The sequence below is a fragment of the Pecten maximus genome, chromosome 5, assembly GCF_902652985.1.
Source record: "Pecten maximus chromosome 5, xPecMax1.1, whole genome shotgun sequence".
In the NCBI taxonomy this organism is placed as follows: domain Eukaryota; kingdom Metazoa; phylum Mollusca; class Bivalvia; order Pectinida; family Pectinidae; genus Pecten; species Pecten maximus.
The window spans coordinates 39,439,872-39,728,229 of record NC_047019.1 but is presented as its reverse complement, the minus strand read 5'-3'; the positions used below and the strand labels follow the sequence as shown (position 1 = coordinate 39,728,229).

Below are 288,358 nucleotides of genomic sequence, written 5' to 3'. Positions count from 1 at the left end.
AGATAGCCTTTCACTGGTAATAATAGATACAGGAGACAGAGATAGCCTTTCACTGGTGATAATAGATACAGGAGACAGAGATAGCCTTTCACTGGTGATAATAGATACAGGAGACAGGGATAGCCTTTCACTGGTGATAATAGATACAGGAGACAGAGATAGCCTTTCACTGGTGATAATAGATACAGGAGATAGAGATAACCTTTCACTGGTGATAATAGATACAGGAGACAGAGATAGCCTTTCACTGGTGATAATAGATACAGGAGACAGGGATAGCCTTTCACTGGTGATAATAGATACAGGAGACAGAGATAGCCTTTCACTGGTGATAATAGATACAGGAGACAGGGATAGCCTTTCACTGGTGATAATAGATACAGGAGACAGGGATAACATTTCACTGGTGATAATAGATACAGGAGACAGGGATAGCCTTTCACTGGTGATAATAGATACAGGAGACAGGGATAGCCTTTCACTGGTGATAATAGATACAGAAGACAGAGATAGCCTTTCACTTGTGATAATAGATACAGAATATAGGGATAGCCTTTCACTGGTGATAATAGATACAGGAGACAGGGATAGCCTTTCACTGGTGATAATAGATACAGGAGACAGGGATAACATTTCACTGGTGATAATAGATACAGGAGATAGAGATAACCTTTCACTGGTGATAATAGATACAGGAGACAGAGATAGCCTTTCACTGGTGATAATAGATACAGGAGACAGGGATAGCCTTTCACTGGTGATAATAGATACAGGAGACAGGGATAACATTTCACTGGTGATAATAGATACAGGAGACAGAGATAGCCTTTCACTGGTGATAATAGATACAGGAGACAGGGATAGCCTTTCACTGGTGATAATAGATACAGGAGACAGGGATAACATTTCACTGGTGATAATAGATACAGGAGACAGGGATAGCCTTTCACTGGTGATAATTGATACGGAATATAAGGATAGACCTCACAGGCAATGAATGGACAAATCAATTTGGAGTTTGGGTTCTCCCATGGTAAACCTATTGATTCTACAGTTAGAAATCAGTAGATTTAGAACCTCAACCAGCCATATATCCTTTGCTGAACCAGACTTCCTATACCCTGTGTGGTTCAGCAAATCCAACTTTGCTGACACAAAGCTATGAATGGTCAATGGATGTAGGTTAAGAAGGCTACCACTTTCTTTATTCAATAAAGATATCTTAAATTGACACTTTTACAGTAACTAAACAGAAATAAGATTAGTGTTCCCTTGGTGACCTCCTGTCCTTCTTTATATGTTTATCATGGAAAACATCCCTTGTTATATCTTGAGTTCATGCCTGCATTTTCTGTGTAAGTTATGGTAATTACCCTTCCAAGTTCTCAAGGTCATATGAACAGTTGGTATGTAACTTGTCCCTGGAATATCTCAAGATAATTTTTACAGTTTGGTGTGTATAAGCTGTCTCTGCGATATCTCAAGGTCATTCTTACAGTTTTGTGTGTATACACTTTCCCTGGAATATCTCAAGGTCATTCTTACAGTTTTGCGTGTATATATACTCTACCTGGAATATCTCAAGGTCATTGTTAAAGTTTGTGTGTATGTTGTCCTTGGAATATCTCAAGGTCATTCTTACAGTTTTGTGCCTATAACACTGTCCTTCCATTATCTCAAGGTCATGGCCCATTCTTACAGTTTTGTGAGTAAGCTGTCCCTCCAATATAACAATCCATACTAACAGTTACATATAAGGTGTTTCTGTTAGCAACTTAGCCATACATTCTGTTTCCAGCAGAGTGTTACAATCAGATTCCCTTAGTCCCCTTACTTCCGTGACCCTGTAATGTTGTCCTTTGTTTGTATGACCTTGGACTGATTACTTTACCCCAACATATCACTGACACCATCTGGTGATTGTCATCTCCATCAAAACAATATCAACTGTTATCTGGTGACACAATAATCATTTGTAGTTGGTGACTTGGTAATCTATTTCATTGTGACAATAGTGTCACCATTGTGTCCATATTAAGCATACACTTGGATATAGAGAACTGTTTTGTAATCTGGGATAATGCACATTGTGTGAGAAAGTCTTTCAGGTTGCGAGTTAACTAAATAAATGTATAATTTAGTTGGTATATTCACCAAGGACAATTAAATATATTGAAATTTGTTTTACAAACTAATAAACCTCAAGAAAATGGGTCATGCAATTATAGTGTGTGGCCTTGAAAAGCCTTAATGACCCTCAAGGCTGATGTCTGGTGTTGAGAAGTCCATGAATATGACATAAGTTTCACATATCTATGTAATTACTTACATAGCCATAGGGAAGTGTTAACTCCTAACTGGGAGAGCTACTTTGTTTAAATCTTCACAAAGGTGAATTCCAAATTTTGAGTTGTAGACATTGAGAAAATGGTGTATTTGTGCTGAAATCACACAGGACAAGTATAAAGTGACTGGTGCAGTAAATAATTTAAAATGCCTTTATTCTGTATGAAAAGTTCAATATTTTCTGGAAAATTCTACATCCTATTGTCTATTATGGAGAATTCTGTAAAGCATTACAGATGATCATCACCAGTTATTGATAGGAGCTGAGGTAAATGTTATAGAATGCTGGTAGATAAAGAGAACAGAGCTTCATGAGACTTTGTACTGGTGTATCTGTGTATGGTCTGTGCTGTGTCAATGGTAAAGTGACTGTTACTGACTCAAGCCCAGTGTCTCATTAGCCTATTGTCTCCCATAGAATGGACTTTATGCATTTTCAATAGGAAAATTTATCTTTCAATACCTGGTTTTAACACAATTGTGGACACCATGGCTACCATACTTTTGTGGCTTAAACTCCATTGGTCAGCAAGACTAAATGGTTGAAAAGCACCACTAATTCTCTATAGTATCCGTGACTGAGGATAGAGGATCATTTGACCAGATGAACATAGCTTTTCTAGATTCATTATCAGTGAGAGTCACACGGCTTCTCATTACTGATATTTTGTGTCTTAATAGCATTTCAGTATCATCATCTGTGGGAATAAATTATAGTCAGACTCTTAATGTACGTGTATATCTTGTAATGTTAAAAATTCCTCACCAAAGTCAGCATTGCAGTTCATGTGGTTTCCTGTGTAGCATATTTTGAAACACAATAACTGAAAAAGTGTTTTAATTTAATGGCATTTAAATATGTTAAAATCAATCTTCAACATTTTGGAAAATAGATATCAATTTTATGCTTTAGAGATACCTGATTGTTGTTAATTATTGTCCCACTGATATTGCCTTTTGATATAATTTTTTCTTTCATCTATTATTGTCAGTAATGGATATTGCTATTTTTGAGTTGTGTGCATCCAGCAGATAGACAGGGGCTTAGTTAGTCCCGGAGGACCATGGATGACAGACAGAGGCTGGTCTGGGACCGTAGATGACAGACAGAGGCTAGTCTTGTACGATAGATGACAGACAGAGGCTGGTCCTGGACCATAGATGACAGACAGAGGCTAGTCCGGGACCATAGATGACAGACAGAGGCTAGTCCGGGACCATAGATGACAGACAGAGGCTAGTCGGGTCCGTAGATGACAGACAGAGGCTAGTCGGGTCTGTAGATGACAGACAGAGGCTGGTCCGGGACCAGATGACAGACAGAGGCTGGTCTGGGACCATAGATGACAGACAGAGGCTAGTCCGGGACCGTGGATGACAGACAGAGGCTGGTCTTGGACCATAGATGACAGACAGAGGCTAGTCTGGGACCATAGATGACAGACAGAGGCTGGTCCGGGACCAGATGACAGACAGAGGCTGGTCTGGGACCATAGATAACAGACAGAAGCTGGTCCGGGACCAGATGACAGACAGAGGCTGGTCCTGGACCGTAGATGACAGACAGAGGCTAGTCTGGGACCATAGATGACAGACAGAGGCTAGTCTGGGACCATAGATGACAGACAGAGGCTAGTCTGGGACCATAGATGACAGACAGAGGCTAGTCTTGGACCATAGATGACAGACAGAGGCTAGTCTGGGACCATAGATGACAGACAGAGGCTAGTCCGGGACTGTAGATGACAGACAGAGGCTAATCTGGGACCGTAGATGACAGACAGAGGCTAGTCCGGGACTGTAGATGACAGACAGAGGCTAGTCGGGACTGTCTATGACAGACAGAGGCTAGTTGGGATGGTAAATGACAGACAGAGGCTGGTCCGGGACCATAGATGACAGACAAGGCTGGTCCGGTACTGTAGATGACAGACAGAGGCTAGTCGGGTCCATAGATGACAGGCAGATGCTGGTCCGGGACCATGGATGACAGACAGAGGCTGGTCTGGGACCGTAGATGACAGACAGAGGGTAGTCTTGGACCATAGATGACAGACAGAGGCTAGTCTTGGACCATAGATGACAGACAGAGGCTGGTCTGGGACCATAGATGACAGACAGAGGCTAGTCTGGGACCATAGATGACAGACAGAGGCTTATCTGGGACCGTAGATGACAGACAGAGGCTAGTCCGGGACCGTAGATGACAGACAGAGGCTAGTCCGGGACCATAGATGACAGACAGAGGCTGGTCTGGAACCATAGATGACAGACCGAGGCTGGTCCGGGACCAGATGACAGACAGAGGCTGGTCCTGGACCGTAGATGACAGACAGAGGCTAGTCTGGGACCGTAGATGACAGACAGAGGCTAGTCTGGGACCGTAGATGACAGACAGAGGCTGGTCCGGGACTGTAGATGACAGACAGAGGCTAGTCTGGGACCGTAGATGACAGACAGAGGCTAGTCCGGGACTGTAGATGACAGACAGAGGCTAGTCGGGACTGTCTATGACAGACAGAGGCTAGTTGGGATGGTAAATGACAGACAGAGGCTGGTCCGGGACCATAGATGACAGACAAGGCTGGTCTGGTACTGTAGATGACAGACAGAGGCTAGTCGGCTCCGAGATGATAGACAGGCAAGTCGGGTCCGTAGATGACAGACAGAGGCTGGTCCGGGACCGTAGATGACAGACAGAGGCTAGTCGGGTCCATAGATGACAGGCAGATGCTGGTCCGGGACCATGGATGACAGACAGAGGCTGGTCTGGGACCGTAGATGACAGACAGAGGCTAGTCTTGGACCATAGATGACAGACAGAGGCTAGTCTTGGACCATAGATGACAGACAGAGGCTGGTCTGGGACCATAGATGACAGACAGAGGCTAGTCTGGGACCATAGATGACAGACAGTGGCTAGTCTGGGACCGTAGATGACAGACAGAGGCTAGTCCGGGACCGTAGATGACAGACAGAGGCTAGTCCGGGACCATATATGACAGACAGAGGCTGGTCTGGGACCGTAGATGACAGACATTACACATGTTTTGTGTACTTTGTCGGTCCAGCAGACAGACAGAGGCTAGTACGTGACCGTAGATGGCAGACATAACACGCATTCCTCTGTGTATTTTGTCTGTAACCTGCCATTGGGGTGATATAAGGCTGATTGTCCCCTAAAGATTCTACCTCAGATCATATTGCAGCAAAGATTACGATATAAATGGGTAGTTTGTCTACAAGGATCATGAGGAGTCTGTCCCCAGAATATCAGTAATGATGTAATGATGGGCTTGTCTGGGGCAGCCATTAGCTGTGGACCTATAGGCACAGAGTCATGGCTTCATGATTGTTTCATTGTGATCTTAAGTCAAAATTATCTCGCTGTCACATTAAAGACTTCCTCATTAAATAATGTTTCTTTTTTTTCTTGATTGTTTGTGTAACCTTTCCTGTAGAACAATTAAGAAAGGAAATTTATATTTTAAAATCACTATAAGATGGCTGGCTTATTTTACTTCTGAGTGTGTTGCAACAAATTTGGGATGAAGAGAATTATTGAATACCAGGTTTGTTTGTCTGTCGGGTTAATGTCCACATCATTGCTGACATATAAAGTTGATATGGTCCTTGATTTGGTTCTGCCATGAATCATATTACAATTAATAGAATTGTGAAAAAAACACCAGTTTACCAAAGAAGAGAGGTCCCTTTGACCGTATATAATCAACACATGTGGTACAGAGGTCCCTTTGACTGTATATATATAACCATCACATGTGGTATAGAGGTCCCTTTGACTGTATATATATAACCATCACATGTGGTATAGAGGTCCCTGTGACTGTATAACCACCACATGTGGTATAGAGGTCCCTGTGACTGTATAACCATCACATGTGGTATAGAGGTCCCTGTGACTGTATATAACCACCACATGTGGTAAAGATGTCCCTTTGAGTGTATATAACCACCACATATGGTATAGAGGTTCCTGTGACTGTATATATAACCACCACATGTGGTACAGAGGTCCCTGTGACTGTATATATAACCACCACATGTGGTATAGAGGTCCCTGTGACTGTATATAACCATCACATGTGGTATAGAGGTCATCGTGACTGTATATAACCACCACATGTGGTATAGAGGTTCCTGTGACTGTATATAACCACCACATGTGGTATAGAGGTTCCTGTGACTGTATATAACCATCACATGTGGTATAGAGGTTCCTGTGACTGTATATAACCACCACATGTGGTATAGAGGTTCCTGTGACTGTACATAACCACCACATGTGGTATAGAGGTTCCTGTGACTGTACATAACCACCACATGTGGTATAGAGGTTCCTGTGACTGTATATAACCACCACATGTGGTATAGAGGTTCCTGTGACTGTATATAACCACCACATGTGGTATAGAGGTTCCTGTGACTGTATATAACCATCACATGTGGTATAGAGGTTCCTGTGACTGTATATATAACCACCACATGTGGTATAGAGGTCCCTGTGATTGTATATAACCACCACATGTGGTATAGAGGTTCCTGTGACTGTATATAACCACCACATGTGGTATAGAGGTTCCTGTGACTGTATATATAACCACCACATGTGGTACAGAGGTCCCTTTCACTGTATATAACCACCACATGTGGTACAGAGGTCCCTTTGAGTGTATATAACCACCACATGTGGTACAGACATTCCTGTGACGGTGTATAACCACCACATGTGGTATAGAGGTCCCTGTGACTGTATATATAACCACCACATGTGGTATAGAGGTTCCTGTGACTGTATATAACCATCACATGTGGTATAGAGGTTCCTGTGACTGTATATATAACCACCACATGTGGTATAGAGGTTCCTGTGACTGTATATAACCACCACATGTGGTATAGATGTACCTGTGACTGTATATAACCACCACATGTGGTATAGAGGTTCCTGTGACTGTATATAACCACCACATGTGGTATAGATGTCCCTGTGACTGTATAACCACCACATGTGGTATAGAGGTTCCTGTGACCGTATATATAACCACCACATGTGGTATAGAGGTTCCTGTGACTGTATATAACCATCACATGTGGTATAGAGGTTCCTGTGACCGTATATATAACCACCACATGTGGTATAGAGGTTCCTGTGACTGTATATAACCACCACATGTGGTATAGATGTCCCTGTGACTGTATAACCACCACATGTGGTATAGAGGTTCCTGTGACCGTATATATAACCACCACATGTGGTATAGAGGTTCCTGTGACTGTATATAACCACCACATGTGGTATAGAGGTTCCTGTGACTGTATATAACCATCACATGTGGTATAGAGGTTCCTGTGACTGTATAGCCACCACATGTGGTATAGAGGTTCCTGTGACTGTATATAACCACCACATGTGGTATAGAGGTTCCTGTGACTGTATATATAACCACCACATGTGGTACAGAGGTCCCTGTGACTGTATATATAACCACCACATGTGGTATAGAGGTCATCGTGACTTTATATAACCACCACATGTGGTAAAGACATTCCTGTGACCGTGTATAACCACCACATGTGGTATAGAGGTCCCTGTGACTGTATATATAACCACCACATGTGGTACAGAGGTCCCTGTGACTGTATATATAACCACCACATGTGTTATAGAGGTCCCTGTGACTGTATATAACCACCACATGTGGTACAGAGGTCCCTTTGACTATATATAACCACCACATGTGGTATAGAGGTCCCTGTGACTGTATATAACCACCACATGTGGTATAGAGGTTCCTGTGACTGTATATAACCACCACATGTGGTATAGAGGTCCCTGTGACTGTATATATAACCACCACATGTGGTATAGAGGTTCCTGTGACTGTATATATAACCACCACATGTGGTACAGAGGTCCCTTTGACTGTATATAACCACCACATGTGGTACAGAGGTCCCTTTGAGTGTATATAACCACCACATGTGGTATAGAGGTCATCGTGACTGTATATAACCACCACATGTGGTATAGAGGTTCCTGTGACTGTATATAACCACCACATGTGGTATAGAGGTCCCTGTGACTGTATATATAACCACCACATGTGGTATAGAGGTTCCTGTGACTGTATATAACCACCACATGTGGTATAGAGGTTCCTGTGACTGTATATAACCACCACATGTGGTATAGAGGTCCCTGTGACTGTATATATAACCACCACATGTGGTATAGAGGTTCCTGTGACTGTATATATAACCACCACATGTGGTACAGAGGTCCCTTTGACTGTATATAACCACCACATGTGGTACAGAGGTCCCTTTGAGTGTATATAACCACCACATGTGGTATAGAGGTCCCTTTGAGTGTATATAACCACCACATGTGGTATAGAGGTCATCGTGACTGTATATAACCACCACATGTGGTATAGAGGTTCCTGTGACTGTATATATAACCACCACATGTGGTACAGAGGTCCCTTTGACTGTATATAACCACCACATGTGGTACAGAGGTCCCTTTGAGTGTATATAACCACCACATGTGGTACAGAGGTCCCTTTGAGTGTATATAACCACCACATGTGGTATAGAGGTCATCGTGACTGTATATAACCACCACATGTGGTATAGAGGTTCCTGTGACTGTATATATAACCACCACATGTGGTACAGAGGTCCCTTTGACTGTATATAACCACCACATGTGGTACAGAGGTCCCTTTGAGTGTATATAACCACCACATGTGGTATAGAGGTCCCTGTGACTGTATATATAACCACCACATGTGGTATAGAGGTTCCTGTGACTGTATATAACCACCACATGTGGTATAGAGGTTCCTGTGACCGTATATATAACCACCACATATGGTATAGAGGTTCCTGTGACTGTATATAACCATCACATGTGGTATAGAGGTTCCTGTGACTGTATATAACCACCACATGTGGTATAGAGGTCCCTGTGACTGTACATAACCACCACATGTGGTATAGAGGTTCCTGTGACTGTATATAACCACCACATGTGGTATAGAGGTTCCTGTGACTGTATATATAACCACCACATGTGGTATAGAGGTCCCTGTGACTGTATATAACCACCACATGTGGTATAGAGGTTCCTGTGACTGTATATATAACCACCACATGTGGTATAGAGGTTCCTGTGACGGTATATAACCACCACATGTGGTATAGAGGTCCCTTTGACTGTATATATAACCATCACATGTGGTACAGAGGTCCCTGTGACTGTATATAACCATCACATGTGGTATACAGGTCCCTTTGAGTGTATATAACCACCACATGTTGTAAAGATGTCCCTTTGAGTGTATATAACCATCACATGTGGTACAGAGGTTCTTTGAGTGTATATATAACCACCACATGTGGTATAGAGGTCCCTGTGACTGTATATAACCACCACATGTGGTATAGAGGTCCCTGTGACTGTATATAACCACCACATGTGTTATAGAGGTTCCTGTGACTGTATATAACCACCACATGTGGTATAGAGGTCCCTTTGACTGTATATAACCACCACATGTGGTACAGACATTCCTGTGACTGTATATAACCAGCACATGTGGTAAAGAGGTTCCTGTGACTGTATATACCACCACATGTGGTATAGAGGTCCCTGTGACTGTATAGCCACCACATGTGGTATAGAGGTTCCTGTGACTGTATATATAACCACCACATATGGTATAGAGGTCCCTGTGACTGTATATAACCACCACATGTGGTATAGAGGTCCCTGTGACTGTATAGCCATCACATGTGTTTGTTTTGCTCATTATGGTTTGAGCTTTAATTCTGGTTAAACGCACTGAACAGCATTGGGATACAAATGAATGCAATTCTAACACTGAGGTGTGATTAAAACAAGATTATTCAATAGGGTGATAGGACTTTAAAGTTGTTGTCAGCTGTGCAGGATGCAAGTTGAAATTGTTCAAAACACAAGTAATCAATTTTAGCCAATCAGAACACAGACAGAATGCATGCTGTGTCAAATCCATAAGTGTCAGTTTGGACTTGGATGAATTTCTGGTAAAAAGTTCAGAGGTCATTGACAAACTAAAACTACCTTCTGTAATCAATATCTTACTAAAGTCATTAGGAACATTGGCTAGTTATGCAGACTCTGTTTACGCCCAGAGCAAAGTTCAATCAGCTTTAAATAAAATTTCAACAAAGAACTTAAGTGTGGGTAGTATGTTACTTTGGATATCAATTGAAATAAAAAAAGAACCAAAGTGGAGTTAGAAATAATTTTATTTGGGCAGAAGTGAGACAACATGGTGTGATGCATGTATTTTTCATTTATTTCAGGAAGGATGTGCGTTGATTCTCTGCAGGAACTATGTGACTTGTCAATACCCCATATGAGCACTCAACCACTGATGGGAAGATATTCAGTCTAATTGATCGGCAACTCAATGGGTAGGTGTTGAAATTAGGATATTTATCACGAATCTAATATCCCTTGTTAGGCTTTCTGCTGAGAACAACACCCAGGATGGCAGTCAAAGTAGCAGCAATGTAATACAATCTTAAAATTTACAATTCAGCATATTTAGTTTGTTCTAAATATATATATGTATGGGCGTTGATGACATCATACGTTGCACCCTCAATGGTGTGATGAGCGTTAGTCTATGACAATCAAATATTGACTGCAGCCTCAGACATGGAACCTGGTAAAGTGTAGATCTGCAGGGTGTTATAAAATGGAGTAAACTTACCTTGTAAAGGAAAATGTCTGCAATCATTGACAAGCCAAGAAAACGGATATACAGAATTGCATTTTCATCCATTGAAAATAGGAATATGAGAATGGCTTTTTGTGGAAACTGACCTGAATGTTGTGTAATAATACTGATAGACAAAGACACTGGTGTAGATACATTATATATATATATAGACACAGACACTGGTGTAGATACATTATAGACACAGACACTGGTGTAGATACATTATAGACACTGGTGTAGATACATTATAGACACTGGTGTAGATACATTATAGACACAGACACTGGTGTAGATACATTATAGACACAGACACTGGTGTAGATACATTATAGACACTGGTGTAGATACATTATAGACACAGACACTGGTGTAGATACATTATAGACACAGACACTAGCTGGTGTAGATACATTATAGACACAGACTCTGGTGTAGATACATTATAGACACAGACACTGGTGTAGATACATTATAGACACTGGTGTAGATACATTATAGACACAGACACTGGTGTAGATACATTATAGACACAGACTCTGGTGTAGATACATTATAGACACTGGTGTAGATACATTATAGACACAGACACTGGTGTAGATACATTATAGACACTGGTGTAGATACATTATAGACACAGACACTGGTGTAGATACATTATAGACACTGGTGTAGATACATTATAGACACAGACACTGGTGTAGATACATTATAGACACAGACACTAGCTGGTGTAGATACATTATAGACACAGACTCTGGTGTAGATACATTATAGACACAGACACTGGTGTAGATACATTATAGACACAGACACTAGCTGGTGTAGATACATTATAGACACAGACACTGGTGTAGATACATTATAGACACAGACACTGGTGTAGATACATTATAGACACTGGTGTAGATACATTATAGACACAGACACTGGTGTAGATACATTATAGACACAGACACTAGCTGGTGTAGATACATTATAGACACAGACACTAGCTGGTGTAGATACATTATAGACACAGACTCTGGTGTAGATACATTATAGATACAGACACTGGTGTAGATACATTATAGACACAGTCACTGGTGTAGATACATTATAGACACAGACACTGGTGTAGATACATTATAGATACTGGTGTAGATACATTATAGACACAGTCACTGGTGTAGATACATTATAGACACAGACACTGGTGTAGATACATTATAGACACAGACACTGGTGTAGATACATTATAGACACTGGTGTAGATACATTATAGACACAGACACTGGTGTAGATACATTATAGACACAGACACTGGTGTAGATACATTATAGACACAGACACTGGTGTAGATACATTATAGACACAGACACTGGTGTAGATACATTATAGACACAGACACTGGTGTAGATACATTATAGACACAGACACTGGTGTAGATACATTATAGACACAGACACTGGTGTAGATACATTATAGACACAGACACTGGTGTAGATACATTATAGACACAGACACTGGTGTAGATACATTATAGACACAGACACTGGTGTAGATACATTATAGACACAGACACTGGTGTAGATACATTATAGACACAGACACTGGTGTAGATACATTATAGACACAGTCACTGGTGTAGATACATTATAGACACAGACACTGGTGTAGATACATTATAGACACAGACACTGGTGTAGATACATTATAGACACTGGTGTAGATACATTATAGACACAGACACTGGTGTAGATACATTATAGACACAGACACTGGTGTAGATACATTATAGACACTGGTGTAGATACATTATAGACACAGACACTGGTGTAGATACATTATAGACACTGGTGTAGATACATTATAGACACAGACACTGGTGTAGATACATTATAGACACTGGTGTAGATACATTATAGACACAGACACTGGTGTAGATACATTATAGACACTGGTGTAGATACATTATAGACACAGACACTGGTGTAGATACATTATAGACACAGACACTGGTGTAGATACATTATAGACACAGACACTGGTGTAGATACATTATAGACACAGACACTGGTGTAGATACATTATAGACACAGACACTGGTGTACCCTTATGAATTTGCAGCATGATCACAGCATAGATGCAGTATGAATGCAGCATGGAATTGCAGCATGAATGAAGCATGACTGCAGCATGGTGCCTAATTTACCTCACTATATATTCTTACTAGTTAAAGCATGATTGCAGCATGTTTCAATTATGCAAATTATGCTGGGATCATGCTGCATTTATGCTTTAAGGAAGCATGGCCGCAGCATGATCCCAGCATGGTCTGTGAAGCATGATCCCAGCATGGTCTGCAGCATGATGCCAGCATGGTTTGCAGCATGATGCCAGCATGGTCTGCAGCATGATGCCAGCATGGTTTGCAGCATGATCCAAGCATGGTCTGCAGCATGATCCCAGCATGTTTCAATTATGCAAATTATGCTGGGATCATGCTTCAATCATGCTTCATGGCAGCATGGTTTACAAAATCAATGAAAATCATGCAATAAAAACTTGAAGAATACTTTTGTATTACATTTTATTTGGTAATTAACATGGTATAAAACTTTTCATACAGGCTGTTTTTTCTAGTTCAAACATTTAAAACTTATCAATGAAATGAGAATGTGACAAAACAAATTTTAATTCTAATTTACCCATGGTACTTATTTCATTTGCCTCTTATATTCTTTTTCTCAAAACTTCCATCACATACACAACACAGCTATCTTTTTCTAGTACAATTTTCAAATACAACTAATATCAATTCATCCTAGCTAGAAGTGGTTTGTTTCAACAAAAATAGTCAACAAGATATACAAGTTCAATGTCAGTACATAATACAGTATGTATTTATAATTCTGTTTTTTTTCTCTAAAATAGTAGGAAAATAGTACAAAATAATATTTTCCAGCAGAGTTATAGTAGGATATGTACACATTTTGTCACCGACGCACAAGACTGATTTCAGACAGTATACGTAGTTTCCTCGAAGTAGCCCAGATGTACTGGAAACTGTTTTCATGTGTGTCCGTGAACTTAAAATAAACAAAAACGAGCAACAGTCGAAGACTTCTATCGAATTTAACATTATTTCTAATAAACTGTGAAAAGATTATCATAATTTTGGAATCAATTCTAAATACTGACTAAATGAAATGTTGATTGACAATTGAACAATGGTGTGTTGTTTGATGTAGCACGTACTGTAGTGATATATCTCTGTCCCCGGGGATTTCAATACAACCAAGCTTGAGACGACTATATTATATTTTTTGCTAGTACAACAAATAACTAACAAGGATTTTTAGATTATATACATGATTTTTTTTTGTATATATATTAATGTTTACACTTTTATTATGAAAGGAAATGTTGTATACCTCGACAGATAACATATCTCGAATAATCTTAATTAATGTGAAACATAAACTTCTTAATTTCTCTTCATTCCTTTCTGCTTTGTGTTAAGTCAATGCCATCAATTTGGACCACAATGCATGCGGTGTTCCTCATTCCAGAATGTACTGCATGAAGACTCAGTCTAGATCTCTGTTGGAAGAAAGAAAGACTTTTAGAATATTCTTTTATTTCAAAATTAGAATAATTGTCAAGTTTTTGAAGATAATGTATGTATTTAACTTATGTACTTTTCATGATCACTTTGCTATCATTTTCATTATGTTTGCTTTGGAAGCCTTTTTATCAAGAAAATTTAAGCCAGCCACACAAAGCTACAAAATAAAACTTGCCAGGATGACTTAATTATTAATTAAATCAAGCTACTCCCGAATTCTCCATCAGTTCATATCAATGTGAAACTGCAATATACTATACATAAAACAACGTTACTTACTTATAATTCATCTTAATTCACCTATTTCATTTAATCGTTTCAATTTGATGCAATAATCTGCAAACATCGATCCTCAAAAGAATGTGGAGGTAAAGATCTTTCACGAAAGGTTTCATTATCCAAAACACAAATTTTCCTCACCATTGTTTGTGAATACGTATGTACGTCATAATCATAACAAGGGTTGTGTGAGTGGGGAAAAAATGCAATTTAAGTCGGGCCGAAGATCGTTAATAATAAATAAATAAAATTGAAAACTTACGATTGTAACACATGGATCGGTACTGCGTTTCCTTCGGCCGTGTAATCTGTGATAAATTAGTCATCAAAACCCTGAAAAATAAATAATTAGGTATTATTGATATGAATAGATCTATATCAAATTCATCGTCGTATAATGTGAAACGATGTCAGAACGTGAAGAAGATTATATAATTAAAACTTACCCTGTCTCGTAACGATGTTTGTCCGTAAAAAATATGCATCGGTCGTCAAAAACAACGAGAAAGCTGATATTCATTCGTCGGTAACTTGAAGTAAGTCGATCTTCTTCAGTAAGACGGGAAACAAAATTCGTTTTTAGGCTATCGTCGTGTTTGTTTATACTTTTCTTCTGGAAATAAACATCCGGTGAATTCAAACATGGCTATCAGACTTCCCGCTAAACTCGTGTGTGTTGCATCATGGGATAAATATTTTACTGCCAGAGATTAACACGATTCATTTTTACTTGTGCGGTTTTTTTTATTCTAAATCATAAACTTCTATTGTGTCATACTTTTAAGATAAATATTACAGTATTTAATACTTGCATCGTGCACATTTAGATCGCACGAGCTCGAGGAGAACTCTCGTCACATCTCGGGAGCAAGGTAAACAAACGAGGTCATAGGTGAACCGAACGATAAACATGTAATCTGACCAGAGATTTTGGCCTCGTCTGTTATACGCCTATTGTTTAATATGGATGTATTTTCAGACGAGGAACCGACCAATGCACGTTTTCTTTTTATGTTCACGATTTCAAATAATTCAGATTAAAGTACGGGAATATCGTCTGTTGTTAGTAAACTCATGTCGAGGTCGAGATCATCACAGCGCTTAACTTCAATATACGTTTTACAAGGAAGCGTCCGAGTGACAACATAAGTTCGACACATGTTTATTGGAGTTTATAGCGATGAATGTTCTGTCAAACACGACGTGATTTCGTATGCTATTATCAGATGTAATCTTAACACCGCATATATCCAGAAAGTATGCGATACAAAGACAAAGAGCAGGTGATTTTAATCTTATTTGATTGAATTAAAAGCGATATTCCAAGCACATGTGTAACTGTTGGTGAGTGACCACGATTTTGTTTTGGCGAACATGTTACATGTATGGCTACCTGGTAGTAAGCTGGTGCATGGTAAATGGCAACGTCTTGGTTTATGTCAGTGTTTGGATAAAGTGACTGATTCTATCTCCGATAAAAAGTGTATAATCGAAGCAAAAGTCAATATACTGGTTTTTCAAAAAACGATCTAAACTCTGAAAATTTGAATGAAATTTTTATAGGGATGAGTTTTAAGTCGTCACACGAATGTTAATTCCTTCTGAGATAGAACTACAAGTGAAAGCTGACAAAATATCACATTTAAAAGCTGTGAACCGTTATACTAACAAAGAACATACTTATAAAGGAAATACTTAATTAAAATAATTGTTATTGAATTTTAAATAAATATGTGTGGTACTGATCAAGTATAAAAAGGAAATTCTGCAACACAAACATGTTTTTAAAAATTATTTTGTTATCACCATTGATACCTGGAAATTTTCTATATTTTATTTAAAATTAAAAAAAAAAGATACTAAAATATCTAATACCAACTTTTGTTAATTTTCTGTATCTTATTTTATTAATTAATAATTGTTTAGGTTAATCTTGGTACCTGGGAAATTTGGTCCTAGATTTTGGATCCTCGCTTGGACCTACATTTCACCCACAGAAATTTTGTGATGTCCGAACAAAGGAATGCCCTTTTAAGCTAATACAGAATGGCCAAGCATATACACATTTCAACTTAAACAATTCATGTTAATACATGAAAGAATGGTGCAGTTCATTAAATTAACTAAGTTAATACAGCATAATTGCAGCATGGTACAGTTTGTATCTAAAATGGCAAAGTTAATACAGCATGGTTGCAGCATGGTACAGATCCTATCTAAAATGCCAAAGTTATTGCAGCATGGTTGCAGCATGATGCATTTCATATGATAAATTTACTAAGTCCACACAGCATGATTGCAGCATGATATAATTCGATATCCAAACTGGCAAAGTTATTGCAGCATGGTTGCAGCATGGTACATATCCTGTCTAAAATGACAAAGTTATTGCAGCATGGTTGCAGCATGATATGATTTGATATCCAAACTGGCAAAGTTATTGCAGCATGGTTGCAGCATGATACAGTGCATATGATAAATTAACTAAGTCGACAAAGCATGATTGCAGCATGTTAGAGTTCAGATATTCAATTACCTCAATTTTTAAAGCATGGTTGCAGTACATGCTGTACAGAAGCATGGTACCATGCTGCTATGCAGCACATGCTGCAATCATGCTGTGAAACTAGCAGCATGATGCCAGCATAAAAGCAGCATGATTGCAGCATATGCTGCATTGCAGTCCATGCTGCAAATTGATAAGGGTAGATACATTATAGACTCTGGTGGTGTAGAATGACTTGTAGGTATATATAACTTACAAAGTTGACTGTTCACCTTGTCACATGTGACTGACTTGTAGGTATATATATAACTTACAAAGTAGACTTTTCACCTTGTCACATGTGACCGACTTGTATCTACATTTGCCTTGTCATGTGTGACTGACCTATGTAGATATTAACTCACAAAGTAGACTGTCCACCCTGTCACATATGACCGACTTGTATCTACATTTGCCTTGTCATGTGTGACTGACCTATGTAGATTTATAAACTCATGAAGTGGACTGGCGATTCTGTCACATGTGATGGACTACCAGGCTGGAATAACAGTTGATAGGAGGGAATTTCCCTAGGCAGATAGTCACAGTGTGTCTGTATACACTGTATATATAAGGCTTGGATTCTATTGTGTTTCAAGTGAAATTGAGTAACAAATATTGATTGTGGTGCAACGGATCTTGGACAGAAGAATATTGAGGAATAAACTTTGCCATTACCTAAAGTGAGGAAATTTGTTATCTTATGGCAGGACCAATTTATTTTCATCATCATAAACAAATTATTGGTTTTTCAAAGAAACTGTTATGTCAAGTTGTCAAAGGCTATTTCAGTTAATATTGGTAATAATAATGATCACACAACATAATATTCTTGTTCCCTCATAAGCCTCATGAAAAATAAATCTAATTGAAACAAGATTTGATATTGGACCATTTTAACTCAAGGATTAATATATACAAAGCTGTGTGTAAAATGATTCAGTGACAATCAACAAATTTATCAAATTGATTGATGTAAGTTCATGTTTTAAAATTGAATTTTCTATATACCTGTCTGCTGGTATTATTGAATTTAAAATGAGTCCTCATATTACACATGAACTGGTGACACACATCAGTTACTCGACAAGAGGCTTTTATACACTTAACATCCTTAGAAATCTCATAATGTACTGTTTCTCAAGTCAGAGATAAATATGGAGCCAGCATTTGCTTGTATATATTTAGAAACTTAAAGTTTGTGAGTTAAAATCTATTGAATAGTTGCACCCTCTAACTGAATTAAAAACAAATCAATATTCAAATCCACCAATGAATGAAAGTGAAAATTCAAAATAAGCAAAAAAATTCTCATTACCCCTAGCTAAATAACTGAGGGCCGCTGCATGTGTTAGCGTTTATATAGTACTAGTAATCAATACTCGACAGCAAACTGGTCTGTGTAGACTCGCTACTGAGGCTGTGTTTAACCAAAATGACATAAAACCAAGTACACACCATGTAGTTTTTTTTCAGCTGGTTGGTTTAGTGGAATTTTTACCTTCAGATCAGCTACTTTTGCTATGAGATGCTGGAATTGGTCTATAACTGGTTAATATCAAGTCAAAGAAACACCTCTAGAAACATCACTGGTCTCTAACATTAGACAAACTCAGACAAACGTAGTGGCGCTGATCTGTATGATCAAGCCATTCTCTTTTATAGACTCAGCATATTACCACTCTGATGGAGAGATTCTGTGGAAGTCAACATGAAGATGTGATTTGTTGTGTGTGGCAGTGTTTATGAAGTAGTTATAACTGTGATCACCAGTCATTACAGTTTTGTGGACCCCATTACATGTGTTACGGCAGCGAGCTGCTCTCCAATAGCTAGCAGATCTTCACAGGTAAGCCTTCACTACTGTCATTACTGACACTCGGCATTCTCACACATTTTACAGCTATCAATATTGGCATTATCACATAATGTTGGTATTTTACGACATAATCAGGTATTTTCAGTGTTTTACTCCAACTTCTGTTGATTGGTTGATCTTCCACAGGTGTGTTGAGGTTGTCACTGTCAGGTATCTGGTTGATCTTCCACAGGTGTATTGAAGTTGTCACTGTCAGGTATCTGGTTGATCTTCCACAGGTGTGTTGAAGTTGTCACTGTCAGGTATCTGGTTGATCTTCCACAGGTGTGTTGAAGTTGTCACTGTCAGGTATCTGGTTGATCTTCCACAGGTGTGTTGAAGTTGTCACTGTCAGGTATCTGGTTGATCTTCCACAGGTGTGTTGAAGTTGTCACTGTCAGGTATCTTCTAGAATTTTGTTGTTATTTTTATCTTTTAATTTATTCTGCAATATTTTGAAGTGTATTGAACTAATGGTTGTTTTTTTCTATATTTTCGCAACATACTTTAATGGAATGAATGTTTTGTCATCTAATCTAGTCAGGTCACATGTGTAGTTTGGGTAAAACCTCAACCATCCCTCATACAATGCACTGATAAGGTACTGGCACATCATTGTAACATTTACAAAACACAGCAATCAGCTAGGGCACCTAAAAAGCAACCTTGGGTATAACCTGTTTGTCATATTGGTCAATGCAAATAATATTATGTATAGCAATGATATTGCAAGTGTTAATCTTGATTAAGGAAGGATGATTGTATGTGTGACCTTAATAGTTAAAAGTTCATTGTTGTTTGTGTGACCTTGGAAGGTAGATGTTCATTTTGTGTGTGACCTTGAGAGCTAAAGGTTCATTGTTGTTTATATGACCTTTAGAGTTAAAAAGTTCATTGTTGTCTTAGTGACCTTGACAGATTACATTTAATTGCTGCCTGGTTTACCTTGATGAATAAAGGTTTATACTGTTGTGTGGGCAAATCTGAGATAAAGAAAAGGTCATTGTGTCCTTGGGATCTTACTGGATAAGGACTATTGTCATCTGTATGACATTGACAGACACATGATTAAGATTGTTAAGTGACTTTAAGAGACAATCGTATTTTATTGTTACCTAGCTGGCTGACCTTGAGAAAAGATTGCTACTTGTTGCACTTGCTAATATTGGTATTGTAGTTAATAAGGGATGGGCACTTGTTACTATGTGAATCACACATGTTGCTATGGAGTTCACACTTGTAACTATATATATATATATATGTGTGAATCAAACATGTTAATTGCTATGGAGTTCACACTTGTTACTATATGAATCACGCATGTTGCTATGGAGTTCACACTTGTTACTATGTGAATCACACATGTTGCTATGGAGTTCACACTTGTTACTATGTGAATCACACATGTTGCTATGGAGTTCACACTTGTTACTATGTGAATCACATATGTTGCTATGGAGTTCACACTTGTAACTATATATACATATATATATGTGAATCAAACACACATGTTGCTATGGAGTTCACACTTGTTACTCTGGACTGTTAGAGCTATATACTTTATATGTGACAGTAGACTGTAAAACTACACACTTTATATGTTACAGTCGACTGTTAGAACTACACACTTTATATGTGACAGTAGACTGTTAGAACTACACACTTTATATGTTACAGTAGACTGTAAAACTACACACTTTATATGTTACAGTCGACTGTTAGAACTACACACTTTATATGTGACAGTAGACTGTTAGAACTACACACTTTATATGTTACAGTAGACTGTTAGAACTACACACTTTATATGTTACAGTCGACTGTTAGAACTACACACTTTATATGTTACAGTAGACTGTTAGAACTACACACTTTATATGTTACAGTAGACTGTTAGAACTACACACTTTATATGTTACAGTAGACTGTAAAACTATACACACTTATATGTTAAATTTTTGTTTATTGACTAAACTTGAGTTTTAACTGGATACATATGTCTGCTTCTGTGTATTTAATCCTGAAATAAGAGATGTAGAGAAGGGAGATTGATAATATCAGTCTAGATTTATTTTGGAATCCTGGTCAGTAAGGATCAGTTCAAGGTCAATCTTTATGATTCAGGATAGGAGGATCAGTATCCAATTGAGATATTGTACTTCTGTTGACCTTGGAGAGAAATGTGATCATTCTCCTGATAAAACAAGCCTGTTTATTTGAGATGGTGATCTACTCCACTTGAGGTTTATACATATCATATTTATCTGCATGTGTCTGCTGTGTCAATCATGCATGTAGTATCACTTTCATTGTAAACATCACTTATTATTGAATAACATTTTGATTAACTTTCATAAACCTCCAAAACCAAAAACTGAAGATCTGTATTATTGGTTTTCCAATATATAAGGAGCTGGCTTGTCAAATTTAATCTATATACTGTGCTAACATCGCTGTTTTACTGGGGCCCCGTCTATCATCCTAACTTTATTCACCAAGCTTCTGTAGATTTACTATAGGCCAAACATAAACCAATGTAATGTGTAGGACCAAATGTGAGGTATTGTATTTGCATACTTAATATATGGTAATTATTACTGAAATGAAATATGATGGCTTGCTGAAATGTAGACAAATGTAAGCCATACATGGACACATCAAGTTCATACTATATTACATCCTAGAATGCTTGGTGTTGGTTCTGACCTCAATCCCACAGCGATATAAGGATATTACGTTCTGGTACATGTGGTCAGTAATAAAACTAAGTATTGCCTTTATTGAATTTCAATATTAGTGGTCATTACTGGCTAATCTCCTAAACATATCATATTAAACCAGCCATTTACATTCATGTGTTGCTACAGCTAGTGATCGTGAATATATAACATTTTTGAAAATTATGAAAGAAAGAAAAAAAAAATATCAGGCATTAAAATCAGTAAAGATCCTATCTATTGTATCGCCTTTTGTCTGTGGTCCGTCCGTCCGTTAACAGTTCTTGTTACCGCTATTTCTGAGAAAGTACTGAAGGGATCTTTCTCAAATTTCATATGTAGGTTTCTCTTTTTACCTAGTTATGCATATTGCATTTTGGGACAGATCAGAAAACAACATGGCCGACAGGCAGCCATCTTGGATTTTGACAATTGAAGTTTGTTAATGCTATTTCTGAGAAAGTACTAAAGGGATCTTTCTCAAATTTCATATGTAGGTTTCTCTTTTTACCTAGTTATGCATATTGCATTTTGGGACCGATCAGATAAAAACATGGCCGACAGGCAGCCATCTTGGATTTTGACAATTGAAGTTTGTTATCGCTATTTCTGAGAAAGTACTGAAGGGATCTTTCTCAAATTTCATATGTAGGTTCCCCTTGGTCCCTTGTTATGCATATTCCATTTTGGGACGGATCGGTTAACAACATGGCCGACAGGCAGCCATCTTGGATTTTGACAATTGAAGTTTGTTATCGCTATTTCTGAGAAAGTACTGAAGGGATCTTTCTAAAATTTCATATGTAGGTTCCCCATGGTCCCTTTTTATGTATATTGCATTTTGGGACCAATCGGATAACAACATGGCCGACAGGCAGCCATCTTAGATTTTGACAATTGAAGTTTGTTATCGATATTTCTCAGAAAGAACTGAAGGGATCTTTCTGAAATTTGATATATAGGTTGCCCTTGGTCCCTACTTGTGCATTTCTTATTTTGGGACCAGTCGGATAACAGCATGGCCGACAGGCAGCCATCTTGGATTTTGACAATTGAATTTTGTTATCGCTATTTCTAAGAAAGAACCGAAGGGATCTTTCTCAAATTTGATAAATGTGTTGCCCTTGGTCCCTAGTTGTGCATATTTCATTTTGGAATAGTCGGATAACAACATGGCCAACAGACAGTCATCTTGGATTTTGACAACTGAAGTTTGTTATTGCTATTTACAGAAGGTACTGAAGGGATCTTTCTCAATTTTCATATGTAGGTTCCCCTTGGTCCGTTGTGATGCATTTTTGGACCAATCTGAAAACATTGTCGACAGACAGCCATTATCACTAAATCTCAAATTTCATATATAAGTTTCCCTTGTTTAAAAAGCACTGGATGGATGTTTCTCAATTTACACAGATTAGTAAGAGGAAGGGTAAAAAAAGAGAAAAGATCAATCTGACATGGAACCTATAAAGATCATTCAATGGTGGGCGCCAAGATCCCTCTGGGATCTCTTGTTAAAATAAATCATATCAATTCTGTTACAATACCATAAAAACACACTTACTCTTGATAGGACTAACTCTGTAAACATTAAGGCTATACATTTAACCCCTCAGAAATTGAACTGTGCCGTGGTCAGTGATTGAAACATTTTAGAGTTTAAAGTGGTAATGTAAAACATTTCTTTTTTAATATCTGCCTTCACTTCCTTTCAACAAATCATTAAATTGGCTATCAGTGGAAATATTCATTGCCATTTTAAGCTGGTGCAGAAATCTAATAATGTTTAATGGATAGTCCTCTGAATATTGACTGCATCATGAAGTAATCTGTCATGTCAGTAGGACAGCTGAAAAAGTTCCTTGAATGTTGACTGATTACATGTATATCATTGTATTTTATTGGTTTGACCTTCTGTACTCGCTGCAGGAATTGAAAAAGACAAATTAAACAAAATCCTTGAAATATTGACAGTATATATAACATGAACCATTCCATTTTAGAGGCTTGGACTTCTGTACTATAGTGACAGTGACAAAGTCCCCAAATCTTGTCAGTTTCGTGAAACATTCTATTATTGGCTTGGCCTTCTCTCTCTGTGACAGAGACACCAGTTAGTCTATAAACAACAATGACCCTCGAGTATCGACAGACCTTCAGAAACTTTGTCCAAAAATGGGAGCCGATAGTTTTTCAATTAACTGTTTCATCATGCCGACTGTTCCTGTTACAATAGGTCTGGTAGTCAGTGAACAACTCATTTACCACAAATGATAGACTTCTATCTATAGCCTCTGCCCCACACACTTTCTAATATTGAGATAGTCTTTCCTTTGATTTGGCTCGTTCTATTAGGAAGATATGAGGTTGGCAGGATTGATGCCGGACACTGTCATGGCCTCTGAGACAAGACACTATCGACAAGTCTGTTAGATGTGCTGTAGATATTGAATTATTTCCATGACTTTAAATACATCTAAAACGCTGAACGCAAGGGAGGATAGAAAAAAAGAGCAAACTTTTCATCTTGAAATGTCACCTAACGTTATTCACTTGAAATAGCTTGTCAATATGTATCAATCCATGATATGTTCACTTCTTCTCTGCTGTCATCCCCATCTTGCTGATAGCAAAGGTATAAAAGGGGAATTAGTCGGTTTACTTTACTGACAAAGGTATAAAAGGAGTGGTCTGTTGGTGGGTATACTTTACTGACAAAGGTATAAAAGGAGTGGTCTGTTGGTGGGTATACTTTACTGACAAAGGTATAAAAGGAGTGGTCTGTTGGTGGGTATATTTTAACTGACAAAGGTATAAAAGAGGTTCTGTTGGTGGTATCTACTGCAAGTATAAAGGATGGTCTGTTGGTGGGTATACTCTACTGTCAAAGGTAATAAAAGGAATGGTCTGTTGGTGGGTATACTTAACTGACAAAGGTTAAAAGGAGTGGTCTGTTGGTGGGTATCTTACTGACAAGGTAAAAAGGAGTGGTCTGTTGGTGGGTATACTTACTGTCCAAAGGTATAAAAGGAGTGGTCTGTTGGTGGGTATACTTTACTGTCAAAGGTATAAAAGGAGTGGTCTGTTGGTAGGTATACTTTACGACAAAGGTATAAAAGGAGTCTGGTTGGGGTAACTGTACTGACAAAGGTATAAAGGAGTGGTCTGTTGGTGGGTATACTCTACTGACAAAGGTATAAAAAGGATGGTCTGTTGGGGGGTATACTTTACTGATAAAGGTATAAAAGGAGTGGTCTGTTGGTGGGTCTACTTACTGACAAAGGTATAAAAGGAGTGGTCTGTTGGTGGTGTATACTTAACTGACAAAGGTATATAAAAGGAAGTGGTCTGTTGGTGGGTATACTTAACTGACAAAGGTTATAAAGGTAAGGAGTGAGTGTCTGTTGGTGGGTTATACTTTACTGTCAAAAGTATAAAGGAGTGGTCTGTTGGTAGGTATACTCTCCTGTCAAAGGTATACAAGGAGTGGTCTGTTGGTGGGTATACTTTACTGACAAAGGTATAAAAGGAGTGGTCTGTTGGTGGGTATACTCTACTGACAAAGGTATAAAAGAAGTGGTCTGTTGGTGGGTATACTTAACTGACAAAGGTATAAAAGGAGTGGTCTGTTGGTGGGTATACTCTACTGACAAAGGTATAAAAGAAGTGGTCTGTTGGTGGGTATACTTTACTGACAAAGGTATAAAAGGAGTGGCTGTTGGTGGGTATACTTTACTGACAAAGGTATAAAAGGAATGGTCTGTTGGTGGTTATACTTAACTGACAAAGGTATAAAAGGAGTGGTCTGTTGGTGGGTATACTCTACTGACAAAGGTATAAAAGGAGTGGTCTGTTGGTGGGTATACTTTACTGACAAAGGTATAAAAGGAATGGTCTGTTGGTGGGTATACTTTACTGACAAAGGTATAAAAGGAATGGTCTGTTGGTGGGTATACTTAACTGACAAAGGTATAAAGGGAGTGGTCTGTTGGTGGGTATACTTTACTGTCAAAAGTATAAAAGGAGTGGTCTGTTGGTGGGTATACTTTACTGACAAAGGTATAAAAGGAATGGTCTGTTGGTGGGTATACTTAACTGACAAAGGTATAAAGGGAGTGGTCTGTTGGTGGGTATACTTTACTGTCAAAAGTATAAAAGGAGTGGTCTGTTGGTAGGTATACTCTACTGTCAAAGGTATAAAAGGAGTGGTCTGTTGGTGGGTATACTTTACTGACAAAGGTATAAAAGGAGTGGTCTGTTGGTGGGTATACTCTACTAACAAAGGTATAAAAGAAGTGGTCTGTTGGTGGGTATACTTAACTGACAAAGGTATAAAAGGAGTGGTCTGTTGGTGGGTATACTCTACTGACAAAGGTATAAAAGAAGTGGTCTGTTGGTGGGTATACTCTACTGACAAAGGTATAAAAGAAGTGGTCTGTTGGTGGGTATACTTTACTGACAAAGGTATAAAAGGAGTGGTCTGTTGGTGGGTATACTTTACTGACAAAGGTTACAGGAGTGGTCTGTTGGTGGGTATACTCTACTGACAAAGGTATAAAAGGAGTGGTCTGTTGGTGGGTATACTTTACTGACAAAGGTATAAAAGGAGTGGTCTGTTGGTGGGTATACTTTACTGACAAAGGTATAAAAGGAGTGGTCTGTTGGTGGGTATACTTTACTGACAAAGGTTACAGGAGTGGTCTGTTGGTGGGTATACTTAACTGACAAAGGTATAAAAGGAGTGGTCTGTTGGTGGGTATACTCTACTGACAAAGGTATAAAAGAAGTGGTCTGTTGGTGGGTATACTCTACTGACCAAGGTATATAAAAGGAGTGGTCTGTTGGTGGGTATACTTTACTGACAAAGGTATAAAAGGAGTGGTCTGTTGGTGGGTATACTTTACTGACAAAGGTATAAAAGGAGTGGTCTGTTGGTGGGTATACTTTACTGACAAAGGTATAAAAGGAATGGTCTGTTGGTGGGTATACTTTACTGACAAAGGTATAAAAGGAATGGTCTGTTGGTGGTTATACTTAACTGACAAAGGTATAAAAGGAGTGGTCTGTTGGTGGGTATACTTTCTGACAAAGGTATAAAAGGAGTGGTCTGTTGGTGGGTATACTTAACTGACAAAGGTATAAAAGGAATGGTCTGTTGGTGGGTATACTTTACTGACAAAGGTATAAAAGGAGTGGTCTGTTGGTGGGTATACTTAACTGACAAAGGTAAAAAGGAGTGGTCTGTTGGTGGGTATACTTAACTGACAAAGGTAAAAAGGAGTGGTCTGTTGGTGGGTATACTTTACTGTCAAAGGTATAAAAGGAGTGGTCTGTTGGTAGGTATACTGTACTGACAAAGGTATAAAAGGAGTGGCTGTTGGTGGGTATACTGTACTGACAAAGGTATAAAAGGAATGGTCTGTTGGTGGGTATACTCTACTGTCAAAGGTATAAAAGGAGTGGTCTGTTGGTGGGTATACTGTACTGACAAAGGTATAAAAGGAGTGGTCTGTTGGTGGGTATACTCTACTGACAAAGGTATAAAAGGAATGGTCTGTTGGTGGGTATACTTTACTGATAAAGGTATAAAAGGAGTGGTCTGTTGGTGGGTATACTTTACTGACAAAGGTATAAAAGGAGTGGTCTGTTGGTGGGTATACTTAACTGACAAAGGTATAAAGGGAGTGGTCTGTTGGTGGGTATACTTTACTGTCAAAAGTATAAAAGGAGTGGTCTGTTGGTAGGTATACTCTACTGTCAAAGGTATAAAAGGAGTGGTCTGTTGGTGGGTATACTTTACTGACAAAGGTATAAAAGGAGGGGTCTGTTGGTGGGTATACTCTACTAACAAAGGTATAAAAGAAGTGGTCTGTTGGTGGGTATACTCTACTGTCAAAGGTATAAAGGTAGTGGTCTGTTGGTGGGTATACTTAACTGACAAAGGTATAAAAGGAGTGGTCTGTTGGTGGGTATACTTAACTGACAAAGGTATAAAGGGAGTGGTCTGTTGGTGGGTATACTTTACTGTCAAAAGGTATAAAAGGAGTGGTCTGTTGGTAGGTATACTCTACTGTCAAAGGTATAAAAGGAGTGGTCTGTTGGTGGGTATACTTTACTGACAAAGGTATAAAAGGAGTGGTCTGTTGGTAGGTATACTTTACTGACAAAGGTATAAAAGGAGTGGTCTGTTGGTGGGTATACTTAACTGACAAAGGTATAAAATGGAAGTGGTCTGTTGGTGGGTATACTTTACTGACAAAGGTATAAAAGGAAGTGGTCTGTTGGTAGGTATACTTTACTGTCAAAGATATAAAATGAAGTGGTCTGTTGGTGGGTATACTCTACTGACAAAGGTATAAAGGTAGTGGTCTGTTGGTGTGTTAGGCTATAAGTCCTTGTTACTATGAAGATCCCCTATCAGTCCTTGTTACTATGAAGATCCCCTATCAGTCCTTAGACCTAAGACCCCCTATCAGTCCTTAGACCTAAGACCCCCTATCAGTCCTTAGACCTAAGACCCTCTATCAGTCCTTAGACCTAAGACCCCCTATCAGTCCTTAGACCTAAGACCCCCTATCAGTCCTTAGACCTAAGACCCCCTATCAGTCCTTAGACCTAAGACCCCCTATCAGTCCTTAGACCTAAGACCCCCTATCAGTCCTTAGACCTAAGACCCCCTATCAGTCCTTAGACCTAAGACCCCCTATCAGTCCTTAGACCTAAGACCCCCTATCAGTCCTGAGACCTAAGACCCTCTATCAGTCCTTAGACCTAAGACCCTCTATCAGTCCTTAGACCTAAGACCCTCTATCAGTCCTTAGACCTAAGACCCCCTATCAGTCCTGAGACCTAAGACCCCATATATAAATGACTCCAGTAGTGGCACTTAAAAATTCCAGCTGGCCATGAAAGTTGCACACTGCAGACCTTCAGTCATCTCAAATCTTCCCACTTTTGTTTATTGCCAGCAATAAAATGGCTATTAACTGATATTGTCTAGTCTAAATCTGAATTTGAATAATTTCAGAACTTTTTCAAATTTCCTTTTCTTACCTTGCTAAAAGTTTTATGTATTCCTTTCAAGTCAAATTCTTCAATACAAAATTCTGGATTTGGTACAGAGTGGGCACAGGAACATTGGACTGTAATGGACCTGAGGTGTGTGGCTCTATATCTATAGACTGGGCCTGGAATGGCTTTTGTTTCATTTTAAGCTGATATACCAAATTATCCAGGCCTGTCCTGTTGGTGTTCTTGGGCAAATTTCTTAACCTTGATTGCATTTGGTGGGTCTCATTTAAGTTTCTTCTTCTATGAAGTGTTCACCAGCTACTATGAAGAGACCTACTGCCTCAAATGACCCTTGCTGTTGACAGGGCAATATATCCAGCAACCTGAGTTCATAAGAAATTTACTTGACTATGCATTATTAAAGAGACAGTCTGTACAGGAAGTGCAGACATTGTACAAACATGTATTATGGGATAGTTGGTTACCATAGTCACCAGACATGGAGAGCAGGATTACAATGAATAAAGACAGTATAACACAGGATAATGTGTGTCTGGGAGTTTTAGTGTTTATTGAGTTTTGAATGTTGGAGAGGAGTTGTCTGGAATCTTAAGCTGTTGTTTTTGTATGTTGGAGAGTGACTGACTTGTCAGGAATCTTGGCAGTTGTAAACGCAGCACAACATTTGGTGTGGCGTTTAAACTTTCCCTTTATGTATGGTCTATTGTCAAGTCTTTTGTTCTGGATGTTTCTAACTAAATTACATACATTGTTTTCCTATTGTCCCTTGTTACACATGCATATACTACATCCTACAATGAATTTTAAAGTTAGGTGGAGTTATGCTGGAATCATCCATTTGTCTTCTAACTCTCAACTAATGATATATTGTTGATGAAGCTCCATATATATATGTATACACGTTATCAGTACCTAAAATCAGTTTTGCTTTTGTTACATTGAATTTTTTTTTCTCACTTTCTGCAGGTTAATCCCTTTCCTGTACGTGTTCTGTACACAAATTTTCATGTGCAGGCAGCGGTATTAATCGTCTGCCAGGAAATGTTTAACCTCACAGTGATATACAAGGCTTTATTATTGTACAATGTTCTTTAAGTGACAATAATTATCTGAAATACTTTTGTAAATTCCACAACAGAGCAACTTTTGAAATTGCAAACACAATTTATTGTCAAAACTTCTCCAACTACAACTTAACATATAAACAGTTTAAACTATTGCAATGCTAAGTCTTAAATAACCCTCATAGATTTCTCTTGGTGTAACAATATCTAAGATAAGAGGTGACTTATGATGTGTGCATCCCATTACTTTAAATGTTGGTTTTATAGAAGATGTTTATTGAGATGCTAGGATAAAGAGAAAATTTGCCCTCATCACCCAAACTGCCACTAGTAGCCAGCAACACAGTTGTGTGTGGCTGATTCTCGGATCTTACTTGAAAGTTAAGGTTACAAACTGCTTATTGTAACTGACATCATTACATATGTCCCCCCAACCACCCCTGCAGTCAAAGTTGATCTATAGTAACAGTGATTGTATTGTCACACTACACCTATATACAAAATTTCATCAAAATCTGACAAAATCTCAAAGACCAATTAGAGGCTAGACCAACCTGGATCTAATTGGTCGAAATCAAGATGACCAATTGAAGAACAAAAATACTCTTGTGCACTGCCGGTGGTACAAGGAGATTTCCATTGAGAAGCATGACAGAAACCTCTTAAGAGGAAGAAAGTAGAAGAAATAATAATGATAATAATAATATAAAACAGAACAAAACAATATGTCCACAAACTCTGTTTATAAGGACATGCCAATGTGGCATTGATATGTGTGCTTCATATTCTGTAGCTATCTTAACTATAGAACTGGCCATTATCTGAAGTTGTATCAGTGACCGAAGGGAACATAATTTATCATCTTATAATTCTACATGCAGCATACAGCACAGTATACATGTAGTGAGTGTAGTCCGGTAAACAAATGTCTCCACTGTTAGGGTGAGCAGGACATTAACTGAAGTTTTGAAAACAGCTATGACATATTAACTACATATTTGGGAATTAAAGTATTTACTAAATGGATTTTGCCATGTGAGCAGATTTTTTGTTTGAGAAAGCCAATATTAATGCTAATGTTGTTGCCTGTACCATACAGTGGATGATCCATGGCTAATTGTCTTGTGGAATAACATGAAATGGTTATTGTATGAATATTTTAATGGGAGCAGAGACTTCAATATTTTCTTTCTGGAATTCTAATCATGAAAGTAGGACTTTTTCCAAATACAAAGGTCTTCAACCTTGATTAAGTTAGGAGTAAGTTTTATTTTCATTTGTTTTAACTCCTTGTTGTTTGTGGTGTCACAGATTAATTTTGGTTCTCCAGATGATATATAGGAGCAAAATTACAAAAAAAAAATTTTCCGCTTAAGTCGTCAATTCTATACAATATATATGTAATGTAACTATATATAATAATTAAGTCTCCACTTTTAATAAAGGATGACATTGTATTAGTAGTGGTTCTTCTTGACTGGTTCTTCTTGACTGGTTCTTCTTGACTGGTTCTTCTGGTTCTTCTTGACTGGTTCTTCTGCTTCTTCTTGATTAGTTCTTCTTGACTAGTTCTTCTTCTGCTTCTTCTGATAAGTTATTGTCTGGGCCATAACTTCCAATAACTTCTGAACATACTTGCAGTATACTTGCATCACCTAAAGCCAATATGCAGAGCACTGCCATTAGAGATCACTGACCTTGACCTCATGGTAAGAGGTCAAATAAGTGTAAATTTTCCCAGTGATTTTTTGTCCAGGTGATAACTATTAAAGATATTGTTATGAAAGCTGCTGTATACATTTATCACACACAGATGAAGGCAGTGCTGTGTCATTGGGTCATTGCGACCATTGATGTAGAATGAGGGGAGACCCATTGTATAAGTACTAGTTGTGTGGTTGATGTTGTTCTAATACAATCTTATCTTGGGCATAATGGTTGAATAGTTAAAGATATCTGAATGGAACTTCAAACAAATATGCATCACCCTGGGACAATGCACAGTATGTGTTCTTTAATCGGGTCATCAAAACCTTCATTTTCAGGTCAAAGGTCAATTGAGTGGAAAATATTCATGGCCTAAGGGAGAAGGATTGACATATGTTTTTGTTCACAAAAACTAATCTCAAGTTGAAAATGGTATGGGAAACTTTATTCAGTAATGTTTAGGTGAGTATATAGGAATTATAGTGGGTATAGGTCCAGGGGATTGTAGAATCTTACATGGGAGATTGTGGACAGGGATATCACAACCAGAGTGAGGAGTTTGCATTGGCTGTTTCGGCAAGGCTTTACAGAGGGATATGCCAATCTCTTAAGATTGAGATATATTTCCCTGTCCATGAAACAGACCATGATGTTGATTCCCAATTCACAACAATTCTATGATGGCACAGAAACAATACAATTATATCATGTCCACAATTCATTATTATGACATTATAGCATGTGTCAGTTATAATACAATTATGTCATGTCCACAATTCATTATTATGACATTATAGCATGTGTCAGTTATAATACAATTATGTCATGACCACAATTCGTTATTATGACATTATAGCATGTGTCAGTTATAATACAATTATGTCATGTCCACAATTCATTATTATGACATTATAGCATGCGTCAGCTGCCTTTACCTACCCTGGTAAAGTAAGAGATAGGAGAATAACCCCTTCCTATACCAATAAAGGTCTGTTCTCACTTGCACTAAGTGATCAGATATATAATGTAACTGTAAACTGTATAGCCTGTGACCTCCCCTTGAGTGCAATGTATTTGTATACAGTGATGTAATGCTGTGAAACAGACGCCTCGAACTGTTGGAGTTGTTCTTGCACGAGATGCCACTGTTATCCTTGAACTGGGTGGGAAATGTGTGTTAACCTTCAATTGATCTGGCACACAGGGCTGGCTAGACAATGTCCAGTCCTCAGAGTTTGGGTGTGTGCTTGGCTCACATTGCACCAAAGGAAATTCATTTTATTGTCTGGGAGTCAATCTATATGGTACAGTTAAACATAAAGGAACTACGCATACCTAAACTAGGTCAAACATGAAGGGTCTAAGTATACCTAAATTGGGTCAAACATGTAGGAACTAAGCATACCTAAACTGGGTCAAACATGTAGGAACTAAGCATACCTAAACTGGGTCAAACATGAAGATGAACTTGGTCATTCACAAAAACCTAGGACATTTGAAGTACAAAGTAGGTCAGTTATGAAGGAACCATATATCGCACAGCTGTACTGGGTCAAACTTGAAGGAACAATAGCACAGCTGTACTGGGTCAAATATGAAAGAACCATAGCACAGCTGTACTGGGTCAAATATGAAAGAACCATAGCACAGCTGTACTGGGTCAAACTTGAAGGAACAATAGCACAGCTGTACTGGGTCAAATATGAAAGAACCATAGCACAGCTGTACTGGGTCAAGCATGAAGGAACCATAGCACAGCTGTACTGGGTCAAGCATGAAGGAACCATAGCACAGCTGTACTGGGTCAAACTTGAAGGAACCATAGCACAGCTGTACTGGGTCAAGCATGAAGGAACCATAGCACAGCTGTACTGGGTCAAACTTGAGGGAACCATATCACAGCTGTACTGGGTCAAACTTGAAGGAACCATAGCACAGCTGTACTGGGTCAAATATGAAAGAACCATAGCACAGCTGTACTGGGTCAAACTTGAAAGAACCATATAGCACAGCTGTACTGGGTCAAATATGAAAGAACCATAGCACAGCTGTACTGGGTCAAACTTGAAGGAACCATATAGCACAGCTGTACTGGGTCAAATATGAAAGAACCATAGCACAGCTGTACTAGGTCAAACTTGAAGGAACCATATAGCACAGCTGTACTGGGTCAAATATGAAAGAAACATAGCACAGCTGTACTGGGTCAAACTTGAAGGAACCATATAGCACAGCTGTACTGGGTCAAGCATGAAGGAACCACAGCACAGCTGTACTGGGTCAAACTTGAAGGAACCATAGCACAGCTGTACTGGGTCAAGCTTGAAGGAACCATAGCACAGCTGTACTGGGTCAAACTTGAAGGAATCATATCACAGCTGTACTGGATCAAACTTGAAGGAACCATATCACAGCTGTACTGGGTCAAGCAGGAAAGAACCGTAGCCCAACTGTTCTGGGTCAAAATTGAACATACTTTAGCACACCTGAACTGAGACCAAGAAAATCAGGACATTTGAATTGAGACAAACACTGTAAAGGTTACCTTGACAGATGTCAGTAGAATTTTGTTAAACACATGTGTCTAACGAGTCAGGATATTTGACAGGTATCCTAGACAGGTGCCTTCAAGAGAAGTACACTTGGGACAAGGTATGTTAAACAGCTGTACCTTGGTACTTGTGTTGGCGAGACTTGTGAATTACAGTGGCAGGTAACAATTAAAGAACATCACATTCAAGCAACATGTGGTCTTACAATGATAAGTGGCCTCATCTGTTTACTAAATTGTTTCAGGATGTTTTTACCAAGATATTCCTGAAATACTTGCCATCTGTAAATTATTTGGTGTGAAAGATGAAAGGAACGCATCATTATACAGTCCAGGAATTTATAGTAATTGTTTAAGTGTTTGTTTGTCTAAGAAACAAGGTCAATTTGTGAGAGAAACTTAGTTAAAATGTGTGTTCATCTCAACCTAGGTCAATTTGTGTTCATTTAAGTCTGGGAAAACAAGGCCAGTTTGTGTTCATCTCAACCTAGGAAAAACAAGGTCAATTTGTGTTCATCTCAGTTTGGGGAAAACAAGGTCAATTTGTGTTCATCTTAACCTAGGAAAAACAAGGTCAATTTGTGTTCATGTTAACCTCGGAAAAACAAGGTTTTTCAATTTAGTTTCATTTCAGACTTGGAATACTAAGGTCAATATGTGTTCATTTTAGCCTAGAGAAACAACTGTCCATTTGTGTTCATCTCAACTAGGGGGAAACCATTTTAACTTGTGTGTATGTCACACTATGTTGAGGCTATAATGGAAAGTTGTAAGTTGAGGCTATCATGACAAATTATTTGTTGCCTTCAACATATTCCATGCTGTTGGTGTCTCAAGAAAGCCAATGGCTGAGTGTCACTTTTCTATAAGCTTCCTGGTCCTATTGATGGATGAATGGGATTTTTACTATAGTATGTGCTGTGTGTTGATAAGGAGCCACAGCCAGGCAGATGTCTTCAGGCTTATAAAGGATGAGACATGGTAATACCATATAGAGGGAGATTTGGTGATAAGTTGGCTTCAGCCAAGGTTATTTACAGAATGTCAAGGTCAACTCCACATGGTACTCAGCCAAGTGGATATTAATTTATTCCATTTATATTTTGTAGAGTATAAATCAATGACATAGCATCTTTTGACAGAGCCTTAATTCCTGAAATTAAAGAAAAAAATGCAAGAAATTATTTTGGCATTTTGAAACAACATGGATTAATACATATGTCAGATTGAATGTTGAGTGTAGAATTGATCTGACAGTATGAACAATCAAAATGTGTCTGATCTCTAGGGGGATATTCTGACTTGGAAACTTTGACAGTATTTGCCTTACAGAAGCATTGATTTAACCTTTATTTACATATCCACATGTGGAAAGAAAAGTTGAATTTGAATTCCAAATGATTTGATTAGTGTGGTAGGATGGAGTTTGCAGGAATAGGGATTGATTTCTAGGATTATAGTGCTGTGATTCCTTACTCCAGGGATTCAATAGTTGTCGGAGAAAACCCTAATGGAGCTTATTGATTTTTTATTTCCATGACAACTCAGTTTTAGTTTGACAGATTTTTGTATATTTTCAAAGCAACATTATCGTAAATTTGGAAACCCAGTATCCGCAGATACATTACAATTTCAGGAGGGAATACGTAGAATAGATACAAACAATAGAAAGGACTTTAAGACATGAACTATGTTCTCTCAGAGGGAATATTTGTATTTTAAAATCAATAGCTTAAGTCCTGGTGGGAGATGAGCCAGATTGAATTTGTGAGGTTAAATTGGTGAGGCTGAATTGGTGAGGATGAATTGGTGAGGTTAAATTGGTGAGGTTAAATTTGTGAGGTTAAATTGGTGAGGTTAAATTGGTGAGGCTGAATAAATAATGGCGAGGTTAAATTTGTGAGGTTAAATTTGTGAGGTTAAATTGGTGAGGCTGAATTGGTGAGGATGAATTGATGAGGTTAAATTTGTGAGGTTAAATTTGTGAGAGATACAGACTGCATGTGTACCAACTTGTGATATACAAATTCTCAAGTGTACAGTACAACACGGTGGTGAGTACTGTAGTACAACACAGTGGTGAGTACTGTAGTACAACACACAGTAGTGAGTACTGTAGTACAACACACAGTAGTGAGTACTGTAGTATAACACACAGTAGTGAGTACTGTAATACAACACACAGTGGTGAGTACTGTAATACAACACACAGTAGTGAGTACTGCAATACAACACACAGTAGTGAGTACTGTAGTACAACACACAGTAGTGAGTACTGTAATACAACACACAGTAGTGAGTACTGTAGTACAACACACAGTAGTGAGTACTGTAATACAACACACAGTAGTGAGTACTGTAATACAACACACAGTAGTGAGTACTGTAGTACAACACACAGTAGTGGGTACTGTAGTACAACACACAGTAGTGAGTACTGTAGTACAACACACAGTGGTGAGTACTGTAATACAACACACAGTAGTGAGTACTGTAGTACAACACACAGTAGTGAGTACTGTAATACAACACACTGTAGTGAGTACTGTAATACAACACTCAGTAGTGAGTACTGTAATACAACACACAGTAGTGAGTACTGTAATACAACACACAGTAGTGAGTACTGTAATACAACACACAGTAGTGAGTACTGTAATACAACACACAGTAGTGAGTACTGTAGTACAACATACAGTAGTGATTACTGTAGTACAACACACAGTAGTGAGTACTGTAATACAACACACTGTAGTGAGTACTGTAATACAACACACAGTAGTGAGTACTGTAGTACAACACACAGTAGTGAGTACTGTAGTACAACACACAGTAGTGAGTACTGTAATACAACACACAGTAGTGAGTACTGTAATACAAAACACAGTAGTGAGTACTGTAATACAACATACATTAGTGAGCACTGTAATACAACACACAGTAGTGAGTACTGTAGTACAACACACAGTAGTGAGTACTGTAATACAACACACAGTAGTGAGTACTGTAATACAACACACTGTAGTGAGTACTGTAATACAACACTCAGTAGTGAGTACTGTAATACAACACACAGTAGTGAGTACTGTAATACAACACACAGTAGTGAGTACTGTAATACAACACACAGTAGTGAGTACTGTAATACAACACACAGTAGTGAGTACTGTAGTACAACATACAGTAGTGAGTACTGTAGTACAACACACAGTAGTGAGTACTGTAATACAACACACTGTAGTGAGTACTGTAATACAACACACAGTAGTGAGTACTGTAGTACAACACACAGTAGTGAGTACTGTAGTACAACACACAGTAGTGAGTACTGTAATACAACACACAGTAGTGAGTACTGTAATACAAAACACAGTAGTGAGTACTGTAATACAACATACATTAGTGAGTACTGTAATACAACACACAGTAGTGAGTACTGTAGTACAACACACAGTAGTGAGTACTGTAATACAACACACAGTAGTGAGTACTGTTATACAACACACAGTAGTGAGTACTGTAGTACAACACACAGTAGTGAGTAATATAGTACAACACACAGTAGTGAGTATTGTAGTACAACACACAGTAGTGAGTACTGTAGTACAACACACAGTAGTGAGTACTGTAATACAACACACAGTAGTGAGTACTGTAGTACAACACACAGTTGTGAGTACTGTAATACAACACACAGTAGTCAGTACTGTAGTACAACACACAGTAGTGAGTACTGTAGTACAACACACAGTAGTGAGTACTGTAATACAACACACAGTAGTGAGTACTGTAATACAACATACAGTAGTGAGTACTGTAATACAACACACAGTAGTGAGTACTGTAGTACAACACACAGTAGTGAGTACTGTAGTACAACACACAGTAGTGAGTACTGTAGTACAACACACAGTAGTGAGTACTGTAGTACAACACACAGTAGTGAGTAGTACAACACACAGTAGTGAGTACTGTAGTACAACACACAGTAGTGAGTACTGTGATACAACACACAGTAGTGAGTACTGTAGTACAACATACAGTAGTGAGTACTGTGATACAACACACAGTAGTGAGTACTGTAATACAACACACAGTAGTGAGTACTGTAGTACAACACACAGTAGTGAGTACTGTAGTACAACACACAGTAGTGAGTATTGTAGTACAACATACAGTAGTGAGTACTGTAGTACAACATACAGTAGTGAGTACTGTAATACAACATACAGTAGTGAGTACTGTGATACAACACACAGTAGTGAGTACTGTAATACAACACACAGTAGTGAGTACTGTGATACAACACACAGTAGTGAGTACTGTGATACAACACACAGTAGTGAGTACTGTAGTACAACACACAGTAGTAAGTATTGTAATACAACACACAGTAGTGAGTACTGTAGTACAACATACAGTAGTGAGTACTGTAATACAACACACAGTAGTGAGTACTGTAATACAACACACAGTAGTGAGTACTGTGATACAACACACAGTAGTGAGTACTGTGATACAACACACAGTAGTGAGTAATGTAGTACAACACAGAGTAGTGAGTACTGTGATACAACACACAGTAGTGAGTACTGTAGTACAACATACAGTAGTGAGTACTGTAATACAACACACAGTAGTGAGTACTGTAATACAACACACAGTAGTGAGTACTGTGATACAACACACAGTAGTGAGTACTGTGATACAACACACAGTAGTGAGTAATGTAGTACAATACACAGTAGTGAGTACTGTGATACAACACAGTAGTGAGTACTGTAGTACAACATACAGTAGTGAGTACTGTAATACAACACACAGTAGTGAGTACTGTAATACAACACACAGTAGTGAGTACTGTGATACAACACACAGTAGTGAGTACTGTGATACAACACACAGTAGTGAGTACTGTAGTACAACACACAGTAGTAAGTACTGTAATACAACACACAGTAGTGAGTAATGTAGTACAACACACAGTAGTGAGTACTGTAATACAACACACAGTAGCGAGTACTGTAATACAACACACAGTAGTGAGTACTGTAGTACAACACACAGTAGTGAGTACTGTAGTACAACACACAGTAGTGAGTACTGTAGTACAACACACAGTAGTAAGTACTGTAATACAACACACAGTAGTGAGTAGTGTAATACAACACACAGTAGCGAGTACTGTAATACAACACACAGTAGTGAGTACTGTAGTACAACACACAGTAGTGAGTACTGTAGTACAACACACAGTAGTAAGTACTGTAATACAACACACAGTAGTGAGTAATGTAGTACAACACAGTAGTGAGTACTGTAATACAACACACAGTAGTGAGTACTGTAGTACAACACACAGTAGTGAGTACTGTAGTATAACACACAGTAGTGAGTACTGTAATACAACACACAGTGGTGAGTACTGTAATACAACACACAGTAGTGAGTACTGTAGTACAACACACAGTAGTCAGTACTGTAGTACAACACACAGTAGTGAGTACTGTAGTACAACACACAGTAGTGAGTACTGTAATACAACACACAGTAGTGAGTACTGTAATACAACACACTGTAGTGAGTACTGTAGTACAACACACAGTAGTGAGTACTGTAATACAACACACAGTAGTGAGTACTGTAGTACAACACACAGTAGTGAGTACTGTAATACAACAAACAGCGGTGAGTACTGTAGTACAACACACAGTAGTGAGTACTGTAATACAACACACAGTAGTGAGTACTGTAGTACAACACACAGTGGTGAGTACTGTAGTACAACACACAGTAGTAAGTACTGTAATACAACACACAGTGGTGAGTACTGTAGTACAACACACAGTAGTGAGTACTGTAGTATAACACACAGTAGTGAGTACTGTAATACAACACACAGTAGTGAGTACTGTAGTATAACACACAGTAGTGAGTACTGTAATACAACACACAGTAGTGAGTACTGTAATACAACACACAGTAGTGAGTACTGTAGTACAACACACAGTAGTGAGTACTGTAATACAACACACAGTAGTGAGTACTGTAATACAACACACAGTAGTCAGTACTGTAGTACAACACACAGTAGTGAGTACTGTAGTACAACACACAGTAGTGAGTACTGTAGTACAACACACAGTAGTGAATACTGTAGTACAACACACAGTAGTGAGTACTGTAGTACAACACACAGTAGTGAGTACTGTAATACAACACACAGTAGTGAGTACTGTAATACAACACACAGTAGTGAGTACTGTAGTACAACACACAGTAGTGAGTAGTACAACACACAGTAGTGAGTACTGTAGAACAACACACAGTAGTGAGTAATATAGTACAACACACAGTAGTGAGTACTGTAGTACAACACACAGTAGTGAGTACTGTAGTACAACACACAGTAGTGAGTACTGTAGTACAACAAACAGTAGTGAGTACTGTAGTACAACACACAGTAGTGAGTACTGTAGTGCAACACACAGTAGTGAGTACTGTAGTACAACACACAGTAGTGAGTACTGTAATACAACACACAGTAGTGAGTACTGTAGTACAACACACAGCAGTGAGTACTGTAATACAACACACAGTAGTGAGTACTGTAGTACAACACACAGTAGTGAATACTGTAGTACAACACACAGTAGTGAGTACTGTAGTACAACACACAGAAGTGAGTACTGTAATACAACATACAGTAGTGAGTACTGTAATACAACACACAATAGTGAGTACTGTGATACAACACACAGTAGTGAGTACTGTGATACAACACACAGTAGTGAGTACTGTAGTACAACACACAGTAGTGAGTACTGTAATATAACACACAGTAGTGAGTACTGTAATACAACACACAGTAGCGAGTACTGTAATACAACACACAGTGAGTACTGTAATACAACACACAGTAGTGAGTACTGTAGTACAACACACAGTAGTGAGTACTGTGATACAACACACAGTAGTGAGTACTGTAATACAACACACAGTAGTGAGTACTGTAGTACAACACACAGTAGTGAGTACACTGCAGAAAGTAGATATACTGTATGTCAATGCTTCTACAGTCAGTGCAAAATATGAAAGGGACATTTTTGTGTATGTGGAATGAAGTCGGCTAGCTTCTATATCAATATTCATCAGACAGATGATCAATGCCCTTGTGCGTTATATTTTTTAATTTTGCTGTTTGTTGACAAGAAACATGGCAGAAAAAATTGGATTTCATGTTGCCCAAATGGCCATGCATTTCTAGGGATATGAACTTGTGATTAATTTCTGAGTTTTTCTGCACTTTAACCAAATGTTACAGCAGAAAGACCAAGGGACTAAAACCTGACAAATTGTTTCACTGTGTTGTTACTTTTTATCTGTCACCATGTCAACTGATCCTGTTCAATGTCATGTTGGACGCTTGAACCCTAAGAAGATTAAAAAAAAGTCATTCATTTCTCACTTCATTGCTCAAAACAAACTAACTGGTTACTCAAGATAACGCTATAACTCATTAATTCAACACAATCTCTATTACTCATTCACAGCATGGGTTAACTATGAATTAGGTATTTGACAATTCATGCTGCACTGTCAACCCAGAATGTAGAAAGGGCAATAACTCTCCCTTGTATGTATAAACAGTCATTACCTTGTAAGCCCTGTCAGAATTTGTAGAATACTAGATTATTTGATTATTTGCAAGTATCATCTTTCAGCCAACAGGCGGGCAATTCAAATCATCTTTTGCTCATGGTCCATCTGTACTCTGCCTGTCATCTGTCATCTGTCCATAAACAATCCTTGTTATCCCTATTTCTTGAGAATTATTTTCAGAACTGGAAGGATATTTCTGAAACATGATATGTAGATTCGCTTTCATGGTCTCTAGCTCTATTGTATTCATTCAATTTTGAATCTGATTTAGAAAACAAAATGGCCAACAGGATTATAACTTTGAAGATGTTATCACTATTTCTCAGAAAGTTCTTTTTAAATATTTCTTAGATTTCATATGAAGGTTATTCTAGTTATCAAATAGTTTAGAGAAAAGAAGCGAAAAGCAGAGAAAAGATTGGTCTTACAAAGAACCAATTAAGATCAGTCTTACATAGAACCAATAAACATCAGTCTTACATAAAACCAATAAAGATCAGTCTTACATAGAACCAATAAAGATCAGGTCTTACATAGAACCAATAAAGATCAGTCTTACATAGAACCAATAAAGATCGGTCTTACATAGAACCAATACAGATCTGTCCTACATAGAACCAATTAAGATCAGTCTTACATAGAACCAATAAAGATCAGTCTGACATAGAACCAATAAAGATCAGTCTGACATAGAACCAATAAAGATCTGTCTGGCATAGAACCAGTAAAGATCAATCTGACATAGAACCAATAAAGATCGGTCTTACATAGAACCAATAAAGATCAGTCTTACATAGAACCAATAAAGATCAATCTGACATAGAACTAATAAAGATCAATCTGACATAGAACTAATAAAGACCAGTCTGATATAGAACCAATAAAGATCAGTCTTACATAGAACTAATAAAGATCAGTCTTATATTACATGGAACCAATAAAGATCAGTCTTACATAGAACTAATAAAGATCAGTCTGACATAGAACTAATAAAGATCGGTCTGACATAGAACCAATAAAGATCAGTCTTACACAGAACCAATAAAGATCAGTCTTACATAGAACCAATAAAGATCAGTCTGACATAGAACCAATAAAGACCAGTCTGACATAGAACCAATAAAGATCAGTCTGACAAAGAACCAATAAAGATCAGTCTTACATAGAACCAATAAAGATCAGTCTGACATAGAACCAATAAAGATCAGTCTGACATAGACCCAATAAAGAACAGTTTTACATAGAACCAATAAAGAACAGTTTTACATAGAACCAATAAAGATTGGTCTGACATAGAACCAATAAAGATCAGTCTTATATAGAAGCATGAAGACCATCATTCAATGGTGGGTACGTACCAAGATATCCCTCTGGGATCTTTTGTTAGAAGATGTTTTTTTTATCAATGACAAATTACAAACATGCAGTAGAACCAATTATACAGTGAATTTCTGTGTATGCTTGCTTGTTTTGCGTCTGTGCATCTGTCCGTCTGTCTTTGCTAATTATGGTGTGTATATAGTTAATAATCACCATAACATCATACCATCAAGGTCTATATATTAGATTAGACTTTGGTGGTTATTGGTCAAGGTCAAAGGTCAAAGGTTGGACATTGACCATTTCAAAGTAAAAAGCTTAAGTGTGTACACAATATCTCATGAACCCCCGAACAGATTTTTTTTTATTGATGAGAATGTGGGTGTTTATTTATGGGAGCCCTGTTCACTTTTAATTTGCTTTTATTAGTGTGAAAATCTAAGATTAGAAATGTTTACGTATGCATCGATTTATGCCCACCTCCCCTACTGCCATTTATAGGGGGCAAATATTGTTATCCATCTCCATTGTCCATCTGTCCCATTCTGTCCCCATTCCATCCCTGCCCTATCCCGTCCCCTTTCTGTCCCCATTTCGTCCTCATTCCGTCTCCTTTTTTCCCCGTTCTGTCCCGTTCCATCCCTGTTTAGTCCCTGTTCCATCCCCGTTCCATTCCCGTTAAGTTCCCGTTACGTCCCCGTTCCATACCCATTCCATCCCTGTTCCGTCCCCGTTCCGTCCCCGTTCCGTCCCCGTTCCGTCCCCGTTCCGTCCCCGTTCTGTCCCTGCATGTTCCTTCCCCATTCAATCCTTATTCCGTCCCCGTTCCGTACGACTCCCCGTTCAATCCCTATTCCATCCCATCCTGATCTGAATCAACAATGACATATCTTTAGGAACTCTTGAACAGATTTGGTTTATTATTTACACCATAGTATCATAACATCAAGTTCTACATCTGATTACATTCTGGTGACCGTTGGTCAAGCTTAAATGATCAAAGTTGTTTGACCGGCCCAACCACATGTTGGTACATTTTTCCAAATAAATGTCCTTTCTTAAGAACCCCTTAACATTTGTATATATTTTCACCACAGCATCATAAAATATCTCATTCTACACCTGATTACAGTATGTGGGTCATTGGTCAATTGCAAGGTTATTTATCAAGGGTCAAGGTTAACTTTTTACCTCTTCTGCTTAGAAATCATTTTTCCGAATCAGTATGTTACATTGAGAACCCCTCAACAGGTTTGGTTGGCAGGAACATTTACGTCTTGTCGATAGTTTCTAGTTGTGCACATAAGGTAACTGATATCTAATAATTATCTGGTGAGACAAGTAAAGATTTACTATTGTAGGACTGTCGCCATTGTCGATATAAAGGTATTTCCTGTACTCACTGATTCAGCCCTGTGATTTATAGTAGCTCAGTAATTAAACAGTCATGTACACCACAGTATTTAACTGCCATTTTATTTCAATGGAGTTCCATTCTCTTTTGTCGGCCAGGACCAAGGAACCTTTATCATGTTCAGTAGGAAAATCCCTATAGATCCCTGGCAGTATAAACAGTACTGCATCCTGTTACTATGGATATATGGTTACTATGGAGACAAGTCTCTGTCTGCTCTGACCTTTCATGTCACTGCCAAGCTTGTTTATCTTCACCCCTCACTTCCTGTATCACAAAAACAAACTAGTATCTAAAGGTCTGGCTCTCCTCAGTTTGTTACTCCTCTGACATCACAAAGTGAATGTTAGTCCAGATTGTAAGACATCATTATAGACAACCCATAACCCATTCATGTCAAACATCTCTACAATGTATGTAAAATTAGGTCCACTGTACTAATTACCCTTGCTATATATATATACTGGTACAGACTTCAGTCTTTCTGGATGTTATGTAGATCCTGAAGACCTAGTGCAGGGTGATCCGATCACAACCTGACACCATCAAAGTTTGATGTAATCATTCTCTCCTCTTCCACCTGATCTTTATCACTGTTGTAGATAATTATACCACTGGACTAAAAACAATCTTTTTTCTAAAGTTATCATTTGAAATCAGAAAACTTATTTTTAGAAATACAACAAGAAGTAAATTTAGAGTATACACCTGAGTTAGTGTATCAGACCAAACTCAGAGCAGCAGCAGCATATATCATAAACAGTCACGTTTTACCCGGAACAGTCCTGGAAACTAGGAAAACTTCTTTAAAATCAAATTATAAGGGCATTTGTTTGCTAATGCCATTTTACTTTTGTGTGACAGATACAAAATTGTATTGCCTAATATAACATCTGTAATTTGTATAATATATAACAAAACATCAATTTCTCCTCAGAACTTGTGAGGTTTCTTATTGAATTGCTAATAAAATTCTAATAAAAGTATCATTTATAAAATAGATGTTAGAAGAATAAAGATTTGATTGACATTGCAAAGAGCAATAAAATAGCATGCAATCTTTTCCTTATAGAATTAATTATATGTACACTGTTATATCACTGAATGTGTTCATTTTCATTTGTAAAAGTTATGGTAAAGCTCTGTAATAACTGGTATAAATTGTCTTGATCTAGGCTGAGACCATACAGGGCTGCATGCTTTATATAATATTACAAGAAAAAATCTATAAAATTTTGGAAGGTTGTGTAGAACCATGCATGCAATAGCACTAATTATGGCAAATATATATATCTATGTAATGTTACAGCTTTAATTGTCTACTCTTTGAATGATATATTTGTAACAGTACAGGCACTAAGCATTTTTTGTCCATGTCTAAACTGTTGAAGATATCTTGACAAAACTTGCGAAATACTTGCAACACCTAAGCTGATGTGCACTGTCGTGAGGACAATTTTAAGGTCAAATAAGTGCAATTTTTCCCAATAATTCCTGTCAGCTATATTGGGTGATACCGTTTTAGGTCACCTGAGAAGATGTCTCAGGTGACCAATTGCAATCACGTTTGTCCATCGTCATGCATCATTTAAAAACACTTAAAACATATATGCATCACCCACAGACAATGTGCAATGTATTATAATCTGGTCATTGCATCCTTTATTAATTTTCTGGTGAAAGGTAAAATGAGTGGCTTAGAAATGGTCAGAAGGCGAGACGTAAAAATTTGTTCTCTCAATCTCTAGTTGTATCTTGATACTAGGTCATTAAGCCATAATTGTATAATTATGATTCTTTGTATTGCAGATATGTGCTCATTAAATTGAGCAGGATAATGCTTTCTAAGTTTTTTGTTGATTAGACTAATGCATTCTCAAGTCCTCTGCTATGTCCATATTTTTATGGAGTGAATTATATTTGACCCTTGTGGGTTGCAGCTTGTGAGGTGTTTGTTTGATAAATGGAATCATTGATTAGAAATCAGCCAAGACAGGACTTGAGATCTCTGGGGATAGATCTGTAAAGTAAGGGTTTCCGATTGTTTTAGTCCTCCAGATGTCCATGTAGACCGGTTATAATAGAGAGTATAGTCATTGGCAGTTGATCATCACTGTAAGGGATTGGTGTCCACTTCATTACCCTGACTATAGAGATTCTATAAGATCTTATTTTGGACAGGAATATAATGCTCAAGCATAGTATGGGGTAACAATCTAAAGTACATCTGACTCTTTATAACAGAAATAAGTTAGAAATGACTGAAATAGCATTCTTAGATGATGTCAATAGGAAATATCTAGGAATTTTTAGTAAATTAAAATTTGTTTAAAACGAATCCCATAGGACCAAGGGAAATACTTTGTTATATCAGAAATTCTTTTTTTTTAAATTAATAATAATACATCGAGCCAAATTCGAGACTGAAATGTTCTTTTTAAGAGGCAGAAATTGCGTCACTGGCCTGGCTCTCTATAGTATTAGACAAACTTCTTTTCCTTGTATATAAATAACACCTGATTAACTTTATACTACTTACAGTTGGGAGCAAACTAAACTTGGTACCAAGTGCACTTCGTAGTGCACACGTAGTGAACAACGTAGTGCACTAGACTAAACATCGTAGTGCACTTGAGTTCACTACGATGTTAACTCCAGTGCACTACAATGTTAACTCCAGTGCACTACAATGTTAACCCAAGTGCACTATGATGTGCACTTCAGTCCTTGGGTAAATGTTGTTATGAGCTATATGATTTGATGTGTTGTATATTATGTGTGCAAGTCAAGTTTTGAAGGTTTAGCTACCCATGTTCGTGTATGTAGCACAATTAAACCTTCTGACTCAGTACTAATTTAGACTTGCTGACAGAGAGATTTCTTATTTAGACTTAAATATAATATATTCTGTCAAAATGTCAGTCTTAACGTATAAAGGCCAGAGGAATTCAATCTATGCCAGATGCAGGAAATGTGTATTTTTAATACTATGCTAAAACAATATGAAATATTTAAGTTCCATCTTCATGACATTCTAGTGGTTTGATTTTATATTTATTTCATGTTTGTAAATGATGTATAAATGAAACCTGACTACAGGTACATTCATCTTGTCAATTATTAACTTACATATTATGAGAGGATACCTATAGTTAGATAAGGTATCGGTATAATGCCTGCTATAAATGGACCCCTTAGAGTTAATTGGGGAAACCGGCCTGATCAGGTGTGACCCACACCACACAGGGTAATTAATATGTAACAGGTATGAATGGCAGTGGTCTAGGGGCCCCAAGGGCACTGGACTGGTATCAGTCTCTTGCAGTTAAGATTTTATTAGGATTTAGTGGCACTGTATACTTCATTGAATGTAAAAGTATGTAGCTTCCCCTCAACTTATGTTAATTATTTGTTTTATATTGAATAAGCAAACAAATTTATATATTTTCCTGAAAGCTCCACATACAATGTTATAATTATAGTTATATTCATGATATATAAATGATTAATTGATTAGGGAGTATACCTATAATTATGTATACATATTAAGTAATCTCCATTGAAAGCCATTAATTACTTGTTTGGTATAAGATAAACGAACAAATTAATTTATTTTCCTGAAACCTTCACATACAATGTTATAATTATAGTTATATTCATGAAATATAAATTATTAATCAATTAAGGAGTACCTAATTAAATATATATAAGTAATCTCCATTGAAAGCCATGTTTGTTATAAAATGAGAAATCATTTTAGATTTCATCCATATACTAATTAGCAATACTGCATTTTGATTGTCATTTAAATAATGAAACTGAAAATTCAGTGAAAACAAAAACAATTTTGTTTACTGCAGATACAAAATATGAAACAATTGACCAAGCACTGTTTACTATTGTATACTGTTCACAGAACTGTATTAAGTTGAGTCGCGTTACATAATTATGAAAACAGTTCAAACTGAGGAACAAGTTAATCTCCCTGTGGCTTCTCGGTTGTACCTTGTTGTGCCCATCTCCCCCACCAAAAAAGAAAGTCAAAGTGAATAATCCAACTTTAAATGTAAGTATTAATAAATTTGCATTCTTATTGATCAATATACGACACCCAGCGTTTATCAGGTAAGACATTCTGAACTACGATACAGGTAAAGTATTTTCTTGGTCAGGTGAGACTACAGGTGTGAGAGTAGAACAATAGGGGATAATTACAGGTAAGGTCTAACCAACAGATCAATTTTCACACCTTGGTCTTGTAATGAATGAGTGTAGGACAAAAGCCCCCCCCCCCCCCCCCCCCCCCCCCCCCCCCCCGGACATTAGCCCCCCCGGACATTAGCCCCTAGGACAAAAGCCCCTCCGGACGAAAGCCCCCCCGGACAGAAGCCCCTTCTTTAGAAATTTAGCTGGTATACTTTATATAAATCTGTAGTTTTGAAAAACAGAAATTATATATATATATATTGTTGTTTTTATCTCTGAAGTTTGGAGAATAATTGTGTGGAAAATGAAGGTTCTTGGTTCAATGTCAGTGCAGCATTATATGTCTGTGGTTAAACATCATAATTTATTTTTTCAAACTTTATATTATTAAGTAAGCTAAAAATTTCAGGAAACTCTCCATGATGAACATATTGTTACTGATTACACATAATTTTTGACTTCCTAATTAATATACTGCAAATATTGATAATCAAAGAAATGCCTACAAAAGCAATAAACATTTGATCCCTATTTGCAGTGTCTCAAATTATAATATAATAAGTACCTAACCAAACATGTTGCTCTGCGTTGTAATAAGAAAAGTTTAATTTTAGGAATGATTAAAATCAAAGAAACAATGAAGCCATTAATGATATATTTCTTTCCAGGAGAACACAACATCAATAAAAACCTACCAAACAACTGTGTAACAGCTTATTATTTATGTAACAGTTCAAATAGTTGTTGTTGGAACCGGTTGTTTACATTGCCGAAGCCACTGATGACATATGTTATGTATATGTAGCAATTAAAAATCATAAAAAAATAAATATCATTTTTTTTATGAAGGGGCTTTTGCCGAAGCCACTGATGACATATGCATATGTAGCAATTAAAAATCATTAAAAAAATAAATATCATTTTTTTTTATGAAGGGGCTTTTGTCCACTTTTTGATTAGTGTGAAGGGGCTTTTGTCCGGAGGGGCTTTTGTCCTAGGGGCTAATGTCCGGGGGGGGGGGGGGGGGGGGGGGGGGGGGGGGCTTTTGTCCGTACCTCACCTGAGTGACCACCAGGTAAATTCCATGTAAAAGTGGTCGGTCAAATGCAACATTTTGTAATCAATCATTTCAGCAAAATAATAATGATAAGTAATTAACCTCCATAGACATTTGAAAAAAATTTCGTTTGTTTATAATCTTATAAATATAATAATGTATTAAGTAATGAAAAAAGTAATCAAATTATAAACATATTTGTTTTACCTATTATTTTTAAGATCTAGTCGATGCAGACATTCGGTCTAGCATGACTGTAACTATAATTTTTGACACTTGGATTTGACCCATACTCTAATACACACAGCTTGGTGACACTTATCAAAACGACAGGTAAACTCAAAAGTTTTTGTTTGGATTTTAAAAACCTTGATAATATTATCTCGAAAGTCTTATTATAAAATTATATAAACTTGCAAACCAGTATTTTTATTTCTCAATAATAATCAATAATTTTAACGGGGAAACTAATTTATACACTTACTAGGTACATACGATAAAAATTAGATTGGGGACTGATTATATATAATTACATGAGTGTTTAGGGGAGGGGTAGCCATGCATGACTAGTACAGTACCTGTACAGGTAAACCCTTAATTAAGCTTAATGCCCTTTGGCCATGCCCAGAACAGCTGGACTCCTTGTGCCAGATTCCTCAGCTGTGTTTTCACACCTTTCAACAAAATAACAGTCATAATCCCATTTTGTGTGATTTACCTGGTCTGGAAAGACTATATACCTGACGGTATACAAACTATAACATTTATGTTGCATGTACAATATATGTTTCAATGAAGGCAGAATCAATATTGCTTGATGTTGATCGATTTAATTTTAATTCCAAAACTGGTATTTTCCATGCTTCCTTAATTATAATTAATCTTAATTTAGTGTAAATGCATGGATGTAATGGGTGGAATTAATGTAATATGATACCTGTATTTTGTCAGTTTTTGTTTATATTCTATTTACCAATACGTGACATGTATTATACTTATATACATGTAATAAACATATATGAAATAAAAGTAAAATGTACACACCATCATGAACACACACAATATATATGGACTAGTCCCTGTATATATATTTTTGAAATTTTGTTTTAATGAAACATTTATATGTTCAAGAGATTATGCATTGTATATCAAATACTTTGTATGTATTTACTCTAGTGCACAACGATGTGAACTCAAGTGCACTACGATGTTCACTCCAGTGCACTACAGTGTTAACTCTAGTGCACTACGATGTTAACTCCAGTGCACTACGATGTGAACTCAAGTGCACTACGATGTTAACTCAGGTGCACTACGATGTTAACTGGAGTTAACTTTTGTAGTGCACTGAAGTGCACTACACTACCAAGTTTAGTTTGCTCCCAACTGTATGTATAGCTCTGGTGGGCCAAAGACCTATGCAAATGTAAATGCTGCATTCACACTGGCCATGAGCAAGTGAATCTGAGAAAAAGTTTGACAGATCTTGATCAGAATCGTGTTGGCTTCATAACAAAATATATCAGGATGTCACAATGTATGAAGAACAAAGGAAAGAATAGAAAAAGGAAATGGCATGTAATAAATCATGGAGCTGACCACGCTGTGTTTGAAAAGTGGACATTGTAGGCATCATGGTCAAGTGAAAACACAGCTATACCATAGTGTACCTAAGCACATGCTGTAGTATAAACTGTTACGTGTCACACAATCTAATTTGTAAAATTATTCTATTGCTCTTCAGTTACATGTTATGATACATATTATATTTAAAGTCTTCCTGGTAGCAGATGGTCAGCTGTATCACAAAGTGGCTGCTACCTTTCTAAACAACTCATGGTTACCATAAGTGAGAGTACAAAATTTGGAACACATAATAACAATGATTCTGTCTTTGAACGCAGCTGTGATCATGATGGCTGATAAAGGGTGACAAATTCCTAAATACTGACCATGATGGCTGATGAAGGGTGACAAGTTCCTAAATACTGATCATTATGGCTGATAAAGGGTGACAAATTCCTAAATACTGACCATGATGGCTGATAAAGGGTGACAAGTTCCTAAATACTGACCATGATGGCTGATAAAGGGTGACAAGTTCCTAAATACTGATCATGATGGCTGATAAAGGGTGACAAATTCCTAAATACTGACCATGATGGCTGATAAAGGTTGACAAGTTCCTAAATACTGATCATGATGGCTGATAAAGGGTGACAAGTTCCTAAATACTGATCATGATGGCTGATACAGTGTGACAAGTTCCTAAATACTGACCATGATGGCTGATAAAGGGTGACAAGTTCCTAAATACTAATCATGATGGCTGATAAAGGGTGATAAGTTCCTAAATACTGACCATGATGGCTGATAAAGGGTGACAAGTTCCTAAATACTGACCATGATGGCTGATAAAGGGTGACAAGTTCCTAAATACTGACCATGATGGCTGATAAAGGGTGACAAGTTCCTAAATACTGACCATGATGGCTGATAAAGGGTGACAAGTTCCTAAATACTGACCATGATGGCTGATAAAGGGTGACAAGTTCCTAAATACTGACCATGATGGCTGATAAAGGGTGACAAGTTCCTAAATACTGACCATGATGGCTGATAAAGGGTGACAAGTTCCTAAATACTGATCATGATGGCTGATAAAGTGTGACAAGTTCCTAAATACTGACCATGATGGCTGATAAAGGGTGACAAGTTCCTAAATACTGATCATGATGGCTGATAAAGTGTGACAAGTTCCTAAATACTGACCATGATGGCTGATAAAGGGTGACAAGTTCCTAAATACTGACCATGATGGCTGATAAAGGGTGACAAGTTCCTAAATACTAATCATGAGGAACTATTCCTTTTAATGCCTTGTGTACATCAAAATCTTAAACTGTGATCTGAATCGCACAGGTGCATTGCCAATAAATAAGGCAGTGGTGTGATGTTCTCCATTTTTGGAGTACACAGGTAACCAGTTGTGCTGCAGTTGTCTCCACTTCTATAGGTGGCTAATTACTGTATCAGATACACCAAAGAACAAATTTAAACATTACTGTTGTCTATAACCAGGAAGTACGTAGCAAGTGAATGTACCAACGTCTTACATGCATCAGTGCTGATGAACTGCCAGGTAAATCCAGTGTTTCTGATTTGGTGATAACAGGAACTTACAATAGAGTTTACCTGTTTCTACATGCTCAGAGTGCTCTAATCAAATGGAACAAAGCTAGGTTTCTTAGCAGCTTGGACTGCCAATAGCATCTGGGTCATAACAAATACTGAAATTACTTGATATTGACCAGTTAATTAGCTATGATTGCAACTACTTTTTGTTCATACAACGCAAATGCTTTGATGAGGATGTAGAACAAATATGACCTTATTTGTCTTTTGTTGTAGTCATTTATTTTCATCATGGCTTCAACCTTAAACCTATTGTTCTAATGGCAAAGGGCTCTGGAACCTTTAATGGCTGATCTGCTTAGAGTTGAGATTGGTCATGGAGAGGGAATATGTAGTCCAGCATGAATGAAATTACTTTTGATCAAATTATTCGTGAAATGAAGCCATCATTGGATGTAGGTTAGGCCAAGTTTAGGTTGTCATGGTAACCATCCATGATAGGTCGCTATCAATCTTGTTGTCATGGTAACTAATTTTGAGGGGTTTTGGCAAATCATAAAACATAATTATATAAGCCATGAAGTGGATGGGTGTTTTCCTCCTAATTCGGTCTATTGGTCCTGATAGTGCTGAATGTGATTGGCTGAGCACTTTGTAAACAGTGGTAATCTAAGTCTAGTCCCTATAGTTACAACAGACCTATATATGTCACTTCTCTAACAATCAATAGGCCACTCGGGGGACATCTCAAAGTCATGCTCTAGGAAAGTTTGGGGTATTTATTGTTGGGAGATGTCCCCAATGATATGATGTCAAAACATTTTAGTGAAGAAATCTCTGATCCACCTCGAGATATGGAATATCACAGGGGACACACATGTCAAAACATTTTAGTGGAGAAATCTCTGATCCACCTCGAGACATGGAATATCACAGGGGACACACATGTCAAAACATTTTTATAGTGGACATATCAAATAAAAACACTATCATTCTAAAAATGACCTGTATCTTGGCTACCAGAAGATGTTCGGGGGAACGTTATAATTGAAGCCAAGTACTGCTCAGTGTATTGAAGTGTCTGATAAATCTATTATAGAATCCTTGAGTGCTGAAATCTGGTTTAGTTCACCTATAAAACAAATACATGTACCTTGAAGTGGATGTGTACAATAAGGAACTAAGATGATCAATGCCTGTGTCATAGTAAGCTATGATGTATGATGCTTACACATGGATTACCCCAGTGTGGAATTATAGCTTAAAATTCTTCTAGAAAACATTGAGCAGGATTTTATCAGACATTCATGTCACAATTTTCATTAATTTCAAAATTCATGAGTTGGCATTAAGATTCAGATATTGGTAGAAATCAATAAATGATGCTATTCTGAGAGATATTAACCGTATTTATGATAGAAACATTTTGTATGACCTTTTCTGTAAAGTACAACTCCTACAGCTTTTGTAGCAATATATAGTAGAAGTTTGCTCATTATTAAGGTTGTATATGGACAACTAAAGAATGGTTGTAGCAAATGGAAAAAAAATTGACTTTGGCCACGATAGATAGAAACTTTCATGGCTACAATAAAACAGAACCTTATGGCTATAAAGTACATGCACATCATTGGATTTACTTGGGATCACTCCCTAAGTCATAAGAATATACCATACTTTATTCATTAACCTTTGCCGTGTAAACAGGATGCTGAATAATAGGTTGGATCTGTTTTACTGCTGCTGTACATTTAGATATATTTCTGGGAAGTTATCCTGGTAAAACTGAATGTTGCTCTGTTTGTTTCTATTGATTTCTGCTGTATCTAATATTACAGGAAGCCAATTGTCTGTGAGGAATAAAGCCTTGGTGTCTGGCTACCTTCTGTACTCTGTCGTACCAGCAAAAATTATATAAAAAAGATCTGTGGAAGAGGAAGAGATGTCAAAATAAAACTCACATATTAATTTATTATGCTGATAATTTTTGGAAATTACCAAATCATCCGTCTCACCTATATATATCTACTGTCACCCATCTGACCAATACACATCTGTCACCCGTCTGACCTATATTCATCTACTGTCACCCGTCCGACCTATATTTATCTACTGTCACCCGTCTGATCTATATTTATCTACTGTCACCCGTCCGACCTATATTCATCTACTGTCACCCGTCCGACCTATATTTATCTACTGTCACCCATCTGACCAACACACATCTATTGTCACCCATCCGACCTATATTTATCTACTGTCACCCGTCCGCCCTATATACATCTACTGTCACCTGTCCGACCTATATACATTTGGTGTCACCCGTCCGCCCTATATACATCTACTGTCACCCATCTGACCTAAATACATCTACTGTCACCTGTCCGACCTATATACATCTGGTGTCTCCAGTCTGACCTATATACATCTACTGTCACCTGTCTGACCTATATACATCTACTGTCACCCGTCTGACCTATATACATCTACTGTCACCTGTCCGACCTATATACATGTGGTGTCACCCATCTGACCTATATATATCTACTTTCACCCGTCCGACCTATATACATCTGGTGTCACCCGTCCAACCTATATTTATCTACTGTCACCCATCCGACCTATATACATCTGGTGTCACCCATCTGACCTATATATATCTACTGTCACCCGTCCGACCTATATACATTTGGTGTCACCCGTCCGACCTATATTTATCTACTGTCACCCATCTGACCTATATATATCTACTGTCACCCGTCTGACCTACAGTAAGCCCTGGATTATACAAACTCCAGGGACCAAGCAAACATTTAGCTCGTCTCTTCAGAAGGATAAGGATACTTATAGAACAATTCTTCAACATTCTTGACTACATGTTTCAGAATCTTTAAGAACTGTTAGGAAAGTTAATTCATGGTAAAGTTTTATTGGTTAGCCAGTACAATTCTAATCTGTTCAGTTCATTCTCTGATCCTTTTAAATACTGGTCTTGGACCATCAGAGCATTTTTCTGTTCTCTTTCCAGTTAATTAGTTCATCTGAGCTGAAAAAAAAAATCAGGGCTTCAGTCGCTCATGACTTCAAAACTAAAAACATCTAGAATCAATCAAGAAAATCTGTTAGTATAGGTTAATTCTTAGAATTGTTCTTGAACCAATCAGGAATTATAATCTGTTAGCTTACTGAGTTCCATAACAGTTCTTCATAGGTTCTTGAAATTGTTCTAGAACAGATGAGGAGCTTGCAGTTCTAGATTTCAACGAAATGGTTCTAGAACTTATCTATAATCATTCTTGATGTTCTAGAACTTGATTTCACAGGGGATAAACCTGCTGTAACTGTATTATATACCTGCATGATGTCCCTTTCCTGACCTATAATACATCACCTGTCAAGTCCTCTGTGACCTTCGTATACAACTATCACCTACCTGTCTATATGTCTATATATATCTGCTGTCTTCACTGTTTAATACTTATACTTGTTCTTCCTTGGTAATTAAAAGAGGAGGGGTGTTAATCAACTTGCCTGGACACATTTACTTCATATTCACACCATAACTTCATTCAATTATCAAAGATCACAATTGACAACCTTTAAAATAAAAAAGCCTCATGATCCCTTGGACAGATGCAGTTCATGTATTCACATCATCACATCACAGCATCAAATTTACACCTGATTAGATTTTTATGGTCACTATAGCCTAGTTTAAGGTCAAAGGTCACACATCACTTTTAAAAGAAAAAGATTGTGCAGAAGATATCTGACAAGATATTTTTTATCAATGAGTGCATTTAGCTATGCATTTACCTTATTTTTCACCTTCATTTGCATTGTTGATTGATGTAAATGTCAGAACAATGTACCTGTACTGTACGTTTAATGTTGACTGATGTAAATGTGAGTATAACAATGTACCTGTACTGTACGTTTGATGTTGACTGATGTAAATGTCATTATAACAATGTACCTGTACTGTACGTTTAATGTTGACTGATGTAAATGTCATTATAACAATGTACCTGTACTGTACGTTTAATGTTGACTGATGTAAATGTCATTATAACAATGTACCTGTATACTGTACGTTTAATGTTGACTGATGTAAATGTCATTATAACAATGTACCTGTACTGTACGTTTAATGTTGACTGATGCAAATGTCATTATAACAATGTACCTGTACTGTGGTACATTTAATGTTGACTGATGTAAATGTCATTATAACAATGTACCTGTACTGTACGTTTAATGTTGACTGATGTAAATGTCATTATAACAATGTACCTGTATACTGTGGTATGTTTAATGTTGACTGATGTAAATGTCATTATAACAATGTACCTGTATACTGTGGTATGTTTAATGTTGACTGATGTAAATGTCATTATAACAATGTACCTGTATACTGTGGTATGTTTAATGAAGGTTTTCTACTTTATTTGTGTGTGACAAAATATCATCACTTTTCGTAAAACTATTTTGGAATCTCTTTTGATTTTTATAGTCAACACTTGTGTTTTTACATCATCTAGTGTTTATGATATCAATTTCTTTGTGTTAAGGTATTTCAGTTAAGAGTTAGTGCCCAGATTGATTGGTTGTCTGCTCTGGCAGTTTTTTCTGCTTTTCTCCTTGATTGCCACTTTATTTCAGAACTTTTGTCTTTGTATGATCTAAAAGGATAATGTGCTTCCTATTGTAGGTTTTGTGTAGTTTTTATGGGGCTTTTGTTAATCTTATAAAACAAATGCCAAGACTTGTTCCTTTGGTGATGTAGAGGTGTAGTGTGGATGGAATATGACCTGAGAGTGGTACAGAACACTAGACAGTCTATCATAGAACTCGGGGGCGGAATTACACACATCACTGCTCATGTAAGATACATTTAGAAACTTGAAGCACAAGTTGGTATAAATCTAAAATAAATATTTTGGATGTTAATTAGAGCCAGGTGTGGATTGTGTATTGAATCATGATTTGTGAAGCTTGAGTAGGCTGTCTGGGTCTGATAGAAGTGTGGGCTAGCTGGCACTGTGTTTGGGTCTGAAGCTTTGTAACAAATGTACTTGTTTATTGTTGCTCCACTCAATATTAAGAGTCTGGTCGTTTTATGGGATCCTTACCACTGAGGAGTGCCAAGACATATTTGATTCTCTGATCAGTTTTTCACAAAACTTCCAACAACAAAATGTATGGTAAGTGAAAAATGAGTGTGTACATGTGTTGAAATAACTTGAGGAATGGTGTTTTTAGGTTCATAAACCTTGCCAAGCGATTCTTTTTACATCCTGCACTCTATGCTTGTGATCATGCTCTGCAGGCCATTTACAAATCATTCCCAGTTTGGATGCTCATTAGAACGTGTAGCATAAGACCTGTGATAAATTAGATTTAAAATTCTTCCTCTGTTATTAAGTGCTTGTAAGCTTACCAAATGCCCATCTGTCCATTTACAAAACTCATACACCTTAGAACTTTGAACCGTAGAATATAGAGAGTCATGATAATTTGTCATATGTGTCCTGTTTAGTTGGAAATCTATAAAATTGACCTTGCAATGTCATAGTTTTAGGAATATTGCGTGGAGTCATTTTGTGAACAGATCCAAATTTTCTATAATATATAGCTAGTATACAGTTCCTAACTTGATGATGTTTGACAATTAGCTTGCTGAGCAATGGATATCACTCATATTTCCATGATAGCATAATTATGGGGATAGTGGGGATAGTATTCAAAATTGTGCAAATGATGGGGACCTAACCCCCCCGGCTGCCAGAGGGGCGGGGCCAAAATGTGTCAATATAACCATACTAATATAAGGGACTTCTTTTCTGAAACCAAGCAATTCATATTGCTCATATTTACCTAGTAACATCACTTTGTTTATTTATACAGATTAAATCAATTTTAGATACTAACTGGGAAGGTGGTTATTATATATATGTAATTCAAAAAAAAGTTTTCAATAACTTGATGAAATATCTAGGTGAAATATCTAGGTGAGCGATTCAGGCCCTTTGGGCCTCTTGTATTTTCATGAAATTTTGTCAAGTTAGTTTTAAAATTGTTGTTACACTGTGATTAGCTTCATCACCTGTTGAACAACTGGGTCCAGGACTTTACTAACTTTACAGAAGTCAAATGTATTGAATCAATTGATATAATTACAACACACCCCCCCCCCCCCCCCCTTTGATTATTTTGTTGAAACCTTCCATACTGATACTCAAAAGTAGAGGCTGCAGTGTATTTCTGGATTTTATTTGTATTAGTTTAATCTTGATATGTTTAAAATAGCCTAAGAATAAACCTGCCCTACAGTGCACAGAGGCCTCAGAATAATTCCGCCCAACAGTGTACAGACCTAAAACTTAGAAATCTTTCTTATTTGTGCATGCATGTACAAGTCAGATGGATATCATCAATTTTTTTTATCATAAATGCTTTTAATTTGTTATATGACTCATTGAATGCTATGGCTTGATGAAAACAACATATTGCAGTTTTACAGAAGGCCCTAGAACTTTCCCCTTGTGTTTGTTTGTACCCGCCTTGGTAGCACACAGTATCATTCTCATGTCTCCCCCTGTAAGACTCCAATCCTGGCAGACCAGATTAATACACATCACTGACAGCTTTATCCAGTGATAAATGTTTGCTGGCATGTTAATTACTTGAAAACCTTCAATTCTGTATCAAACCAATCTTTTTTATCCTAATTATTCTGATGTCATTGCAGCAGGGCTGTTTTCTCTGTAGGACTCTTTGATAAATGTTTGTCACAATCCTTGTTAATTACTTTTTAACATTATATATATGTATTTCTGTTGTTTTATGAAACAACCACCCATTGATGATTAAAACTTCATCTCTGAAACTGTCAAGGACAACACAATGGAAATATTTCCCAATGTATGGGGGAACACACTTGGACTTATTTTCCAAATTATAGGGAAACATGTTTGGACTTATTTTCCAATGTGAAGATCAACTCTTGGACTCATTTCCCAATGTGTGGAGGACAATTTAACTGTTACATATATTTCCAAATGTAGGGGAACACTTTTGGACTTATTTTCTAATGTGGGAGAACACTCTTAGACTTATTTCCCAATGTAGGGGAACACTTTTGGACTTGTTTCCCAATGTGTGGAGGACAACTGTTGCATATATTTCCAAATGTAAGGGAACACTTTTGGACTTATTTCCCAATGTGTGGGAACACTTTTGGACTTATTTTCCACTGTGGGGTAACACTTTTGGACTTGTTTCCCAATGTGGGGGGACTTATATTCCTTAATGTTGATCCTTCTTGGACTGAAATCTGGGTCACTGTAGCTCTTATTTCTGAATGTAGACGACTCTTGGACCTCCTTCTGAATGGTGATAACTATTGATTTATTTCACACTGTGAATCTGTATGACTTACTTATGAATGGTTCTGAATGTAGAACTATTGAACTTATTTCTGAATTTTGATATATTTGACCTCATTTGTGAATGTCGAACTATTTGACCTTGTTTGTGAATGTGGATCTATTTGACCTTATTTCTGAATGTGGATATCTATTTGACCTTATTTCTGAATGTGGATCTATTTGACCTTATTTCTGAATGTGGATCTATGTGGACCTGGACCACTATGGGACTTATTGCCAGATGACTGATTACCAATAAACAGTAAGGTTTTAGAACTTAGATCTTTGTATATGGATATAGGGGTAAAATACATCACATTGTTTTAGGTAACAGTTAATGATAAACTTTACTGCAGATAATAATTAGATTTTAAAACTGAATCAGAACATAAAATAATCTCTCAGGCAGTTTGACTGCAGAGTTTGACAGCCAAAAAATACATGAATGTTTTTTTTCGACAATTAATTGTATGGTTGTTGAAACTACACCTCGATCAGGCAATTATAACTTTACAATAGTAACGATGATGGTGGTGTGTAGGTGTATGGAGCAATCACCGCAACCAAAACCTTTATCCAAACACATACGTCACACAGGTTATATATAGCTGTTATAAAACCAAAAACTCAGATGGCACAAATGATAAAAGCAGCAATTTAACATTTTGTCTCTGTGATAATTTCTATGATTTTCTTTCTTTTTGAGGGTAATGCCAACTCTATCGGCACCCACTGTTGTTGTTTAAACCTCAGAAAATATAAACTCTTTATTGCATATCAAGAATAATTTTGCTGATATTGTTTTGTAGGATAGGTCTGTATGTCTCTAGAGCTGCAGTCTGATGGCCAGGTGTAGAAGGATAATCCATTATCACTGACCAGAGGTTGGAAATACACTACCATCAAGTCAAAAAATACACTATCACAGGGTGGAGAAATACACTACCATCATGTCAAAAAATATACAGGGTGGAGAAATACACTACCATCAAGTCAAAAAATACACAGGGTGGAGAAATACAATACCATCATGTCAAAAAATACACTATCACAGGGTGGAGAAATACACTACCATCATGTCAAAAAATACACTATCACAGGGTGGAGAAATACACTACCATCATGTCAAAAAATACACTATCACAGGGTGGAGAAATACACTACCATCATGTCAAAAAATATACAGGGTGGAGAAATACACTACCATCAAGTCAAAAAATACACAGGGTGGAGAAATATACTACCATCAAGTTTAAAAATACACTATCACAGGGTGGAGAAATACACTACCATCATGTCAAAATACACTATCACAGGGTGGAGAAATACACTACCATCATGTCAAAATACAATATCACAGGGTGGAGAAATACACTACCATCAAGTCAAAATACAATATCACAGGGTGGAGAAATACACTACCATCATGTCAAAAAATACACAGGGTGGAGAAATATACTACCATCAAGTTTAAAAATACACTATCACAGGGTGGAGAAATACACTACCATCAAGTCAAAAAATACACTATCACAGAGTGGAGAAATACAATACCATCATGTCAAAAAATACACTATCACAGGGTGGAGAAATACACTACCATCAAGTCAAAAAATACACTATCACAGAGTGGAGAAATACAGTGCTACATGGTGGGAAAATACACTACTACAGGGTTGAAAAATACACTACTACAGGGTTGATAAATACACTACTACAGAGTTGAAAAATACACTACTACAGGGTTGATAAATACACTACTACAGGGTTGATAAATACACTACTACATGTACAGGGTTGAAAAATACACTACTACAGGGTTGATAAATACACTACTACATGTACAGGGTTGAAAAATACACTACTACAGGGTTGATAAATACACTACTACAGGGTTGATAAATACACTACTACAGAGTTGAAAAATACACTACTACAGGGTTGATAAATACACTACTACAGGGTTGAAAAATACACTACTACAGGGTTGAAAAATACACTACTACAGGGTTGATAAATACACTACTACAGAGTTGAAAAATACACTACATCAGGGCTGAAAAATACACTACTACAGGGTTGATAAATACACTACTACAGGGTTGATAAATACACTACTACAGGGTTGATAAATACACTACTACAGGGCTGATAAATACACTACCACAGGGTTGAAAAATACACTACTACATGGTGGGAAAATACACTACAACATGGCGGGAAAATACATGACAACATGGTGGGTAAATACACTACATCAAGGTTGGAAATTACACTACAACAGGGTTGAAAAATATACTACTATAGGTTTGAAAAATACAATACTACATGGTTGAAAAATACACTACTACAGGGTTGAAAAAATACACTTCTGACAGGTGGAAAAATACACTAACACCTGGTGGAAATATTCACTATCACGTACAGGATGGAGAAATGCACTACAGATATGCAGAAAAATACACTACCACATTGATTAAGGTACATCAGTACATATATACGTGTACATGTAATAGGTTAGGTAAGATGGTATCTGGTACATTAAATGTTTATAAGTTAAAGTTGAAGTGAGTACATTGTACAAGTTAGATCAAACTTCCATATACACAAGCTCTGAGGTTAATTTTCATGTTGAGGAGTTGTAAGTGCATTATATATTGTTCATTGCTTATAGACCTCACAGTTAATGAGTACACCACTTAAACATTTTAACAGGACAGCCGTGCTGAACAGGAGTTACACATCTTTAATGTCCAATGACTATCCAGGATGTCTCCTATTGTTGTCATGGTGATAGTTTTTCCTATAATTCTGGTGCCAATAGTCTGGCTTTAGTTGCAATGTTCAACTCAGAAATCACTGTTTGAATGCTGAGGTGGTGTTACATTGCAGCTTATGTTAGTTATTTGTCCTGGAGTCTCAGATTTCAATAATGCTGAATTAGTTGTCGTGAAACTATCAGTTGCTGTCAAAATTGTGAAACGGTCTGGCCAAAACTTCCGGCATCCTGACACATCGCAGTGATTAGTATCACATCCTGGTAGCAATTGAATTTGAAATTACTTGATACATTGCTGATACCTCTTGGAAAAGCAATCCATTTTTCATGGAGCTTACGTTGTATCAGACATGACAATTAAATCAGGTTTGCATCATGTGCCTTCACACTGTGATTGCTGCTAGCACAATGGAAGTTAAGAAATGTCTCTGATTACCAGTATATGCCATGACTTTTGGGGAATTTTCTCAAAGTAATACCAGTCTTCATCATAATATGTCAAAAATGTTAGGCCTAGCCATAATGTGTCATTACCATTAAGCCTAGCCATGAGGTGTCATTACTATAAGGCCTAGCCATAATGTGTCATTACCATTAAGCCTAGCCATAATGTGTCATTACCATTAAGCCTAGCCATGATGTGTCATTACCATTAGGCCTAGCCATTATGTGTCATTACCATTAGGCCTGGCCATGATGTGTCATTACCATTAGGCCTATAGCCATTATGTGTCAATACCATTAGGCCTGGCCATGATGTATCATTACCATTAGGCCTGGCCATGATGTATCATTACCATTAGGCCTAGCCATGATGTGTCATTACCATTAGGCCTAGCCATTATGTGTCATTACCATTAGGCCTATAGCCATTATGTGTCAATACCATTAGGCCTGGCCATGATGTATCATTACCATTAGGCCTGGCCATGATGTATCATTACCATTAGGCCTGGCCATGATGTATCATTACCATTAGGCCTGGCCATGATGTGTCATTACCATTAGGCCTGGCCATGATGTATCATTACCATTAGGCCTAGCCATGATGTGTCATTACCATTAAGCCTAGCCATGATGTGTCATTACCATTAGGCCTGGCCATAATGTGTCATTACCATTAGGCCTGGCCATAATGTGTCATTACCAGTAAGCCTAGCCATGATGTGTCATTACCATTAGGCCTATAGCCATAATGTGTCATTACCATTAAGCCTAGCCATGATGTGTCATTACCATTAGGCCTAGCCATAATGTGTCATTACCATTAGGCCTAACCATGATGTGTCATTACCATTAGGCCTGGCCATGATGTGTCTTTACCATTAGGCCTAGCCATAATGTGTCATTATCATTAGGCCTAACCATAATGTGTCATTACCATTAGGCCTAGCCATGATATGTCATTACCATTAGGCCTAACCATGATGTGTCAATACCATTAGGCCTGGCCATGATGTATCATTACCATTAGGCCTGGCCATAATGTATCATTACCATTAGGCCTAGCCATGATGTGTCATTACTATAAGGCCTAGCCATGATGTGTCATTACCATTAGGCCTAGCCATGATGTGTCATTACCATTAAGCCTAGCCATGATGTTTCTTTACCATTAGGCCTATAGCCATGATGTGTCTTTACCATTAGGCCTAGCCATTTTGTGTCAATATCATTAGGCCAACAGCCATTATGTGTTAATACCATTTGGCCTACAGCCATGATGTGTCATTACTATTAGGCCTGGCCATAATATGTCTTTACCATTAGGCCTGGCCATGATGTATCATTACCATTAGGCCTAGCCATGATGTGTCATTACTATTAGGCCTGGCCATAATGTGTCATTACCATTAGGCCTAACCATGATGTGCCAGTACCATTAGACCTTACCCTAACCCTAACCCTAACCCAAGACCTAGCCATTATGTGTCAACACTTAGGCCTAGTTATGGTGTATCAATATTATAAGGCCTAGCAATCATGTGTCAACATTTTGAGGCCTAGCCATTATGTGTCAACCGGTAGGCCTATCTGTGATGTGTCAATACCATTGGGCCTTAAATCATAATTTGTTAATACTGTAAGGTCTTACCATCATGTGTATGTACTGTAAGGTCTAACCATCATGTGTCAATACTGTAAGGTGTAACTTTCATGTGTCAATACTGTAAGGTCTAACCATCATGTGTCAATACTGTAAGGTCTAACTATCATGTGTCAATACTGTAAGGTCTAACCATCATGTGTCAATACTGTAAGGTCTAACTATCATGTATCAATACTGTAAGGTCTAACCATCATGTGTCAACACTGTAAGGTCTAACCATCATGTGTCAATACTGTAAGGTCTAACTATCATGTGTCAATACTGTAAGGTCTAACTATCATGTGTCAATACTGTAAGGTCTAAATATCATGTGTCAATACTGTAAAGTCTAAATATCATGTGTCAATACTGTAAGGTCTAACTATCATGTGTCATTACTGTAATGTCTAACTATTAGGTGTCAATACTGTAAGGTCTAACTATCATGTGTCAATACTGTAAGGTCCAACTATTATGTGTCAATACTGTAAGGTCTTACCATCATGTGTCAATACTGTAAGGTCTAACCATCATGTGTCAATACTGTAAGGTCTAACTATCATGTGTCAATACTGTAAGGTCTAAATATCATGTGTCAATACTGTAAAGTCTAAATATCATGTGTCAATACTGTAAGGTCTAACTATCATGTGTCATTACTGTAATGTCTAACTATTAGGTGTCAATACTGTAAGGTCTAACTATCATGTGTCAATACTGTAAGGTCCAACTATTATGTGTCAATACTGTAAGGTCTTACCATCATGTGTCAATACTGTAAGGTCTAACCATCATGTGTCAATACTGTAAGGTCTAACTATCATGTGTCAATACTGTAAGGTCTAACTATTATGTGTCAATACTGTTCTAACTATCATGTGTCAATACTGTAAGGTCTAACCATTATGTGTCAATACTGTAAGGTCTAACCATCATGTGTCAATACTGTTAGGTCTAACTATCATGTGTCAATACTGTAAGGTCTAACTATCATGTGTCAATACTGTAAGGTCTAACCATCATGTGTCAAAACTGTAATGTCTAACTATTATGTGTCAATACTGTAAGGTCTAGCCATCATGTGTCAATACTGTAAGGTCTAACCATCATGTGTCAATACTGTAAGGTCTAACCTTTATGTGTCAATACTGTAAGGTCTAACCATCATGTGTCAATACTGTAATGTCTAACCATCATGTGTCAATACTGTAATGTCTAACTATTATGTATCAATACTGTAAGGTCCAACCATCATGTGTCAATACTGTAAGGTACAACCATCATGTGTCAATACTGTAAGGTACAACCATCATGTGTCAATACTGTAAGGTCTTACCATCATGTGTCAATACTGTAAGGTCTAACCTTTATGTGTCAATACTGTAAGGTCTAACCATCATGTGTCAATACTGTAATGTCTAACCATCATGTGTCAATACTGTAATGTCTAACTATTATGTATCAATACTGTAAGGTCCAACCATCATGTGTCAATACTGTAAGGTACAACCATCATGTGTCAATACTGTAAGGTCTTACCATCATGTGTCAATACTGTAAGGTCTAACTATTATGTGTCAATACTGTAAGATCTAACCATCATGTGTCAATAGTGTAAGGTCTAACCATCATGTGTCAATACTGTAAGGTCTAACCATCATGTGTCAATAGTGTAAGGTCTAACCATCATGTGTCAATACTGTAAGGTCTAATTATTATGTGTCAATACTGTAAGGTCTAACCATCATGTGTCAATACTGTAAGGTCTAACCATCATGTGTCAATACTGTAAGGTCTAGCCATCATGTGTCAATACTGTAAGGTCTAACCATCATGTGTCAATACTGTAAGGTCTAGCCATCATGTGTCAATACTGTAAGGTCTAACCATCATTTGTCAGTACTGTAAGGTCTAACTATTATGTGTCAATACTGTAAGATCTAACCATCATGTGTCAATAGTGTAAGGTCTAACCATCATGTGTCAATACTGTAATGTCTAACTATTATGTGTCAATACTGTAAGGTCTTACCATCATGTGTCAATACTGTAAGGTCTAAATATCATGTGTCAATACTGTAAGGTCTAACCATCATGTGTCAATACTGTAAGGTCTAGCCATCATGTGTCAATACTGTAAGGTCTAAATATCATGTGTCAATACTGTAAGGTCTAACTATCATGTGTCAATACTGTAAGGTCCAACCATCATGTGTCAATACTGTAAGGTCTAACCTTTATGTGTCAATACTGTAAGGTCTAACCATCATGTGTCAATACTGTAAGGTCTAACCATCATGTGTCAATACTGTAAGGTCTAACTATTATGTGTCAATACTGTAAGGTCCAACCATCATGTGTCAATACTGCTAAGCCTAAAGGCCTAACCATGATGTTTTTGGTTAAAACTGTTGAACACTGCCATTGTTAGGTTGTGATTGGGTGTGGCTGAGAGATACAATCCTCTGGCTACCGTCAAAAATTTTATACCAGATGAGATGAATTTTTCATTAATATTACTATTCACATAATTTTTGAAAACATTGACAGCAGAGGTTCAAGAACAAAACTTGTTTTTTTCTGTACATCACCATGAAAACAATAGCACTATACAGCATAAGATCAGCTAATATCAATCAGGAAGGTTCCAGACACAAACTTCGTGTGTACTGGTATTGGCATGTTATGCTTTTGATCTATACAGCCTACAGTAACATGACTGGTTTATCCAAGTACACCCAGATTTATTGAGGAGTGCACTACTGTCCCCAGCCTCTTCCGACTAGATCTTCTCCAGATACAATCTGATTGGCCACTAGACAATCTTCCTAGTGTGGGAATGTATTGGAAGTCGTGAGGGTCTCTTAGAGTCAGTAAGATCTCCTAAATTTAGGTGGTTGGCAGTGATGCCCCAGTACCATCTAGTCTATTGATGGCTTCCCACACAATATGACATAACATGGTTTCCATTGCCAGTGGTACTACTTCCTATTATGTTCAGTTCAATTGGCAATGATGCCCTTTTCATTCTGTTCATTATGATGAAGCTTATTTCATTTGCTGACATTGGCAGTAATGCCTTTTTGTTATGTTTTAGTTTGAAAAAGCTAATCAGTTTGACCATTTCTGTATATTATTAATCACCTTGTTGAAAGAAGCTAGTGACATTGAACTTTGGTGGCTGCAGTTGGACTCTTGGTGTACAAGGTTAATTATCAAATACAGTATCCTTGCTGTTTGTCTAGGTGTGCTTCCTTAGAATAACCAAGAAAGTGAAGGTAAGTACAACCACAAAGACATTTATTTACTGGTTTCAGTATAACTATGACAAACTAAAAGAAAACAAGTTATCTGCCTTGTACTGCTGGTTGATAACAAGTTGTCTGTCCGGTACTGCAGGTTGATAACAAGTTGTCTGTCTGGTACTGCTGGTTGATAACGAGTTGTCTGTCAGGTATTGCTTGTTGATAACAAGTTGTCTGTCCGGTACTGCTGGTTGATAACAAGTTGTCTGTCTGGTACTGTTGGTTGACAACAAGTTGTCTGTCCGGTACTGTTGGTTGACAACAAGTTGTCTGTCTGTTACTGCTGGTTGACAACAAGTTGTCTGTCTGTTACTGCTGGTTGATAACAAGTTATTAGCCTGGTATTGCTTGTTGATAACAAGTTGTCTGTCCGGTACTGCAGGTTGATAACAAGTTGTCTGTCTGGTACTGCTGGTTGATAACGAGTTGTCTGTCAGGTATTGCTTGTTGATAACAAGTTGTCTGTCCGGTACTGCTGGTTGATAACAAGTTGTTTGTCTGGTACCGTTGGTTGACAACAAGTTGTCTGTCTGTTACTGCTGGTTGACAACAAGTTGTCTGTCTGTTACTGCTGGTTGATAACAAGTTGTCTGTCTGGTACTGTTGGTTGATAACAAGTTGTCTGTCTGGTACTCTTGGTTGATAACAAGTTGTCTGTCCGGTACTGTTGGTTGATAACAAGTTGTCTGTCTGGTACTGTTGGTTGACAACAAGTTGTCTGTCCGGTACTGTTGGTTGACAACAAGTTGTCTGTCTGTTACTGCTGGTTGACAACAAGTTGTCTGTCTGTTACTGCTGGTTGATAACAAGTTATTAGCCTGGTATTGCTTGTTGATAACAAGTTGTCTGTCCGGTACTGCAGGTTGATAACAAGTTGTCTGTCTGGTACTGCTGGTTGATAACGAGTTGTCTGTCAGGTATTGCTTGTTGATAACAAGTTGTCTGTCCGGTACTGCTGGTTGATAACAAGTTGTTTGTCTGGTACCGTTGGTTGACAACAAGTTGTCTGTCTGTTACTGCTGGTTGACAACAAGTTGTCTGTCTGTTACTGCTGGTTGATAACAAGTTGTCTGTCTGGTACTGTTGGTTGATAACAAGTTGTCTGTCTGGTACTCTTGGTTGATAACAAGTTGTCTGTCCGGTACTGTTGGTTGATAACAAGTTGTCTGTCTGGTACTGTTGGTTGACAACAAGTTGTCTGTCCGGTACTGTTGGTTGACAACAAGTTGTCTGTCTGGTACTGTTGGTTGATAACAAGTTGTCTGTTTGGTACTGCTGGTTGACAACAAGTTGTCTGTCCAGTACTGCTGGTTGACAACAAGTTGTCTGTCTGTTACTTCTGGTTGACAACAAGTTGTCTGTCTCTTACTGCTGGTTGACAACAAGTTGTCTGTCTGTTACTGCTGGTTGATAACAAGTTGTCTGTCTGGTACTGTTGGTTGATAACAAGTTGTCTGTCTGGTACTCTTGGTTGATAACAAGTTGTCTGTCCGGTACTGTTGGTTGATAACAAGTTGTCTGTCTGGTACTGTTGGTTGACAACAAGTTGTCTGTCCTGTACTGTTGGTTGACAACAAGTTGTCTGTCTGTTACTGCTGGTTGACAACAAGTTGTCTGTTTGGTACTGTTGGTTGACAACATGTTGTCTGTCTGGTACTGTTGGTTGACAACATGTTGTCTGTCTGGTACTGTTGGTTGACAACAAGTTGTCTGTCCGGTACTGCTGGTTGATAACAAGTTGTCTGTCTGGTACTGTTGGTTGACAACAAGTTGCCTGTCCGGTACTGTTGGTTGACAACAAGTTGTCTGTCTGTTACTTCTGGTTGACAACAAGTTGTCTGTCTCTTACTGCTGGTTGACAACAAGTTGTCTGTCTGTTACTGCTGGTTGATAACAAGTTGTCTGTCTGGTACTGTTGGTTGATAACAAGTTGTCTGTCTGGTACTCTTGGTTGATAACAAGTTGTCTGTCCGGTACTGTTGGTTGATAACAAGTTGTCTGTCTGGTACTGTTGGTTGACAACAAGTTGTCTGTCCGGTACTGTTGGTTGACAACAAGTTGTCTGTCTGTTACTGCTGGTTGACAACAAGTTGTCTGTTTGGTACTGTTGGTTGACAACATGTTGTCTGTCTGGTACTGTTGGTTGACAACATGTTGTCTGTCTGGTACTGTTGGTTGACAACAAGTTGTCTGTCCGGTACTGCTGGTTGATAACAAGTTGTCTGTCTGGTACTGTTGGTTGACAACAAGTTGCCTGTCCGGTACTGTTGGTTGACAACAAGTTGTCTGTCTGTTACTGCTGGTTGACAACAAGTTGTCTGTCCGGTACTGCTGGTTGATAACAAGTTTTCTGTCTAGTACTGTTGGTTGATAACAAGTTGTCTGTCTGTTACTGTTGGTTGACAACAAGTTGTCTGTCTGGTACTGTTGGTTGATAACAAGTTGTCTGTTTGGTACTGCTGGTTGACAACAAGTTGTCTGTCCAGTATACTGCTGGTTGAAAACAAGTTGTCTGTCTGTTACTGCTGGTTGACAACAAGTTGTCTGTCTGTTACTGCTGGTTGACAACAAGTTGTCTGTCTGTTACTGCTGGTTGATAACAAGTTGTCTGTCTGGTACTGTTGGTTGACAACAAGTTGTCTGTTTGGTACTGTTGGTTGACAACATGTTGTCTGTCTGGTACTGTTGGTTGACAACATGTTGTCTGTCTGGTACTGCTGGTTGATAACAATTTGTCTCTCTGTTACTGCTGGTTGACAACAAGTTGTCTGTCCGGTACTGCTGGTTGACAACAAGTTGTCTGTCTGGTACTGCTGGTTGATAACAAGTTGTCTGTCCGGTACTGCTGGTTGATAACAAGTTGTCTGTCCGGTACTGCTGGTTGACAACAAGTTGTCTGTCTGGTACCGCTGGTTGACAACAAGTTGTCTGTCTGGTACCGCTGGTTGACAACAAGTTGTCTGTCTGTTACTGCTGGTTGATAACAAGTTGTCTGTCCGGTACTGTTGGTTGATAACAAGTTGTCTGTCCGGTACTACTGGCTGATAAGGAGTTGTCTGTCTGGTACTGTTGGTTGATAACAAGTTGTCTGTCAGGTACTGCTGGTTGATAACAAGCTGTCTGTCTGGTACTCTGGTTGATAACAAGTTGTATGTCTGGTACTTTGGTTGATAACAAGTTGTCTGTCTGGTACTGCTGGTTGATAACAAGCTGTCTGTCTGGTACTCTGGTTGATAACAAGTTGTATGTCTGGTACTTTGGTTGATAACCCTGCCTGATTGTATGTTTTTTGCAGCAGATTATAGGCCTCAATATTTGACAGTTTTATAACAGTGTGTGATCACAACTTAACTGTTTTTTAGACATGTGAGTATGTGTCCCCTGGTTTAGAGAGAGACATGGACGGACCATTCTATATCAATTTTAGTTATCCCTGACTTTTAACATCACAATTTGACAGTGTTTGTCGATGAGTACGGCTTTCTGTCTAAAAAAATTGATATAATTTATCAATTTCGGCCCATCATCAAATAGTCATAGTGTATTTCTTTATGATCCATTGTCCTCCATCCAAAGTTTATGATCCCTTTTCCTCCATTCATGTAAAATTTTTTTTTTTTTTTCTTTTTTTTTTTCTTTTTCAAATAGGCACTGGGTAAATCTTTCTCTAAGTTCAAATTAAGGTTCTGCATGGTCCCTGCTTGTGCATCAATTTTTGAATTGAAATCTGATCAGTAGATCTTCCTGGCAACCCGAGCCTTTTAATGCAGAAAAAAATGACCATGGCTATCTTGAATTTGCATGAATGTTGAAGCATGTTGTCATAGACTTTCTCAGAAAGTAATTAAAAAACAGATGTTTTTCATATTGTTTCAGTACATACATCCTGTTTCTTTAGCGTTGAGCTTCAGCTTATTCAAGCAGAAGTAAATACATCTACCATAAAGTAAATACATCTACCATAAAGTAAATACATCTACCATAATGTATCAAGTACATTTGTATCCCACTGGTTTTATATATCACATAACTATTAAGATATATGATATTGTATACTTTGAAAGGACAAGCAAAGTGATGTGAAGTTTTGGTAAAAAAATAGTGTGGTATTTATGAAGAATGCAACAATATAGCATAGCATTATGAAAAAAATAAATGAACAAAAAGGCTTATACATATAGAGATAATATTCAGTGGTAGCTGGGATATGTTTTTGATATTATTCTCTTATTTATAATAAATGTTAGTTAAGTTTGATTGATGTGGATGTGAAGTTAAAAAGAAACAAAATTAAAATAAAAACAAGACTAAATCATTTTATAGTTGCTTTTGGGAATTTTTTCTTTAAATTCTACTGCATGAATGGAGCTATCCCTGATTCACCTATAGAGTTTTCAAGCTTTCCAGTTGCAGTTTACACATTTTAGTTGATCCAAGTCAAGATACAGTGAGATATTTTTAAGCTCTAAATTTACAATTCAAATCTTGTCCTAGAAGTGATGGTTTAAGCAAGATATGTACATACCAGTTGAATTTTAATTTAAATCTGCATTCCAAAGCTTTAAGTCATTGCATTCTTAGTTATCTGAGCATCTTTTGCTGTTGACCGATACAGGCCCATTGCACCTCAATGTTTTCTGCATTCTTAGGATGGTTCAGTGAACATCCTTTGCAGTTAAGCGATACAGGCCCATTGGGACTCGATCTGTTCTGCATTCTTAGAATAGTTAAGTGAACTTCTTTTGCAGAAACCTCAGTAAGCTAATTAAGTTCTATTGAGTTTTTTTTCAAAAGGAAATTCTACAGATTGCTTATTAGATTTTGGCAAAATGACAGTAATTTTCTCCATCAACATTTAGTACTAGATCCAATATATGTGAAGAATCCTTTCTTCCTTTATTTGAAGGACGCAGAATACTTCTATCTTAGATTAAAAAATGTCAAATTTTGAAAATGCTAATTAAGCTACAAGTTAACAAAACAATAGAGTGTGGTCTGATTAATCCAGTCGTGCAAGTCCTATACTGACCTATAATGTCCTGTACTATCCTATACTGTCCTATACTGTCCTATACTGTCCTATAATGTCCTGTACTGTCCTATACTGTCCTATACTGACTAATAATGTCCTGTACTGTCCTATACTGTCCTATACTGACTAATAATGTCCTGTACTGTCCTATACTGTCCTATACTGACTAATAATGTCCTGTACTATCCTATACTGTCCTCTTATACTGTCCTATACTGTCCTCCTATATACTGTCCTATACTGTCATGTACTGTCCTATACTGTCATATACTGTCATGTACTGTCCTATACTGTCCTATACTGACCTATAATGTCATGTACTGTCCTATACTGTCCTCCTATACTGTCCTCCTATATACTGTCCTATACTGTCATGTTCTGTCCTATACTGTCCTATACTGACCTTAATGTCCTGTACTGTCTTGAACTGTCCTATACTGTCTTATACTGTCCTATACTGTCCTATACTGACTAATAATGTCCTATACTGTCCTATACTGACTAATAATGTCCTGTACTATCCTATACTGTCCTCTTATACTGTCCTATACTGTCCTATATACTGTCCTATACTGTCATGTACTGTCCTATACTGTCATATACTGTCATGTACTGTCCTATACTGTCCTATACTGACCTATAATGTCCTGTACTGTCCTATACTGTCCTCCTATACTGTCCTCCTATATACTGTCATGTACTGTCCTATACTGTCCTATACTGACCTTAATGTCCTGTACTGTCTTGTACTGTCCTATACTGTCTTATACTGTCTTGTACTGTCCTATACTGTCTTATACTGTCCTATACTGTCCTATACTGACTAATAATGTCCAGTACTGTCCTATACTGACTAATAATGTCCTGTACTGTCCTATACTGTCATGTACTGTCCTATACTGTCCTATATACTGTCATGTACTGTCATGTACCATCCTATACTGTCCTGTATTGTCCTATACTGACCTATACTGTCATGTACTGTCCTATACTGTCCTCCTATATTGTCCTATACTGACCTAAACTGTCCTATACTGTCCTGTACTGACCTATACTGTCCTGTACTGTACTGTCCTATACTGTCCTATACTGACCTATAATGTCCTGTACTGTCCTATACTGTCCTATACTGACTAATAATGTCCTGTACTGTCCTATACTGTCCTATACTGACTAATAATGTCCTGTACTGTCCTATACTGTCTAATAATGTCCTGTACTATCCTATACTGTCCTCCTATACTGTCCTATACTGTCCTCCTATATACTGTCCTATACTGTCATATACTGTCCTATACTGTCCTATACTGACCTATAATGTCCTGTACTGTCCTATACTGTCCTCCTATACTGTCCTCCTATATACTGTCCTATACTGTCATGTACTGTCCTATACTGTCCTATACTGACCTATAATGTCCTGTACTGTCCAGTACTGTCCTATACTGTCTTATACTGTCCTATATACTGTCCTATACTGTCATGTACTGTCCTATACTGTCCTATATACTGTCATGTACTGTCCTGTACTGTCCTATACTGTCCTGTATTGTCCTATACTGTCCTATACTGACCTATACTGTCATGTACTGTCCTATACTGTCCTCCTATATTGTCCTATACTGACCTAAACTGTCCTATACTGCCCTGTACTGACCTATACTGTCCTGTACTGTGCTGTCCTATACTGTCCTATACTGTCCTCCTATACTGTCCTATACTGACCTAAACTGTCCTATACTGTCCTGTACTGTCCTATACTGTTCTATACTGACCTAAACTGTCCTATACTGTCATGTACTGTCCTATACTGTCCTGTCCTGTCATGTACTGTCATATACTGTCCTATACTGACCTATACTGTCCTATACTGTCCTATACTGACCTAAGCTGTCCTGTACAGTCCTGTACTGTCCTCCTTTACTGTCCTCCTTTACTGTCCTATACTGTCCTCATATACTGTCCTAAACTGTCCTCCTATAATGTCCTCCTAAACTGTCCTATGCTATCCTCCTGTACTGTCCTATATTGTCCTATATTGTCCTATACTGTCCTATACTGTCCTGTACTGTCCTGTACTGTCCTGTACTGTCCTATACTGTCCTGTACTGTCCTATACTGACCTATACTGTCCTGTACTGTCCTGTACTGTCCTATACTGTCCTATACTGTCCTGTACTGTCCTATACTGTCCTGTACTGTCCTGTACTGTCCTATACTGTCCTACATGTATACAGTGCTATACTGTTCTTTACTGTCCTATACCATAACAGTGCAACCTATGGCTACATTCTGTATCAGTCCTGGAGACAGGCAACAGATAAGTTGGAATAATCAGGTATATTTAGGTCATTGTACCATCATTACGTGTTAAAACATCCCTGACTTTTGGGCTAGTTAAGGCTGTAGTACAAGGTCATTGTACCATTGTTACCTGTTAAAACATCCCTGACTATTGGGCTAGTTAAGGCTGTAGTACACAGGTCATTGTACCATTGTTAGGTGTTAAAACATCCCTGACTATTGGGCTAGTTAAGGCTGTAGTACAAAGGTCATTGTACCATTGTTACCTATTAAAACATCCCTGACTATTGGGCTAGTTAAGGCTGTAGTACACAGGTCATTGTACCATTGTTAGGTGTTAAAACATCCCTGACTATTGGGCTAGTTAAGGCTGTAGTACAAAGGTCATTGTACCATTGTTACCTATTAAAACATCCCTGACTATTGGGCTAGTTAAGGCTGTAGTACAAAGGTCATTGTACCATTGCTACGTGTTAAAACATCCCTGACTTTTGGGCTAGTTTAGGCTGTAGTACAAAGGTCATTGTACCATTGTTACCTGTTAAAACATCCCTGACTTTTGGGCTAGTTTAGGCTGTAGTACAAAGGTCATTGTACCATTGTTACCTATTAAAACATCCCTGACTATTGGGCTAGTTAAGGCTGTAGTACAAAGGTCATTGTACCATTGTTACGTGTTAAAACATCCCTGACTATTGGGCTAGTTAAGGCTGTAGTACAAAGGTCATTGTACCATTGTTACGTGTTAAAACATCCCTGACTATTGGGCTAGTTAAGGCTGTAGTACAAAGGTCATTGTACCATTGTTAGGTGTTAAAACATCCCTGACTATTGGGCTAGTTAAGGCTGTAGTACAAAGGTCATTGTACCATTGTTACCTGTTAAAACATCCCTGACTATTGGGCTAGTTAAGACTGTAGTACAAAGGTCATTGTACCATTGTTACGTGTTAAAACATCCCTGACTATTGGGCTAGTTTAGGCTGTAGTACAAAGGTCATTGTACCATCATTAGGTCATGTTAAAACATCCCGAACTTTTGGGCTAGTTAAGGCTGTAGTACAAAGGTCATTGTACCATTGTTACGTGTTAAAACATCCCAAACTTTTGGGCTAGTTTAGGCTGTAGTACAAAGGTCATTGTACCATTGTTACGTGTTAAAACATCCCTGACTATTGGGCTAGTTAAGGCTGTAGTACAAAGGTCATTGTACCAATGTTAGGTGTTAAAACATCCCTGACTATTGGGCTAGTTAAGGCTGTAGTACAAAGGTCATTGTACCATCATTAGGTCATGTTAAAACATCCCTGAGTTTTGGGCTAGTTTAGGCTGTAGTACAAAGGTCATTGTACCATCATTAGGTCATGTTAAAACATCCCTGACTATTGGGCTAGTTAAGGCTGTAGTACAAAGGTCATTGTACCATTGTTACGTGTTAAAACATCCCTGACTATTGGGCTAGTTAAGGCTGTAGTACAAAGGTCATTGTACCATTGTTAGGTGTTAAAACATCCCTGACTATTGGGCTAGTTAAGGCTGTAGTACTAAGGTCATTGTACCATTGTTACGTGTTAAAACATCCCTGACTATTGGGCTAGTTAAGGCTGTAGTACAAAGGTCATTGTACCATTGTTACCTGTTAAAACATCCCTGACTTTTGGGCTAGTTAAGGCTGTAGTACAAAGGTCATTGTACCATTGTTACCTGTTAAAACATCCCTGACTATTGGGCTAGTTAAGGCTGTAGTACAAAGGTCATTGTACCATTGTTACGTGTTAAAACATCCCTGACTATTGGGCTAGTTTAGGCTGTAGTACAAAGGTCATTGTACCATCATTAGGTCATGTTAAAACATCCCGAACTTTTGGGCTAGTTAAGGCTGTAGTACAAAGGTCATTGTACCATTGTTACGTGTTAAAACATCCCAAACTTTTGGGCTAGTTTAGGCTGTAGTACAAAGGTCATTGTACCATTGTTACGTGTTAAAACATCCCTGACTATTGGGCTAGTTAAGGCTGTAGTACAAAGGTCATCCCTGACTATTGGGCTAGTTAAGGCTGTAGTACAAAGGTCATTGTACCATTGTTACCTGTTAAAACATCCCTGACTATTGGGCTAGTTAAGGCTGTAGTACTAAGGTCATTGTACCATTGTTACCTGTTAAAACATCCCTGACTTTTGGGCTAGTTAAGGCTGTAGTACAAAGGTCATTGTACCATTGTTACGTGTTAAAACATCCCTGACTATTGGGCTAGTTAAGGCTGTAGTACTAAGGTCATTGTACCATTGTTAGGTGTTAAAACATCCCTGACTATTGGGCTAGTTAAGGCTGTAGTACAAAGGTCATTGTACCATTGTTACGTGTTAAAACATCCCTGACTATTGGGCTAGTGTAGGCTGTAGTACAAAGGTCATCCCTGACTATTGGGCTAGTTAAGGCTGTAGTACAAAGGTCATTGTACCATTGTTACCTGTTAAAACATCCCTGACTATTGGGCTAGTTAAGGCTGTAGTACTAAGGTCATTGTACCATTGTTACCTGTTAAAACATCCCTGACTTTTGGGCTAGTTAAGGCTGTAGTACAAAGGTCATTGTACCATTGTTACGTGTTAAAACATCCCTGACTATTGGGCTAGTTAAGGCTGTAGTACTAAGGTCATTGTACCATTGTTACCTGTTAAAACATCCCTGACTATTGGGCTAGTTAAGGCTGTAGTACTAAGGTCATTGTACCATTGTTACCTGTTAAAACATCCCACACTTTTGGGCTAGTTAAGGCTGTAGTACAAAGGTCATTGTACCATTGTTAGGTGTTAAAACATCCCTGACTATTGGGCTAGTTAAGGCTGTAGTACAAAGGTCATTGTACCATTGTTAGGTGTTAAAACATCCCTGACTATTGGGCTAGTTAAGGCTGTAGTACAAAGGTCATTGTACCATTGTTAGGTGTTAAAACATCCCTGACTATTGGGCTAGTTTAGGCTGTAGTACAAAGGTCATTGTACCATCATTAGGTCATGTTAAAACATCCCGAACTTTTGGGCTAGTTAAGGCTGTAGTACAAAGGTCATTGTACCATTGTTACGTGTTAAAACATCCCTGACTATTGGGCTAGTTAAGGCTGTAGTACAAAGGTCATTGTACCATTGTTACGTGTTAAAACATCCCTGACTATTGGGCTAGTTAAGGCTGTAGTACAAAGGTCATTGTACCATTGTTACCTGTTAAAACATCCCTGACTATTGGGCTAGTTAAGGCTGTAGTACAAAGGTCATTGTACCATTGTTACGTGTTAAAACATCCCTGACTATTGGGCTAGTTAAGGCTGTAGTACAAAGGTCATTGTACCATTGTTAGGTGTTAAAACATCCCTGACTATTGGGCTAGTTAAGGCTGTAGTACAAAGGTCATTGTACCATTGTTAGGTGTTAAAACATCCCTGACTATTGGGCTAGTTAAGGCTGTAGTACAAAGGTCATTGTACCATTGTTAGGTGTTAAAACATCCCTGACTATTGGGCTAGTTTAGGCTGTAGTACAAAGGTCATTGTACCATCATTAGGTCATGTTAAAACATCCCGAACTTTTGGGCTAGTTAAGGCTGTAGTACAAAGGTCATTGTACCATTGTTACGTGTTAAAACATCCCTGACTATTGGGCTAGTTAAGGCTGTAGTACAAAGGTCATTGTACCATTGTTACGTGTTAAAACATCCCTGACTATTGGGCTAGTTAAGGCTGTAGTACTAAGGTCATTGTACCATTGTTACCTGTTAAAACATCCCTGACTATTGGGCTAGTTAAGGCTGTAGTACAAAGGTCATTGTACCATTGTTACCTGTTAAAACATCCCTGACTATTGGGCTAGTTAAGGCTGTAGTACAAAGGTCATTGCACCGTCGTTAGGTCGTGTTAAAACATTACATTGTCTAATTTGCAACCTTGATGGCACTCCACCAACACATGATTTTTTAGAACTCATGCAACCTGGGCATTTTTTTTTCCCCAACACCTAGGCACCGGAAAGATGAAAATAGTCTGCCAGAGGATGTTTTTTTAAATGTGTAAAACAGACTTCGAGCATGTTGGGGGTTTATTAAATGTCAAGACAACCAGAACATGATGTAATGGTGGGCCTGTCCTGACTTGGGGAAATGAAGAACACAAATGATATACAAATATAAAAGAAAAATGTGGGTGTTTCCACTTGAGAGAAGGTATGTATGTAATGTTAGGAATTTGTATAGTAGAATAATCAAGTTGACATGATCTATCAGATCTTGAATAACATGGAAAGTTTGGCACTTATATCCTTATAGCATATTAAGATGGGATTTCTCACATGCATTTTGTTGGACAGATGTTTTCTACTGCGGACATGGTGTATCTATCTATTGGCACATGTTGTATACTCATTACAGACATATCTACATGTAATAGAGCGTGGCTGTTTTATCAGTCAGGAACAACCAGCTCATGTCAAACTTAGGAATCCTTCGGCTGGACATGATGTGATTAATATTGTCATTAAGTGACCTCTGATGTACTTTATCAAACTGTGCATTCAAATCTACAACCTGCAATTTGTGTTAAGAGGACTCAATTCCGAGTGAATTAGGGTCTTCCCAAAATAAGATTTGTTTTTCTGCTGTGAAGAAAAATCATTGTGGACTGCATGGTGCTGATTAGAAACTGTTGTTTCCATGGTATAAATAGTATCTCGTTATAACATTATCATTGTGACTGGTGCTGATTGGAAACTGTTCCTTCTGTTGTTTCCATGGTATAAATAGTATCTCGTTATAACATTATCATCGTGACTGGTGCTTATTGGAAACTGTTCCTTCTGTTGTTTCCATAGTATAAATAGTATCTCGTTACTATGATCTTATAATGGGCCTCCTGTCCTGAGAAGGTTTCTAAAATTATATCAATTTGAAATAGATTTAAATGGAGATCACTCTTTCTACAATGCACAGATGGCATGTACCATATATATATATAAGTAATACACTTTAGGATCAAGGGTGAGGTTTCACCAGTACAGGAATTGGTGAGACATTGAGTTATCTAATTTTATCATAGTATAGACTGCGAAGTAGGATCTAGGGTTCCATCATGGTCCTTAATGATCTGTTCTAATACATATGTTGGGATGATGGTCCTAATTATCAGTCCTAATACATATGTTGGGATGATGGTCCTATAATGATCGGTCCCAATAGATATGTTGGTACATTGTAGCTGGGAAACCGTTATTGGTGGTCATAAATGTGTTCAAAACAACAATTAATTTTACAAATATTTTGTAAATTTGATGCTTTAAAAATCATTAACTTTGTGCTTTTTAACTAATCCATAAAAAAAAATTTCATCAAAAAACATGATACATGTATTGTATTGCAACAATTCTATTATTATATGTCCATTACCTACTAAATTACTTAGTGGCAGTGATTCAAACTAAAACTTTGGTGAATCTATATATTACATGCAGTTTGAGAACTGTCAACATTCATCTTCCTTATTGTTTTCAAGCATTGTCATTAGTGAAAAACAAGTCTAAGGAACTAAACTCACATACTTTATATTTGTTGGTTTTATTGGGCTGAACAATTAATGGCTTATATTTTTTTCTTTTAACAAACGTGTATTATACAAATAGTATGATTGATTGCTGGGTCTCATTAATTGCCACTAAATTTCTAATTTTATAATGATTTTTTTTATCTTTACAGTTATCAAATGGTGCTTTAGATGGACTGAAGCTGCAGTGTAAGAAATGTCCAGTTTGGATATATATATATAGGATTCTAAGTACTCAAACAATTTACAATGTTGAGGAGGAGGACAGTTCTACATTTCTGGTGAGTCTGCCATCTTATAAAGATATATACAAAGCTTTAATCTGTAATATATTAATATGCTATGAAACCAACTTTTGATGCTATATTTGGTATCCCCTATTTATCTGGTGATCATCTATGAATTAGGGGCCAAATCACCCATCCATTAGTTGAGAGAATGTATAGAATTTAAAACAAAGGGATTATATAGTGATTAAATAAATTGCACAAGAGCATCTACTATATTATGTTCTTAAGAAAATTGTATGCCTAAATCAACTAAATTCAAACATTTGTATGACCCTGATTGCATTACACCAGGTTTGCCTTTTGTAAGCCTAACAATGTGAAATATTTGTGTACATTTTAAAATTAAAAAGAGATCAGTTTGATGAAGCAATGAACTTGTGATGCCAGTAAATATCAAGTGAACAACCTATACAAACTTGTGCTTTAAAACTTTGTATAAAATCTATGATCATGCTGTACGTAACCCTACAGATCTGATTCCTCATGTTGTACGTAACCCTACAGATATGATTCCTCATGCTGTACGTAACCCTACAGATCTGATTCCTCATGTTGTACGTAACCCTACAGATATGATTCCTCATGCTGTACGTAACCCTACAGATCTGATTCCTCATGCTGTACATAACCCTACAGATCTGATTCCTCATGCTGTACGTAACCCTACAGATCTGATTCCTCATGCTGTACGTAACCCTACAGATCTGATTCCTCAATGCTCTATAGATATTTTGAACTAATTTTAAACTGGCTATATACAGGGGTATTCCTACCAATTTTGCTTGCCAAAACTGACCACAGGAACGATATTTTGATGCTGACAATATATAGACTATAAAAGTCATTAGAAAGAGTAGATACAGAACCACCCTCAAAGTTGATAGGTACCTAATATAAAGGACCTATATATATATACAGTGTTTATATATATATATATAGTGAGACTTTAAAAAATATATGATTCTTAAAAATCTTAATCCAGCATTTGGTATGATTGTGTGTCTGTTATACTGTGGAATAACTGTTACGTATGATGCAGTATATGTGGTAGATGGTAGCTATCTTTAGACATAGTTGCTTCATAATTTTTCTTCAAAGATCAATGACAACAAAATGCGCCTCTTACATGAATGGGTTTTTAGAGAAGCTGGGAGAAAAACTATATACAATAGTTATGCTCTGTGTAATTAAGACAGCGGTAGGGAGTACAGATATACACAGTTATATAACATCTGTTAGGACAGTGGAGTACAGATATACACAGTTATATAACATCTGTTAGGACAGTGGTAGGGAGTACAGATATACACAGTTATATAACATCTGTTAGGACAGTGGAGTACAGATATACACAGTTATATAACATCTGTTAGGACAGTGGAGTACAGATATACACAGTTATATAACATCTGTTAGGACAGTGGTAGGGAGTACAGATATACACAGTTATATAACATCTGTTAGGACAGTGGAATACAGATATACACAGTAATATAACATCTGTTAGGACAGTGGAGTACAGATATACACAGTTATATAACATCTGTTAGGACAGTGGAGTACAGATATACACAGTTATATGACATGTTAGGACAGTGGTAGGGAGTACAGATATACACAGTTATATAACATCTGTTAGGACAGTGGTAGGGAGTACAGATATACACAGTTATATAACATCTGTTAGGACAGTGGTAGGGAGTACAGATATACACAGTTATATAACACCTGTTAGGACAGTGGTAGGGAGTACAGATATACACAGTTATATAACATCTGTTAGGACAGTGGAGTACAGATATACACAGTTATATAACATCTGTTAGGACAGTGGAAGGGAGTACAGATATACACAGTTATATAACATCTGTTAGGACAGTGGAGTACAGATATACACGGTTATATAACATCTGTTAGGACAGTGGTAGGGAGTACAGATATACACAGTTATATAACATCTGTTAGGACAGTGGTAGGGAGTACAGATATACACAGTTATATAACATCTGTTAGGACAGTGGAGTACACATATACAGTTATATAGCATATGTTCATCTTTTTAGTGTGATCAAAGTGTCTCTAAGGACATTCTTGAGGTGTGACTTTACAACAAAACTCAGGCTGATGGGAAGCATTTCACAAACATTTCCAATATGACTTTCAGATTTAAATAAATTGCAATACACACTGTGAAAATAGTTCTATCTGTTCACTAAAAATCAAGTATTGGATTTTTCCCACATGAAAGTTTGTATCTTTTCTGATTGGGTTTGAACTTTGTGATTTCATGACTTGTACAAGAGAGTGGAATAAATGAATAATTAATAATAATCAATTGATAGCGTTTATTTATATTTGTAGATCTTGTTTAAAAATATTAACACTTCACAAGTATCATAGAAAACTTGATTTCTGACTTTATCTATTTGAGAATATGTAATATTTAAGGAAAATCCTTTGGGAACTTAATACATTGTAACAAAAGAAAATAATATTTTATAAAATACTGGCAGATTCACATCTATTTATTGTTTAAAGAATGGAACCAAATCCTGGTGGGATGATCTGGATGGCAATAATTATCAAGTATTGGATTTTTCCCACATGAAAGTTTGTATCTTTTCTGATTGGGTTTGAACTTTGTGATTTCATGACTTGTACAAGAGAGTGGAATAAATGAATAATTAATAATAATCAATTGATAGCGTTTATTTATATTTGTAGATCTTGTTTAAAAATATTAACACTTCACAAGTATCATAGAAAACTTGATTTCTGACTTTATCTATTTGAGAATATGCAGGGATAACTCTGGCTCTTAAAACCTATGGGAGATTTTATGAGATTAGCAAAATCCCTATGAGATTTGTCTGTATAAAGAGGTACAATTTTGAATTTTTAATGAGATTTTTTTGAAAAACATGGGTAAAAATCCCCAAATCTCTGCCCAAAGTGATCCCTGAATATATAATATTTAAGGAAAATCCTTTGGGAACTTAATACATTGTAACAAAAGAAAATAACATTTTATAAAATACTGGCAGATTCACATCTATTTATTGTTTAAAGAATGGAACCAAATCCTGGTGGGATGATCTGGATGGCAATAATTTACAATTGGATGTTGTGATTTTCTCTCCAGGCCTTTCATTGGAGATGTATTGGCTTCTGTCCAGAGGGTATTATACTAAGATTTTGTCACTGTATTCTCAACAATGTGTACTGTTACTGTTCCATGTGTATGCCATATCAGATTGTTGACAGTTTTCCCCTATAAACCACACGGATACCATTGGTGTTCTAGGGTAGGCCATTGTTTTCCTGCCAGCCTCCCTGTACAGTATTAAATTCCATGACTTTACGTTTCACACATCATAGTACCAGCTATCAGGATGTTACAGTCTTTATTGACTAGGAGAGCGTTTTCAATTCCACAAAAAAACAGGAACAAAGCCATTCCCAGCTGAGTTTATGTATAGTTCTTCTTTGAACTACCACAATTTTATAGTAATTGTGGTGTTGAGACCTTCAAATTAATGTAGGATATCTTAAGGGGAGGTAACACAGGCAAGGTGGAAGCGTAACTAATATTACCTTTGAAAATTAGAAGTCCTGGAGTTACCGTGAAATATTCATAAGATGTTCTAATGAGTTCTGGGGTTGATTGCACATGTCAAAACTCAAATTTGCTTTCACAACCTCATGTATTGGCCTGTAATAGTCACCTATCGTCACTCAATGCAAATAAGATGGTTTGTAATGAAAATAAAACCTTTAGCTTTTCTGGCCAAACATATTGTTCTCTTACTGCGTTACCTACCATCACTATCTATTTTATGCCATTATCTCCATGGCACTTTGCAGTCTTGAAGGAAATCAATTAACCCAGAATTTTTTTTAGTTTTTTTTTTCATAGTCTAAATGTCTGAATTGAAGTTGTTGAACATTACAGGTAGGTTAATAAAGGTAAGGACAACTGACTCTCTGACTCTGATTGCATGGGTATGGAGGGAGAACTTAAAAAGTCATTACAGGTAGGTTATTACAGGTAGGGATAATAATCTAAATTGACTAGGAGTGAAGGAGAACTGAAAAAGTCATTACAGGTAGGTTAATACAGGTAGGGATATCTAACATTGACTAGGACTGGAGGGGGGACTGAGAAAGTCATTACAGGTAGGTTAATACAGGTAGGGATATCTAACATTGACTAGGTGTGGAGGGGGGACTGAGAAAGTCATTATAGGTAGGTTAGTATAGGTAGGGATATCTAACATTGACTAGGTGTGGAGGGGGGACTGAGAAAGTCATTACAGGTAGGTTAATACAGGTAGGGATATCTAACATTGACTAGGTGTGGAGGGGGAACTGAGAAAGTCATTACAGGTAGGTTAATACAGGTAGGGATATCTAACATTGACTAGGTGTGGAGGGGGGACTGAGAAAGTCATTACAGGTAGGTTAATACAGGTAGGGATATCTAACATTGACTAGGACTGGAGGGGGGACTGAGAAAGTCATTACAGGTAGGTTAATACAGGTAGGGATATCTAACATTGACTAGGTGTGGAGGGGGAACTGAGAAAGTCATTACAGGTAGGTTAATACAGGTAGGGATATCTAACATTGACTAGGTGTGGAGGGGGAACTGAGAAAGTCATTACAGGTAGGTTAATACAGGTAGGGATATCTAACATTGACTAGGTGTGGAGGGGGAACTGAGAAAGTCATTACAGGTATGTTAGTATAGGTAGGGATATCTAACATTGACTAGGTGTGGATGGGATTTAATGAAATATTATTGAGTAGGAAACACAATTAAAGGATAATTTTTTTTTGAGGGAAAGAAACAGAGGATATCAATGTGAGGGTATTAATGCGAGGGAAGTATATACAATGTACATGAGATATTATCCTAGACCTCTGAATGACAGTCCTGTCCTGTTGGGGAATCCCTCTAGTTTGGTCTCCCTCTGTGCCCCTCCCCCCTGTATGAATCCCCCTTCTGGATGAACGATGTGGGAAGTCTGCCAGCTGTTCATAAACATGGAGAATGTTTTATTTAGTGGAATCTTGGGTGTGACTATATGTTAAAAGAAATAAGGAAGTATGTTAATCCAAAAATAATTAGAGCAAGTTCTGACATAGAAAAGGTGCTGAAATGATTTTATAAAAGGAAGCATGATTCAGCATGGAACATTTCCTATCTCTGGGACAATGGTCCAGTTAAAGGATGGTGGAGACAGATTATAGTTCAAACTCTGACATCTAGACCTCAAAACTTAAAAACAGGGTTTAGATTCCAGGAGTTAATCAAGGGTTCAGATTCCAGGAGGTAATCAAGGGTTCAGATTCCAGGAGGTAATCAAGGGTTCAGATTCCAGGAGGTAATCAAGGGTTCAGATTCCAGGAGGTAATCAAGGGCTCAGATTCCAGTAGGTAATTAAGGGTTCAGATTCCAGGAGGTAATCAAGGGTTCAGATTCCAGGAGCTGGTAATCAAGGGTTCAGATTCCAGGAAGTAATCAAGGGTTCAGATTCCAGGAGCTGGTAATCAAGGGTTCAGATTCCAGGAAGTAATCAAGGGTTCATATTCCAGGAGGTTATCAAGGGTTCAGATTCCATGAGGTAATCAAGGGTTCAGATTCCAGGAGGTTATCAAGGGTTCAGATTCCATGAGGTTATCAAGGGTTCAGATTCCAGGAGGTAATAAAAAAACCAAGGTTCAGGGTTCAGGAGGTAATCAAGGGTTCAGATTCCATGAGGTAATCAAGGGTTCAGATTCCAGGAGGTAATCAAGGGTTCAGATTCCAGGAGGTAATCAAGGGCTCAGATTCCAGTAGGTAATTAAGGGTTCAGATTCCAGGAGGTAATCAAGGGCTCAGATTCCAGTAGGTAATTAAGGGTTCAGATTCCAGGAGGTAATCAAGGGTTCAGATTCCAGGAGCTGGTAATCAAGGGTTCAGATTCCAGGAAGTAATCAAGGGTTCAGATTCCAGGAGCTGGTAATCAAGGGTTCAGATTCCAGGAAGTAATCAAGGGTTCATATTCCAGGAGGTTATCAAGGGTTCAGATTCCATGAGGTAATCAAGGGTTCAGATTCCAGGAGGTTATCAAGGGTTCAGATTCCATGAGGTTATCAAGGGTTCAGATTCCAGGAGGTAATAAAAAAACCAAGGTTCAGGGTTCAGGAGGTAATCAAGGGTTCAGATTCCATGAGGTAATCAAGGGTTCAGATTCCAGGAGGTAATCAAGGGTTCAGATTCCAGGAGGTAATCAAGGGCTCAGATTCCAGTAGGTAATTAAGGGTTCAGATTCCAGGAGGTAATCAAGGGTTCAGATTCCAGGAGCTGGTAATCAAGGGTTCAGATTCCAGGAAGTAATCAAGGGTTCAGATTCCAGGAGCTGGTAATCAAGGGTTCAGATTCCAGGAAGTAATCAAGGGTTCATATTCCAGGAGGTTATCAAGGGTTCAGATTCCATGAGGTAATCAAGGGTTCAGATTCCAGGAGGTTATCAAGGGTTCAGATTCCATGAGGTTATCAAGGGTTCAGATTCCAGGAGGTAATAAAAAAACCAAGGTTCAGGGTTCAGGAGGTAATCAAGGGTTCAGATTCCATGAGGTAATCAAGGGTTCAGATTCCAGGAGGTTGTCAAGGGTTCAGATTCCATGAGGTTATCAATGGTTCAGATTCCAGGAGGTAATCAAGGGTTCAGATTCCAGGAAGTAATCAAGGGTTCAGATTCAAGGAGTTAATCAAGGGTTCAGATTCCAGGAGGTTATCAAGGGTTCAGATTCCAGGAGGTTATCAAGGGTTCAGATTCCAGGAGGTTGTCAAGGGTTCAGATTCCAGGAGGTTATCAAGGGTTCAGATTCCAGGAGGTAATCAAGGGTTCAGGTTCCAGGAGGTAATCAAGGGTTCAGATTCCATGAGGTTATCAAGGGTTCAGATTCCAGGAGGTAATCAAGGGTTCAGATTCCAGGAGGTAATAAAAAACCAGGGTTCAGATTCAAGGAGTTAATCAAATAAAAATAAACAGTTTGTGATTTGTTAGAAAAATCAATGGCTTTGTTTGGCAGTGTAATAAATGTTGCCAGAGATGTGTGGGAGGTTTTAGACAGAATTATATAAGGCATTCTTGACTATTACAGATGTTCTGTAAAACGCTGGAGCACCATAAGTGTATAGAGGGTGATATTAATACCAACATCGATTTTCTTTCCAGAAGAGAAAATTTGATTAAAAGGAACTTTCAGTAACTATCAAAGCACAATTATGTTTCAATTTTGCATACATGAAATAGGATGAAATTAAGTTGTAGAATTGAACTAAAATATATGTTATACAAAAGATAACAGCAAAATGCTATTTGACATTGTGTATGGAATAATGGAACAGTGGCTGGCAGGGGTAATTACAGGATTGTGTTGATGCACAGAGGAATCGCAGGCTTGTAACCTATTGATCTCTGTCTGCATCCTGTAACGATGCTGAACTATAGGATCACTTTATATAGCTCTATTGTACCTGGGATAGTGACAATGCCTCCACTTACCTCACAGCCTTGATAGGATATCATTCACTTCAATCTCATACTTCACTAAGAAATATTTTCCAAATTTATACCAAGCTGTATAATTTCTCTCAGCAATCAACATTAATTTTGGTAATGGAAATCTTGAAAACTGATAAGGTTTGGGAAATAGGAATGTTACCATCAAGAAAGGGACATTCCTATTATTCAGATTACTGTAAATCATTTTTCTTTAGCAGCTACAATTTTTTGCGACATTTACAGTACAAGTTTGCAGAAATAAACTTTCCTGAAACAGACTATTCTTGCACCTTCACTTGACACAAGTTTCATGTATGAACTTACAGGTGAACATTAGGTCTATTTAGGTGTTGATATGTTACCAAACACGACTCAATAAAATTAACAGATAAGTAAATAATAATACTAGACTGTGCGAGGATCGGTATGTGTTTGTAATCATTCTAAGATATACGATTCAGTCCTATACAAATTGGCTTAAGAAAAGCAATCATAGAAACATGATATCATAGAAAACAAAGTTAAGTTTTTTTTAACATTGCTATATGAAATTAAATATAAGGTTGTCATATGTTATACATTGTATATGTACTAGTATATCCAGTATGGTATATACATTGTATAAAGTGAGTCATCCTCGTCTTAATTTGCAGTGACTGACTTTCAAAATTAGTTCTTATCTGAAATTGACAAAAGTCAATCACACACAAAGAAAAGTTGATTTACATTATTAGTAGTAATGCTGTCCCTATGAGACCTGGTAATCTAGCTTCAGGTCCAAGTCACCCTGTGAGACCTGGTAATCTAGCTTCAGGTCCAAGTCACCCTGTGAGACCTGGTAATCTAGCTTCAGGTCCAAGTCACCCTGTCAGACCTGGCGTAACCTAGCTACAGGTCCATGTCACCCTGTCAGACCTGGTAACCTAGCTACAGGTCCAAGTCACCCTGTCAGACCTGGTAACCTAGCTACAGGTCCAAGTCACCCTGTCAGACCTGGTAACCTAGCTACAGGTCCAAGTCACCCTGTCAGACCTGGTAACCTAGCTACAGGTCCAATTCACCCTGTCAGACCTGGTAACCTAGCTACAGGTCCAAGTCATACCCTAATTGTGTTAAATGAGTATAGTTTATGTTAGGTAGATCAATGTTTAGAGAATCTGTGTTTGTATTTATCAGTAGATTACTTTAAAATTGTTATGTTTTTAGCAGTTAGCTGTTAATTATACCTACCCAGCAGTCCTTGTCATCAGACCTTACATGTAGGAAGCATCTGACTGAGGAATCTGACTTGTCAGAGCACCAGTGGTACAGACACTTGGATGTTGTCCAGCTGGAGCTCTTCTGTAGTTGTTGGAGGGTGCTGACCACTCACTGACCAGTTCTATGCCTATCTCACAATTGCTGGTGTTGTCCAGTTTTATTTCTTATAAGTCTAATCATTTGTTTAGGTCTGCATTACACAACACTGGGCTCTCTACTGACTTTAGGGGCTTAGTTATGAGTTTATAGGGGCTCGTACTGAGTTTATAGGGGCTCGGTAATGAGTAAAAAGGGGCTCTGTACTGACTTAAGGGGCTTGGTACTGAGTTTATAGTGGCTTGGTACTGAGTTTAGGGGCATGGTACTGAGTTTATAGGGGCATGGTACTGAGTTTATAGTGGCTTGGTACTGAGTTTAGGGGCTTGGTACTGAGTTTATAGTGGCTTGGTACTGAGTTTAGGGGCATGGTACTGAGTTTAGGGGCTCGTACTGAGTTTATAGGGGCTTGTATTGAGTTTATAGGGGCTTGGTACTTAAAGTTTATAGGGGTTCGACAGTAATAAGTTTATAGGGGCTGGGTACTAAGTTTATAGAGGTTCATATTGAGTTTATAGAGGCTTGTACTGAGTTTATAGGGGCTTGGTACTGAGTTTATAGGGGTTCGACAGTAATAAGTTTATAGGGGCTGGGTACTAAGTTTATAGAGGTTCATATTGAGTTTATATGGGCTCAGTAATGAGTTTATAGGGGCTTGGTACTGAGGGGCTGGATACTAAGTTTATAGAGGCTCGTACTGAGTTTATAGAGGCTTGGTACTTATAAGTTTATAGGGGCTCGACAGTAATGAGCTTATGAGCTGGGGCTCGGTTATGAGTTTATAGGGGCTTGGTAATGAATTAATAGGGGCTTGGTATTAAGTTTATAGAGGCTCATACTGAGTTAATAGGGGCTTGGTACTGAGTTGATAGAGGTTGGTACTGACTTTATAGGGGCATGGTATTGAGTTTATAGAGGCTTGGTACTAAGTTTATAGGGGCTCGACAGTAATGAGCTTATGAACTGGGGCTCGGTTATGAGTTTATAGAGGCTCGTACTGAGTTAATAGGGGCTTTGTTCTAAGTTTTAAGAGGGTGGTACTGAGTTTATAGGGGCTGGCTACTAAGTTTATAGGGGCACGGTACTGTATTTATAGGGGCACGGTACTGTATTTATAGGGGCACGGTACTGAATTTATAGGGGCACAGTACTGTATTTAGTAGAATTTGTGTGTTTGAGTGTAATTTTTGTAGTCAATAATTTTGCCATTAGTGACTAAAGGCTAGGAGCTGATGGTTGGAGAGTGATATAGACCTCACTAGTGTTGTAGCCTGTGTTGTAAACACAAAAATCTGGCGTTATGGTAAGTTGATTGTTGTCTTTAATCTTCATCATGTAATATTGAACCTGAAAAAAAAAGCATTATGTTAGCTAGTTTGAAGTACATTATAATGATGGTATCTGTAAGCAGTCTTGTGATAGTTCCTGGTGTTTTTAGGTATACATGCATTGAAATGATGCTTTTTGTCTATGAAGACTGGTGATGGCTTGTGTCCAGCAGGTTCTCCCAGCTAATATTGACATTCTGTATTTCAGTAGCTAATTTCAGCTTGTCTCCAGTAGCCTCATGGTGCTGTATAAAATTGGTTTCAAAGGTCCTGATCTCTCTCTTCAACAATTTGTCTCATTTGAATTCTAGACAGTTTCCTGACTTCTGAGAAGTACGTTAGAGAATTGATTTGGAGTGATAAACTGTACAGAAGAGGCACTTTTCCATGAATAGAATGGTATTTTAAGTTGGATAAACTGTATACGTTTCATCTGATGTTGGCATTTCTTTAAATAAATTCCTTGTTCAATTGCCAAGATAATTTCAAAACAACATACAAGTGAGTGATATACATTAAAATTGTATGAGTTTGGACTTGAATCTTGTACTGGATCACATTTCCAGAATAATAGATATGGGTTAAACTTTCTGCTTTGAATCAGTACGGCTGGATAACAAATTTGGCTTCTAAGTCGGGAGATCCCATGTCCAGTGTTTTATTCTTTCCTATTAGTGTAAGATTTAATTGTACTCTTGAACCAACAGCCATGTTTACAAAGAATATCATAATGTCATAAAGCATATTGCTGAACAGATGATACAAACTGCCAAAGCAAAGGAGCAGAAGTGTCCATACTGTAGAGGTAAGTACGTACCTAGTAATAACAGAGGGTGTCCATACTGTAGAGGTAAGTACATACCTAGTGATAACAGAGGGTGTCCATACTGTAGAGGTAAGTACATACCTAGTAATAACAGAGTGTCCATACTGTAGAGGTAAGTACATACCTAGTGATAACAGAGGGTGTCCATACTGTAGAGGTAAGTACATACCTAGTAATAACAGAGGGTGTCCATACTGTAGAGGTAAGTACATACCTAGTAATAACAGGGGGTGTCCATACTGTAGAGGTAAGTACATACCTAGTAATAACAGAGGGTGTCCATACTGTAGAGGTAAGTACGTACCTAGTAATAACAGAGGGTGTCCATACTGTAGAGGTAAGTACGTACCTAGTAATAACAGGGGGTGTCCATACTGTAGAGGTAAGTACATACCTAGTATTAACAGGGGGTGTCCATACTGTAGAGGTAAGTACATACCTAGTAATAACAGAGGGTGTCCATACTGTAGAGGTGAGTACATACCTAGTAATAACAGAGGGTGTCCATACTGTAGAGGTTATATAGAGTACAATACAGTACATACCTAGTAATAACAGGGGGTGTCCATACTGTAGAGGTTATATAGAGTACAATACAGTACATACCTAGTAATAACAGAGGGTGTCCATACTGTAGAGGTAAGTACATACCTAGTAATAACAGGGGGTGTCCATACTGTAGAGGTAAGTACATACCTAGTGATAACAGAGGGTGTCCATACTGTAGAGGTAAGTACATACCTAGTAATAACAGAGGGTGTCCATGCTGTAGAGGTAAGTACATACCTAGTAATAACAGAGGGTGTCCATATTGTAGAGGTTATATAGAGTACAATACAGTACATACCTAGTAATAACAGAGGGTGTCCATACTGTAGAGGTTATATAGAGTACAATACAGTACATACCTAGTAATAACACCTTACCCCTCTCCATCCCCATCCCCACCCCTACACCCACCTCATCCTACACCCTCCTACCCACCCCTGTCTATCACCACTCCTACCTCCATACCCTCTTCATCCCTGCTCCCACCTTTAACACTCTCTCTTTTCTTACTTTTAGACATCACTATATGGGGGTTAACCTCAGCACTTGCCAACAAAATGAAAGGAGTTGGGAATTCGGTTTTAATCTGATCCCTGATGGAATGCAGACCTCTGATATAATTAGGATAACCTAAGGCCTTTTGTTTGCCCCAGATAGTCCCAGACTACGGTCTAATGATACATTATTTACAGCAACCGTTATTAACTTCTGATCCATCATTATCAACACTAACGATTATCTCCCTTTGTTCTCTATGACCTAGTGCAAGACAAAAGCTAACAATTATCTTCTTTTAATCTTCATTGACCTGATGGAGAATTAACCAAGGGATGCCATGATCACCAAGATACAACACTGCAGTTTCACTAGACTTCCCTTTGAATGCTGCTACTGTTTATGTAATCATTTACATCAATCAACTTTTCTGGTGAATTAAGATATAGTCATTTGCCACCTTTGACTTGAGCTGAGATAAGGTTGAGTGGGTGATGATACTTGCTTCATCAGACATACACTATGTACAGCACAGCTCTGTTAGACACAGGGAAAAGATCTCTAATGAGAGATTCACACACACCATTGTCTAACAATATTCTGTAATATACGTACACGAGAGATTCCCACACACCATTGTCTAACAATATTCTGTAATATACGTACACGAGAGATTCCCACACACCATTGTCTAACAATGTTCTGTAATATAAGTACACGAGAGATTCCCACACACCATTGTCTAACAATATTCTGTAATATACGTACACGAGAGATTCCCACACACCATTGTCTAACAATATTCTGTAATATACGTACACGAGAGATTCCCACACACCATTGTCTAACAATATTCTGTAATATACGTACACGAGAGATTCCCACACACCATTGTCTAACAATATTCTGTAATATACGTACACGAGAGATTCCCACACACCATTGTCTAACAATGTTCTGTAATATAAGTACACGAGAGATTCCCACACACCATTGTCTAACAATATTCTGTAATATACGTACACGAGAGATTCCCACACACCATTGTCTAACAATATTCTGTAATCCATTGTCTAACAATATTCTGTAATATACGTACACGAGAGATTCCCACACACCATTGTCTAACAATATTCTGTAATATAAGTACACGAGAGATTTCCACACACCATTGTCTAACAATATTCTGTAATATACGTACACGAGAGATTCCCACACACCATTGTCTAACAATATTCTGTAATATACGTACAGTATTGTTTACGTTATAGTGCTGTCGCTGATGGATGCTAAACAAATAAAGATTCATGAAGCAATTTTTTTCATTCATCTCTCAAGATTTATATGCGGCAAGTCCTGTATTGGATAAAATGTCTTCTTGTTTTATCTGTTCGTTTCTCGTCTGGTGTAACTAGATAATTTATATGAGAGTAGAATTTTTTATACCATATTGATCTGAAGAATGTTCCCTCATATACTATATTACTTACCTTTACCTTATAAAGAACAATTAGAAAGTGTATTTATGATTTACATCAAATAGACTAGGGCAGAGGATGCACAAGTATGAAAATCACATCAGACTCCTCAAACAGGGTGACATGTCTGAATGGGATATGTACGTGTGGGATATGTCCGTGTGGGATATGTCTGTGTGGGATATGTCTGTGTGGGATATGTCTGTGCGGGATATGTCTGTGTGGGATAATGTCTGTGTGGGATATGTCCATGTGGGATATGTCTGTGTGGGATATGTCTGTGCGGGATATGTCTGTGTGTCCGTTTGGGATATGTCTGTGTGTCCGTGTGGGATATGTCCGTGGGGTATATGTCTGTGTGGGATATGTCTGTATGGGATATGTCTGTATGGGATATGTCCGTGTGGGATATGTCTGTGTGAGATATGTCTGTGTCCGTGTGGGATATGTCCGTGTGGGATATGTCTGTGTGGGTTATGTCCGTGTGGGTTATGTGCCTGTGGGATATGTCCCTGTGGGATATGTCTGTGTGGGATATGTCTGTGTGGGATATGTCTGTGTGGGATATGTCTGTGTGGGAAATGTCTGTGTAGGTTATGTCCATGTGGGATATGTCTGTGTGGGATATGTCTGTGTGGGATATGTCTGTGGGATAATGTCTGTGTGGGATATGTCTGTGTGGGATATGTCTGTGTGGGATATGTCTGTGTGGGATATGTCTGTGTAGGTTATGTCCATGTGGGATATGTCTGTGGGATAATGTCTGTGTGGGATATGTCTGTGTGGGATATGTCTGTGTGGGATATGTCCGTGTGGGATATGTCTGTGTGCGAAATGTCTGTGTGGGATATGTCCCTGTGGGATATGTCCCTGTGGGATATGTCTGTGTGGGATATGTCTGTGTGTCCGTGTGGGATATGTCTGTGTGGGATATGTCTGTGTGAGATATGTCTGTGTGTCCGTGTGGGAACTGTCTGTGTGGGATATGTCTGTGTGTTATATGTCCCTGTGGGATATGTCTGTGTGGGATATGTCTGTGTGTCCGTGTGGGATATGTCTGTGTGGGATATGTCTGTGTGTCCGTGTAGGATATGTCTGTGTGGGATATGTCTGTATGTCTGTGTGGGATATGTCTGTGTGTCCGTGTGGGATATGTCTGTGTGGGATATGTCTGTGTGGGAAATGTCTGTATGTCTGTGTGGGATATGTCCGTGGGGGATATGTCTGTGTGGGATATGTCTGTGTGTCCGTGTGGGATATGTCCGTGTGTGATATGTCTGTGTGTGATATGTCCGTGTGTGATATGTCCATGTGTGATATGTCTGTGTGGGATATGTCCGTGTGAGATATGTCTGTGTCCGTGTGGGAAATGTCTGTGTGGGATATGTCTGTGTGGGATATGTCTGTATGGGATATGTCTGTGTTGGATATGTCTGTGTGGGATATGTCTGTGTGGGATGTGTCTGTGTGGGATATGTCTGTGTGGGATATGTCTGTGTGGGATATGTCTGTGTGGGATATGTCTGTGTGGGATATGTCCGTGTGGGATATGTCCGTGTGGGATATGTCTGTGTGGGATATGTCTGTGTGGGATATGTCTGTATGTCTGTGTGGGATATGTCTGTGTTGGATATGTCTGTGTGGGATATGTCTGTGTGGGATATGTCTGTGTGGGATATGTCTGTGTGGGATATGTCTGTGTGGGATATGTCCGTGTGGGATATGTCTGTGTGGGATATGTCTGTGTGGGGTATGTCTGTATGTCTGTGTGGGATATGTCTGTATGTCTGTGTGGGATATGTCTGTATGTCTGTGTGGGATATGTCTGTGTGTCCGTGTGGGATATGTCTGTGTGGGATACGTATGTCTGTGTGGGATATGTCTGTGTGGGATATGTCTGTGTGGGATATGTCTGTGTGTCTGTGTGGGATATGTCTGTGTGGGATATGTCTGTGTGGGAAATGTCTGTATGTCTGTGTGGGATATGTCTGTATGTCTGTGTGGGATATGTCTGTGTGTCCGTGTGGGATATGTCTGTGTGGGATATGTCTGTGTGGGATATGTCTGTGTGGGATATGTCTGTGTGTCCGTGTGGGATATGTCTGTGTGGGAAATGTCTGTATGTCTGTGTGGGATATGTCTGTGTGTCCGTGTGGGATATGTCTGTGTGGGAAATGTCTGTATGTCTGTGTGGGATATGTCTGCGTCCATGTGGGATATGTCCCTGTGGGATATGTCTGTGTAGGATATGTCCGTGTTGGATATGTTCGTGTGGGATAATGTCTGTGTGGGATATGTCTGTATGTCCGTGTGGGATATGTCCGTGTGGGATATGTCCATGTGGGATATGTCTGTGTGTCCGTGTGGGATATGTCTGTGTTGGATATGTCTGTGTGGGATATGTCTGTATGGGATATGTCTGTGTGGGATATGTCTGTGTTGGATATGTCTGTGTTGGATATGTCTGTGTGGGATATGTCTGTATGGGATATTTGTCTGTATGGGATATGTCTGTGTGTGATATGTCCTGTATGGGATATGTCTGTGTAGGATATGTCCATTATATGTTCGTGTAGGTTATGTCCTTATGGGATATGTCCATGTGGGATATGTCAGTGTGGGATATGTCCATGTGGGATATGTCTGTGTGGGATATGTCTGTATCTGTGTGGGATATGTCTGTGTGTCTGTGTAGGATATGTCCATTATATGTTCGTGTAGGTTATGTCTGTATGGGATATGTCCGTGTGGGATATGTCAGTGAGGGATATGTCTGTATCTGTGTGGGATATGTCTGTGTGGGATATGTCTGTGTGGGATATGTCTGTATGGGATATGTCTGTGTGGGATATGTCTGTGTGGGATATTTCTGTGTGGGATATGTCTGTGTGGGATATGTCTGTGTGGGATATGTCTGTGTGGGAAATGTCTGTGTGGGATATGTCTGTGTGGGATATGTCTGTGTGGGATATGTCTGTGTGGGATATGTCTGTGTGGTAAATGTCTGTGTGGGATATGTCTGTGTGGGATATGTCTGTGTTGGATATGTCTGTGTGGGATATGTCTGTGTGGGATATGTCTGTATGGGATATGTCCGTATGGTATATGTCTGTGTGGGATATGTCCGTATGGGATATGTCTGTGTGGGATATGTCTGTGTGGGATATGTCCGTGTGGGATATGTCTGTGTTGGATATGTCTGTATGGGATATGTCTGTATGGGATATGTCTGTATGGGATATGTCCGTGTGGGATATGTCTGTGTAGGATATGTCCGTTATATGTTCGCGTAGGATATGTCCTTATGGGATATGTCCCGTATGGGATATGTCCGTGTGGGATATGTCCGTGTGGGATATGTCTGTATGGGATATGTCCGTGTGGGATATGTCTGTGTGGGATATGTCTGTGTGGGATATGTCCGTGTTGGATAAGTCTGTGTGGGATATGTCCATGTGGGATATGTCCATGTGGGATATGTCCCGTGTGGGATATGTCCGTGTGGGATATGTCCTGTGTGGGAACTGTCTGTGTGGGATATGTCCATAGGGGATATGTTTGTATGGGACATCTTTGTGACAAGAAATGGACTAATTAATGAGAAAGACTGTACTGACATTATATTGAGATAGAATAGGAATGACAATTAAAGTAGCTGTCTGTGCACTTGTTCAGGTATTTTGTCAACAAAAGATGAAAGTAACAAAACTTCTGTCAGGTAAATCAGGGGAAACATTGCAGAAATTTTCATGTAGAGAAATTATGGTAGTAACAATGTTCTTGTAGGGAATTTACGGTAAATATATTGTGTTTGTTTATGGATACTATGGTAAATATACTGTGTTCTTTTAGGAAGATTGTGGTAAAACCTGTTCTTGTAGAAATTACAGTAATAACTGTGTTGTTGTAGAGAAATTATGGTAATACTTTGTTGTTGTAGAGAAATTACGGTAATACTTTGTTGTTGTAGAGAAATTATGGTAATACTTTGTTGTTGTAGAGAAATTACGGTAATACTTTGTTGTTGTAGAGAAATTATGGTAATACTTTGTTGTTGTAGAGAAATTATGGTAATACTATGTTGTTGTAGCGAAATTATGGTAATACTTTGTTGTTGTAGAGAAATTACGGTAATAACTGTGTTCTTGTTGACATTTTACATTCCAAACTTATTATTTCTTCTCTCCAAAACCTGATTACATTCTAATTGGTAACACCATATCTCAGCAGTTTTTGGGATGATTTCCTTTAACTTATGGTCCCTCCAGGTATAGTTGTGATTAGTCCTGTCAGTACTATAACCTTGTGTAGTACACGACCTCTGTGGATCAAACATTTGATTGGTCCCAGCATGATACTTCTTCCTTCATTAACCACACCACGTCAAATTAACCCCACATTCAAAGTGAGGCCGTGTGTTGTCATGTCCACCGGGCTCTCAGCCCAGTTTTAATGGGTTGCCATGCATTCTCCTTCTAAACTACTTCTGATCTTAAATCTACAAAACTGTTATGTTTTCTGAGTTGAATGACCTTTTTAAGTATGTTGTAATAGTAGTAACTCCTGCCACCTTCCTGCTCATCCTGAAGGTCGACAACATCATAATATATTCCTTTAAAATCAATTACTGTGGAAAGCTACTTGTACAAGTATGAAACTCTGTTGGCATCTTTTAGAAATTTTCCCCTAAAAACTTGTAGTGGATAAGTTGAATTTACCAACAATTTTGCCGTTTTTGCCGTTTTCATGTATAGTGGTTGAATGTTGGTAGAGACAAACTCGCCCCCCTTTTTTTTATTTTAACCATTTTGAAAATGACATTACTTGCCTTGGCCTGTTATTTCATTACTGCTTCCATAGGTCTGTTACAGGGTAGTTGCCCCAAAACTGTGCCAGTGTAATAATCAGGCCTGCATTATAATGCTTCCTTAGGCACCAAACGAATGTGAATGGCATTTTTGTCCCAGGAGTTGTCAGCATACTGCTGAAGGTGATGATTATGTTGCGTTAGTTTCCTTTTCATTGACTTTCACCAACAAAGAAATGCTGCACTTGTGTTTTATTGCAGTTTTACGCCACCAAACATCCTGGCACATTAGAGTCAGTACCAGTAGTGAAGTACTAGCAGTGTAGTACCTATGAGATCACTTCCTGTTTCCTCACAGTCTGTGAAACTCATTATTGTCAGTTTCTGTCACCATCGACATAAAGATGGCCACAGGTGTATATCTACTACACAAAACAGTGGAGACTGGACAATGACATCACTTCCTGTACAATATTCCCTACACAAGTTGTGTATTGGAACTATCCTATTGGAGACTTGACTATGACATCACTTCCTGTACAATATCTCCTACACAAGTTGTGTATTGGAACTATCTGATCGGAGACTAGACAGTGACATCACTTCCTGTAGAGTATCCTGCACGAGTTGTGAACTATCCGTCAATGACTTAGTGTGGTGCCACCTGTTGAAATGGTTGTCATCCTGATGGATTTGGACCTGATCAGAATCAATGGGGTTACAAGTGTCTGCTGAGGTATGTTCTGTCAGAGTACTAACTACTTTCAAGACTTTCTGAAGGTAACATATACATTTAAGTATACATTTAGTTGTAGATTGTAATACTGAATACAAAATCTGAATTGGTCCTTATACAACTGAAATAGTGAGCATGTTATTTGTCTAGTAATTATAGTCTTGTTAGGTGCCTACAAAACCCTGTGTAAAACAACAGTATGTCTACAAAACCCTGTGTAAAACAACAGTATGTCTACATAATCCTGTGTAAAACAACAGTATGTCTACAAAACCCTGTGTAAAACAACAGTATGTCTACATAATCCTGTGTAAAACAACAGTATGTCTACAAAACCCTGTGTAAAACAACAGTCTGTCTACATAATCCTGTGTAAAACAACAGTATGTCTACAAAACCCCTTGTAAAACAACAGTATGTCTACACAACCCTGTGTAAAACAACAGTATGTCTACATAATCCTGTGTAAAACAACAGTATGTCTACACAACCCTGTGTAAAACAACAGTCTGTCTACATAATCATGTGTAAAACAACAGTATGTCTACAAAACCTCGTGTAAAACAACAGTATGTCTACAAAACCTCGTGTAAAACAACAGTATGTCTACAAAAAAATTGTGTAAAACAAGTCTGACCACAAAAATGTAACCTCTGTAAAACAATAGTCCCAATGTCTACAATATAGCTATTGTGCATATCTACAACAACAATGAGTCTGTAATAACTACCTGTCTACAAAAAAAATCTTAAATTTAACCTGTGTACAACAACTAACCACTGATGATGACAGTCCTTATTGTGACATCACCAGTAAGGACCACTGTTGATGACGGTCCTTTTTGTGACATCACCAGTATAGACCACTGATGATGACAGTCCTTATTGTGACATCACCAGTATGGACCACTGATGATGACAGTCCTTATTGTGACATCACCAGTATAGACCACTGTTGATGACGGTCCTTATTGTGACATCACCAGTATGGACCACTGTTGATGACAGTCCTTATTGTGACATCACCAGTATAGACCAATGTTGATGACGGTCCTTATTGTGACATCACCAGTATGGACCACTGTTGATGACGATCCTTATTGTGACATCACCAGTATGGACCACTGATGATGACGGTCCTTATTGTGACATCACTAGTATGGACCACTGTTGATGACGGTCCTTATTGTGACATCACCAGTATGGACCACTGTTGATGACGGTCCTTATTGTGACATCACCAGTATAGACCAATGTTGATGACGGTCCTTATTGTGACATCACCAGTATGGACCACTGATGATGACGATCCTTATTGTGACATCACCAGTATGTACCACTGTTGATGACGGTCCTTATTGTGACATCACCAGTATGGACCAATGTTGATGACGGTCCTTATTGTGACATCACCAGTATAGACCAATGTTGATGACAGTCCTTATTGTGACATCACCAGTATAGACCAATGTTGATGACAGTCCTTATTGTGACATCACCAGTATGGACCAATGTTGATGACGGTCCTTATTGTGACATCACCAGTATGGACCAATGTTTATGACAGTCCTTATTGTGACATCACCAGTATGGACCACTGTTGATGACAGTCCTTATTGTGACATCACCAGTATGGACCACTGTTGATGACAGTCCTTATTGTGACATCACCAGTATGGACCACTGTTGATGACAGTCCTTTTGTGACATCACGAGTATGGACCAATGTTGATGACGGTCCTTATTGTGACATCACTAGTATGGACCACTGTTGATGACAGTCCTTATTGTGACATCACCAGTATGGACCACTGTTGATGACAGTCCTTTTGTGACATCACGAGTATGGACCAATGTTGATGACGGTCCTTATTGTGACATCACTAGTATGGACCACTGTTGATGACAGTCCTTATTGTGACATCACCAGTATGGACCACTGTTGATGACAGTCCTTTTGTGACATCACGAGTATGGATCAATGTTGATGACGGTCCTTATTGTGACATCACCAGTATGGACCACTGTTGATGACAGTCCTTTTGTGACATCACGAGTATGGACCACTGTTGATGACAGTCCTTATTGTGACATCACCATGCAGTATAGACCACTGTTGATGACAGTCCTTATTGTGACATCACCAGTATGGACCACTGATGATGACGGTCCTTATTGTGACATCACCAGTATGGACCACTGTTGATGACGGTCCTTATTGTGACATCACCAGTATGGACCACTGTTGATGACGGTCCTTATTGTGACATCACCAGTATGGACCACTGATGATGACGGTCCTTACTGTGACATCACCAGTATGGACCACTGATGATGACGGTCCTTATTGTGACATCACTAGTATGGACCACTGTTGATGACGGTCCTTATTGTGACATCACCAGTATGGACCACTGTTGATGACGGTCCTTATTGTGACATCACCAGTATGGACCACTGTTGATGACAGTCCTTATTGTGACATCACCAGTATGGACCACTGTTGATGACAGTCCTTAGTGTGACATCACCAGTATGGAACACTGTTGATGACAGTCCTTATTGTGACATCACTAATATGGACCACTGTTGATGACGGTCCTTATTGTGACATCACCAGTATAGACCACTGTTGATGACGGTCCTTATTGTGACATCACCAGTATGGACCACTGTTGATGACGGTCCTTATTGTGACATCACCAGTATGGACCACTGATGATGACGGTCCTTATTGTGACATCACCAGTATGGACCACTGTTGATGACGGTCCTTATTGTGACATCACCAGTATGGACCACTGTTGATGACAGTCCTTATTGTGACATCACTAGTATGGACCACTGTTGATGACAGTCCTTATTGTGACATCACCAGTATGGAGCACTGTTGATGACGGTCCTTATTGTGACATCACCAGTATGGACCACTGTTGATGACGGTCCTTATTGTGACATCACCAGTATGGACCACTGATGATGACAGTCCTTATTGTGACATCACGAGGATGGACCACTGTTGATGACGGTCCTTATTGTGACATCACCATGCAGTATAGACCAATCTTGATGACAGTCCTTCTTGCTAACATTCTTGGTTAAGCTGTTATAGTTCCCTATGATGTGATGTTTGTGAAGACTTGATATTTTGTAGAATAAAAACAACTTAATAATGAGCCTTCTTGTGGAAGGTAAAATAGATCTATCTTTAACCCAGCTACATGGTGAATTTTAATGTAGAATGTTGAAGAAAATTCTCTGCATGTATGCATGCCTCTTGCTGTCAAGGTCACATATGTCAAAGGTCAAGTGTAATCATTGTTGCATGTTTTCAATACTTTCAAATGATTTCATGTTTGGTTTCTAGCTTTAGTAAATGGATACATTATGGCTAAACAATTTGGTATACCACAGTTTGTCTATAGGTCACAGTCAGGGATCAAAGTCTCCAGTGTTTCCAATGATTGGCTAGGCAATGACTTTTGAATGACTGAATATTTGTTGAGAAGCGTCATAGAAGAATGCCATATGCCCTGACTAGCTAGCTAGACAATGCATTTGTACAGAGGAGTTGTGATGAGATGGCATAGTAGTACAATGTGACAATGTGTGTACACATAAAGTACCTGTTATTGCTGAGAATGCTGATATTGCAGTGTTAACCTCTGATGATACAGCATCCATGGCCAAAGGGTAGTTCCATTTAGGTAAAGTTATGTAAAATATTGCCAAGGAAAAGGTATCCGAGTAGTATTTACAGTCATCAGTAAAATCCTACTGGGATATCTGAGTAATGTCTGCTATTATAACCATATTCATTGATCTCAGATTTTACTATATAAACTGAAAGTCTAAGTTCTAATATGTCATTATCAATGAAAAATTTGAATAGTTTAGAATGATGTACTTATATATAAATTAAATGTCTACCATTTTGAAAATTAGAACCTTATGATGATGGTAAAATACACAGATCAATCACAGACAGATTGACACTGCCATGATCAAATCTCAATTTTTTAAATCAATAAATCATTCTGTGATATATTATTCCATGTAGAAAAATGAGGAAATCATGACTGGTATATGTGACCGTCTGTCTCAGGAGACATCCATTACATCACAACACACATTGATGTCTGCTCGTGTTCTCTTCTGCCCACACCTGACGGCCTCCATTGATTGGTCGACATTGTCACCGATCTTTGGTTGTCATGGTTTTGGCTGTGGCAGTGTCATTACTTTGGCTTTGTTTTAACTGCTGTACAGCTGAAGGTATCAGTGTTGGCACTCCCACATTGAGCAGCTGTAATTGGTTGTAATGAAGCAGTTGGTGAAAATTGTTGTGTGGGCTTATTTGTACAGTTGTTGTAATTTTTTTGTTTTTGAGATATGTCTCTGGTGTCTGTACACTGATATGGAATATATCTCAATATTGTATACCTCTATAAAGTGAATCATTTTGAGATGAATTGTTTGAATATATTTTGTTGATAAGAAAACTATAAAATATCTGTTGGGGATTAAGTGCTTCAACAAGTTATCAAAGCCCGCGAGTCTACATCAGACAAGTTTATATGCATGAGCATCAACACACTTATCGTGACATGACCATTACCATGTCGTTTGCATGACAGTTTTATAAACATTTGTAATTTTGACATTAGATTAAGCTGACATTGGATTAGGCTGAGTTGACTTACATTTGACTTTGGATTAGGTTGAGTTGACTTACTTTGACTTGGGATTAGGTTGAGTTGACTTACTTTGACATTGGATTAGGTTGAGTTGACTTACTTTGACATTGGATTAGGCTGAGTTGACTTACTTTGACTTTGGATTAGGCTGAGTTGACTTACATTGACATTGGATTAGGTTGAGTTGACTTACATTGACATTGGATTAGGTTGAGTTGACTTACATTGACGTTGGATTAGGTTGAGTTGACTTACATTGACGTTGGATTAGGTTGAGTTGACTTACTTGACATTGGATTAGGCTGAGTTGACTTACATTGACGTTGGATTAGGTTGAGTTGACTTACATTGACGTTGGATTAGGCTGAGTTGACTTACATTGACATTGGATTAGGTTGAGTTGACTTACATTGACATTGGATTAGGTTGAGTTGACTTACTTTGACGTTGGATTAGGTTGAGTTGACTTACTTTGACATTGGATTAGGTTGAGTTGACTTACTTTGACATTGGATTAGGCTGAGTTGACTTACTTTAATTGATTAGGCTGAGTTGACTTACTTGACTTTAGATCAGGTTGAGTTGACTTACATTGACTTGGATTAGGTTGAGTTGACTTACTTTGACATTGGATTAGGTTGAGTTGACTTACTTTGACATTGGATTATAGGCTGACATTGGATTAGGTTGAGTTGACTTACTTTGACATTGGATTAGGTTGAGTTGACTTACTTTGACATTGGATTATAGGCTGACATTGGATTAGGTTGAGTTGACTTACTTTGACATTGGATTAGGTTGAGTTGACTTACATTGACATTGGATTAGGTTGAGTTGACTTACATTGACATTAGATTAGGTTGAGTTGACTTACATTGACATTGGATTAGGTTGAGTTGACTTACTTTGACATTGGATTAGGTTGAGTTGACTTACTTTGACTTTAGATTAGGCTGAGTTGACTTACATTGACATTGGATTAGGTTGAGTTGACTTACTTTGACTTTAGATTAGGTTGAGTTGACTTACTTTGACGTTGGATTAGGTTGAGTTGACTTACTTTGACATTGGATTAGGTTGAGTTGACTTACTTTGACATTGGATTAGGTTGAGTTGACTTACTTTGACATTGGATTAGGTTGAGTTGACTTACTTTGACATTGGATTAGGTTGAGTTGACTTACTTTGACATTGGATTAGGTTGAGTTGACTTACTTTGACATTGGATTAGGTTGAGTTGACTTACTTTGACATTGGATTAGGTTGAGTTGACTTACTTTGACATTGGATTAGGTGAATTGGATTAGGTTGAGTTGACTTACTTTGACATTGGATTAGGCTGAGTTGACTTACATTGACATTGGATTAGGTTGAGTTGACTTACTTTGACATTGGATTAGGTTGAGTTGACTTACTTTGACATTGGATTAGGCTGAAATTGGATTAGGCTGAGTTGAACTACTTTGACTTTAGATCAGGCTGAGTTGACTTACATTGACATTGGATTAGGTTGAGTTGACTTACTTTGACATTGGATTAGGCTGACATTGGATTAGGTTGAGTTGACTTACTTTGACTTTAGATTAGGTTGAGTTGACTTACTTTGACTTTAGATTAGGCTGAGTTGACTTACATTGACATTGGATTAGGTTGAGTTGACTTACTTTGACATTGGATTAGGCTGAGTTGACTTACATTGACATTGGATTAGGCTGAGTTGACTTACATTGACATTGGATTAGGTTGAGTTGACTTACATTGACATTGGATTAGGTTGAGTTGACTTACATTGACATTGGATTAGGTTGAGTTGACTTACATTGACATGGGATTAGGCTGAGTTGACTTACTTTGACATTGGATTAGGCTAAGTTGACTTACATTGACATTGGATTAGGCTAAGTTGACTTACATTGACATTGGATTAGGCTAAGTTGACTTACTTTGACGTTGGATTAGATTGAGTTGACTTACATTGACATTGGATTAGGTTGAGTTGACTTACTTTGACATTGGATTAGGTTGAGTTGACTTACTTTGACTTTAGATTAGGCTAAGTTGACTTACTTTGACATTGGATTAGGCTGACATTGGATTAGGTTGAGGTGACTTACTTTGACTTTAGATTAGGTTGAGTTGACTTACTTTGACATTGGATTAGGTTGAGTTGACTTACATTGACATTGGATTAAGGTTGAGTTGACTTACTTTGACATGGGATAAGGTTGAGTTGACTTACATTGACATTGGATTAGGTTGAGTTGACTTACATTGACATTGGATTAGGCTAAGTTGACTTACATTGACATTGGATTAGGTTGAGTTGACTTACATTGACATTGGATTAGGTTGAGTTGACTTACATTGACATTGGATTAGGCTAAGTTGACTTACTTTGATGTTGGATTAGGCTGAGTAATATGTGACATGAAATAATATTGAAGGTTATACATGCAGTACATGAAATAATGTAAAAGTGAGGTTATATACAATATACATGAAATAATGTAAAAGTGAGGTTATACACATAGTACATGAAATAATGTAAAAGTAAGATTATGTGATGTTCTAAAAATTCTTCACACTGATGGTCTCGAAATTTATTAACCTAACTGCCAAGATACACAAACTTGATGGCCTTCGCTTAATTAACACTTTAAATGTTGGTTTAGCCCAAATTTTACTGATAGGTAACACAGCTACCAGGTTTTCCCAATCTACATGAAATGTTTACAGTAAAGTGTACATATCTTGGTGTAAAGAAACACATTCTTATGTAAGGAGGTGGAGATGTTAAGTTTGGAAGTTTCCCAGCTTCTCTTCAGGCATCAAAATCGGCGCTCAATCATTTTACAGAGAGAATGTTTTAATTATAACAGTACAATAAACAATAACATGTATCACCGTACAATACACAATAACAAGTATCACCGTCATTGTTTAGTTGGAGTAGGAGATACTCTGTGTAGCACTACAAACTGGCAACTTATTATGTTTGTTAACAGCTTTGTTGATATTTGATGAAACAATAAAATTTGTATTATTTGATGATAACACCGATTCATTGTTTGTATGCGGGAGACAGATTATCATCATTATTAGAACAATTAAGTATTTTGATTATCGATAACACCTCATCCTACATCTTTTATTGATTTGAGTGTTTTTGAAATGAGACCATCACAGCTAGTAATCGACCATGTTTTCAGTAAATGATGTTGATTGCTATCCCATGCCTGGTAAATGTTCTGCAGCAGTATCAGCCTGGCATCAGTGTAAGAGGTTTGACTCTGACTTATAACAGTGTGGGAAGTCTGCTTCATCCTGGCCATGGAATATAGTGGAGAATCAAGGAATCTAACATAGATTTTGTTTGTAGAATAAGTCAGAAATATCAGTCACACCTTGATTAATCATTAATGGTTTATCATAAGGATCAGTTTTCTCAGGTTGTGAATAAAGCCAGAAGGGTTTTAGCCTTCAGAGTGATGTTGATGGAGTGTACATGTATTGGAGTATCTTTTATCGAAGAATGTGATTAAGGATGTTTATTGGCTTGATATTAGATATGACCTTGGGTTTGACATTATATTTGACCTTGGGTCTGACCTTTTGTGTTACCTTAGTGTTACAAGTTGTATGTGACTTAGTATTTGCCATCTTGGTTTGACATGGAATGATATATTGCTTGATTATCATAACTGCTTTGCCTGTTAAGAAGCAATGTATAAAATGGCTTGAATTGAGACTTGTCCTTCCAGAGTTATGTCCCCTGTAATGGATTCTGATCAATATCACTGATTGTGGAAAACACTTCAGGACCATGTTTCTAAGTGAAAAAAATGACTGCTACTCAAAATAAGAGCTTTAAACAGCCAATATAGATTAGTATGTTATAAGAGAATCAAATTGACTACAAATGAAGCCATCAATTTAGATAAACAGGAGTTATGTTTGAATGCACTCCATACAATGTACCTTTACCTTGGACTGAGAGTCTACCCCAAACCTGCTCCTGTAATACACAAGTCATCTACAATTAGAAAACAAATATTCCCATGTCTGATATTTAACATCTGTTAAGTGATTTGAATTAAGTGAGGTTCTTCTCTGGATTTCAATGTATATATTACTTGAAACTCAGATACATGTAGTTATTGGTTATTAACTAATACAATATGGTACTTTATTATAGTATTGTGTTACTGAATTATAATATCATGTTACTGAATTATAATACTAGTACTAATGTTACTATATTATAATATTATGTCACTGCATGTATTATAATTAAATGTTACTGTATTATAATATTGTGTTACTATAGTATAATATTATTTTACTGTATTATAATTTTATGTTACATATCATAATATAGTGGTACTACAGTAAACTATTATGTTACTGTATATAATTGTAATATTTTGTTACTGTATAATAATATTTTGTCAAGCTGAAGCATCAATAATCAGTAGATCATCAGTATGAATCATAAAATGATATCTCCTGTATAAAAAGCACATCATTCTTTTTAATGCTTATCTTCAGGTTTGTCCTAATATCACAATAAGTTCATCTAAGAATGGATTCCATGAATAGGAGCCTTCTGACACTTTATAGTACAATCACACTGAAATAGCGCACCTAGAAAATATTGATATGTGTCGCTCCACCCAGTCACACAAGAAGAACTAGTCTCTATTGTCAAATTTAGAGCTGAGAGTCAAGTAGAGACAGTGAGGACCAAGCTAATGAAATCTACAACCTTTCTCACAGGGGCTAATGTTTACCTAAGAGAACCTTTCTCCCAGGGGCTAATGTTCAACTAACGGAACCTTTCTCCCAGGGGCTAACGTTCAACTAACAGAACCTTTCTCACAGGGCTAATGTTCAACTAACGGAACCTTTCTCCCAGGGGCTAATGTTCAACTAACTGAACCTTTCTCCCAGGGGCTAATGTTCAACTAACAGAACCTTCCTCACAGGGCTAATGTTCAACTAACGGAACCTTTCTCCCAGGGGCTAATGTTCAACTAACGGAACCTTTCTCCCAGGGGCTTATGTTCAACTAACGGAACCTTTCTCCCAGGGGCTAACGTTCAACTAACGGAACCTTTCTCCCAGGGGCTAACGTTCAACTAACGGAACCTTTCTCCCAGGGGCTTATGTTCAACTAACGGAACCTTTCTCCCAGGTGCTAACATTCAACTAACGGAACCTTTCTCCCAGGGGCTAACGTTCAACTAACGGAACCTTTCTCCCAGGGGCTAATGTTCAACTAACGGAACCTTTCTCCCAGGGGCTTATGTTCAACTAACGGAACCTTTCTCCCAGGGGCTAATATTCAACTAACGGAACCTTTCTCCCAGGGGCTAATGTTCAACTAACGGAACCTTTCTCCCAGGGGCTAATGTTCAACTAACGGAACCTTTCTCCCAGGGGCTAATGTTCAACTAACGGAATCTTTCTCCAGGGGCTAATGTTCAACTAACGGAACCTTTCTCCCAGGGGCTAATGTTCAACTAACGGAACCTTTCTCCCAGGGGCTAATGTTCAACTAACGGAACCTTTCTCCCAGGGGCTAATGTTCAACTAACGGAACCTTTCTCCCAGGGGCTAATGTTCAACTAACGGAACCTTTCTCCCAGGGGCTAATGTTCAACTAACGGAACCTTTCTCCCAGGGGCTAATGTTCAACTAACGGAACCTTTCTCCCAGGGGCTAATGTTCAACTAGCGGAATCTTTCTCCAAGGGCTAATGTTCAACTAACGGAACCTTTCTCCCAGGGGCTAATGTTCAACTAACGGAACCTTTCTCCCAGGGGCTAATGTTCAACTAACGGAACCTTTCTCCCAGGGGCTAATGTTCAACTAACGGAACCTTTCTCCCAGGGGCTAATGTTCAACTAACGGAACCTTTCTCCCAGGGGCTAATGTTCAACTAACGGAACCTTTCTCCCAGGGGCTAATGTTCAACTAACGGAACCTTTCTCCCAGGGGCTTATGTTCAACTAACGGAACCTTTCTCCAGGGGCTAATGTTCAACTAACGGAACCTTTCTCCCAGGGGCTAATGTTCAACTAACAGAACCTTTCTCCCAGGGGCTATAATGTTCAACTAACGGAACCTTTCTCCCAGGGGCTAACGTTCAACTAACGGAACCTTTCTCCCAGGGGCTTATTAATGTTCAAATTAGAGCCATTAGAGAAAAGAGAAAAGGTATTTATATAAAGTGACGTATGTACCCCAAATGTATTTGCCTCTTATGAATTGTGTAATGAGGACAGCAGTAAATTCTTCATGCAGGAAAGAGACAGTTAATGTTTGGAACAAGTAAACCTGGAAACACCCTTCTGACACTGTGACAACATATTTTAAAAGACAATTAAAGTCTTATACAACAGTGAACATTTTTAATATAAAACATAGTTGAGTATACATGTTGACCTGAAGGATGTTCACGGAGAGATGACAGACCTGTTGATAGATACACAGCTGGCTCATCTTTTACTGCTTCTCAATAATCCATAATTCATATTGTATAACATCACACTGCTGATACGGCTGTGTGAACACTTGAAAATCTCTGTTTTATCTGCTGGTTAGATCGGGTAGGATATGGCTACACCACACAAGCTGTTACTATAATGGAGGATCTGACCTTTACACATATAAAAATCATACTTCACGAATGTATGATGACATGTACAGTTTTATTTAAATGATTTTAAAAGTTGTGTATGTTAAGTCTGTCATTTGTCCTTGGTGAGATAGTGGAAGTTCGGAACACATGTCATGTATAAACTTACTCTGACATTGTCTCCCGAAGTAAATGGACGTGTTTTATACCTCAAGGGTAAGTCTGTATACATGTACTAAGTAGATAATAATCTGACATAAAACATCACCTGTAATATGTATCGGTGTAATGGTGATAGCTAACAATTAATGAGTGTAGATTTTTGGTGAGACCTTGTATCAACATATATTTGTATCCGAGGCAGATTCATCTGGATTGTTACAACTCTCCATCTTCTGGGACGTTGTGTCTCCAACCTACTGTATTGAATTAATTAATAATTTAATGTTTACTTATACCAGGGCTACCCTATATAACTGTCACTAAGTCTGTATAGTGAGTACAAGGGCTACCCTATATAACTGTCACTAAGTCTGTATAGTGAGTACCAGGACTACCCTATATAACTGTCACTAAGTCTGTATAGTGAGTACCAGGACTACCCTATATACTGTCACTATGTCTGTATAGTGAGTACCAGGACTACCCTATATACTGTCACTATGTCTGTATAGTGAGTACCAGGGCTACCCTATATAACTGTCACTAAGTCTGTATAGTGAGTACCAGGACTACCCTATATAACTGTCACTAAGTCTGTATAGTGAGTACCAGGGCTACCCTATATAACTGTCACTAAGTCTGTATAGTGAGTACCAGGACTACCCTATATACTGTCACTATGTCTGTATAGTGAGTACCAGGGCTACCCTATATAACTGTCACTAAGTCTGTATAGTGAGTACCAGGGCTACCCTATATAACTGTCACTAAGTCTGTATAGTGAGTACCAGGACTACCCTATATAACTGTCACCTAAGTCTGTATAGTGAGTACCAAGGCTACCTATATAACTGTCACTAAGTCTGTATAGTGAGTACCAGGGCTACCTTATAACTGTCAATAAGTCTGTATAGTGAGTACCAGGACTACCCTATATACTGTCACTATGTCTGTATAGTGAGTACCAGGGCTACCCTATATAACTGTCACTAAGTCTGTATAGTGAGTACCAGGACTACCCTATATACTGTCACTATGTCTGTATAGTGAGTACCAGGGCTACCCTATATAACTGTCACTAAGTCTGTATAGTGAGTACCAGGACTACCCTATATAACTGTCACTAAGTCTGTATAGTGAGTACCAGGGCTACCCTATATAACTGTCACTAAGTCTGTATAGTGAGTACCAGGGCTACCCTATATAACTGTCACTAAGTCTGTATAGTGAGTACCAGGGCTACCCTATATAACTGTCACTAAGTCTGTATAGTGAGTACCAGGACTACCCTATATAACTGTCACTATAAGTCTGTATAGTGAGTACCAAGGCTACCCTATATAACTGTCACTAAGTCTGTATAGTGAGTACCAGGGCTACCCTATATAACTGTCACTAAGTCTGTATAGTGAGTACAAGGGCTACCCTATATAACTGTCACTAAGTCTGTATAGTGAGTACCAGGGCTACCCTATATAACTGTCACTAAGTCTGTATAGTGAGTACCAGGGCTACCCTTTATAACTGTCACTTAGTCTGTATAGTGAGTACCAGGACTACCCTATATAACTGTCACTAAGTCTGTATAGTGAGTACCAAGGCTACCCTATATAACTGTCACTAAGTCTGTATAGTGAGTACCAGGGCTACCCTATATAACTGTCACTAAGTCTGTATAGTGAGTACCAGGGCTACCCTATATAACTGTCACTAAGTCTGTATAGTGAGTACCAGGGCTACCGTATATAACTGTCACTAAGTCTGTATAGTGAGTACCAAGGCTTCCCTATATACTGTCACTAAGTCTGTATAGTGAGTACCAGGGCTACCCTATATAACTGTCACTAAGTCTGTATAGTGAGTACCAGGACTACCCTATATAACTGTCACTAAGTCTGTATAGTGAGTACCAGGGCTACCCTATATAACTGTCACTAAGTCTGTATAGTGAGTACCAGGGCTACCCTATATAACTGTCACTAAGTCTGTATAGTGAGTACCAGGACTACCCTATATAACTGTCACTAAGTCTGTATAGTGAGTACCAGGGCTACCCTATATAACTGTCACTAAGTCTGTATAGTGAGTACCAGGGCTACCCTATATATATAACTGTCACTAAGTCTGTATAGTGAGTACCAGCGCACCCCTATTATTAGTATTGCTGGCAATATCACTTATAATCATATCATATGTCTTCAGTATCATTATGTTTACTTTAATATTTTACTCTCCTCATGCCGATGTCTCTAGGAGCAGTAGTTTATATCTGTAAGTAACATCACAATAGTGTTAACAGGTTAAAATGGTTAATTTTAACTTCACATACTGCATCCTCTGTAGGCCTTACAATGGAAGGATAGAGAACATTTAGTATGTCTGTCTTAGTAGTTTGTACTCTGGCCATGTGACATATTTGTGGTCAACAGTAGTCTGGTACATTTACCACATGGATGTTATTTTTCCATGTCATTTAGTACACCAATGTAGTGTTAATTTTCTGGTGGACTTTCCTCAATATTCTGGTCAGTTGTAAATCAGATCAGTAAGTTATATCTTTTTCTCATTATATAGAGCAGACATAATTATTAATATTTTTCAGATTCTTTTTGGGACATTGAAATTCCTATTCAAAAACCGTGATTTTAATGTGAAATAGATAATGCAAAAATCATATTTTATCTTCACAATGATAGTTCTGTAGTTTTGTCTAATGGATATAGCATTTGTAGTGTTTAACTATTGTATAAAGAAGTCTGCTGGTTGATACTCTATAAAGATAAGTGTAATGTGTAGCTGATGTAGTAACACTGATGGGAGGGTTTTAATGGTATACAGTGGACCCGCGATAATCCGGACGCCGATAGTCCGGAAAACTCACAGTCCGGACGGAAATGCACGGGAACGGATTTCCGTAATGTTATTTGTACTCACCAGTCCGGAAATTCGGATTCCGATTCCGGAAGCCCATTTTGGGAACAGAACATACTTTTCATTAGTAAATTTCCCTCAATAATCCGGACGATTTTTTCACCACGAGGAGAAAAAAATGTCGGGGCAAGTCACCCGTGTCGACAGCTGTACAGACTATCGCTTGACACTGTGCATAGTCATAGCGACCGCTGCAAGGTCATAGCCACGGGTGTTTACCTGTGTTACAATGTGTAGCTTTTGTTTTTATAACGGTACATTGCTGAATTTATGCACAAACATACAGTATGTGATACGATAATTAATCAATCTCAAATACATGTAATAAATTTATGATCGGTAATTAACATCATTAACACCTGTATTGGGTAAACACGGATATCGGCTTTGTAACACCGTTACATGAAACGACGACTCATTGAAAGATGCATGCTATTAATTACATACACATTTACGTATTAAGCAGTGATCAGAAGAACTGGGTTGATTACACACAAATTAGTCAATAGTCGTCCGATACTTTTAAAACTAAGCGTCACATTGTTAAGTGAATACGGCTTGAATAATTATCGGACATCTTGGGTAGTTCTCGCTGGTGTCGCGTACTTTTAAATAGATAGCTTGGGGTTTCTGGTACGTAAAAATCATTAAAAAAAAACATGGACTGACGGTAAGTTGTAAAATCCGGGTATTTTATCTAAGGTATTTAACGTTTGTAATTTCTACTTGTTTGTGAACCTCCGGGACGTGACATATGTGTATTATTTGTAGGTCACATATGCCCGCTATATATAAAACAACTATCACTTTACATGTTCTTTTAAAAACATAGTTTATTTTTTACTTTCTACAAAACAAAACAAAAAGAATCATATCAGAAACATAAGTATATTTATTGTTAAAAAGTCTGACAATTAGACGTGTTTATGAAACGTCCCGGATTGTATATAATCAAGGGAGATAACTCTTACACGACAATTTTTTGACCTGGTACACGAAATTCGGCAGTCCGGAAAACTCGTAATCCGGACAGTTTGGACTGGGAACGAAGGTGTTCGGATTATCGAGGGTCCACTGTATACACGGGAATTATAATGGGAGACAGCTTTTCCCTGTCTCACTGAGTCTCAAATTAGGATTTACTGGACATACAAATTATCTTACTGAAGTTTCTATTGGTCATTTACATAATATGGATGGGCTCATCTTCTTGAGGAGGACAGCTATCAGGTGGTCCATTGTCCACTACTCAGTCTGGACTAACCTTTACCTACAACTATACTTAATGATGCTAGCTGATCTCCGGCCCTTCTTCTTTCATTCAGCTTCCCGCCTTTCTTTTACGACATGCATTATTTCACAATATCACCTTTTTTTACCATTCTGTCTTCCTTTCTATTTCTTTTACCTGACACATGTGTTCCCTTCCTACTGCCTCACACTTGCCATTCCATACTGTCATAGTAACATGAGATACTGCCTCACACTTGCCATTCCATACTGTCATAGTAACATGAGATACTGCCTCACACTTCCCATTCCATACTGTCATAGTAACATGAGATACTGCCTCACACTTCCCATTCCATACTGTCATAGTAACATGAGATACTGCCTCACACTTGCCATTCCATACTGTCATAGTAACATGAGATACTGCCTCACACTTCCCATTCCATACTGTCATAGTAACATGAGATACTGCCTCACACTTGCCATTCCATACTGTCATAGTAACATGAGATACTGCCTCACACTTCCCATTCCATACTGTCATAGTAACATGAGATACTGCCTCACACTTCCCATTCCATACTGTCATAGTAACATGAGATACTGCCTCACACTTCCCATTCCATACTGTCATAGTAACATGAGATACTGCCTCACACTTCCCATTCCATACTGTCATAGTAACATGAGATACTGCCTCACACTTGCCATTCCATACTGTCATAGTAACATGAGATACTGCCTCACACTTCCCATTCCATACTGTCATAGTAACATGAGATACTGCCTCACACTTGCCATTCCATACTGTCATAGTAACATGAGATACTGCCTCACACTTGCCATTCCATACTGTCATAGTAACATGATCTACTGCCTCACACTTGCCATTCCATACTGTCATAGTAACATGATCTACTGCCTCACACTTGCCATTCCATACTGTCATAGTAACATGATCTACTGCCTCACACTTGCCATTCCATACTGTCATAGTAACATGAGATACTGCTTCACACTTCCCATTCCATACTGTCATAGTAACATGAGATACTGCCTCACACTTGCCATTCCATACTGTCATAGTAACATGAGATACTGCCTCACACTTGCCATTCCATACTGTCATAGTAACATGAGATACTGCCTCACACTTGCCATTCCATACTGTCATAGTAACATGAGATACTGCCTCACACTTGCCATTCCATACTGTCATAGTAACATGAGATACTGCCTCACACTTGCCATTCCATACTGTCATAGTAACATGAGATACTGCCTCACACTTGCCATTCCATACTGTCATAGTAACATGAGATACTGCCTCACACTTGCCATTCCATACTGTCATAGTAACATGAGATACTGCCTCACACTTGCCATTCCATACTGTCATAGTAACATGAGATACTGCCTCACACTTCCCATTCCATACTGTCATAGTAACATGAGATACTGCCTCACACTTGCCATTCCATACTGTCATAGTAACATGAGATACTGCCTCACACTTCCCATTCCATACTGTCATAGTAACATGAGATACTGCCTCACACTTCCCATTCCATACTGTCATAGTAACATGAGATACTGCCTCACACTTCCCATTCCATACTGTCATAGTAACATGAGATACTGCCTCACACTTGCCATTCCATACTGTCATAGTAACATGAGATACTGCCTCACACTTGCCATTCCATACTGTCATAGTAACATGAGATACTGCCTCACACTTGCCATTCCATACTGTCATAGTAACATGAGATACTGCCTCACACTTGCCATTCCATACTGTCATAGTAACATAAGATACTGCCTCACACTTCCCATTCCATACTGTCATAGTAACATGAGATACTGCCTCACACTTGCCATTCCATACTGTCATAGTAACAATACTGCCTCACACTTCCCATTCCATACTGTCATAGTAACATGAGATACTACAGCCGTGGTAGTTCACTCATAAATCTCCCTATATTTTGGTTTTATGTGTAGAAAGTTATAACTTATATGCAGTCTGAATCAATAATATTGTCTGGATGATGACAAAATTAAGGATCTAAGTTGTGGCATTACATCATCTGTCTGAACATGTAAGGCCGATCAGACCAGGATAACAACACACCAATGAAGGATGCAAGAGTTATATCCCTTTAATCTGAAGTAAACAGTCAGAGTAGAAGTTTGTTTTAATCATTTCTTATTCTTAATCAATATGTTAATGTTGTATAGTTGGTATATGATAAGAAGTAAAATATAGGAACAATGATAACAATCATGGTATATAGTCCTCGGTCTTTATTTTAAAGTCATATTAGGGCTGCCGGTGTGGTTTGTAAACAGAATAGTTATGTGTACAGGTGGGTTCAAGGACTTAAAGTCTGCATATACTGCTATTTTTTCCAGCATGAAAGGTCAAGTTGTGAACTTTCCATTATGTCAGTAGTTTTAGACGTAGATTGGGCTCTGATCAGTAAAAGAAATATCTCTCCTAATTAAGGCTTACACTAATTACGCAACCAAAACTCTCAACTCTCGTGATGTGTACAGATCAAGAGCTCAGATGTACATGTGTCGACAGTACACAATTCATCAATCTTAGAAATCTTTGAGAGCTAAAGTATATCCATCCCTTGGCATATGAAGAAACTCTGTGTTTTCTGTATAAAAACATGGGAGGGGATTTTGAAATAGAAAACCAAACATATGATTAAAATGTTTAAGTGTACTTAAAATCTTGTAATAATTAGTGTTTGATAATCTCAATGGAAGGTGATCCCTATCAGCTGTAAGTCTGATCATTTGTATGTGTGGATTAATAGTTAATAAAGACTGATCATTTGTATGTGTGGATTAACAGTTAATAAAGACTGATAATTTGTATGTGTGGATTAACAGTTAATAAAGACTGGTCATTTGTATGTGTGGATTAACAGTTAATAAAGACTGATCATTTGTATGTGTGGATTAACAGTTAATAAAGACTGGTCATTTGTATGTGTGGATTAACAGTTAATAAAGACTGATCATTTGTATGTGTGGATTAACAGTTAATAAAGTAAATGAGTTGAACAGTTATTCTATATTGAAGTTGTCAGAATGTTCATGAGACCTTTATTCACAGGTGAATTGTTTACCTGTATCTTATTGTGATAATCCGTATTAACCTGTGGTTAGTTACATGTGATGTTTGCAATGTTACATTTTCTCTGTTTATCAGGTGTGGGTGTAATTGCTAAGCCATGAGATATGGGAAACAAACTTTGCGGACCCCTTCTGAAGAAGGCCTACAGACACGAAGATTATCCCTGGCACATACGCAAGGACTCTCACCTGCTCAGGTAAATGTCCAGTTCATTACTTAAGATCTACACCAATGCTTCTGTGTAATTACACAGCAGGTAAATGTACTGAATTTTTAAACTGCAAATTTTCCTATACAGTTCAGGTGTATACCCTGAATTTACAGCTAAATCCCTTACTGTTCAGGTGTATACCCTGAATTTACAGCTAAATCCTATACAGTTCAGGTGTATACCCTGAATTTACAGCTAAATCCTATACAGTTCAGGTGTATACCCTGAATTTACAGCTAAATCCTATACTGTTCAGGTGTATACCCTGAATTTACAGCTAAATCCTATACTGTTCAGGTGTATACCCTGAATTTACAGCTAAATCATATACAGTTCAGGTGTAAACCCTTAATTTACAGCTAAATCCTATACTGTTCAGGTGTATACCCTGAATTTACAGCTAAATCCAGCAACAGTTCAGGACTGAGTTTCACTAAAGGTCGTAAGTCTACACGTAGACGTAAACGTAAACGTAGACGTAACTTACGTCTAAAATGAGTTTCACTAAAGGTCGTAACTTTACGTGTGCCGTCACTACGTCTATATTTACACGTAAGTCTACGTCTGCTCTTGAGTACACGTAAAATTAAACGTAACTTATTATCAAAACAAGATGGCGTTTGTTTATCTTTTGACACAACGAAGAAATCGCGGTATTATAAGAAGAGAAAGAATATTTAAAGACAGAGCACAGCCACTTGATTCATTGAATGATACAGACCTCATCAGCAGGTATCGTTTTCCCAGAAATATCATCATACAACTTATTGATGGGGTTGATGCTCAGTTGAGACCAGCGTCTGCAAGAAGTCATGCAATTCCAACTCAACTCCAAGTAAGTTATTCAAAATCAGACAAATTTTTAGTTTACGGATGCAACAGTATCACACTAACGAAAAAACACATATCGGGTCATTAATCCGGATTGCGCAAACATAATCGGAGATCAATCCCGTAATATAACAAATGTGACGAATATTGCTACGATAGGGATATTGTTAACCTGCATCACATTAATTAAATCATGTCACAATTAAACCACGACATTGACGAAAATTTCAACGAATCCAATTTTGTATGGGAAATGTTAGCTTCCATAAATGTTGAACTATTAAGTTTATTACTGAATGAATTAATATCTGCTTAATTAATTGTGTGGTATGAAGCAGTCTTCTCAGAAATATTTGTCTCTACCGAGATTCACTTGGAAATCTACTATACGTCATTACATGAAGCGGCTATGATTTACTTAAGAAAAGTCTAATTATGAAATTTCAAATTAAACCAGAGGGATCTTGGCGCCCACCATTGAATGATCTTCATAGGTTCCATGTCAGATTGATCTTTTCTCTACTTTTCCCTTCATTTTACTAATCTGTGCAAATTGAGACATCCCTCCAGTACTTTTCAAACAAGGGAATCCTAGCTATATAAGAAATTTGAGATTTAACGATAATGGGTGTTTGTTTGCCAGGTTGTTTTCAGGACAGACTGGTCCAAAAATGCAATACAAGGGACCAAGGGAACCTACTTATGAAATTTGAGAAAGATCCATTCAGTACATTCTCAGAAATAGCGATAACAAACTTCAATTGTCAAAATCCAAGATGATGGTCTGTCAGCTTTAACGTCAGATCAGGAGGGGGTCCGCCCCCTGTGCCTGTCATCTGCCTTCTACGGAAGGCCTCCTTCTTTTTTACGCACGATTGGGCATCTTGCCATCTTTTCTTGGTCTCCTCAATCGTGCGCACATACAGTCCGATCGAATTTATTCTACAAAAATACATACTTGTTATTTAGTAGTTATTAATAATAGCATTTATATTAATAAATATAAATCAAACTCAAAGTGTTAATTCCATCAAACATCCTGATACCATTTACAAGTAAACTGATATTCAAAAACACTAGTTTCTAACTCCCAATTCTACACCCTCGGGTAGAAATTCCTTATCCCATATACTGACATATGATGGACTCTGTTAATTACATGTATATTACATATGTACATGTATACATACATGAAGTTAGCCTTCGGCATGTACATATGTGTTATGGATGGAAACAAGTGCCTGTGATGTTACATGTACTGTAACAAATATTACATCGTTAACTAATTCAGATTAATATCATGTACTATATACTGCAGTAACTGGTTATATATTACACTTGAAATATGACTTGGAAACAATCAATGCTACGTAGAAGAAAACTCATCATCAGTTGTTTTCCATCGGCACTATCAACATGTTAACAGCTGGCTGACGTTATGTCATTTGTATGCATGCATATAAATGAGATTCTCATTTATATGTACTCTTATATGTTATTATTTTATAAAACGAGCCAGGCACCTGTGCTAAAACACAGTAGTCTAACGCCATTGCTTTCGTGCACCTGTTAAAACTCGATATATAAAACTAAATAATCATATGCATAAAGTGAAACTTCCCTGAATATAAAGTGAAGGATTATCTCGATATGGATTCTGTATGAAGACGTCATAGATTCCCATTTTGGCTATAATATTGGATATCTTGGGTCTTCAATAACAGATGTAGCTACGTTTCTGAAACCGGAAACTGATGAAGCCCTCAAAAGGAGGTAGCACTAAAAACCGACCAAATCCTTACACTGTCGGTGTTTAGACCGATATCGATAATTTGATAAAAATAAAACAGATACTGAAATATATTGGTTTATTAGATAAGCAAATCTATTAATGTATGAGATAATAATATCATTTACAAAAGTGAATCAAATTTATAAAAAGAATAATTTATTATCTACAGATGACTACTGCAGTAGATCTAAAATCGGAATAGACTCTAATATATTCTTACCTCTGGGTTATTTTGGCCCACTCCGCCTTTTTCATTTCTGCAGTTAAAGACGGGGCGAGCTTTCCCCTGAGGATTTTGGCAGAGTCCAAAAAAGACTCTGCCAAAACCTCCATCTCCCCATCCGTCCAGTTTGGCTTCCTCACTTTACGCTCGGCCATTAGGATTACCACGAGTAGACGACAAAAATACCGAAACGAAAGTAAGTAATGCGCAGACTCCGTTTATGTATCTATGGAAAAATATTATCTCCACCCAAAAGAGTTCCAGTCGTAAGTTACGTGAACGTCTACGTTTACTCTTACGTTTACGTCAACATTTACGACGTTTAGTGAAACTCAACTTAGGTAAACGTAAATAAAATCGTAACTTAGACTTACGTCTACGTTTACGTTTACGTCTACGTGTAGACTTACGACCTTTAGTGAAACTCAGTCCAGGTGTATACCCTGAATTTACAGCTAAATCCTATACTGTCCTATATTTATGTTAGTAACTTTAATTACAGGTAAATCCTAAAGTTTATATAATGTAATTGGTAACACTTGAAATCCTACAGAATAGCTCCATTTACCCTAAAATGGTACTTTGGGACATTGGAAGAGCATGATGGAGTCATGCTATCGTTTGATAAATACTATCAAATAAGAATTTGTATTCTGATATCATGTCTGATTAGACATATTTGTTAGAATGTAACTTAGACAGCTCTCAAACTGTAGTGGATAAAAGTATACTACTATTTGACAGAGACAGGAGTTCAATTCCTTCGTCAGAATACTTGTTCTATTGTCCAGATATTACAGGCCAGATTGGCACCGACATATGCCACCCCCATAGGGACACAACTTTCTGGTTTCACATTGAGGTGATCAGAGTGTTTTCTTATTTCATTACTGAAGTTGTCAGTGCAATATTTCCAATAAAATCATTGACCTTCTGGTATGACTGACCTTGAGAAGTGAGCAGTAGTACAGAATCCTTATGGATCTCCCTGTAAGTATAGTATAATTATAGTATAGTAGAATTTCTCAGGATGTTATCATAACCATATAGTTAATTGGACGTTGATGCCAAAGATGACCTGATACTCAGGATGATAACTACAGTATCAGAATGTTGAATGTTTATTCTATCATCAAGAAGAATACATTTTTGTAACATCAAATCAATGTACAATCAACTTTTAAATAAACAGTCAAGAATAAGAGTTATTATCAGTTATAACATGCACTGGAAAAATGTTGCCCTTTCACTGTGAGATACCAACCTTTTACAGATAATATAATCTAGCTCCCAACCTTATATAGAGTAATCTAGCTCCTAACCTGATATAGAGTAATCTAGCTCCTAAACTTATATAGAGTAATCTAGCTCCTAACCTGATATAGAGTAATCTAGCTCCTAACCTTATATATAGTTATCTAGCTCCTAACCTGATATAGAGTAATCTAGCTCCTAACCTTATATAGAGTAATCTAGCTCCTAACCTTATATAGAGTAATGTAGCTCCTAACCTTATATAGAGTAATCTAGCTCCTAACCTGATATAGAGTAATCTAGCTCCTAACCTTATATAGAGTAATCTAGCTCCTAACCTTATATAGAGTAAATCTAGCTCCTAACCTTATAGAGTAAATCTAGCTCCTAACCTTATATAGAGTAATCTAGCTCCTAACCTTATATAGAGTAATCTAGCTCCTAACCTTATATAGAGTAATCTAGCTCTTAACCTTATATAGAGTAATCTAGCTCCTAACCTTATATAGAGTAATCTAGCTCCTAACCTTATATAGAGTAATCTAGCTCCTAACCTTATATAGAGTAATCTAAGCTCCTAACCTTATATAGAGTAATCTAGCTCCTAACCTTATATAGAGTAATCTAGCTCCTAAACTTATAAAGAGTAATCTAGCTCCTAACCTTATATAGAGTTATCTAGCTCCTAACCTGATATAGAGTAATCTAGCTCCTAACCTTATATAGAGTAATCTAGCTCCTAACCTGATATAGAGTAATCTAGCTCCTAACCTTATATAGAGTAATCTAGCTCCTAACCTTATATAGAGTAAATCTAGCTCCTAACCTTATATAGAGTAATCTAGCTCCTAACCTTATATAGAGTAATCTAGCTCCTAACCTTATATAGAGTAATCTAGCTCCTAACCTTATATAGAGTAATCTAGCTCCTAACCTTATATAGAGTAATCTAGCTCCTAACCTTATATAGAGTAAATCCAGCTCCTAACCTTATATAGAGTAATCTAGCTCCTAACCTTATATAGAGTAATCTAGCTCCTAACCGTATAAAGAGTAATCTAGCTCCTAACCTTATATAGAGTAATCTAGCTCCTAACCTGATATAGAGTAATCTAGCTCCTAACCTGATATAGAGTAATCTAGCTCCTAAACTTATAAAGAGTAATCTAGCTCCTAACCTTATATAGAGTAATCTAGCTCCTAACCTTAATGAGTAATCTAGCTCCTAACCTTAAAGAGTAATCTAGCTCCTAACCTTAAAGAGTAATCTAGCTCCTAACCTGATATAGAGTAATCTAGCTCCTAACCTTATATTGAGTAATCTAGCTCCTAACCTTATATAGAGTAATCTAGCTCCTAACCTTATATAGAGTAATCTAGCTAGCTCCTAACCTTATATAGAGTAATCTAGCTCCTAACCTTATATATATATAGAGTAAATTTAACTCCTAACCTTAAAGAGTAATCTAGCTCCTAACCTTATATAAAGTTATCTTGCCCCTTAAGTTATCTTGCCCCTAACCATCCCAGTGCTAGGGTTATGAGCCCCTTCGAGTTGTTTATAACCCCTAACCATCCCAGTGCTATGGTTATGAGCCCCTTTAGAGTTATTTATAACCCATAACCATCTCAGTGATAGGGTTAGGAGCCCCTTTAGAGTTGTCTATAGCCCCTAACCATCCCAGTGCTAGGGTTATGAGCCCCTTTAGAGTTGTCTATAGCCCCTAACCATCCCAGTGCTAGGGTTATGAGCCCCTTTAGAGTTATTTATAGCCCCTAACCATCCCAGTTACAGGGTTAGGAGCCCCTTTACAGTTGCTTATAACCCATATCCACACACACATGCTTTTATCACCAATTGTTTCAACATTAAACATGCCACGTTGTAATCAGCCTGAAGATTTTTCACCTGATTAGTGGGAAACACTTGTTCAGTCTGTCATCCTATCCAGATCAGATCTGATTATTTTTTTAAGAATTATCAAAGTTACTGGGTGTGAATTTTCATATTCTTCATTTTGTTTGGTGGGTAGTAAACTAAATTGATAAATCATTCTGAGTTGATTGTATTTCATTGAAATTTAAAAATTATGTGTGGAAATGTATTGTAATGTGATAAGAATCAAATAACATGTGTAGCCAACCAAGAATGAATTGGTTTAAGGAAAAGATTTTAAAGGATATTTTTTGTTATTGAATAGTGTTGATTTAATCAGTAGTGTTATAGAACCACACTGTTAACACTGCCTTACAGTAGATTTATGTAGGTGTATTGTGTAAATGTAGATCATATCAGAGGTGTCAATTTTACATTAACTGGTCCTTCAGTTAATTCAACACAAGACTGCCGTCCCTATTAGTGCCATCTTTGGATGAGTAAGAATATTTCAATTAAAATCCAGTATCAGCTGCTCACAGTGGCTGCAGCTGTGTGTAAGGGGAGACCACTCCTGTCCAGAATTCAATCTTCCAGTAATCTGGAGTATACTGATGCTTTGGATCGACTGTCAACAAAATACAATGCACCTGCACCGTGATGATAAGAAGTTGTCTGTAGGCCAAATGTCACAACATGTACCAATATTCCCCTGTTTTTAAGTTTACACAAACTAACACTATACAAGATTCACGGGATCTGATTATAAAATTTACCAGAATATAAATATTTGTTTTAGTATAGTATTTCAGCATACAGGATTTCTTTACAGATAAATAGAACTTCAGTGCTTTGATCAGAGATATTTCTCTTCATGAAATATTTTATCAGCACTTTTTACCTTTGCATTTTCTGAAGTTCATACCTAAATGAACTTATAATCAAACAAATTATCTTTAGCTCTTTATGAATTGGCTTATATGTGCCTGACTCTGTTACATCAGTGTAATTACACCAGTACCATCAGTAGCCATGGAATAAACCCAGCACTAAGACTCTACCTCCTTCATCTCTTCCATAATCCTGGGGTGATCAAAATAGTTTTCAAGTTCACGTGTAGTCTTTGGAAGACTGTGTAAGTGGTTGGTAGACACTTCAACTTCTCCAATAACAACCATGGAACTGATGAGTATTTTATCATTTCTCAAATGCACCCCAGGGTCTCTGGTGGGTGCAAATACATGTATGTTAGAGTCTATGGAGGGTGTACATGTATGTTAGAGTCTATGGAGGGTGTACATGTATGTTAGAGTCTATGGAGGGTGTACATGTATGTTAGAGTCTATGGAGGGTGTACATGTATACCAAGGTCTATGGAGGGTGTACATGTATGTTAGAGTCTATGGAGGGTGTACATGTATGTTAGAGTCTATGGAGGGTGTACATGTATGTTAGAGTCTATGGAGGGTGTACATGTATGTTAGAGTCTATGGAGGGTGTACATGTATGTTAGAGTCTATGGAGGGTGTACATGTATGTTAGAGTCTATAGAGGGTGTACATGTATGTTAGAGTCTATGGAGGGTGTACATGTATGTTAGAGTCTATGGAGGGTGTACATGTATGTTAGAGTCTATGGAGGGTGTACATGTATGTTAGAGTCTATGGAGGGTGTACATGTATGTTAGAGTCTATGGAGGGTGTACATGTATGTTAGAGTCTATGGAGGGTGTACATGTATGTTAGAGTCTATGGAGGGTGTACATGTATGTTAGAGTCTATGGAGGGTGTACATGTATGATAGAGTCTATGGAGGGTGTACATGTATGTTAGAGTCTATGGAGGGTGTACATGTATGTTAGAGTGTATGGAGGGTGTACATGTATGTTAGAGTCTATGGAGGGTGTACATGTATGTTAGAGTCTATGGAGGGTGTACATGTATGTTAGAGTCTATGGAGGGTGTACATGTATGTTAGAGTCTATGAGGGTGTACATGTATGTTAGAGTCTATGGAGGGTGTACATGTATGTTAGAGTCTATGGAGGGTGTACATGTATGTTAGAGTCTATGGAGGGTGTACATGTATGTTAGAGTCTATGGAGGGTGTACATGTATGTTAGAGTCTATGGAGGGTGTACATGTATGTTAGAGTCTATGGAGGGTGTACATGTATGTTAGAGTCTATGGAGGGTGTACATGTATGTTAGGTCTATGGAGGGTGTACATGTATGTTAGAGTCTATGGAGGGTGTACATGTATGTTAGAGTCTATGGAGGGTGTACATGTATGTTAGAGTCTATGGAGGGTGTACATGTATGTTAGAGTCTATGGAGGGTGTACATGTATGTTAGAGTCTATGGAGGGTGTACATGTATGTTAGAGTCTATGGAGGGTGTACATGTATGTTAGAGTCTATGGAGGGTGTACATGTATGTTAGAGTCTATGGAGGGTGTACATGTATGTTAGAGTCTATGGAGGGTGTACATGTATCTTAGTCTATGGAGGGTGTACATGTATCTTAGTCTATGGAGGGTGTACATGTATGTTAGAGTCTATGGAGGGTGTACATGTATGTTAGTCTATGGAGGTTGTACATGTATGTTAGAGTCTATGGAGGGTGTACATGTATGTTAGTCTATGGATGGTGTACATGTTTGTTAGAGTCTATGGAAGGTGTACATGTATGTTAGAGTCTATGGAGGGTGTACATGTATGTTAGGATCTATGGAGGTTGTACATGTATGTTAGAGTCTATGGATAGTGTACATGTTTGTTAGAGTCTATGGAGGTTGTACATGTATGTTAGAGTCTATGGAAGGTGTACATGTATGTTAGAGTCTATGGAGGGTGTACATGTATGTTAGAGTCTATGGAGGGTGTACATGTATGTTAGAGTCTATGGAGGGTGTACATGTATGTTAGAGTCTATGGAGGGTGTACGTGTATGTTAGTCTATGGAGGGTGTACATGTATGTTAGAGTCTATGGAGGGTGTACATGTATGTTAGAGTCTATGGAGGGTGTACATGTATGTTAGAGTCTATGGAGGGTGTACATGTATGTTAGAGTCTATGGAGGGTGTACATGTATGTTAGAGTCTATGGAGGGTGTACATGTATGTTAGAGTCTATGGAGGGTGTACATGTATGTTAGAGTCTATGGAGGGTGTACATGTATGTTAGAGTCTATGGAGGGTGTATATGTATGTTAGTCTATGGAGGGTGTACATGTATGTTAGAGTCTATGGAGGGTGTACATGTATGTTAGAGTCTATGGAGGGTGTACATGTATGTTAGAGTCTATGGAGGGTGTACATGTATGTTAGAGTCTATGGAGGGTGTACATGTATCGTAGAGTCTATGGAGGGTGTACATGTATGTTAGTCTATGAAGGGTGTACATGTATGTTAGAGTCTATGGAGGGTGTACATGTTTGTTAGTCTATGGAGGGTGTACATGTATGTTAGAGTCTATGGAGGGTGTACATGTATGTTAGAGTCTATGGAGGGTGTACATGTATGTTAGAGTCTATGGAGGGTGTACATGTATCTTAGTCTATGGAGGGTGTACATGTATGTTAGAGTCTATGGAGGGTGTACATGTTTGTTAGTCTATGGAGGGTGTACATGTATGTTAGAGTGTATGGAGGGTGTACATGTATGTTAGAGTCTATGGAGGGTGTACATGTATGTTAGAGTCTATGGAGGGTGTACATGTATGTTAGAGTCTATGGAGGGTGTACATGTATGTAAGCTGTCTATGGAGGTTGTACATGTATGTTAGAGTCTATGGAGGGTGTACATGTATGTTAGAGTCTATGGAGAGTGTACATGTATGTTAGAGTGTATAGAGGGTGTACATGTATGTTAGAGTCTATGGAGGGTGTACATGTATGTTAGAGTCTATGGAGGGTGTACATGTATGATAGAGTCTATGGAGGGTGTACATGTATGTTAGAGTCTATGGAGGGGTGTACATGTATGTTAGAGTCTATGGAGGGTGTACATGTATGTTAGAGTCTATGGAGGGTGTACATGTATCGTAGAGTCTATGGAGGGTGTACATGTATGTTAGAGTCTATGGAGTGTGTACATGTATGTTAGAGTCTATGGAGGGTGTATATGTATGTTAGAGTCTATGGAGGGTGTATATGTATGTTAGTCTATGGAGGGTGTACATGTATGTTAGAGTCTATGGAGGGTGTACAGGTATGTTAGAGTCTATGGAGGGTGTACATGTATGATAGAGTCTATGGAGGGTGTACATGTATCTTAGAGTCTATAGAGGGTGTACATGTATGTTAGAGTCTATGGAGGGTGTACATGTATGTTAGAGTCTATGGAGGGTGTACATGTATCGTAGAGTCTATGGAGGGTGTACATGTATGTTAGAGTCTATGGAGGGTGTACATGTATCTTAGTCTATGGAGGGTGTACATGTATGTTAGAGTCTATGGAGGGTGTACATGTATGTTAGAGTCTATGGAGGGTGTACATGTATGTTAGAGTATATGGAGGGTGTACATGTATGTTAGAGTCTATGGAGTGTGTACATGTATGTTAGAGTGTATAGAGGGTGTACATGTATGTTAGAGTCTATGGAGGGTGTACATGTATGTTAGAGTATATGGAGGGTGTACATGTATGTTAGAGTCTATGGTGGGTGTACATGTACGTTAGAGTCTATGGTGGGTGTACATGTATGTTAGAGTCTATGGTGGGTGTACATGTATGTTAGAGTCTATGGTGGGTGTACATGTATGTTAGAGTCTATGGAGGGTGTACATGTATGTTAGAGTCTATGGAGGGTGTACATGTATACCAAGGTCTATGGAGGGTGTACATGTATCTTAGTCTATGGAGGGTGTACATGTATGTTAGAGTGTATGGAGGGTGTACATGTATGTTAGAGTCTATGGAGGGTGTACATGTATGTTAGAGTGTATGGAGGGTGTACATGTATGTTAGAGTCTATGGAGTGTGTACATGTATGTTAGAGTCTATGGAGGGTGTACATGTTTGTTAGTCTATGGAGGGTGTACATGTATGTTAGAGTCTATGGAGGGTGTACATGTATGTTAGAGTCTATGAGGGTGTACATGTATGTTAGTCTATGGAGGGTGTACATGTATGTTAGTCTATGGAGGGTGTACATGTATACCAAGGTCTATGGAGGGTGTACATGTATGTTAGAGTCTATGGAGGGTGTACATGTATTTTAGAGTCTATGAGGGTGTACATGTATGTTAGAGTGTATGGAGGGTGTACATGTATGTTAGAGTCTATGGAGGGTGTACATGTATGTTAGTCTATGGAGGGTGTACATGTATGTTAGTCTATGGAGGGTGTACATGTATGTTAGTCTATGGAGGGTGTACATGTATACCAAGGTCTTTGGAGGGTGTACATATATGTTAGAGTCTATGGAGGGTGTACATGTATGTTAGAGTCTATGAGGGTGTACATGTATGTTAGAGTGTATGGAGGGTGTACATGTATGTTAGAGTCTATGGAGGGTGTACATGTATGTTAGAGTCTATGGAGGGTGTACATGTATGTTAGTCTATGGAGGGTGTACATGTATGTTAGAGTCTATGGAGGGTGTACATGTATGTTAGAGTCTATGGAGGGTGTACATGTATGTTAGAGTCTATGGAGGGTGTACATGTATGTTAGAGTCTATGGAGGGTGTACATGTATGTTAGAGTCTATGGAGGGTGTACATGTATGTTAGAGTCTATGGAGGGTGTACAGGTATGTTAGAGTCTATGGAGGGTGTACATGTATGTTAGAGTCTATGGAGGGTGTACATGTATGTTAGAGTCTATGGAGGGTGTACATGTATGTTAGAGTCTATGGAGGGTGTACATGTATCTTAGAGTCTATGGAGGGTGTACATGTATGTTAGTCTATGGAGGGTGTACATGTATCTTAGAGTCTATGGAGGGTGTACATGTATGTTAGAGTCTATGGAGGGTGTACATGTATGTTAGAGTCTATGGAGGGTGTACATGTATGTTAGAGTCTATGGAGTGTGTACATGTATGTTAGAGTCTATGGAGGGTGTACATGTATGTTAGAGTCTACGAGGGTGTACATGTATGTTAGAGTCTATGAGGGTGTACATGTATGTTAGAGTGTATGGAGGGTGTACATGTATGTTAGAGTCTATGGAGGGTGTACATGTATGTTAGAGTCTATGGAGGGTGTACATGTATGTTAGTCTATGAGGGTGTACATGTATGTTAGAGTCTATGGAGGGTGTACATGTATGTTAGAGTGTATAGAGGGTGTACATGTATGTTAGAGTCTATGGAGGGTGTACATGTATGTTAGAGTGTATGGAGGGTGTACGTGTATCGTAGAGTTTATGGAGGGTGTACATGTATCTTAGTCTATGGAGGGTGTACATGTATCTTAGTCTATGGAGGGTGTACATGTATGTTAGAGTCTCTGGAGAGTGTACATGTATCTTAGTCTATGGAGGGTGTACATGTATCTTAGTCTATGGAGGGTGTACATGTATGTTAGAGTCTATGGAGGGTGTACATGTATGTTAGAGTCTATGGAGGGTGTACATGTATGTTAGTCTATGGAGGGTGTACATGTCTCTTAGTCTATGGAGGGTGTACATGTATACCAAGGTCTATGGAGGGTGTACATGTATGTCAAAGTCTTTGTTGTACATGTGTCTCTAGGTCTATGGAGGGTGTACATGTGTCTCAAGGTCTGAATGATGTACATGTGTCTCGAGGTCTTTGAACAGTATACATGTGTCTAAAGGTCTGTGAACAGTGTACATGTGTCTCGAGGTCTGTGAACGGTGTAAGTCTGGAAGTCTATGAATGGTGTACATGTGTCTCGAGGTCTGTGAACTGTGTACATGTTTCTCGAGGTCTGTGAACAGTGTACATGTGTCTAAAGGTCTTTGAACAGTGTACATGTGTCTCGTGATCTATGAACAGTGTAAGTCTGGAGGTCTATGAATGGTGTACATGTGTCTCGAGGTCTGTGAACTGTGTACATGTGTCTCGAGGTCTGTGAACAGTGTACATGTGTCTAAAGGTCTTTGAACAGTGTACATGTGTTTCGTGATCTATGAACAGTGTAAGTCTGGAGGTCTTTGAACAGTGTACATGTGTCTCGAGGTCTATGAACAGTGTAAGTCTGGAGGTCTATGAATGGTGTACATGTGTCTCGAGGTCTGTAAACAGTGTACATGTGTCTCGAGGTCTGTGAACTGTGTACATATGTCTCGAGGTCTGTAAACAGTGTACATGTGTCTCGAGTTCTGTTAATGGTGTAAGTCTCGAGGTCTGTAAACAGTGTACATGTGTCTTGAGATTTGTGAACAGTGTACATGTGTCTCGAGGTCTGTAAACAGTGTACATGTGTCTCGAGGTCTATAAACAGTGTACATGTGTCTCGAGGTCTGTGAACAGTGTACATGTGTCTCGAGGTCTGTGAACAGTGTACATGTGTCTCGAGGTCTATGAACGGTGTAAGTCTGCAGGTCTATGAACAGTGTACATGTGTCTCCAGGTCTATGAACAGTGTAAGTCTGGAGGTCTATAAATGGTGTACATGTGTCTCGAGGTCTATGAACGGTGTAAGTCTGGAGTTCTATGAACAGTGTACATGTGTCTCGAGGTCTGTGAACAGTGTACATGTGTCTCGAGGTCTATGAACAGTGTAAGTCTGGAGGTCTATGAACAGTGTACATGTGTCTCGAGGTCTATGAACGGTGTAAGTCTGGAGGTCTATAAATGGTGTACATGTGTCTCGAGGTCTATGAACGGTGTACATGTGTCACGAGGTTTATGAATGGTGCACATGTGTCTCGAGGTCTGTGAACGGTGTACATGTGTCTCGAGGTCTATGAACGGTGTAAGTCTGGAGGTCTATAAATGGTGCACATGTGTCTCGAGGTCTGTGAACGGTGTACATGTGTCTCGAGGTCTATGAACGGTGTAAGTCTGGAGGTCTATGAACAGTGTAAATGTGTCTCGAGGTCTGTGAACGGTGTACATGTGTCTCGAGGTCTATGAACGGTGTAAGTCTGGAGGTCTATGAATGGTGCACATGTGTCTCGAGGTCTGTGAACGGTGTACATGTGTCTCAAGGTCTGGGAACAGTGTAAGTCTGGAGGTCTATGAATGGTGCACATGTGTCTCGAGGTCTGTGAACAGTGTAAGTCTGGAGGTCTATGAATGGTGTACATGTGTCTCGAGGTCTGTGAACAGTGTAAGTCTGGAGGTCTATGAATGGTGTACATGTGTCTCGAGGTCTGTAAACAGTGTACATGTGTCTCGAGGTCTGTGAACTGTGTACATATGTCTCGAGGTCTGTAAACAGTGTACATGTGTCTCGAGTTCTGTTAATGGTGTAAGTCTCGAGGTCTGTAAACAGTGTACATGTGTCTTGAGATCTGTGAACAGTGTACATGTGTCTCGAGGTCTGTAAACAGTGTACATGTGTCTCGAGGTCTATAAACAGTGTACATGTGTCTCGAGGTCTGTGAACAGTGTACATGTGTCTCGAGGTCTGTAAACAGTGTACATGTGTCTCGAGGTCTGTGAAGGGTGTAAGTCTGGAAGTCTATGAATGGTGTACATGTGTCTCGAGGTCTGTGAACAGTGTACATGTGTCTTGAGGTCTGTGAATGGTGTAAGTCTTGAGGTCTATAAACAGTGTACATGTGTCTCGAGGTCTGCAAACAGTGTACATGTGTCTCAAGGTCTGTAAACAGTGTATCAAAGTGTACATCAGTGATATGCTCATTGCTCTCTATGATATTTCCCGCTCCCTTATAATCAGATCTATAGACATGTTTCAGATAGCACTGTTTTAAAAGACATTTCTAAATCAATTCTTACTGTTCTGTTGATGTCAGGTATTGATTATTGTTCTTTGACAGATTCATCGTGGGATCAATGTTTATGTTGACATCTTGTACAGAGGCAGTCAATATATGATACATATTCAAGGTCTTGGAAACCAGATGGCATATTGTATATGAATAATATTTGAGCTTAGTGGACTGAATGTTATGATACTAGAGACAGTACAGCTTTGATAAAGTTGATAAACACACATGGCTACAGAACTGATGGGCTATACAGGAGGTACCCAGGGAACTGACAAAAGGGGTTATGGGGATTATTTTATTTTTATTATCAAATGTTCGATGTTTTTCATGGGCTTTGTGAGATAGTCACGTAATGTTTATACATGAGTGCATACATGTACATCTGTTCATGCATGTGCATTGCATGATGAGGATCTACTAATGGTGTTAGACTTTTAGCCGTGAAATAAATGGGACATTCTATTAACTATGACTTGATATATCTTATACCCAGTACTGATGTATCGTTATTGCGACCAAACATTCAGAGTATGTGGGTTTTGGTACTCTCCTAGCTGGTACTTATTTTCTTGTGTCTGTTTTCCTTGTTTTTCATCCACATTCACCATGTAGTTCTTAAAAAGAATTCTCACAATTATCTGGTAAATTGCATAGTAATTCTCAGTGGAGAGTGCAATTCTCAAGGTGGAATTTCTCAGAGAGTAATTCTCAGTGAAGAAACTCTTAGAGGGGAGAATAATTCTAAACAGTAGAAAGTAATTCTCAGAGGTATTACAATTTATTAGTAATCAGATGGGACGTATATTAGTACTCGGAGGAGAGTATAATTCTAAACGGTAGAAAGTAACTAGAGGGGACCAAACGTCTTGAAGTGGAACATGTACCAATGCCAATTCACACATGCAATCATTGATGAGTTTGTGTTTGTAGCTGTGAAGCTGTCTTTTAGGCTTTATCAAACATACATTTGTACATGTAGTATTTGCAGACTGATTGACTGTGATGAAGCTGTATAACCTATCTCCTATCTGAAATGTAACGGTGTGGAGTGGACCCTTGATCTCTGGGTGTGAAGAATGAATCAAGTTTTTCTTAAATGGTGCGGATTGTTGGAAAAACTTTATAACTTGACAGAAGATAATGAAATTAACGGCTAGAAGTTAACTCTAACATTATCATTCTTTAGATTGGACACCCAACATGGCTGCCACAGCCTTCGATTACCTCACATAACCTTCAACTTATGCTTGATTATATTATATTGATTGTATATATGGTGTCTAGAACTCTAGGTATCAGATTTGGAAAGCATCTTCAAGAGTAGTTTTTGGTACATTTGTTAGAGTCATTATTAACTTTGTTATCTACTGCTGTGATTTTTTAGGTCATCTGACCCGAAGGGTCAGGATGACCTATAGCCATCGTGCTCCGTCCGTCGTCGTCCGCCGTGCGGCGTCCGCCGTGCGTAAACTTTTCACATTTCAATCTTCTTCTCAAGTTCCACCAGTGGGATTAAGCTGAAACTTGCCAGAAATTTTCTTGAGATGGCCTTTACTAAGTGTTGTTATTTATCGGGTCGGCCAGAAATCCAAGATGGCCACCATGGCAACCATCTTGAAAAAACATTTTAAACTTCTTCTCCAGTTCCACTGGTGCCATTGAGTTGGAAATTGGTGAGGATTTTAAGGAAGGAGTGCCAAAAAAGTGTTAATATTTTTCTGCCTCGTCAAATCATTGACTTGGCAGCCATGGTGGCCATTTGTAACATGATTATCCAATCATGGTTTTCCTTAACAATGCCTTTTTGAAACTTCTTCTCAAATTCCCCCAATGGGATTCAGCTGTTACTTACCAGAAATGATCCTGAGATGGTCCTTACCAAGTGTTGTTATTTATTGGGTCGGTCAGAAATCCAGATAGAAATAGATATGTGATTGGCTCACATTCTGGTGGTGATGACTAGAGATATGTGATTGGCTCACATTCTGGTGGTGACTAGATATGTGATTGGCTCACATTCTGGTGATGACTAGTGATATGTGATTGGCTCACATTCTGGTGGTGACTAGTGATATGTGATTGGCTCACATTCTGGTGATGACTAGTGCTATGTGATTGGCTCACATTCTGGTGGTGACTAGATATGTGATTGGCTCACACTCTGGTGGTGACTAGATATGTGATTGGCTCACATTCTGGTGGTGATGACTAGAGAGATGTGATTGGCTCACATTCTGGTGGTGACTAGATATGTGATTGGCTCACATTCTGGTGATGACTAGTACTATGTGATTAGCTCACATTCTGGTGGTGACTAGACATATGTGATTGGCTCACATTCTGGTGGTGACTAGTGGTATGTGATTGGCTCACATTCTGGTGGTGACTAGACATATGTGATTGGCTCACATTCTGGTGGTGACTAGTGGTATGTGATTGGCTCACATTCTGGTGGTGACTAGATATGTGATTGGCTCACATTCTGGTGGTGACTAGATATGTGATTAGCTCACATTCTGGTGGTGACTAGATATGTGATTGGCTCACATTCTGGTGGTGACGAATGATATGTGATTGGCTCACATTCTGGTGGTGACTAGTGATATGTGATTGGCTCACATTCTGGTGGTGACTAGTGATATGTGATTGGCTCACATTCTGGTGGTGACTAGTGATATGTGATTGGCTCACATTCTGGTGGTGACTAGAGGTATGTGATTGGCTCACATTCTCGTGGTGACTAGTGATATGTGATTGGCTCACATTCTGGTGGTGACTAGACATATGTGATTGGCTCACATTCTGGTGGTGACTAGAGGTATGTGATTGGCTCACATTCTGGTGGTGACTAGTTGGCTCACATTCTGGTGGTGACTAGTGATATGTGATTAGCTCACATTCTGGTGGTGACTAGTGATATGTGATTGGCTCACATTCTGGTGGTGACTAGTGGTATGTGATTGGCTCACATTCTCGTGGTGACTAGAGATATGTGATTGGCTCACATTCTGGTGGTGACTAGACATATGTGATTGGCTCACATTCTGGTGGTGACTAGTTGGCTCACATTCTCGTGATGACTAGTGATATGTTATTAGCTCACATTCTGGTGGTGACTACTAGAGATATGTGATTGGCTCACATTCTGGCTCACATTCTGGTGGTGACTAGTTGGCTTACATTCTGGTGGTGACTAGAGATATGTTATTGGCTCATATTCTGGTGGTGACTAGTGGTGTGTGATTGGCTCACATTCTGGTGGTGACTAGTGATATGTGATTGGCTCACATTCTGGTGGTGACTAGACATATATGATTGACTCGGATTCTGGTGATGACTAGTGCTATGTGATTGGCTCACATTCTGGTGGTGACTAGTGATATGTGATTGGCTCACATTCTGGTGGTGACTAGTGATATGTGATTGGCTCACATTCTGGTGGTGACTAGACATATGTGATTGACTCGACATTCTGGTGATGACTAGTGCTATGTGATTGGCTCACATTCTGGTGGTGACTAGTGATATGTGATTGGCTCACATTCTGGTGGTGACTAGTGATATGTGATTGGCTCACATTCTGGTGGTGACTAGTGATATGTGATTGGCTCACATTCTGGTGGTGACTAGACATATGTGATTGGCTCACATTCTCATGGTGACTAGAGGTATGTGATTGGCTCACATTCTCGTGGTGACTAGTGATATGTGATTGGCTCACATTCTGGTGGTGACTAGTGGTATGTGATTGGCTCACATTCTGGTGGTGACTAGTGGTATGTGATTGGCTCACATTCTGGTGGTGACTAGTGGTATGTGATTGACTCACATTCTCGTGGTGACTAGAGATATGTGATTGGCTCACATTCTGGTGGTGACTAGACATATGTGATTGGCTCACATTCTGGTGGTGACTAGTTGGCTCACATTCTCGTGATGACTAGTGATATGTTATTAGCTCACATTCTGGTGGTGACTACTAGAGATATGTGATTGGCTCACATTCTGGCTCACATTCTGGTGGTGACTAGTTGGCTTACATTCTGGTGGTGACTAGTGGTATGTGATTGGCTCACATTCTGGTGGTGACTAGTGATATGTGATTGGCTCACATTCTGGTGGTGACTAGTGATATGTGATTGGCTCACATTCTGGTGGTGACTAGTGATATGTGATTGGCTCACATTCTGGTGGTGACTAGTGGTATGTGATTGGCTCACATTCTGTCTGTCTGTCTGTCTGTCTGTCTGTCTGTCCCGTCCGTCCGTCCGTCCGTCCGTCCGTCCGTCCGTCCGTCTGTTACCCTCTGTTTCCATGCAATAACTGCAGCAAATGTTAACAGATTTTCTTCAAACTTGATAACAAAGTTAAATGCCTTATGGGCTCAGCCAAGTTTAATTGCCATTTTTGCCGGACTTTATTTGACAGAGTTATATGGCCCCCTTGTTTAACTAAAATCATTGTTTTCTGCTGTTTCCATTAAATAACTCCCAAAAAATTATTGTATTATCATCAGAATTAGTAACAGAGATATCGTCCCTTGATTTATGAGAAACAATGTTATATGCTGTTGAATAACTCTCCTAAATTATTTTCCCTAAGTCTTCAGAATTTAATGTATTAAGGCCTCAGCCAAATTCATGATAAGGTTTGGTAATTAATGGTAGATGAAAAGAGAAATCTTGCAATGGTGTAATTGTCAGTCTAACAGAGGGATATAAATTCCGTGAGTTTGCTCCTTCATTATTCCTTCCTATTATACATAGGTAGGACACGGATATGACATTCATTATTACATATGTTTAAAGTAAAATATGACAAATAGGAAGGGTTTTTTTTTACCTTAAAATTAGACCTTAATGTAATGGATGGACAGGGAGTATACATCCTGAGTTGTGACAGGCCTGCTGGTAATACATCACTATGGACATATTGATAAACAGTCTCCACCAGACAGGGATTTTATCAGTGAGTTAAAGGCACTCTGTTCCTGGTCTCAGAGCCTATCTGACAGCTGGAATGTTACTCACTGGACACTGGTCAGAGTGGTTTGAGACTGATAGGGAGTTTGCTGACTTGTTTATTTTGTCAAGTTTTAAATTATCAAAACTCCAGGGTGTGTCTTACAACACATCTCAGCTGCTGTATCATGTTCATACATGGTGTGTCCATTCAGTGACCAGTGTCTGGGATTTTGATGCATGAAGGTTCCTAGGATATCAGGGATATAGGTCCTAGGATATCAGGGCTATAGGTCCTACGATAAAGGGGATATAGGTCCTACGATATAGGGATATAGGTCCTACGATAAAGGGGATATAGGTCCTACGATAAAGGGGATATAGGTCCTACGATATAGGGATATAGGTCCTATGATATAGGGGATATAGGTCCTATGATATAGGGGATATAGGTCCTATGATATAGGGGATATAGGTCCTATGATAAAGTGGATATAGGTCCTATGATATAGGGGATATAGGTCCTACGATAAAGGGGATATAGGTCCTACGATAAAGTGGATATAGGTCCTATGATATAGGGGATATAGGTCCTATGATATAGGGGATATAGGTCCTATGATATAGGGGATATAGGTCCTACGATATAGGGGATATAGGTCCTATGATAAAGTGGATATAGGTCCTATGATATAGGGGATATAGGTCCTACGATATAGGGGATATAGGTCCTACGATATAGGGGATATAGGTCCTATGATATAGGGGATATAGGTCCTATGATATAGGGGATATAGGTCCTGTGATATAGGGGATATAGGTCCTATGATATAGGGGATATAGGTCCTACGATATAGGGGATATAGGTCCTATCATAAAGGGGATATAGGTCCTATCATAAAGGGAATATAGGTCCTATGATATAGGAGATATAGGTCCTATGATAAAGGAGATATAGGTCCTATGATATAGGGGATATAGGTCCTATGATATAGGGGATATAGGTCCTATGATATAGGGGATATAGGTCCTATGATATAGAGGATATAGGTCCTATCATAAAGGGGATATAGGTCCTATGATAAAGGGGATATAGGTCCTATGATAAAGGAGATATAGGTCCTATGAGGATATATATGTCCTATGATGTAGAGGATATAGGACCTATGATATTTTCATGTGACAAATGGTCCGGTAAATCTAAATCAGACTTGCAGTATTGTTTCATCATTTTCCCATCTATTATTCACTCCAGGATAGTATTAATTAGTGGTATCAATTAGGTGATATTAAAAACATCAATCTTTTATTGTCAATGTCTCTGAATGCTAATATTATAATCTGAACAATTCTAAATATCACCCTATTTAACTTGGCAATCATTTACAATTGTTTTTGTTTCTTTTTATCATGTCTTTTCATGTCTTCATCTTTTCAGCTGAGATCATCTTCAGATAACAAAGATATTATGTTTTGGACCAGTTCACAGTTTGGTTTGAGTATGGTCTCTAATGCATTAAGACATGTATACTATACTTCTGTTGTTGGACTGTTACCAGACGTTTCATACTTATCTCTCATGCATCTTTCCAATATTGTTAAAAAAAATCATCTTGCATGTATAGCAAATTCCAGATTCTCAACATGTGTCTCAAACTGCAGAATGAGGAAAACACACTTGTTTTTTAAACAAATCTGCATGAATAGACAGTTGTTCTTTGTGGTTTTTAGTTTCAACAGATACTGCAAATGTTCTGGTAACATAACCTCTAAGTCGGATGTGATAAATTAGTTTTGGTTTGTCTGGTTTATCCAAATATTAAAATGTATTACAGACAGGGTTTTAATCTTCTGAAAACAAAAACCACATTATGAAGGGTAGTGTACTTACTGTGTAGAGCTATTGTAATCGGCTGGAAATGATAAAATATCTGACCGGGACACTTATGTCTTATCAAGATGATGAGGGACCCTGATCAGTATTTATCATTGTGATGAGGGACCTCTCGTCAGTTCACTTTACTACCAACACAAATATCCACAAGGCTACTGCTTTGATAAGCTTTCATCTTATTTCAAAATGGCATGTTGTGTTAGCCAGATGGCCCCTTTTTACCAGGCCGAAACAATGAAATCATACATAGAAATGCTTTAATGGGATTTTCTGTGTGGTAAAACTAAATCTCTTCCTTAACTTTTTCTCAATCAAATTTTATTCATACAAACTGTTATCTGTTTTGTTACGGTACTACAAAAAACATAACAGTAAAGACAGTGCTGTTTGCTTTCTATTTCAGTTTCTTGGTTCTTATCCAAGTCATCAGTTTTACCTCCTCCCACTCCATCCCTCCCCTCATCCCCTCACTAATATCTCTCACATTCATCTTTGGGGAGGAGTCCTCATTTTGAACCACAATTCACTTACAATTTAAAGCTACCAGTCAAACTGTTTTATAGTGTTGAATAGGTGTGTAGCATGCTACAGATACTTGTGGAACTTTAAACATCTAACTTATGTCAGTTGTTGACCTGTGACTGTGACCTTGAAGTTGACCTTGGAATTACAGCATAATACATGGAGCCTACCTCTAGGATAATTTAAAGGTTAAAAAAAGGACTTTGAAATATATTAAATGTTTATTGTACCAATTAATTCCTGTTTCTCTAAATTAGTTGTCAGCAGTTTTGTGGTCAGAAAACTGACCATCCACATATGTGGGCGATAAAAACTTTATGATGTGCGGTTAAGGAAGTGAAATGTGTGGATTAATCTGCCTGTTTGAGGTGTAGGAGGTGTATCTGTATTTACCATGGATGTTCCAGATTTGAATGATAACTAGTGATCTGGACAGTCAATAAACATGATAAGTGTGACTTTACTGACCTAGAGGTTATTACACACAACTTTTGTCTACAGAGGAAAGTTGTCAGAAAGGCCATAAACACTTCATTGAGACTCACTGCTGTGTATATAAGGTCCAACTGTCACGGATTGGCTGTCAGATCTGTGGCCACTGGCTAACCAGAGGTTATAGTTCTTACATTTTTTGCCTTGTGTAAGATTGTATACCTCCCTCTATATACCTGTGAGTTAACCTCCCTCTATATACCTGTGAGTTACAGACATACCTGTGAGTTGTAGACCCGTGGGATGTTCTCTCTGTGCTGGGATAGGTATGTGACCCCAGATGCTAGGGGGGAGGATGATGATGGTAGGAGATGAAGCTGGGATCAGTTCAGCGATATATATACACTGTACACTTTTATCATATTTCCTTCCCTTTGGATTACCACTGGACATATCTCAGTGAAGTTCTCTGGATCGTATACAACTGGACAAATATCTTTCTTGAAAGTTTTCCAAAATGATAGACTTGAAAAGTGCCATTCCTAGAAGGAAAAAAGTCAGACAAAAATTGTAAGTACAAATGTAACTTATTTACTGCCTGAAATGGAAGGTTTCAAACAGATTTGAAGTTGTTTTTAATTCATATCTAGCATGTAACAATAGTGATAAAAAAAAGTGAAAAACTATCAGAAATCAAGAAATTTGATAAAAATTAATGTGTTTACATCAATGTAGCTGGATGGTGGTCACAGTAAGCAAGTTGAGTGTTACAATAAAAGAGCCCCGTGTTATGCAGGTGAAGATGTTGCAATAAACAAGTGGCCTTCTCTGGAGGTAAATGTCGTCACAATAAACAGGTGTCCTTCTCTGGGGGTGAATGTCATCACAATAAACAGGTGCCCTTCTCTGGAGGTGAATGTCATCACAATAAACAGGTGCCCTTCTCTGGAGGTGAATGTTGTCACAATAAACAAGTGGCCATCTCTGGAGGTAAACGTTGTCACAATAAACAGGTGCCCTTCTCTGGAGGTGAAGGTTGTCACAATAAACAGGTGCCCTTCTCTGGAGGTGAAGGTTGTCACAATAAACAGGTGCCCTTCTCTGGAGGTAAAGGTTGTCACAATAAACAGGTACCCTTCTATCATATATAGCAGGTGAATGTTGTCACAATAAACAGGTGCCCTTAAATACATGTAATTCTTTATTTTATACAGTAATAACATGTACATTGTATTTGTTCATTAATACTTTTTTTATTCCTATGAAATCAGTATGAAATGTAGCTGAAAGTAATGCTATCTTACAGTTATATGATGTTTAGTTATATCTGGGGCCTGTCTAGGAGAATTCCTCAGAATTACAGTTATACCTGTACTCCCCTGAGGTGTGTGTCGTTATCCAGGTAATCACATGATAGGTAGGTAATGATGGACACCTTTATTGAGATTTGGTGATAGATTGTCTGACCAATATGGGAATGTCCACAATGCCCCAGTAAATATTTCTGGACCCATCAATTATTTCATAAAGATAAAATAAACCAGGTAAAATTGGTACATAATGTTTGCATGTTTGAAGGTGTAACATGTAACATGGAAAACATCAGGATACATAAAGTCACACTTTAATAACTCAGAATAGGGAGTCTCTGTTACACATGTCAGTGGTTGTGTTTGAAGATTCAGTAAATAAGAGATCCCATGTCCTCTTTTTACCAGGCTAAAATGGCTATAACATACTCTGTATTTGTTTCTATAGTTGTGTTTGTATGTTGATATGATTGAAATGAGAGCTAGATTTATGGGGACATGAGAGGATTAAATACAGTCTAATGGTAAACACTGCAGCTATAATATCAAGTGGTCTCCATTTCCAGAATCTACAGTTTACAAAGAAGAAACAAATGATAAAAACAAGCCCTGTGTAGAATTTGTCACACAATCAAATTAAGGCTTTTAATCTGTAAAAATGTGAGAAATAATCCCCAAAAATATGCAGGTGTTATTTGAAGGGAAACTTGTGAGAGAGCTTACTACTGTTACATAGCTATTTGTAAGATAAAGCATATTCATTCTCAATAGAAGGCCATTCCAATTTGGCTTCATCCATCAGGGGTTGGCCAAAAGTTGTCAAATTGACTGATATTTCAAAAATCTGCTTCTGAAGTCCCAGATATGGCAGACATATATACTCTTCATGGATGGAAGGTTCTTAATGTGCTTTATCAAAATAGTAAAATTCATAGCCCCCTTTGTGTTACGTTCCCTCTGGGGTGGGGCTAAATTTTGCTATGGTTTATATAAGAAACTCACATATTTTAGCGTAATTTGTTTTGTTTTCATTAGAAATTGGTTAGCGCTGGTCAGGGATAACTTTTCTCAATGACATATGTTATCAAAGAATGTCAAGGTCGAATGCCTTGCTATAGGGTAAAAGAAACTCAAAAATAAAAATCTCAAATTGAGTAATTTTTTTAATGGCATGTGAAAGAACATTAACCACTAAAACAGAATAAGTTTTATGATTATCAGATGAAAAATGATAGAGATATGGCACTTTGAAAAAAAGACGAATTGTTTTCCCGCCGAAATTCAAAAGGTTTCTGCTCTTTTATCTATACACAAGAAGGCTTAATTGATGGTTGGCACTTCAGTAGCATGCATGACTTCATTCAAGGTCACAGGGATCAAATGATGAAAATTAAAAAAAAAAAATCATACTGATTTATTCGGGTCACATTTTTATAAACCTGCTCTTCTGAAAATGTGTGCAATGTTTCAAGGTAAAAAATCATCAAAAGTAGAGCAAATATGGCACTTTGAAGAATGGTTTCCTGCCAAAATTCAAAATTATTCAAAAATTGCAATTCAAATGTTTTTCTTTCATTACTGTGACACATATACACTTGATATTAAATTAGCACCACTACAGCAAGAGTTACTTGCTGCAATAGTTATGCAAACAGTTGACCTTGACCAACAAAATTCAAGGTCACAGTAATCAAATGACAGGAATTGAAAATAAAACAAAGAGAAAACAAAGGTAAAACATATATGAAAGCGTCCGTCAGATCAATAACATGTCGGAGATCATGTCCTAGATGTAAATCCCATGTTTTGGGAAACTCGATCTTCTCACAACCCAGATTTGGTAGAATCAAATACTCTTCATTGATAGAAAGGTCTTAAGGTGATTTATCAAAATTGTAAATTTCATGGCCCATAGGTTTTTATGTTTCTCCCTGGAGAGGTGCTAAACTTTTCTATAGTTTATGCAGGAAAATCAGATTTTTAATGGAAATGATTCAGATTGGATTAGAATTATGAGGCAGGATTATGGAACTATACTACCATTTACATAGGAACTGTTTAGAAATACATTGTAAATACATAGAAGATAGCAATATCCTTACATGTAAGATTCTGGTGACTTTTATTTTTTTTTATTATATGACCATCTGATTTGTTTCAGCAGAATCTGTTCTCCACTGTATATGTCTACCTAATCTGACTACCCTATGGACGTCAGCCCAACACTACCAGGCTATATAGTATTGACTAATCTGACTACCCTATGGACGTCAGCCCAACACTACCAGGCTATATAGTATTGACTAATCTGACTACCCTATGGACGTCAGCCCAACACTACCAGGCTATATAGTATTGACTAATCTGACTACCCTATGGACGTCAGCCCAACACTACCAGGCTATATAGTATTGACTAATCTGACTACCCTATGGACATCAGCCCAACACTACCAGACTGTATAGTATTGACTAATCTGACTACCCTATGGACATCAGCCCAACACTACCAAGGCTATAGAGTATTGACTAATCTGACTACCCTATGGACGTCAGCCCAACACTACCAGGCTATATATAGTATTGACTAATCTGACTACCCTATGGACGTCAGCCCAACACTACCAGGCTATATAGTATTGACTAATCTGACTACCCTATGGACGTCAGCCCAACACTACCAAGGCTATAGAGTATTGACTAATCTGACTACCCTATGGACGTCAGCCCAACACTACCAGGCTATAAAGTATTGACTAATCTGACTACCCTATGGACGTCAGCCCAACACTACCAGGCTATATAGTATTGACTAATCTGACTACCCTATGGACATCAGCCCAACACTACCAAGGCTATAGAGTATTGACTAATCTGACTACCCTATGGACGTCAGCCCAACACTACCAGGCTATATAGTATTGACTAATCTGACTACCCTATGGACGTCAGCCCAACACTACCAGGCTATAAAGTATTGACTAATCTGACTACCCTATGGACGTCAGCCCAACACTACCAGGCTATATAGTATTGACTAATCTTACTACCCTATGGACGTCAGCCCAACACTACCAGGCTATAGAGTATTGACTAATCTGACTACCCTATGGACGTCAGCCCAACACTACCAGGCTATATAGTATTGACTAATCTGACTACCCTATGGACGTCAGCCCAACACTACCAGGCTATATAGTATTGACTAATCTGACTACCCTATGGACGTCAGCCCAACACTTCCAAGCTATATAGTATTGACTAATCTGACTACCCTATGGACGTCAGCCCAAAACTACCAGGCTATAAAGTATTGACTAATCTGACTACCCTGTGGATGTCGATCAGCCCAACACTACCAGGCTATAGTATTGACTAATCTGACTACCCTATGGACGCCAGCCCAACACTACCAGGCTATATAGTATTGACTAATCTGACTACCCTATGGACGTCAGCCCAACACTACCAGGCTATAAAGTATTGACTAATCTGACTACCCTATGGACGTCAGCCCAACACTACCAGGCTATATAGTATTGACTAATCTGACTACCCTATGGACGTCAGCCCAACACTACCAGGCTATAGAGTATTGACTAATCTGACTACCCTATGGACGTCAGCCCAACACTACCAGGCTATATAGTATTGACTAATCTGACTACCCTATGGACGTCAGCCCAACACTACCAGGCTATATAGTATTGACTAATCTGACTACCCTATGGACGTCAGCCCAACACTTCCAGGCTATATAGTATTGACTAATCTGACTACCCTATGGATGTCGATCAGCCCAACACTACCAGGCTATAGTATTGACTAATCTGACTACCCTATGGACGTCAGCCCAACACTACCAGGCTATATAGTATTGACTAATCTGACTACCCTATGGACGTCAGCCCAACACTACCAGGCTATAGAGTATTGACTAATCTGACTACCCTATGGACGTCAGCCCAACACTACCAGGCTATATAGTATTGACTAATCTGACTACCCTATGGACGTCAGCCCAACACTACCAGGCTATATAGTATTGACTAATCTGACTACCCTATGGACGTCAGCCCAACACTTCCAGGCTATATAGTATAGACTAATCTGACTACCCTATGGACGTCAGCCCAACACTACCAGGCTATATAGTATTGACTAATCTGACTACCCTATGGACGTCAGCCCAACACTACCAGGCTATAGAGTATTGACTAATCTGACTACCCTATGGACGTCAGCCCAACACTACCAGGCTATAGAGTATAGACTAATCTGACTACCCTATGGACGTCAGCCCAACACTACCAGGCTATATAGTATTGACTAATCTGACTACCCTATGGACATCAGCCCAACACTACCAGGCTATATAGTATTGACTAATCTGAATACCCTATGGACATCAGCCCAACACTACCAGGCTATAGAGTATTGACTAATCTGACTACCCTATGGACGTCAGCCCAACACTACCAGGCTATAGTATTGACTAATCTGACTACCCTATGGACGTCAGCCCAACACTACCAGGCTATAGAGTATTGACTAATCTGACTACCCTATGGACGTCAGCCCAACACTACCAGGCTATATATAGTATTGACTAATCTGACTACCCTATGGACGTCAGCCCAACACTACCAGGCTATATAGTATTGACTAATCTGACTACCCTATGGACGTCAGCCAAACACTACCAGGCTATATAGTATTGACTAATCTGACTACCCTATGGACGTCAGCCCAACACTACCAGGCTATATAGTTTTGACTAATCTGACTACCCTATGGACGTCAGCCCAACACTACCAGGCTATATAGTATTGACTAATCTTACTACCCTATGGACGTCAGCCCAACACTACCAGGCTATATAGTATAGACTAATCTGACTACCCTATGGACGTCAGCCCAACACTACCAGGCTATATAGTATTGACTAATCTGACTACCCTATGGACGTCAGCCCAACACTACCAGGCTATATAGTATTGACTAATCTGACTACCCTATGGATGTCAGTCCAACACTACCAGGCTATATAGTATAGACTAATCTGACTACCCTATGGACGTCGGCCCAACACTACCAGGCTATTGAGTATTGACTAATCTGACTACCCTATGGACGTTAGCCCAACACTACCAGGCTATAGAGTATTGACTAATCTGACTACCCTATGGACGTCAGCCCAGCACTATCAGGCTATATAGTATTGACTAATCTGACTACCCTATGGACGTCAGCCCAACACTACCAGGCTATAGAGTATATTGACTAATATATCATTTACATTACTTTGATTTTTTTCTTGGCAAACCTATAAACAGTATTGTGTTTCTCACCTGTGATTTTTTTCTGGGATTCCTTTGTTTTTTGGTTGATAGATTATGTTAGTGACCGTACCTTGATAACTATGATAGGTAATACCTATTAGCTGGACATTGTAAGGCCAAGGTCTTACAGGTAAATGTGACAAAAACTTGACACCTTACTGTAAACTCGGGCGTCTAGAATCCAGATTTCCATGGTATTAAGTCTGTGTACATGTTAACGCTCCTATTTGTTATTTCTTTATTACATTAAATGTGACCAGTATATCTTGGCAAGGTTATCGTATAAAATTAAAAGATGTATGTGTTATCAGTCTATAGATATATGGAATCTCAATATTTTTTCAAGAATAACCAATTAATTTACGACTGCTTTATTTAATTGTAAACATAACAAACAAAAACAATCTTCAATATTTCATTAATTTCATTTAAATGAAATAATACATAATTACATATTATTCCCTGCTATGAATTAACCTAGCTGTTTCTACCCTCCTCGGCATGCTAAGCATTTGGAAATCTGAAGATGTTTAGAAATACTTATCACCTGTCAGAAAAGAAGTAGCAGCTAAATGTAGTCAAACTTATCTTATCTACAGTGGTTTCCTAGTACAGCTAGCATGGTCAACTTACAGGCACGATGGATCAAACATATAGACATTATAATAGGTACAGCTTACAGGTACACCTTTTTAATAAAGAAGTAACTCTCAACTTTAATGCAAATCATTTTAATTAGATGCAGGATGATATTAATTATACCTTCAGAAAAAATTCACAGAAACTGAAATGTTTGAGAAGTCTGTAAGCTAGCTGTAAACTTGATCAGCTGATGGCCATGATGGACAGTAATTAGCTTGATGTAGTGGACAAGGTCACCCTGAGACTGAGGGATATAGATATATATATGTATGTATGTATAAACATATTTCATTGAATACTTTGATTGATGTCTGGTTTGAACCCTGATATGACCCTGGATCTCTAGTTGTCTCTGTAGGATCTCTGTAACATCTCTGTAGCTATCTCTGTTACATCTCTGTAGCTATCTCTGAATCTCTTTAACAGTTTGTGCCACATCCGATTCTAAAGTGTTGCCTATTTTAAAGTGTTGCTGTAATGCTAGTCTTATCAGGCCAGATTAGTGGTGTAATTCTCCAGGCTCCAGGATAAATCCAAGTTTAAAAAACGGGCCAATACTTTAGAGTTGTATACTTGAATATTCCAGCAAAGTATTTATTTAAAAAATTTGATTTTTAATGTCTTTTGGATGGTATTTCAATAACCCTAGGACCAAGATCCCATAATTATACAGAAAGTCTCTTCTAGAAAATTTTAAAATATTGTTATTTATAATGAGTTAAAAACTAATGTAAAATGTAAAAAAATCACCACTTTTTTATTAGTAATGATCAAAGTCATAAAATATTGTAAAATTACCACTTGTTATATACCGTATATCGTTTTTTTTTAGCGTATGCCAAATTTCGCGTTTTCTGTACAAAATGATATGTTTTATTTTTAGCGTATTTCATTTTTAGCGTTTTAACGTGTAATTCAAATTTTAGCGTACATATGTTTCATATACAACAAAAACGAAGAAGTACAGTAATAATAATTTATCTACATGTTTGTTTGCTTCAGCAAACTCAGGTCTGTCCCTGACCAGATTTTCTTTGACCTTACAAATCGTAGCATGGCCATGTTTCGCTTGGCAATGCCACTCTCGTTATGATTTCAAATAGATCTATACAAAGGACAAAACATATGGTCAAATGTGAGTACATTTTTATTGAATAAAACAGTTCGGTCGAGTCACGACCAATATAGCACACCTGTATACGGCATGTGTATACAGGTGATCGATTCATGACAACACCCCTACAAGGGAGCTAACTCTTACTGTAAAATGTGACAAATTTTAGCGATATCTTATTATATAATTCGCGACCGAGTCTGGTCGCGAAAATAGCAAAAATTAGACACTCACTAAAAAAAAACAATATACGGTATAATGAGTTATCAAATATTGTCAAATTACCACTATTAAAAAATTACATTCAAATCGGCCTGCACCCTTGGTCCGTGATCTGTCTGTCGATGTGTAGATTTCCCTTAGACCCTAGTTTTGCCTTTTGGATTTGGATTGTTGATGAGAAAAACAAAATGGCCGACAGGTGGTCATCTTGGATTTTGAGAATTGAAGATTTTTGTCACTATTTCTCAAAAAGTACTGGAGGGATATTCCTCAAACTTCATGTATGAGTTCCTCTTGGTCCTTTGTTGTGCCATTTGAATTTAGCTTTTTAGATTAGAAAAAAAAATGGCCAATATGCAGCCATCTTGGATTTTGAGAACTCAAGGTTTTTCTTGAAAAGTACTGGAAAGATGTTTCTTAAACTTTACATGTATGTTCCATTATGTTCGTGTTTTCAGATTAGTCACATGAAAAAAAGAAAGAAGGGAAAAATAGAGAGAAAATCAGTCTGACATGGAACCTATAAAGATCATTCAATGGTGGCATTGGCGTCAAGATCCCTCTGGGATCTCTTGTTTATATTTAAAGTAGTCTTTTTGATGAGCCTTTCATATACATGCATTGAAACCAATCTTCTCAACAAAAAACTTCTGAACTATTTTTGATGAAATTTTGCAGACTCCCTCCTTGGCTAAAGGTCTACCAAAATTGTAAATTAAATGGTTTACTATAGTTTATGCAGGGAAATCACATTTTGATGGAAATGATTCAAAATGTTTAGAATTATGAGAGCAAAACTATACTACTACATGTATTCATTTATGAACTGTTTAGAAAAACATCGTAAATACTAGAAGATAGCTATATGTTTAAGTCTCAGGTGACTGTCAAGGCCCATGGGCCTCTTGTTTATGTTTGTCTTTAAAATGTTACCTTTTGTCTAGATACTTACTGAAATGCAGTGACATTTATTAGAATATTACTGCCCTGGGCAGTCATTAAGGTTTCAGGTGCCTGATTACAGCAAATTTCTTGCAGCATATAAATTCATTGAGATGCCATCTCCATGTGTTCACACAGACCCTTCAACTTCTCTGCTTCCTCCCCCAGTACAATCTCTCAGCCATTGATTTTTGTACAGGTCACATAATTAATGGATTTTTCATTTTCCGGGCAAATATTGAGATGAATGTTCTGGTGGTTTTATATTTGTCTCCTTGCCAGAGGTATGCTGATTTTCAGTTGTTTTCACACACCAAGAGAATGATTCTTTTCCATGATTAAATCACGTTTAATGAAAGTGAAATTACAAAACGTTGTCTCCCTGATGTAGGACTGTACTCATTATAGGTGATCTGCTGTCTTGGATGTTGGTAAAGGCTAGCACAATAATCCCAGAAGGCAGTTTCACTTTTTTAAATTCTATAGAACAGCTTGGGCTTAGAAACTTAATTGCTTTCCTGGAAATATCAATTCCCACAGCCTGCAGCAATTTCTATATAACATTCCTGTTTGACTGATTTGCCTCCCTCCTGCTCCATGGTTGTACCTATATTTCTAAAACTGTAACTGTACTTTGGTCCATCACTGATCTACTTCCTTTTTGTTGCCCTCACCTGTTTCTACAGCTAGAAGTCTGTAGTAGTTTGGTTCATCATTGTTTTGCCTCCTTCTGCTGGTTGTACCTATTTCTACAGCTGTAACTCTATTGTACGTAATTTGCCATCACTGATCTACTTCCTTTTTGTTGCCCTCACCAGTTTCTACAGCTTGAAGTCTGTAGTATTTTGGTTCATCATTGATTTACCTCCCTCCTTCTGGTTGTACCTATTTCTACAGCTCTATAACTCTGTCATACTTTGGTCCATCACTGATCTACTTCCTTATTGTTTCCCTCATCTGTTTCTACAGCTAGAAGTCTGTAGTATTTTGGTTCATCATTAATTGATTTACCTCCCTCTTGTTGGTTGTACCCATTTATACAGATAGCATTATATATTGACTCAATTGTCAATCAGCTATATGTACATGTTATAAGGAAGAACATATCATTTATACAACTGCACTGATTATAACAAAACACAGGCCAGGCATTATGTAATATACATTTCAGACTTTACTTGCAATATGGATATTGCTTTTATACTAGAAAACAATTAAAATGGAAGCTAAGTAATACAGGAAGGCTTATTGATTATTAGTGTATTGTTGGCTTCCTTATTGTTGTAATATAACTTTTATCCAGTATGTTATGTTTGTATGGGTGGTGAGTCTATAAAGTCATCCTTCCTTTGTTAACAATTCAGTGCTATAAATGAGCATGTCAGATGTTCTGGGTATGAACTGTGTCGACCTGAGAATGGAGGGGTGTATGTTGTTGATGGCCGAGCACATGTAAACAGAAATAGGCCTAAGTGGGATATAGTTGTCACTGTCAGCTATGAGGAAATCAGACATGGATCACACTTACGGAATTGTTCACCCTCCGCCAGATAACATCTTGTCAGTTCTAATAATAGTATTTCTATATCAGGGAGTCCATTCAAGGGGACACTATATTCTTTCATTAGTATATATACATCTGGGTTATATCAGTAAGGGTGGGGTCCATTTATATGATATATAAAGCTCCCATACATAGAGAAGCAGTTTTCTGTTTTGTCATCTAAATAACAAATCCAGTGATATCAGTGGTATTAAATCCCTACTATGGTACAATTTAACAGAAGTAACTTGTCCAATTTTTAGCATGTATCATGCAATAACATGCATAACCATTGGCTTTGCTGTTTGTAAATTTTAACAAAACACATGAAAACTGCATGTTTCAGGGGGACACAATCAACTCATTTGCCGTTTTAAGAAACCACATGTCCAGATGATAATCTTGTAGCTATGGTATTTATTAGTCCCCTGCTGTTTGAAAAACAGGGGGGGGGGGGGGGGGACTTTAGGTTTACCTTCCGTCCGTCCAGTCCGTCTGTCTGTCTGTCTGTCACACAACAGTTGTCCGGACAACTCCTTCTAAAGTACTACTCCGATCTTAACGAAAACTTGGTATACATGATCAGTATAACATGTAGTTGTGCATCCCATATTTTTTTTTTTTGAAAAATCATTTTTTTTTTTAAATGGGAAATAAATAGGTGCACTTCTAGCTCAGGCAGGGGACTTTGTATTGCTGTTGCAATACTATCCATCCTTGTTCGTTTTCGAAATTCAACATTATTTTCCTATTTAGATGACCCTTAGATATACATGTAGATAAGTAGATTCCAGCGTAGCAGAGTACTGGTGGCCACGCAGTTAGCTCAAATGTTTAGTGTCTGTCAGGAGTTTGGAGGTTCCAAGTGGATTCCCAGTCTCGCCATTGCATTTTTCCTCCTCTGTATTATTTGGTACCCACTAAGTACCAGTGAAGGTGATAAAGGTTCTCATGTGTTTCTTTGGGTTTGAGATTTGGCTGAAGGAGGAAGGAGTGTAGCAGAAAAGGACTGCACGGCTATAAACACTGTTGGCCAGGTAGCTCAAATGTTTAGAGCATCCGTCTCCGTGTTCAGAGGTTCCCGTTTGAGTCCCAGTCAGGTCGTTACATTTTTCTGTTACATTAGTCGTTTTCATTGATGTAAAAAATCTACCCAATCAAATTCAATAAAATATGGTGTTGTCTGATTCTATGGAGGAATCTTGACCTCTGTTACATTGAAAACCTTGAAATTCTGAACTTCACAGAATTGGTAGTTCCAGACGAAACAACACAATATGAGACTTAATGTTTTCATGCGAATTAATTTGTGTGACCAATTATCAGATTGTTTCATAATCAATTGCCTTTCAAATTGTTTTCAAGATGGCCACGTGTAACAGCCTTCGTGACTTAATTGCCCTGAAGATAATAATTGTTTGGCCTATTCTGTGTTTTATTTATGTTAAGAAGATCACACTGATGTATGACCCAGTCTGTGTTTGTGTGTCTGTCCAGAAGATCACACTGATGTATGGCCCAGTCTGTGTTTGTGTGTCTGTACAGAAGATGACACTGATGTATGACCCAGTCTGTGTTTTGTGGGTCTGTCCAGAAGATGACACTGATGTATGACCCAGTCTGTGTTTTGTGAGTCTGTCCAGAAGATCACACTGATGTATGACCCAGTCTGTGTTTGTGAGTCTGTCCAGAAGATGACACTGATGTATGACCCAGTCTGTGTTTTGTGGGTCTGTCCAGAAGATGACACTGATGTATGGCCCAGTCTGTGTTTTGTGTATCTATCCAGAAGATGACACTGATGTATGGCCTAGTGTGTGTTTTGTGGGTCTGTCCAGAAGATGACACTGATGTATGGCCCAGTCTGTGTTTTGTGGGTCTGTCCAGAAGATGACACTGATGTATGACCCAGTCTGTGTTTTGTGGGTCTGTCCAGAAGATGACACTGATGTATGGCCCAGTCTGTGTTTTGTGGGTCTGTCCAGAAGATGACACTGATGTATGGCCCAGTCTGTGTTTTGTGTATTTGTCCAGAAGATGACACTGATGTATGGCCCAGTCTGTGTTTTGTGTGTCTGTCCAGAAGATGACACTGATGTATGGCCCAGTCTGTGTTTTGTGTATCTGTCCAGAAGATGACACTGATGTATGGCCCAGTCTGTGTTTTGTGTATCTGTCCAGAAGATCACACTGATAAATGGCCCAGTCTGTGTTTTGTGTATTTGTCCAGAAGATGACACTGATGTATGGCCCAGTCTGTGTTTTGTGTATCTGTCCAGAAGATGACACTGATGTATGGCCCAGTCTGTATTTTGTGTGTCTGTCCAGAAGATGACACTGATGTATGGCCCAGTCTGTGTTTTGTGTGTCTGTCCAGAAGATGACACTGATGTATGGCCCAGTCTATGTTTGTGGGTCTGTCCAGAAGATGACACTGATGTATGGCCCAGTCTGTGTTTTGTGTATCTGTCCAGAAGATCACACTGATGTATGGCCCAGTCTGTGTTTTGTGTGTCTGTCCAGAAGATGACACTGATGTATGGCCCAGTCTGTGTTTTGTGGGTCTGTCCAGAAGATGACACTGATGTATGGCCCAGTCTGTGTTTTGTGTATCTGTCCAGAAGATCACACTGATGTATGGCCCAGTCTGTGTTTTGTGTGTCTGTCCAGAAGATGACACTGATGTATGGCCCAGTCTGTGTTTTGTGGGTCTGTCCAGAAGATGACACTGATGTATGGCCCAGTCTGTGTTTTGTGTATCTGTCCAGAAGATCACACTGATGTATGGCCCAGTCTGTGTTTTGTGTGTCTGTCCAGAAGATGACACTGATGTATGGCCCAGTCTGTGTTTTGTGGGTCTGTCCAGAAGATGACAATGATGTATGGCCCAGTCTATGTTTGTGGGTCTGTCCAGAAGATCACACTGATGTATGGCCTAGTGTGTGTTTTGTGGGTCTGTCCAGAAGATCACACTGGTGTATGGCCCAGTCTGTGTTTTGTGGGTCTGTCCAGAAGATGACACTGATGTATGGCCCAGTCTGTGTTTTGTGGGTCTGTCCAGAAGATGACACTGATGTATGGCCCAGTCTGTGTTTTGTGGGTCTGTCCAGAAGATGACACTGATGTATGGCCCAGTCTGTGTTTTGTGGGTCTGTCCAGAAGATCACACTGATGTATGACCCAGTCTGTGTTTTGTGGGTCTGTCCAGAAGATCACACTGATGTATGGCCCAGTCTGTGTTTTGTGTGTCTGTCCTGAAGATGACACTGATGTATGGCCCAGTCTGTGTTTGTGTGTCTGTCCAGAAGATGACACTGATGTATGGCCCAGTCTGTGTTTGTGGGTCTGTCCAGAAGATGACACTGATGTATGGCCCAGTCTGTGTTTGTGTGTCTGTCCAGAAGATGACACTGATGTATGGCCCAGTCTGTGGTTTGTAGGTCTGTCCAGAAGATGACACTGATGTATGGCCCAGTCTGTGTTTTGTGGGTCTGTCCAGAAGATGACACTGATGTATGGCCCATTCTGTATTTTGTGGGTCTGTCCAGAAGATGACACTGATGTATGGCCCAGTCTGTATTTTGTGGGTCTGTCCAGAAGATGACACTAATGTATGGCCCAGTCTGTGTTTTGTGTATCTGTCCAGAAGATGACACTGATGTATGGCCCAGTCTGTGTTTTGTGTATCTGTCCAGAAGATGACACTGATGTATGGCCCAGTCTGTATTTTGTGTGTCTGTCCAGAAGATGACACTGATGTATGGCCCAGTCTGTGTTTTGTGGGTGTGTCCAGAAGATCACACTGATGTATGGCCCAGTCTGTGTTTTGTGTGTCTGTCCAGAAGATGACACTGATGTATGGCCCAGTCTGTGTTTTGTGGGTCTGTCCAGAAGATGACAATGATGTATGGCCCAGTCTATGTTTGTGGGTCTGTCCAGAAGATGACACTGATGTATGGCCTAGTGTGTGTTTTGTGGGTCTGTCCAGAAGATCACACTGGTGTATGGCCCAGTCTGTGTTTTGTGGGTCTGTCCAGAAGATGACACTGATGTATGGCCCAGTCTGTGTTTTGTGGGTCTGTCCAGAAGATCACACTGATGTATGACCCAGTCTGTGTTTTGTGGGTCTGTCCAGAAGATCACACTGATGTATGGCCCAGTCTGTGTTTTGTGTGTCTGTCCTGAAGATGACACTGATGTATGGCCCAGTCTGTGTTTGTGTGTCTGTCCAGAAGATGACACTGATGTATGGCCCAGTCTGTGTTTGTGGGTCTGTCCAGAAGATGACACTGATGTATGGCCCAGTCTGTGTTTGTGTGTCTGTCCAGAAGATGACACTGATGTATGGCCCAGTCTGTGGTTTGTAGGTCTGTCCAGAAGATGACACTAATGTATGGCCCAATCTGTGTTTTGTGAGTCTGTCCAGAAGATGACACTGATGTATGGCCCAGTCTGTGTTTTGTGGGTCTGTCCAGAAGATGACACTGATGTATGGCCCAGTCTGTGGTTTGTAGGTCTGTCCAGAAGATGACACTGATGTATGGCCCAGTCTGTGTTTTGTAGGTCTGTCCAGAAGATGACACTGATGTATGGCCCAGTCTGTATTTTGTGGGTCTGTCCAGAAGATGACACTAATGTATGGCCCAGTCTGTGTTTTGTGTATCTGTCCAGAAGATGACACTGATGTATGGCCCAGTCTGTGTTTTGTGTATCTGTCCAGAAGATGACACTGATGTATGGCCCAGTCTGTGTTTTGTGGGTCTGTCCAGAAGATGACACTGATGTATGGCCCAGTCTGTGTTTTGTGGGTCTGTCCAGAAGATGACACTGATGTATGGCCCAGTCTGTGTTTTGTGGGTCTGTCCAGAAGATGACACTGATGTATGGCCCAGTCTGTGTTTTGTGTGTCTGTCCAGAAGATGACAATGATGTATGGCCCAGTCTGTGTTTTGTGGGTCTGTCCAGAAGATCACACTGATGTATGGCCCAGTCTGTGTTTTGTGGGTCTGTCCAGAAGATGACACTGATGTATGGCCCAGTCTGTGTTTTGTGTGTCTGTCCAGAAGATGACAATGATGTATGGCCCAGTCTGTGTTTTGTGGGTCTGTCCAGAAGATGACACTGATGTATGGCCCAGTCTGTGTTTTGTGTATCTGTCCAGAAGATGACACTGATGTATGGCCCAGTCTGTGTTTTGTGTATCTGTCCAGAAGATGACACTGATGTATGGCCCAGTCTGTGTTTTGTGTATCTGTCCAGAAGATGACACTGATGTATGACCCAGTCTGTGTTTTGTGGGTCTGTCCAGAAGATGACACTGATGTATGGTCCAGTCTGTGTTTTGTTGGTCTGTCCAGAAGATGACACTAATGTATGGCCCAGTCTGTGTTTTGTGTATCTGTCCAGAAGATGACACTGATGTATGGCCCAGTCTGTGTTTTGTGTGTCTGTCCAGGAGATGACACTGATGTATGGCCCAGTCTGTGTTTTGTGGGTCTGTCCAGAAGATCACACTGAGGTAGCTATAATTAGTGGTCAGATGTACTAGTAGCATTCTCATAACTATGTAAAGGTAGCTATAATTAGTGGTCAGATGTACGAGTAGACTTCTCATATCTATGTAAAGGTAGCAATAATTAGTGGTCAAATGTACTAGATCTAGTAGGCTTCTCATATCTATGTAAAGGTAGTTATAATTAGTGGTCAGATGTACTAGTAGACTTCTGATCACTATGTAAAGGTAGCTATAATTAGTGGTCAGATGTACTAGTAGAATTATGATCACTATGTAAAGTTAGCTATAATTAGCTATAGTGGTCAGATGTACTTGTAGACTTCTCAGAGTATACCAATGAAAACGTACTAGTCTCATGCCCTATATAAACAGACAGGCAGACTTGAGATATTGCCTGTCTGTGTTGATAATATGATACAGTAATCTTAGATCTCAATTAGTTTCCTTTTGAAAAAGATTCTCAATTTTGAGAGGATTTTATCAAAAGAGGAAATAATATATTGTTCATTTTCCAGTCGATGGAGAAGTTCCTATATAGATCACAGCATTTTTTTGTCCTAAGATTAATCAGCCTTAGCTATATTGGGTAAGGGTTTTATGAGTAAAGCCTCACATAGGAGATTCATTAGACCTTCTCCGCGAGACAAGCTGGTATTGAATGTTTCCTCAAATTGCAAATAAGTGCATGTATATGTCAAAATACTCCGTCACAAGTTCTAGTGCTGAAGTTAAAGTGCTCAGGAAAAACTTAACAGGAATTGCTTTAACATTGTTGGAGCGCTAAATCCTATAAAAGGATCTCAGCCAATGTCATCAAATAAAGAAAACTTGTCTGCAAAAATAGAAATTACAGAGCTATATTTCTACAACATCAGAATCTGGAGGACTTTTTCAGACAGTGTAATGGCTGTAGGAACATAGTACCTCAATGTTGGCTTTGTATCAAGTAATTTTAATGAGTGGTGATATTATAATGTAGTGATAATACGTATATCTATGATACAAAATAAACATCTATACCAGTGGGCAGGGATGGCCAAGAGAGTGTCAGGTGTGCAGTTAGGAAATGGTTCCGCGTCCATATTGAATTGATATACCACCACCAAATCAAAGTGACCAGAAAAATTAAGCTCATATTTCCTGTAATGTGGCATCAGGTGACCGAAATATTATTATTTTTGAACTGTACCATGGAAGAAAATATGCAGCCTGTCATATACCTAAAGTAATATTCATATCATCAAGATTGCAGTGACATCCGTAAGTCTTTGTCATTCACCAATTCATATGTAAGATGTAAAATTTCTAAAATGACAGAAGGATCAATTATACTTAGATTATGTTGCATTATTTATAAAAGGGAAATAATCCATGAGGTTGAAATAAAAAGTTACCAAATAAGTTAGAAGATAAGTTTGTTGATAGCGTCTTCTGTCCAAAAGCTTTCAATCATTTTGCAGGGCAAAATCCTGACATTGCACTATATGACTTAACTGAATTAGTGCAATTCTAGCACATATGACTGAGCTGCTTGGTGGACTTGAGATTTGGCAGGATGGAAAAGAATCTGAAATTGATTAGAGATTCACAGATCAGATTGTACCCTTAAAGACAAATTCTAAATTTCAAGACTGACTTTGTATCTTTCTGATAATTCCAAAATAATCCTTTGGAAGGTTAGGTGGGGCCGTGGTGGCCGAGTGGTAAAGGTGTCCTGACACTTTATCACTAGCCCTCCACCTCTGGGTTATGAGTTCAAAACCTACATGGGGCAGTTGCCAGGTACTGAACGTAGGCCGGTGGTTTTTCTCCGGGTATTCTGCTTTCCTCCACCTCCAAAACCTGGCACATCCTTAAATGGCACTGGCTGTTAATTAATAGGATATTAAACAAAATAAACCAAACCAAAATGGAACATTAGGTTAATCTTGTTCCTTTTTATCATTTCCCAATTTACAGCAATATATTCAATATTGGATGAATTATTGCAATAAATTGTGATATTTAAGAGGTTGTGAAACCCATCCCTAATATATCTGTTTGTAGATTCTTCTGTAAAATGAACACTTATGGATAAATAAAAATTGTGGACATCAGGTTCTCCATACATCAGTAAGTCTGCAGAAAAAAAACCTGGTAAGTCCAACTGGGGTATATTTGTCACTAAATGACATATACACGTCAACCTATAGATACTCTATAGAACTATTGTCACAGTTGTCATCTTATACGTACTTCAACACCTAGCCAATACCGAACGAGAACTTTTGTTTCAGTTTGTGTTCTAGCCAGCTGTCATGTATACATGTGACAGGACAGTCAATATGCATATGCTACATGTCCCGATCTGTCTGTGTCGCGGTATTGAACTGTGTTATATAGAAACACATATTGACCAATGGATGTTTGCTTACACCTGTAAAAGCATATGGTTGTTTATAGAAAATATAAAAAAGTTGCTGGCAGACATTTGAAAAGGTAAATATTTTATGATTGGCCTACAGATTATGGTATTGAATTGTAAACCTGCTGCTGTTTTATAGACCCAGAATAGAAGTCAATATTGATCAGTGAATTCATGTTTGTGATGCAGATCTCGAACAAACAGATTTAAAATGCCATTTTTTCTACTGTTTCTTCATCATCATTCGTGAAAATAGCTGCAGGTCCTGAACAAATGTTAGAATTATCAATAAAGGCAAAGTTACACTCAGCAAGTCCTGAACCAATATTAGAATTATCTACAGGCAAAGTTACACTCAGCAAGTCCTGAACCAATATTAGAATTATCTACAGGCAAAGTTACACTCAGCAAGTCCTGAACCAATGTCAGATTTATCTAAAGGCAAAGTTACACTCAGCTGGTCCTGAAAGGCAAAGTTACACTCAGCTGGTCCTGAACCAGTGTTAGAATTATCTAAAGGCAAAGTTACACTCAGCAAGTCCTAAACAAATGTTAGAATTATCTAAAGGCAAAGTTACACTCAGCTGGTCCTGAACCAATATTAGAATTATCTACAGGCAATGTTACGCTCAGCAGGTCCTGAACCAATATTAGAATTATCTAAAGGCAAAGTTACACTCAGCAAGTCCTGAACCAATGTTAGATTTATCTAAAGGCAAAGTTACACTCAGCAAGTTCTGAACCAATATTAGAATTATCTACAGGCAAAGTTATACTCAGCAAGTCCTGAACCAATATTAGAATTATCTAAAGGCAAAGTTACACTCAGCAAGTCCTGAACCAGTGTTAGAATTATCTGAAGGAAAAGTTACACTCAGCTGGTCCTGAACCAGTGTTAGAATTATCTAAAGGCAAAGTTACACTCAGCTGGTCCTGAACCAGTGTTAGAATTATCTAAAGGCAAAGTTACACTCAGATGGTCCTGAACCAGTGTTAGATTTATCTACAGGCAAAGTTACACTCAGCTGGTCCTGAACCAGTGTTAGAATTATCTAAAGGCAAAGTTACACTCAGTTAGTCCTGAACCAGTGTTAGAATTAATTACTAAAATTATCTAAAGGCAAAGTTACACCCAGCTGTTACTCTAATTTTTACCATTAATATGTAACATTGGGGAATTTATTACTTACAAACACTGACTATCCTACAGATATTGGCCCACAGACCTAAGCTCATGTATTTGATGGAATCTCTGGGTATTGATTAGTGAACGAATGTATTTTGCAGACTCTGGGCGGAGATATTCCGGGTACAGGGAGATGGGGAAGGCATGCGATGGAAGCGGGTATCTGAGGACGTGGTGCCTATCAACATCTCTTGTGTAGAGGACAATCCGGACACAGTGTTCCAGGTGACTGCTTACAACAGACACGTGGAGAAGATCTTTGATGTCAAGATCGTGCAGCCAGGTAAGTGCTATCTATGACTGGTAAACACTTACCTGTAATTTATACTCATCAGGGTTATGTACCTGTAATTTATACTCATCAGGGTTACGTACCTGTAATTTATACTCATCAGGGTTACGTACAGTATAGACACCTACAAATGGAACTGTCCAGGGAAATCAATATGTACGTGTTTATTGCACCTGTAACTGATAATCCCTCCATTATCTGTTGGCTAATTGCATAGACATGTTATGCATTTCCACCTAACTTAACTAAAATTATGACTGATAATGTATATTTCTCATTAATCCCTTTAAGACTTAAATCTAAGTCAGCTGTTTAAGTCTAGGCTGCAAAAGTTAGTTCTCTGTGTTCTGTGGAGCGTTGAGACATGTGACAGGTACGTTTGTGTATAGTTAAATAGATTATACAGGAGGTTATTTTATCATTGAGCTGATGAATAGTGGTAACTTAAGCTGACCAAGAAATCTTCCGTGTGTAATAAATCGCATTTCCCAACTCGATCTATTTAAACAGGCTTTTTATTCTACCGATCCGTTTTAACGATTTTTTCAAATTTTTAAATTATCCACTGAGAGTGTTGAATGGTTTGTTAGTGTTATCAGCAGTACGTGATATGACTATCCAGCACGATAAACGAAGGGAAAAGCTGATCAATAGGAATATACAGGTAATCACTAATCACACGTAATGAAGGTGATGACTGCGTCTGCTACATTTGTACCTGTGAGGGGTGGAACTGTGTCAAGGACTAATTCTTGTGTCTGGTGGGTAGAGAACGGCCTATCAATATTCCCACATGCTACCCAATTGTCAGCTGTATTCAAATGTGTCTGACATTGCTGTTAAAACTGCTGAGAGTTTTGATGTCAAGCGAAGGGTCTGTGTAGGTCGTGTTGCCATTGTTACGTAATCTAGTAGCCTGTCTCTCTGTATAACACACAGAATTTAAAGCTACTGTAATGATATATTGTCAGTAGATAGAATTCTGTAATTATTATGTCCTTTAAGAGATAATGTGCACAATGAATGTTTGATATAAAATTTGTGAAAACTTCGTCGTGAAAAGTGTACAGCAGTCAGTGTCGTTATGTGTGTTGTCGTTTGTCCTTGGTAAAGGTGATAATGGTCTATTTGTTTGACCTTCAAGTGGTTGTTCGTCTCCATCACCAGGGAGATCAGGGAAGCCTGGGTGCCTCTCAATTCTATCATCGCAATCTGACCTCTACCACTCGGAGTCTCAGGTTTTCATTTTTTTATGATAATAATTTAAATACGTGCATAGAAATTGTGTTGCTATGTGAGAATACAGGACATTAGATGGACGAGTACGTTGTGGTTTGGTCTCCCTCGGGTCACAGTGTTCAGGCTTGAGTGTTGAAAGCGGGATTATCAGGTCGTCAACTTTGGTGAGTTAGGACTGCAGCTATAGGGCTCGACTTTCTGGAGATATTGGTGAGTTAGGACTGCAGCTATAGGGCTCGACTTTCTCGAGATATTGGTAAGTTAGGACTGCAGCTATAGGGCTCGACTTTCTGGAGATATTGGTGAGTTAGGACCGCAGCTATAGGGCTCGACTTTCTGGAGATATTGGTGAGTTAGGACCGCAGCTATAGGGCTCGACTTTCTGGAGATATTGGTGAGTTAGGACCGCAGCTATAGGGCTCGACTTTCTGGAGATATTGGTGAGTTAGGACCGCAGCTATAGGGCTCGACTTTCTGGAGATATTGGTGAGTTAGGACCGCAGCTATAGGGCTCGACTTTCTGGAGATATTGGTTAGTTAGGACTGCAGCTATAGGGCTCGACTTTCTGGAGATATTGGTGAGTTAGGACCGCAGCTATAGGGCTCGACTTTCTGGAGATATTGGTGAGTTAGGACCGCAGCTATAGGGCTCGACTTTCTGGAGATATTGGTGAGTTAGGACCGCAGCTATAGGGCTCGACTTTCTCGAGATATTGGTGAGTTAGGACTGCAGCTATAGGGCTCGACTTACTGGAGATATTGGTGAGTTAGGACTGCAGCTATAGGGCTCGACTTTCTGGAGATATTGGTGAGTTAGGACTGCAGCTATAGGGCTCATCTTTCTGGAGATATTGGTGAGTTTGGACCGCAGCTATAGGGCTCGACTTTCTGGAGATATTGGCTAGTTAGGACCGCAGCTATAGGGCTCGACTTTCTGGAGATATTGGTGAGTTAGGACTGCAGCTATAGGGCTCTACTTACTGGAGATATTGGCTAGTTAGGACCGCAGCTATAGGGCTCTACTTACTGGAGATATTGATGAGTTAGGACTGCAGTTATAGGGCTCGACTTTCTGGAGATATTGGTGAGTTAGGACTGCAGCTATAGGGCTCGACTTTCTGGAGATATTGGTGAGTTAGGACCGCAGCTATAGGGCTCGACTTTCTGGAGATATTGGTGAGTTAGGACCGCAGCTATAGGGCTCTACTTACTGGAGATATTGGTTAGTTAGGACCGCAGCTATAGGGCTCGACTTTCTGGAGATATTGGTGAGTTAGGACTGCAGCTATAGGGCTCTACTTACTGGAGATATTGGTTAGTTAGGACCGCAGCTATAGGGCTCGACTTTCTGGAGATGTTGGTTAGTTAGGACTGCAGATATAGGGCTCGACTTTCTGGAGATGTTGGTGAGTTAGGACCGCAGCTATAGGGCTCGACTTTCTGGAGATGTTGGTGAGTTAGGACCGCAGCTATAGGGCTCGACTTTCTGGAGATATTGGTGAGTTAGGACTGCAGCTATAGGGCTCGTCTTTCTGGAGATGTTGGTGAGTTAGGACTGCAGCTATATAGGGCTCGTCTTTCTGGAGATGTTGGTGAGTTAGGACTGCAGCTATAGGGCTCGACTTTCTGGAGATATTGTTACGTTATGACCTCAACTTTATGGAATATTGGTCAGTAAGGACCTCAACTTTATGGAGTATTGGTCAGTAAGGACCTCAACTTTATGGAGGTATTGGTCAGTAAGGACCTCAACTTTATGGAGGTATTGGTCAGTAAGGACCTCAACTTTATGGAGGTATTGGTCAGTAAGGACCTCAACTTTATGGAGGTATTGGTCAGTAAGGACCTCAACTTTATGGAGGTATTGGTCAGTAAGGACCTCAACTTTATGGAATATTGGTCAGTAAGGACCTCAACTTTATGGAGGTATTGGTCAGTAAGGACCTCAACTTTATGGAGGTATTGGTCAGTAAGGACCTCAACTTTATGGAGGTATTGGTCAGTAAGGACCTCAACTTTATAGAGGTATTGGTCAGTAAGGACCTCAACTTTATGGAGTATTGGTCAGTAAGGACCTCAACTTTATGGAAGTATTGGTCAGTAAGGACCTCAACTTTATGGAGGTATTGGTCAGTAAGGACCTCAACTTTATGGAGATATTGGTCAGTAAGGACCTCAACTTTATGGAGGTATATTGGTGAGTTAGGACTGCAGGACTCGACTTTTCGGAGATATTGGTGATTTAGGACCTCAACCTTTAAGAGGTATTCTTCAGTTAGGATCTCAGAGCTCGACTTTAGGACTCCATCTTTTTGAAGGTTTTGTAGAGATTATGCTATACAATATCGGTTGTCGAGAAACTTACAGATATTTCCTGTAACTTTCTGAAGAAAGTACCTCACAGATATTGATGAATTGTTTATGTTTGTAATGATCTGTTTTGCATTTGTTTTCTAAGGATGAATTCTTTTACAACCCCCTTCAGTGCATTCTCCAAAGAAACACCTAATTTTAATAAGCTTTCCATTGGTGTATTGTTCATGGCAAGCCTTAATATACTATTTCAGGTACAATTGTTTGTTTTGATTTTTTGATGTTTTTTTTTTTTTTTTGCAAATTTATTTACTCACTGCCTATCTGCAGTGTATTTGTATGTTTTCTTATCAGAAATTTGTTTGAAAAACACATGTATCATATCCTTCTGGTTTGGGAACAGATATGTGAGGTACAGACAAGAATTTATAGTGGAGGTGTAGCTAAAGATATGGCAATGATAAGGTAGATGTCTAGATAATTCATCCTGGGCTTTCTCATCCCTGTACACACAATTACTGGTACAGCGCCCCATTGTCAGACTTTCTGGGGTTTGGATGTCACTATATGAGGTAAGAATGTGTTCACATGCTCATTGGATATTCACAGATTATTAATAACAATTTGTGGAGCTGGTATTGTAAAGGTTAATTATAGTTATGTAGAGCTGGTATTGTAAAGGTTAATTATAGTAATGTAGAGCTGGTATTGGTAAGGTTTATTATAGTAATGTAGAGCTGGTATTGGTAAGGTTAATTATAGTCATGTAGAGCTGGTATTGGTAAGGTTTATTATAGTTATGTAGAGCTGGTATTGGTAAGGTTTATTATAGTCATGTAGAGCTGGTATTGGTAAGGTTTATTATAGTCATGTAGAGCTGGTATTGGTAAGGTTTATTATAGTCATGTAGAGCTGGTATTGGTAAGGTTTATTATAGTCATGTAGAGCTGGTATTGGTAAGGTTTATTATAGTCATGTAGAGCTGGTATTGGTAAGGTTTATTATAGTCATGTAGAGCTGGTATTGGTAAGGTTTATTATAGTTATGTAGAGCTGGTATTGGTATAAGGTTTATTATAGTTATGTAGAGCTGGTATTGGTAAGGTTTATTATAGTCATGTAGAGCTGGTATTGGTAAGGTTTATTATAGTCATGTAGAGCTGGTATTGGTAAGGTTTATTATAGTCATGTAGAGCTGGTATTGGTAAGGTTTATTATAGTCATGTAGAGCTGGTATTGGTAAGGTTTATTATAGTCATGTAGAGCTGGTATTGGTAAGGTTTATTATAGTCATGTAGAGCTGGTATTGGTAAGGTTTATTATAGTCATGTAGAGCTGGTATTGGTAAGGTTTATTATAGTCATGTAGAGCTGGTATTGGTAAGGTTTATTATAGTCATGTAGAGCTGGTATTGGTAAGGTTTATTATCGTCATGTAGAGCTGGTATTGGTAAGGTTTATTATAGTCATGTAGAGCTGGTATTGGTAAGGTTTATTATAGTCATGTAGAGCTGGTATTGGTAAGGTTTATTATAGTCATGTAGAGCTGGTATTGATAAGGTTTATTATAGTCATGTAGAGCTGGTATTGATAAGGTTTATTATAGTCATGTAGAGCTGGTATTGGTAAGGTTTATTATAGTCATGTAGAGCTGGTATTGGTAAGGTTTATTATAGTCATGTAGAGCTGGTATTGGTAAGGTTTATTAAAGTCATGTAGAGCTGGTATTGGTATAAGGTTTATTATAGTTAATTTGTGGTTAATTGTATTGTTGTTTTTTGTTTTTTTTTTTTTTTTAATGCTGTCGGGAACTTAATGTGATAGTTAAGGCAAAATGAGGTAACACTGAATCAGAATTGTTTAATCTACAAGATGGATTCATTGACAATTTTGTCAGTTCTCTGGTAAAGCACTGAGGCAATCCAAGTAATAATAGTTTGATTCACTGAAGCTAGAAACGTGAACTGTTATCTTAACACTGCAAGCATGGCATTTTTGTCATGTCAGCAAATTTCCTAAAATTGTTACAGTGTTTTTTGGATCATTGCATTAAAATTGTTAATTACAGAAGTATATCATCATAGAATCTTGATGATTTGTGTTTTAGTGCAAATGTCTTTCTATAGGATTGATTAGCAGGGTACTCTGTTAGAGCTGCATGGTTACCGTGGTAATTTGTTAGAGCTGCATGATTACCATGGTACTTTGTTAGAGCTGTATGGTTACCATGGTGATTTGTTAGAGCTGTGTGGTTACCATGGTACCTTGTTAGAGCTGTGTGGTTACCATGGTACCTTGTTAGAGCTGTGTGGTTACCATGGTACATCATTAGAGCTGTATGGTTACCATGGTACATTGTTAGAGCTGTATGGTTACCATGGTACATTGTTAGAGCTGTGTGGTTACCATGGTACCTTGTTAGAGCTGTGTGGTTACCATGGTACATCATTAGAGCTGTATGGATACCATGGTACATTGTTAGAGCTGTATGGATACCATGGTACATCGTTAGAGCTGTATGGATACCATGGTACATCGTTAGAGCTGTATGGATACCATGGTACATCGTTAGAGCTGTATGGTTACCATGGTACATCGTTAGAGCTGTATGGATACCATGGTACATCGTTAGAGCTGTGTGGATACCATGGTACCTTGTTAGAGCTGTGTGGTTACCATGGTACCTTGTTAGAGCTGTGAGGTTTACCATGGTACCCCTTGTTGTAGAGCTGTGATGGTTACCATTGTTACCTTTGTTAGAAGCTGTGTGGTTACCCATTTGTTTACTTTTGTTTAGAGCTGTATGGTTACCATGGTACTTTGTTAGAGCTGTGTGGTAACCATGGTAATCTGTTAGAGCTGTATGGTTACCATGGTACTTTGTTAGAGCTTTGTGGCTACCATGGTACCTTGTTAGAGCTGTATGGTTACCATGGTACTTTGTTAGAGCTTCATTGTTACCATGGTACAACATTCTATATGACTGGTAGCCATGGTACTCTAACATACAACATTCTGTAGGACTGGTTACCATGGTATTTTGTAACATTCAAAATTCTGTAGGACTGGTTACCATGGTTATCTGTAAATTGTGCAGGACTGGTTATCATGGCAGTCTGTAACATACAACATTCTATAGGACTGGTTACCATGGCAGTCTGTAACATGCAACATTCTATAGGACTGGTTACCATGGTACTCTATAACATACAACATTCTATAGGACTGGTTACCATGGTACTCTGTAACATACATCGTTCTATAGGACTGGTTACCATGGCAGTCTGTAACATGCAACATTCTATAGGACTGGTTACCATGGTACTCTGTAACATGCAACATTCTATTGGACTGGTTACCATGGTACTCTATAACATACAACATGCTATAGGACTGGTTACCATGGTACTCTATAACATACAACATTCTATAGGACTGGTTACCATGGTACTCTGTAACATACAACATTCTATAGGACTGGTTACCATGGTACTCTATAATATACAATATTCTATAGGACTGGTTACCATGGTACTCTATAACATACAATATTCTATAGGACTGGTTACCATGGTACTCTATAACATACAATATTCTATAGGACTGGTTACCATGGTACTCTATAACATACAATATTCTATAGGACTGGTTACCATGGTACTCTATAACATACAACATTCTATAGGACTGGTTACCATGGTACCCTTTAACCATGGTACTCTGTAACATACACATTTCTCTATAATTACTGGACTTTACCTACCCTGGCACTTTGTTACGTAATAATCCTATTGGACATACAGAACAATGTAATAATTTTTGTACTCTGCTTGTTCATTTCAATTTGATCATTTTAATTGCTCATTTTTTTAAACAAAAAATTTGCGAGTACATGTAGGGACACACAATTTCTGTGTAATACTGTATGGGTGGAGGAGACATGGCTGTACGAAACTCTAATGGGCAAACATGTTTTAATTTGAGGAAAAAATATCACTGATTAAAAACTTGCTGCATTTTCAGTGAATTAATTCTTAAGAGACTGGATGTAATTGCCAGAGATTTCCTCATTAAGATGCTTGATGGCTGTTAAAGTACCCCTGATATTGCCTTCATTAGTACTCTATCAATAAACAACAGGGGGGATTTTTAATTTTCTTTAACTGTGGAATGATATTCTGGAAATAAAATGCAAATCAGCACAGCAAAAACGTTTAAACTGCATAAAATATGAGGGAAATTATGTCATATTTTAAAACTAGTTTGAGTGTTAAGATAAAATTTGTACAATGCACTTTTGAGCTTCATAGAGATATCAGCTGTGAAGTTTAGCTGAGGCGAAAGTGAAACTGATCTCACCAGAGCTATCAAACAGGTAAAAACTTCAGAATTGTCATGGCAACACTTTCACGTAATTTAATTAAATTTGCACCTGGAGGATTAACAAATACTGTTAGCTGATATTAATTACAGTGTTATGAAACATAGTGGAACTTTTACAGTTTGATCCTCCATACTCATGTCATCTCTGTTCAGACATCACAGAAAAGTGCTCAGTATCCTTCATGACGTCGTCTTTCTTTCCTTTATGATATCTCAAGATGACATGAAACACGTTCGGCTACTCTCCAAATATTGATGGATATAAGCAAAGTTGTATATAGGAATTGATAAAAAGAAATATGTATTTAACAAATAATAATAAAGTTTTGGAAATAGTATTATGATAAGTAATTTCATGCATTAAAAACACATTCATTTTGTAGCAGTGTACAGTAAAAATGCCCAATTCTGAAAAATATGGCACATGTTTTAGATATGCAAACATTGCCAGTTAACCCTACATATTACCTCTAATAAAGTATATATATTTGTAATCTGAACAATTAAACATTTGCAATTTTAATACAGCTCTCAAGGATAAGTAAACTTATCTTTTCTGTGATTTTTAGAGCTGTGAATACCATGGTAACAGCTTATGAAATGCTCAAAAGTTGCAAAATATTATGATATTTGACCCAAAATGACACAATTCTCTACACAATTTTTTTTCTGAAACCTATTTGAAATTAAATATCTCTATCCTAAAGACAGAATTAATCTTGTTTTGACATATGTTGTAATTTAAGTTTTCCTGCTATCTTACCTTTTCGGTGGGCTTCCATTTTTCGCTGTAGGCAAAACTAAATTTCCTGTGTAAACACCCTTTTGGAAAATCCGGAAATTTAAAATCCGGAATCAATTTATTAATTTTCGTTTTAACAAATGTAAAGCCTGTATGTACTACTTTATACTGAATATACCAATTATAGTGTACATTTATTTTTTTCATTTTTTATGCATATCATAATACAGGAGTTATTTGCTTAACAAAAAAATCGCCCATGGCCAGCCTGTCCTACTGTAGTGTGCTACCTTTGTTAAAATAGTCTAATGCTCGGAAATTGGCAAGTTAATGCCAGGTTGTTAAAATAGTCTAATGCTCGGAAATTGGCAAGTTAATGCCAAGTTGTTTACTGACAACAAAATGGCGAACTGTGATTTTACTTTTGATTTTGGGCATTGTTGAAATGAAAAACATAACTTTCAAAAAAATTTAATTACCAGCCCAGCAACTGCTTTCTGAGTAGCGACCACACAATTTGAATGAGTAGAGTTAAGATAGTTAGGTAGTTTTAGTAGAGTGGGCTTAACTATAGTTATAAAGGTTTAGAACAGCATAGAGTTGAAGAGTTAAATAGCAAAACCTTGAAACTAGCATGAATTTTAATATTAGATTTATTCACATACAGGGCAGTCATCGGAAATCTGACAGAAAGTTTATAACTGTAATCAAAGGCAAAAATTGAACAGCATCATAACATGTAAAATAAAAACATGATCTGTCAGAAAAGTGATATATGGAAGTGTAAAGATAGTCTGGTTTGAAATTTAAATGTAAAATAGTCATCTCTTCTTTACTCTTATCTTTCTTGGGACTTAAAACAAATGATAGCAATTCAGAATTCATTGAATATTCATTATGTTTAAAGTCAATTTTTTAAATGTAATTATTGTCCTTGGGAATATAGGATTTGAGTGATAGACATTCATGTTTCAGAAGGAGTCATATATGTCGAGAAATCTGGTTCTCGATTAGATTGTAGTCATTAGGCATTGCATTTGTGACTTCTAATTATGTAGTAAATTTCTAACATGGCATTAAAGATTCACTGCAATGTGAACTTTCATTTTTTAGCTTGGTAAAATAATTACAGTTTTCAGTGAAATGGGCAGTTACACAGGCAGTATAACTAGTACAGTGTATTTATAATCATTTGTAACTTAATCAACAGATGAATATTCCTTACAGAACATCTGAAGTATTTAAAGGCTAATCAAGATATGTAGTTTGATTAATACAAACCTTTAAGATCTGTAGTTTGATCAGTACAAACCTTTAAGATATGTAGTTTGATCAATACAAACCTTTAAGATATATAGTTTGATTAATACAAACCTTTAAGATATGTATAGTTTGATTAATATAAACCTTTAAGATCTGTATAGTTTGATCAATACAAACCTTTAAGATATGTAGTTTGATTAATACAAACCTTTAAGATATGTAGTTTGATTAATACAAACCTTTAAGATATGTAGTTTGATTAATACAAACCTTTAAGATATGTAGTTTGATCAATACAAACCTTTAAGATATGTAGTTTGATTAATACAAACCTTTAAGATATGTAGTTTGATTAATACAAACCTTTAAGATCTGTAGTTTGATCAATACAAACCTTTAAGATCTGTATAGATTGATCAATACAAACCTTTAAGATATGTAGTTTGATCAATACAAACCTTTAAGATATGTAGTTTGATCAGTACAAACCTTTAAGATATGTAGTTTGATCAGAACAAACCTTTAAGATTTGTAGTTTGATCAATACAAACCTTTAAGATATGTAGTTTGATCAGAACAAACCTTTAAGATCTGTAGTTTGATCAATTCAAACCTTTAAGATCTGTAGTATGATCAATACAAACCTTTAAGATATATAGTTTGATCAATATAAACCTTTAAGATCTGTAGTTTGATTAATATAAACCTTTAAGATCTGTAGTTTGACCAATACAAACCTTTAAAATCTGTAGTTTGATCAGTACAAACCTTTAAGATATGTAGTTTGATTAATACAAACCTTTAAGATCTGTAGTTTGATCAATACAAACCTTTAAGATCTGTATAGTTTGATCAATACAAACCAATAGGGGAAATAGAGATATTTCCTTTAAATCACTACTTGTCATAAAGTTATGAATGGATTTGAACCCAGAAGCATCCTTGGGGAAAGGGGAACAGATTTTGCATAAATGGTTGTGCTGTGACCCTCCATCCCATAACCATGTATAGCATCGCTGGACGTTAAGGAATAAACACATGTTATTCTGATATAAAAATAGGCCCAAGGGTTTTTCCCTACCCTAAGGGACTAGTTTCTTTAAACACAATCATGTTGTAAAAACGATTCCTAAGGTCTTTTCACACCCTTAGAGAGTCTGGACTTCATTATTTCTTTACAGCAGTTGGGATCCCACACTATAACCATATATAGCATTGTCGAGATTGACAAATAAAGCTACGTATTAATGAATTTGATCATAAACATTATTTTGAAGTTTGATCAAATCCAACCAGGTGAGCAATACAAGCCTCATGGGCCTCTTGTTTGTAGGGGTATATATATAAAAAGTATCTGGGGACTTTTTATGCAGGAGGTACATATTATGCATGAAACTGGCTTATGGGAAATAAAAAGATGTTATAGAATATAATAATATGTAATTGAAAAAATAAGGAACCATTCTGTTTTGTGAAAATTTCATGCATGTATGGTTATATAGTACCCTCATCAAGCTTCATGCAGGTTAATTTGACATCTTTATATTTCCAGTAGTATATGAAGTCTAACATGTTGGAAGTTCGTTTTCATTTTTCCTGTCCTATAGATAGTGTTGGGTAGGTTTTCTCTATAGTTACTTAGTGGATAAGAGGACTTGTAAGATAACTGCATGATAAATTCAACCTTTCTTTGTCATATATATCATTCTGAGTATATTATCATACAGTTTTGAATGGACTTGATAAAATAGCATCATTATCCACACCTGAGAGTAACTTGTAGACCTAAGATTGCTGTCTACATAAAGCTGAATGGCCTGTTGTACCGACAATATCTCCAGGAAATTTAATACAATTGTGTTTGGTCCTCACCTGTATATTCTCAAACATAAAGCACTGAGTTTCAGCTTAATGCAGTTTCTTACTTTACAGTTCAATAAATAGTGCCCTTGTATGTTCCAGCTGGCTATTGCTGTGGATAACACACCAAGGGGGCCGGGTATTAATCAAGTAAAGCGGACAATCGATGACTTATTCATTTCAATAAAAACCAGGATTTTTTATATCCTTGTATACCAAAACCAATGACAGTGGTTTTCATAATTTATATCAGATTATACAGAAGGCTGCGTGTTAAGGCAGACACCTGATCCACTGAGAAGGCCAGTTCAGAGTTACAGCATGAACAAAAACTCTATCAAATTGCCAGTTCAGAGTTACAGCGTGAACAAAAACTCTATCAAATTGTCAGTTCAGAGTTACAGCATGAACAAAAACTCTATCAAATTATCAGTCACTTTGGATGCTTGGGTATCCTGTACTGTGATGTCAGAGCAGAAAGTCTTTATCTGTGGTTAAATCATGGTAATTTATTGTTATACTCCTCAAAAACACTGGAATACAGAATCAGCTAGGTCATTGATTCAGCTAATTAAACAGTTAAGACCTCTTTGATCTGAATTTGAATAATTCAAAACATTTAAATGCACGGTGACAATTACTAGAGAAAAGCATTTGTTGTTGGCTGCTGAAAGGGACTTAACTTTGATTTCCTTACAAAGGATGCAGTAAATTACCTCATGTTTTCTTTAACTGATCTCTTGTATTCAACCTATTCTATTTAAGATCAGGAACATCTGGTTTTTAAGGACTGTTAGCTTAATAGAACCTACTGTATTTTTCAAAATGGAATATTTGCATAATTACTAAAACTTTTCAATCCATATGTGTGAGGGGTAAGGATTAGCTGCTAACTTGAAAAAATACATGTTGAATTTTACTGATACTAGAGCAAAATTTTAAAATTTGAGTTATTAGTATGCTTCAGACTGTAGACCCCATTTTATCTTTTGTCTTTTCTTAATTTAGTCATTTGCTTGCATGTTAAACAAGATGGAAATCTCATTAAATATATAACACGATTGGAAATGTATGCCATGAATTATTCAACACTCCATACAAAAGCATGTGTTGGCTCCTGTTCCCTTCTTTGCTTCATAAAATTAACTGAGGAACATTTAATTACATAAAAGGAGGAATACTGTATTTTATCCTGAGGGTTTTAAAATAAAGGAGCCACGTATTGCTGGTGTGATGGTATGGTGGCTCGATATTTGGCTTGGAGCATCAAAGGAGATTTCAGTGTATGGAGTTAGAAAATAGCTAAAGTTTTATACAAAACCAAATATGATTAGTTTTAAGGTTTTTTTTCTAACAATGTAATTTCCGTTATGAATGAGGAAAGCCCTTATCCAGTGTTTAAACGTCTGGTAACACGGGTTGTGTAGTATACAGGTAGTCTGTGGTGTTGTGTAGTATACAGGTAGTCTGTGGTGTTGACCCTTTAACTCCTAAATGCTATGAGGGGTGACACTAGCTAGATACGATTATGACAAATGACCTATTCGGACAGGTAACTCGTAAATTCTACTGTACACAACATTATTTAAACTTCCTGTGAGTTAACCGAAGACTCCTTAAGTTCGTTAAAATGCTAACGGACACAGGTATGCCTGATGTTTATGATGGAATGTGCACTTGATGTGGTATTACTAGAAGCTTTTGTTCCAAACCGATCCTCGGCCTATAGAGTGACGATAACAATGACTTGTGCCCCGACTGTTGTCACAATGGATTCCAATGCTATAGCTGACAATTTAACACCCCAACTCATGTTTTAGAGGAAAATGTTAGTCTGAAACAGCTGGCTAAAATCAATAGGCCACTGTGGATTGTGTATGCTTGGCTGACCAGGATCGATCTTCTGTGTACACACTCCGTCAACGAATGGTAACATATATTACACAACTCATACGGAGCAACTTTAGTCAAAATCAAATAGAGATAATTTGTTGTGTGCTATCCGTCTGCTGTCTCTGTGTATAGAAGGGATAGTCTTTGTGTACTGGTCAATGTTCATTGATCTGCGGTGTCTTTTCAGGAACAATAATATGTCCAGCCACTGAGAGCTTTGTCCATTGGCGTGATTCTGCGGCCAAAGTCGAGTGGGGCCTCAATTTCACTACACCATCAGATGCTAAGCGTTTCCGGGACTGCTGCACAGTAAGTTGTTTACTACTTTGTTTTTGTGATAAATTCATTGTTGTGTTGTTAGTTTAAAGTCTTCCTATTTATAATATTTCTATTGTCAGAAATTCTCAGGATATGTTTATATATAAAAAAAATATATTTTAGTGGAAATGTATTTCAACTCTTTTGACCAAGTGAAATATAGACCTCTATATTTCTCATAAATAGATGAGCGTTATTTGTTAATTTTTTGTACCGTGGCATCATAAATTTTTGATTATTTTGTTGTTAATCCTGCTGTATTCCTAATACCCTGTCAGCTAAGATGTAAGAAAATACCAAGGATAACGATCCTAAATCAGGCACCTCATGTCCCAGGGGAGATAACTCACCTCCTGTTATGTGTGTAAATATTGGAAGGTGGCTAGATTGACTCGACCATAAGAGGACTAGGCACCGTATTTAGATATGTGTAGGTTACAGACATTGCTACTGTTTATTGTCTAAACAGTCCCCCAGTATCAATTAATAATGTAACGTTAGCTTTAATTGTCACAACAAATTATCATGATCTTGCATATTTACATAGTAATCCGCTGAATAATGCCTTAAATATAGACCGGGGACTATAATGGTAGATTATATATGTAGCCTAATACATTTATTTATAGAAAGGGCACATGTCAAGTTTGGATGTCCCACAGGGCTAGGTGTATTGGCTACAGAGTTGTAGGCTTTGGAATTCAGGATATAAACAGGGTAGGTTCTACTGATCTCTCCAATAGAGTTATTATTGACATACACTGGAGAGATATTTGAGGTAATCATTTACAACACCTGTAAGGTGTCGAGTCCCACACATTCCCCTAGTTCTCACCTGTAGGATGGAGTTAAAGGTTACCAGGTACAAACTCCCTACAGGTACAGTGATATACATCATGTCTTCCTGCTACCCCCCTCTCACCTTCCCTCCCCCCCCTCTCACCTTCCCTCTTTCCCATACCTGTAATTCTCACATGTATTTCACATACAATGAAGTCACCTGAGGGATATTCCCAGGAGAAAGTTTGATGTCAGTTTAGTACTATGCATGAAGTATTAGTGATAAACCAAAGTTAACAATCTGGCTGTACACTGGTGTATATGTGACTATGGACCTATATAGGTTTATTTTTTTCAGAAGAAAGGTAAGTCTCTGGCCTTCTGTTGCTGTTAAACAAAGTGGTCAGATAGTATGCCATTAGATGTCAGGTAGACACAGATCTCAGACAGGTGACCAGTTACACCTGTCTGTTGTTTTGTGTCCGATCATTTTATTCCTTATAATATATAATGAAAGTACTTATTTTAGCATGAAACCTATAAAGTACCCAGTCACCAGATATTTTTAATCTGCCCTTATTATGATGACCATTACTATATGATCCTTGATTAGATCTATAATGATGGCCGTTACTAGATGTACCTTAATTGTCAGCTCAATATTGATGGCCATTACTAGATGTTCCTCAATCAGCTCTATAATGATGGCCGTTACTAGATGTTCCTTGATCAGCTCAATAATGATGGCCGTTACTAGATGTTCCTTGATCAGCCCTATAATGATGGCCGTTACTAGATGTTCCTTGATCAGCTCAATATTGATGGCCGTTACTAGATGTTCCTTGATCAGCTTAATATTGATGGCCATTACTAGATGTTCCTTGATCAGCTCAATATTGATGGTCCTTACTAGATGTTCCTCGATCAGCTCAATATTGATGGTCGTTACTAGATGTTCCTCGATCAGCCCTATAATGATGGCCGTTACTAGATGTTCCTTGATCAGCTCTATAATGATGGCCATTACTAGATGTTCCTTGATCAGCTCTATAATGATGGTTTGATCAGCTCTATAATGGTGGCCATAACTAGATGTTCCTTGATCAGCCCAGCCTGTAGATTATCTTAGAATTCAGAAGATCACAGTTTCTGAATATCATGAAGATTGTGTCTTCACTGGAAGTGTTTAGATACTGAAGTGAAGTTGGTTTTATTGTTTCTTTGATGATTACATTAGCTTTAAACAAGGAGCTTTCTTATGATAATAATCTGCCAAGAAACATGAACAATGTTTAGACCACATAGTAAACTCCATCAGTAATAATGTCCAGCTAGGAAGGGTGGAGTCTCCCCCAGTGTTATAGGTACTTTATATTGATATTTAGATGCTGCCAGGTATTATTAAAGTGCTTCTGTACTTATAAAGAAGAGAGTTTACTGCTGTCTGGTGTTGTTTTGACTGAGATAGCTGTACTGGGAGGTGACTACTGGGATGAAAGCCTACTGTTGGTGTAGCTGTTAAACACCACTTGTTCCTTGGGTGTAACTCAGAAGAAGCCACTATCGCTGCCACTAGATTGAGAATGAGGGGTTTGATATATGGGTGAAATTTATCTTGGCTACATTTTTTTCCCATTTCCATCTTAAAATATATTGGCTATCAAACTGAACATGTGTAGGAGGTTCTGAGTGTGTGACGTCTTAGTAAGTCATTTCAAGGTCGGGGTGTCCTCTGGCACGATAACATTGCTGTATGTATCAGAGTCAAATTGCACCTCTAAAGTGTATTTCACATTTTAAGAAAAACTCAGAAACTAACAAATTTAAACATAGATCTAGAGCAGGAGGCACCTGGTTTGATATTGTCAGTAACTGATAAGCCTGTCAGTAAAACTTCAATTATAAATAATTAGTACACAGCATATATTAAAGTAAACAGCAACTTGACCCAGTATCCGCCATCTCTATCTCTCACCACTTTCTGGGGCCTATATGACATCTCAGTTTGTAGTTAATCTGCTTTAATTGAAAAAGGAATCGTGCCATTTCTGGCTCTTCATTGCCATCTCCACCAGAGCCCTTCGACCATCTGATTGATTAGGGGCTTACCCTGCTTTCCCAATGTTTGCCTAAACTGATACTGACACTCTGAAAATTGAATAACATTTAATCAAGTCTTCAGAATCTAGTTTGATGATATAACAGCTCTTGTCAGTGTCGCGGCAGATGAAGAAATAAACTTGAATTACTTATAGATTTTTCTTCTTTGTCACATCCCGATATTTACCCGTAAAAGCCCAGTAATACAAGGCTATGTCCTGCTTCGGGGACTTAGTAGACCTTTGTGTAACATAAGACGTTAGTTTACGGCTGAAGTACAGAGAATACAACCGACTCTTCGGCTGCTTTGCTTCTACATATTTGTGAGCGTATCATTTGCCTTAAGAATTGTTGGGTAATTGACATTTTTCATCATTTCTTTAGCTGCATTGTCTGGGAATTCCATTTTTCTGTTGAGATGGTGTCGCCGACTGATGTTTCTGTCAATATTTACTCTGTGTTTGTTCATTAGACTAAATGCAGCGGGTTACAGATGGCATTGGCTTTGCCAACAATGGGCATCACCAATACACCCAAGGGGGTACTACATACATAACAGATGCAAATTCCTCATACACTCAATACTACATACTCTCTAACTCTCCTGGAACTGAACACTCAATACTACATACTCTCTAACCCTCCTGTCACTGGACACTCAATACTACATACTCTCTAACCCTCCTGTCACTGGAACTGATCACAATTGGTCTTGGAAACCCTATTGTATCCTAGTGTATACGTTTTGGGTAACATTATAAACATACATTTTCTACAGATATTGGTGACAGTCAGAGATTCCTAAGTTATGATTCCAAGTGTATTAAGACTTTAAAGGATAGTATCTTTGTAAGAAACAAAAATGGAAATTATTACAGGTCTTCATGAAAATCAATACCAGCACAAGTAATCTGGAACCTACATTTAAACAGAATAATAGTGTATCACAGAAATTATAGCAAATGCTATATCATAGAAATTATGTTATAGTTTATCAAAGAAATTGATTACATCTAAAGTTATTAAGGAAATAATGTCTTAGCTATAGACCACTGACTGAGACTGGACCTGCATAGTGGCACCTTTCATAAGATCTTAAGTCATTTTAGGGAATTGTATATGTTAAATCCCATTTGAAATTTGTTGTCACTTTTTTGTAGAATCCAGCTCAGAAATTTTCTCGAAAGGCATCATCAGCAAGTTCCCTTCGACTGAGTCCGCCAAAGGTAAGAAATGTAAGAACAAATTTGGAAATTAAACTGTAAATCTGTCGTGGTTTTTGTGGAAAATTTTATTTACGTACTGTATATATTCAATTTTAGAAAAATAAAGCTTTGCCCATGATTTTTGCCCTGTATATTTTGAAACTGTGTTCATTTTGTGTATAACTATTTTACTTTATGACACAACACCTATTTAAGGTGACATGCCATAGATCTTTAAATGCTTTTTTTAGTGTCCATTACAGATATTTTCATGCATGTACTAAAGTTTGCATTTTTAGAACTTCTAAAATTTGGTGTCTGACTCAAAAACCAATGCCTACAGACAATAATATTCTAACAACATTCCGTTATATGATATAGGTTTGTCATTACCATGGTAGATTTACTGCTCACAGTTTGTAATCACTTAAACCCTAGACATTATCTTTTAAAAATAAAAGTGTTGAGTAATTTGTTTGCAAAGTTTTTCTATAGATTTCTGAGATGAGAAAACTGTACTAAGTAAATATGTAAATTTCTCAGCAGTCTCTGAGGGTAGTTATGGATGAGTTTGCTACAGACAAGCCTCACTAATTAACCTGCTAAATAATGACTTCAGAATCTCTCTGTCTCCATTTGCATATATTGAATTTTTTTCAGATTGAAAGTTTTCCTGATGGATTTTCATGTTGGTTTTATGTGGTATTCAAGGTTAACAGGTTCTTGGCAATCAGGATTGTATTTGTAAAATTGTCTCTTTATTAGTGAAATCACATTGTGTGAGTTCATCACGTGCTGTGTAATCTCATGTAAAAGAAGTATATTCCTCACAGACACGGAACTTTTAGCAGGCTGAGGCACTTCAATCTGTTTCCAAGACAACCTCATTTTGATGTGTGAAAGCTGCAATGCACTATTTTTTAATCAGTTTCTCTGCCAGTAAAACACCTACAAGTAATTTATAGACCCTGCAACTCAAAATGATCAGGAATTGATTATAACTTCGTGACAGCAATTTGTTTAATGATGTTTTTTCCCTATAACGAATTTTTTTTTTTTAAATATTCAAAATGTGATGTTTTATCATAAATTAAAACTACAGAATATTAACGTTGATTGATTCTGCACCTGGTCTTATTAAGATTTCTAAAGTACCCGGTAAATATTGGCACATAAAAAATCTTACTTTAATGGAATGAACAGTACATATCAGATAAACTAATAGAAACAAATTGATAAGAAGATATCTTTACAAATCAAACAGAACAATTTCAATAAATATCCAAAATAACAACACTTTATGTTTTAGATAAGATCATTATACTAAAATGCAATGTTAAAATTTGGTTCGCTTAATATTTTTCAAGTAATTGTTGAGCAAAATTCATACTGGCTAATTACTACAAGTCGTACCATTTCAGACCTCTATTTTTACACTTTTACTTGTGAATCTGTTTATTCCAATATTCTATTTGACTGAAAGTCTTGAAATATTACAATTATTTTTTCAAGTATTCCTTACTGGCTTCGGGTGCTATACATTCAGGAACATGAACCTTTGGTATTGGCCTATGTTGGCTTAGATACAACTGTATTTATGTGGATGAATTTGATATGTACATTCTGGTACTTCACTGCCATTAGATTTGTATGTATGCCTATTGGAACCACTGAAGGAGAATATTTCCTGAGTAGACATTGGAAGTCTGCAGTAAAATCTAATGATTCAAAAACTTTCTGACATCTAACCGGATTCCTATGTCGTAAATGTCCATCAGACCGTCAAACAGTTTTAATAGGATTTTACTTCAGGCAGTTTTGGGATCATCTTCAGAATTATGTTTCACAGTGTTTTTTACCATACATCATTAGTGAAGAAAATAAATGAGATTTCAACATGGTCGCAAGGCAGAAAATATGTTGGAATTTGAGCCTATCTAGACTTTTTAGACGGCAGACATTGGAGGTGTAACCAGTGGCCAAAGTTGGCAGTAGAACCGACTGGTGAACTATACAATCATAGCCTGAGAACGGTTCATGCTGTCACCCATAAACATTTATATAACCACATTCTATCTAAACTTGCAACTTAAATGGATGCTAAAATCAATAGAAAACAGGAAAACCTACTACAGATTTATTTCTCCGCTTAAAGAAACTATTGTGTGATTTATGTGACAGAGTCCTGCAGACATAGGAATTAGAATTCCCAAATAGAGAACAAAAGTTCATATTATCTCCTTAGTCTGTCGTCATTGTTGTGTGGACTTGACATTTCAACTTTTTCATGGTCCGATACAGGATTTCCTCTCACACAGAAAACGGCAGGATAAGTCTGTTACAGGAACAGTAAAAGCCATTTCATTTAAAGCATTATTCCAAATTTTTCATATCTCATGAATGAAACCTTTAACTAAATTTGAAGCAAGCAAAGGAAAACAAGATAAGAGATTTATTTCATTTTCGACTCTCAACTACCAGTCTCTTCTACCAAATACAGCAGGATGCAAAGTCTATCTAATTCTTTACAAATTCAAATTTACCTCCGCCTTGCTCTATCTGTCGGATTGGTATACTGTCCTGTATTTAGAATATCCAAACAAGGTTATAATTTATGTTTTTCAGTATTTTTTTAAGTGCTCACCTACTACTCTTTCCCAATCCGAACTTTCTCAGAACAAAACAAAAATCAGCATCAAGAGATTTAGCCTTGTTTGCATTGTCAATAAAGATTTGGGCGTGAAGCTGCACGCAAATAGTGTTGTGAAAATTGGAAACCATTTCTGCAAACTCAACATGATTTTCAATTATTTTCTGTCAATATTGTGGCAGGTAATTTGACCAAAAGTTCAAATTCATGTTTGTGAAATGAAGTTGTGTAGGGATTTACGTGAAAATATTATTCGTTCTCCTGGTGTAGATGAAGGAAGTGGAATTACATAAATTAGACAAAAACAATGTGATTGTTTCTCAGCTGCAGCAAAATAACAATGGCAGTTACTCAGTGGGGAGGCCTCATAATAATTTTACAAATTAAAATGCAAATCTGTTCAACTTTTATCGTTTCTGTTATTGCAATTCAGCGCTTCAGTAAGTCGTTCTTTTACGATCCTTAACACAAATTACGTCAGGAATAAATAAATGCAGCTTTTGTTGTAGGGCTGCTTGTTTTTCATCTCCATACATTATTTATAAAACAGTTTGTGGGTTTTTATCAGCGTACAATGATCTACTTTATTTTACTTATATTCTCACTGTGTGCCTGTCAACTGATCCCTTTGGACAATAAAAGTTGTGTAACAAAACCAGTTAAAAACAAAAGAATGAACAACAAACCAATCTGGAATTAGAAAATTTTTACAAAATGGATTCAAGTCATACTTCTTAAACTCAGAGCGTGGCCATTACTTTGTAACTGGTGCCCTCGTACCATATTGATATATATTGTAGATTTGTAACTGGTGCCCTCGTACCATATTGATATATATTGTAGATTTGTAACTGGTGCCCTCGTACCATATTGATATATATTGTAGATTTGTAACTGGTGCCCTCGTACCATATTGATATATATTGTAGATTTGTAACTGGTGCCCTCGTACCATATTGATATATATTGTAGATTTGTAACTGGTGCCCTCGTACCATATTGATATATATTGTAGATTTGTAACTGGTGCCCTCGTACCATATTGATATATATTGTAGATTTGTAACTGGTGCCCTCATAGGTACCATATTGATATATATTGTAGATTTGTAACTGGTGCCCTCGTACCATATTGATATATATTGTAGATTTGTAACTGGTGCCCTCGTACCATATTGATATATATTGTAGATTTGTAACCTGCTTTAGACCAATTACTTTACCATCACAAAAAAAAGCTAAAATCTGTTCTCAAGCCAAAAATGTGCATCAACTTCTAGATAGATATTTAAGAATTGAATCTTGATTAGGTCGATTTCATGGGGTCATGAATTGAGTTGCTCTTGAGACAAATTCAACATGAACTGCGAACTCTTGAGACAAATTCAACATGTTGAATTTGTCTCAAGAGCAACTCAATTCATGACCCCATGAAATCGACCAAATCAAGATTCAATCCTTATATTTCAATTGTTGTTTTTTTTTGGAATAAAAAAGTCGGTCTAGATATTAATGTCTCCAAGCATGTGCAAGTCCAAATGCGGAAAAGCCCGAGGAGTTCCGGATTGTGCATGTCTAGTCGGTCGAGTAAAATAGTCCGCAATTTTAGGATTAAAAACAGCATTATTTTGTCAAAATAAAAGTATTTAGCATATCTGGCCTTTCATAAAATACAAGAATACATTATCAATTTGATAATTTTAATAATTATTCCGTGTTTATAACAACAATGTAGAAAACGTGAAATCGTTCCACGGAAGGATTTTAACCATGTATTCATACGCACTGATCAGTGTTAATCTGGTCAAATTCATGAGCAAATGAAACAGATTAAGTTTGGTAGTTTCATTGAGTCCAACTTGAGTAGAAATTGAAATATTATTGTTTGTTTAGTGTTACATTGTTAATTGGTGTTACATTGTTAATTGGTGTTACATTGTTTATTTGGCATTACATTGTTTGTTTAGTGTTACATTGTTTATTTGGTGTTACATTGTTTATTGGTGTTACATTGTTAATTGGTGTTACATTGTTTATTTGGTGTTACATTGTTTATTTGGTGTTACATTGTTAATTTGGTGTTACATTGTTAATTGGTGTTACATTGTTTATTTGGTGTTACATTGTTAATTGGTGTTACATTGTTAATTGGTGTTACATTGTTAATTGGTGTTACATTGTTAATTGGTGTTACATTGTTAATTGGTGTTACATTGTTTATTGGTGTTACATTGTTTATTGGTGTTACATTGTTAATTGGTGTTACATTGTTTATTGGTGTTACATTGTTTATTTGGTGTTACATTGTTAATTGGTGTTACATTGTTTGTTTGGTGTAACATTGTTTATTTGGTGTAACATTGTTTATTGGTGTTACATTGTTTATTTGGTGTTACATTGTTTATTTGGTGTTACATTGTTTATTTGGTGTAACATTGTTTATTTGGTGTAACATTGTTTGTTTGGTGTTACATTGTTTGTTTAGTGTTACATTGTTTGTTTAGTGTTACATTGTTTATTTGGTGTTACATTGTTTATTTGGTGTTACATTGTTTGTTTGGTGTTACATTGTTTATTTGGTGTTGCATTGTTTATTTGGTGTTACATTGTTTGTTTGGTACGTGTTACATTGTTTATTTGGTGTTACATTGTTACATATGATATATCCTAGAAATGTAATGTAAGATACAGTATTAAGAATTAAATGCCCTATTATTTGGATATTAGTTCCCTATTAGATATATCAACCTACTAGAATACTTCCCTTTTAAATACTATAACAAACAAGAACTTGGTAAGAACAGTAAGTAAATGGAAGAGTCTCCCAGAGGATGTACATGTAGTATCAGTGAATAGTGGGCAGATTCAAAAACAAACTCTGTATCACTGGGAAACCAAGGAACATTTTACTACTAAAGAGCTAACATAAAGTGATATCTGTACCACATACATACACTGATATCTGTAACCATATACATAAACTGATATCTGTAACCATACACATAAAGTGATATATGTAACACATACATAAACTGATATCTGTAACCATACACATAAAGTGATATATGTAACACATACATAAACTGATATCTGTAACCATATACATAAACTGATATCTGTAACCATATACATAAACTGATATCTGTAACCATATACATAAACTGATATCTGTAACCATATACATAAACTGATATCTGTAACACATACATAAACTGATATCTGTCACCATATACATAAACTGATATCTGTAACCATATACATAAACTGATATCTGTAACCATATACATAAAGTGATATCTAACCATATACATAAACTGATATCTGTAACACATACATAACTGATATCTGTAACCATATACATAAACTGATATCTGTCACCATATACATAAACTGATATCTGTAACCATATACATAAACTGATATATGTAACCATATACATAAACTGATATCTAACCATATACATAAACTGATATCTGTAACCATGTACATAAACTGATATCTGTAACCATACACATTAAACTGATATCTGTATAACCATATACATTAACTGATATCTGTAACCATATACATTTTGTACCTGTACATCTTGAGTCCGGAAGAGGATTTCCATCCTGCACCAGAAATTAATCATCCAATATCCCATTGATTCTATAGTTTCCTACAAGATATTAGTTTTGAAGCCATATTATATTGTAATTAAATGTCTACGAAATCCATTTGTTTCCTATTAGATATGAGTTTCCAAGTAAATATTTGTTACTTTTTTAATCTTAGTTTAATATAAGATATCGCTTCCCTATTAGACATTCCTTCTTTATGAAATACGTATTAGATATCAATTTCTTTTAAATATGAGAATATTCTTGAATATCCCACATGTTTTTTTACTGAAACAGCATGTCTGTTACATATGCCATATAGATCAGACTTGTTTGTCCTAGGTAATTAAATGTTAGATTTATGTCTTTCCCAATTACACTACAAAGATTATATGTGCTTTATTTTTCAGAGGATAAAGGGCAAAGACACATCAATTTCCTCTCCCAACTCACCAGTCCATCACAACAAGAGAACAGTGTCAAGTCCATTTGAGCTTGGCTTCCCTGACACATGCGACCACCTGACAGCTGATATAGACCTCAGTCAGCCAGACAAAAAAGAAAAATCCGCCACAATTCCTCGGACAGCAGCCGACTCAGAACAAGATGCACAGTTGTTTAAACCAACTGGGATTCTGAAACCACCATCAAGTTCATCTGTGTACGATAATGTTACCAATGCTCCTGCAAGGAAATCCAATGAAACTGAAACCAATGTTAACAATCGGAAATCCATGCCCGCAGTGGGCACAACCCATGTCTCTTTTGTAGTTGATAACCTGTTACAGAACACCCGACCTGCATCAGCCATACAATTCACAGAACAGTATTATCAGACCCAGTATGACAATGAATGTACCCCTTGTCAGAAAGGACCAGGGCGGTGTTCCTCTGCTACGTTACCGGCGGGGATCTCTAAGACATGTGAAAATGTGCGAATGGAAACAGCGTTCGTTGGCGACTCTTCAAAATCGTGTCAAGGTCTGAGTTATTGTGGTAACCACGGTGATAGTGTCACAGTTCTGTCACCACAGGCAGTAAAACCTGGCACATTGTCTCAGAAAACCTCCTCTTCAGAATCTCCAGAATGGCCCTCTCCCCCAGAGCCTTTGACCCCCATGACCCCTGTAAACCCTATGTGCAATGTTGACTTTGATAGTTCAGTGTTAAAGCGTATGCTACAGTCCCTTCCAGTTTCTCCTGAAGAAGTAGATCTTAACAAAGACCAAGGATTCCATGACGATCCAGTTTTGCGTGAAAATCCAAAGACAGACGATCCAGAAATGTTGAAGCGTGCCAAAAGTTTTACCTCACGCGATAGGTCAGAGGTCAGGGCAGCATTTGCAGCCCAGCATAGTGTGAGCATAGCACCTAGTCAGGACCGACCCCAGGGCCACTCCAAACTTGTGTCAACCAAATCGAAACAAACTAAACTCCTCATTGAGAATGAGCTACGGCTGCGGAACAAGTGTGCTCGTGAGAGCTACGGACGGGACAGCTATCCCGACAGTGGAATTGGTGGGATGACGGGAGACACTGCGGGCTCAGTGTGGTCCAGCGACAGTGTCAAGGCCTCCTCCAACATCACAGGTACGTCGTCATAGTAACATAATTGTCTCATAGCAACATAAATGGCTTATAGCAATTAACACAGATGATACCAAGATGTATGTATGGTTTGGTGGGACAATATTAGAGAAAATCACTTTTGCCGTTTATTTGAGCATTCGCCACAGTGAGGAAGGCTTTGGGTTTTGTACCCTAGCCGAGACATACCAAAGTCTATAAAAATTGTAGTTACTACTCCTGCTTAGCACTTAGCATTTTTCAGAGTGGTACAACTGTTTCGCCTGTAATGTGGTTGGGTAAGGTGTACTGCTAGATGCCTTCAGCTGTACGCTTCAGTGAGGTAGCACTCTAAAGTTTCACTTTCACAAGGAGACAAACACAAGCATTTCCCAGCCTCCCAAAACATACACATTCACCTCATCTCACACACAGAGGAGGCCATCCTATTAACTGTTGATAGGACATTAAACAAAACTAAACCAAACCTATCCTAAATCACAATAGAATGACACCTAGCTTTAAAAGGCCTGATCCTATTACAGAAAAATGTTGAAATACCTCTTGAGATTGATCTTAACTGATAATTCTCATAACTTTTGGCAATACATGTTAAGTACCATGGGTTTCTATGACATCTGATACATTCCAATAAGTATTTTCCTGATTATGCAGACCCAAATGATCAATCTTCTCTTGGGGTCAGTAAAGACTGACCACCTACTCCTAAGTGAGATAGATTATCTCCACTTAGTTTGAACCCATCAGAAATATCCTGGAGACCATCCTAGAGATTTATATATGCAGCTCATGCAATTCTAATATTCTATGGACAGGGGCTTGTCTATAGGTATATCACAGTACAAGTTTAATGGTTTACCTAATGAACAACTGTGTGGAATATTCTAGACAGATTTTGTTTGTTTGTTTGTTTTTGTTTAACGTCCTATTAACAGCCAGGGTCATTTAAGGACGTGCCAGGTTTTGGAAATGGAGGAAAGCCGGAGTACCCGGAGAAAAACCACCGGCCTAGGGTCAGTACCTGGCAACTGCCCCACGTAGGTTTCGAACTCGCAACCCAGTGGTGGAGGGCTAGTGTTAAAGTGTAGGTACACCTTAACCACTCGGCCACCGCAGCCCCTTCTAGACAGAAAGATGGTCTATATTTAGTATCACAGTACAAATTTAATGATTTTTTCACACAGTAGCAATATTGAATCAAGTTTAATTGATATATCTGTTTCAACAGAAGAAAAATCTAAATATCAAGATCAGAGGTCCACTAACATCCTGAGTTATGGTCGACACATGTTGGTGGTAACGGTGAGGTGTCTTCTATTAGTTATCAGACATTTCAATCACATTTGGTACTCTGACCTTGGTACCCTGACCTTGGTACTCTGACCTGGTACCCTGACCTTGGTACTCTAACCTTGGTACCCTGACCTTGGTACCCTAGCTGACCTTTGTACTCTGACCTTGGTACTCTGACCTTTGTACTCTGACCTTGGTACTCTGAACTTGATATCCTGACATTAGTAACCTGACCTTTGTACTCTGACCTTGGTATTTTGACCTTAGTATCCTGACCTTGATAACCTGACCTTGGTATCCTGACCTTGGTACCCTAACCTTAGAACCCTGACTTTGGTATCCTGACATTGGTATCCTGACCTTGGTACCATGACCTTGGTACCCTGACCTTGGTACCCTGACATTGGTTCCCAACTTCTGATCCTTTCTGAACATTGGCTCTGACCTTGGATTGGTCAATGGAGCAGCTGGTCAAACAGAGTTGAGTCAAACAAGTCTGCCATTTTGAGGTCATCTGTTGGTTAATAAGGTTCTGGAAACTTCAGACCAAAGTGTCCATCAGTGAAGTGACCTGTGGTGAAGCATGAGAAGTTCTGGCTGACCAGTGATGATTGGATTTGTCTAATTGTTTTTAGTTATGAAGGCCTGTTCACACGAAGCACTGGTGAATGCCAGTCAATCTACAACTCTCAAGAATTTATACAACAGATGGTTGAAGGCTCAAGCAATCATTCCTTAAACATATTTCAATATCAGAGTGCATGTCCATACTGAGAGGACGATCTCCAATTGTATAATTATGTTATTGATCAAACTTGAGTTGTTTAGTTGGTGAGATAATGTGTTAAATCTTAAGATATCCAATACTTCAATACTGTACACAATACAGTAAATATTTACTGTCCAGTGTGTCCATCCTCAACTAAACACAAATATTTACGGATTGCTGCAGAAGAAAAGCTATAATTACTTGCTACTAAAGACAGGCCTTTTACAATCAGTTCAGTTGAATGAAATATAGATGACAAAACATTTAGTACACACAAATCTGAAGGGTTTTTATACAAGGCCAAGGAATTTTGATTATTGAAATAATTGAAATAACTTATAATAGGAAATCTTGCCTAAAATGTCAAACAAACTAATCTGTGTGTTGATTTGAAATGTATGTACATTATCCAATTAGTTGGATCACAACCTTGATCTCACAGAATGTCATATCCATCTCCAATACACAGCACATAATCACACACTCTTGAATAATCCATGTCCAGTACATTTCTGTCTGGACAGGTTTTATACAAGTTACCATGTCATGTACTCAGGTTTGGTTCAAGAGTTGTGCAGCTGCCATCAATCAAGACTGACCACAGTGGAAGGTCTGTAGGAGTTTTGTCCTCCATTGTGCTGTGTGTTTGTCTTTTTAGATTCCTTTGAGATCTTGGAAGCAGTGATCATCTAATATACTGAGAGTAGAAACCTAAATATTACCTTAAATTGTCATCTCTGACTTCGCCTTGCCCTTGATAATAATGGTTTTTAGAGCCTGGGTATGACATTACTTTGTAATTTTAATATTTGACTACGATCTAGAATATCATCACTTATTGATAGTTACACAAAGTGCTGGAGACATACATTAATTGTAGGAAGTCTTTTGGAAAGAGCGGCTGTCACGACTGACAACTGCAGCATAATGATAGGTTAGGTCTGCAATCCCCTGTCTGCGACCAGACAAAGACAGTTTCCATAAAATATCATCTTCTGTCTTTGTCTTAAAATGGTTTTTTTTTAATCTTGGCAATGTGTCCCGAGGGAGTTAATGGCATTTTCTAATTCTCCAAGTTTGACCTTTACAATTTGTAATGTTTTTGGAATGCATGACCTTTATATTTTTTAATGTTTTACGAATTATCTTAATCTTATGGAATAGCTTCATTAAACTAATTCCTATGGTGACATTTGATAAGAATTAATTTTACAGTCGCAATAAAAGATACAGAAATTATTGGAATGTCATTGTTCCTGACTTAAACAGCTGAGATGCATTCAAAAGCATCGCCTTAATTACCACACCTATTTGTAGTTATTTTTTACTTTAAAAAAATATATCTGCAACAATTTTTGATATACATGTACTATTATAATTTATTAATGCTTGAACTTGTCTCCTTTGTAAGGAAGCTTGATGTATACCTTAGATCTATAGTTTTATTCTAAATTGTATCTTAATTACTGGAACAATTTTGTTTGAAGTTTTGCTATGGTATTCTTTGGAATAGCAGGAAGAGCTGTTTATGATTAACAGCTCTCTGATGTTTAGCATCAGGTGAATTCTTGGAAGAATCAAGTTGTCTGTGAATCTCTTTTTATCAAGTGTTAAAGTAGGATTTATATCCAGAAGATATAGTATTAAATGGAAATAAGGATACAGTGATGGTGTGATGGCCATATCCCAGACATTGGTAGCATGAATATATTGGGCATCCATTCTAAGTGATGGCTTGTTGTACACAACATATTTACCTAACATGCTATTTTCACATGTCAGTGAGCAGTAAACACTAACAGGATTCGCCATCGCTGTCCATTTATGTCAGACCACCGGATTGTTTTGCACATAAAATGCAATAATTAGCATGGAAAAGTCATTTTTCTTCACAACCCTATAGACAAATTAATAGCATGAAGAGAAGTCCAACGTAAGGCATTGAGCCAGAAACGGCAGTAGAATATTGTCACGTTGTTATTTACAAATGGTGCTATGTAAACTGTGTGTAGAAAAATTCATATGTAGTGAACAATTATTGGTGTTACATTGCCTGGGTTATATTGATTGGTGTAGAGCTGTAATACAGAGCACGATGAAAAGATACAATTTGGCCATTGTTGATTTGATTTATCATCCAGCATCAAGAATCCTATGATATTGGCTCTTTAATGTAATTCGGGGAAGCATGGCCTGATAGTGTTGATTACATTACTGTTTCCACCAGCTTTCCAAGATACATTAGATAGTCCCTTTCTGCAGCCTGAACATGGGCTGTGTTTTCCCTATGGCAGTTTTCTGGGCTCTTATATAGAACTAATGTCTGCTTTACTTTGGTGCATTAGTGGACAAGTTGGCCATAGAATGGCTAGATTCATGTTCTTTATTGTCCAAGGCAAATCTATTGAGAGTCAGCCATCAAAGTTGTTCAATAATCATTATAGTGTAATGAAAAGTCTAGTTTCGAATCAGATTGTCACCGATTAGTTTATGGGTTGCCATGGTAATATTTGCATGCCACATAAATCACCATCCAGCTTCAATCTGAACTCACCATAATGGTGCACTGCATGTGTATCATCTTTCCCAGCATTTCCTGTTACATTTATCAGTGAATTAAAATTGTGTGAGAAGTAAGTGGACATTTAACTTCTCTTGGTATATCAGTGGGATAGTTTTAGGTACCTAACTTTTTGCTGAAACTGTTAGATTTGTAATACTTTTTCAGTCCCTTCAGCTTGATCTGGCTAAGGGTTTTTAGTGTACTATTTATATAAAACCATTTCTTTGTAACTATAAAACTTTAGTGGTACATTGTATATTGATGGTTTTGCGATGCAACATTTTCAGGAAATTTCTTTCTGAAACCATCACCATTTATCCTTAAGTGCTGCACGTTGAGAGATGGGTGTTGGACGTTGAGAGATGGGTGAGATCTAATCTATATGGATGGGGTGGATCCTTTCCAGAGTCTATTTATCCTAATTTGTCCCTTTCACACTTCATGTCCAACAGTTTTGCTTGAATGCCAATAAAAGTTACTGAAAAAGCACTAAGGAAATGGAAGACAACAGACCAGTACATGACATATATTAGCATGGTGATTAAACACATGAATATCTGGTCTTGTGGGGAACACATGAATACCTGGTCTTGTGGAGAACACATGGATATCTGGTCTTGTGGAGAACACATGAATATCTGGTCTTGTGGGGAACACATGAATATCTGGTCTTGTGGAGAACACATGGATATCTGGTCTTGTGGAGAACACATGAATATCTGGTTGTGTGGAGAACACATGAATATCTGGTCTTGTGGGGAACACATGAATATCTGGTCTTGTGGAGAACACATGAATATCTGGTCTTTGATGAACACATGAATATCTGGTCTTGTGGAGAACACATGAATATCTGGTCGTGTGGTGAATACATGAATATCTGGTCTTGTGGAGAACTCATGAATATCTGGTCGTGTGGTGAATACATGAATATCTGGTCTTGTGGGGAACACATGAATATCTGGTCTTGTGGAGAACACATGAATATCTGGTCTTGTGGTGAACACATGAATATCTGGTCTTGTGGTGAACATATGAATATCTGGTCTTGTGGTGAACACATGAATATCTGGTCTTGTGGTGAACACATGAATATCTCTGGTCTTGTGGTGAACACATGAATATCTGGTCCTGTGGTGAACATGAATATCTGGTCTTGTGGGGAACACATGAATATCTCTGGTCTTCAGTGGTGAACACATGAATATCTCTGGTCTTGTGGTGAACACATGAATATCTGGTCTTGTGGTGAACACGTGAATACCTGATCTTGTGGTGAACACATGAATATCTGGTCTTCGGGGAACACATGAACATCAGGCCCTGGGTATAAACACATGAATATTTGCCGCTGGGGAAATATATAGTTTAATTGGTTCTGTGTTGAGCACGCTGTGATTATGAGGCCCTTTGTTGAACACACTATTCACTTGGTCCTGGGTTGAACACATATTATTTACATGGTCCTGGGTTCCGTTGAACACATTATTTACTTGGCCCTCACTGGGTTGAACACACTATTTACCTGGTCCTCAGGGTTGAACATACTATTTACCTGGTCCTCAGGGTTGAACATACTATTTACCTGGCCCTGGGTAGAACACATTATTTATATGGTCCTCAGTTGAACATACTATTTACCTGGTCCTCAGGGTTGAACATACTATTTACCTGGCCCTGGGTAGAACACATTATTTATATGGTCCTCGGTTGAACACACTATTTACCTGGTCATCAGGGTTGAACATACTATTTACCTAGCCCTGGGTTGAACACACTATTTACCTGGTCCTGGGTTGAACACACTATTTACCTGGTCTGGTTAAAATATTGTTTATCTTCCCCTGGGTTGAACACACTATTTACCTGGTCTGGTTAAAATATTGTTTATCTTCCCCAGGGTTGAACATGCTGTCTATCTGCCTTAGGTTGAACACACCATTTATCTGCCCCTGGGTTGAACACAATGTTTGTGGAGCCCTGGGTTAAAATATTGTTTATCTTCCCCTGGGTGGAACATGCTGTCTATCTGCCTTAGGTTGAACACACTATTTATCTGCCCCTGGGTTGAACACAATGTTTGTGGAGCCCTGGGTTAAAATATTGTTTATCTTCCCCTGGGTGGAACATGCTGTCTATCTGCCTTAGGTTGAACACACCATTTATCTGCCCCTGGCTTGAACACACTGTTTATGTAGACCTGGGTTGAACACACAGTTTTAACTGATCCTTTGGTAAGCACATTTATATATTCATCTTGTGCCTGGTTGCTGTGTAAATATAACATGTTTGGGATTTGACTTTTAAGTCCCACTGGGACTCATGGGGTCATCTGAAGTGTAATTGATCAAAGTCATTGTACCAAAGTCAACTTACTTTGAACTTTTTCACCTTATCAAATAGAACTACATATACCTGCATGCATTCTGCAAAAAATCTATGTACTCATTGTACCCTCTTTGGTAGGCAACAATAGCACTGATAGAGTTAGTTAGTACACAGTAAAACACCATGTAACATACTTATATACCTTATCAGATCAGTTTGGTGTGTAGGTCTATCGAGTCATTTATAATGAAATTGTGTATAAAAGTAATTTGTAAATATTAAGGAAGGCTTTATTTTTATGATATCTGTTAAATCATTCTCTCATACCTTAGAAATTAATTTTTTTCTTGTGTAATGTATTCAAGATATTATCACATTTTGATGAATTTTAAATGCAATTTCATAAAATGGTTTTGGTCTTAGTTTAGTTGGTATTATTACACTTGATAACTTATGAAAAAGGTTAAGTTTTAATAAGATTTTACTGATGAGGAAACCGTATCTTAATCTGTATAAACCACGTGTCTATAAGAGGTGTGGGAATGTGGGCTGAACAGGACTGATACAGGCACTTACTTCCTCTCAGACAAGTGTGTATAATGTATATACCTAAGGATTACATCATCATTTTATACATGATACTACAATTGCACAAAATATGTTGAAATTTTCAGAACTCAAGATTTACTTTTATATATAATACTACAATTGCATATATGTTGGAACATTCAGTACTCATTTTTCTTCATTTTCGACTTTAGTCATGCTGGCTGGATAGTGTTTAGCTTCTGTATTTACACCCCGTTACACTCCCACCTTGAATAGGATAGTTCAGACCCCTACCCTCCCACCTTGAGTAGGATAGTTCAGACCCCTACCCTCCCACCTTGAGTAAGATGGTTCAGACCCCTACCCCTCCCACCTTGAGTAGGATGGTTCAAACCCCTAACCCTCCCACCTTGAATAAGATGGTTCAGACCCCTACCCCTCCCACCCCAGTATTGTAGTGTAGACCCCTGTACCTCCCCCAGTATTGTAGTGTAGACCCCTGTACCTCCCCCAGTATTGTAGTGTAGACCCCTGTACCTCCCCCAGGATTTGTAGTGTAGACCCCTGTACCTCCCCCAGTATTGTGGTGTAGACCCCTGTACCTCCCCCAGTATTGTGGTGTAGACCCCTGTATCTCCCCCAGTATTTGTAGTGTAGACTCCTGTACCTCCCCCAGTATTGTGGTGTAGACCCCTGTATCTCCCCCAGTATTGTAGTGTAGACCCCTGTACCTCCCCCAGTATTGTAGTGTAGACCCCTGTACCGTCCCCCAGTATCTGTGGTGTAGACCCCTGTATCTTTCCAGTATTTATAGTGTAGACCCCTGTACCTCCCCCAGTATTGTAGTGTAGACCCCTGTACCTCCCCCAGTATTGTAGTGTAGACCCCTGTACCTCCCCCAGTATTGTAGTGTAGACCCCTGTACCGTCCCCCAGTATCTGTGGTGTAGACCCCTGTACCTCCCCCAGTATTGTGGTGTAGACCCCTGTACCGTCCCCCAGTATTTGTAGTGTAGACCCCTGTACCTCCCCCAGTATCTGTGGTGTAGACCCCTGTACCTCCCCCAGTATCTGTGGTGTAGACCCCTGTACCTCCCCCAGTATTGTAGTGTAGACCCCTGTACTGTCCCCCAGTATCTGTGGTGTAGACCCCTGTACCTCCCCCAGTATTGTGGTGTAGACCCCTGTACCGTCCCCCAGTATTTGTAGTGTAGACCCCTGTACCTCCCCCAGTATCTGTGGTGTAGACCCCTGTACCGTCCCCCAGTATCTGTGGTGTAGACCCCTGTACCTCCCCCAGTATTGTGGTGTAGACCCCTGTACCTCCCCCAGTATTTGTAGTGTAGACCCCTGTACCTCCCCAAGTATTGTGGTGTAGACCCCTGTACCTCCCCCAGTATTGTAGTGTAGACCCCTGTACCGTCCCCCAGTATTGTGGTGTAGACCCCTGTACCGTCCCCCAGTATCTGTGGTGTAGACCCCTATACCTCCCCCAGTATTGTAGTGTAGACCCCTGTACCGTCCCCCAGTATCTGTGGTGTAGACCCCTGTACCTCCCCCAGTATTGTAGTGTAGACCCCTGTACCGTCCCCCAGTATCTGTGGTGTAGACCCCTGTACCTCCCCCAGTTTTGTGGTGTAGACCCCTGTACCTCCCCCAGTATTGTAGTGTAGACCCCTGTACCTCCCCCAGTATTTGTAGTGTAGACCCCTGTACCTCCCCCAGTATTGTGGTGTAGACCCCTGTACCTCCCCCAGTATTGTAGTGTAGACCCCTGTACCGTCCCCCAGTATTGTAGTGTAGACCCCTGTACCGTCCCCCAGTATCTGTGGTTTAGACCCCTGTACCTCCCCCAGTATTGTGGTGTAGACCCCTGTACCATCCCCCAGTATTTGTAGTGTAGACCCCTGTACCTCCCCCAGTATCTGTGGTGTAGACCCCTGTACCTCCCCCAGTATCTGTGGTGTAGACCCCTGTACCTCCCCCAGTATTGTAGTGTAGACCCCTGTACCGTCCCCAGTATCTGTGGTGTAGACCCCTGTACCTCCCCCAGTATTGTGGTGTAGACCCCTGTACCGTCCCCCAGTATTTGTAGTGTAGACCCCTGTACCTCCCCCAGTATCTGTGGTGTAGACCCCTGTACCGTCCCCCAGTATCTGTGGTGTAGACCCCTGTACCTCCCCCAGTATTGTGGTGTAGACCCCTGTACCTCCCCCAGTATTTGTAGTGTAGATCCCTGTACCTCCCCAAGTATTGTGGTGTAGACCCCTGTACCTCCCCCAGTATTGTAGTGTAGACCCCTGTACCGTCCCCCAGTATTGTGGTGTAGACCCCTGTACCGTCCCCCAGTATCTGTGGTGTAGACCCCTGTACCTCCCCCAGTATTGTAGTGTAGACCCCTGTACCGTCCCCCAGTATCTGTGGTGTAGACCCCTGTACCTCCCCCAGTATTGTAGTGTAGACCCCTGTACCGTCCCCCAGTATCTGTGGTGTAGACCCCTGTACCTCCCCCAGTATTGTGGTGTAGACCCCTGTACCTCCCCCAGTATTGTAGTGTAGACCCCTGTACCTCCCCCAGTATTGTGGTGTAGACCCCTGTACCTCCCCCAGTATTGTGGTGTAGACCCCTGTACCTCCCCCAGTATTGTAGTGTAGACCCCTGTACCGTCCCCCAGTATTGTAGTGTAGACCCCTGTACTGTCCCCCAGTATCTGTGGTTTAGACCCCTGTATCTTTCCAGTATTTGTAGTGTAGACCCCTGTATCTTTCCAGTATTTGTAGTGTAGACCCCTGTATCTTTCCAGTATTTATAGTGTAGACCCCTGTATCTTTCCAATATTTGTAGTGTAGACCCCTGTATCTTTCCAGTATTGTGGTGTAGACCCCTGTATCTTTCCAGTATTGTGGTGTAGACCCCTGTATCTTTCCAGTATTTATAGTGTAGACCCCTGTATCTTTCCAATATTTGTAGTGTAGACCCCTGTATCTTTCCAGTATTTGTAGTGTAGACCCCTGTACCTCCCCCAGTATCTGTGGTGTAGACCCCTGTATCTTTCCAGTATTTATAGTGTAGACCCCTGTATCTTTCCAGTATTTATAGTGTAGACCCCTGTATCTTTCCAGTATTTATAGTGTAGACCCCTGTACCGTCCCCCAGTATCTGTGGTGTAGACCCCTGTATCTTTCCAGTATTTATAGTGTAGACCCCTGTACCTCCCCCAGTATTGTAGTGTAGACCCCTGTACCGTCCCCCAGTATCTGTGGTGTAGACCCCTGTATCTTTCCAGTATTTGTAGTGTAGACCCCTGTACCTCCCCCAGTATTGTAGTGTAGACCCCTGTACCGTCCCCCAGTATCTGTGGTGTAGACCCCTGTATCTTTCCAGTATTTGTAGTGTAGACCCCTGTATCTTTCCAGTATTTGTAGTGTAGACCCCCTGTACCTCCCCCAGTATTGTGGTGTAGACCCCTGTACCTCCCCCAGTATTGTAGTGTAGACCCCTGTACCGTCCCCCAGTATTGTAGTGTAGACCCCTGTACCGTCCCCCAGTATCTGTGGTTTAGACCCCTGTATCTTTCCAGTATTTGTAGTGTAGACCCCTGTATCTTTCCAGTATTTGTAGTGTAGACCCCTGTACCTCCCCCAGTATTTGTATAGTGTAGACCCCTTCCTAAGGTCACAAGTACCCAGTAATTGTATATCTGTTGTGACAGTAAGATGTAGATCTACCTCACAGCTAATTATCTTTCCTGTCAGACAGCTGACCAATATCATGATTCAGTTGTAATTTGAGTAGCAATACTAGTCCCTGCTTTGATGTTCAGACAAGATCTGATAATTTTATCATAAACTGCTTATTTAATGTTGAATAGTCTCCCTTCCCGTGATAAAATAAACTATTTTAGGAGTTTTATTTTCCAGGGCACTTTGCAAGAAGTAAAAATCTCATTTGATTTTATTTCTACTACATAGCTCTTTTGAATTTGATAACATTGAAAGGTCAAGGACATAAACAAATCTAACCCTATAATCACTATAAGGTCAAGGTTAACGATCTATTTTAAGACAATGATTCAGTGGTTTGAGTATTATGTTAATTGTTCATTGTATTTCACTTTACCTTATTTGTGAGATACAATATTATTTTATTGATGATAAATAGAAACAACAACAAACCAGAAAAAGTGACCTTGGTAAGATGATTGTGATGACAGATTGATCAATACTGCGTGGTCATTACTGCACTGGTGTGTGTCGAGGTTTGCTGGACACAGTTTCAATCATCCATCCTGCCATCCATCCACAATGTATCCCAGCCATTATTCTGTAATGTTTGACTGAGGGGTTTGTTGCGACCTTGGCTAAAGGTCATATCTCCAAGATGAAGGTCATGAAGATTCTGTAGGAAGCTGATTCAGTCGTCCATTTTTGTTTTGTCTTAAAAGGTCTGTTACATTCTATGCTTATATAAAAGGATATGTTACAAATATAATTTGTTGTATTTGAAATCTTTGACAGTACAAGTTATCTGGTTTTTTGAATCAGATGTAATTTCTTGTATGTCATTTTATAAAAAGCTCTTGTGTACCTAGATTTGTCAAAATTTTGACACCTGGTGAGTCAAAGTGTATAGACACTAATGCCTGATTTGTCACGGCTTTGACTGTCAATTAGAACATGACTGTCAATTAGAACATGACTGCCAATTAGCGATTGTAATGATCATCTGTTAAATGCTGAATCTCAGCAAATAAAATTACCCTGTTGTTACAGGGAAGCTGTTCACTAAAGATGTGAACCATATTTCATCTCATGACTTGACCTTGAATCTGTTAATAGCACACACTAAGAATTACAGAAATGAAACAATTGCTCCTCCTTGCTACTTGGAATCTTTGTCTTTCTCAGTAATATCTTCAATATACTGTATGTAGTTCTTCCATATATATACTGTATGTAGTTCTTCCATATACATTTTGCTATATGTAATTCCTCCATATAATGTCTGTAGTTCCTCCATATAATGTATGTAGTTCCTCCATATATTGTATTTAGTTCCTCCATATTGTATGTAGTTCCTCCATATATTGTATGTAGTTCCTCCATATAATGTATGTAGTTCCTCCATATTTTGTATGTAGTTCCTCCATATATTGTATGTTATTCCTCCATATATTGTATGTACTTCCTCCATATTTTGTATGTAGTTCCTCCATATTTTGTATGTAGCTCATCCATATTTTGTATGTAGTTCCTCCGTGTTTTGTATGTAGTTCCTCCATATTTTGTATGTAGTTCCTCCATATTTTGTATGTAGTTCCTCCATATTTTGTATGTAGTTTCTCCATATTTTGTATCTAGTTCCTTCATATTTTGTATGTAGTTTCTCAATATTTTGTATGTAGTTCATCCATATTTTGTATGTAGTTTCTCCATATTTTGTATGTAGTTCCTTCATATTTTGAATGTAGTTCCTCCATTTATTGTATGTAGTTCCCTTCATATATTTTATGTAGTTCCTTTGTATTTTGTATTCAGTTCCTCCCTATTATGTTTGCATTTTGTACGCATCCTTCTCTTATTGATGCCAGCTATATTGTCAGTATTTGCTGTATATCCTAGCTAATTGGTGTAAATTTCTATGTCTGACACTTTACTATTTAATACTAATTGGAATGTTACATTTACATGTGTTTGCCTCACCTGACTACGGTTATTTAACACCTGAGTTATTGCCATGGTAACATACAAATTATTGGTGTCAATAAAGGTGGACATGTGATGAGTAGGAGTGCTACTGTTCAGTATATAATATTATCCTGACACTATTGTGGAACCTCAGGCTACAGAGTACTGGCCATGGAGCACTGCTTTATTGAAATAATGACACAAACAGTTCTATACAGGTGATCTCTGTTACCTTATGTAATATTGTGACACGATGACACAGCGCTGGACCTTCCTGTTTGAGATACAACTATCCAGAAATATCACATGGCTATATATATAAATAAACAGGTTAATTTAAGTTTAAACATATTTTATTGCCAGGTTAATTGATCTAAGGCTTCAGAAACACTATATCAACCCATGTACCTTGTGTAGTCATTTGGTATCCTAAAGTTAAAAAAAAATGTTGATAAAAGTTATTGAATAACATTTTCTGCTTTCTCTGAATTAATGATATATATATGTACATGTGTACAGTTAACTGTATACATGCATGTACTTTATAATCATTTATTGACCTCTGCTCCTTGTGTAGTACTTTCCCAATCTTCTGTCTCCTATACACAATGAGACAATTACCACCTCTGATGACACTTCCTCCTAAGTAATAGGTAGGTCAGTGTCAGATATATAATATCACACACATTTTCCAACATCCTGTTACAATATTTTCAAGCATCTTTCATAGAAATTGTTTCCTCATGTACAATATCTTGAGTTGTGCATTTCTAAATTAAGTGTCATTAATAGATGTGTGATTGAGGGTGATTAGATATCTACATAGATCTAGGATTTAGTGTTTGTGGGGGGTGTCAATTAGGGACACCTATTAAACACAAGATGTCTCTGTATGGAATCTGGCCCCTTTAGAGACCCCCTGTGGTTTGTGGGAACTCTATCTGGCCCCAGTGGGATGCCTTTATCAATCTCATTAGACATGTGTGTACATACTGTTGTGATTCTGTCCTGACTGTAATTGGAAGTTGGAATCCTCCAAGTTAATGTTCTGCCTGAGTGACATTCAAGCACAAACTTTTAAGTGTACACAGTAGCAGGAGAGATCTCACCAAGAGCAGACAACTGTATGGAGGGGTTGGAGGTCAACACATGTAAAAAGGCTAAATGTTTATCTTATCTTAATGTTGAGTTAGTAAGGATCATGTTGTGTTTACAACTCTAACAGCTGATCTTTACACACTTCATGTAAGGGGCCTTGTTTCCAGTATTTATAAAAAAAAAAGTCCAAGGCATCATACGTACAGTGTTTACCCAACGTTACCATTGCGTGACATTATACAGAATTTGATTCCTTCAACTTTTAAAAGTTTCATGCACTGCTTCATTTCAATACCAATCTAACTGTATAAACTGATACAGGTGGTTATAGTGTAATCTAGGGTACAAGGGCAGTGAAAACCTGTCACCCAAGGCTCTGCTGACATGATCACCTGCCATTGTTGTGAAGGGCCCAAGGTAAGGGATTAGAGGTGAGCTACAGTTGACCCTTTATAGTGTACCTCTGTATGGACTGGACAACTTCTTACTGGGACCTACCTCTAACCACAAGATTGTGAAGCATTTTCCTACATTAATTTGTACTTTGTAAAGTGGTGATTGACGGCGGTGCATTAATTGTTCTATCGCTGGATTGACTTATATTGTGCATTAGTAGGGCCTACTGTGTATAGTACGTACTCTATACCCACACAGTACAACTGTATCGACCACTGTGTACCTGATTATTGGTTCTATATATACAGCTATATTGTATGTGGTATACATGTTGTAATAGTAATATCTGGGGATCAGAGTATATCAAAAAGTAATCAGGAGATGGATGAGGCTTAGCTGGTGTGATTACTGGATTTGAGGATATGGTTTTTGTCAGTAATGTGTGTGAATCCGACTCAACATCTCTAATGGAAAAATATCGTATATCAAATATACCAAAGTGATTTCAAAGAAAACACATTCAGGCCCTTGACCGTGTCCATCATGGACCTCCTTGGGATGATTTTCCGGAGAAACTCCAGTGTGGACATCAGTAGCCGGACTGACAAAGGTAGGGATTCATATAGCAATCCAAGTAAAATATCTCGATCATCACACTCAATTTTTTTTTTAAACATTTATTGTACAATACAAGCAGTCAGTTTCAAATGGAAAACCAATTCCTGAAAAGATTTTCTTTTTTAAATGTCCTGAATAAATTGAAAGAGATCAACTTAGAAAATCATATATCAGTTGGTGGGTGTTTTGAACAGGGAATATATGTTATAGTACAGCTGTATCTATCAGGGAGATTGATGGAGACTAGGAGGCTTGATCTGTCAGAACTCTCAATCAGCTTCAGCAGCAGGTGCTATATTATATAATGACTCCTGTGTTAAATTTACTAATAAGTAAGGCCTGCTACCAAAATACAGCTGCCTTGTAAGGTTTTCACGGATAGATTTATTGTTGTTTTACTTTAGATTATAGGGTTGATAAGGAGAAGAACATGAACAATCTGCTAAAAACGATTCTTTATTGTCAAGTTTTGATTATTCATTTAAATATGCACCTGATAATACAAAAATATAAGAGTGTACAATTTGAGTTTAGAATTTTATAGTTTGATTATTACTGTAAGTATATATATGGAACTTTGGGCATTAGTCCAAGGCTGATATATATCAGACAATAGAGTTTTGAACTGAAGATTTTCAGATTAACATGACATATATTTTGTGTGTGTTATGATAGAAAATATAAGGTGTGGTGATGACGGTATTTCAGAACTCAAATAATAATGGTTATGCCAGAGACAGAAATGATTGATGGGATAAATATAGAAAATATAAGAGATGATGATATATAACATAAGAATTTTGTAGAATTTTAACATAGAAAGCTTCGTTATCATTATACATCCTACAGCTATAGCTAGCACGGATATTGTGAGCTGTGAATGGTAACACAATAAAGTACTTTTGCATATGATGAATTGTATAATGGTAATTAGGTAGGTATGTAGATGATAGCTCTATACATGTACATGTAGATATTCTGCCTTATATATACCATACATATAAATTATTGTGGTTGACCTGTGGCCCCCACTTTCTTTGGCCAAGCATAAAATGTGTCTGGGTCATATATGATAAGATTCAAAGGAAAGAAGGGAATGTGAGGGATGTCCTTCTGTGGTATCTACAGGGTAATGTAAGATGTAAATTTAAGCTTGGGTTTATTTCACAACAAATTGTAAGTAAATTACTTATACCTCACTGTAGTGAGGACTGATGGTCTGGTACCTCTATAATACCCACGATACATACTGACTGTAGTGAGGTCTGGTACCTCTATAATACCCACGATACATACTGACTGTAGTGAGGTCTGGTACCTCTATAATACCCACGATACATACTGACTGTAGTGAGGACCGATGGTCTGGTACCTCTATAATACCCACGATACATACTGACTGTAGTGAGGACCGATGGTCTGGTACCTCTATAATACCCACGATACATACTGACTGTAGTGAGGACTGATGGTCTGGTACCTCTATAATACCCACGATACATACTGACTGTAGTGAGGACTGATGGTCTGGTACCTCTATACCCACGATACATACTGACTGTAGTGAGGTCTGGTACCTCTATAATACCCACGATACATACTGACTGTAGTGAGGACTGATGGTCTGGTACCTCTATAATACCCACGATACATACTGACTGACCGATGGTCTGGTACCTCTATAATACCCACGATACATACTGACTGTAGTGAGGACCGATGGTCTGGTACCTCTATAATACCCACGATACATACTGACTGTAGTGAGGACTGGTACCTCTATAATACCCACGATACATACTGACTGACCGATGGTCTGGTACCTCTATAATACCCACGATACATACTGACTGTAGTGAGGACCGATGGTCTGGTACCTCTATAATACCCACGATACATACTGACTGTAGTGAGGACTGGTACCTCTATAATACCCACGATACATACTGACTGTAGTGAGGTCTGGTACCTCTATAATACCCACGATACATACTGACTGTAGTGAGGTCTGGTACCTCTATAATACCCACGATACATACTGACTGTAGTGAGGACCGATGGTCTGGTACCTCTATAATACCCACGATACATACTGACTGTAGTGAGGACCGATGGTCTGGTACCTCTATAATACCCACGATACATACTGACTGTAGTGAGGACTGGTACCTCATGGTCGGTACCTCTATAATACCCCACGATACATACTGACGGTAGTGAGGACTGGGTACCTCTATAATACCCACGATACATACTGACTGTAGTGAGGACTGGTCAATCCTCTATAATACCCCGATACATACTGACTGTAGTGAGTACCGATGGTACTGGTAACCGTCTATAATAACCACGATACATACTGACTGTAGTGAGGACCCGATGGTCTGGTACACACTCTATAATACCCACGATACATACTGAATGTAGTGAGGACATTGTCTGGTACCATCTATAATAGACCCACGATACATAACTGACTGTAGTGAGGACTGGTACCTCTATAATACCAACCACGATACATACTGGACCTTGTGAGTGAGGTCTGGTACCTCTATAATACCCACGATACATACTGACTGTAGTGAGGTCTGGTACCTCTATAATACCCACGATACATACTGACTGTAGTGAGGACTGATGGTCTGGTACCTCTATAATACCCACGATACATACTGACTGTAGTGAGGACTGATGGTCTGGTACCTCTATAATACCCACGATACATACTGACTGACTGATGGTCTGGTACCTCTATAATACCCACGATACATACTGACTGTAGTGAGGACTGATGGTCTGGTACCTCTATAATACCCACGATACATACTGACTGTAGTGAGGTCTGGTACCTCTATAATACCCACGATACATACTGACTGTAGTGAGGACTGGTGGTCTGGTACCTCTATAATACCCACGGTACATACTGACTGTAGTGAGGACCGATGGTCTGGTACCTCTATAATACCCACAATACATACTGACTGACCGATGGTCTGGTACCTCTATAATACCCACGATACATACTGACTGTAGTGAGGTCTGGTACCTCTATAATACCCACGATACATACTGACTGACCGATGGTCTGGTACCTCTATAATACCCACGATACATACTGACTGTAGTGAGGACCGATGGTCTGGTACCTCTATAATACCCACGATACATACTGACTGTAGTGAGGTCTGGTACCTCTATAATACCCACGATACATACTGACTGACCGATGGTCTGGTACCTCTATAATACCCACGATACATACTGACTGTAGTGAGGACTGGTACCTCTATAATACCCACGATACATACTGACTGATGGTCTGGTACCTCTATAATACCCACGATACATACTGACTGTAGTGAGGACCGATGGTCTGGTACCTCTATAATACCCACGATACATACTGACTGATGGTCTGGTACCTCTATAATACCCACGATACATACTGACTGTAGTGAGGTCTGGTACCTCTATAATACCCACGATACATACTGACTGTAGTGAGGACCGATGGTCTGGTACCTCTATAATACCCACGATACATACTGACTGTAGTGAGGTCTGGTACCTCTATAATACCCACGATACATACTGACTGTAGTGAGGACCGATGGTCTGGTACCTCTATAATACCCACGATACATACTGACTGTAGTGAGGACTGATGGTCTGGTACCTCTATAATACCCACGATACATACTGACTGACCGATGGTCTGGTACCTCTATAATACCCACGATACATACTGACTGTAGTGAGGTCTGGTACCTCTATAATACCCACGATACATACTGACTGTAGTGAGGACTGATGGTCTGGTACCTCTATAATACCCACGATACATACTGACTGTAGTGAGGACTGGTACCTCTATAATACCCACGATACATACTGACTGTAGTGAGGACCGATGGTCTGGTACCTCTATAATACCCACGATACATACTGACTGTAGTGAGGACTGGTACCTCTATAATACCCACGATACATACTGACTGTAGTGAGGACCGATGGTCTGGTACCTCTATAATACCCACGATACATACTGACTGTAGTGAGGACTGGTACCTCTATAATACCCACGATACATACTGACTGTAGTGAGGACCGATGGTCTGGTACCTCTATAATACCCACGATACATACTGACTGTAGTGAGGACTGATGGTCTGGTACCTCTATAATACCCACGATACATACTGACTGTAGTGAGGACTGATGGTCTGGTACCTCTATAATACCCACGATACATACTGACTGACCGATGGTCTGGTACCTCTATAATACCCACGATACATACTGACTGTAGTGAGGACTGATGGTCTGGTACCTCTATAATACCCACGATACATACTGACTGTAGTGAGGACCGATGGTCTGGTACCTCTATAATACCCACGATACATACTGACTGTAGTGAGGACCGATGGTCTGGTACCTCTATAATACCCACGATACATACTGACTGTAGTGAGGACCGATGGTCTGGTACCTCTATAATACCCACGATACATACTGACTGACCGATGGTCTGGTACCTCTATAATACCCACGATACATACTGACTGTAGTGAGGACTGATGGTCTGGTACCTCTATACCCACGATACATACTGACTGTAGTGAGGACCGATGGTCTGGTACCTCTATAATACCCACGATACATACTGACTGTAGTGAGGACCGATGGTCTGGTACCTCTATAATACCCACGATACATACTGACTAGTGAGGACTGATGGTCTGGTACCTCTATAATACCCACGATACATACTGACTGTAGTGAGGACCGATGGTCTGGTACCTCTATAATACCCACGATACATACTGACTGTAGTGAGGACTGGTACCTCTATAATACCCACGATACATACTGACTGTAGTGAGGACTGATGGTCTGGTACCTCTATAATACCCACGATACAATGCTGACTGACCGATGGTCTGGTACCTCTATAATACCCACGATACATACTGACTGTAGTGAGGACTGGTACCTCTATAATACCCACGATACATACTGACTGTAGTGAGGACTGGTACCTCTATAATACCCACGATACATACTGACTGTAGTGAGGACTGGTACCTCTATAATACCCACGATACATACTGACTAGTGAGGACTGATGGTCTGGTACCTCTATAATACCCACGATACATACTGACTGTAGTGAGGACTGGTACCTCTATAATACCCACGATACATACTGACTGTAGTGAGTTCTGGTACCTCTATAATACCCACGGTACATACTGACTGTAGTGAGGACTGATGGTCTGGTACCTCTATAATACCCACGATACAATGCTGACTGACCGATGGTCTGGTACCTCTATAATACCCACGGTACATACTGACTGTAGTGAGGACTGATGGTCTGGTACCTCTATAATACCCACGATACATACTGACTGTAGTGAGGACTGGTGGTCTGGTACCTCTATAATACTCACGATACATACTGACTGTAGTGAGGACTGGTGGTCTGGTACCTCTATAATACCCACGATACATACTGACTGTAGTGAGGACTGGTGGTCTGGTACCTCTATAATACCCACGATACATACTGACTAGTGAGGACTGATGGTCTGGTACCTCTATAATACCCACGATACATACTGACTAGTGAGGACTGGTACCTCTATAATACCCACGATACATACTGACTGTAGTGAGGTCTGGTACCTCTATAATACCCACGATACATACTGACTGACCGATGGTCTGGTACCTCTATAATACCCACGATACATACTGACTGTAGTGAGGACTGGTACCTCTATAATACCCACGATACATACTGACTGTAGTGAGGTCTGGTACCTCTATAATACCCACGATACATACTGACTGACCGATGGTCTGGTACCTCTATAATACCCACGATACATACTGACTAGTGAGGACTGATGGTCTGGTACCTCTATAATACCCACGATACATACTGACTGTAGTGAGGACCGATGGTCTGGTACCTCTATAATACCCACGATACATACTGACTGTAGTGAGGATCGATGGTCTGGTACCTCTATAATACCCACGATACATACTGACTGTAGTGAGGTCTGGTACCTCTATAATACCCACGATACATACTGACTGTAGTGAGGACTGATGGTCTGGTACCTCTATAATACCCACGATACATACTGACTGTAGTGAGGTCTGGTACCTCTATAATACCCACGATACATACTGACTAGTGAGGACTGATGGTCTGGTACCTCTATAATACCCACGATACATACTGACTGTAGTGAGGACCGATGGTCTGATACCTCTATAATACCCACGATACATACTGACTGACCGATGGTCTGGTATCTCTATAATACCCACGATACATACTGACTGACTGATGGTCTGGTACCTCTATAATACTCACGATACATACTGACTGTAGTGAGGACCGATGGTCTGGTACCTCTATAATACCCACAATACATACTGACTGACCGATGGTCTGGTACCTCTATAATACCCACGATACATACTGACTGTAGTGAGGTCTGGTACCTCTATAATACCCACGATACATACTGACTGTAGTGAGGTCTGGTACCTCTATAATACCCACGATACATACTGACTGTAGTGAGGTCTGGTACCTCTATAATACCCACGATACATACTGACTGACCGATGGTCTGGTATCTCTATAATACCCACGATACATACTGACTGACTGATGGTCTGGTACCTCTATAATACCCACGATACATACTGACTGACCGATGGTCTGGTATCTCTATAATACCCACGATACATACTGACTGACCGATGGTCTGGTATCTCTATAATACCCACGATACATACTGACTGACTGATGGTCTGGTACCTCTATAATACCCACGATACATACTGACTAGTGAGGACTGATGGTCTGGTACCTCTATAATACCCACGATACATACTGACTGTAGTGAGGACTGATGGTCTGGTACCTCTATAATACCCACGATACATACTGACTGTAGTGAGGACCGATGGTCTGGTACCTCTATAATACCCACGATACATACTGACTGTAGTGAGGTCTGGTACCTCTATAATACCCACGATACATACTGACTGTAGTGAGGACCGATGGTCTGGTACCTCTATAATACCCACGATACATACTGACTGTAGTGAGGACCGATGGTCTGGTACCTCTATAATACCCACGATACATACTGACTGTAGTGAGGTCTGATGGTCTGGTACCTCTATAATACCCATGATACATACTGACTGTAGTGAGGACCGATGGTCTGGTACCTCTATAATACCCACGATACATACTGACTGTAGTGAGGACCGATGGTCTGGTACCTCTATAATACCCACGATACATACTGACTGTAGTGAGGTCTGGTACCTCTATAATACCCACGATACATACTGACTGTAGTGAGGACCGATGGTCTGGTACCTCTATAATACCCACGATACATACTGACTGTAGTGAGGACCGATGGTCTGGTACCTCTATAATACCCACGATACATACTGACTGTAGTGAGGTCTGGTACCTCTATAATACCCACGATACATACTGACTGTAGTGAGGACCGATGGTCTGGTACCTCTATACCCACGATACATACTGACTAGTGAGGACTGATGGTCTGGTACCTCTATAATACCCACGATACATACTGACTGTAGTGAGGACTGGTGGTCTGGTACCTCTATAATACCCACGATACATACTGACTGTAGTGAGGACTGGTGGTCTGGTACCTCTATAATACCCACGATACATACTGACTGTAGTGAGGACTGGTGGTCTGGTACCTCTATAATACCCACGATACATACTGACTGTAGTGAGGACTGGTGGTCTGGTACCTCTATAATACCCACGATACATACTGACTGTAGTGAGGACCGATGGTCTGGTACCTCTATAATACCCACGATACATACTGACTGTAGTGAGGACTGATGGTCTGGTACCTCTATAATACCCACGATACATACTGACTGTAGTGAGGACTGGTGGTCTGGTACCTCTATAATACCCACGATACATACTGACTGTAGTGAGGACTGATGGTCTGGTACCTCTATAATACCCACGATACATACTGACTGTAGTGAGGACCGATGGTCTGGTACCTCTATAATACTCACGATACATACTGACTGACCGATGGTCTGGTACCTCTATAATACCCACGATACATACTGACTGTAGTGAGGACTGGTGGTCTGGTACCTCTATAATACCCACGATACATACTGACTGTAGTGAGGTCTGGTACCTCTATAATACCCACGATACATACTGACTGTAGTGAGGACTGATGGTCTGGTACCTCTATAATACCCACGATACATACTGACTGTAGTGAGGACCGATGGTCTGGTACCTCTATAATACCCACGATACATACTGACTGTAGTGAGGACTGGTACCTCTATAATACCCACGATACATACTGACTGTAGTGAGGACTGGTACCTCTATAATACCCACGATACATACTGACTGTAGTGAGGACCGATGGTCTGGTACCTCTATAATACCCACGATACATACTGACTGACCGATGGTCTGGTACCTCTATAATACCCACGATACATACTGACTGTAGTGAGGTCTGGTACCTCTATAATACCCACGATACATACTGACTGTAGTGAGGACTGATGGTCTGGTACCTCTATAATACCCACGATACATACTGACTGTAGTGAGGACTGATGGTCTGGTACCTCTATAATACCCACGATACATACTGACTGTAGTGAGGACCGATGGTCTGGTACCTCTATAATACCCACGATACATACTGACTGTAGTGAGGACTGGTGGTCTGGTACCTCTATAATACCCACGATACATACTGACTGTAGTGAGGTCTGGTACCTCTATAATACCCACGATACATACTGACTGTAGTGAGGACCGATGGTCTGGTACCTCTATAATACCCACAATACATACTGACTGTAGTGAGGACCGATGGTCTGGTACCTCTATAATACCCACGATACATACTGACTGTACCGATGAGGACTGGTACCTCTATAATACCCACGATACATACTGACTGTAGTGAGGTCTGGTACCTCTATATGATGATGAAGACTGAAAAGAAAGTTGGTTTCTTTAGACAGGTACCCCTTACCTGATTGAATAGACAGGTAGGCAACATAAGCTAATGCTCTTAGACTTATGATGAGCTCAGGAAATAAACAAACCAGCAGGGTTTGTTCAGGTGAGGATTAGGATAAGAAAGGAGTAGACCCACTAAATCTGCAGCTATATGGACATTTGACTTAGCAGAGTTGGCCTGGGGTTAAAAGTAAATCAGATTATCTACTCTAAACAAACCTAATAGCTTAGGTCCGTAAAGTTGGCAACACAGTGGTGTGCTAATAGAGACCAGTTTTATTTACTGCTTATATCGATGTTTGTTTCATGTTTGGCAAAGTCATACTGTATTACAAACAAAGTCATCATTATCTAACAGACTTGGATAGTACCACACTGTTTAACAAAGGTCATTGTTTTTCTTACATTCTTAGAGCCCAGTCCATTATTGAGGGCTATCATTTCACTACCATGGTCTGTCATCTGACCATCATACGTCCATAAATCTAAACAATCCTTAATTGTTATCACTATTTCTTTAGAAGTCCTAGAAGGATATTTCTCAAACTTCACATGTAGGTTCCTCTTGATCTCTAGTTGTGTCCGTTTTATTTGTATTCTGATCAGAGAAAGCAAATGGTCGACAGGGAGCCATTCTGGATTTTGATAATTGAAGTTTATCACTATTTCTTGAATAATACTTGAGGGATATTTCTCGAACTCCACATGTATCCTCCCTTTGGTTCCTAGTTAAAAACTGGCTCTTTCAATTTTGAGAGTGATCATGACCAGGAAAATGAAATAGTGGACAGCTGGCCATCTTTGATTTTCAAAGTTTATTATTTCTTCTGGAACATTTTCTTCAGGTTGGTAAAGTAAATATGATAGAAATTATATGACACAACTAATATGATAGAAGTTATATGACACAACTAATATGATATTTAAGAGTGTGACGTTTCGATGACTACACTGTCACCTTCATCAGACAAACGACCAACGTGAAGCGTACTAGCACTGTCTTATGTAGTGTCCGAGATGGTAAAAGATTTGATCTACTCTCACTATTATGATCTAGGATCATAATAAAGACGAGACATCTTCAGAGTTAGATACTTCTTGCCTTTTATTGGTACAAGTTGTTCTAACAATACAACACTTGATAAGGTAGACTGGTATGAGTGATACTGGATGGTTATTCTAATTAAAATATACATACTCATGCTCCCTACGTTAAATGAATGAGCATCTATATTTCAATTAGATTGACTGGATGGTGTTTGTGTAAATTCATTAGCCTATTGGGGATATCCATGTTTTTGAGTTATGAGAAATTACTTCTAATGTTGGTGGGTTTTCAATGGTTCATGCATTTGTTTATTTCTGAAAATTAAGACACCCTTTTTTATCTCCATTCGCTGAAGGAAATAGAAGCAACATCACAACTGAGAATGCATGATTACAGCTTCTAGCTAATGAGGTGAAATTCTATTATGATGCAGGATAATTAGATCTGGGTCAGAGGATGGTGAGATTCCAGTTTATGTATGGAGGATCACCTGTAATTAAGTCTTGCATGGTATGACTTGAAGATTACATTCTGTAATTAGATGTCTCATTTTTTCAAGGTTTATATGTTACATGGAAAGGATTCAATGAGCAAAAATATTCTTTCAGCTTTAATTCATTAACATTTTTAAGATTTAAGTAGCATAAGGGATTTTTATATTAGAATTAGGTGAGGTATATGGCGGGGAAGGGTTATATAGTTTTACCAATGTCCACCCGCCCTGATTCAATATAAACACTTAGCAATTTCATTCTCTGACAAATTTTGGTACTTGCTATATATAGAAAATCATCAGGTGATTCAATTTAAACATTTAGTAACTTCATTCTTTCACAGATTTTAGTAAAACTTTAAAAACTTTATACATGTCAGCAGGAGTATTTATATCCTATAGACATTTTCTAGTTTTTAGAGAAAATTGATCAATGATCATCCTCATTTTTCACATTAAAGTCCTATTTACCTTTGACCTTAAAAATACCCCTTAAATTGTTAAACCTTTGACATCTAAACCCCTTGTTAAACCTTTGCCATTTAAACCTCTTGTTTAACCTTGACATCTAAACCCATTGTTTAACCTTTGCCATTAAAAACCCCTTATTTGACCTTTGACAATTAAAACCCCTAGCTTATTTAATCTTTGACGATCAAAACCCCTTATTCAAGACAACCTTTGCCATATTAAACCACCTTGTTTAACCTTTTATATCTAAACCCCTTATTTAACCTTTGACATTATAAACCCCTTTGTTTAACCTTTGACATTATAAACCCCTTTGTTTAACCTTTGACATTATAAACCCCTTTGTTTAACCTTTGACATTGAACCCCTTTGTTTAACCTTTGACATTAATATTATAACCCTAGCTGACCTAACATTTGACTTGAACAACTCTTGTTTTTGACTCTATAAATCTTGTTTTATAATCTTTGACTGGATTTGGATGATCTTTAACACTTTAACACCTCAGGGGTTTTGAAAGATTTTTTTTTGGTATACATGTGAATCATGCAGCATATGTGCGACCACTTCCTCTCAGATTTAAGGATAGATAATCAATTCTATCTTACATTTTGTTGGTATAATCATAGGTTCCCATTCATCATTGTACAATGCCTGTATCTGATGTAACAACAGCCTGGGGTGGCCTATCATTTCCACTTTGGCAAATACTTGTAGTATGTTTGTTTATGCTTATAGGGAATGATGTGAATTTTATTCTAAAAAATCACACAACTAAGGGTACATGTTTTGGTTGTTTCTCATCCAAATGCAGTTTAATATCCACATGATAACTGTTACAAGCACCTGATACTGTCACTCTAAGGACTTCACACCTGGACATATATTGTTTACCCCAACTGTTTGATAAGTCTGTGATGAAGGGTAACTATCTGTAACACCTGAGATTACTCTATACTCTAGTGACTAACACCTCATGGAAGACAACACTAAACTTTGTGTTTATCTGGAAACACCTAAGCAAAACACAGCCGAGAACTTTTGTCTGACTTTCAAGTACCTGTGTGTTCTGACACCTAGAATTATGTAAAGAAGTCTTGCCACTTGATGATTTAAAGAAGGACTAGGATTTTGTCACTAATCCTTATTCATTTCTCCTCAACAATGAACCTAGAGTGCTTGTCTAAGGTGAGGAGGTAAAAAAATGTTAGACATTTGATTGACAACAGATCTTTATCTTGTAATCTGATTTTCTTCTGTAAGACTGACAGATCGGTAAGGTTATGTTTTATAACTGGGTAACAGTCTGACAGATATGTAGGGTTATGAGTCTGACATAGCAGAAAGGTTATTTAGTTTTCTTAATCACTTGTTTGTTTATCAGATTTAGCCCCACATTTCCTGTGCAATAACCTGAAGCTTGGTTTTTATATATTGAATTTAAAAATAAATTCTATACAAATTTATATAGTGTTAGTGCTGGCATGATGTTAAATGCCATTTTATTTCTTTCTCTCTGCAGTGTCTGCCTTTTTGTATGTTTATAGAACCGAGTCTTAATATTTAAGTTCTTAAAGCCAACCTGTCGTACATTCTGAACAGGTGCTTGTCTGAGAAAGATCTAAAGAGATATCAAGCCAATTTGTCATTAATGTTTTATGTAGCTGCTTCACTGGGAGTCTTATAGCTATCGCTAGAGACTAAATAACAAAGTATGCCATTTGTTGAATCAGCCAATCAGTATATAGATAGATCATATCTAGAACAGTGAACTTTTTCTGAAGTACAGTCTTTTAATTTGTAGTCTGGGAAGTTGTTATTTTACCAGTAAATTTATATCCATATATACGTATCATCATAGTGCTATGATATATATATACACTATCATAAACTATAGTATACATTTTTTGTATTGCTTGAAGGAATGTATGTGAAATCATTTATTTTGTTGCATTTTATCAAAAAATCAGTGTAAACACATGTACAACTGGAAGTATATTGAATTTTGATAGATAACCAGTTCTCATGTCTTATGTAGTGTAGACTTGTATCACAGAAAATAAATTGATTTCTTCTGAAATCTATAGATATGATCAGACTCGTCATGCATTCTCATAGGAGGAGTAGACATTGTTCATCCCTTAGGGGTTACCATTTGTTTTAAGACATTAATATATTTTTGATTTATCTATTCCTCTAGTGTATTAAACTCCAATATATTGAATTTTTCTATGACTAAAGTATGTTCTTTGAAAGCAATCCATGAGTTAGGTAGATCTGTATGACAGTATTTTCTAAGCTATATCTTCCAGGACAGACTATCTTTTCCCTGACTTGATCCATATATCATGTAGCTGTTCCCTCCTGGGTGACATGTGTGTAGCTGTATGCCTTCAGATCACTGGTTTAGCCTTTTAAGCATCATTCCTGAAGGTACAATACCAAACATTTCCTTACATAGTTACAATAAATTATGTCATAAATTGAACCAACAATACAGTATTTTGGAGAAAAGGCTTAGCCAAATTTTCGAATAGTTAGAATGCCAATACTTTTAGAAGCAAATGTTTCCCAAAAAAATAATCTACCTGTATATCTCGAAACATCTCTTGAAAGACAAGGTTATCCTGACAAAGTTAACTGCGAATGTGTTGGGTGTCCAGAATTATTTCCAGTATCTCTACAGAAATGTGACCTTTATATACAGTATCTCTACAGAAATGTGACCTTTATATACATTATCTCTACTGAAATGTGACCTTTATAAACATTATCTCTACAGAAATGTGACCTTTATATACATTATCTCTACAGAAATGTGACCTTTATATACAGTATCTCTACAGAAATGTGACCTCTATATACAATATCTTTTTTTTACATTCTCTACTGAAATGTTTTTAGAAAGAAATTTGTTTGTTATTAAAAAGTGTCTGTTTTGACAGGGTAATTATATATAACCTCCCATGTATTCAGTCTCGTAAATCTTCACTAACAAGGATTCTGTCCTCCCGGAGACCTAAAGGTGTGAAACAGGAGAGCTTTGTCTGCGACCATGCTGTTAATTATGATGGTGTATAGGCTTCAGACTAGGCCTCCGATGTCATTACTTCATAACAAATTGTTTGAAGTATTTCTGCTAAGGCAACCTGAGTAACTTTGTCATGCAATGTTGCTATCTCACTAGTGTTGGAGTAATTGACAAGCTTTAATATTAGAGGACACTTGCAGAGGTGATTAGGCAGTGAAAAAACTTAGACAATATATCTAAACAGTTATGATATGTGGGTGATCCCTGACATTTTAGACAGAACACTTCCAGGCTCTCACCCTGCTGGTTTGTCTGGTATAAGGGGACTCTCTCATCCTGCTGGTCTGTCTGGTATAAGGGGATTCTCTCACCCTGCTGGTCTGACTGGTATAAGGGGGGGACTCTCTCACCCTGCTGGTCTGTCTGGTATAAGGGGACTCTCTCACCCTGCTGGTCTGTCTGGTATAAGGGGCTTCTCTCACCCTGCTGGTCTGTCTGGTATAAGGGGACTCTCTCACCCTGCTGGTCTGTCTGGTATAAGGGGATTCTCTCACCCTGCTGGTTTGTCTGGTATAAGGGGACTCTCTCACCCTGCTGGTCTGTCTGGTATAAGGGGCTTCTCTCACCCTGCTGGTCTGTCTGGTATAAGGGGCTTCTCTCACCCTGCTGGTCTGTCTGGTATAAGGGGACTCTCTCACCCTGCTGGTCTGTCTGGTATAAGGGGACTCTCTCATCCTGCTGGTCTGTCTGGTATAAGGGGACTCTCTCTCACCCTGCTGGTTTGTCTGGTATAAGGGGACTCTCTCACCCTGCTAGTCTGTCTGGTATAAGGGGACTCTCTCTCACCCTGCTGGTTTGTCTGGTATAAGGGGACTCTCTCACCCTGCTGGTCTGTCTGGTATAAGGGGACTCTCTCACCCTGCTGGTCTGTCTGGTATAAGGGGACTCTCTCACCCTGCTGGTCTGTCTGGTATAAGGGGACTCTCTCACCCTGCTGGTCTGTCTGGTATAAGGGGACTCTCTCACCCTGCTGGTCTGTCTGGTATAAGGGGACTCTCTCACCCTGCTGGTCTGTCTGGTATAAGGGGACTCTCTCACCCTGCTGGTCTGTCTGGTATAAGGGGACTCTCTCACCCTGCTGGTTTGTCTTGTATAAGGGGACTCTCTCACCCTGCTGGTCTGTCTGGTATAAGGGGACTCTCTCACCCTGCTGGTCTGTCTGGTATAAGGGGACTCTCTCACCCTGCTGGTCTGTCTGGTATTAGGAGACTCTCTCACCCTGCTGGTTTGTCTGGTATAAGGGGATTCTCTCACCCTGCTGGTTTGTCTGGTATAAGGGGATTCTCTCACCCTGCTGGTCTGTCTGGTATAAGAGAACTCTCTCACCCTGCTGGTCTGTCTGGTATAAGAGAACTCTCACCCTGCTGATCTGTCTGGTATAAGGGGATTCTCTCACCCTGCTGGTTCATCTGGTATAAGGGGATTCTCTCACCCTGCTGGTCTGTCTGGTATAAGAGAACTCTCTCACCCTGCTGGTCTGTCTGGTATAAGGGGATTCTCTCACCCTGCTGGTTTGTCTGGTATAAGGGGCTTCTCTCACCCTGCTGGTCTGTCTGGTATAATGGGATTCTCTCACCCTGCTAGTCTGTCTGGTATAAGGGGATTCTCTCACCCTGCTGGTCTTTCTGGTATAAGAGAACTCTCTCATCCTGCTGGTCTGTCTGGTATAAGAGAACTCTCTCATCCTGCTGGTCTGTCTGGTATAAGGGGACTCTCTCAACCTGCTGGTCTGTCTGGTATAAGAGAACTCTCTCACCCTGCTGGTCTCTCTGGTATAAGGGGATTCTCTCACCCTGCTAGTCTGTCTGGTATAAGGGGATTCTCTCACCCTGCTGGTCTTTCTGGTATAAGAGAACTCTCTCATCCTGCTGGTCTGTCTGGTATAAGAGAACTCTCTCATCCTGCTGGTCTGTCTGGTATAAGGGGACTCTCTCACCCTGCTGGTCTGTCTGGTATAAGGGGATTATCTCACCCTGCTGGTCTGTCTGGTATAAGGGGACTCATCTAAAGGAAGTACAGAATTTAAAGACGATATAAGATATATTAGCATATGTTGGTACCACCATTTGGTCCACATGTTTTTATGATTGGTAAAGTTTGTTTATGAGACTTGCTGTTATAGCGACATGTTATTGAAGATTTGATCAAAGAACATGACTATAAACTTACACTACAAATTGTGTGTCAATAGGAGCTAGCTTCTTCCAATTCCAAACTGGTCATTTAAAAACCATTTGACCATTGACCTTACAAAGTGTTTATGGTTAGGGACATTTCACACCTCTGAATTCACTGTGCTATTGATCATTGTGGTGTGGTGGTCTGGGGAATTTTCTGATAGATTTTCTTGGCTATCCCAATGAACTGTTTGATGTCCCCTTGTCTAACACTGTGTAAAACCACTGGGTTAGAACCGATTGTCTGATTTTGGCTGAGTGGACATATAGGAAGTGTGGTCAGTGACACCTGACCAGACCCTTGAGGGTCATTTCTTGGTCCATTAACTTTTATGGAAATGTTTTACAGCTATCTGATAGCTTTCGGTCTTTTGTAAAACAACAGTTGTAAAGTATCAGTAGTTGAAACCTAGAACAATAAATGTTAGCCTCAGAGAGCAGATCGACAAGATAGCCTTAGTGAATCGGACTTGGCTGTTAGGCATATAGCCATATGAGAGACCTAGGCTGGGCAGTGGTTGCCTCATGTACTTTACCTTAGCTGTGAGACAAGATAGCCTTAAATGACCTTCACCCAGGCTGTAATACAAGAAAGATTTGTAATGACCTTCATCGAGGCTGTAAAACAAAATAACCATTTAGACCTTCACACTGGTTGTAATATAGGAGTCTTAGTGACCTTCACCCTGGCTGTAATACATGTATAAGATAGATGTATAGTGACCTTCACCCTAGCTGTAATATAAGATAGACTTACAGTAACCTTCACCCTGGCTGTAATATAAGATAGATTTTTAATGACCTTCACCCTGGCTGTAATATAAGATAGACTTACAGTAACCATCATCACCCTGATTGTAATGCAAGATAGCCCTATTGACCTTCACCCTGGCTATTTATATAAGTTTAGAGACCTTTCTCTGTGGTTTTTTTCCGGGTACCACGCTTTCCTCCACCTCCAAAACCTGGCACGTCCTTAAATGACCCTGGCTGTTAATAGGACGTTAAACAAAAACAAACCAAACCAAACCTTTCATTAGCACCATCTCCCGCTAATGACCAGAATATCTGTCTGACTGATATAGATATATAGATAGTAATGAAAATGCATTTTCATCCTTGTTTACTATAAAATGATGTTGAAAAAAATTATTTCGAAAGTTTGACGGTACATGTTTCTGTGTGAAATAGTTATTTTGGCAATTTGATTTGTTGTGTAATTTGAGACAAATGTTCATTCAGAAAAGACACTGATAAGGAAATTAAAGAAGCACACATGTAGCCAAGATTAAGGTGATTTAATTAAACCCCTAGATCAGTTCACAATAAATTTGTCTAATTGGTGATAAGGGAATGCTGGTTTTAGGAGTTGTTCAAACGGTTACCATAGTGATGATACAGCTGTCATCTGGAGATGCAGTGACCCTCTGAGTTCAAATGTCCTTGATACCTAGGGGTCATGGGAAACTGGTAAAGAGAAAGGATCAACTACTGATGCTGTTAGGGATGCAGTTTGAAGCCAGCAGGTTCATCTTAGTAGGACAAATAAATTCTCATGGATGTTAAATTTTGTTGTAAATTGATAAAACTGTATAGTGGGCAGTCGGCCAAGTTCTGCTACTTTACAGGTAAATGAGTTATCTGGTGTAGAAAAATGATGCCAGTCGTAAGTATTAGATGTTTCCTGATATAGATACTACATTATGACATGTGTTACCGTAATATTCTGGGGATGGGGAGCATGATAATTTGTGCCATTTGTAGCTCATTAAAACTGTTTCAGAATCTGTATGATGCTGCTACGAAGATTACAATTCAGGAAATTCTTCGTTTATTGTGTTTACTAAAAACCGTAGAAAATGGTAATGTTTCCTCTGTTTTGGTTAACTGTTAACGATCCTATATACGTAGGTCGTTCTGTTTCTGTATTACCCTCATTTTCAACATTTCGCTGACATTCGTTGAGTTGAGCCGCATTGAAACCCCAATGTTTATATCTATGGAAAATTACCAAATGGTTTTCCCGAAGGAACTTTCACTTCCAAGAAATAAATACATAGTTTAGGCCTAGTTAGTGGTTAGTAAATCAGATCTGTGGACTCGATGGTGATGTGGAAACTGAATGTTCACTGTAACTGTTACAACCTAGCTTGGTTATCTCAGAAGTGGGAATGGAATAATGGCTACTCAAGAGGATTTTCTCTGAGGATATCAACACTGATTAGTAACATGACACAATCTTCTGACCTATATCCAGATGACATTAGGCTTTATAGGATGTACAGATAGAAATTGCAGGATTCATCTTTGGAAAATATTCCATCCTGTTTTAATTTGAACTTTTTCTGTACGGATACAACATGTCATTGACCCAACAAGGTAGGCCTTTCCTGTGAAGATACAATGACCAGGAATATTTGCCAATTACATTTTGAGACATGCTCTTCATAATTTGTCCAGAAATCTCAACATTTACATTTCGATTCTACTCTCTTTTATTACCTTAATCATAATGACATATATTTTCTTGAGCAGCAATTTGAAGATTCTTTTTCCTATTATATTCATCATACTTTGATAGATTTCCCACACTTTCATTTGTTTCCAAGAGGCCATACTAAAATTAATTTGACAATTTCAGTGCCCTCTGTTTCCAACAGGTAATACTAAAATTAATTTGACAATTTCAGTGCCCTCAGTTAAATGATCATTCAGTTCATGTGATTATATAAAAATTGTGGACACCCCATTAAACAGTAGTTTGAGTTTCCAGAATTTATGGATATTATTGGCGATCACTGTTATGTGTAAGTCACTTCATTATGAGAGAAATATAAAACAAAGAGTCCATTTGGAATCAGGGTCTCCAGTGACATCACGGAGGACTCAATGTGACAAGAAAGTAATAATCACTAGGTGTTTGGGAGAGATGTCATTAGAACGGATATTTCCAAGTGTTTTATTGACGTTTCAATGGTGTATACAATGTAATTTGGCTGGTGTCATCAGGGAGCCTGATAGGTTGTAGTAAACACCCCTGACACAGTCTGGTAGACGTCTCAAAGGGGAAACATGTTAGGTATAGATTTCCATAAACCAACATCTTTGATAGCTAGATAAAATGTTTTATTTTTCTCACACTGATGGAGACAATAATGATGTTATTTGTCAGGAATCGGGAGTTACTGTCTGGATTTAGGTCACACCATTATGTCATTGATGCTGAGTAACAGTGTAAGGCAAAGTATAGTGTGACTATGTAGTCATTGGTAAAGTTTCCAGACAATCTCCAGGGTCCCAGTTTACTTATTGAACATACCTGCACTTAAGTTAACAAAATGAAGATGTAACCATGATTATACCCTCGCAACTAAGAGAGCGGGGTATACTGGAATCGATTCCAATGAAACTTCACACAAATATAGAGGACCATGTGTAGATGTGCATGCCACTTTCTTATTCTCAAAATTATGGTTGCTATGGCAACTGGTCACTGAATTCTCTTTATTGTGAACAACACATATTTCACACATTCTGAATTTCAGAAATATCGGCATGCACAGGTTATTTTAGTTAGCCTCTAATTAATAGTTCCAGCGTCCGGCATCAACTTTTTCATTTGAACAACTTCTTCTCAATAACCAAGAGGCCCAGAGACTTGATATTTGGCCTGTAGCATGCTAGGGTGATGGGCTACAAAGTTTGTTAAAATAAATGACCTTGACCTTCATTCAAGGTCACATGGGTCAAATAAGCTATAATCTTGAAACAACTTCTTCTCAATAACCAAGAGGCCCAGGGACTTGATAGTGGGCCTGTAGCATGCTGGGGTGAAGGGCTACCAAATTTGTTCAAACAAATGACCTTGACCTGCATTCAAGGTCACATGAGTCAAATAAGCGATAATCTTCGAACGGCTTTTTCTCAATAACCAAGAGGCCCAGGGACTTGATATTGGGCCTGTACGTAGCATGCTGGGGTGAAGGGCTACCAAGTGTGTTGAAATAAATGACCTTGACTTTCATTCAAGGTCACATGAGTCAAATAGGCTATAATCTTCAAACGACTTCTTCTCAATAACCAAGAGGCCTAAGGACTTGATATTGGGCCTGTCGCATGCTGGGGTGAAGGGCTACCAAGTTTGTTCAAATAAATGACCTTGACCTTCATTCAAGGTCACATTGGTCAAATAGGTTATAATCTTCAAACTACTTCTTCTCAATAACCAAGAGGCCCAGGGACTTGATATTGGGCCTGTAGCATGCTGGGGTGAAGGGCTACCAAGTTTGTTCAAATAAATGACTTTGACCTTCATTCAAGGTCACATGAGTCAAATAGGTTATAATATTCAAACTACTTCTTCTCAATAACCAAGAGGTCCAGGGACTTGATATTGGGCCTGTCTGTAGCATGCTTAGAGCCAATTGTCACCAAGATCCGGTCTTAGGCCAACAGTATGCTGGAATGAAGGACTAAAAAATATATTGACATGAATAAACCTAGCTTACTCTGATATTCGAATAAAGTTGTTATCAGCATAGTATCTGTAGAAATGACCTCAATCAACTTCAAAGTTGCTGTAGAGCCAGGTGAGCGATACAGGCCCATTGGGCCTCTTGTTGTGAAGTCCAATATGTCTCTAGTGCTAGACTTCATTGATTTCATGTTAGACACATGATAAACTTCATGTCAATGTTTGTGTTATCATTGTGGATTATTGATGTGTTTGGTACAATGCATACTAGATATTCAGTCTGCTGGTCTACATAGGAAAAGATTCCTGTGGGAGAAATTGGAAGTTGAAGAGGTTATCTTCCCATTGTCCATGTGAAAACAATACTAGTTTAAAACAAAACTAACTAGTCATTTTACCCTATATATATATTGACTTCACATTTGTTTGTCCTTGACTTTACTTTGACCTTGAATGACTTTGCATATATGACTTGTCTTTGACGTGAATTCACATTACCCAACCTCTTGTGTTGTTTCCTATGGTCTTACCTTAAATGACCTGAAATACCTAATTTATCCATAAAATTACCCTTAAATCATCTTGAATGAATGACCTTGAACGACCTTATATATTTTCAGGCCTGGAAGTGGGATCAACAAAGACAGGTGGTTCATCAGGTGGGAGTAGTCATGACAGCAGCAGCAGTGGTCGTCATAGTGACATCATCAACCAACTCGGGGAAGGCACCGACATTAAACAGTTTATGTCACCAGAGGTAGGTGTATGTTTAATCAAGATATGGGTTCTAAATGTAAGTTTTCCTCCGATGAATCTCTCTGATACTTGAAGACTTTAGTATCTAGAGGTATTTGTCAGGGTTGGTGATCTGCTTTAGTTGACCTTCTCAGCACACTTTGTACTTCTCCTTTCCTGCCTCCATTCATCAAGCGCATCATACATTTTCCTTTTTTACCTTGTGTATCTCTTTTTTGTTTGTTAGGTCAAATAATGTTTTCATGATTAAGTAATCCTTTTTATTACATTTTTACCAGTGATATATCTAAAATTGTTCATTCTATAAAAGTGATATTTTTCACTTGTGATTTAACCAATCGGAGCACTGCTTACAAACGACAATGAAGAAAATTAAGATTTGCATATAGCTCTCCGTCATGTTATATGACATCATAATGCAAGATAGAATATGTAACATCATGATTTAGCTTACATTTGTGAGCTGTTGACAGGGAACCACAAACAAAAATATATATATTGGCCACACTCGTGAAATATATTTGGTATTAATGAAGACACTGTTAGATATCCTCTATGTATTTCATTTCTCACTCGATCTCTATAGCCTTCAAACATGAAATGAAAAACAAGTTCTATATGTGATGTCACATAATTTTCTGCCATAGATTAACGGAGTAGGGATGCCTAATTTATTACAGTACCATGATAAAGGGCCCTGATTTTCTTCTTTTTTTTTTTTTTAAACTTACAATTTGTTTATTTAACAAATATTGCATGGCACTGAGGGCAATATGGGAGTTTATGGACTGGTCAGTCACCCAAATATATGTATATGGACCGAAGCGAAGCTGAGGTCCATATACATATATTTGGGTGACTGACCAGTCCATAAACTCCCATATTGCCCGAAGTGACATGCAATATTTGTTATATTATACCGAATATGACCAACATGACATGGAAAAAATAAACAACAAGTTGTTCTTAATCATTAAACATTAAACAAGTTCGGTTTCGTCCAAGGACGCAAATCTATCACTGCCAGACGCCATTTCGCTCAGTGTCTGAAATGATGACGTCATAATATGACGACGTCAACTTGGTATTATGACGTCATTTTCATATAGCGTCGGCCCGGAGTCAAGGACTTCGGCCCTTGACTCCGGGCCATATACTATATATGGACCGGAGCAACTACTAGACTCAAATAGGCACTTAAATGAATGAGGTATAATATTACATTTTATCATTTCACACAGAACAGGTAATTTGCGAGACTTTTATTTTCTGTTACCAAGCATAATATGATAGGGCGCCTCATTACCGACATCTTCAGCCAATTCCCATTGTGGGATCACCAAAGCTATTGGTGTCTGCTATATTGTCACAGAGACTGACCAAAACAATAGTGAATACTGAGATATGACAAAACAATAAAATATATACCGACATAATTACAAAATAATTATTCAATTAACTCGAACCAGGGCAGAATATGAACGAAAATATAGATTTGCATGAAGACCTTTGATTGGTTCCTGATTTTCTATTGCTGATCATTGTGTGTTTATAGTTCCTAGATGATGATTGGTCCCTGATTTTCCTGATCATTGTGTGTTTATAGTTCCTAGATGATGATTGGTCCCTGATTTTCCTGATCATTGTGTGTTTATAGTTCCTAGATGATGACGGTGCTGAGAGTGATGACAGTATACATACAATGACAGAGGCCGAATCTCATATATCTCACAAGAAGTTTGGTGCTATTAGAAAGGCGGGGTAAGTAAACGGTATAGCTTAAGGATGAGTAAATGTTATAGCTTTAGGATGAGTAAATGTTATAGCTTTAGGATGAGTAAATGGTATAGCTTTAGGATGAGTAAATGTTATAGCTTTAGGATGAGTAAATGGTATAGCTTTAGGATGAGTAAATGTTATAGCTTTAGGATGAGTAAATGGTATAGCTTTAGGATGAGTAAATGTTATAGCTTTAGGATGAGTATACGGTATAGCTTTAGGATGAGTAAGCGGTTAAGCTTTAGGATGAGTATACGGTATAGCTTTAGGATGAGTTAATGGTATAGCTTTAGGACGAGTAAACGGTAAAGCTTTAGGATGAGTAAACGGTATAGCTTTAGGATGAGTTAATGGTATAGCTTTAGGATGAGTAAACGGTATAGCTTTAGGATGAGTAAATGTTATAGCTTTAGGACGAGTAAATGGTTTAGCTTTAGGATGATGGTAGGATATTACTGGTGCAATGACAAAAACAGTCTCCGAAGAACAACGGTTATTATGCTGTTTTTTTGACAAAGCAGGAATGAAATAACACCAGCATTTCTCAGCATGGCATTGAGCTTCACGAAGAATATATAAACACATTTCTATGTTAATTTGTAAAGGTGTTAGAGTATTATAGGGAATACATATGTTTATATCAATATCTACATAGCATTAAATGATTGAATAATTTTGCAATATTATAATATTACAGGTAAGTAGGTGTCACCTGTATAGTGTAATTAAGAGGATAAGATAGACAACTCTAGTAACACATGGTACATTGTACTTGTGTAGTATGATCAGGGGAAAAGCATGGTGGAATAGTCAGGTGTGGTAAAAACAGGGTAGACTATAGCTACTCTAGGGATATTTTTACAGGTTGGTGTGATCTGAAAAAAAGGGTAGACAACTCTGGTGCTATTGATACAGGTTCATGTGATTAAAAAAACAAAAAAAATAAAACAGGGTAGACAACTCTGGTGATATTGGTACGGGTTTGTGTGATCATAAAAAAAAACCCAGGATAGACAACTCTAGGGATATTTATAGAGGTTGTTGTGCAGGGTAGATGAGTAATAACAACAATACGTGTTTAGGGGACAGAAAGGTAGGTGACTTTAACATCTAGTGTTGAATCTAGATGTCTTGGGTAGGTAACTAATTTTGGAAATAGATCAAGGGATGTTGTCATTACCATAATAACAAAAACTATTAGATAATTAAAAACCATTTAAAAAAATAATTTATTCTATTTTTCCTTCACATCAAATTTATTTAAATTATAGATACTGATCATTATCATCAAAATGTAGTTTTTTGAATTGTAGGCTAAATTATTAACATATCACAAAAATGTTCTGGGATAGTTTTAGAGACAGAGATTAAGAGTAGCTGATTATAAATAAAATGTATGGACTAGGATTAGATAGACTAGAATGGTACAGCAAGCTGGAATATACAAACAACTATAATGTAGACTTAAATGGTACAGCAAGCTAGAATATACAAACAACTATAATGTAGACTTAAATGGTACAGCAAGCTAGAATATACAAACAACTATAATGTAGACTTAAATGGTACAGCAAGCTAGAATATACAAACAACTATAATGTAGACTTAAATGGTACAGCAAGCTAGAATATACAAACAACTATAATGTAGACTTAAATGGTACAGCAATCTGGAATATACTGGTAAACAATTATAATGTTGACAATGTTACCATACGGCTATAATGTTAACAGTGCTAACATGTGACATTACAAGTATGTGTGAGTTATTGTGTCATTTTATCCACTAGATGGCTGGTGGTAAAGAACTGGCTGATTCAGAGGAAGAGGAAGCTGGAGCTGGCACCAAAGAGGAAGTGGAAACGTTACTGGGTGTGTCTCAAAGGAACTGTCTTACTCTTCTTCGACTGTGACGAGGAAACTCTGATTGATGAAAACACCATCCCACGACATATTCTAGGTACAAAACGTGTGATAAAGTAGCACTTGACAAGGAATTCAACATTTCAGTCAGCATTTTTAGAGACAATTCTATCTTAATTATCTCAAAACCACATACTCATCATGTTACAAATAGTTTTTTACAAACACTTTACCATTCTATCTGTATCATAAAGTTCTTGGGTTTATTTGAGTGTGGATGTTCACAAGTACCTTATTACAAAAAATAACACTGTAATTATATAAGAGAAATGTATTATTTTTTGGAAATACAAAAGAAAATATGAAATATGGTCTATTGACTTGGAGTGATCCTTTGTGTGACATTAAATTTCTTGTCTCTAAAGTACATACACATTCTCAAAAACTCCAGCTATAGGGATGGTAAAGTTGTACAGAGAGTTTTACTGGAATAAAATGCCATAAAATACAGAAAGAAATATGTATAAAAACAAGTAAGAGAGATGTCAGTGAGAAATTTGGTGAATGCACTGTCTAAGACTTATTACTGTGACTCTTGTGATCAATATCACTCTTCCTCATACATTACACAAAAGTGCTTTCTGCCAAAATAATGAAAAGAGGTTTGAAATTTCTAAAACTGAATAAAATTTAATGATCGTCCAACTTCCAAGAATTTTGTTTTGCAAAATGAGAGTTCAATGAAATATTTGGAACCAAATTTGAAATATAGAAACAAATAATTACTGAGTAGGTGCATTCTTCAGAAACTACAATGATTGTCAGAGTTGTACAATTGATCTAATACTTGTTTAAGTCATTGAAGGGGGAATAACTCAGGCAGTCCCAGAGCATCCAAAGAGAGACAACATTTTCTCCCTTAGTACAGCCTTTGGGGACGCCTACCTGTTCCAGGTAAGATTGTAATTTTCTCCCTTAGTACAGCCTTTTGGGACACCTACCTGTTCCAGGTAAGATTGTAATTTTCTCCCTTAGTACAGCCCTCGGGACGCCTACCTGTTCCAGGTAAGATTGTAATTTTCTCCCTTAGTACAGCTTTTGGGGATGCCTTCTTGTTCCAGGTAAGATTTATATGGCCTCTGAAGGAATAACTCTTATTTTGAATTAATGAACCAGAACCAATCAACCTTAAAATTAAGTGAAAAAGTAGATAAATAATTTATTTTAACAAAAAGATTAAACGCAGGAAAAAATTGATTAATTAGATAGTAATATAAGTTTACAGGTGGCTAATTCAAAACATTACAATCTACCTGTACTTATTAGTACACCTGTGTTTTATCAGCTATGATACAAATGCCATCATTTTCATCCTAGGCACTATCACCAACTGAAGTGGACAGCTGGATTTGTGCTGTGCATTCTGCATGTGCATCTGCATTTGCTCGGCAACATGGAAAGGACAACACTCTACGCCTGATGAAGAGCGAGCTACACAAACTGGAGACCAACATTGATGTGGTAGGTATACAGTAGAATATGTAATACAGTGTCTTAATCCACTCACTCTAGTGTAGTAAGATAGTCCCAAGGAATTTGAAATGAATTCACAAGAAAACACATAATTAGATTATAATTACATGCCCTAGCACTTTACCTTTCTGACCTTCAACCTTGTGATTGTAAATGAGTGTGATAAAACTGCATGTGTAGTAATTTATCAAACTACACGACATCAAACATACATTTTACAGGATGTGAAGATGAAGAAAATGGCAGAACTCCAGTTGACTGTTGTTAAAGATCCGCGTAGTCGTCAGGCTATCATTAAACAGATTGGCCAATGGGAGGAGAATTTGGAGAAGTTATTCATAGAACAGTATCGCCTGCGATGTTACATTTCTTCACTTCAAGGGACAGAACTTCCTAACCCCAAGGTGAGCATTAATCACTAAGACAGTTGAAAACGTTCATAAAAAATATATTATTGGAAGACTTGGTCTACAAATATCTTCTATTTAGAAAATATTACAAGAAAAGGGATTTTCTATAATGTAAAAAGTCATTTGAATGCCCTGAAATGTAACTTAAGATGTTGTGTAAAAGGACATGAAGAGCTTAGTTAGAACTCTATACATTTTTCATTATGTCTGAAGGCTGCATGTCCTACAGCAGTATGTTGATAATGCACATTATTACCTACATTGGTTCGTTGCTTGAATACGTTTGTCTCCGACAGACAGTATAAATGTTTGATATCTATGTAAAAGATTCAAACAGTCACACACAGACACTCGTTTTACTCTGCAAAATGCATTACACAATACAAGTTCACATTCAACATCAATTAATTTGTCCATTGCTTAAGGTTACCAGCTAACTAAGAATAATTACTCAATGAATTCCTCACAGAAAACCTCAATAAACACAAATTCTGCCGTACATTAAGATTGCCTTAGACCATTAACAGGTTCTGGAAGCAAACCATTCCAGTTTTTGTTAGATTTAGATTCCTCTATAGTGCTTCTTTCCACGATTTGTTGTGTGTAATGGATTTGTTCAGCAACGATATTGTTTTTATCACCACTTTCTCTGTTTTATAAACTACCACAAGATCACACTACATGGTTGACGCTTGAAAAACATCTGAAACAAAATAATTAAACCATATTACGTATGCATAAAGAAAGAACAGGTTTTTAAGAACACCTGATTCCACTTGGATCATACTCAGACAAAAAGAGTTCAAATAATATGTGGGATATATTCTAGGAATATCAGTTCAAGTGCTTAGATCTAGACTGCAGTTTTAACACTAGCAGAGATGCCTAGGTTTATAGTGTGGTTTTAACACTAGCAGAGACACCTAGTTCTAGACTGTGGTTTTACCACTAGCAGAGACACCTAGATCTAGACTGTGGTTTTAACACTAGCAGAGACGCCTAGTTCTAGACTGGTTTTAACACTTGCAGAGACACCTAGATCTAGACTGTGGTTTTAACACTAGCAGAGATGCCTAGTTCTAGACTGGTTTTAACACTCGCAGAGACACCTAGATCTAGACTCTGGTTTTAACACTAGCAGAGACGCCTAGATCTAGACTGTGGTTTTAACACTAGCAGAGACACCTAGATCTAGACTGTGGTTCAAACACTAGCAGAGACACCTATATCTAGACTGGTTTTAACACTAGCAGAGACGCCTAGATCTAGACTGGTTTTAACACTAGCAGATACGCCTAGATCTAGACTGTGGTTTTAACACTAGCAGAGACGCGTAGATCTAGACTGTGGTTCAAACACTAGCAGAGACGCCTATATCTAGACTGTGGTTTTAACACTAGCAGAGATGCCTATATCTAGACTGTGGTTTTAACACTAGCAGAGACACCTAGATCTAGACTGTGGTTTTAACACTAGCAGAGACACCTATATCTAGACTGTGGTTTTAACACTAGCAGAGACACCTAGATCTAGACTGTGGTTAAAACACTAGCAGAGACGCCTTGATCTAGACTGGTTTTAACACTAGCAGATACGCCTAGATCTAGACTGTGGTTTTAACACTAGCAGAGACGCCTAGATCTAGACTGGTTTTAACACTAGCAGAGACACCTATATCTGGGCTGTGTACGTAATTTGTACAAGATTGGGCTGGACATTTCCTGCAGAAACTTCCTTCTAAGAAACTTAGAGGGAATTAATGAAGTAATTTAGTTGTTGGCTATAAATATCAGGTTACACATCAAGAGTCTGGCTTACAGTGTAATATCATCATCATGCTCATGACTTTGTCTCATTAATTCAGACTAAGATCCTGCTATACAGCCTGTGTTTTACCTTAGGGTGGAGAATTCCTGTTATACTTCATTTTTTCGAGGATTCAGGAGGCTGTGAACCTATATAACCCCCTTAGCTAGAAATGCATGTGGTTTAAAATGAGTTGACCCTGTACCACTGTATATACCACAGAGAAAACTTTGTTAAAATGGGGATCTGTACTAGAAACCGTTTGATTTTTGTACAGTAGTAAATTTGATTTTGTGAAATTGTCAGATTGAATAATTCACGCAGCATTGGTCCTCCACACATGGTTATTTTGTTAAATCTGTTTAAACAGATAATTAAGATTATTGTGCCTGTCTCATTGTGTTTACAATGCACCAAATCATTTGTCCCTAATTGATGACACCACAGCACTTAGCAGTTATTGATATTTTTGAAGTGCTGTTAATTTCTTCAATTTTTGCTCAAAAGTGCAGAAATAAGTAAGACAAATGATTTTTCAGATAAAGTACAAAAATCAAACATGTAATGACAGTTTTTTATTTTTAGATAAATTGTACTTCGATATAATTGGATTTGTATTAGTTTGTGACATGCCCTTCTAAAGATGTCAATGATAATTTTGTGGATGACATAATTTTCAATAAACAGAGAATTTCCAGCTCTTGTCATTAAAAATGAATGAGGGCAACATCAGTTGGCAGATAACAATGGGTGACAATAGATGATTAGAACAATGGTTGACAATAGGTACTGAGAGCAATGGTTGACAATAAGTGGTGATAGCAATGGGTGACAATAGGTGATTATAACAATGGTTGACAATAGGTGTTAACAATGGTTGACAATACGTGATAGCATTGACTGCAATACTTGATAGTATCAAAGCAATGGTCATAGCAATGGTTGACAATAGGCGATGGTTGACAAATAAAAATGGCTGAAAATAGGTGCCGCTGCGATCTGAAGATTTACCTCTGACTCTCCTCGAGTTCTAACATACCATCACCACCATTATGTAGTCCTAACATACCATCACCACCATTATGTATATCCTCAAATCCTAACATACCATCACCACCATTATGTAGTCCTACATACCATCACCACCATTATGTATATCCTCAAGTCCTAACATACCATCACCACCATTATGTATATCCTCAAATCCTAACATACCATCACCACCATTATGTATATCCTCAAATTCTAACATACCATCACCACCATTATGTATATCCTCAAATCCTAACATACCATCACCACTATTATGTATATCCTCAAGTCCTAACATACCATCACCACCATTATGTATATCCTCAAGTCCTAACATACCATCACCACCATTATGTATATCCTCAAATCCTAACATACCGCCACCACCATTATGTATATCCTCAAGTCCTAACATACTGTCACCACCATTATGTATATCCTCAAGTCCTAACATACTGTCACCACCATTATGTATATCCTCAAATCCTAACATACCATCACCACCATTATGTATATCCTCAAATCCTAACATACCATCACCACCATTATGTATATCCTCAAATCCTAACATACCATCACCACCATTATGTATATCCTCAAATCCTAACATACCATCACCACCATTATGTATATCCTCAAATCCTAACATACCATCACCACCATTATGTATATCCTCAAGTCCTAACATACCATCACCACCATTATGTATATCCTCAAGTCCTAACATACCATCACCACCATTATGTATATCCTCAAGTCCTAACATACCGTCACCACCATTATGTATATCCTTGAGTCCTAACATACTGTCACCACCATTATGTATATCCTTGAGTCCTAACATACTGTCACCACCATTATGTATATCCTCAAGTCCTAACATACCGTCACCACCATTATGTATATCCTCAAATCCTAACATACCATTACCACCATTATGTATATCCTCAAGTCCTAACATACCGTCACCACCATTATGTATATCCTCAAGTCCTAACATACCGTCACCACCATTATGTAGTCCTACATACCATCACCACCATTATGTATATCCTTGAGTCCTAACATACTGTCACCACCATTATGTATATCCTCAAGTCCTAACATACTGTCACCACCATTATGTATATCCTCAAATCCTAACATACCATCACCACCATTATGTAGTCCTAACATACCATCACCACCATTATGTATATCCTCAAGTCCTAACATACCATCACCACCATTATGTATATCCTCAAGTCCTAACATACCGTCACCACCATTATGTATATCCTCGAGTCCTAACATACTGTCACCACCATTATGTATATCCTCAAATCCTAACATACCATCACCACCATTATGTAGTCCTAACATACCATCACCACCATTATGTATATCCTCAAGTCCTAACATACCATCACCACCATTATGTATATCCTCAAGTCCTAACATACCATCACCACCATTATGTATATCCTCAAATCCTAACATACCATCACCACCATTATGTAGTCCTAACATACCATCACCACCATTATGTATATCCTCAAGTCCTAACATACCATCACCACCATTATGTTTATCCTCAAATCCTAACATACCATCACCACCATTATGTATATCCTCAAATCCTAACATACCATCACCACCATTATGTATATCCTCAAGTCCTAACATACCATCACCACCATTATGTATATCCTCAAATCCTACATACCATCACCACCATTATGTATATCCTCAAATCCTAACATACCGTCACCACCATTATGTATATCCTCAAATCCTAACATACCATCACCACCATTATGTATATCCTCAAATTCTAACATACCATCACCACCATTATGTATATCCTCAAGTCCTAACATACCATCACCACCATTATGTATATCCTCAAGTCCTAACATACCATCACCACCATTATGTAGTCCTAACATACCATTACCACCATTATGTATATCCTCAAGTCCTAACATACCATCACCACCATTATGTATATCCTCAAGTCCTAACATACCATCACCACCATTATGTATATCCTCAAGTCCTAACATACCATCACCACCATTATGTATATCCTCAAATCCTAACATACCATCACCACCATTATGTATATCCTCAAATCCTAACATACCATCACCACCATTATGTATATCCTCAAATCCTAACATACCATCACCACCATTATGTATATCCTCAAATCCTAACATACCATTACCACCATTATGTATATCCTCAAGTCCTAATATGCCATCATCACATTATCTCCTCAAGCTATAACCACAGATTTTAGAACTATCTATAAAACACAAATTTACTAGTGTCCTTATCTAGATAGATGTTGGTTATATAGTCCCTGTAGACCAATATGGTATAGTATTATGGCTGTGTCCAAGCCTGGTCAGTTAGGCGAGGATGACAGTAGGTCATAGTGATGGGCTGCCCAGTTTGGTGACTTTGTAGATTGATGTTCTGACTTGCCAGCCAGGAGACTAATCAGCACAGTGTAATAACTAGACCAGCTGTGTAGTGCCACCCCTGATTTCCTCATGGATCCATAACAAGACAAACGAGACAAACGTAGTGTTCCCTTTGTCTTCCCTTGTCATATACTCTAGCTTGAAATGCTGTTTCTGCTGAATTGATACCAATAAAAATAAACTGGTTGAAATGTCCCTTAATTTGAATTGACTAAGATGAATGATAACAACAGTGAGACATTGATCTGTGTGTATGAAGTAAGAGCAGTTCCACCATCGATTCCACATCACACTGGCTACAACTGCTGGCGAACACACAGGGTAGCCTTAGTGTGCTGGCAAAGCCATTGCTGGGATACCATTTAAGTGTTGAAAAATTCTGCTCTGTATGGAACTTTTTCTCTGGTAGGAATTATCTTATTTCACCTGCTGAAAGGATTTATTTGTGTACCATTGGATTACGGAAGACGTGTTGAACAATTGGATTATCATTTTATCCTTTGTCATACTGATCTTATTCTTACTCCTGTATTTTGATTTATCAACATATTTTTTGATTGGATGAAAAATCATGGATTATCAGTTCATTGGTTAAATCTTGAACTTGTGATATGAAATTTTACGAGGAGATATATTTCCTTCAATTTGCAGTTGAACATTTTACTTATTTCCGACATGTTCTGTTGTTTAATGGGATGGTATAGTTAAAGAGATATTAACACAAATATAAAATATACTATAATCAGTCAAAATGGAAAATTTGATGACACTGGGTATAGAACAATCTTAGAGTGGTGACAGATTATAGCACAGTATCACCTTAATGTGGTGACAGAGCATAGGACAACATCACCTTAATGTGGTGACAGATTATAGCATACTGTAAACGTACATATTTTAGCGGTAATTTTATTTTAGTGCTTTTCGTGCTAGAAGCCGTGCGCTAAATAATGATTGCGCTAATTACTTTTTGTACTTTCTATTTCTATAGAAAGTTATGTGAATGCGCTAATTCATCATTGCGCTAACTGGCTAAAATCTGCAAATGCGCTAAAATTTGATTGCGCTAAAATAAGTACGTTTACAGTAATTTCACCTTAATGTGGTGACAAGAGTATAGTACAATATCACCTTAATGTGGTGACAGAGTATAGCACAACCTCACCTTAATGTGGTGACAGAGTATAGCACAATCTCACCTTAATGTGGTGACAGAGTATAGCACAATATCACCTTAATGTGGTGACAGATTATAGCACAATCTCACCTTAATGTGGTGACAGAGTACAGCACAATATCACCTTAATGTGGTGACATATTATAGCACAACCTCACCTTAATGTGGTGACAGTATAGCACAACCTCACCTTAATGTGGTGACAGTATAGCACAATATCACCTTAATGTGGTGACAGAGTATAGCACAATCTTACCTTAATGTGGTGACAGAGTATAGCACAATTTCACCTTAATGTGGTGACAGAGTACAGCACAATCTTACCTTAATGTGGTGACAGAGTATAGCACAACCTCACCTTAATGTGGTGACAGAGTACAGCACAATCTTACCTTAATGTGGTGACAGAGTATAGCACAACCTCACCTTAATGTGGTGACAGAGTATAGCACAGTCTTACCTTAATGTGGTGACAGAGTACAGCACAGTCTTACCTTAATGTGGTGACAGAGTATAGCACAATTTCACCTTAATGTGGTGACAGAGTATAGCACAATCTTACCTTAATGTGGTGACAGAGTATAGCACAATTTCACCTTAAAGTGGTGACAGAGTACAGCACAATCTTACCTTAATGTGGTGACAGAGTATAGCACAACCTCACCTTAATGTGGTGACAGAGTACAGCACAATCTTACCTTAATGTGGTGACAGAGTATAGCACAACCTCACCTTAATGTGGTGACAGTATAGCACAATATCACCTTAATGTGGTGACAGAGTATAGCACAATATCACCTTAATGTGGTGACATATTATAGCACAATATCACCTTAATGTGGTGACAAGAGTATAGCACAATCTCGCCTTAATGTGGTGACAGAGTATAGCACAATCTCACCTTAATGTGGTGACAGAGTACAGCACAATCTCACCTTAATGTGGTGACAAGAGTATAGCACAACCTCACCTTAATGTGGTGACAGAGTATAGCACAACCTCACCTTAATGTGATGACAGAGTATAGCACAATCTCACCTTAATGTGGTGACAGAGTATAGCACAACCTCACCTTAATGTGGTGACAGAGTATAGGACAACCTCACCTTAATGTGGTGACAGAGTATAGCACAACCTCACCTTAATGTGGTGACAAGAGTATAGCACAACCTCACCTTAATGTGGTGACAGAGTATAGGACAACCTCACCTTAATGTGGTGACAAGAGTATAGCACAACCTCACCTTAAAGTGGTGACAGAGTATAGGACAACCTCACCTTAATGTGGTGACAGATTATAGGACAACCTCACCTTAATGTGGTGACAGAGTATAGGACAACCTCACCTTAATGTGGTGACAAGAGTATAGCACAACCTCACCTTAATGTGGTGACAGAGTATAGCACAACATCACCTTAATGTGGTGACAGAGTATAGCACAATCTTACCTTAATGTGGTGACAGAGTATAGCACAACCTCACCTTAAAGTGGTGACAGAGTATAGTACAATATCACCTTAAAGTGGTGACAGAGTATAGCACAATCTCACCTTAAAGTGGTGACAGAGTATAGTACAATATCACCTTAATGTGGTGACAGAGTATAGCACAATCTTAAATGATAGTGTAAAGGGCTCTGCTATTGCTTTATCAAGATTTTTTTTAATTGACCTTTAAATAGTGTCACCTAACGGGGAAAGGAGATTTGTTTTCTCTTTGCTCCTGGATCATGGTTACATGACATTTGGACTTTATTGGAATGGTTAATGGCATTATTTGGAAGCAGAGAAAGATTACAACTGCTTTTATGGGCTTTTTTCAAAGTGCTGGTTCAGAATATTGAATTATGACACTGCCAACGATAGCTTTCCTAACCATTTAGATTGAATCACTTTTAATTGATTATTGTAAGTTTATTGCCAATAGGCTGTGGGGAAATGTGTGAGATATTTTGTAAGGGCGATAATATTGTCTTTCATAATCACACGATTGAATATAAGTGGGTCACACCAGTTGGGAATGGATACTGTAACAAGGTGTTGTATTAGTGTCAGATGTTAGGTCTAAGACATGCAGAGTTATACTTACAGAGTTAGATTAAGGGGTGTCCAGTGAACAGAGAAGTCACATAAAGAGAGATTGAGAAATAGATTCATGACATTGTATCTGCTATTATATCTATAATTTCTCTTCCAATCATCTAGGTCCTCCTCGCTAGTGCTTCCAAGGTGACCAAGACAACACTAGGAAGACTGGGAATATTCACTGTGACATCATTCCATGCTCTTGTGTGCGCTAGGAAGCCACTTGTGGTACCCAATATCTATGGCAAAGGTCACCACAAGGGGGGCATGCTTTCCCCACGGGGGGACGGCACCTTTAAATACAACATAAAGACAAGTCCCACCAAGAGCTGTACTACAGAGTAAGTATAGGTCTAAAAGGTATACCTGTCTATAGTACACCTCACCTGTCTATAGTAAATCACTTGTCTATAGTACACCTCACCTGTCTATAGTACACCTCACCTGTCTATAGTACATCACCTGTCTATAGTACATCACCTGTCTATAGTACACATCACCTGTCTATACTACATCACCTGTCTATAGTACATCACCTGTCTATAGTACATCACCTGTCTATACTACATCACCTGTCTATACTACACATTACCTGTCTATACTACATCACCTGTCTATAGTACACATCACCTGTCTATAGTACATCACCTGTCTATAGTACACATCACCTGTCTATAGTACACATCACCTGTCTATAGTACATCACCTGTCTATAGTACACATCACCTGTCTATAGTACACCTCACCTGTCTATACTACATCACCTGTCTATACTACATCACCTGTCTATACTACATCACCTATCTATACTACATCACCTGTCTATAGTACACCTCACCTGTCTATAGTACATCTCACCTGTCTATAGTGTATCACCTGTCTATAGTACACCTCACCTGTCTATACTACATCACCTGTCTATAGTACATCACCTGTCTATACTACATCACCTGTCTATAGTACACCTCACCTGTCTATAGTACATCACCTGTCTATACTACACATCACCTGTCTATAGTACATCACCTGTCTATAGTACACATCACCTGTCTATACTACATCACCTGTCTATAGTACATCACATGTCTATACTACATCATGTGTCTATACTACATCACCTGTCTATAGTACACATCACCTGTCTATAGTACATCACCTGTCTATAGTACATCACCTGTCTATAGTACACCTCACCTGTCTATAGTACATCACCTGTCTATAGTACACCTCACCTGTCTAATAGTACCTCACCCTGTCTATAGTACACATCAACCTGTCTATAGTACACACTCACCTGTCTATACTACACATCACCTCCTGTCTATACTACATCACCTGTCTATACTACATCACCTGTCTATACTACATCACCTGTCTACTACTACACACTCACCCTGTCTATAGTACACATCACCTGGTCTATAGTACATCCACCCTGTCTATACTACAATCACCTGTCTATCACTCACCTGTCTATACTACACTCACCTGTCTCTACTACACATCACCTGTCTATACTACATCATCCTGTCTATAATACACATCACCTGTCTAGACTACCTCACCTGTCTATACTTACCATCACCTGTCTATACTATACATCACCTGTCTATACTACATCACCTGTCTATACTACATCACCTGTCTATACTACACATCACCTGTCTATAGTACACATCACCTGTCTATACTACACATCACCTGTCTATACTACATCACCTGTCTATACTACATCACCTGTCTATAGTACACATCACCTGTCTATACATCACTTTACTCCTCGTCTATACTCCACACTAATCACCTGTTCTACTCTACTACATCACCTGTCTATACTACATCACCTGTCTATACTACATCACCTGTCTATAGTACACATCACCTGTCTATACTACACATCACCTGTCTATACTACACATCACCTGTCTATACTACATCACCTGTCTATACTACATCACCTGTCTATACTACATCACCTGTCTATACTACATCACCTGTCTATAGTACACATCACCTGTCTATACTACACACCTGTCTATACTACACATCACCTGTCTATACATCACCTGTCTATAGTACATCACCTGTCTATAGTATACTCTATATACACACCGTATAACGTCAACATCACCTTAGTACATCACTGTCTATATACACTCACCTGTCTATAGTACACTCACCTGTCTATACTACATCACATGTTATACTACATCACCTGTCATAGTACACATCAACCTTTATATAGTACACCTCAACTGTCTATATTAACATCACCTGTCTATAGTAAATCACAATGTCATATAGTACATTCAACTATCATAGTACACCTCACTGTCTAGTACACATTCACCTGGTCAAAGTACACTTCACCGTCTATACTTACATCACTGCATACAAATTCACCTGTCTATAGTACATCACCTGTCTATACTACACATACCTGTCTATAATAAATCACCTGTATAACTAATCACCTGTCTATACTACATACCTGTCTATAGTAAACATCACATGCATAATACACATCACCGTCCTTTACTACATACCTGTCTATACTACACATCAACTGTCTATACTACAACATACTGTCTATAGTACACATCAACCTGTCTATACTACACATCCACCCTGTCTATACTACATCACCGTCATACTACACATCACTGTCTATACACCATCACCTGTTATGACACATCACCTGTCTATACTACATCACCTGTCTATAGTACACATCACCTGTCTATAGTACACATCACCTGTCTATAGTACACATCACCTGTCTATACTACATCACCTGTCTATAGTACACATCACCTGTCTATAGTACACATCACCTGTCTATACTACATCACCTGTCTATACTACACATCACCTGTCTATACTACACATCACCTGTCTATACTACACATCACCTGTCTATACTACATCACCTGTCTATACTACATCACCTGTCTATACTACATCACCTGTCTATAGTACATCACCTGTCTATACTACATCACCTGTCTATAGTACACATCACCTGTCTATAGTACACATCACCTGTCTATACTACATCACCTGTCTATACTACATCACCTGTCTATAGTACATCACCTGTCTATACTACATCACCTATATATACTACACATCACCTGTCTATACTACATCACCTGTCTATACTACATCACGTGTCTATACTACCTTTTTCGATGTGTTTGGAATTAAAAATGCTCACCAATATTACCAATTGAAAGTGAGAAGGTGACTATCGATGAGGCTAAATGAACTTTTGTAATGATTTAAAGATGACATTACAAAACATTGTCACCAGTAGAGCATCAATTCTATCAGGAACTACTGTAATCAATTTCATTAAGTAGTTAAGCTTAAATCAATTAAAGAAAATAAAAAAAAACCTGGAGAAGAATATATCGCTATAGCATGTGTTTCTGTTAACAAAATGTTTTTGTTAATAAAATCTTTCTATATATAGAATCTTTCTGCCTACTATAGATATCCAGTTATTCTGCCAAGTTGGATACGTTTAGATAGACAATAGCTATACATTGACATGTGTAGACACCTGCAGACAGCAATGTTGTATCAATTTGTATCAATTTCTCCTGCTTAAATAACTGAGGATGTCTGATGTCACACAATTGTGTAGTTTACAGAGAACCCCATTTAGATAACAGCTGTTTTCTTTCTGAACAAAACCATCATGATTTAAAAAAAATCAATACTTTGAGCTTGATGTGAAGAAATCTTCAGATTAATCTTAAATACTTTAGGTCTCAAGGGAGGGACAAGATCACGCAACCTTCATATATACATGTAGGTCTGGATCTTATAGACAGGTGATGTACTATAGACAGGTGATGTGTAGTATATATAGGTCTGGATCTTATTGGCCTGTGGTACAGGGAGATATATCGCTTTTTTGTTTACATTTCTCTATAACATTGTATACATGTACCATTTCTGTATTACTTTTTAAACATATCACTTATTATTTCTCTATAACATTGTATACATATCACATTTCTGTAATACATTGTATACATATCACATTTTTGTATTACATTGTATACATATCACATTTCTGTAATTACTTGTATACATATCACATTTCTGTAATACTTGTATACCAATATCACATTTCTGTAACTAATTGTCTACATAATCCACATTTTCGTCTACATTGTTTACCTATCACATTTCTTGTATACATGCTATGCGCATATCCTATTTCTGTAAGGACATTGTATACATATCACATTTCTATAATGAATTGTATACATATCACATTTCTGAAATACATTGTATACATATCACATTTCTGTAATACAATTGTATACATATCACATTTTTGTATTACATTGTATACATATCACATTTCTGTATTACATTGTATACATATCACATTTCTGTAATACATTGTATACATATCACATTTCTATATTACATTGTTTACATATCACATTTCTGTATTACATTGTATGCATATCATATTTCTGTAATACATTGTATACATATCACATTTCTATAATGAATTGTATACATATCACATTTCTGGAATACATTGTATACATATTACATTTCTGTATTACATTGTATACATATCACATTTCTGTAATACATTGTATACATATCACATTTCTGTATTACATTGTATACATATCACATTTCTGGAATACTTTGTATACATATCCCATACAGTAGCATGTAGTACAGACAGAATTAAAACAACACAACCTAAAGTAGCATGTAGCATAGACAGAATGTTTTTAAACATGTATTTAAATGGTTGAGCATGTTGTCAATCAAAATGATGAAATGGTGCTCAGGAGAGGATGATGTGATAACCAGTAGCTGATGACAGTGTGTTATGTCAGAATATAAATGGTACAGGTAGCCATTGTTATAACCAGGTCTTAACTCATCATGTGTATGTGATCATTTCTGTAAGGACTCATCATGTGTATGTGATCATTTCTGTAAGGACTCATCATGTGTATGTGATCATTTCTGTAAGGACTCATGTGTATGTGATCATTTCTGTAAGGACTCATGTGTATGTGATCATTTCTGACCTGTAAGGACTCATCATGTGTATGTGATCATTTCTGTAAGGACTCATGTGTATGTGATCATTTCTGTAAGGACTCATGTGTATGTGATCATTTCTGACCTGTAAGGACTCATCATGTGTATGTGATCATTTCTGTAAGGACTCATCGTGTGTATGTGATCATTTCTGTAAGGACTCATCGTGTGTATGTGATCATTTCTGTAAGGACTCATGTGTATGTGATCATTTCTGACCTGTAAGGACTCGTCATGTGTATGTGATCATTTCTGTAAGGACTCATGTGTATGTGATCATTTCTGTAAGGACTCATCATGTGTATGTGATCATTTCTGTAAGGACTCATGTGTATGTGATCATTTCTGACCTGTAAGGACTCATCATGTGTATGTGATCATTTCTGTAAGGACTCATCATGTGTATGTGATCATTTCTGTAAGGACTCGTGTGTATGTGATCATTTCTGTAAGGACTCGTCATGTGTATGTGATCATTTCTGTAAGGACTCATCATGTGTATGTGATCATTTCTGTAAGGACTCATGTGTATGTGATCATTTCTGTAAGGACTCATCATGTGTATGTGATCATTTCTGTAAGGACTCATCATGTGTATGTGATCATTTCTGTAAGGACTCATCATGTGTATGTGATCATTTCTGTAAGGACTCATCATGTGTATGTGATCACTTCTGTAAGGACTCATCATGTGTATGTGATCATTTCTGTAAGGACTCATCGTGTGTATGTGATCATTTCTGTAAGGACTCATCATGTGTATGTGATCATTTCTGTAAGGACTCATCATGTGTATGTGATCATTTCTGTAAGGACTCATCATGTGTATGTGATCATTTCTGTAAGGACTCATCATGTGTATGTGATCATTTCTGTAAGGACTCATGTGTATGTGATCATTTCTGTAAGGACTCATCATGTGTATGTGATCATTTCTGTAAGGACTCATGTGTATGTGATCATTTCTGTAAGGACTCATCATGTGTATGTGATCATTTCTGTAAGGACTCGTTGTGTATGTGATCATTTCTGTAAGGACTCGTCGTGTGTATGTGATCATTTCTGTAAGGACTCGTCATGTGTATGTGATCATTTCTGTAAGGACTCATGTTGTATGTGATCATTTCTGTAAGGACTTCATGTGTATGTGATCATTTCTGTAAGGACTCATCGTGTGTATGTGATCATTTCTGTAAGGACTCATCATGTGTATGTGATCATTTCTGTAAGGATTCATGTGTATGTGATCATTTCTGTAAGGACTCATGTGTATGTGATCATTTCTGTAAGGACTCATCGTGTGTATGTGATCATTTCTGTAAGGACTCATCATGTGTATGTGATCATTTCTGTAAGGACTCATCATGTGTATGTGATCATTTCTGTAAGGACTCATCATGTGTATGTGATCATTTCTGTAAGGACTCATCATGTGTATGTGATCATTTCTGTAAGGACTCATCGTGTGTATGTGATCATTTCTGTAAGGACTCGTGTGTATGTGATCATTTCTGTAAGGACTCATGTGTATGTGATCATTTCTGTAAGGACTCATCGTGTGTATGTGATCATTTCTGTAAGGACTCATCATGTGTATGTGATCATTTCTGTAAGGACTCATGTGTATGTGATCATTTCTGTAAGGACTCATGTGTATGTGATCATTTCTGTAAGGACTCATCATGTGTATGTGATCATTTCTGTAAGGACTCGTCATGTGTATGTGATCATTTCTGTAAGGACTCATGTGTATGTGATCATTTCTGTAAGGACTCATGTGTATGTGATCACTTCTGTAAGGACTCATCATGTGTATGTGATCATTTCTGTAAGGACTCGTCATGTGTATGTGATCATTTCTGTAAGGACTCATGTGTATGTGATCATTTCTGTAAGGACTCGTGTGTATGTGATCATTTCTGTAAGGACTCATGTGTATGTGATCATTTCTGTAAGGACTCATCGTGTGTATGTGATCATTTCTGTAAGGACTCGTCATGTGTATGTGATCATTTCTGTAAGGACTCATCATGTGTATGTGATCATTTCTGTAAGGACTCATGTTTATGTGATCATTTCTGTAAGGACTCATGTGTATGTGATCATTTCTGTAAGGACTCGTGTGTATGTGATCATTTCTGTAAGGACTCATCATGTGTATGTGATCATTTCTGTAAGGACTCATCATGTGTATGTGATCATTTCTGTAAGGACTCATCATGTGTATGTGATCATTTCTGTAAAGACTCGTGTGTATGTGATCATTTTGTAAGGACTTGTCATGTGTATGTGATCATTTCTGTAAGGACTCGTCGTGTGTATGGGATCATTTCTGTAAGGACTCGTGTGTATGTGATCATTTCTGTAAGGACTCATGTGTATGTGATCATTTCTGTAAGGACTCATCATGTGTATGTGATCATTTCTGTAAGGACTCATCATGTGTATGTGATCATTTCTGTAAGGACTCATCATGTGTATGTGATCATTTCTGTAAGGACTCATGTGTATGTGATCATTTCTGTAAGGACTCATCATGTGTATGTGATCATTTCTGTAAGGACTCATCATGTGTATGTAATCATTTCTGTAAAGACTCATGTGTATGTGATCATTTCTGTAAGGACTCGTGTGTATGTGATCATTTCTGTAAGGACTCGTCATGTGTATGTGATCATTTCTGTAAGGACTCATGTGTATGTGATCATTTCTGTAAGGACTCATCATGTGTATGTGATCATTTCTGTAAGGACTCATGTGTATGTGATCACTTCTGTAAGAACTCATCATGTGTATGTGATCACTTCTGTAAGAACTCATCATGTGTATGTGATCACTTCTGTAAGAACTCATCATGTGTATGTGATCACTTCTGTAAGAACTCATCATGTGTATGTGATCACTTCTGTAAGAACTCATCATGTGTATGTGATCACTTCTGTAAGAACTCATCATGTGTATGTGATCATTTCTGTAAGGACTCATGTGTATGTGATCATTTCTGTAAGGACTCATCATGTGTATGTGATCATTTCTGACCTGTAAGGACTAAGGCTATAGTTAACAAATGTCTTTATGTTTGATTTGGGATTATCTGGTCTAATTCTGCTTTGTAAAGTTAAAGGATTTCAGTTATTGTATTTAATGAAAGGTTAGTACTTCTTGTCCACATTTAACTTTACATGTGTAAGAGTATGTAACTATATTTAACAAGAGATTTCTGAGTGTAGTAATAAAAACTGTACTGTTTCAGCGGTGTCTACAAGGCCACAGACTTTGACGAGGTAGTAGCTGATCTCTACAAAGACATACCTGATGGCATCTCCGACAAGTCAGAGGAAAGCGCCATAATGGAAACTCTGTCTCGCATAGCTTTACCTAATAACCAGGTATGTGAGCCCCAGGTAGATTTCCTCTTGTGCCTTTACATTACAGCTAGGTAAGTCAGAGCTCTGTAAACTACATGTCTATATCTGCAGCTTCACTTTATAACAAGGTAAGTCATTTACGTATTCTTAGCTTAGTATAAAATCATATCGGTCACTATGACTGTTAATCAAGTTCCTGTTGTTCAATGTTTCCATTAAGTTGCAGGTAAAATACCTTTGAAGGATCCAAACTAAAGGCACACTAGTGTCAACAGTCTAATAAAAATTCTAGCTAGCATCAATTTCTTCACTTCTCTAAAGAAATAATAATATAATGTAAATGTTTATATTTGTAAAACCTCCATTAGGGCCATATTTTTATTACCCCATTACTTCTACATAGTTGTGAGATAACATACCTATATTACGGGATGGTAGAGATATAATGACCTTGATGTGTGGGTATGTGACCTTCCAAGTAATCATTAGGACCTTTTTTACTGCCTCAATGAGTTTTACACAAATGACAGTCAATATCAGAAGAAGGATCTCTGATCCTGTATCCTCTCCAGTATTTTATCATTTTGTCTCCATTATACTTCAGTTGTTATTTATATAATGTATTACCCGGCACCTTAACATTAAAACCATTTTAAGTGTCAGCATACGAAATGTTCACGCATTGTGCATTAGTAAGAAAAATTCTCACACATGAGCTCAATCAGACTGCTCTTTGTTGAGCAATGATTTATTGGCTATTACCTGGTTAAAGTGTTACAGGACATATCTATATACCAGTGAATGACAGGTGTATGGTCAGGTGTGTGTACCTGTATGGTCAGGTGTGTGTACCTGTATGGTCAGGTGTGTGTACCTGTATGGTCAGGTGTGTGTACCTGTATGGTCAGGTGTGTGTACCTGTGTATGGTCAGGTGTGTGTACCTGTATGGTCAGGTGTGTGTACCTGTGTATGGTCAGGTGTGTCTACCTGTGTATGGTCAGGTGTGTGTACCTGTATGGTCAGGTGTGTGTACCTGTATGGTCAGGTGTGTGTACCTGTGTATGGTCAGGTGTGTGTACCTGTATAGCCAGGTGTGTGTACCTGTAATGGTCAGGTGTGTGTACCTGTATGGTCAGTTGTGTGTTCCTATGTATGGTCAGGTTGTGTACCTGTATAGCCAGGTGTGTGTACCTGTATGGTCAGGTGTGTGTACCTGTATGGTCAGGTGTATATACCCTGTGTGTATGGGATACTAAGTATATGATCATCCATACCAATAAAGACACTTGACATGTTAACACATTAGCATTTTAAGTCAGTAGATGATAATTATTAGTGACTCGGATCACAGGTAAAACCTTGTTGATGACCTGAAGGTATGTAGTAATTACCTGTACAGGTATATGGAGCCATTCTGATGCTATTTGTGAGTAATGATAGAACTTCCCAGACACTCTTATTCCTGGGCATGCACTTAAACATACTGGCCAGGCAAACCTTCATCTGACTCTGACAATTACAGTCATTTCCAAACAACAAACAGAAATACCTTCGCACAGCTAAGCCTACAATGGTGTAATTACGGCAGATATTTCTTTCATTTTCCTGATTTTGCGATAATGATGGATGGTGTAACGCTTCAGCGATTCTGTGGCCGTTACTGTAGTTTTCTCAGGGCCCAGGTAGAGTTTACCTGTCCAGATCTAGGTGTGTGTGTCCGAGGGCCAGTTGGACAGTGATATAAACAACATGATGATCGACTGGATGTTACTTGACATGGTGTGTTGGTCAGTGTAGATCTTCACACAATCTCTCTGGACAGCTTACATTGTGGGAGAGAGGTAAGGAAGTGCTCTTATCATTGTAATGACATTTTGACAAGTTATTACATAAAATAATTAATGAGGCTGCATGGTGGTGCATATCATTTAAATAATAACTAGAGGGACATGAATCACACTAGTTCAGTATGCAGCTGCTGCCAAGTTCCACTTTCCTGGAAAGACATCTATACCAGTTTTTTATTTTTTGTTTTGAAAAAATTCCCTACATTTTCATTTTGCCTATAGTCAATTACATTTGTAATTCATTGCATAGAATAGTTTGCTCTGCCTTATTTTACTGTCTGTTTCTGTTAGACGATTTCTTTCCACTAAGCTATGATATGTTGCTGAGTAAGTAATTATCAATCTATAAATAATTGTTTAGTTCGAGACAGATGAAGGTATATACACGATTCTTACACGCAAACTTTTAAAACATGAAGTATATACACGATTCTCACACACAAACTTTTATAACATGAAGTATATACACGATTCTCACACACAAACTTTTAAAACATGAAGTATATACACGATTCTCACACACAAACTTTTAAAACATGAAGTATATATACACGATTCTCACACACAAACTTTTAAAACATGAAGTATATGCACGATTCTCACACACTAAATTTTGAGACATGAAGAACACAAGTCTCACACACTTATTGTCCAACAGAGCTAGTTCTTTATGATTCTTGATTCTCCTAGTATGAGAATCATCTGTGTTTCCAACAGTGATTTGAAGCTGGATGAATGGATGTTCAGTGCTACTAAGAGGAAACTTTTAATACTTCCTGTAACAGTTTGGACACCATGAGGTTAAAAGTTAAGATAACGCTCTATCCATCACTGCCTCTGGAACTTCTAGATTTGCTCTAGATAATCTTTGGATGTTCCAAAGATTTGCTCTAGATAATCTTTGGATGTTCCAGGAATGTTTACTGTAATGTAGTGTCCTGTGTCAAGATGTCGGATATGGAGATGACTTGATGGAGTGTTAAAGGGTCTATCTACCTTACTAATGTCTAGTGTATATGATTTGTTGGCAGGAATTGGACAACACAGAACAAGTGGTATTGGTTTATCCTTGAGTCTCAAGTAGAATGATTTGACCTTGATGTAGAACTGTTTAACCTTGACCTTGAAATAATCTGTTGGTGTGCTGTTTCTTGGAAAAAGTTTCTATTCTTACTTGATCTTCAAAACTTATATTTCCAAGACACAGTACTGAATACTTAACTGCAATATATGACTACCTAGATCCTTGTGTAGAAACCTGAAATAATTGGTACGTCAGACAAATATGGAAGTCCAGCAACCGTATAATGCTTCAATTTCATGGAGACAGAATTTCCATATTATGAACAAAATCATTCCAATTCTACGGTATGAATAGTGAGTAGACCATATTACCACAGTGTAATCATAGCAGGTCTATTCACAGGCTGTGAAGATCACAAGAAGTCTGTCATTTGTTTTATGTGTTAATCCTTGGTGTAGAGAAAAACTGTCTTCATGCGATTTAAGCATAGAATGGGATAGTGAAATCTTTAATCAGCCAAATGAAGAGAGAAAAATTGAAGATTTGGAATTTTCTAATAAGACGAAACTAACGAGAAAGGATTTTAACCTTAAATCAGGGACATATAATAAGATATATGTCCCTGCTTAAATCTAATGATTCCTAATCAAAATCGTTACGATGCTTTTAAATCCTAAAATATTTGATCAGAATTTGTAATTAATGTAACTTGTTAAGTCCTCATGGACTTGGCAATTGGTCCAGATATTGACAAACCAAGTACCAACATCTAACATACAAACCACTTCTAATGAACCACGATGTCGGCATGTCAGTGTGGCCAAGGGCTTTATTTCCAAGTAAACCACTTCTCTTATAAGGCCTCCGTTTTGTGGATACAGTATTACAATACCATGGTATTGTATATATATGATGAGTATTTATGTCTTCCATTCCTACCCTATGTGATGAGTGGACTATTGCCCCCGTTGTTTGTGAGGATGTTATAAAATTGTAATTCCCATGTGGTCAGTGGAATGCTCTGATGCCCCTGTTGTTTGTGAATGGACAGCCTTGTTCCTGATGATGCTAATATATTGCCATCCCCATGTGATAAGTTGACTCTTCCAATTCCCCTGATGTTTGTGAGTGGACAGACCTGTTGCTGGTGAGGTTGATGTATTACCATCCACAAGTGGTGTGTAAGTGCACTGTTCTGTTGCCCCTATTATTTGTGAGTGAACTGTTCCATTGCCCCTGTTGTTTGTGAGTGAACTGATCCATATTACCCCTGTTGTTTGTGAGTGAACTGATCCATTGTCCCTGTTGTCTATGAATGAACTGTTCCATTGTCCCTGTTGTTTGTGAGTGAACTGTTCCATTGTCCCTGTTGTTTGTGAGTGAACTGTTCCATTGTCCCTGTTGTTTGTGAGGTTGATATGTAAGTGAACTGTTCCATTGTCCCTGTTGTTTGTGAGTGAACTGCTCCATTGCCCCTGTTGTTTGTGAGTGAACTGTTCCATTGTCCCTGTTGTCTGTGAGTGAAATGTTCCATTGTCCCTGTTGTCTGAGGTTGATATGTAAGTGAACTGTTCCATTGCCCCTGTTGTTTGTGAGTGAACTGTTCCATTGCCCCTGTTGTTTGTGAGTGAAATGTTCCATTGTCCCTGTTGTCTGAGGTTGATATGTAAGTGAACTGTTCCATTGCCCCTGTTGTTTGTGAGTGAACTGTTCCATTGCCCCTGTTGTTTGTGAGTGAACTGTTCCATTGCCCCTGTTGTTTGTGAGTGAACTGTTCCATTGCCCCTGTTGTTTGTGAGTGAACTGTTCCATTGCCCCTGTTGTCTGTGAGTGAAATGTTCCATTGTCCCTGTTGTCTGAGGTTGATATGTAAGTGAACTGCATATTTGGTGGATTTGTAACCTATATATTGTAATAAGTTGCTCACAGCACTCTGTGTCCTTTACCTGTGGTTTTAAGTACACCTTTGTTTTGCCCTCATGTAAATGTATGGATTTTATTAAATTTTTAAATATTGCTTTGAACGGAATCATGTCTGTCAATATGAACACTTAAACCTGATTATAACTGCTTTCGTACCCTGTACCTAAACAAGCATGTTGTGTGATACCTACTCACACCTAGGCCTGGGTTTACAGGTGTAATCTGGGGCCTGAGGTATGTCTAATCTACAAGTAGTTATTATTATGGCCAATAGAGTAGACTGTGAGTATTTCTATTATAAATATTTTGTTATTTCGGAGCTTTGTTTTTTAGTATACAGAAGGACAACAGATATGTACTTTTTAGACATGTACTCATTTATTCAAAATTATAATTTATTGTAAATTTGATCAATTAATGATTGCAATTTTGGGATTCTTATTATAAATGTTTTTGATACATTTGGAGCAGTGAGTTTGTTTGGAAGTAATAAAACACAGGTGATAATGTTGTTCATTATACCATGTATATAATTATATACCTATGTCTGTAGTTTGTGTAAAAGTGTGTATTGAAAATGTATCTAAAATACCAGACGACAAAAACACATCATATTACCATTTTGTTTTGTTATACATTTTTTCCCAAGTTTTGTTATAGATCCAAGCACGGTAGATTATCGTAAGTGTATGGTATAATACACCTGTAGGTATGACTGACTTTGGTAGACAGGTTTACTGCCTTGACGCTGTTTAGTCTAATCATAGTCTGTCGTATACCTATTTAACGTAAGTGAGAGTTCCAACATGACTATAGCTTTCTCCGACCGAAGTCAACGTAAATACAAGTGTTATGATTCATGATTCCCACCGTTCATCACCAAATGGACATAAAATGGACATAAAACACCATCTATGAATGGTCAGTGACGATTGTTTGTCGTTTTTCAGAACATTTTGGTTGGAGTAGACAAGAAGACCTCGGTGCAGCACCTGTTGGAGTCGGTGTGCAGCAAGCGACAGCTTAATCCTTCAGACCATTATGTACGAATAAAAATGCCAAACGCGCCACAAGGAAATTACTATATACCAGATATGCAAGACAACATTAAGAAACTTGTAAGTAATCATTTATTATTTGTCTACTGCATCCAACAGTTTACTTCCTTGACCACTTGGTCATCTATGTATTGTTTTGTGAGTCAGCTAGGGAAAGTACTGTTCAGTAGCGATGTGTACATCTAGTACCAGAATCAGGAGCCTGATTTGTCTGTAGATCTACGGTACATTGGAGCAGTCAAAGGGAATATGTGATGATTGGTCAAGATTTGAATTTGTAATTCAGGAGGGGAATCCCCTTAAGTACTGTCCTATAAGTTCTGATTTCAATATCTGAAGAAGACCTACTGCGGGTCGGACTAATCTCTGACAGCCATCAGACATATTACATTGAATCGATTCACTGTGGAATACCTAGTCCTGTGAAAAAAGAATCTGTTATAGAGGTCATGGACTCACCCGGTAAAATATGGCAAATATGGCGGGAGATGGAGAATCCTTTGTCACTTCACTATATGTAGGATACAGATTAGTCTCACAAAATGATCAAATTATCTAAGTGATGAATCAATAGAGCCAACCCTCAGAGATTAACAGACTAGTACTGCTCCTATAGCAAAGCAATTTTTATTTGACATTTCTGTACGAAGGTTACTGTCTGTTTTCATAGAGCAGTTTGGATATTTTTTTGTTGGTTTTATTTGTATTCTTAGATAGTTTGATCTGTTTTCAGTCAGATGTGATACAGGTCCATGACAGCATCACGGGAGCTTTTATACTTCTAGTTGTAACTCGTAATGATGGTTTCATGTAGTGATCAATTCTCACTTACTTCTCAAATATTTCATAATCAGATCCAATCCATGAGGATTCGTGTGTGCATTAAGTTGTAACTATGATGATATAATGGTTGTTCATACTAGATGGAGAATAACAGGCCAACATTACAGTCACTTATGATAGAATCAACAACAATTTGGATAGATTGATGATTCACTCCAAACCAATAACTTTATCCTAACAAATGGTTCAGTTTTAAAACTAGAGCCAGAAAACCAGAATTGTATCGTGTGAGATTTCTGTACAAAATTTGTATTCAGTTCATTACATAGCAATGAATGAAGTGTCAAAATTTCAGAGTTGGATATGATGATAATTGATAAGACATGAGATGTGTGGATATAGCAAAATGTTGGGTTTTTGGGACGTGACAATAAGTATCATAATATTTGGTTTGTGGGACGTAACAATAAGTGATAAAACCTAGGGGTTTGTGGAATGCGACAATAAGTGATAAAACCTAGGGGTTTGTGGGACATGACAATAAGTGATAAAACTTAGGGGTTTGTGGGACATGACAATAAGTGATAAAACCTAGGGGTTTGTGGGATGTGACAATAAGTGATAAAACCTAGGGGTTTGCGGGACCTAACAATAAGTGATAAAACCTTGGAGGGGGGGGGGGGGGGGGGGGGGGGGACGTGACAATAAGTGATAAAACCTAGGGGTTTGTGATAAAACCTAGGGGTTTGTGGGACGTAACAATAAGTGATAAAACCTAGGGGTTTGTGGGACGTAACAATAAGTGATAAAACCTAGGGGTTTGTGGGACGTGACAATAAGTGATAAAACCTTGGGGTTTGTGGGACGTGACAATAAGTGATAAAACCTTGGGGTTTGTGGGACATGACAATAAGTGATAAAACCTAGGGATTTGTAGGATGTGACAATAAGTGATAAAACCTAGGGGTTTGTGGGACATGACAATAAGTGATAAAACCTAGGGGTTTGTGGGACATGACAATAAGTGATAAAACCTTGAGGTTTGTGGGACGTGACAATAAGTGATTAAACCTGGGGTTTGTGGGACATGTACTGTATAACAAACTGTATAATTTCTTATCTCAGTTTGGCTAGCTTTCATAGGTATGTATTTATGGGGCTATCAGTTCCCTAAACATTGTATTTACCTTTCGGTTACCTGAGTAAACACCTGTCGGAACAGGTAAGATGGCCATTAAGGTCAAAGGTTCAAGGCTGCAGGTGGCATTGTCTTAGGGCCTGCAAGTGTATATTGCTGAATGTTGCTAATTACACGTAGTTCCTGGAATCTATAAGTAGAGAGTGAACAGATCTGGTAAGTTTAGGCTTATACCTCTCTAACTCACTAGAGAGGGGGGGGGGGATATAACGTGTCATCCACTTCCTCTATAGCAATCGTAGTCTCTGTGATTCTCTGTAATTTAAGGGCCTAAGAAAAGGATATTGTCAATATACTCATACAAAATGAATCAACATAAATGAAAATACTGATATGTTACTAAAATTAGTCTGTTGATGACGTCCATTATTTATATTAATACGTATCGCTGTAAATGATGTATGGATTGGAGGTTAGCTCAGTAATTAAGACATTATTGATGTCATTCCTTTTCCTGTAATCTGTATATTTTGTATCATGGTTGGAAATAATGTGAGGTTGTCGTGACTATCAGTTTAAACTGTTTCCTCACACTCGCTGTGGGAGTACCTGTATATAATACTCAGTAGGTAGTCCGTCCTCACACTCGTCCTCACACTCGCTGTGGGAGTACCTGTATATAATACTCAGTAGGTAGTCCGTCCTCACACTCGCTGTGGGAGTACCTGTATATAATACTCAGTAGGTAGTCCGTCCTCACACTCGCTGTGGGAGTACCTGTATATAATACTCAGTAGGTAGTCCGTCCTCACACTCGCTGTGGGAGTACCTGTATATAATACTCAGTAGGTAGTCCGTCCTCACACTCGCTGTGGGAGTACCTGTATATAATACTCAGTAGGTAGTCCGTCCTCACACTCGCTGTGGGAGTACCTGTATATAATACTCAGTAGGTAGTCCGTCCTCACACTCGCTGTGGGAGTACCTGTATATAATACTCAGTAGGTAGTCCGTCCTCACACTCGCTGTGGGAGTACGTGTATATAATACTCAGTAGGTAGTCCGTCCTCACACTCGCTGTGGGAGTACGTGTATATAATACTCAGTAGGTAGTCCGTCCTCACACTCGCTGTGGGAGTACCTGTATATAATACTCAGTAGGTAGTCCGTCCTCACACTCGCTGTGGGAGTACGTGTATATAATACTCAGTAGGTAGTCCGTCATACATACTAAATCATGGCTCACAAAACAGTGTCATATCACAATCATTGAACTCTTGATTCCACCATGATAAGATCGGTGCCGGCAAAATTCACAAAGCATCATTTATATAAGTGTTAAGAGTATATATAAAATCTTTTATATTAGTGTTAAAAGTATATATAGGATATTTTATATCAGTGTTAAGAGTGTGGCTTGATTTTGGCCATCACGTTTTAGCACATCTACGGGATGTCTTTTTCAAAGCTGTTACATCACTAATGTTTCTCTCTGTGCGTGGAAATGGATGTTATTTATAATTTGCCTGTTTTCATGTAAAGAAATTACACAAGCTGTCATGGTGGTTTGTACTGAGACAAATGATGTTCCATATTGATGTATAAAACATTCAGAAGACCTAAATTTGATACAGGAACTTGTACATTGCCTTTTCAAAGAGATGGAGGGATGTGATCTGATTGATAAGATTTATGGACCTCGGCATTAGATCTAGCCTAGATGTTGGATTTTGTTATCAGACATAATTTCAGGATAAGTAACCTTTACATCTGTACCTTGTATATTCACAGAAATATGAGTCTATAGAGGTTTGCCAGAAAAGTGTGTTCCAGCTAGATCTACAGAAAAACGAATGTGATACAGAGTTTGGGTTCGCAGTAGAGGCAGAGTTAGCAGAAGACATAGAGCGTGACGACGAACTCCGCTTATATGTCAGCAACGTCCTACAGAACGGCATCGCTCACCGTACAGGTAGGCTGCTTTTCTTAGATTGCTTTGATTGTGCCTGTACATGTAGGGATCACTCTCTCATCTAGCTGTACATGTAGGGATCACTCTCTCATCTAGCTGTACATGTAGGGATCACTCTCATCTAGCTGTACATGTAGGGATCACTCTCTCATCTAGCCGTACATGTAGGGATCACTCTCTCATCTACCTGTACATGTAGGGATCACTATCTCATCTAGCTGTACATGTAGGGATCACTCTCTCATCTACCTGTACATGTAGGGATCACTCTCTCATCTAGCTGTACATGTAGGGATCACTCTCTCATCTACCTGTACATGTAGGGATCACTCTCTCATCTAGCTGTACATGTAGGGATCACTCTCTCATCTAGCTGTACATGTAGGGATCACTCTCATCTACCTGTACATGTAGAGATCACTATCTCATCTACCTGTACATGTAGGGATCACTCTCTCATCTAGCTGTACATGTAGGGATCACTCTCTCATCTATCTGTACATGTAGGGATCACTCTCTCATCTAGCTGTACATGTAGGGATCATTCTCTCATCTAAATGAACATCTGTACATGTAGGGTTCTCTCTCACAGAGGAACATCTGTACATGTAGGGTTCTCTATCAATTAGGAACATATGTACATGTAGGGTTCTCTCTCAATTAGGAACATCTGTACATGTAGGGTTCTCTCTCAATTAGGAACATCTGTACATGTAGGGTTCTCTCTCACATAGGAACATCTGTACATGTAGGGTTCTCTCTCACATAGGAACATATGTACATGTAGGGTTCTCTATCAATTAGGAACATCTGTACATGTAGGGTTCTCTATCAGTTAGGAACATATGTACATGTAGGGTTCTCTATCAATTAGGAACATCTGTACATGTAGGGTTCTCTATCAATTAGGAACATCTGTACATGTAGGGTTCTCTCTCAATTAGGAACATCTGTACAGGGTTCTCTATCAATTAGGAACATCTGTACACGTTGGATTCTCTCTCAATTAGGAACGTCTAGCTATACATGTTAGGTTCCTACAGGGATAACCATTTGTTAATGTAACCTTTTAGAGCTGTCTCTTTATCTATAAATGAACTTAGGCTTTCAGATTTGTTTAGTATAAGGATTTGTTTAGTATAAGGAATTTGATTTAGGAAGTCTCCTTTGGAGATAAGTAATATCATTACCATGAACAATTTTTTTTTGGCACAAATGTTTAAATTCATTTAAACTTGACATGATCTAATTTGTGGAAGACTTCTTTAGAATAATACAGTTATCTGAGTCTATTATGTGTTTCCCTGCTTTTCCTTTTTTTCTTTAAATGTATGTTATGGTTTGTTATTTGAGTACTTTCATGTAAGGATAATTCCCATGACAGATGAGATTCGGGGGAAACTACAGTCTTTACTTCCAAAAGATTCTATTGAGAAATTATCTTCATTTTCTGCACTGCACATTTCCTGATCAAGGACTTTGGTCGAGTGAATATTTAGTATTTAGTATAAAATTATTTTAAATTATACATACCCGGTATATATTTTACTTGCATGATTTTTGTGTCGCCTAGAATGGTTGTCGAAAGGTGGAACATAGGCGTTGGCTTTCAGATGGGGGTGCCAGCAATGTTAATGTTTTGTGATTACAGTAGTAGAGATTGCTACATTTAAAATATTTTCATGGATTTCTGCATTTTTGGGGTAAAAATCTCAAATTCTGGACTTTGGGGAAAAAATCAACATTAAGGTTTAGCGTTTTAGACTGTTTCTGACAAACTATAAAAGCTAGAGCAACCAAACTTGGGTTATAGGTGTATCATGGGATGTATAGCTGAATGCATTACACTCTTTACTAGCATTTCTATGGCTTTTGTATTTATTGAGTAAAAACCTCAAATAATTTGAGGTTTTTAACCAAAAAAATACAAAATTTGAAGTTTCTGGACTTTGAAGAAAATCAATAAATTTCATGAGTCTCTTCAAATACATCCTTGAGTACCCATGTAACATGCGGGACAGGCAACACCTATGATTATGGGTAATTCTTGCTCATGTTTATTTTTGTCATTGGTTTTTTCCTGACAGTACGACAATATTGAGTCACACCCTCGTTAATGTTACAGGTCTAATTATCGGTGATGAGATACTGGTCATCAACGGTAAGATTGTGTCGGAGCTGGACATGGTGTATATAGAAGCCATGTTGCATGAGTCTATGTCCCTGTGTTTGACTGTGCGGTCACTTCGCACACAGCCACCCCCTACCTCTGTCGCCGTGGACCCCGCAGACATCAACCGGATGGTGTGTCCTCCTCCACCCAGTCAGTCACGCATCAGTGAGAAAAGTCTGGGAAAACTAACGGTGCCTGCACCTGTAGGTAAGGACAAAATCTCTTGAGATTTGTGGTCTAATTATAGAATTAGATGGAAATCTCTCTACACCTGTCCCTGAACACTTACCACTGTATTAGAGAGACTATAAAAACTAGGATTCAGATATGTTACAAATTATACCAACTATACTGTATCTCACTTAGTTTTCATTGATAATAATTAGAAAAGTCAAAAGTTTCGTGTTTTGTTTCAGCTAATGGTGATCACAAAAATACAACATCACCGAAGCATGAGTCAATGCCAAACTTGTCACCAACCCAGATTGATGCACTTCTAGAGGTGAGTTTATTTCCTGGGTTGAAATTCATTGTTCATTTAGTTCTCATTTTCAGTTTTGATATAAATTGCTCCTTTTCTGAACATATGTGTAAATCATAGGTACTGATACACATGGATTTAATGGTTTGATGAGAGAAAAATCACACCAGGAAATCTGAGAAATATGAAAAGGGGAAAGCTAGCATACAAAGATTGGTGAAAGGTGAAGGTTTGTGGTGACTTTTGTAGCAGATGTTTTACAGGTGTTTTGTTCTGTCCACTCAGAGTGCTGACCAGGTAACGGCCATCTGTCGGACAGGAAGTGACAACACTATGGCTAACAATATGGACAGTGTCCATAACTACAAACCTCTGTCCGAGTCCCAGAAACTGCGTAAGGTCATCATGGAGCTGATAGAGACAGAGCGCGCCTATGTCAAGGTAAGGTAGATCTGTGTACGAGACAACACGATAATTAAAGCTATAGTTGGGAAGCCTTATACACAGATTACTATTTCCTGTCTCTAACTCTCTGACTCTGTCTAAGGTCTAGAACATCTGGAAATAATTTCCTTCTTTTGTCTGGTATACCATACAACACCTGTTTAGATATAATTGAGGGGAGGTAACTCTTGCTTAAATCATACAGGATTTGAACTTCCTGACGGAGCGCTATCTGGAGCCCCTCAAGCAGGAAACCTGCCTCACCTCTAATGAAATTGACCAGCTCTTTGGGAATATCCAGGAGATTGTGATTTTCCAGCGGCAGTTCCTCAAGAGTCTGGAGGAAGCCATGCAGTTGGAGGATGAGTTCTTCACTACAGAAGATCCAAAGAATTACAGGGTAATTATCTCCCCTAACACTCGGGTTCATCATTGCAGCATACTTATCATAGTGCTGATTTAATAATCTTTTAGTGTCTTTTTCAAAGAGTTGGGGGAATATGATCTAACTCAATAAAATTTATGGATGTTGAAAATGTACTGCAGCATTAAATGTAGACTTTTATTATCAGGCATAAATTTGAAGAATTTTATCATCAATAATCTTATCCAGAATATTTTCTTTTCCTAATTGTCAAGAGTATATACATTTGTAGCTATGCTTAGCCATATATAAAGACTTGTACATTTCAGGATTCACATAAAAAACATATGTCAACATGATATAAGTGAAAAATATTTATTGAAGTAAAACATGTTAAAAGCATCATATTTTATTTCTCGTATAATGCTAATGATATGCTTAATTTATCAATATCGTTGGCCTTGACCTTTAGTATAATCTATACATAACTGACCTTGACCTTGCTCCCTATTCCCTTTGCCATACAAGGACCTTGAACTACGGGTAGGTGGTGGTCACAATATAATGTTGTAATATGGTAGACTGTTCTCTTTTCCTCCCTAGGTAGCTCGGTGTTCTCTTTTCCTCCCCCTGCTGTTCTTTGTATTTGTACACCCAGAAATGCCTTCTATGTATATCCTAAAATTTCATTTTATTGTTGTTTATTTTTAATGTGTATTTATATATTTCTGTAAGTTTGGATTCATACTCTTCTCTGTGCTTTTCTGCCACCCTGTGTTTCCTACATTATATTTATATATTTGATTACAATTTTCTCAGTATTTACTTATATTTACAGAGTTCACTTAATTCCAATTTTCTATATATATACTGAATTTAACTATCTCCCTGCCTGCAAAACTATCTATTAAGTTTATAATGCTATAACTTTCCAATATTTTAGAATTGTGTACAATGGCTTATTTTACCCACATCACTAACATGCTCTATATATATTTATCCTTGGATGTAAGGGAGTATTATACCTACACTTTAAACTATAAATCTCACACTTCTTTTCATATTTTATTTTTACGTTGGCTAATGGTTTAGAGAATAAGGGTGTTGTTATAAACTTGTTAAATGTTTTTGTCTTACAGCGAGTATTATTTTCTCTGGGCGGATCGTTCCTCTTCTATGCCAATCACTTCAAAGTCTACAGTTCATTTTGTGCCAGTCATACTCGATCTCAAAAAATTCTCAATCCAGGTAAACATGGTAATAAAATATTTTAAAGTTAATAGGTAATGAAACATTATAACATTCAAATAATTCAAGCTCCTGTCGTGTCCGCCACACAATAATTTCTAATGTTGTTTAAAAATCATATATCAATTTATAACTGAACAATTTTGTATTTTCCCCAAATGCTTCAGATAATGGCTTTCTATTGTATGTTATATAATAACAAAAAATCCTAGATGTGTCTAAAACATTGAAGGAGCTGGGAAGTCTAGGAAAGGCTTAGATCATTAATTATAAGATTGTTGGTATTCCAATCATTCTATAATTCTCATCCTGAGCTGATTCGTTGACAGATGCCAATGAAGCACTGAGGAAGTTCCTCCATGTGAGGAATCCCAAACAACAGCACTCATCAACACTGGAGTCGTACCTGATCAAACCAATACAGCGAATACTGCGATACCCTCTCCTCCTACAACAACTCTGTAACCTTACAGACGCAGACACCGACGAACATTATCACTTATCAGGTACGTAACCTTACAGACACAGACAACGACGAACATTATCACCTATCAGGTGCGTAACCTTACAGACGCAGACACCGACAAACATTATCACCTATCAGGTACGTAACCTTACAGACGCAGACACCGACGAACATTATCACTTATCAGGTACGTAACCTTACAGACGCAGACACCGACGAACATTATCACTTATCAGGTACGTAACCTTACAGATGCAGACACCGACGAACATTATCACTTATCAGGTACGTAACCTTACAGACGCAGACACCGACGAACATTATCACTTATCAGGTACGTAACCTTACAGACGCAGACACCGACGAACATTATCACCTATCAGGTACGTAACCTTACAGACGCAGACACCGACGAACATTATCACCTATCAGGTACGTAACCTTACAGACGCAGACACCGACGAACATTATCACCTATCAGGTACGTAACCTTACAGACGCAGACACCGACGAACATTATCACCTATCAGGTACGTAACCTTACAGACGCAGACACCGACGAACATTATCACCTATCAGGTACGTAACCTTACAGACGCAGACACCGACGAACATTATCACCTATCAGGTACGTAACCTTACAGACGCAGACACCGACGAACATTATCACCTATCAGGTACGTAACCTTACAGACGCAGACACCGACAAACATTATCACCTATCAGGTACGTAACCTTACAGAGGCTTATCACTTATCAGGTAAGTCATCTGGTACATGGACAAACATACAACATGTCAGGTCTTACTAGAAATATTATGTAAAATCATGGACAAACATATCTCAGATACCTGTTCTAGAAATATCTTTATCCTTAAGATTATAGTGGGACGATTCATAAACAAGCAATGTTTTAATGCTCTGAATCAAGTCATTTACAGAAAAAGAAATCATGGAAAAGCATGTTTTTATGATAATTGATAAAAAACTGAAAATAGAGTTTGTAGGATAATAACTGGTACATTGTTTACAGAGGCCCTGAAGGGTATGGAGGCTGTAGCAGAACATATCAATGAAATGCAGAAAATTTACGAGGAATATGGTGCTGTGTTTGATGAGCTTTCCCGCATGTTCAGAGACCTTTACCCTCATAAAAAGGTAAATGGAACCAGGCCTCTCATATCCATTACTCTTCCATCTACTTTCCCCTCCCTGTATAAAAAAAGGTAAATGGAACCAGGCCTCTCATATCCATTACTCTTCCATCTACTACAAATCTATTTAAATAAGATCTAATATTTTTAGAGATTTTCTAACCTGATGCCATAACACATTGTCCATCATGTACTTTAAAACACTGGTCAGAATGACTGAAGTGATTTAGAGTAAATCTGGTCGAGAGAAGATTTTGGCAGGAGAAATTCATCATGTGTATATATCAACATACTTCAGAATAGGTGAATGGGTTTTAACTGTAATTGGTGGGGAGTAATCTTTAGACAAAGGGGGTACACATGTAGATGAAGTTTGGACCCATAACTTCCAACAGTCTCTGACAAGGTTCATTCATGTTGTAAGTTATTCTAACCAATGTAGACAGTGTATTTTAAAGGGAAATAACTCTAATTCCAGGCAGTGGAGCTGAGTGTTGGAGAGCTGCAGATGTATGGTACAGTGGAATGGTGCAATATCTGTGATAGTCTGGGCAAGATAAAGAAAGGCCTAGATCTAGAGAATATCATCTTTGTCTTCAAATCTGCCGTAGTGTTCCTGTGTCGAGAGAAAGTCAAGAAAAAGAAGGGAAAGGTAACTAGATACTGTCCAAGACAGGCTCATGTTCAGTAATACCATTGGAAAGGTAGAAGGTGTTCTCAAGTTATTTCTAAATTTGGCAAATGAAGATATTACAAGATACATACCTCCAATCAACAATATCTTGGCATTCACTTTAACATAATTAAATGTCGATGGTAATCTGAGTTATCTTGTCCTACTATCAATGCCAAATGGATAACAGAAAAGGTGACACTTCCATGATTTACGGTAAACATCCGAACAGAAAAAACTGTATTTGTACTGGAGGGACAGAAGTATTGTCTGTAAAAAATACACATTGTTAAAATTTTAATATGGTTATCTAAAGTTCTATTTTTACTCCTCGTAGAACCAGGCAAACAAAGGCACGCCAGAGACACACGAGTGTGTGGAGCGTTTCCGGACACTTATACCGGTTACTGAGGTACAAGTCCAGGGAGGAAAGGTCAGCGATATGGACAAGCACTATTGGTGGGAGCTGGTCCACTCACGGTCAGACAAGGAGGGACGGCCAGAGAGGGTCTACCAATTCTGTAACAGGTTTGTTACTAATAGATACTAACTTTACTTCATTGTTTATACAGAGGAATCATACACCAAATCTTACCTATCTAACAGTGTAAGCTCTTAGAATGACTGTAAGAGATGGTTATCAAGTTGAAATCTAATTCAAAAGCTGAATTAATGGTTACTTCGATTAAAACTTGACAATTATATTGATATTTAAGAGTTTATATCTATAAAGATCTTCTAATCTACATTAACTGTGGGTGTCTGTCTACACAAGGCAGATAACTCTTGTAACTTTTTTGTGTTGAAGCTTATTAGAAAATATTTTTCTTAATAAATGTAGATTTTCCACAGACTTTCCAGGACATGTTTTAAATACCAAAAATGTGTGTTTTTATTAATTGAAATGATAAGGCTAAATGTTCAAAAGTTCACTGTCAGTAACATGCAGTTGCTTTTAAGTCTAGTGGTCTAGATCATAAATTACTATAAGTTCATACGATATATTCTTCCACATCCCATATCCTTTTGTGCTTTGACATAAATGGTAGGGATTAGAATGAGGGTGAAAGTACTATTAATCCTGTTGATTGTTTCCATGAATTTCCAGTGTAACATATAGTACTGTTTCTTCCTCCTCAGTTCGACAGAGGCCAAATCAGACTTTATGAAGATAATTCGTCAAACAATACGGGAAAGTGTAAGGAAGATGACGCTGCCACAGGGAGGCAATGGAAAGACCAGCAAGAACTACATTCCATATGGTGGTAAACGTCTTGAGGGGCTGGTCGGGAGCAATGTACGCACACTAAGGAAAAAACAGGCCAACAAGATCCTGGACGGTGAGAGACATTCTATGGAATTGGATGGGAAAGTGAACTTGCTAGAAGGTGATTCTTTTAGGACTCGCAGTAAGACAGTAGGCGATTTAAATGTTGATGATCTGGACAATGAATCGCAGGCTGAAACTTACGTTGCATGCTCCGAGCCGCAAATCTCGGCAGACTCCAAGAGCTCTTGTTCTTCTAATTCTAATCTCAGCACATCTAGTCGTAACAGTGGTTCAGCCAAGCTGACCTTCGCCAGTGCTAACCCGGTCACTCACTCGTCAAGCAGTATCAGCTGTGACGATGGTGGCTCCCCTGTATGGAAACCTAGACATGAAACTATTTATGGACCCAAATTGTCTCCCCCTAGTTCTTCTGTTAGCAGTAAGGTGAAGAGTTACAACAAACATATACAAAGTGACAAGGCTTCGTCAGATATTCTGTTTAAAGTGATACAAACACTGTGGTTCTCAAACAGACATCTTTTAGTGGGTTTAAAGATACTGAGTGCTGACACAGACTGTCAGTGTGACTCTCCATGGTTAAAGTTCCTGTGTCAATTATTCAACTACTAGTTCAACTACACTACCATAAAACTGAGTAATTTTTTATAAAATGTTTGTAAGATTTAGAATAAATACCAGTGAATGTCTCATATATACAAGGATACTTCCGGATGTGCATTTATGATTAGTGTGCAATGCTCAAGATACTGTATTTATACAAGATGTAGGTTTTATTGGTGATATGGGCGGAGTCTGTGATGATATCTGTGTAAAGGATGCAGACATGTTTACCAACTGAGAAAATCTCTACTTATCCAATATAAGCCTGACAGTAATTGGCTAAGCCTATTGTCTTGTAAGCCTAACAGTGATTGGTTAAGCATGTTGCAAGCCTTGCAGTGATTAGTTAAGCCTGTTGTAAGCCTTGCCATGATTGGGTGAGCCTATTGTAAGCCTTGTAGTGATAGGCCTGTTTACCTCAGCCTGGAGTTGGTGGTATATCTACCAAAAACAACTCCTTTGTATAAACCAGTACTATCAACCTATATTCTAATCTATTTTAAATGATTGTTACACAGTTTTCTTAATATGCAGAAAAAATGATATTTAAAACAAATTTGAGATTATATTAACTCTTAAGCTTATACATAACCTAGAAAGTTTCGCAGAGCACAAGATAATTCTTTAAACATAAAAAGCTGACAGAGTGTATAGGGGTATATTTGTATCTAGTACTATTGTACTCTTGTATAAACTGGATTTTAAATGTTATGCAAATGAAGTCACTCGGATGTGTTGTATTTTAATCTTTTATTGTAAGATGTCCCCAATGATGATATGATAAGAACTTGGCATTGACTATGACAGAATTTCACCAGAATGATGCAGACATTATATACTTTAAGATGATATAGCTATTGTAATAAAATGCTCTGTGATGTCAACCCACCAAAATAACTTTCATATCAAAAAACTACTTTTAATAATAAATATTGTAATTGGTACATCCCTCTCCCAATCCTACTCATGTCGACCATAACCGAGTCGTCTCCCCTTGATAGTCTATTTTAGGACTTTGTGGATGGGGCGGTATCCATGATCAAGCTCCGATATACCATATTGGGCCAACATGGTTAATGTGTTCAGGCTGTACTCTGTATAATAGTCATGCTAAACGTTGATGTATATGTGTGCTGTACATCCCGCTGTAACCATCCTTGTGAGTCCGACACTTGTATAATACTAGTCAGTCCTGACACAGGGACATATGTTGTTATGCGTTGATATGTCATTACATGTACCTGACTGTTCTAATTGCCCATTTCAGTGTCTAGTAGGACATGTGAGGAGAACCAAGAGGTAATTTAGCACTTGTATCAAACTTAGCTTCTCATAAAACATCCTAGCGAATCGTGGTAGATATTGTACCTATACAAACTTGCATCTTGTGTTTTGATTGTGGCTGTATATGTACATATATACCAATGACACCTACCTGGGCAGGTGTTTGGTCCCCTGGGGATCGCTATTGATACTCATCCTCCCTGTGTTTTTGGTTTATTTGGACCCTGTAGAAACTTTGATGGTGCTGGAACTTTGTGATGATGCAGGTGTCTTGCATGATAGTGCTATTTCACTGGTTTGAGTTGTCACTATGACGTATTTTAAGTCATGTATTATGTGAAGATGTACATTTTTGTCAAATTATTTGAATCTCTATATGTTCAGAATTTTCAGCTTTCTTAAGGATATTATGGTAAAAACCTTAGTATTGAAAAAGACACTCAAGTTGAAGAAGAAATACATTTGTGGTGATGATTTTTTAAATTATCAATATGTTAAATCTCAATTATCAAGTGGGGTTTTTTTTTAATTCAGAAGAATAAACATTTGATTTTTTTCAAACATGTTAATGAATATTTTAACCATTTTTTTATCATTTTAAATATTGATACCGGCAAATATCTAAAACTTGAAATAATTTCCATTTGAATGTCTTCTTCATTTCAAAGGTCGTATGTGATTGAGAATATTATAAGTGTACAATATACATGGTGTGAAGTACTGAGCCATTCTTGTATCCCATGTCTTATTTGCTCATTTCCTTTTCAGCATTGCATGCCTAGGCCCGTAGGGGCGATGGGAGAGTGTAGTAGATTAGTGTGGTAAAGAGTGGGATCTATGGTGGGGTCAAGCATGGTTAATGGGATGTCGGATGGAAATTAATTCTTAAACTTTTAATATTATTGTTTAACTTTCAGTCAATTTAAAAATTATTTCCTGATAAAACTCAATTTTTTAACTTAAGTTATGATTGAAAAAAAAAATCTCATTTTACCATCATTTTGATTTTGATTATTAATGAATGTCTGGCTCTGATAAGTTAATACAGAATATTTTTAATTGTATTTTTTAAAATTACACAATGATAGATAAAGAAATATTACCTTTCTAATATTCTAATGTAATTAAAGTTATCTCCCCTTAGGTATGAACATTCAGATATATAATCAGAGTGATTTCCCTTGGAGTATAAACTTTTCTACCCATAAGTGTGAAAAACTGCCACATACACATACCATAAATATTTAAGGCACTTTGTATCAAAAAGATTTAATTGCTTTTTATGGAACAAAGAAATCTTCATCAATTAGACGGATATCAGATATCTAGTTTATTCAATGTCTTCAGTTCAGTTTATAACATAGTCTGTTTGACTAAGTATCCAGTGTTTGAATTAGAATGAAGATGACAAGTGAGTGGATACCGATGAGAGTGTGTGGTTCACTGTGGTCAGATCTGTAGATTGTATATTAGTAACTGCTTTACCTGGTATTTTTGTGTCGGTTCTTGTGCTGTCCGAGATATCTTTTTCTTTCTCGCATGTTCATACGTTAATGAATACAGCAATGCTGATATACCGATGTTCATGGGATACTGTGCAATCTTTAAATTTTTTATATCTGTATATAAAGTTGCAATGATCTAACCGGATGTGTTAGCCAGTTGTGTTGGTTATAAAATTGTATACCTTTTGTGTAAATAATCATTTTAGCAATGATATGTTTATCATATTTTAGAAAATATTGCATAATCCATCGAAACATTTAGTTTAGATATTCTATTTCAAACAGAAAACATATCATTGTTGATGATTGTCACGTAAGAATAGCTGGTTATTGTACACCTAAGAATAGCTGGTTATTGTACACCTAAGAGTTATTTTATTCTACGTAACTTATAGCTATGTTAGTTGGTCGTATGTTGACATATGACATATAAACAAATAAACGTTTAACAGAAAACCATGATTTCACTTTATATTACTGTAGGTTTGAGGTTAACTCACCTCATTTAGATAGAAGAGTTCTAATGAAAATGTAATCACCACATTGACTATGGATATAAGATTTCAGGGTCGTCTTCTAGTGCTATATTAACCAGAGAAAGTTTACAATTCAAAAATTCAGCTGTTTAGAAAATATCTTAAAATTAAAATCACAAATGCATTGACACATTTATATTATTAAATAAAATATAATGAATCTTTATTTTAGTGTACATATTTTTACTTTTTAAACAATTATTTCAATCATTGTGCTGTATGGCTATATATATAGGTTGCAGAATTTTACATCGCATACATGTATTACTCAAAATTAACAGATGAGGTTTTTTTTATTTTATCTTTATGTTAAGATCCGACCATATTAAAATCACCTGTCATAGCAACATCTACCATATTGTTGATTTAGTATTCATCAAGACAAAATAGGTATAGATAATTTTACTCTGACTATAGTAAGCTGAAACAGATAATTTTAATCTGACTATAGTACGCTGAAACAGATAATTTTACTCGGACTATGACTATGGTAAGCGGAAACAGATAATTCTACTCTGACAATGGCAAGCCAAGACAAATAATCTTTCTCTGAGCATAGTTTGTGGAAATAGATCATTTTAATCAGACTATGGTAAGCCACCAGTAGTTAAATAAAAAATTCTTTATGATGGACGACAAAACTTATAGGATGTCATAGACCTAAACAAATAAATGTTCCTTAGGAAAAGGCAACATGACATCGGAGAAATGGTGACATTACATCTAAGATGTTTACAAGTCTACATCAATAGTAAACTTCAGTATCAATGGTGACATTAAATTCTACATCAATAGTAAACTTCATTATCAATGGTGACATTACATCTAAGATGTTTACAAGTCTACATCAATAGTAAACTTCAGTATCAATGGTGACATTACATCTAAGATGTTTACAAGTCTACATCAATAGTAAACTTCAGTATCAATGGTGACATATTACATCTAAGATGTTTACAAGTCTACATCAATAGTTAACTTCATTATCAATGGTGACATTAAATTCTACATCAATAGTAAACTTCATTATTAATGGTGACATAACATCTAAGGTTTTAGCTAGTCTACCTTTAATTTACACTGCTATATTTAGACATTACCAGTTTGGTGTTTATGTGTCTATATCAATATTGCATGTCTTTTAGCAATGATGGCATAACATCTAGGATATTTACAAATCTACATCGATCTACATACTTTGATTTAATGTGACATTTTATCTCGGAAATCAACAAATCTATATCAATCTACACTCTTAAATCAGAAATTTGCATACGAGATGTTTCCAGCTTACCTCAAAATTAAACTCCTTTATCAATGGTGACATTACACCTCGAATATTAACAAGTCTGCACCAGTATTACATTTATCTTAATAAGGTCGCATTAAAAATCTAGGACAGGGCCTACATCAAAATATTATACTAGTTAATTTTAGGTGACTTTTAGGATTTGAGCCTACATCAATATAACATTAGTTAAATTTAAGTGACTTAGGATTTGAGCCTACATCCATATTATACTAGTTAATTTTAGGTGACTTTACATCTAGGATTTGAGCCTACATCAATATTATATTAGTTAATTTTAGGTGACTTGACATTTATTTTACATTCCTTAAAGGTTGCATCATTCTAGGATATGTACAAATGTAACATCTTACACTCAATAGTTAAACGTTATATCTTATATTGACGAGTCTGTATCTATTTTACACTACTTAGTCAAAGACTACACTACAATTAGGATGTTATCAAGTCTACATTTAATTTTCTACACTACAATTAGGATGTTATCAAGTCTACATTACAATTAGGATGTTATCAAGTCTACATTTAATTTTCTACATTATAATTAGGATGTTATTAAGTCTACATTTAATTTTCTACATTACCATTAGGATGGATGTTATCAAGTCTGCATTTAATTTTCTACAATACCATTAGGAGGTTATCAGTCTACATTACAATTAGGATGTTATCAAGTCTACATTTAATTTTCTACATTACAATTAGGATGTTATCAAGTCTACATTTAATTTTCTACATTACAGTTAGGATGTTATCAAGTCAACATTATAATTAGGATGTTATCAAGTCAACATTACAATTAGGATGTTATCAAGTCAACATTACAATTAGGATGTTATCAAGTCTACATTACAATTAGGATGTTATCAAGTCTACATTACAATTAGGATGTTATCAAGTCTACATTTAATTTTCTACATTACAATTAGGATGTTATCAAGTCTACATTACCATTAGGATGTTATCAAGTCTACATTTAATTTTCTACACTACAATTAGGATGTTATCAAGTCTACATTTAATTTTCTACATTACAGTTAGGATGTCATCAAGTCTACATTTAATTTTCTACACTAAAATTAGGATGGTATCAAGTCTACATTTAATTTTCTACATTACAATTAGGATGTTATCAAGTCTGCATTTAATTTTCTACATTACAATTAGGATGTTATCAAGTCTACATTACAATTAGGATGTTATCAAGTCTACATTTAATTTTCTACACTACAATTAGGATGTTATCAAGTCTACATTTAATTTTCTACACTACAATTAGGATGTTATCAAGTCTACATTACAGTTAGGATGTTATCAAGTCTACATTTAATTTTCTACACTACAATTAGGATGTTACCAAGTCAACATTACAATTAGGATGTTATCAAGTCTACATTACAATTAGGATGTTATCAAGTCTACATTTAATTTTCTACACTACAATTAGGATGTTACCAAGTCAACATTACAATTAGGATGTTATCAAGTCAACATTACAATTAGGATGTTATCAAGTCTACATTACAATTAGGATGTTATCAAGTCTACATTACAATTAGGATGTTATCAAGTCTACATTTAATTTTCTACATTACCATTAGGATGTTACCAAGTCAACATTACAATTAGGATGTTATCAAGTCTACATTTAATTTTCTACATTACAATTAGGATGCTACCAAGTCAACATTACAATTAGGATGTTACCAAGTCAACATTACAATTAGGATGTTATCAAGTCTACATTACAATTATGATGTTATCAAGTCTACATTTAATTTTCTACATTACAATTAGGATGTTATCAAGTCTACATTTAATTTTCTACATTACAATTAGGATGTTATCAAGTCTACATTACAATTAGGATGTCATCAAGTCTACATTTAATTTTCTACATTACAATTAGGATGTTATCAGTCTACATTATAATTAGGATGTTATCAAGTCTACATTACAATTAGGATGTTATCAAGTCTACATTTAATTTTCTACATTACAATTAGGATGTTATCAAGTCTACATTTAATTTTCTACATTACCATTAGGATGTCATCAAGTCTACATTTAATTTTCTACATTACAATTAGGATGTTATCAAGTCTACATTACAATTAGGATGTTATCAAGTCTACATTACAATTAGGATGTTATCAAGTCTACATTTAATTTTCTACATTACAATTAGGATGTTATCAAGTCTACATTTAATTTTCTACATTACAATTAGGATGTTATCAAGTCTACATTTAATTTTCTACACTACAATTAGGATGTTATCAAGTCTACATTTAATTTTCTACATTACAATTAGGATGTTATCAAGTCTACATTACAATTAGGATGTTATCAAGTCTACATTTAATTTTCTACACTACAATTAGGATGTTTTCAAGTCTACATTTAATTTTCTACACTACAATTAGGATGTTATCAAGTCTACACTACAATTAGGATGTTTTCAAGTCTACATTTAATTTTCTACACTACAATTAGGATGTTATCAAGTCTACATTACAATTAGGATGTTATCAAGTCTACATTACCATTAGGATGTTATCAAGTCTACATTTAATTTTCTACATTACAGTTAGGATGTTATCAAGTCTACATTTAATTTTCTACATTACAATTAGGATGTTATCAAGTCTACATTTAATTTTCTACATTACAATTAGGATGTTATCAAGTCTACATTTAATTTTCTACATTACAATTAGGATGTTATCAAGTCTACATTTAATTTTCTACATTACAATTAGGATGTTATCAGTCTACATTATAATTAGGATGTTATCAAGTCTGCATTACAATTAGGATGTTATCAAGTCTACATTTAATTTTCTACACTACAATTAGGATGTTATCAAGTCTACATTTAATTTTCTACATTACAGTTAGGATGTTATCAAGTCTACATTACAATTAGGATGTTATCAGTCTACATTACCATTAGGATGTTATCAGTCTACATTACCATTAGGATGTTATCAAGTCTACATTTAATTTCCTACACTACAATTAGGATGTTATCAAGTCTACATTTAATTTTCTACATTACAGTTAGGATGTTATCAAGTCTACATTACAATTAGGATGTTATCAGTCTACATTACCATTAGGATGTTATCAGTCTACATTACCATTAGGATGTTATCAAGTCTACACTACAATTAGGATGTTATCAAGTCTACATTTAATTTTCTACACTACAATTAGGATGTTATCAAGTCTACATTACAATTAGGATGTTATCAGTCTACATTACCATTAGGATGTTATCAAGTCTACATTACCATTAGGATGTTATCAAGTCTACATTACTATTAGGATGTTATCAAGTCTACATTTAATTTTCTACATTACAGTTAGGATGTTATCAAGTCTACATTTAATTTTCTACATTACCATTAGGATGTTATCAAGTCTACATTTAATTTTCTACATTATAATTAGGATGTTATCAGTCTACCTTACAATTAGGATGTTATCAAGTCTACATTACAATTAGGATGTTATCAAGTCTAAATTACAATTAGGATGTTATCAAGTCTACATTTAATTTTCTACATTACAATTAGGATGTTATCAAGTCTACATTTAATTTTCTACACTACAATTAGGATGTTATCAAGTCTACATTACAATTAGGATGTTATCAAGTCTACATTTAATTTTCTACATTACAGTTAGGATGTTATCAAGTCTACATTTAATTTTCTACATTACAATTAGGATGTTATCAAGTCTACATTTAATTTTCTACATTACCATTAGGATGTTATCAAGTCTACATTTAATTTTCTACACTACAATTAGGATGTTATCAAGTCTACATTTACTAGTAAAATAACATCTACAATGCCAACACCATCTAGAATGATTACATATGTATATTGATCTTTAGAGCTTAATTAAAGGTGTCATCACATAAAAGGATATTAAACGATGTCAACATCACACTCCTTCATTAAAGTGACATTACATCTAGGATGATAGAGAGCTAACATCAATTTTACGTCCTGATTAGCTCAACATTTCATTTAGAATATTTACCTGCATTAATATTAAACTATTAATTAGTGAGACTGTGTCAATTTTATACTCTTTATTAATTAGCTTGACAACAATACATCTGGGATGTAAGCTTACATCTATATAAACTAATTACAATGTAATTTAGCAAGCATACATCAATCTCACGCTCCTTAAATAGCTTTGACATTACATCTTGGATGTTAGCCTACATCTATATTAAACTATTTAAGCAAGCCTACATCAATCTTACACTTAATTAGCTGGACAAGACATTTAAGATGTTAGCCTTTGTATAAGTAAACATTGACACCTATAGTAAAGGTGTATCAGGGTGATACATGTATTACACTCCTCGTTAAAGGTACACGTGATGCATGGAGGCATAATCAGCATGGAAACACTATATCAGCCGGACTTCTGCACGCAGTGATGACTTATAACAGTCACTTATCCGCCAGCAGCATCCTTCGCCACTTTTAATTCCACAGCGGTTGTCTCCCCGGACACGTTATAGCATTCTCCCACACAAACTGTACAAACCCCTCACGAATCAGCAAGATAAGTCTTCGTGTTGTGCACAGATATTTTCTACAACAAACTATATTGGAATAAGATATTTAACTGACTTTTTATATTTCAATTTGTTATTTATATCATCGTCAAATCAGATTTTTTTTTTTTGCGATATTCCTGCCATAACATCATTATCTGTTTCTATTTTTCTCTTTTTCCCCATGTTGAACAGTTTTGGACACATCATTTTAATCTCAAGTAAAAGTTCACCAGACATTTTTTCTGCTATTGTTTACGAAGTCTCAAACCTGGATCTGTTATATTAGTATGACATTAAGAAAGTGAAATAAAACATTAAGGCCTAAATTTTCTGTGTGGAAGGTTCTTTCTCCTCTATGTGCATGTGGTAATGAGTTAGAGGTTATGGCATTTAAACACTAACATATATATGTTTGTATTTCTTTTATTTCTTGTCAAAATGATTAAATGTAACGAAAACAATGCAAGAGTTGCTATCATGTTATAATTCTGAGATACATGTATCCTGGTGTGTTTATACTCGTTTACGTGTATCCTGGTGTGTTTATACTCGTATACATGTATCCTGGTATGTTTATACTCGTATACATGTATCCTGGTGTGTTTATACTCGTATACATGTATCCTGGTGTGTTTATACTCGTAGACGTGTATCCTGGTGTGTTTATACTCGTTAACGTGTATCCTGGTGTGTTTATACTCGTATACATGTATCCTGGTATGTTTATACTCGTATACATGTATCCTGGCATGTTTATACTCGTATACATGTATCCTGGCATGTTTATACTCGTATACATGTATCCTGGTATGTTTATACTCGTATACATGTATCCTGGTGTGTTAATACTCGTATACATGTGTCCTGGTGTGTTTATACTCGTATACATGTATCCTGGTGTGTTTATACTCGTATACATGTGTCCTGGTGTGTTAATACTCGTATACATGTATCCTGGTGTGTTTATACTCGTATACGTGTATCCTGGTGTGTTTATACTCGTATACATGTATCCTGGTATGTTTATACTCGTATACGTGTATCCTGGTGTGTTTATACTCGTATACATGTATCCTGGTGTGTTTATACTCGTATACATGTATCCTGGTGTGTTAATACTCGTATACATGTATCCTGGTGTGTTTATACTCGTATACATGTATCCTGGTGTGTTAATACTGGTATACATGTATCCTGGTATGTTTATACTCGTATACATGTATCCTGGTATGTTTATACTCGTATACATGTATCCTGGTATGTTTATACTCGTATACATGTATCCTGGTATGTTTATACTCGTATACATGTATCCTGGTATGTTTATACTCGTATACATGTATCCTGGTATGTTTATACTCGTATACATGTATCCTGGTATGTTTATACTCGTATACATGTATCCTGGTATGTTTATACTCGTATACATGTATCCTGGTATGTTTATACTCGTATACATGTATCCTGGTATGTTTATACTCGTATACATGTATCCTGGTATGTTTATACTCGTATACATGTATCCTGGTATGTTTATACTCGTATACATGTATCCTGGTATGTTTATACTCGTATACATGTATCCTGGTGTGTTTATACTCGTATACATGTATCCTATATGGTATGTTTATACTCGTATACATGTATTCTGGTATGTTTATACTCATATACATGTATCCTGGTATGTTTATACTCGTATACATGTATCCTGGTGTGTTTATACTCGTATACAAGTGTCCTGGTATGTTTATACTCGTATACATGTATCCTGGTATGTTTATACTCGTATACATGTATCCTGGTATGTTTATACTCGTATACGTGTATCCTGGTATGTTAATACTCGTATACATGTATCCTGGTATGTTTATACTCGTACACATGTATCCTGGTATGTTTATACTGGTATACATGTATCCCGGTGTGTTAATACTCGTATACATGTATCCTGGTGTGTTTATACATGTATCCTGGTATGTTTATACTCGTATACATGTATCCTGGTATGTTTATACTCGTATACATGTATCCTGGTATGTTTATACTCGTATACGTGTGTCCTGGTATGTTTATACTCGTATACATGTATCCTGGTATGTTTATACTCGTATACATGTATCCTGGTGTGTTAATACTCGTATACATGTATCCTGGTATGTTTATACTCGTATACATGTATCCTGGTATGTTTATACTCGTATACATGTATCCTGGTGTGTTTATACTCGTATACATGTATCCTGGTATGTTTATACTCGTATACATGTATCCTGGTATGTTTATACTCGTATACATGTATCCTGGTATGTTTATACTCGTATACATGTATCCTGGTGTGTTTATACTCGTATACATGTATCCTGGTGTGTTTATACTCTTATACATGTATCCTGGTGTGTTTATACTCGTATACATGTATCCTGGTGTGTTTATACTCGTATACATGTATCCTGGTGTGTTTATACTCGTATGCATGTATCGTGGTATTTTTATACCCAGATACATGTATCTAGATATGATTATTCTCGGATACATGTATCCAGATGTATTCATTCTAGGTTACCTTATATATCCTGTTAAATTTATACTCAAATACATGTATCTAAATATGCTTATTCTAGGAAACATGTATCCAGGTGTCACCGTGTTAATTCCGAGATGCATGTATCCAGGTTTATTAGAATTCCAGGATACAGATTTCTAGGTATCTTACAATTTTTAAAAATTCCAGAGCTTTTGGATGAAATCACAACTATTTATTGTTATTTTTCCACATCAAAATAATTTTTCAAAAAATACATAAATCATAACTTTTCCGATTATATAATGTTCTATTGTTTAGTGCTGGGTTAAGTCGGATATTTACGGCTCCACTTTGTACTTTCCAGACGTTTGCTGTAGGTATTTCCCCGGACACAGGACCAGTATTGGCCGAGTATGATGACCCTACATTAGAGGAGACTTACCTATAATTCCTGTACATTATACATACAGGGTCAGAAAGTGGAAATTCCAAAGCTTAATGGCTTTTTTTTTTTCAAGTAGAAATATTTCTTAATTGAAGTGCTAATTTTTTATTTCAGTTTTTTGCAAATTTGTGCAGAAATTGAAATGTTTTGATTACATATTGATGATAGGTGTGAATATTTAGTTGTAGAACCCTGAGATCTCAATTCTTTTTTGTTGATATTATTAATGAAATATAATTTTCAGCTTACTTCAGTTGCACCAAAGAAACATTTATTGAAATGTTGATAAAATGGAACAAGAGAAATAGAATCTTGTATTCTGAGAGAAACAGAATCTTGTATTCTATCTCTCAGATCTTGGTTGTAATGGTAGATACAAACTTTGTTTTCCTGCTGGCCAGGGATGTGTGATGTTATTTTACTTCCTCTTCTCTCTGTTTTATCAACCATTTATTATCGCATATCAATATATATATATACTTATAACTGGAATATTTTCCCCATTTCTTATTAATAGAAAAAAACATCTATTCAAAGGCATCTCCATGAAGTAAACCAATGTATTTCATAACTCACTATTTCAATGTGATTTAAAGGGTTTCTAATTTTTAAGAATATTTAATTAAATATTTACTAAGTAAATGTTAAGATATCTTTTCACATAAGCAGTGTAGAATGTGAGTGTCACACATTTACATAAAGTGAGGCTCCAGTTATGTCTAATTTACAGTCTCTGATGTTTGGATTTAATCAGGTGTTCAAGTTACACTGTACAGATGTTCAGTTTAAATGTCTCAGAGATATCCATAAGATTGCTGTATAGACTTGAGGAATCATTTACAAGCTAACACACACAAACATTTTAATACTTGGTAAATAATGCACCAGTCACATACACAGAATCATAAGCAAACTGTCTTTTAAACTTTTTTCTGTACTCATTTTTAATCATGTTCAAATGTGTTAATGTGAAAACTTATGAGTTATCTGTTATATATAAATAAACCATGGAAGCTGCATTACATAGATAAAACATCAGTGTTTTTGCACATTTTTTTTATTTCTTAAATACTGGTATAGTAACTATTTTAACATAATCATCTTTTATCAAAGAAGTCTTTCTAATGTTTTATAATCTAGCATCACTTGTTTTTAAACTTTAATTATTCAATAGATACTCTTTTGTCAATTTTTGCTTTGTGTCAGATGTACAAATGTCCCCCAAAGTTATCTCCCCTTGTATGTAATGCAAACTGATATTGGTCCCTAAACTGGTGTGCCTCATCAGAGCCTCTACTACAGTGTGTACACATTTGTTGTTGTTGATAGCTATTGTTAAGATTATTTGAGAGAATCACACTGCGACCTCCCTGGTCCTACAACCATTCTAGTCAGGACATTGGAAGACATCATCTCCCTGAAAATCAACCAACAGTTAAACTATAAAAGAAAAAAATCAGTTGCAGTAAAGGATTCATGAAAATAAAACAGATAAAATTAAGTCTGAATTGATATTCACATGCAAATATCTACATATTATGTAATGATTACTGTGATATCCTATAAGTCTGTAAGGATGATTTGATCTGTATTGCCCGAGTCGTTGATGATCTGTATTGCCCGAGTCGTTGATGATCTGTATTGCCCGAGTCGTTGATGATCTGTATTGCCCGCGTCTGAGATGATCTGTATTGCCCGAGTCGTTGATGATCTGTATTGCCCGAGTCTGTGATGATCTGTATTGCCCGAGTCGTTGATGATCTGTATTGCCCGAGTCTGTGATGATCTGTATTGCCCGAGTCGTTGATGATCTGTATTGCCCGCGTCTGAGATGTAGGGGTAAGTGGCAGTGTGATGCTCATCATTGGAGATAATTATAGACTTTAGCATGAGTAGTTTGTATTTTTGTACCATAAAGTGTCTCTTATTTACGTTTTGTTGACAATCACATTGTTACTACCCATGACCATAACTACAATGTGATTTCATATCAGAATCATTAAATGATGACTTAAACAGACAGACATGTCCTTGTTTTGTTTACGTGTTGTCTTATATACTTCCTCGAAGGGTATACGATCAGAACAGGCTGTAATCAGCCTAGTGTCCAGGGTACTCTACGGAGACCTCCATCCATCATATACACCATTATGACATTGTAGTAATGATAGACAAATATGACATGTTACCTCTTCCGCATTAATTTTACTCAGTAACTATTCATGCTCTCTGCTGGCTCCAGCCTTTTTAATGACAGTGTTATTTTAGGGACTGCTTAACCAGATGACAAGAACTCCATCTTCATTAACTGTGTTAGGACAAATATGTATTAAAAACCATTAGGTATCCCCCATCACTGGTATTCCCCACCACTGGTATCCCTTACCACTGGTATCCCCCACCACTGGTATCCCCCACCACTGATATCCCCCACCACTGGTATCCCCCACCACTGGTATTCCCCACCACTGGTATCCCCCACCACTGGTATCCCCCACCACTGATATCCCTTATCACAGGTATCCCCCATCACTGATATCCCTTACCACTGGTATCCCCCACCACTGGTATCCCCCACCACTGGTATCCCCCATCACTGATATCCCCCATCACTGATATCCCCCGCCACTGATATCCCCCACCACTGGTATCCCTTACCACTGATATCCCCCATCACTGATATCCCCCGCCACTGATATCCCCCACCACTGGTATCCCTTACCACTGGTATCCCCCATCACTGATATCCCCCATCACTGATATCCCCCGCCACTGATATCCCCCACCACTGGTATCCCTTACCACTGGTATCCCCCATCACTGATATCCCCCATCACTGATATCCCCCACCACTGGTATCCCCCACCACTGATATCCCCCACCACTGGTATCCCTTACCACTGGTATCCCCCATCACTGATATCCCCCATCACTGATATCCCCCACCACTGATATCCCTTATCACTGGTATCCCCCATCACTGATATCCCCCACCACTGATATCCCCCACCACTGATATCCCCCATCACTGATATCCCCCATCACTGATATCCCCCATCACTGGTATCCCCCACCACTGGTATCCCCCATCACTGGTATCCCCCATCACTGGTATCCCGCACCACTGGTATCCCCCACCACTAGTATCCCCCACCACTCGTATCCCTTACCACTGGTATCCACCACCATTGGTATATAGATTACAAACACGTGATCATCAGACTTCCGCCGGGATAGCATGTCTTTCTGATGTGTTGTATGATCATCAGTATTCTGCAAACTGAAGATTAAGCAGGTACTAATGTCTTTGCTCCCAAACACCAGATGGAGAAGAGTTCCAATTCCAAAAGAAGAACGGCAGCCCTTTTGCTAAATGTTGGTGGTAAAGACAATCTGTTTCATTACTAAGAAAACCTGTATTCATTTGTTACTGCTGTATATTTTTCACGATGGATGTTTGGAAGACCTAACTGCATATGTCCTTCCTCACTGTATCTCTGGTACAATGGTGAGTCATCATCTGAAAAGTTCGGAAAATATCCTCACTCGGCTGTTCCTCGATCTTGGAATGGGAGAACATATCACAGTTACAGTATATACAATGGACGTATCTTTAGCTGTCTCTTAAACTCATACAAGAAACATGGAATTTTTTCTGTAATAACGATTTTCACTATCAGCCGATCAGAGTATCGGTCCTTGCGATGTTGCTAGATTTGAGAAATACAAAAGGTTTAAACCTCTTCTTTTCGTTTAGTCAGTGTAAAGACAATGAAAGCATATCGCTCGTGTTATGAAAGTGGCTTTCTTTTCTTGTTCACTTTCCACCCAGACATACATATATATATGCAATGATTCCATTGAAGGACAGAAAGGTGGTCATTCTAGAGCTCGAATTGCCATGGTAAGAACGACGCGAGGACGTGTAAGAACGGAAGAAGACGGCAAGTTCGCCGATGAAGGGACAGTGTGTGGGTGAAGGCTGTTGGGGATTTTCAGCATACTCTACTGTTGACAGCGCTTTTAGCAAGATGTCAGTTAGCCCGAGTTTCCTCTGGCCCTGACACCCTGTCTACATGGTGTCGGTGCTCTGGCGGAGCAAGTCACAGCCAAGCTGGAAGCCATCCTCCACATATACCTGCCTATTATCTATAGACTCTACCTTAAGGGCGTCCCAGATTAGGAGTCGTCAGAACAACCGGTGACGTGTATGGATGGCAGGTTTAGATCTACCGGGCAATTACAAACCCGGCCTTGTAATATCTTTTTGTTTAACAATCGATAGCTTTACTTTGTAGAAGACTTTCCCGTTGCTGTTTGACTTGCCTAGCACAAAACAATATATGTGTGATATGTAGTCATGTAAAGTGCACTTAGAAGATGATATATCTACGTAAATGTATAAAATAGAAAAGGATATCTTTCCATTTATGAGGTTTGCAAAGCAGTTCCAACAAATCTTAAGGATACTTCTAAACGGAGCTCAGGTGCAACCGCCATAATTGCTTAAAGAATACGACCTGGTGTAATTGGTCCTTTTGTATTCCTTTTAAAATAAATCTGCGTCATGTCAGGATACTGATGTAAAACACTGTTGGAAACGTTCCAATGATCGAAACCAGGCCACACATCAGTACTTGTTCATTTTATGTGGCATGTTTCAATTTAAACATTAACAAGAATTTTCCAATCCAAGCATTGGGAAAAGACACCACCAGAGACTGTCTAATCATATCAAACCTAAGCTACACGGCAGTGTTAGTGTATTTCAAAGGATGGTATCAAAAGAAAACCGCAACAATACGCGTACGTGTACGTTTTAGTGCGAATCGTTGACCGGAAATATCGGTATTTCCTGGACTACACATCGTATATTTTCAGTGATGACCTTAAATCAGACCTCATTATTGTTTGTATGTGAAACAAATGTTCTGGAACCAACACCATGCAATGTCCTGCTTATGGCCCATGAAAAGTTGTTATGTGTTGGAATTAGGTCGATGTATACAATTTCACGTGCTGTAATTCTACCCCGACTGGTTAATGGTGATAAATGATGGATTCTGGGCGTTATAACGCTGGCCGTGTTTTATAGTTAGTCCATACTCCATCATCATCGAGTCTGCTGGTCACCACTAGGGGATGCTCATTGGCGCTTTCCACATCATTTGGTAATGTTAATGATGATATATCACACGCCGACTTGTTTTGTTATTGACGAAGAACTGGTCCATGATTTAATGAAATCAGGTCATGGTTAATTGACTTCATTCCGAGATCATGTGTGTCTTGCTGACCAGATGACATCGGAAGAAGTAACATAATGTATGTATATCTAGTATGGCCAGGTACGTCGAGTGTACAACAAAATCAATGATATAATTTGTGGTGCATATAAAAAAAATGCTACGAGAATGTTATAAAATTCCAACTAACTCCCGAAATCCACAATAATAGGCCAGATCGAGTTGTGTCGCATGATACCTTGAGCCTGATAGAGTATTTGGAGCTATATATGGCTAGTCGTCAAATACAACCCAATAACAGATTGGACAGCATATCAACAGAGCTAGCTGGCATAGTATGTCTCTATGATGTGTTGTATGAACATCAGTACAAAGCATATCAACAGAACTAGATAGTTTAACATCAGTTTGCTTCAATTACCCGGAGCCAAAAATTTAATGGAGAACAACATGAATCATGGATTGGTACTGGTGATATGTCTATATCACAGGGATGATCTGTTCGCTTTTAGTAACTACTTTTGTCTTGTTTTTGGTTTTTTTCTACGGATTATATTAAACTAGTATCTCCACATCATGTATGGCTTTACTGCAAACCGCCATCATCTTTCGGATAGTAAAAAGGTGTTCTTAAGGTTCTCCCGACTTTTCTGATTACAAAGTAATTGTGGCAATCCTCTACCGTTAAAGAATGTCAAAGAATAGCTTATCCAAATAAAATTCATACTGTCAATGTTGTTGATAGATTCGGATAAAATACAAACTCCTAGTGGGATAAGAGACAAGGGTAGGGGACAGAGGAGAAACAAACATGCCAGACGATACTGTTCTAGAAAGGTAAAGGTTTCCTAGGATTGCCCTGTCGTAAGTTTCCTATGATGGCCCTGTCGTAAGTTTCCTATGATGGCCTTGTCGTAAGTTTCCTATGATGGCCCTGTCGTACGTTTCCTATGATGACCTTGTCGTACGTTTCCTATGATGGCCTTGTCGTACGTTTCCTATGATGGCCCTGTCGTAAGTTTCCTATGATGGCCTTGTCGTAAGTTTCCTATGATGGCCCTGTCGTACGTTTCCTATGATGGCCCTGTCGTACGTTTACTATGATGGCCCTGTCGTAAGTTTCCTATGATTGCCCTGTCGTACGTTTCCTATGATGGCTTTGTCGTACGTTTCCTATGATGGCCCTGTCGTACGTTTCCTATGATGGCCTTGTCGTACGTTTCCTACGATGGCCTTGTCGTAAGTTTCCTATGATGGCCCTGTCGTAAGTTTCCTATGATGGCCCTGTCGTTCGTTTCCTATGATGGCCCTGTCGTACGTTTCCTATGATGGCCTTGTCGTACGTTTCCTATGATGGCCTTGTCGTAAATTTCCTATGATGGCCCTGTCGTACGTTTCCTATGATGGCCCTGTCGTACGTTTACTATGATGGCCCTGTCGTAAGTTTCCTATGATTGCCCTGTCGTAAGTTTCCTTTGATGACCCTGTCGTAAGTTTCCTATCATGGCCTTGTCGTACGTTTCCTATGATGGCCTTGCCGTAAGTTTCCTATGGTGGCCCTGTCGTAAGTTTCCTATGATGGCCCTGTCGTAAGTTTCCTATGATGGCCCTGTCGTAAGTTTCCTATGGTGGCCCTATCGTACGTTTCCTATGATGGCCTTGTCGTACGTTTCCTATGATGGCCTTGTCGTACGTTTCCTATGATGGCCCTGTCGTAAGTTTCCTATGATGGCCCTGTCGTAAGTTTCCTATGATGGCCCTGTCGTACGTTTCCTATGATGACCCTGTCGTAAGTTTCCTATGATGGCCTTGTCGTACGTTTCCTATGATGGCCTTGCCGTAAGTTTCCTATGGTGGCCCTGTCGTAAGTTTCCTATGATGGCCCTGTCGTAAGTTTCCTGTGATGGCCCTGTCGTAAGTTTCATATGGTGGCCCTGTCGTACGTTTCCTATGATGGCCTTGTCGTACGTTTCCTATGATGGCCTTGTCGTACGTTTCCTATGATGGCCTTGTCGTACGTTTCCTATCATGGCCCTGTCGTACGTTTCCTATCATGGCCCTGTCGTAAGTTTCCTATGATGGCCCTGTCGTAAGTTTCCTATGATTGCCCTGTCGTACGTTTCCTATGATGACCCTGTCGTAAGTTTCCTATGATGGCCTTGTCGTAAGTTTCCTATGATGGCCTTGTCGTAAGTTTCCTATGATGGCCCTGTCGTAAGTTTCCTATGATGGCCTTGTCGTAAGTTTCCTATGATGGCCCTGTCGTAAGTTTCCTATGATTGCACTGTCGTACGTTTCCTATGATGGCCTTGTCGTACGTTTCCTATGATGGCCCTGTCGTACGTTTCCTATGATGGCCTTGTCGTAAGTTTCCTATGATGGCCTTGTCGTACGTTTCCAATGATGGCCCTGTCGTACGTTTCCTATGATGGCCTTGTCGTACGTTTCCTATGATGGCCCTGTCGTACGTTTCCTATGATGGCCTTGTCGTACGTTTCCCATGATGGCCGTGTTCTACGTTTCCTATGATGGCCCTGTCGTAAGTTTCCTATGATGGCCCTGTCGTAAGTTTCCTATGATGGCCCTGTCGTAAGTTTCCTATGATGGCCCTGTCGTACGTTTCCTATGATGACCCTGTCGTAAGTTTCCTATCATGGCCTTGTCGTACGTTTCCTATGATGGCCTTGCCGTAAGTTTCCTATCCTATGATGGCCTTGTCGTACGTTTCCTATGATGGCCCTGTCGTACGTTTCCTATGATGGCCCTGTCGTAAGTTTCCTATGATGGCCCTGTCGTAAGTTTCCTATGATGGCCTTGTCGTACGTTTCCTATCATGGCCCTGTCGTACGTTTCCTATGATGGCGCTGTCGTAAGTTTCCTATGATGGCCCTGTCGTAAGTTTCCTATGATGGCCTTGTCGTACGTTTCCTATGATGACCCTGTCGTAAGTTTCCTATGATGGCCTTGTCGTACGTTTCCTATGATGACCTTGTCGTACGTTTCCTATGATGACCCTGTCGTACGTTTCCTATGATGACCCTGTCGTAAGTTTCCTATGATGACCCTGTCGTACGTTTCCTATGATGACCTTGTCGTACGTTTCCTATCATGGCCCTGTCGTAAGTTTCCTATCATGGCCCTGTCGTAAGTTTCCTATGATTGCCCTGTCGTACGTTTCCTATGATGACCCTGTCGTAAGTTTCCTATTATGGCCTTGTCGTAAGTTTCCTATGATGGCCCTGTCGTACGTTTCCTATGATGGCCTTGTCGTAAGTTTCCTATGATGGCACTGTCGTAAGTTTCCTATGATTGCACTGTCGTACGTTTCCTATGATGGCCATGTCGTACGTTTCCTATGATGGCCCTGTCGTAC

At 37.9% G+C, this 288,358-nt stretch overlaps 1 protein-coding gene and 1 long non-coding RNA gene across 14 annotated transcripts; one reads left to right on the top strand and one right to left on the bottom strand.

Moving 5' to 3' along the window:
* Nucleotides 1-14,050: 14,050 nt before the first annotated feature.
* On the bottom strand, nt 14,051-15,352 carry LOC117328566. The gene is made up of 2 exons (XR_004532985.1): nt 15,296-15,352; nt 14,051-14,729 (listed from the first exon to the last, which is right to left on the bottom strand). It is a non-coding gene; the product is annotated as an uncharacterized LOC117328566 (long non-coding RNA).
* Nucleotides 15,353-82,011: 66,659 nt separating this feature from the next.
* Nucleotides 82,012-281,761, top strand: LOC117328000. 13 transcript variants are annotated; one of them, XM_033885304.1, is made up of 30 exons: nt 82,012-82,105; nt 120,137-120,257; nt 163,246-163,427; nt 177,315-177,436; nt 181,486-181,560; nt 188,190-189,369; nt 226,160-226,296; nt 227,953-228,056; nt 229,864-230,033; nt 230,793-230,890; nt 231,314-231,457; nt 231,691-231,873; nt 240,571-240,791; nt 248,792-248,927; nt 251,786-251,809; nt 254,652-254,819; nt 258,472-258,652; nt 260,778-261,032; nt 261,242-261,327; nt 261,592-261,747; nt 261,956-262,150; nt 262,643-262,657; nt 263,254-263,371; nt 263,692-263,868; nt 264,861-264,985; nt 265,460-265,633; nt 265,992-266,182; nt 266,795-266,994; nt 268,813-268,844; nt 279,659-281,761. In XM_033885304.1, the coding sequence occupies exons 2-30, from the start codon at nt 120,166-120,168 to the stop codon at nt 279,740-279,742; spliced, it is 5,025 nt and encodes a 1,674-aa protein (XP_033741195.1). In that variant the 5' UTR covers nt 82,012-82,105; nt 120,137-120,165; the 3' UTR covers nt 279,743-281,761. The 13 variants fall into 13 exon arrangements, 12 of the variants coding, with proteins under 12 accessions (XP_033741195.1, XP_033741196.1, XP_033741194.1 ...); XM_033885305.1 differs by lacking the exon at nt 279,659-281,761 and adding an exon at nt 276,579-277,098; XM_033885303.1 differs by lacking the exon at nt 279,659-281,761 and adding an exon at nt 276,579-277,098 and having other exon boundaries at nt 266,795-267,042.
* Nucleotides 281,762-288,358: the final 6,597 nt, after the last annotated feature.

Coding starts and splice junctions, on each gene's coding strand:
- LOC117328000 (XM_033885294.1), top strand. CDS start 120,166: ATGGGAAACAAACTTTGCGGACCCCTTCTGAAGAAGGCCTACAGACAC. Junction 261,748..261,955: donor CAGAGCGCGCCTATGTCAAG/GTAAGGTAGATC, acceptor TAAATCATACAG/GATTTGAACTTCCTGACGGA. Junction 263,869..264,860: donor CGAACATTATCACTTATCAG/GTACGTAACCTT, acceptor CATTGTTTACAG/AGGCCCTGAAGGGTATGGAG.